Below are 247,543 nucleotides of genomic sequence, written 5' to 3'. Positions count from 1 at the left end.
AATGAAATGAAGTGAGCTTCCTCCAGAGAAATTGTCTGGATTCAACACTGCTCATATCATACGATATACATGAGGTCGTACTTAGGAGGAGATTTTAGGAGTTCATGTTCAAAAATGTATTTGTCTGATTTTGTAAATTTATAGTTTGGCATGATGGCATTCGTTTATTGCTTTAAATTTTCGTTCTCTGTCAGACTTTGACGACTCATATGATTTATAAAACCCTAACTTGATTCAGTCTTTTCAAAAAGACTCAAATGGTATTTATTTCTAGTTTGGATCAGTTCTCAAAAGTTGAATATAAAACAATTACAAAGTAAAGTATTATATGGTATCTATTATGGTTAGAAACACATAATATAAAATACTGTACTAATAGGTTTATGTGACGTCTATTTGTTTCTTCATATACGAACGTCACACACATACTCCTGTCGAACTCCATGACAGCAGCGATTCATTCTTCACACGCGCAACAGCATAATAAATAATACAATATTATGTTGCCTCAACGTAATTTCCTATATAATTTGTATTGGTATATAGTGTATTTAACAAAAATTTAAAATAGTAATTATAATTGAGTACTTAAAATAATTTTCAGTAAAATTACGATTAAATATTTAAATAATTTAGTATTTTAATTTTTTTTAATAAATATGATGTGCGTTAACTTATTTGAGCACATGTCAAATATTGTACGCAGTTTGCTCTGTTTTATCACTAATATGTCATGATCGTATGTCAGTATGTGCTAAATAAAATTATCGTTACTACAGAATAACTGTCAAGCGCTAAAAATTACTGCGTTGAAATGTCGTAGAACTTTACTCAGTAACTAAAAAAAAGTTGAATTTGTTTTTTTTAATAATTTAATACGCTTAAAATTTTTATAAAAGTACAATAAAAAAAATATATTAAATTTGTTTCGTATATTTTTATATTATATATTTATATACATAGTTATATTTACTTATTTCAGAAAGGATATCTGAATAAATCTTCTCATTCGTCACTTACCTAATCATAAAGATTCAAGGTATAAACTATTTAATATTATTATCATTGGCGTAATCTGGGAGAGAAGAAGTTTCCCTCTGACATTTTATAATAATGGCAAATAAATTACTTTATGAGGCAAACTTCCCCCTCCCCTTGTAGTCTTAAGTTTTGATTGACGTTTTATTACAATTTAAAACATTTTTTTACCATGCATAAGTTTAATATTGGTGAAGTATTCTAGGAGTAGTAAGGTTCTCCTTTACTATATTTTTAGATACAAGAGGCAAAATAAAATATTTTTGTATTCTGCCATTCCAAAAAATTCAAAAATTAACTAAAAGTTATGCTAACTAAGTTAGCATAACTTTCAATAAATTAATAAGTTGTATTGGCGTATTGGGTTTATTTATATTAGGTATATGCATTTTCAATATGATAATTTTAAATTTAGATTTAAAAATAATAATTAACATTTATGAGAACACTATTTCCTGTGCAATATTGTATACTTTAAGATTAAAAAAATAAAATCGTTTTAATTCGTATGATTATTTAATATAACAATAAAATATTCAATTTTAACAAAATTCGACAACAGTATAAATTAATTATTAGGTACAAATTGTGCGCGCCAAACAACTGAAACTATTAAAATAAAATTTAATAAAATTTGATCAAATCGTAAAATAATATTTTACACACTAAACTATTACATGAATAAATAACATTATTTTATAGTTAGAAATATACAGTATTAATGCGTTTTTTATCTATAATATACAAAAATAATATTTATTAGGTATTGTTAAATCGTGAAAAAATGTATTATTAAAACAAAAAAAGAATATGAATTGAATATGTTCATATAAACATTAAAATGTACATGCTTATGTGGTTTGTTGGAATATTAATGTGTTTTTATGATTCAGCTCAGTTGAATATAATTTTTATAATAATTAATAGGTCCCTTACTTAATATATTCTATCATATAAACTTAAATATTTGAAACTATTCAATTTGTGGTGTTAGAACTTAAGTAGTAAGCAATATGACGATAGGTTCTTCATAAAATAATTGTATATTATTAATCAATTTTAAATTAACACTATTATCTATTACATTGGTAATCAAAATAATTAAATGTAAAAAAATCGATTAGTGAATTTCATTTTTTGGAATTTACATCGGTTATTTTTTACTAGATCAATTAAAATTATAATTATGTAAATAGTGTTCAATTTATACATACACACATAATTATATAAATTAATAATCGTTTTTACCATTTGTATTTTAGATAATACATTAATAATAATCAAATAAAAATTATAAATAAGCTTACAGCAAAGTTAGTTGTATGTTAAGAGTTTTTACACATACAGGTAAATTGGTATTTATAACAATTAATACATATAAATAATATTCTTAAATTTATTTGATATAAAAGAACAATTTAGCAAGAATATACGCTGATAATAATGCATTATAACAAATAATAAATTTGTATTAGCTTAAGTATTTAGTAAGAATACCCGTAATACTATTTATTGTATTATACATATATCATAGGTGTTTGTAAGGGGGATACCAGATGTATCATGGCATCCAATGCGGTCTGCAAAATCAGCTTGTTATCTTTACTCTTTAGTTAGGTATACTGTTAATAAACCTTGTTATAAATCAGTTTAAAAACTTAACTTATTGGTATCTTCTTTGAAAAATTCTTTGCACGTGGTACACCTATGATGTATTTGTTTAAATATTTCTTTTGAGTTAAAAATGTTTCCAATTTAAATAAAATAACATGTATACCTACTTATTTAATTTTCTCTTTAGGATACTAAGCTTAATAGGCCACCCATGAGACAGTTTTTTTATTATTTGTGTCAAGTAAATAATTATAAATTAGTAAAGTTATATATTTAGGTAATGTCTTGTAGGTTACATGATAACACATGGCATGGCACAGCACATTGGTAAACATACCGGTACCATTGTTGCTCCAGAACTTTGTTTTTCTTTTGATTTGCTCTTGCTTTTATACTTATACATTCCTTTGGCCTTGGCTTTCATTTGTCCTTGACCAAATTGACCTTGCTGTAAGATATAAATAGCAAAAGTATAATAGATTAAGCGATAACTCAGTATATTTATATCACAGCTTAAATCTAGTATGATTATAAAAACGTCTACTATACCTGTTGCATTACTTCTTCCTTCTTCGCAAACGTTGTTGATCCAGGGGGATAAAAAACTGGTGGCCCGGCGACCGACTGAGTCACTTCAGTTTCTTTAACTTCCGTCAATTTCTCGGGACCTTTATTTTCAGGAGCTTGATTATCGGGTTGTGGTTTTTTAATCGGAATCGTATATTCAGCAGCCTTGTCATGTTCGTATTCTCTAGACTTAGACTGATAATCCTTGACATTTGAGTGGTATTCTCTATTACTGTGGTAGTTCGTGTAATCTGTTCTGTCACCAAACGATGCCATCAAATCGTCCAACCGTTTAGGTGGATTTTGGAGCCCAGGAGTGTCAGCTTCGTCTCTTGGGAATGGTGAATAGCGTAGTGGCAACTGTTCTTGATGTACAGGTTTTGTATATCCATTTGGTTGTCCATATTTAGTATTCTCTCTGGTCTCGCTTGAATATTTATACGAATAAACTGTCTGGCCAGACGGTGAAGTTAAATTATTATCCACGCTATAATAATTATAAAAAAAAAAAAAAGCAATGGTGCATAATTAGGTAATTTTTTATATCAATAAATGATGTGTTCACGTCACATTTCCTGAACACAACCATGAACCTCACATTTACGATCACAATATTAACCTCCAAAACGCTTACTAACCTCACAGGGAAACGACGGGTTACAGGGGGCGTGGCATGAGCGACCCAGGTCACCTCTTCGCTGCGACATACACACTCATTACAATCCCCCAAAATAATATTTTATATTAATCAAATTAAAGTGTAATACTCACTTGATTCTGCTTGGATCGGATGGACTAAACTTCTGGACCGGCTGAGGTGACGTCGTCCTACTTGTATAAGTATGGCTACTCGAGTAATTTCTAGGTTCTGGTGGTTGAGGAAATGACATGGGTGACGGTGAACGGTGAGGGGATGGAGAACGAGGAGACGAAGATCTATGAGGACGAGGAGACGGTGGCAAATCTCTCATTGAACGATTCCTACTATCGGTACGATACTCTTCTGAATAATTGTATACTTTAGATTGCCCTGGATCTGTTGTAGGTGAACCGAATTTTTGATATGTCGAATAAGTCGTGGTACCCGGTATTATTTTTTTTGTAGTTTCTTTTGAATATACTGATGTCTGATAAGTTCCTGGAGATTGGTTTTGAAGCAACTTGGTATAACTACGCGGAGTATCTACCAAATCTAAATCTGTTATTAATAGAAAATTTATGAGTATCACGAAGCATACCCACTAGAGTTTTAATTTACAATACAAAATGTTTTACCTAAAGGTTCTCCATTGGTTGTCGTTGTTTCATAGGTGGAAATGACTTCACTAGTCCCTGGTATTTTTGATCGGTTAAGGCTTCCATACCTATGTTCTTCATGTTTACTATATTGTTGTTTATATGGCGTACTGCTTCTTAATGGTTCACTGTTGATATTTCAACAAATTGATAGATAAGTAAAGTTATAGTATTCGATAAGCCATTACACCTATTTTTACGACGGTATCTTATGGGGCTGTTTTTTATAAACACAAGATATTACCCAAACACAACCCTAGAGCGCAAAAAAATAAACAGCCGCAGGTGAAAAACAATTATGCTTTTAACAATCTATATGGGTAAAGCGCAAATAAATTATTACCTAAAAATATTTAATTTTTTAATCTGAACAATTAAATAAAAGGTAACAAAAAAGATAAAATTTTAAATTAAATAGGTACCTATATCAATATATTATTGAAAATATTTTTCATATAAGTATATATAATATTTAATAGCTATTTAGCTATTTAACATAGTTTTTCTTTTTGTATTTTTTAAAATTATTAAAATATATGTTTATTTTATAATATATAAAATAGAATAATTAATACGAATAATAAAATTGAATTTTACACTGTTATCTTACAATGAAGATACAAAAACGCAGATCAATTTTTGATTTTTGATTTGCAGTTTTGGACATCATCAGATGAGTTACTTCTAAACACTAGAGACACTTAAAGATTATCTACATTTATGGAAACTAATTGAATTCCAAATTATTTTAGGTGCTGATCCATCTAGAAATTGTGGATCCTAGCAAAAATTAACTTTTTTTTTTTTTTTTTTTAATTTAATTTTAAATAATAATGTTTAATGAAAACAAGTATACAAATATTTTATAAAAAACAGAAAAGACTTTAATATTTATAAATTTTAGTTAATTTTAAAATTTTAATTATTTGATATTTGTATTATAAACCATTGAATACTAATTAATATTAATAGAATAATTGTAATTTTTACACATTTATGGCTATATACAACTAGTATTCACAAAAATAGGTAAATCAAGCCGGTAGTAGTTAAATATTAAATTTGCGTTATGCGGGTGAAAAAAAAAGTTATAGATTAAAATACAATAAAGACATAGACACAGACATAATTGCTGTATTATTAGCATTGTTGACATTGATTATTTATTTTAAAGCCCCATAGTCAAATGCTATTTTTTTCAACCTGCATATTATGTCTTCTAACATATTTTTATGACAAATTAATTAAATTAATATTTATAATTATAATTCATGAAATTATTATAGTATTTAAATGCTAGTTAATGTGAAATATATATTATATCTATGTATGCCATAATTATTTTTAGTAATTTTTTTTATAACAATTTTGTTAGTTGTTTTTTTATTTTTGTGAAATTTTAATAATAGAAAATAAAAATTATTGTTCGATATTTAATCTAAGACATATCTTATATAAATCACACAAATTAATTTGGAACCTAACTAAAGCAGTACCTAAAATAATTGAGAACCAATTCGATACCCAACTAATATAAAAATTGTATTTTAGGAACTAACTTGTTTGTGGCCATTCCAATATCCCATAAATGTTTAATTAAGACATTGCTTTGGAAGTATCTAATTAATTAAGCCTATAGAGTAATAAAAATAATAAAATTAATTTACATGTTGGATTCATTAGTTGTTATTTCATGTCTACTAATTCCGGAGTTTGAAAATCCAACTTTTTGAGCATGATTCAAATCGTCTAACAATGAATCGAGTTCAGAAATACTTTGTCTCATGTTAACACCGTTCGTTTCTTGTCTGGGAACTGTACTTTTGCCTACAACATAGGTATATATCATACATATTTCGTTAATCGTTACACAGATTATAATAGAAATATAATTAAATAGAAATATGATTAAAACAATACAATCAACTAACTTTCTGTCGATTTATTATATTGGTATGACGAAACCGTTTCGTAACCGGAATTTTTTCCACCGTTGGTCTGTCGCTGAAATGTTAATATATTATTTTACAAGACATTTTACACATGATTTCATAATTTAATTATGATTGTGGTTATTGATTAATTAATTCATACCAGCAAGTCAACTGATTGAAGATCAGGTAATCTTTCACTGAGTACTGTAGATTTGTTGGCTGGATTGAGATATTGGATTTCATATTCCTTGTTAGTTTCTGTCTGACCGTTACCAATCGTCCTTGATGTGCTTTTTGTGACTTCTCTGTACCCGGTTGATGATGTGTTACTAAGTCCATGGTTTTTACGCGGAAGAGTGGATTGCAAGTCGTCCAGTAACAGTTCTAAACAATAAATATCCAAGTTTAAATTAATTATATGTTGTAATGTAAGCTATACGTGTTGTGTTGTTACCTATTAAATATAACAGTGTCAAGGTGTTATTCCCGGAATATTGAATAATCTTAACATTATTAAATTATCTTTCTCAAGTGAGAGGTTTATTAAAATCATTGAACCTTAATTCAATTATAGGTAGGAATAATATTATATTGATACCTATGCGTCTAATACGTTCATTTTGCGATTAAATATGTATTTATATTGTAAGAAAATTAAGGTATTTTTCGGAAATACATGTATCTGGGTAAAATAAATTTTAATTATACCAAACTAATTTATTAATATGTAAAGGGGGAGGGGTGGACATACTGGACACAAAACTATAAAGAAATTTGTTTGTACTAATAGGATATAATAAAACTACAGTTTGAGGTCCCTCTATAAAATATTTGAATAATGAAAAATATAACAAATTATGTAATCTAATTATTACCAAGTATAAGTAGTAAGTAATATCGTAATATTAATTACAAAATAGAATGATGATAAATTAATAAAAAAAGTGAAGTATAGTTGAAAATTATTTTACATGTTATTTTTTTGTTTTTATAGTTGGTCGTTTAGAAAAATAACAATTGTGAAGGTGAAATATCCTTATGTAAATATGTTTGTTCGGGTTTCTATTTTTAATAGTATTAGCTACGGTCCAGACAGCCGAAATGTGTCAACGTTCAAACAAACTGTAGCGTTATAAAAATAGCAGTTGGAAATGAAACACGATTTATTTTTTATTTATTTTTATATACGAATATACCTACACTTAGAAATTAGGATACTTTATAGCTTAGACTTTTTTTTTCACATTAAACTGTCAAATATTTTTTACGAGAAGAACAAGTTACGCAGACCACAACAATATTGTATCATTAGTCAATTTTATAGCCGACTCAGATTATTATAAACATTTGTACCAACATTCTCAAACTTGATTTATCGAGTAATGTAATCAATTAATTTTTTTAATGCTTATTTCATAGTGATCGATTTTTAATATCTACATGAGTATTTTGAAACATACAGAACTGTTTCTTCTTAATGGGTTCTATTGTTCTAGTGTAGGTACTTTTATGGAATTAGTAGGTACCTTACATTGTATTTAACTAATACTACAATATTAGTATTACATATAATGTTGTGTATCTGTAGGTACAGATAAATTCGTGACTAATCTAATTCATGCAAGTTTATATAGGTACTTACCAAGTCTGGCTTCGCCTTGATTTTGATTTTGTCTGCTGTACATTGTTCTACGTTCTGAAACATAACAATCACTACTGTTATTGAAAATCCATATCCGCACGCATATGATAAAAGACAATTTTATTATAAAGGCACGTGAGAATGTTTACAATTTTTTTATTAAAACAAATATATGTTGTAAATAATATTATTCACGAATATATTTTGTGACTCATAAAGTGCAATGTTGAGCTTATACCAATAACTAGTTCAAATAATATAAATGACTTAGAAATTGTCTTTATCGTTTTTAATAAATTTAATAAAAATAACTACCTAGGTGTATATTATATTAGTATATAAGTAATATATAATTATAGTAATATAAATTACTATACATAAAGTATATACTAATATTGACATATAGTTTATACTTAAGTGCATTAAATATGAAAAGAGAGTATTTCACTAGACTTGACCAAATTACGAGGCGAAACCATCATTTTTGGAGTTATATAACCTTCCCAACATTTCAATTTTTAATTGAGTACACTCAATGATTTATATTACGTTTGTGTCCGTTTCGGAATCTAAGATTTTTTTTTTTAATTATAATAATTATAACTATTTTATGAAACGTATCATTATTTTAAGTGTTTTATTATTTTGAATGATAATATACATTTTTTACTTCATATTCCTAACCACAATATCTTCAAAATATTTTCAATTTTGATCTATAAAAATTAAATTATGCACAAATATTTTATTAATTACAAGTATTTAAAGTTAACTTAATCTTGTTTTGTTCAAATATGCTTGGGTAAGTTACAAAGGAATATCATATTTTTTTTTTTATTTAGATTTATAATATCAGATTTACCTGTAGATTGATTATTTATAATAATTGATCTTATATATTGTTTTGCAATTTATTCAGAAAATAATAAACCTACAGAATTCAAATATTCTCCTATTATAACATTATAATAGGTATAATATACGTTTATACATTTTAAAATAGATTTGGTAAGAATTGGCGATTTTCGGAAATTTTTATTCCGGAATTAACTATTTATTCGATACCAAGATCCTAAAATTTAATATAAGTACCAGCTGTTAACTATGTAACTACTAATTATATACCTGTATGTTGTTCTAACTTATAACTATTACTAAAATAATCTGTCAAATGTATTTGCTAAACATTTTTTTTTTTTTTGTTATGATTTTGTCATTACCCATCTAATCTAACTTTTTAAATGGTTCGGTTTGTTAATGTTCTATAATCTGTTGGTATTTGTTTCTTAACGTTGTAATACATACATAAGTACATAACTAGGAAGTTTTCTGATGAATGAAGAACTGGCCTTGAGCCAACCTTATTATTTTGTAATAATATGTGTTAATAGATAAATAGATCAACGACTCATCATAACATCTGCAATCTGCATTCTAAAATAGTAGGAAAAATAAAATGTCCTCACAAATTCAATTATTTTTTATTTTTATTAACTTACATTGGTATTAACGTATTATTGTCATAGAAATTTTGTTATTTATTAAAAATTCAGTATCTAATTTTAGACTAAAATTGTTGTAATTTATAAATGTTCATACAAAATATAACTTATTATATATTTTATCTTAAATACCTCAATAATATTGTCATTGATGTGCAGAGCATCATAAAGTATACAGACATTCTAAAACGTTTGACCTTTTACCTAATATGATCAAAAATGTGAATAAAAAACAAACGCACTGATACATTCACTACGTTTATGGAGTTGTGGGTTCGAATATCCTTCATACTTAATATTTTGGACGTAATCCAATCTGAATCTATTCTGCATTTATTTTGTAGTCTAGAAGAGCCTATGGCCTATGCAATGGTCTTTATTTATTTTGTCCTCTTTGTTTATGTTGTGCGTCAATATATTTTTACACAAAACAGTTTGTCGAAGGGTGTGTTCTCTTAGTATATATTATAAACATTAATGGTCCATTATAAAAATAAGATGAATATATTATTATATTGGTATAGTAGTTCTAAATTATGTAAATGACTATTGTTTAAAAATGACTCGACGAATACATTGTGTAGAGAAGTATAGGCATACCTACTTACTATTATAGCTACCTATCTCGAGTAAAATACCGACGATGCTGTAGGTATATACATATCGTGTCAACGATGATATACCTAAATACAGTGCTAGCCGCTAGGCATTGATAAATCTTTATGAAATTCCATCGCACAAATAACATTATTTATGTACACCAATGCGTTGACATTTCTGTTTGGTGTACCTATAATGTATAAAAACTTCTTTTTTTTGCGTGTCAATAGTTTTGTGACCAACGTTTAAAGGAATCATGTTTTTTAATAGTTTTGTAAAATATGAACAATGGCTATACTAAAAAGGACACATCTTAAATATTTAGCTCCCCAAAAAATTAATACGAATGGCAACTGACCTTTCTTATTGCCATTTAACATGGTACTACAGAATATATAGGTATACCATTTATAGATCGCAAAAGCGATCAGATATTACTAAATTATTATTTAAGCAGCATAACCTACTATTAATAATGGTAATTGGGCACCATTAGATTTTTGCAATCTCGTTATTTCGCGTGCAACGCAGTATAATCATTATAATCAGTGTTCGTGTTGAAAATTACACCTAAATACCGATATGATGATGATAAATCGTTCGACGTCGTCAAACTACACAATTATGAATAATAATAATCTATAATGATTATAATTATTAAAGATACTAAATTATCATAGTCAACAAAAGTGCGACTTCAGTTCTAAACATACATTGGCGTGCCTGGTACATGGACACTTCCTGACATTCTGTAATTAGGTACTAAAATGTTTGTCCCATATTTTATATGTTGTTTCTAAGTAAAATTTTTTTTTTTTTAAATATGTGATAAATAAAAATCTTCTACATTATTACACAATTTAACGTAGATACACAATTGTACGTTATTGTGTAAAAATCATAATTGCTTATAATATGGATTATGGAAGTACCATGACCCAAACCATCTTGAATCATTAATTCTAACATTTACAGAACAAAAAATTGCTTAAAATGTTGGTTTTAATTTAAGTATAAATAAATAAATGCAATATTTTAAATACATGTAATAGACGTCTGCAGTCATTATGCATTTGTACACTATATAGTATTGTTAATATTATATTATTATACATATTGTACGTATCATTATATTTTACATTCAAATATAATAAATAATAATTTGTTTATGTTTGATTTGTCGTCTTATTAGAAGAGGGCCTAACTATAAAGATACGGGTCAAAAATATTGTAGACACCGCCTGCAGAAATTTAGGAGTTGAAAATTGTAAAAGTATACCTACGTATAGGTACATTTAATTATTATTGTATTCAGTTAGTTTTTATTAGAAAAATGTGGAACATTTTCATCGTCTCTTTGAGAGTAAAAGAAAAAAAACATGCGCAAATGAATATATAAAGGAATCTAATGTCGCGCGCGAACGCGTTCTGATGCCTATATGGAGTTACCGCAGTTTTTCTCCATTGGAAAGGACACACGACGCGCACATACTACGCACACTATTATTATTATTATTATTGTATATCATATAAGTGTGTGACCGATACCAAATAAGGAGAAGAGTAGCCGCCGCCGCCGCCGCCGAGGCGTCAATGACGTAAGACCGAAAACGGGCCTGTCCCGCCGGGGGAGTGTCGCCATCATTGGACCGATCGTCGTCGTTAAATGCTGCTGCTACGCACGACTCCGCGCGACCTTGAGAATAGTGCGCCCGCGCGTGTTTTTGCTCGGCGACGATCGGCCGGTCGACCGGCTACGGCGACGTTGCGTTGACCTTGTCGTCAAAACATATTTTCTACTACCCGCGCCTGTTTTTTTCCCATTTTTTGCACCTTCACCGCCTCCTCGTTATTTTATTATTTCTAATTCTCTACACTCCTTTATTTATTTCTACACACGTTAAATGTATACATATTGTTGCTGTGTCGAAAACATGTACGAAATTGCTAATAAGTAATAACATAATAATATTATCGATATAATTAAAGCCACACTCATTTATTGTGTTCATCAAAAATCACTATAAATGAAAACTTGATTGGGAGCAGACCACGACAAGGTCAAGAGAGTTAAGACACCGAAGAGTGCTGCTGCTGCAGGTATATAGTAAAATAATATTATGATTAGAACTGGAGATTTGATGCTCTAAAAAAACCAAGAAATGTTGTATAAAAATGTAAATTACAAGTAGATAAAATTCACTAAAATAATATTCTAAATTCTTATGATATTTTAGGTATACAAAATTATAAACATTTAATATGCATATTATTGATGGAAATTTAAAAAAAATTATTTTGATGATTCCAAATTTGACTTTTGTGTTTACTGATCGTATAAGTATTAAATATCAAGATACAAATATATTATCTATTGATATATAACAACTTTATTAGTTGTTTGGAATTTAAAATGCAAGATTAGATAAACTTAAATTGTTTACGATGATAGTAGAAAATATTATATTAAAATTTACTGAAATTTTAATTTTTAGGTAAATTGCCTTAAAAACCATAAAAATATTTTAAAAATTGAAAAAAATCCATTAAAACTAAAATATTTTTAAATATTTAAATATATTTTCATATATCCAAAAAAAAATAAAGTATATATTCAACAAGACATTATTAAGAACAAATTTTTACCAAAATGAGTTTCGTTAAAATAACCTTGATAAATTATTCACAATATTACTTATGATTACTTATATTGGTGTTATAATGTTATTTTTAACAGGTATCAACTCTTGTATTAACAAGTTAATAGATTAAAATCAATAAAACAAAATGTTACCTTCGGGTATTTGATAATAATCATTTTTTTAATCTCTGTTACGAGATGAAGGTACTTCCTAATTTTTATAGTATATTTTCCGATGTATACCTAATATTAGTTGCAATGTAAAGTAAGTTTTGTTAAAATTTTATTATACATAATAATTATTCATTAAAAGGTTTAAGTGAAATTGTTGAATAATTTTAATATTATGATTAATACTATAGCCATATGGTATGATGGACAGTAGACACAGTACAATAACTAGGAATTATTAAATCGTGTGGAAAGAGCTTTTTATATTGTCTTGACGTTTGCTTTATTTTACACGCGCAATATAATATTGAAACCTTTGAAATAATACTGTCTTACATGTCGCACTCATCCGTCTCCTCTCATCCACAACGATAAATATACGGATGGTGACACGCAATTCTAGTATATAATGTATTAAATATAAAGTGACCTTCAAACACATATTTTTATAAATACTGTTACCCTGGTTATAAACATATACAAGTGTCAACGTCGAATGATACATGTATATGTATATTTCGTATTATATACGCGGGGTGTGTCTAGAAACTTAATGTATCCCAAATAAAATATATTCTAAACATCCTGCGTATAATTATATTATTATTATGACGAGATTGTAATGGTTTATTTAACAAAAACAAAACGCTTTCTCGCAAATAACAGCTGTAAGTTGGCCCTAAATTTACTACGTCGTGCTACCCACGATATAATTGCCTCTGGCGACGGAGGCTGAGTTTTAAGTATTGAAATTAACTTACTTAAAACTGTTTACAATATTAGTCTTTAAAAACAAACCTCATTCTGCCATTCTACCTCCTCCTTATCTTTCTCATCATCAACAATCCCATGTATATTGCTATATTGTACACCAAGACCTTTCACATCGAGCGTATGCATTATATATTTTAGTCCAATCGATGATATCAAATGTATTATTTTTCTTTTCAACCAAATAAACATACTATATTCTCATGAGTAGAGACCGGATTTATATGCATTTTAAATTGTAAAATATGCATGCAAACATGCACTATAAAAAGTCAAAATATGCAAGATAAAATGCAAAATATGCAAAATAATTTTTGATTAAACAGCTATTTATTCATTGTAAAGGTTTAAAATCAAAATATAAATTATGAAAATATAAATAAACTACAATATTATTATATTATATAATGATGATAAAAATGAAAAAAATTTTAATTTATTCGATATTAGAAAAACAATAAGTAACAATAATATATTCCATATTGATCTCGGTTAAATTATGACGGCGATTTGTGAGAATATGTTTATATGCAGAAAAACTTCGTTCCACATCAACGCTTGTTATGGGCGCATATTTAAAACTCGACAACCTCCCTACCTACCAACTAATACGGAAACAAAATATTTTCAATTTTTGTATTGTGGAAAAATTTATATATAATAATTGTTCATACAATTATAAAATTAAATTAAATTTATACTTAGTGTATACGTATTATGTAAAAACATGCGTTTTTATATAAAATATGCACTTGAACCCAAAATATGCAAAAATATGCAAAATAAAAGTTTGTAATATTATTTATTTAAGTATGATTGATGAAAACCCATTTATTGCATGCAATTGCTTATAAAAATATGAACATGCATAATATGCAAAATCCGGTCTTTACTCATGAGTTTGATGTCTTTAATATACTATGAATATTGTTATACCGTCCTGATTAAAATAGTATAGGACAGCGTTTTTCAACCTGGGTTACGTATGACCGTATGAAGAGGTATGTGATTTAAAAGACGTTCTCGATGAATTGTATGAAGTGGTCAACTTCATTACGTCTCACTACACGAACTTTAGAATATTTTCAACGTTGTGTGAATGTAATATGATGGGCAATCTTCACAATACTCTTCTTCTTTATACTGAGATTCGATAATTATCATGAGATAAAGTCTTTACTCGTTTAATTTAACTTATACATAAAGTTCAAGTGTTTATTAAAGACCATTCTTTTTGACTTTCATCGAAATTTAACAACCCTGAATTGCTTTAAAAATTTGAATACTTATCCGATGTTTTATCCAAATTAATCTAAATTTGATTATTCAAAATACCAAAATAGTACAGTGACAACATTCCAAGTTACTGACAAAATACAATCATTTATTAAAAAGTTAGAGTTTTGGAAGTAGTATTGAGAATAACCATTAACTAACAAAAAGTTTTTGAAACACCATCATATGATTTTTTTCTGTAAAACAGATCAGAACCTATTATATGACATCAAAGAACAAGTTGTTCAACATTTTGAATGAGCTTAAGGTCGTTTTTGAAAAATACTTATCTAAATATGGAAAATCCCACTGAATTGTGTTTCCTTTCAATGAAAATGATTTAAAATCTGTATTTTTATTAGCATGAGAAAAATAAAAACTGATTTTTCACTTGATGCAACTTTTGAAAAGAAATCCCTCATCGCTTCCTTTCTTTTAGGCTAATTCGAAAGAAGAATATTCTGAGCTTTCTTAAAAGCTTTCATTCATGAAGACTGTATTAATGGAGAGTATAGAGAATCTTTAACTGTACACATTTATTAAAAATAAGTATCTTTATAAATTCAGACCTATGAGTTTACTTATCATCTGCGAATCTAGATTTCAAAAAATCAAATTATCACCAACAAACCCAAGGATTGCATTAAAATTAAATTATAAAAATTAATTTCATTTTTTTTATGTCTCGTACATTTGTGTATATTTATTATTTATTGTATGGCGCATACTGATTAAAATAAATAAATGTTTCCAAATTTCCCATCATTATAAGCTTATTTCATAATTTATTATCTATTTTATGTGAAAATTTATGAAAAAATGATATTTGGGAGTACATAAAACAGTGATGAGAGATCAAGATATACGTAAATAAAAAAATGTTGAGAAACGCTAGTATAGAACATAGATATAATATGTAACATATTATTAGGTTCGCTGTTTAGGTACTATACGCGTTTAACGATGAGTCTCGCGCCTCGGCTTCTGGCATTGTTTAATCACACGACAACACGCCATATCGATTTAAATTTTATTTTACTGTTTTCGTCAAGCACACAATAATATGTATATATGTTCCAACCGTATCGAATACACGATTTGTACGTGTCTATAAAAGTATAACTCATAAATAGGATTACAGAACCGAAAAAAATAATTCATAATATACACCTATTGAAACGAATAATCTTTACCCCATCCTTCGAAACAATGGTAATTATTATATTAAGAAAACTTGACGTATCGCATAAATGTTTAACATACATAATAACTATTAAATTCTAGTTGGATGTGTCACTGGATAATTAATCTTTCCTTGAAAATTATATTGACAATAAACAAGTAGTATGTTATTGTTAATGGACGTATAACGTATGCCTATAAACATGGACCTCTACCTTTATGGCTTTATCTACTTCATAATATACTTACTAGTTACCAATTTGCTATATTATATTTGTTAACTTGAATCCTGTCACAAAACAGACGATTTCCTATAAAAGGTTTCGTTAATTAATTTTTATCTAGACTAATGATTTATTTTATTTTTAATATACATGCTATATTTCTGTATACTGAACAATTATTATAAATAATAATTATGCATAATAATATTTGAATGCACAATGACAACGATTGTATTTATTTTAAATAATGCATACCTATGTAGTATGTTACTAATACAACAACAAAAACCATTCATATACATTAATGATAAAATGGATAAAATAAGTTGTAAACAAAATTCTTTTAACATAGAATACTAGGAAAAATATATTTCGACAAATATGAGTATAATTTTTATAACTAAATTAAAAACAAATAAATTAAATACTTATTTGATATAAAACACACATTAAAGATATCTCCAACCTACAAGGCTATAGCAGTATTCAACACTGAAAAATGACCTTAATAACACCTAAACGGTTATGTCAAAAATATAAATATAATATAATATTTTTGAAAACATTGAGTTGCATAACATGTGAACATATCCGAGCAGTGAGCAATAAGTACGCCTACTTAAATGTACAAAATCTATTGCAATTTGCTGTAAGCATTATGGTGTGGTAAGTTTTGCATAACGGAAACACTCTATAGTAATTTATTATATATCAGTTATACTGCATATTATATTATATTCTACTAAGAAATTCATAATCCAAGACCGAATTATATGAGTAATAGAATAAATATTAAATAAATTTCAATTATTGGGTTTAATTTTATACGTATAGACTTAGGTACTGACTATAGTGACTACTAGCAGACTGTATAGTACTGCAACCTCATGATTATATTTTAATAATTATTTTGTACCATGTATATTATAACGATGATCATCTGGATTTCAATTAAATATTCTACAAATCCACAGGAAATTAAAATGTAATATTAAGGAATGAATAAAAAAAAAAACACTTATAAAAGTGGATAAAATAAATGATTAAGCGAATTTTGACCTTAATCTAGATATATTTAAAGATTCTTAGTGCATCTGAATTCAAATTTATATTTATCTATAAATCCTACAGCAGTAAATTATACAACACACTGCAGCTGTCATGTCTACGTAACGAAACCACAAATTGATTATCTTAAGCACGCGCATGATAAATTTAGTATGCAACCGTTATAAGCGTACGAGTATTATTCATATAAACACATAAAACCAAATATTCTGAACACCAGGATATATTATATAAAAAATATTCTGTTTGTGAATATTGTCTGTTGAATTATGTCTGTGTTTAATTATGTATACAATCAATATGAATTAAATTATAAATACCAATAAGTATGAATTTACGACAGATTCGTTTGAAAAACACAATATTGGTTTCAAAATTTTACAAGTTATTGATAAATGTTTCATAACATATACTATTATGTATGTAATTAATATGTACACAATAATTATGGAAGTTAAATTAAAAATGTATGCATAGGTTACCGAAGGATTAGTTATCAACAGTAGATATTACGAGTAATGAGTATATATTGCAGATTTAACAACACATTCAAGTGTTTTTCTTTTTATCATACAATTATATAAAATAAACCTGTTGTAATTATGAAAATATACTTAATCGTATATGTAAAGTATAGTATAATATAGAAGAAATCAGATAAATTAACAAAAAACTCCTACGTGGTCTTATTACAATAATTCAGTTTATTATCACATAATCACTGTGTTGAATGTGGGTAGAAAAATATGTTTCGATTTTTTCTTTTTATCAAGATACCCCACATTAATTTTCAGAATTTTAGATTTAGTTTTAAAAAATATATTCTGGTAAATTAAAATTAAATTTGTAGAAATTTCACATTAGGAATATATAAGTGTATTATTATTAATAAATTCAAAAAAATAATAACGAACAGATAAACTAAAACAAATTAAAAAATGTTTCTTATGTTTACAAAAATATTAAATATAATGACCCGCGGCGGAAGTGATCATTTATTGAGATATTTTCTGTCTGTGAAGGTGTGGAAACCGCGGGAAGGAGATTTTTAACCAAGTAATGAAGTAACACCCACGTCCAGTGAGAAGTTTGGCATAGTTTCTATATCCAATTGGTTATATCGTTAGAAAATTATAGTAGTGTGCAGAGTATTTTTTTTACGAGTTCATTGAAGGAAGCAATATAAAAAATATAAAATGCTATTTCTAGCGTTGGCGTGAGTCCACGGATGACTGAGTCAGCAGCGGTTAAATTTGGATTTTAAAAAGTAGTAGATTGCAGTAAGATGGCAAAAAAAACGGCACAGAAAGGCCGAATATTTATCATATATCTTTATTATTATAACAGTGTGGGATAAGAACGAACGCCTTCATATTTATTTGGTTTTATAATATGTGTGGCGCCCATTTCGAAAGTGCAGTACATTAGCTCTATATTCTAAAAACCGGGCCAAGGCGTTAAGATTTTATCAAAATTGGCTCTGTTTTTTTTTTTCTAAATAAATATTATTTATTTATATCAATATAATAAATAAGTATTATATTATTTTCATAATTATTGGCATAACTTTTTTTTTTTTTGATAATTGTTTATTTGTGTTAGTATGTATATTTATTACAAATGTACGCGACACCTCAATAAATTATGATAATTATTGTCAATTATGTCCCTACCTAACCTTACTGGTTTTAAGATTTTAGAAGTAATTGAACATATTAAATAAATAATAAGTATTATGAATGTTAATTAAGAATTTTTAATTTTTAGCATATCAATATATTATTACATAATATTATGAATGCGTTTTCGATGAATATAAGATATAAAGTTAGATAGAATTCATTGAATTATTATTTCATTATCTGATGTAGCAAGTCGCTTTAACCTTTTTCAATTTGTTTTAACGTTTGATATTATACGCATAATATATTGGTAATCTACGTACTTATGTCAAACTATTAATTTTTATTTAACATAATTCTAATTATCAGAAACAGAAAATTTCAAAATTGTAGAAATAAAATGAATAAGTATAGGTATACCTGTCAATAACATTTCTAATGTAAATATTAAACAAATGTGAGAAAAAAATTTTAAATAGCAACCACATTTTAAAATTGTTTACTTTCCTTCTCTCTCTCATCTCTGTTGACTTTAATCCTAAATTAATAACGTTACACAAACACCTGTTTAAAATGATCAGGCTCTTTTTATTATTACGCAGGTATAATATTCACTTGTTAAACCTACAACCTTGAGTAGTTTTATAGATACGCTATTTATTGTTTATTTTCTAATAAGAGGTTACCTATTTATTTATTAATTATTTTTAATCAGGCAGGGTTACAGGCTACAGCTAACTGAAAATTCCATTTTGAAAAGAGACGATAGATGGTTACGCCCATATATTTTTACACTTTAGCAAGTTTACTTTAAAGATTAGAAAGTCAAACATTATAACCATAAACACTAGTCACACTTATAATGTTGTGAAAAATCTTGGAAAATGAGAAACTCACAAAGAACGCGCAGTTTAGTAATCATATAAGGTTTGTCATGTACTCGTGTGTGTATATATTTATATACATAAACTTATAACAGACCTTGGGCTTGGAATGTATTGTTATTGGAATTCAAAATTTGATTCAGCTATTAATTAAGGTGCGAAATTTCAGACAATGTCTAGTTACATGGACCGGCGGCCAATACAATAAGCCATGCTATAAAATCTGACCATTTTAACGATCAATAACGACTGAAGCTAAAACAATAAACTCGCTTCGTAAAATAGTTGAGATTAAATAAATTTTAACTCCAAATTCTGAATTACATTCGAAAAACTCGAAGAAAATAAATATTGAAATATAATATAGATGCATTTATTCATAGAATTTTTAAAATCAGTGTTCGTCTCGCATAAAGTCTTCGTGTCTATGAATATTTCACGGGGCATGAGATGGGTTTATTCGGTAAAATATACTATTAACACATGTGGCTGCAAAAAAGTACCTTGTCTGATGTGGTGTCATGTACGATATGCGAACAGCAACGGCGATGCTAGCACGCGGTCTTTCGGAGCGGCAGATGTTTAACTTTCTTTTTTTTTTTCCCCCGTAACGCACTGCACCCGGACACCTGCAGTATGCCGTTAGATATTATGCGTCTGTAGTCGTCGCCCGCGATGTGATATTTTGAAGGGTTGTCGCTGTGGTTGTAAATCGAATGCGGAACACGCGCGTACTGTATACTGATGCACCGGGAGAATGCGGTCGCGACGGCGTCGAGCGGAAAACTGTCGTGGCTTGCGGTCGACACGCGTTACAGCGCGGCGGTAGGAGCGATCTCGTGCGCGCGACAGTCGCCAACGGTGGAACAGCTTTTTACGGCAGACCGGAGAACGCGCGCGTACGGTGGCGGTGGTGGTGCCGGCCGTCGCGAGCTTCGCTGGTTCCAGTTCCGGTGCGTAGGCGATACGAGCTGCTCGGGACGTGGGCGTGGAAGCGCGGCAGCTCATAGGTTATAGGCTCTGTTGCACGGTGGTTCTGGCGGCGGTGGGAGAAACGTCGCGAAATTCGTCGCTACGGCCCGCCACCGACGCGTGTGCGGGGTACCTATTATTTGGTTATTGGTCATTACTCATTTACTTATAACTTTATTAGTTATTGCTTAAATAAAGGCATATTATGCATTTCATCGGTATGTGTGTGACGTGCGTGCACACGAAATACAAACAGCCGTCGCTCAACGTTCTCCGAGAACATTGTAATCGTTTTGTCAGTTCCCGGAATGCATTACAATAATGCGACGATTTTTATTTACGTTGCACGTCGACCGTGTCAGTGCATTTAGTACACAGTACGACTACGTTGGTACACGATTATAATATTATAATATTATTATTATTTATTACCCACTGTAATCCAGATGGTTATAGGTGCACGTTTTGGTAGGTATTTGCGGTAGGTTCCCCGAGAGCATAGGCGTGTGAAGTTTCAACCGTTTCAAGACGGGTACACCTCAGTTACAACGAACATTTTTTTTTCCACATATATAATGCTCACAGCCCTCGCGACTATCAAGATGTCATAAACTAAAATGAAAAAAAAATAATAATGTAATAAATAATCTTTGAGTACAATATAAATACTACATTTTTTAGTAAACTATTAAAATCAAAGGTTTATTTCACTGGTTCAATGCTGTGTACATTATACAGACATCGAGATTATAAAATATAATATAGGTACTATAAGGCTTAGTAACTAAGCCCTTGGTGTAGGTACTAATCCATCGGTAGGACGTAGTTTCAAATTGTAGGCCGTTAATCTCTATTAAATTCAATAAGTATTAGTACCTACATTATAAAAATGTTTTATCTCCTCCTTTGGTTCTATTTACACGTTAAATTTATAACGTATAAAAACTTGATTACGCAAATCACTCTAATGCTTATCAGTTATCATCATATTTATTTCTCCAATTTTCACACAAATGAGTCATTTTGTAATTTTTTTAATGATTCTAAAGGAATGTTGAAGATTAAAAAGGATAATGCCTTCCTCTTGTCACAAACCAGATTCTATTTTAAGGTTTTTAATTACCTTTTTTTGTATATTCTATATTCTTTTCAGTCAGTGCTCTCTTACAGTTTTCATCATGATGTTTTTTCTTCAAATCTCAAAACTCAATTTTTCACTACTTTTTTTTTAATATATTCTATAGACTATATGCTAATACTTTTATTCTATTCTAAATTACATCGAAATGGTATATTTCTTGTATTAATTAATATGTTTTTATTTATTTTTGGTACTGTCGAATTAACTGACTTTTTAACGCTTCAAAAATGCGTCTAATTTTGACTTGAACTTTTACAAGAAAATTGCTCGGTATTGTACATTTGCTTTAATTTTATCTATCATACTCTGAATATAATATGTGATTTTATATGTAAATTATATTATAATTGTGTTTAAAATATATACATAAATTCTTAATAAAATAAGTATTTTTCATTTTAGTATGTACACAAGTACAGTCTGCAGATATTTTTTGGAAGTATTGAAAGTAATTGACTTAATATAAAAATAAAAATTTATGAAAATTATTAACGACTAATTTCAGAATCTTCATTATCTTGGTATTTGATAGAAAATCAAAACAGGCGTCAGGAAATTATATTGCAGCATAAATAAATACAGTTATTTTAGTAAACAAAACATATTATAGCATATTTTAATTGTAGTTATATAATATATCAATATTTAATGTTTTATTGTCTGGGTAATAAAATGCCTCAATTTTTTACATCACTCTTAACAGTCTTAACATATTATATAGTTAACTCAGTGGCGTTCCCAGGAATCAAAAATTGGAGGGGAATAAAGCTTATGACCAGGACTCGAAAGTTATAGTACTAAAAATATTACTTTTTAGCTCTTGAATATATACACTTTAAAACTCCAAAATATGCGCTATAAATAGCTCGAAAATCATAAAAATATGCATTTAACTTCAAAAAATTATAAATTTACTATAAAAAAATTAAATATTATTTAATAATATTATAATTTACAATTAAAAAGTAAAAAAATATCTTCAATAATTCATATCTTTTTAAAAATATAACCAAACAAATCATTATTTTTAACAAAATACAAATATTTAATAAACTTAAAACTACCTATGTGAAAATATTACCTAAAATAGTTCTAAAAACACTAAATTAGCAAAATAACAATAAAAACCGTAAACATGCAAAAAATAGCAAAATAAAATTTCGTGTATGACAATAGAGAAGTGTAATGTGTAAAACATATTTGTATTTTGCTTTGGATATTCTAGGACGAACCAAGAAAAATATGCATTTGCTACAACTTCCGAGACCTACTTGTGACCATAGTTCATGGACTAAGATATTAGTCATTAATCTGCAATAAGTCACATAATAGTATATCATATTCCGTGCTGAATGCTGAATGCTGAATGCTGATAACTGTATACTATGTAGATGGGTACATTTTAAATATTAGTCTGTACTGTCTGTACTGTGTGATATAAACATAATGGTATATTTTTCCTGCAGAGTCAGACAGTCACAACTCACACTCTATAATATAAATGTGCGCTTACTATCATGTCCGATATCCTGAACAGCGGACCGATAAGTACCTAATTATTACTTATTAGTTATAACTTATAAGATATTAACATTTAACACTAGACGCCACGTAGAAATGCTCTAGGAATACGTATTGTAATCTGATCGGCACTCAATAGTCAATATAATGCCAAATGTATTTATTACAAGATATACCGATATATATTTATTATTTAACACTTAAATATATCTTAATCTGTATACGAATTATTAATTTAAATACAATAGTAGAAATGTATAATTAACTTGTACGCAAGTACGATTTGTTTACTGAAAACGTTAAGTTGTTTGTTTTAGCCCGCTTTAGGCTTTTATTAAATAATTTATTCTATAAAACATAAAATTTAATAAATCAATAAAATTCAGTTATATATATGTACCTAATACCTACAATAACTTACATTATAATTTAGAAAGCATCAACTACTTATTTTTTTTTTTTTTTTTTTTTTGTTATACTTATATAATCTAATAAATATTGGTATAGGTATTATTAAAAATTAGGCATAAATCTAGTTTAGCGCCCATGCGAATTTTTCAATTTTTGTTTTCAGAAACCTTTGTTTGCCTAAGTTTCAAAAAAAAAAAATAATTAAAAAAATCATTATAAGCGCGATAAAATGGAGCGTTGTACCTTCACGTGCGCAAAATACCAAAAATCGTGATTTTCGCAAAGTTTCAACTCAAAAACTAATGATTTGCTTCAATTTATTTTTGCATCATCGTTGAAATACATTGATTTTTGAAAAAAAATATATGATATATATAATACGTAATTAGAAAATTGTTCATTTATGAGAAAAAAGTTCGAACAACCATTTTAAATTTTTGTTTAACTCAAGAATATGCTGCTTAGATAAATACAACCTTGAAATAATCAAATATGTAGTTCTAAATGTGCACATTACACGTGTTGTTTTTTACAAAAGTAATTTTTCTAGATTCAAAATGAAAGTGTCTTTACATTTTTGTAAAATTATCAAATTTTCACAGTTTATAAGGGAGAACATTATCTAAACTTGAATCCATAATTTTTAAATATTTTATTTAAAATTACAATCTAAGCTTTTAAAGTTCAAATAAAAAAAGAATTATTTAATTTAATAAAAAATTGTCATTGTTAATCATATAATGTTTTATATTTTTTTGACAATTAGCATAATCATTCGTGTTATTTGATTCATCAAAATGTCTTATTGTCTTAATATTACTTAAACATTGCAAAACCGGGACAAGTTTTTTAACTATATGACTAGAAATATAGAGTATAATACATTATATCAATAATAGTTTTTAATAAATGGATCGTTATTCATTACTAAATAGTAAATACTTACATTGTCTATTTGCTAGAAATATTTTTGTTATTGATTCTTCCACATCATCTTGATCAATAGATGATCATTTATATCTGTAGTTAAAAATTACTTCATACTTAAGAAAACCACTTAACCACAACCAGAGCGATTAACATATCCCAATCACACAGCAAGTTTATGGTATTTTAAATTAAAAAATTTAATAAAGTAAAAATAAATACTTTCTTGATTGTTTTCTAAACAAAAATCAAGACACATTGTTAAAACATCACTATATTTAAAATGTATAATACATATTAATTTGTTTATTGTTTAATAAATATTTATAGGTGATGAATATAATTTATTTTTGATATTTGTTTTTTTTTATATACATTAATAATTATAAATAATCTTATCATTTTTATACAAGCATATTTATAATTCATTTTAAATTAATGACATCTATGTACCTATAATTTATTTTGAATTATATGCTTTTGTATAACCATTGATTATAGAATAGTTTATATTTATATAGTATATTATAGTATATTCTATAATCAATGGTATAACATATTATGTACGATTTGACTTGAAGTACCCGCCAAATTATAAATTAGGTATCATGTTAATCATGCATTATGATAAGTGATAACACTATAAAGGGCCCACGAGCACAGATATCTATACCACAGAAAACTATTGAAGCAATACTCTCGGACGGCCAATGTTAATGTGTTTAGAATTTTTAACGGCCTTGAAATAGTTCGTAACTTCTTACTTCTTGTCTTACCGCCAAGCTTATAACATCATTCTTGTTGTCACGGCTAATCATACAATAAATATGTGATAACTGATAAGAATATTGTAAATAATAATAAATAATAAATTATAATAAAACATCAATTTTTTTTGATTATTTTTTTGTTATACGATATGGATATTAAATTTATGAAGTTTAGACTAGTATAATTTTAAAAATATTAATTCAATAACATTGTAAGTATATTGTTTTTCAGATATGAATTTATTAATGCATACTTATTAGTGATTTAATATATACAAAGAAATACCTTCTATAAGCCAAGCTCATGTTTAAGGTAGAGGGTTACAATTAACTAAATATATAAACAATTTAACAACAAATTTAAAATAAAAAATATACATAACATTACAACAATATTTATAAATTACATAAAATTTGCAATTTTCTATTTTTCATGCGAGGTATTTGCAAATTTTGGTTAGTTCTGATCAAAGTAGTGTAAATTCTAAATCTTATAAATAAGTTTAACAAATAGTCATGGGGGATATGCATGTTCAAAGTATACATTTAACATTAAAGTTCTGGTATATACCTTCTACCTTTTGCTTTCACTGTACATAATCGAGCTTGATTTTTGATAAAATTAACATTGTTGACTTACTAGCAAATAATGTGTACACATATTGTTGAAGTCTGATAATGTCACTGGTCCATCTAATCGGTCTTGCAGATTTGCATTGATAGTTTTAAGATTATCACATTCTTTTAAAGCTGATTTTAATTGAATTTCAGTGTAACGTAATCTTTTTTTCAATTTCATTTTTCTAGGTGTGTTTTGAGATAAAACTAGTCCAGCCTGAGTTTCGGAATCTGTAATAAAATATTTTTTGTTGGTTACAATTTTAATTGTAATGGATAGTTTATAGGTAATATATATTTTTTAATTGAGGCAATATATATGTAATATAAACTACCTGAACAAGGTGTTGAACAACTTGATGAAAGCCTTGATGAAATATCTAATGTTGAACAGTTTTTTGAACATCCAGGTAATAGTTCTGGTGATAAAGGAAATAATTCAACTGGACTTAAAATAGAATCTAAATTTAAAAACTTAATTAACCACATGTCTTGAAAATTATAATGTTTTAATATTTATTCTTACCATTTGTAACATCAATATGTTCTAAAGATGGAGGAGTAGCACATTTTTGTACATCAACAGTCTCAGTAGTCACACTGTTCATTTCAACAGGCGTGAACAATTTTGGAACTGCATTCAATTTTAAACGGTTTGTGTTTAATAAATAACAAGTAGGATCAAAATGGTCAGAGCAGATTCTTTTTTGAGAAAGTCTAGATGTATCTTTTAAACCAATATTATGAATCCAAATATTACACCTATAATTTTAAATAAACATTTCAATTAGAAATAAAACAAAATAATAATATGGTATAATAGTATAAATCAGTTAGGTATTTTTATGATAATAGTATTAATTTTAATTCAATGCCTTAAAACATATTCTGTAGTTATAATAAATAATGGTTAAACTAATTTAAATATACTTACAGATTTTTATCTTTGGGAAAATGATGAAATATCATTTCGTATTGACCTTTATTTTTACAAATAACACAAATATTCGGCATTTTGTAAGATTACAAAAATCAAGGAAAAAAAATAACATGTAAATAATCCAAAGGCGTAAAAAACAACCGTTCAGAACAGAGTACAAGACGTGTGTCAGCGAAATTGAATACCGCAATCCTCAATATTAACAAAACAGACAATTAAATTTTTTAGGTAACAGTGTGACCCATAAACATAAAAAGACGGGACTTGTTGGTGGCGTTCCTAACAAAAAATTTTGAGTGCGCCATCCTAAAAAAAATAATTTTGAACGGGGAGGGGTTATACAAATCTTATTAAGTGGCACGATTAATCGTGGTAAGTGGTAATATGCAGTGACCTTTTTTTTTAAAAGATTGGCGGGCTAGTCTCGAGCAATCCGTTTTAAAGATAAAAATGTTTGTAACATCATGTCCTACCGCCAAGCTTACAACATCTTCTTGTCGCACTGATATTATTAAGAAAATAAAAGTGGAGGGATGAGTGTCGCTTCCATAGAATCTATAGACAGTGTTCTGTGGTATAGATATCCATATCTGTGCACTCGACACCACCGAGATAGATAATATCAATTATAAATATTTCGCGTGCGCGTATACGACATCAGAGATATGATTTGAAAAATAATATGAAATAATATGCAAGTCCACACGCATGTGCATATCAATGGTTAAATGAGCTGGCGTAGCATGTTTTAAAATTTCGCGTCCGGCTCACGACAAGTGCCGGCTAACCTCCGCTATACCAGAACCTCACCCAGTCACCCACCGTGTAGACAGTGGTTCTCAATGTTCTCATTTTATTGTTGCGATTCGGAACGACGGCGGCCCAGCACGAACTATTGGCGTTATTGTTCGTTTTCAAACTTTATGCATCCTATGGACCACATTCCTCGTTTAACTTTAAATGTTTTAAAACCTATATATAAAGGACGGGTGGCATGTATGGTATGTTAAGTTGTATTCGCATCTACTTGTGGTATAGTGTTTTCTTTGCATTATAGTGTGTTCAGTGTTGTGTACACGTGCGTTTACGGTCGTAATACGTTACTAATATATTCTTTTTTTAAATACTTAGTGTTTCGCATATTTATTACTTCTTTTTTACAATAAAATGTCATTTAAAGATAAAGATCTGCATAGCCAAAGTAAAAAAAATAGTTTATAAAGTTTATTTATATTTTAAAAAACTATCGAAATCAAAAGAACTTGCAGCACCAACTTTTTTTCGAAAAACGTAAGACATTACTGTTGAGGCTTACGGAATATAGAAACACTCCATTCAGTGTATTTGCTCAGAAGTAAAGAAAATTGATAAATTACCTGAGACGGGCCCTTCTTTTTCATCTCTACGTAAGTCATACAAGCGGGCAATGTATGTCTCAAAGTTGGATGATTTCGACAGTGATGTGGTATAAGGAGAACGATTCATGAATTTTACGACAGTGGCGAGTATCCTAGATCACAATTAATACTTAATACTGTCAAGAGCAAAATTAATTACTCAGGAAGTGTAAGTTCAATTAAAAGACTCCTAAGTAATTTAAAATTTTTTTATAAAAAATGTATTGACAGTCGTAAATTTTTGATGGAGCGTAACGATATAGTTGCGCTCAGATGTGAATTTTTAAGATACATTTGTACAATGCGCCAAAATAAAGATTCTCGACCTATTGCAGTGTATGTTGATGAAACGTGGGTAAATCAAAATCATTAGAGGAGCATTGCATGGCAAGATGATAATATGGTGGGTCCGAAAATCCCTATTAGAAAAGGCGGATGTCTTATAATTGTTCACGCAGGATGTGCCAATTCAGAATTCAGAATTCAAAATTGGTTTTCCGTAGTAATATTGGCAACTTTATGGATTACCATAGCCAAATAAAATCTGAAGTATTCAAATCTTGGTTCATCCAAATGTTGAAGAACCTTGAAGAACCGTCTGTGATTGTTATGGATAATGCATCCTATTATTCAACCCTCATCGATAACTTTCACAAAAGTAATACGCGAAAAGCAGATGTGCAGGCTTGGTTGACCAAAAAAATGTCTGTTTTTCAGCATTAAAAAATCTAACTGAACTTAGACTGAGAGTTAAGGCATTAATACCATTTGAAAAAAAATATTAATTGAATGTATTGGCATTGGAAATGGGCCACGAAGTAATTTGTCTTCCACCGTACCATTGCCAATACAATCCAATTGAGATAAAATGGTTCCAGATAAAAACTCAAGTGGCGAAAAACAATACAACATTTAAAATGGTTGATATTGAAAAATTGACTCACCAAGCATTGGATTATTTGGATTCGATTACTCAACACGATTGGGAGAAGTATGTGTGACATGCCGAAGAATTGCAAGACACAGATAATGAAAAAGAAATTATGAGAGAAAGCATGTTGGAGCCAATTATTTTGACTTTGTTACCTGATGACAGCGATTGGAGTCCAATGACGATGAAGTAAATTCGGAATAACATTCGCAAATTTACAATTATGTATTATAATTATATCCACTTGTACAGTTATTTTTTTTTATTCTGTTATTATATTTTATTGTATGTGTTAAATTTGTTTTATTATTATTATCAATTACATATTATAATTATATTCACTTGTATAGTTATTTTTTTATTGTAATATTTTATAGTACTGTGTGATCTGTATGTATTATGTTTGTTTTATTTGTTATTATTATCAATTTTTTTTTATAATATTATATAATAATACAAGCGTATTTGAAAAAGCGCGGTAAATTATATTGTTGTTTGATAATCACTACAACAAATAGTCCGTTTGGATCGTGACGGTCAACCGCCTCTTTTGGTGAGTAGGATTTTTTTTTTCATAGTAGAATTATTACTGTAGTAATATGTATGGCTATTATAAAATCAATGAATAGGTAGGTAAAACTGTAAAATTTATGTAGATTGAAGTCGAAACCACTTCCTCATAAAATTTAAATGTTTTAAATTGACCCAGTTAAAATGATTGATAAGTAATTATAACAAAAACAATAATTATGAGTTATGACTAATCGTTAAGTGTCATCATACATTCATACCGAAAATTCGGTCTATTAGGTTTACCTTTATCTATAACCGTAAAGTACAGCGTTGAGTAGTTGGTACCAATGACCTAAGGTTGGTACAACGTTTGTGTTGCTCACAATTGTAGTCAACCAATCACCGACTACTTGTGCGACCATAAAAATGAACCAATAGTATGTTACAATTAAAGAGTTTCAATTGGTCGCGCTCTTTACAAGATTTTCTTTTACACCCAATAAGTACATTGGGTTATTTTCAATTTAATGGTAATAATAAAAAAATATATATTCTATTATTTTGCACTAAAGTTTTTATTTAATAATAGATAAATACCTAAATATATTTAATCTTTAACTAAAAAAAAAAAAAATTAATGATATAAATATTTTTAATTCTAAATATTATGTAATTAATTTACATAGATTTAATTAAATAACAATAATAAGATTATTTTAGTTCTAAATTATTAAGCAAAATTTTAAAGTAGTTTTATGACAGTGAAAAAATTAAAAATCAAAATTTTACACTTGAATAAAAATAAATTTCTTAAATTCAATTATAAATTTGTAAAATTATTATAAAATATTCTTTTAATAGTATGGATAATAAATTTTACTACAAGCTTTTAATTTAACAATATTTTTTATAGATTTTAATACAATTATAAAGTAATAACTTGATAGACATAAAATTATATTACATAGTAAAAAACCTGTTGAGACATAATAGAGTAATTAATAGACAATAACTAAAATTCATTATGTAACAAGGTAACCAAATAAAATAGTAATAGGTTATTTTATAAAGTAATAATAATAAATAATCACACTATCAATTGTTTTGTTATTAATAATGTATATATCTAATATAATGGCTACAACTGAAAGCAAAAAAAAAAAAAAAAACTTGACTTTGCTATAAATTTAATAATAATTGATAAATAAAGGCAAAGTTACAATGGAAAATTGAAAAAAAAACTTATACTGATATCATAGAAATCTTTAACAAACCTTAATAAATAAATCAATAACAAAATAATAATGAAAAACTAATTTTTTTTTTTTTTTTTTTAGAGCATAAAATCTTTCTCATCGTCGTTATCAATTTCACTGTTATTACCCCCGTCATCATCTGATATGATAATAGTCTCACTATCATATGTTACACTACGTGCACAATACATATGTTCAGTCTTAAAGTCCTCATCGTTACAAGCAGATTCAGGAAATCCGACTGTTGATGTTAATTGTGGGTCATTAGAATTTTCAGGTTCGTTATCATTGAAGTTTCTTTCTTCATCAATTACAATCTCTTCTATAAGCCAATCTTGAACGTCATTAATAGGGGCAGGTGCAAAATTATCAGCCTCTGCATAATTCATTTCATAAACAATTTCTTCTTCAATAATTTCACCATCCTCAGACGACTCATTGACTTCTACTTCTTGTATTAAATCACTGGCAAAACATGACTTTTCATTACTAGACACAGTATTCATCATCTCCCAACGTTTTATGCATTCTGTGTTTGATATTTCAGAAGCATTTATTTTTGAAGGTGGTTCATCTTCATAATCATGTACTTTGTTTTCAGATACACCGTCAACCTTGATATTAAAAAATTCACTTTGTGCTGAATTTTCTAAATTTGACTTATTGGTAATGTTTTGTTCGTTAATAGAGTTTGAATCATCTGCATCTTTAAGTGAACAATTGTCGTTAATGGAAAATGAATTAAGATTATTTATTGTATCAACCAATATATCGATGCCATTTTCTTTTTTAGAAAAACATTTTAAACGTGACTCATTGAAGGGCTTGTTTTCAACTATCCCGTTTATCTTGGCAAGTGATTCATCTGTACATGCTTTGAGAATTTCTGTTATGCCTACATCATAAGTAAATTTAAATTTCATGCAACCGATTAATATTATAGACTCATTCCGCAGGATAGCAAAACCAGAGTAACCATCCTTTTGAACAAGTCTCTTAGAACACTTGCATTGAACTTTTTGATAACTATGTTTCATGTTCTTGTACTTACTGATATAATATTTAGACATTGGTTTGTAATTAAATGCACGTTTCTTACCAGCATATTTAATTACTGGTTTTTCATCGTCACTGTTAGTGGTGACTTGAATAATTTTATCTTTTTGAATTGTTTTTCTTTGTTTATTTATGTGCCGTTTAAGACTAGAATCAACTTTTTTCAGTTCATGATTATTTGATGGTTTTCTACGATTTCCAAAATAGGATACATTATCAACTATAACACCAAATCGACTTAGATTTTTCAAAATAAAATCCCCAGTTTTCTGAAAATAAAAATAATAAAATAATAATACATAAATAAATAAAAATATTAAAAATAGTAAATTATTAGATTCATCAACTGAAAAATTACAAAAATTATTAGAATTCTTTGATAAAAATTTCAAATTTATAAAACTTCTAATTTACTAAATAAATTCATCAACATACAAACATTGACAGACTTAATCACATTAATAAATTTAAAAAAAATTGAAACTGCTAAAATTTTTTTTATTTTACATGACTTTTACATGAAGCAAAGATATAAACGTTATGGTTGTACAGTAGTTTGGCATAAGCCACACAATAATGACTTACAAATATTCTTATTAAAAATAAAAGAAAAATGAAAAGGTGGTAGCATTCCTCACGGATATCAAATATAGATACATACTTTACATTACATCATGGATTTGATAATAAATTAATTTTAAGATCTAGCCATACACAATTATTTTTTTATTGGTAGGTATTGTTATTTTCAGTGATGTTTACAATTTATGAGTAACCTAGATGGCGCTAAACTTTTTCATAAACTTGTAAAATTTTTTGTTATCATACTATCTAGTAACAATATACAGATACTAACATGAATAAATAACAGAAATTCGCAAAATATTTTTAAATATTTTATTGATATGCTATGGGAACACTTATCTATGAGCTTGATACACAAGAATCATAAAAAATAAATTAATGGATGGCAAGTAAATTGTAATTAAAGCCTATTATTATCATTAATAACTACCATACTGTTCACAGAAAACTTAAATTATTTAATTGTTTACATAATAAAAATATACTTCTTAATTTTTCTCAATCTTTATTGTTGATAAGTAAAATCACATGCTGTTGATACACGTCAACAGCTGTTGATATTTAGTATAAAATTGTTGACTTAAGGTAGACAGTCACTAACTGCACGTTCATTTGACCGCAACTATATTATAGTTGAAAAGTGGTCAGCCAATGAGATGTCACATTTAGTACAAATTTTATGTAACGGGGATGTTACCTAACCTAACCTTTTTTTTTACTGTTTTATAGACGACGCCGCGGGTACTGCTTTCACATTACTTCCGCAGTGTCACCAACCTAACCTAACCTAACATAACGTATTTAGATGAATATTGGATTGGGTTTTTAAGATTTTTTTTATACTTATTACAACCAAAAATTAAAATAATCCTGACGGAAAACAAACATTAAGTACACGACAATCGCGACTCACATTTCGTTGACTTAATATTAATTAAATATATGGATTTAGTGTAGTTTTTTTATATCGTCAAAGGAGCATAACTTGTTTATTTATTCTAACAAAACTTTTAATAATTGTAATTTTATTTAATAATAATAATTAGTAATTAAAACAAGTATTAATATCACAAAGAGACATACAAGAAAAAAATAATCATAATTTTTGATTCCATCATATTTTTAAGTTATTATATTTCTTTGTTATCAACTATGTAAACAATTAATTTTAATACTAAAAATTGAAATAATGATAAAAAAAAGCAGTTATTAATAATAATTGACGAAATTCTGATTTATTTTAATACAAAACTTAACTCTTTTAAACTAAATTTTAAAATATGATCAACAATGTAATCACTTTAAATTATGAATAGCAAACAACATAATATAAGGTAATTGGAAAATTATTTTATTTTAATACATGGCACACTGTTTGGACATTTAATTTTACATGGCTAAAATATTATTCAATGTATTTATTACGCGAATAAAATTACTTTATAATAAAATATTTTAGCAATCTGAAATTAATCTTAACCATTAATAACTATTTTAAGCATATATTTTATGAAAAAACTATATTTTAAACATAAAGAGAATATGTCGGTTCTACGGATAGTGACTAACAACAAAGTGCTAACCTGATCTAACCTAACCTAACGACAACACCTAATTGGACGAAAATGCGCAAAATGAACAGATTTTTTTTTGATCCACGATGGGTTCCATCAATAGATGTAATTTAAATTTTCTGATGTGTTCTACATTTTATAATAATCTGTATACTGCCAGATTATTTTAAATAAAATTGGAGAATATAAAATCATAAAAAAATCATTATAATTAATCAACAAAATGTTTATATGTTGGAATTTTATATTTTATTATAAATCAAAGGTAATAAAATTCCTATAAACATATTTTCAATTATATTTATTATATCACTGTATTATATGGTAAGGGTGTACTTAATAATTATCTAAAATAATTCATAGGAATAAGAAATTGCTAAATAAAAAATGACTGAATTACAAGTATTTATAACTTAATTTAATATTGTTTAAAAAACAATTAATACGTACTTTATCAAATCTGATTGTAGCATGATAATCAGATATATTTTCGCAATTTCCATAATGTTGCAAACTAAGTCGATTTTTAAGACCTGCAAAAATGTATAATATGGGAAATGAAATAACCATATTAATTTATAAATAAATAACTTACTCTTGCCAATCGTTAATACTTCTCTCTGTACAGATACATTTAAAGGTACAGATAAACAAGACAAAGTAGCACTGCAACTTTTAGGCGGTAAAATTTTGTTTTTTTGCAGTAATGTATCAGAAACATAATTTGTAACACTGCCAGTTTCTAAAAAAAATTAATATTAAACAGCTGTTAATTTATTTTTATTCACTCAATTGAAATCTAATAATTGCAAAATGTTTGTTTCTTATAAGACTATCACTTACCATTTGTCTTATCAATAGAATTTATTGATTTTAATGCAATTGATGCAACATCACTGAAAAAAAATAGAATATTAATAAGATTATTATAAAAATTAAAAATATAACTAGATGTGACAAATATTTTAAAGAGTATTTTATAAAGGATGCATGTTATCAAATACATATTTTTATTTCAATTTTGGCAATATTGATTCATTTACATAAATGATATCATTTATTATTTTCATTAAAAGTAGATAATCAATAAGAAAACTTTTCATTTCATCCCAACTATTTCAATCGGCTGAATTAAAATATTAGTACATTTAAAAATTTGATGAAAAAAAAACTTGATTATTTTATTGTTAATTGGAATATTTGGTATAAAAATGATAAGGACAATGTTGCCAACTTTAGGTTGGTTACTCAAAACCTAAACTAACCTAAGTGATTCTTTAGATCATTTAATTATGAAAATAATGTTTTACCATAAAATATTTAAAGATGAATTTTCATTAGATGTTGTTGGAACGCTATCTTCTGGCTAGATATAAAAAAATAAATAAATTATTATTAATATTTTTTTTTTTTTTAACAGTAATACTATGCATGAGTTTATAGTTTAGGATATAATCATATCCTATACAATCTTAATAACCATGCAAAGTATTACTCATTTTTAATAAAAATTTTAGACTAAGACAAACCAAATAAAACAAAAATGTAATTAGCCAAGATAGGGTAATTTTCAATAATATAATTAGGTTGTGTTAGGTTCAATATACCAAAATTATAATTAGGTTATGCTAGGATCAACCTATCAAAATATAATAAGTAATGTTAGTTCTAATTTATTTAACATCATAATTATATTTTTTACACTCGGCATAGTTTGTTAATAAAAGATTTCAACTTAATTTAAATATTATGTATCTTTAAATTTATTTAAATCTTGCTTAACCATTTGAAAACTTGTTACCTTTTTATACATAGCATCAATTTTACTAGGTATGTTGAAAAATTTGTTTACAGGCATAGATGGCAGTTCACATTGTGTCCTTTTTGTGGTTATATTATTAATAGTCTGTAATCCTTGACCAGGAGTGAAAACATCAGGATATGCTAATTCCTAATATTTAAAATTTAAATATACACGTATTAGGGTAAACAGTTATAAAAATTAAACTAAAAACATATTAAATACAACATTTAATTACTAACTAAAAACTGGTCGTGAGCTGGACAGACCCATCTCATACTATGATCCCAATCACGAATAGGAGGGTCTAAACAATTGAGGTGATATAGTCGAGTACAATGATGACATTGCACTAATCGTCCATGAAGAACACATTTTTTGCAAACAACACATCTATCGTTTTTGCGGATCATTTTTAGTTTATCCAACTGTTTTCTAGCAGGAAGTTTTACATCTGTTAAAAATGATAAATAGATGAAAGTATTGTAAGTGAGAAAAAAAATAAGACAATACATACTGAATTTGCGTTGTATTGGTACTTCTTCGAGGAATGATTCAAATGGATCGAACGGATATTCAAAATCAAATATTTTTTTTATCTTGAGTCTAACTTCTGTAAAATAAATAATAATTTGTTAAGTACATAATAATTTTTAATCTTTCAAATTAAAATTAAAAGTAAAATGGTAACTTCTATTGTAGTTTACCTTCATATTTTTTCCTAGAAAAATCAGGATTGAATATTTAATTCTAAAACATACAATACAACAAGTTAACATGGGAAAATCAGTCATTTGTGATAATTATTTAATTTTACTCACATTATCAACATAGATATAGGCTTCGCTAAATCAGTGTCCACCAAGGAAATTATTCATTGCATGAACACAAATATTTACATAACATTATAATATATGTATTAGATATTTAATTAAAGCATGCATTAATAATAATAATAATAATATTATTTTACGGGGTATCTAAGGATTTTTGATATTGTCCGCTGCACACAAATCCTGTACTATCACTGCATAGATTACATGTTGTAGGATCAGTGGCCTTAGATGGATTTTGGATATAAGCAACTTCTAGTCTTTTTTTATTGTTCACCGAATTCGGTTCAGCAATCAATCTCATTATTTCCTAAGAACCAAATAAAATATAAGAAACATGGTTTGGTAAGTACAGCCATATTGTTTAGATCAAAATTGTTTGGTGCACATTTGCAAGCGTCCCAGATAGTTTAGGAAAAAAAAAAATATATCGATCGACTAATAGTACTGACGACGCAGAATATTCAATACTTCACGTGCTGAAAACACACTACACGATGAAAAAACATCGAAAACAAATAAACAAGGGCGGCGCCCAGTCCGCGCAACGCAGCAGATCACCTCGTCACCCTTGTGCGTCGTGTTCGGCCTAGTCGCGCGGACTCGCTTCGAAAACGAAACGTTAAAGGCGACTCAGGGACGACCACCAAAAATGTAGTTGAACTGCACGATGGGCTTACCTTCATCAGGTCGATGGGTCCGGGCGAAACCGATTTCTTGGCGGCCATTACGACAACGATCAAATTAATCGACAACCGTCGCGTGCGGTCGCGTGTTCGTACTCGATGTAATAAACGTCAGTGCGCACTTGAACAGATTACACGAGTGGTTCGTGAACGATAAACGACGACAACGAAATCGACAGAATGACAATCGAAAACATCGGCCCGAAGAAAAACGCAAAACGGGCAGATGGCCTACACCCGATGCGTGCGACAACAAATGGCGGCGTCGGTCGTGCGGGAGACGAGACGTTCAGGCGATCTAACAGCAGTAATACTGTTCGGGCACGGCCGCGACGTATTTCTACGATATATAAACACGATAAATCAAAGAAAACGCGGTTGGCCGGGATTAATGACGACGACTTTGACGAGGTGACAACGCAGACGACGTGATTCTGTTATGACCGATGGCGGACGGACGGCTGACAAACGTAAACAGACTGACGCGCAAACGAGCCGATCGAACGCCGAGACGAGGGGCACCGAGGACAGCGGTGCGCGCGACGACTCGGACGTCGGATACGCGGAGCGCTCGCGACGGATGTCGTAGTTTTAGACCTAACGCCCGACGGCCAAGGGCGACAATGGATTTTGGTGCTGTACCACACAAAACGTACGACTACGGTACGCGACACGTAAGACTGCAAATAGTGCAAATGTGTACGACACTACGACCACCAAAGACCGTTGTTGCTGTGTGCTCAAGAGATCGGAGCCGCTCTGCCGTCGTTATTGGTCGGCTGCCCGTTCGATAGAGCGCGATCACCGAGACAACACGGACGACCGCCGAAATAGTATGACATGCTATGACGCTGCCGAACGGTTCGAGGTGGACAACGGACGGCGCAGTAAACACTAAACATTTAACAGGTAACAACTTCGGTGATTTTTGTTTTTTGTTTACCGTCGCACCGACCGCGGTGGCGGTAGCAGTGGAACATCTTGTTATGATTTCACTTCATGCTCCATGTGTGTAATATTATCTACCTCCAAGCCCGACCTCCATGTGTACAACACTTACGGTTTTCTTTTTTTTCGTGATTTCGTTTTTATCAGTGCAAGCAACACTGGTTGCGCAGTTTCACTCTCTTAACAGTCTTAACTATAATTTTTTTTTTTTTTTCAATTTTTTTTATTTTTTATATTTTTTTTGTGGTTATAAACACGGCAAATGTGATTCTCGACCACTTTAAATTTTATTCAAACCCTACGATTTACTACACTACGAATTCTAAGTTTTTTTCTGCCATTCCTAGGTACCTTTAGATCTCGGTCGGTAACTGCACAGGAAAAAAGGGTATTTTACAACGGTACCGATGGCGTCCAGAAGCAGGCTTAGTAGGAACGATAATTCTATGGCGGAACGGCGGTTGAGACCGATTTATGGTATTCAAATAGTTCTCCTATAATTCGACGTTCTTAAATTTATTTTTGGTTTTTTTTTTCTTACAGAATGGATAGACAATGGTAATTATAAAAAGGCCTTGCACGAGTTGGACAAATTAATAAAAAAATTACCCAGTCAAAATTGTTCCAAAGTATGAACCAAATGTTTAGATTGAATTATTAAGTAGATTTTTCTAGTCAAAGTATTTGGAACTATAACTATATTTATTTCATACAGGCATTGAAAAGCTTAACCTTAGTCCGACTTGGAAAAGACCAAGAGGCAATAACATTACTGAAAGAAGTTAGAGAATGCAAGCCATCTGATGAATCAACATTGCTTGCATTAACGGCATGCTATAGAGAGTTAAAAAAACGTAATTTTAATAGTATTTGTGTTTTAGTTGATAAAATATATTTTATTTTAATTGTATAGCTCATATGGTGTGTGAAGTATATGAGGATGCTTTACTTCAAGATCCAGTCAATGAAGAATTATTATCTAGTCTTTTCATGTCTTATGTTCGCGTTTGTGACTACAAAAAACAACAGCAGACTGCATTAGCTCTTCATAAAGTTAAACCAAATAACCCATATTATTTTTGGGCAATAATGAGTATTGTTATGCAGGTACATTTTAAGTTATGAAAATATTACTGATATAAATTCAACAAATAGAATATAGATTAATATGTTCATTTTTTTTTCATTTGCTAGGAAAAATATAAACAATGATGAATTTATTAATACTATAACCTTTGAATTATTACCTATAGTTTCATGATTGATTAAGATTCTTATTTATTTTAAGGCGTATCAGGCAAATGATGAAATATCAAAAAGAATTACTCTACCATTAGCAGAACGAATGGTTCAAAAATATATCAATGAAGACAAAATTGATGCTGAACAAGAAATTCAATTGTACTTAATGATATTAGATATGCAGGTATAATTGTTACATAAATTAAAGTTTCTTTTTGTAAAGTTAAGTATATATTAAAAAATTTTCAGAAAAAATACAAAGAAAGCTTAGATATTCTTAATGGACCTCTTGGTGATAAGCTTCATCGAACTGTTGGTCTCACGCGGAAAAAGATTGATATTTACTTTGAATTAGAAATGTATGGTGAAGTAAACTCATACCTAAAAAGTTTACTTCTTAAAGAGTAAGTAATTTTGTATAGTTTATTATAACTTATATACATTAATTTTATTTTAAACAATTTGTGATGGTATTTTTATTGTTTAATATATAAAAAAATATTGGAATGTTAAAAATAGTAAATAGTTAAGCTGGTAAACTAATACTTTTTTGTTTTTCTCACATGTAATGATACTATTTTCTAATGAATGATTTATAAAGTAGCTGTTAGCATCATTATAACTTTTTGTGTAATACCATAGATAAAATATTTTTGAGATTTACAAAAAAAAAAAAAAATATAGTTTAATTGAAAATTTTAATATTTTACAATTTTTTTTTAGAATGCCAAAAGCATTTTTAATATATTTTTTTTGATTATTTTAGATTAATATACTATTTTAATTTCAAGTATTTTTGTTATTAGTATTTGCTAACATTAACAATAACAAATATAAGATAAGGTACATTTTTTTTATGAGATTAAATTATTTTATATTATATTTTAGCACGATAAATTTAAATTTATACAGAACTAGTATATTTTTATAAAAATGATAAAATAAAATAAATATTTTTATAATAATTAATCTTAACACATAGTTGGACTGGACTATATACAAAGCTTGTTCATTGTATCTTGTGTAATTTTAAATGAGTTAGCTATAAAGTTAAGAGCTTTTAGATAAGTTTTTTTATCTAAACATAATATATTATACTACACATAATACTCTTATAATGTATTTTGTATAAAATATTTCCACTAAAACAAATATGAAATCATGTCTTATTAAAACATTATTATTAAATTTTATTTAAGATTTTTTAACAATTAACAATTTAGGTGCCTTCACTTTTATTTTGTTATTGAATCAAATTGTGTTTATATATTCAATAGATTATATTATGTTTATCAACTAATTTGTTAGTACAATTTTTTATGTATTTCTATTTATTCTATATTTAAATTATAATATTTTTTTTATCATACATTTATTCAATTAACAGCATAGATTCATGGATTTACTATACTAAATATTTTGATTCATTATTTAAAATAATCGAATCTAAGGATAAATACATAAACTGCAATGGTAATACCGATTATTTACCTCACTTTGATTCATCTATAGAAGAGGCTTTGTTGTTTCTAAATGAGTTGCAGAAATTAAATTCTGAACAAAATTATCCTCAAAGAGGAGTATACCTCGCTCGTCTTGAATTATATTCTAGATTAAAAGAAAATGCTAATAAATATATGGGTAAGATAATTAATTTAAATTATTTTTGATTAGTTGCTTTGATATTTTTTTTAAATACAAAATATTTTATCAATATAAAAAAAGTTTTTGCAATTTTCTTGAATAATTATTTGATAATTTTATATTTATTAGTTATTCCTATTTTATCATGCTCAAATTGTATTATGTATTATAAACAATAATTTTAGGTGATGCTATCAATCTTTTAACTGAATATTTTAAGATATTTGGACATAAGCCATGCTGTTTTTATGATTTAAGACCTTATATGTCACTTTTAAAAGAAGAAGTACTTAATGAGTTTTTGAAGATATTGGATGAAATTGTTGATTTGAAAGAAGGAGAGTTTCCAAAAACCGTGAGTACCTATTGTTTCTAAGAGATACTTACCAAGAATAATTCTAGTTTAAAAAAAACATTGTAACCAGATGTGAATTGCATCAGTCTTTTGTCTCCTTGAGCAATATAACATAAGCTTTATCCTACTTTTATAACATTAGTGAATCTAACATGGCTCTTATGTTGAAAATTACTATAATATATTAGTCTTATGACCATTATTTTATTGATGTACTTTATCAATCATTTTTGTAAATTATAATTTATTATGTTTTATATATTTCCAGAAACCTCAAATGGAATGTTATTTATCATATCTCCAATTAGCCAGACATGTTGGAATTCATGATCTCATGAATACTGAAGAAAAGTTAAAACTTGCTGATCGTTTACTTAGATGTTATCACAGATGTGAAATATTTAATAATAGCAAAAGATCTTCAGAAATAATGTAAGATTATATTATAATAATTGACTATCATAAAAAAAATCATGTTTACTGTAAATATTTTATTTTAGGGCAAATGATACTTTTGTTATAATGATGGCGCATTTAATGTATGATATTTGGGTTGAAAATAATAGACTTACATATATAAGGGAAGCTACTGTTGTACTTGAGTATGCATATGCTCTAAGTCCTTCAAATTTTCATATAAAATTGTTATTATTAAAATTTTACCATATGTTAGGTAATTATATTTCTATTTTACATAACAATATTGTTTTTTTTTTTTTTTTATAAAAATAATAATATGTTTATTAATCTTCTTAGGTGCCTCTGATGCATCAAATTTAGCATATATAAATTTAGAAATAAAAAATACTCAGTTGGATTCATTAGGTTATTTACATACTTTTCAAATGTTCAATGAAGGTCGTTTCCAGAATGCATCTAAACTGTACACTACAACTATCAGATTCTTCTCACATAACTATAGAGAGGTGGGAAAGTTTAAACAAAATTTCAAGTTATATTTATTTTCAGATTAATTTTATTGAATGTTTATTTTGTTTTAATTATTATATTAGGTCGCAGATCATTTAACAATATCATACAAATTTGGATCTTTTATCAAAATTATTGAATTTGTGGAATTTAGAGAAAAACTTAAATATTCTATTCATCATTCTATGTGTCTTATAGAAAACTATTTCATTTCATTACTTGATGTTGATAATTTGGATGATTGTTTAGAGGTATTTTTATATTAATTGATTTAATTAATGTTTTTGGCCAAAAAATTATTTTTGTATTTCACATTTATTAGATTATATTAAAAATGAATGATGTGCCTGAAGTTGCTTCAAAATCTCAACTCAAAAAAATGGTTAATAACCGAGACTATTCGGTTTTAGTTAACTACAACCCTCCTACACGATGCTTAACTGCAGAACATTCAAATCAGATATTTTCTCATGATTTGCGTTTACTGGAAATCCGTGCTGTTTTGCTAAGTTGTATTTATTACAGTGCAAGAATGATAAAACAATTTAGTGTTCAAAATATTAAAACAACTTCAGAAGTAAATGGACTTAATCCTGATCTTGAATCTCTCAATTCAAATGACTTAGATCAATTGGATCTTCATTTGAAAACTTTGAAAACCCTTAACACTCAATTGGAAAGTGACCCTCCAGTTCCAGTTCCTAATAATGTGTTTGGAAGTTTTTTTGGATCTAAGTTATTTTGTTTAGATAAATCTAAAACTATGTTAACAATTGTCATCAACTTCATTGAATTAATACAAACACTAGGGTCAGATTTAAAAACTTCCGTTTCCACGAATGATGAGTGGACAGCAAAAATGAAAACCAATGCTAATGAACTAACCATTGCATTTGATAAGTCAATTACGTATTGTAAATTTGTTATTTCAAAAACAACAAATGAAATAGATTCTAGCCTAAAATTAGAAGGAAGAAAAGAAGTATTAGAAATACTTACAAATATGATAGATGTAAGAAGTAAAATTGTTTTAGTTACTAATACTATGTATTGGAAATTAATTTATTCTATTTAATTTTCAGACTTTGAACACTTCATGTGTATTTCTTTCCTTAGCAACATATTTCATAAAAAGTTTTCAAAACAGAATAATTTCTGATCCAAAAAAAATCAAAGCAAAACGAAAAGCTCAATCTACACCATATCATCCCGAGGTAAACAATATTAATACATAATTTATTGAATTTTAACATATTTATATAATTATATTAATTATATATCCTTTATTTTTTAATGTATTTTATTCAGTTTTAGAATTAATTCAAATCAAATTTTAGTGAAAATAGTAAATATTTAAAATGTTTTAAAAATTAAATTTTTTTTAATAATTTTATATCTCAATAATAAATCTGTATTATTGTCTAAAATATTTATAGGATATAATATCAATTTAAAAACATTATATTTATTTCAAAAAATTAGCTCGTGATTAGACATACATTAATCTAACAAAATAAAATAGTTAATTAATCATTAATTTAAAAACAGAAAATAGAATCATATTATATTAAATTCAATTTAAAACACATAAGTTTGTTGATAAGATAAACATCACTAAAATTAAGATATTTTACTTAATTAAAAAAAATAAAATAAAAATATTGCTAAACCAACATGAAATATTATATCTAATTAATTAATAGTTGTAATGTATACAACTATTTAAAAGAATAGTTGTTTGCACTTTATGTATATTTAAATTAGTATTACTTTTAAACAAAGAACTATAATTTTTTTTAAATATTCACTTTAAATATAAAATATTTGTACACATTATAACTATAGAATTGATAAATATTCCTTAGATCCATTAATAAGTATTTAAATATATATTTTGTACTCAAGATAAATAATAAAATAGTAAATTGTCTCATAAGTTCTAATAAAAATCAATAATATTTTTTTTCAGGCTCAGTTTAAAGGTAAATCAGAAATTTTACGTGAGGTTGTAAAAACTGTTCAAAACAGCACTAGTGATGTACTTGTTTGTGTAAAGAATGTCGAAGAAGCATGGAATCGTATGGGATGTGGTAATTCCAATGCATTGATGTTAAAAAAACATGATACTGACTATACAGTTAATGATACTGATGAAGGAAAAGAAGCGGACAAAATAAGACAGATCACTGCTGACAGGTGGCGACAGTTAGTTGACACTATTGATAAGAAGATTAGTGATAGTTATAGTGGTGCGTTAGATGAAATGGTAAAAATATTAATTAAGAAACAAACACAAATTAACAAACTACCATCATTTTAAATGGTAATTTATAACTTGGTAAATACATGTAAATATTTTATATTTATCACAATAAATTGATACTTAAAAGTATATGGAAATGTTATTGTGCTTTGAATTTTAGCTAATGTATTTACTATTGACTAATTAACCTTCCTATTTAAGGTTACAACATTTTTTTAAAACATTATTTTTTACAAACTTATTTAACTTAACTTTATAAATATAATTGCTATTTAATTTCAAAAATAAATAACCATTGTTTTACATTTTTCTGAACCAGACTATCAAAAAATACAATTATATTTAAGTTAAGACTAATTAATTACATTGGTTATTATGTCATAGTAAATCATTACTAACAAAACCCTTAGTTCTTATAAACAATGAGTTTAATTATTTAATAATTCAATCAGAATTGTATGTGAATAAACTGAATAAATATTTTGTTAAAATATTAATCTTGATTTAGACATCTCATTCATATAACATGTTGCCAAAATTGATTTATTTAATTTAAAAAAAAATAATAACTTCAGTAACTTTCAAAGCTTTAAATTATAATAATTTGTATAAATACTCTTGGGCATGTTGTATCCTTGAATCCAGGTATACTTCAGGGGTCATTTGCCTTCTCCCCCTGAAATTTCTTTCGCGCCCCTGAAAAATACAACTTTCAATAAAGTGTATGTGTACCCATGTATTAAATGCTCAAATACATAATACTTGTTACGATTATCCCACCTAATGTCTAAATTATAAATATTGTAATAATTATTAATTAATAATAAGTATAATTCTTAATCCTAAAATAATAAAATAAATCACCATTCACCAATGAAAAAAGTGAGCCTCTTACCTCTCCAGAGAAATTGTCTGGATTCAACATTGTTCTCAGCTTGTATGTTATTTTTTGTATATAAAAAGTCGAAAATAATCTGATCACTTAAAGATGTGTCTAAATTTTATGTTTTTGTACAAATTTGATCACTAGTCTATAATTCACATTTTTACATACATTATTTTATTATATGAGTGTTATTTTATAAAAACTGTATTCTTTCAATTTCCTTATCCCATTGATTAAAATTATGTGATTTAATCATATTTAGTATAAATTTAAACTTATACAATAAAAAACATGTCTTAAAATGCCTATTCAATTTCCAAAATAATCAATTATTTTTTTAAATAGATTAGTAACTATTCAATATCTTTGCTAAACTTTTTAATAAATCTGTTATAATTACTTATATTATTACTTTTATCAATGGCTTAATTGTGATTTACTATTGTTAAATATGTTTAAATTTGTAAAAATGAATTTTTAATTTTTTGTTTGACAAAATAATTATGATATTTTTAAACACTTTTAGTCTATAGAACAAAAATATTTCCATCAAATAATGTACAAAAATTTATTATCATAAAAATGGTTTGTATTTAAGATATAATTTTAAAACATAGGTTGATTTAAAGAGTTATCATCTATCATTGAAATTTATAAATTGATAAAAATAACCCCTGGGGTATTTAATGTTTAGATTCATTATGTTTATATGAAATTAATTTGTCTACATTAAATTAAATCTTATTCTTATTCTAAATTATTATTATTATTATTATTAAAAAAAAAAAAAAATTATCAAAACACTATTTAATTTTTAAATTTATAATAGTCCTTGTAATAATGTAAAATAGAACATCAAGATTGAACAATTTTGTTTTTAAGTTTTAAATAACTAATTTTACAAAAATTATTCTTTATTTACTACTAAATTTAATTAATTTAATTTTTTGTTGTTGATCAATTATTGAAAATTCTCAAAATAAAGGTATACTATTTAAATTGTACTTTAAATATTAACAATAAAAAATGATTAAAAAGTTTAGGTTACTTTTGAAATTTAATAGACTGCAAATGTTTATGATTATAATGAAATAAAAAAGTAAAAGTTATATTATTATTTTGTTTAAATGAGTAAAATTATCTTTAATATATAAATAATGGTATAATATATATATTATAATATATACAAATACACAATTTTTACGATTCTTTTTACATACAATTTTTGTGTCAAATTTACTTTATAATATTTTTTTAATAAAATGATGTATGTAATATGAAGTATAATATAAATATGAACTGATTAGTAAAATGTAATAATGTAAATATTCCTATACTCTGTCTAATTTGATAACGTGTTACATCCCAACAAAAAAAATGGTTCTATACATCCTCACACAACACCTTGCCATAGTGAACCTGTCTCGGTGGCAGGGTATTGAGTAGAAATGTTTATAATTGACGTGTATAGAGATAGACATAGTATATGTGTTAAGTAAATTTTATTAATTAGGTTAAAATTATAATATATAAACAATTTTTATGTGACTTACCATTTTGTTCATCAATTACTTGTTATTTGTTTGTTTGTTTGTTTTTATTTATTATTATTAATTTTTGTATATAATCAATAAAACTATGTTAAAGTACATAATGTAAATTATAAAACTATTTAATTTATACTTATAGATATGTATTTTATATTTTTTTCGACACTGTACACTGGTCTAGATCAAAACCTATTTCTGTACAATTGGGTACTCCTATATTATTCTCTCTTTGTAAAAATATTTTTTAGTATTTTATTTGCGATATAAGTTTACTATGAAAACTTTACATTTTTCAATCAGGATAAAACAAATTGATTATTATTTAAATTAATTTAACAATATTTTTAACATATGAAAATGTATGAATAAAAAGTATGAGTAAAACAGTATGTTTTTTTGTATTTTGGTCTAACCAATTTAAAAAATGTCAACTAAACCATAGTAGGACAATTACATGAATATAATCTAATGCATTACTACAATAAACTTCTCTTCTATTTACTCGAAAAAATTTAAAAAATAATTTGTATTTAGTAAAAAAAAGTGAAAATATCCTAAATTTATGGTAAAGAACAATTTTGTACGCTGTAGCCAACAATGACCAGTCATACAATTTAAAACTTTAACACTTACAAATTATATTAATTTTATAAATTTATAACCATATGAGAGTAAGTCATGTCTAGTTAACTTTAACTGTTACAGTGTAATCTAAAATAGTTATATAAGTAGATACATTGAACCTTTTAATTACTATATATTATACAATTAAATGATAATAATATGTTGGAAAAGAATTAAATTATCTTTCACCTAACCTATTTGCTGCATATTCAGTAAAATTAAATTAGTTTTTGATTTAAAATTTTCCGTTTTTAAAAATTTTATGTTTTAATTAAATTTTCTTATAAGTTATTCATTAACCAATCAAAATATATTGAAAATATGTATAATCTCAATATTTTTTCATAAGACTTTAAATTTTGAATTTTGACTAAATTCGTAAATCTTGAATATTTTCAAATAATTTTGTTTTAAAAAATTTAAAAAAAAAAATTTATACTTTTATCAAAAATCTGAAATTTAATCTAAGATTCTTTATTTTTTTTTATGAATGTTTAAAGTTCAATTTTTACATTTGGTAGATATTCATCCTTAAAATAACTATTTCTTCTCAAACGATATTGAAATTTTGTTGTAATTAAAAAAAATAATAATAATAAACAGTTTAAATCATCTCGAAAGATTTGTGTGATCGTTTTCTATACATGACAAATTTTTTACTCTTTTTGAGTTATTTATAAAAAAATTTAAACTTAAAATTTTTTTAATATTATTTTTATGAATGTCGATGAAAAATTTTCACTTGGTAAAAAAATTTAAAAATTTAATACAAGATTTCATATGGTTGTTTTTATTGCTTTAAAAAAATATTTAAAATACATAAGCACAATTTTTTTCATAAACACTTTAAGTTCAAATTTTGATAAAATTCGTCAAAATAATGAAATTTTACAAATTATTTTGATGTACAAACAAGCATTTTGTAATCAAAAATTAAAAACAATTTATTATAGAGATATTTTTACAGCAAATTTGAATAGAATTACGTGATATTTAAACTATGAATAACGGTATTTATTTTTTTGTCACAATTTAAAAACATTATTCCTGATATAAACAGTTGTACATATATATTATATTATAATAATTTATACACAAAAATATTTTAAAATTCAGTGTTTTCGCCAAAAATGATTTCAATTTATCATAATTACTATCTAATAGTAAAATAAATTACTTTATCTAATAATAATAATAAAAAAAATAAAACATATCAAATATACCTAGTAATGTATAGCCGTATAGGTTAATAAAACATTTTTACTCAGAATTGTTTTTCATATATCATAGATTTCCAATTTAACACACTCATTACTCATATTAGTGATCCATTGCACAGTTACTACGTATAGGTACAGCAGAGTGGTACTCACTTTGCGCACCTTTTTTTGTCTTTAATTTTACTCGAATATTGAAAAATCAGAGTAATAAAAATAAGTAATAGCCAATAGGTGACTGTAAATTGTAATAAGTATTAACGAGAAAAGTGTAAACTCTTTCAATCAGTCGCGAGTTTTCCGAGATTATAACAATGGTATTAACTGTCGGAATCTCATCATCCATACAAATATACGTAACATAATCAATTTGTCAATTCCGAGTATAATAGAATGTTTAGAGTTCATTTCGTGTCATGGATTTGGAAAGTTTGTTCATTATTTATATTTCGTACGCCTATCAAATAGAGTTCTGAAATGTACATAGACACTATCCACTATACATAGATGTATCGTATACATATATAAACTATTACAGTTCATACAATATACAGGAGGTACCTGGCCACATCGAATATGGAAAACGGACTATTGTATATTTAAATTACTGCAGAACCAGACAAGTGATTGCTCGGGCTGTTTGGTAGGTACAAACAAATTCAAAGCATGAAAATTATAACCTTTTATGCGAATATCGACAATAATACGCGTAAATATAGGTACAGGTACATCGTACATCATTACTTTCATTCTAAATGACCGTATAAAATCAAATACGAAATACCTACACATTTTTGTAAGTAGGTACCTATAGACTGTTTGTAAATACAATTTATTCTATAGAGTAAACGTTATAGCATTCCGATATTGTACAGGCGTTACATAGGTAGTAGGTACCAAAAATTAGTTTTAACCTCACTACCACAGATAGCTCTAACTAGTCTAACTGACTATATGCATAGGTATATAATATTACCTATTTTGATACTATGCGATAAGTGATAATTGATTAACGATATACGTCGCACGGGCTAGAGCGATTTTTGGAGAGTCGCAATAAAAACAAAAGCGACGAAAACGGACACGACCCCGTCACCCCGACGTTCAAATGCCGACGGAGACGAACTAAAGATAGAACGCGGTATCGACAAAAGCCATGGTTATAGTAGAAAAAGGAGGTGGGGTCGTCGAAAAGTTCATTACACTGCGCGATTGCGCGAACCGGTTCGGACCGCGAAAAGGTGGCGGCGCGGACACCAGTTTTTTATAAATTTGTATTATTTTGTTTAACTTTGTTAAAAAGTTAGTAATAGGTAGGCGCAGTGGCGTGTTTGCCTATAAACAAAGTAAGCACGTGCTTACATCGGAAATATTTTAGGAGCGATAACCCAACGTTATCAAGCACATTTTCTTTGCAGCGATGACATTTTACTACATCGCCGACTCCGCGTTTATTCATAGTATCCGTTTAATTCTCAACTGTTGATATTATTATTATTATTATTCAAAGCTTTTACAGCCATTTTAGGATCTCTGCTGCTTTATAATTCGGCTGTCTCTCCATTATAAAATCGATCGAATCAATTTCAGTTAATTTTAATTTCATAAACCGTTATTTGTAAAAACTTTAACTTCATAAATATTTGTCATTTTATATTTAATTTAATTCTTATTTAATTCATCGATCAGGGTTTTCAAAGTTACATCGTTAATATTATAAAGTATAAATGCTGATGTCAAATATTTTTTTTACTATCAAGACGAATTCATACACATAGACATAAATCGTATACAAACATATTATAGAAATGTAGAGTGTATTGTATATATATTGTATATTTGTAAATTTTAATACTAATTGAGAGCATTTACAAATGTTTTATACCAATAAATTGGAAACCTTGTTGTGATAATATTCAAAATATCGATTGAAAAATGATCTAATATTATTTAAAATAATAAGACGTATAAATATGTACGCTAATTGGTTTCCTTAACAACGTTTTTGTATTTTATTAATAAACTGTAACTTTTCGATTAATTTGATTCGTAAATTCAATTTAATAGTATGTACTAACGATGAAGTTCTATTATTTTTTTGTTTTTAATTTTCTTAAAACTTTTTATAGTTTTTTTTAATTTATTTAATAGTTAGTTTATTAATTACGTGTTATTTATATTTAATTTTAATGTAAATATATAAAATATATTACAATATGAATTGTTCAATAGTATGCCAAAAAACATGGATATGTTCCAACTATTTTTTTGTAACACGATTTTGAATATCTGCGTATATATTATACTGAAAAAATGAATAATAGATAATATAATTTATAATTTTAAATATATTTTTAGATGATCAATATAGATCAATATATTATCAATACTCAACATTGATGAATGTTCCATTTCATGAAATAGAAGTGAAGAAAAGATAGACATAATTGTTATATTAGTATAAAGTTTATTTGTTTTTTTTTTTTATAGTTATAGTTCAGTACTATGTATTTATTTGTAAATATTGTTGTATTCACTTAATATATGTGGATTAGGCCTACTTCGGGAAACCACAATAAAAAAAACGCGCCGTCATGTGTAATACCTCATGATGTTATAAATAACATATCCGGTATTATAATAACTAGAGATTGTTATTCGATATAATATCTAAGGTGGTGTGGAAATTTGCACAGTTTCATAATGTATTATAAATATAAATAAAATGTTTTCATTTATGTACCTGAACTATAATTATTGATAATTTTAGATTAGTTATTAGTTTAATTTTTAGTCAAGTTTTGGCAATTATAAATACTGCTTAACTTATTTATCCAAATATTCTTTAGTTGAGATTTAAAAATTCAAAAAATAATTTTAACTGTGAACTATTTAAGTATAATGATAATATTGATGATGACATTGATAACGATGACAACGAATTAATGTCATTCAATATTTGTGGCGGTCTAGCCAGAAAATCATATTTAATCGCCAGAAAGTTTGCAAATTTGTCGAGTGGAGAAAACGCTCAACTGTTTCCGTCGCGCGCACCTACTAAGGTATACATTATGATATGAATACAATTAGTAATACAACGTAAACATTATGTCAAATGCTAATACACAATACACTAATGTTATTATACTCAGTAATAGTTTTATTTTAGCAAGCAGTACATGGATACGTACGGTATAACTAGTAATAGATTACTATAACAATATTTGGTTTTTGGTTGAATACCACAAACGCCCTGCGATATTGTAATAATATGGTCATTATGGACGTGTATTATGTAAATATTTTATGCGTATAAATTTACCAGTGGACATTAGTATTCAAGTATACATTAGTATATACATTTAAGCATTTACCCTATATGGTATCAAATTATTATAATAATATTAAAATAGTATAATTAGTATTTCTATTATATTACATATAGGTATTTAATCAGTTGATTAATTGATCAAAAAATATTAATAATTGTTATTCTAAGTTACTTAATCAATGGCTTTTGGTCAGACTGGTCTGCACAGTGTATAGTAATATCATTGTAGGCGATTGCATATGCAATCTTACACTCCAAAAAGGAAACTTTTTAGTAAGTTAAATAAAATGTAGCCTTAAATTTAAAAATCTTCATCTATACATTATACTGATATATTATAATTATTATATTTTATAGGTATATAAGCTTTCCACTGCTGTATTACCTATATTCCTTAATATAATAATTATATGACAATAAGTTTCAAATTATCATACTACCTATTCCGGAAATTTCTCAAATTATATTGCAAATTTATTTTAATACATTTTAAATAAACATTATTTTAATGTGAGTCACTTAGTAAATTACTATACCTATATCTATTGGCTATTATTGTTGAGTCACAGTGTCACACGCATTAGTTAAGCATAAATAAATAAAATATCTAAACTATATTTTTTTCTCGGAATTATTTATTTTCATGGTCATGAGTTAATTTAAGAAATAAATAATTATTATTTTGAACATATTATTTCAAATGCGTTAAAATAATAATAATAATCAAGACAGGATATACATAATATATATTATATGTTAGGTACCTACTCAAGTATTAAAGTTTTCTCAGTTCCAGATAATAACATTATTTTTATAAATTTAAATGATGAATCATTATTGCTATAAAAAATTATATATTCAGCGGAACTAGGCTTACAATAGAGCATAGATCCTAATAGATAGGTACTATATAGTATATGTATCGGCCGTATCGGGTATCGGCATCAACTGGAGCTCACTATTTTGCTTAGGTATAGTTAAATTCACGGATATATGTGAAATTAAAATTCACGTATGCAAATGCAATCACATAAATTTAGTTAACGTGAATCCATGAATTGTATTATTAATTCACGCGTTAATTAGTAGGTACATGTGGAATTTTATATACGTTTAGTAGGTATCTTCCAATGAATTTCTAGTTAGTAATTCTTACATATAGCGATGATCAGTGATTAATTATTTATTTTGAACCAAAATCTCCACAAAAACTAATATTTTATAGAATACGGATTTTTGACAGTTAATATCTATTATAAAATTTATTTAAATTTTTATATATATAAAACAATTTTCAATTAAAAATAAATTCAAATTGAATAATGAAAATACAATTTCGTAAATGAAATAGTAAGTAGTAGTTAATGGATTGATCAGTGCATACCTACTATTCGTAGAAATGTTTAAGTCACTGTTGTGTGCGCAGTATACATACATTATACATCGTTCCAGCCATTGTGCCTTTTTACGATAACGTTGCTTATGAAAAATCTATTCAATACATTTAGTAAATATTATATTTTAAACATACGAGAATTAAATTCATGGATTTTTATATTTAAATATACGTGATCATGATTCATGTGAATCTTAATTTACGTTCAAATTCGAAAGATCTAGCATAAATTCATTAGTCATTACTTATTATTATTATTTTGTGTTGTAAAAATAATCTATTTTATTTTATCTAGGCAAGATAGAGGAGAAAATGTAAAGGCATTCATATGCATTCGTATGTTATCTTTAATAATTGAACCAATACATAATTATTATGGTATCATTATAATTTATAAGTAATTCAAAAATAAAATAATTGTAAAATGTTAAATAAAATCAATGTCAAAGAATAGAATAATAATGTAACATAATTAGAAGCATATAATTGTAAGAAAGTATTATGAGAAGTATAGGCGCCCTTTGGTGGGGCGCAAAATGGGGCATTTGCACCTCCCAGAAAAATAATATTAACTTATAATTTAATTAATATTACTATGATGTTATTACTTTATGAATTAGACATCATTAATTACGTTGGGTAATAAATATACAAATAATAAAAATTCACGAAACAATTTTGTGTAAATTAATCGTGTAAACGTATAGTAAAGTACTTAATAGTTTTCAAATGTTTCTTATTAGTTATTATAAAAAATATCATAAGAGTATAAGTTATAAAAAACGTAACTTACTCTAGTCACGTAAAATCAAACATTATACCACAAAGAAAGTTTTTGACGTTATCAGAATTTATAAAATATGGCGGTCGGTGGATAACATTATTTAATAATAATATAGTGAAATTCTGTGATAAATTTCATTTTTAAATTGTAATCTTATACAGTAATTGCCTCTAAATGTAAGCACTTATAGACTTCTAGTACATCTATTTGACTTATTCACCTCTTAATATTCATACTATATCATTATTAATTAAATAATAATAGGTACATTTAGGGAAGTATTTGATATATTATTATGTAATTCGTTTAACAAAGTGAAATAACAATAATTGTCTTGATTTTTCTACACATACGAGGATTAGTATATTATTACATATTACATTAACATTTTTATTGATAATTTCAAAAAATTCAAAATACATAAGTATTAAGTAATAATAATTTACGATATATAATAGCTTCTACATTCTATTACTATTGAAAATTAATATCCTACATAGTAAAATGTATATACAAGTAAATATATTATATTCATAGGCAATGATTATAAATGTTATAATATAGGCATATTATCTAATGCTTAAGCTATTGGAAATACGCTTTATTCGACTCAAAAATTACGTTTTTAAACACCCCCTCCTCTTGCCCTCTTAGCTATGAAAAGATAAAAAATCGTAACTTTAATAATTATTATAGTATTTATGATAAGTGATAATATTAGTATGAAATTATTTCCATCATAGTATATTCAATTATTGTCAGAATGATACATGTTTGCTGAATACAAATAACTTGAAAATTACTTTTATTTTAGATATTGAAAGTTGTTTATGACTTTTAATGTATAAATGTATAATTGATATTATCTATTATTATTTATTGTCATGGATTATTAGAAGATAGGTACATTACAATACACAAATCAAGGGAATAAGAGGCATAATCTTCAAGTAGTTATTTTAATTCGTGTATCGTAATATTTTTTTTTCAACACACGTTGAACAGATGTATAACCGTAAAGGTGAATGATTATTATTGATACTAGACATTTAGACCACAAAACTGAAAATGTTATTAGTTTTTCGCCATTTCCATTTTAAACAGATATATTTACATAAAAAAATTGGTTTAATATGATTTAAAAATAATACAAAGTATAATTATAAACATGTTATGAATATGTATTTTTTTTTAAAAGAAATTTAATAAACAAAAATTTTACGAAATAATAAGCCTAGTAAATCAAAAATAGCGATACGACAATAAAATTATTATCCGCAATACATAACTTTTGGACAAAATGTAATTTTCAATTAATTTCACATTCTATTTTTAACAATACACATATATTTATTTTATCATATTATACTTGCACGCTATACAAACTATTTATTATTATTTTTTTAAATTCATATTTATTATACCTTTTTATTTTTGTTTTTTTTTTTTTTTTTTTATCAGCACAAATCGATTATCTGCACCTTTTTTTGTCCTAATTAGTGCGGATAATCAGCGTTCTAGTGTACTATATAAAATTACACAAAAATTATAAATAAAATTATTTTTATATGAGTAATTATAAATAACTATACTGATTTATTTATACTCATTTTTAACTTTTATTATTATTTATTAATATATTATTTATGTATTGAATGGATCTTATATGGTAGGTACACATGTTTGATATTTTATTCATAAAACAAATTGTATTTTATATGATGTTGAAGTTTTCAAATGTATTTTTAAATTTTATTTGGAGCAGAAACTTTCTCGTAGTATCTTGAATACGTGTTTAATATGAAATCAACGTCTTTAAAACAAAAGGTATATAATAGGCTTTTCCTGATTTATTTTACCTAGCTTAAATGTAACCTCGGACATTTTTTCTCAAATAATTGTTATCTAAACTCATCTTCTATTATAATACTTCATACTTGATAGGTACACACGAAAGTCACGAAATGGAAATATAATGGGATACTAATTATTCTTATCCGTCAACGATTTGTGAGAGTGTTTTTAGACTTAAAAGTTATGATGAATTATTGTAAATGTAAATTTTCCATTGACTTGGGATAACATATATTTTTTTTTCGTAAGATCCTCAAAAAAAGATTGCATAGATGATAATAATAACGATAATTATATAGTTATAATAAAAAAAAGGTTATTTCGTCATGTCACTTATGGGCAAATAAAACAACGTTAAGTAAGCTGCGTCTCGTCAATTATGTAATATTATACGTGCACACACTACTATATACATGCGGTCTCATTGATGTGCGTAATTTTTTTATTATTTGGGTATCCACTTTATTACAGTGCGTTACATTGTTATTTTATCATTATATACCTAACTACAATGCTAAATAGGTGCTGCGGTTAATCCGTATTGTTATCATACTGTTAAGTGTGTAATGAAGCCCGTAGAGTGTAAGTAACGAAATCGTAATACATAATTTGTATTTATCCAGGAGGGATACATGCAGCGGATTATCTATTGGCTATCCCTCATAAGATAATATTTCAAAGTTAAATTTGTATATTATAGACAGTGTTTAAAAATATGAAATACAAATTATTATATTATCTACCATAGTCTATACAACAATACCAACCCATAACTTTTTAAGTACCTATATATATATATATATATATATATATATTATGTTTATGGGTTTTATCATTTTTTTAAGCTAATATGTAATATGTATATTTAATTTATATTTATAATACGAGTATAACTGCTATGATTTTGGAATAAATGCGTATAAATATGTTTTGTGCCTAGCAAATTTTTTTTTTATTTCTAGATTTCTTACTGTACGAGATATTCAAGCGACAGCCATCAGTCAACGTACTTTTTTGTGTTTGATAGACCTCGCTGTCATCATATTACATTCATCTATATCAAAAACATTACATTTTTTTGTCTAAATCATTTCTTATCGACATTTCATAATAATTATAATAAAGTTAGATAATTATAGTTATGCATAAAATTCGCGGAGTATCATCTAGAAATTAGCTACCTACCTAGGTATAATAACATACAGGATTTTACTTTATAATTTTTCATTTAAACTCATCAAAATAAATTATTTGATTTTACTGTTGACTATATAGATGTTTTCTTTTCATAAATTTTATATTTTTATGATTAACTATTACAATACATTATAAAACACATATACCTCTAATATTATAATTACCAAATATTTTTAAAGACTTGTCTAAACAAAAATAATTTAATTTAACTACCTTTTAAAATAAAAATTATCTTGATTGATCAAATCAATGATTTAATAATATTGTTGATTTTAAATATTTTTTAAATACCAACTAAATCTAAACCGAAAAAAAAAAGTACCTATATTTATAGTCAAAAACGGAGAGATTTAATTAATCAGCTAGATATTTTTTCTCACGTTTAATAGTTAATAAGATAGTCCATAAATCATAATTCACGAATAAAAATAAACTATATGTAAGCTATAAAAATGCTTTTTTTTCTACGTAGTGATGATAAAATATTTATCACAGAGTTTGTATGGTTCCGGTATAAACAAATATCATGCACATTATTAAGTCACAATCAATAAACAGTGATCGATTGATTTTTTTTTTTGTACCTGCCAATGTAATCTTGTCCAAAACTCTTCCGTACAACCATGATAACACGAAATGCATGAATACAAATATGTGTATGCGATAGGCTTTGCAAATATGTTTATAAGAAAAGAATGTAACATATTATACAACACTATGACTATGATTTTCAATGAAAATTATCATTTATACATTGTATCTATATTTATTATTTACATGTTACAGTTTCTGATTCATCGAGTATCTTTCCTAAATATACCTATATGACTCTAATACGATGAGTCATATTTTACAAATATGTGAGTGCATTATTACCGTCAGGATTTGATACATGGCACAAAAGATTTGATTGAATAGATATATTTCATTGATCTATCGAGTCTCTCTGAATAACAACCATTAACAGATTAAATATATCTATACCTATAGGCATAAATAGAGTTTGATATTTAGGGGGGGGAGGTGAAGCTCTATTAAAATAATATTAAAAAAGTTTAAATTTTTTTTAGGAAATTTATGACAATTTATTGAAAAGTTTGAGGGCTTAGTCCATGAAACCCCATCTCTATTTTCCTCATGGTTATACTTTGTTTAGTATAATATACAAGCTGTATAAGTTACAGTAAACTCATAAATAAATTCACTTAATTTATTGATATTTGATTTCTAAAAAGAAAAAAAATATTAGTATCATAGCAATACATTTATAATAATTCGTTATTTTCCATTTTAATTTTTTGACTAGTGGCAAATAAACATTTATTTCACTATTATTTATTAATCTAGAAATCATAATTTTATAAAAAGTAAAAACAACTCAAAGATTGAAACTTTAGACCTATTAAAAAGATATACTATTTTAATTATTTACTAAAATAAATTATCTTAATAACATGAATAAATTCTGCTTTAACAAACATAGGTACTTATAAAGTTTTTACACATTTAACAATGCTTAATTTTTAGTCTTAAAAGTGATATTTATTTATTATTTTATAAAAATATATAATTATTTAAAAGTATATTGTATATAATATATCATGTTAAACAAAAATATATGGTACTTATTTGTTAAGATTCAAAACAACGAATAATTCTCTTTTTATACAGCTGTTCATGTAACATCATTATCATCTAAGCAATTTTCCCTAACCTAATATAATTATTGAATATTGTTAATATAGTATAACCTAATCTTACACATTTATAATTATAATTAATGTTAACATTTAACATTTTTTAGAATTGATTATAAACTTATTAAAATGAATATTTTTCATTAGCAATTGAAGATATTTTAAAATACATAGTATTAGCTATTGTATATTTACAGAAAAACAAAAACTAAATAACTATATAAATCCAAAACTATATCTGATTATAAAGTCTATTAATTTCTTGTTTATCATTTTTTTACTGAGTTTAATTAGGTCAATGATTATATCCTAAAATCTCCTCGTGAGGTGAGTTGATATTTTTTTTTTTTTATAAAAAAACTGTAAACAGAAACCATAAAACCACGTACAATAATAAAGTCAAATGCATCTTTAAGGTGGGAGTAAAGTGAAAGAATCGTTAGTTGTTATAGATGTTACCGTTAGCCGGTTAACTCAAACGTACCTCTGCAGTATCGCGATCGAAACCACCGGTAGGTAGACGTGCGGTTGGTATGCCTTAGATGTATTGATTTTTCGATAATTATTTGATACTCAAACAAAGTGAATTTTGTTCTATTTTTCAAAAAGTTATTAAATACGTTCATTGATAATTTAGTGATTATAATTGTGCTTAAAGTATTTAGTTCGCTATAATATATGATTTTAGCAACTATGATTTCACTTACCGATGCTTAATTTGGAAAATACTTTGAAAAGGTAAATGTTTTTTCTTTTGTATTTAAAACTAATGAATATCTATAGAGCACTAGCTGATTAGTGATTAATGACGATTATATTTACAGTTATTTAAAAACTACTAGAAATCAAAACAATTATTACTAATTCATTTATTTTCGTTTTTTTTTTTTTTTATTTGTACGAGTACCTACTTTATAGAATTCTAAATTAATTATAGTTGACCATTTTGTTCTCATATTATATAGAAATTATTATGTATTTATAAAAACTAAATGTCTCGTAAATTATTATAAATAACGTATGTTTTATGATACTATACGAAAAAGTAGAATTAGCTAACGGCTTGTCGTCTGATATAATGAATTGAAAAAAATATTCTTAGGATGCCAAATCCGTATTTATTGTGCATTTGTATCTTATAAGCACGTATACAATTATAGATTTATTTTCAGCAGTTCACGTTTTAGTTCTGCGAATTTATCATTTAAAATATTTTACTCAAACACACTTTAAACTTAAAAATCATAAAGTCCTTTGAAAAAAATAGGTTCTTTAATCTTTATTATTGTTATTTTTAAATTATGTAATAGGGAGAAAATTCAACCCAATAGCTTAAGCTTTCGTCCACAAAGTATTTTGTCACAAATAAATTATTATAATAATAAAAGGTTATTTAAAATAAAAATATATATATATATATATTATTAAAAAGAGCGGTAATTGTTTACAAGTATGTAAGGTAAGAAGAAAACAATTGTGTAATAATTTGTCGTATTTTATTTTAATTATAGCAAAAAATGTTGATAATATTTTATATTTTTATTAATTTTAAGAAAATTCCAAATATGACCTATTGAAATAGTGTCAAAATGGTCAAGCTATAAATATTTAAGAGTTAAAAAGAACAGAAGAAATATTTAAAATGCTTTCATACATTTTTCACCCATTGGCCATTACTAATAATTTCATAAGATTATATCATATTATTTAATAATTTTTTTATGAATCAAAACATCTAATAAAATAAACGTTAAATATTAATATTTCTTGCTGCAATAATGACTACCCATTAATCATCATTATTGCTTACAAAGCTTATTGCTGAATAAGACTTCCTATTTTTTTTTTATTGAACTAATAATTAATTTTTTGTTTAAATAATTAAATGCATACGATTAAATGCAATGATCACGATTTAACTGTACTAAAATTGAGTAGAATTATATAAAAAATTGAATGTCAAGTCTAGAATATTTTTTTAAAACTATTTAGTTACTTACCATAATGTATAAGCTATATCATTTAAAATATGTAAAATAAAGCAAGATAATTGTCTCGGTGAATACATTTTTTTCAGTCGATACGGTTGCCAATTAATAGCTGATGATTAAATCAACTATGGGAAAGATATACCTATTTTTTTAATGTATACGAAAGAAATCTTTAAATTGCATTAAACTCTCTTAGTAGAAATATTATTTACAATTCAACTAAAACGATGTCACTGTTTTAATGTAATTAGAAAATACAACAACAGTGAGAGCATGATAAATGAGTTAATAAATAAATAAAAACTCAACAAATATATCAAATATATTTTCGTATACCAATTTATTTAAATTTATCATCATAAATTTAAACAATGATATTTAATGGTTTCATTAACTAATAATTACGATAAAACTGAAAATATATAAATCATTTAAAAATACAGCTGATCAAAACAGCAATACCTGCTTTTTATAAGTTAATTGTCACCAAAAATAAAGATTATTTCAGCGCACCTCTTATAATACCTCTAAACAATAAAAAATGTTTAATATTTTTATATCAACAAATTATGTACAAAAATATAACTATGTAAATTACTATATTTTAAAGAAAACATGATTTCTGTTAATATAAAACTCATGTTATTATTATATATATATATACTTATAAATTAAATTTGAAGTTGATGAACTAGAATTAAGGTCTGATAAATCTAAAATAATAGAAATGTTGAAATGTTTGGCCATTTTTGAGAGAAATGTATAAAAAATTCAAATATTAATTCAGGAAAGAGAGAGGATAATATTAACAACAATGGAAAATTGTACAAAAACCGCGATATTTATAGTTATTAACATTTTCTATTGATATAAATATGTGGTTAAAAATGTTAAAACTATCAAAAATATTGCCAGTTAAAAATATAAAAATTTATTTTTTTTTTTAAAAATTCGTCTGTTGGTCATAAATATTAAAATAAAACCACGCATACGACATAAGATATGTATAGAGTGTCTATACACAAATATAAGTAAAATTATCAGTGTTTAAGTTTTAAACGAAAAATATGTAGGTACAGTTTTTTTTTTTTGCCTCTTTTATACAAAAGTAATTTAATTTTTTTGATAATTTCTATATTTTCTTTTGATATTCTTCTTTCGTTTCCGTATTTCATCTTCACTAAGTTTTTTTTGTCCATTATTTTAAATATTTCAAAAACATTAATTGTAATAGTTTCAACACTAGTGTCTAGTTTATTTTCATAACATTTTAGAACCCTTATTTGTTTATATAAATGCATTTATAGGCATAACTACTAAAATAAGTGTATGTTATTAGAAAAAAAGAACAAGCACTAAAAAAAATATAAGTAATTTTTAATTAATACTTTTCTCATCTTTACAGCATATGCATGTTTACTTTATATACCTACATTTGATTAAAACCCAAATTAAATTTCATACTTTCTGGTATTAGAGAATTATGAACATTTTTATATTAAAGGTTCGTAAAACTAATAAATTAAACATAAGAATTCAATAGGTATACACAGTTTGTTCTGTAAACAGTTATCTGAATAGACATAGTTACCAAAAAAAAAATAAAATTTTTTTAAACCATCGACTATTTACACTAATTATCAATTATAATAGTTGTCCGATGTTATTGTGAAGTCCATTCGTGGCGGTACAATGATTCCTTACGTTTAAATAGGTTTCACCGCCTCCTGCGTTATTATAGGTCGAGATCGAGACAGGTTAGTAAAACTCTCCTTACGTTAACCTCACGCGGCTAACCTCGATTTTTCGCGTATTAGTTTCAATTGTGGAATAAGATGAAAATAAAACATCATCATAAACGTATTATTACTGTCATGGCTGTACACCAAGGAAACTATCAAATAGCATATAATGGTTCCATTTATTATACATGAATACACGATAGCTATTTACAAGTAGGCAAGTAGGCTCATCGGATAAAGATCGACAAATGTTTATTATTTTTATATTAGGTATATCAATGATAAAAAATACCATATCAGACCCCTTTGTTTTTTTTAGAAATGCAACGAACCACGAAGGTCGTGTTCCCTACACGTGTCAATCCGATTATTTTCTATTGTCTAATTTGTACACATTTCTGTAGAACATTAGTCAAATGTGTGAAATTGCCGTCTTCGTGTTGTTTATGTACGATGTAAATTCAGTTGACAATTATTAACCTATGTACTGCATGTGATGAAATAAGCAATAGGGTTGAGGCTAAAATTTAAATCTGTATTGGCTATAGCTAAAATCTCAATAATGGGAAAGGCTTACGAAATAAATATGATTATTTGATGATTTTATTAATAGATAAAAAGTACCTAGATACATTGAACTAAATAACAATAATAGAATAAACTATTAATTATTTTTTCAAAATAGAAATTTCTTCATTTTTTTTTTTTTTTTTATAAAAGATAATTATTAGTCAATAAATTAAGCAATTAATAAATATTTTTCTGCTTTTTTGATGTCTGCTACATCATCAGATGATAGAAACACATTTAACCACTGTTATTTAGTATAGATAATAAAATAAGTTTTTTACATATTTTTAAACTTTTGTTAAATTTTGAATGGTTTTAAAGTATTATTTCATAAGTTTTTAATTTGGGTGAAATTGTTATTAGCTATATACCTACTACGTAATTACTAAATTCGTAGCTTTATCAAGTATCAACACAGTCCGAACTTAATATTATTTTAAGAACTGATGACAAATGTGAAGTTTAAAAATAAAATATATATAGTAAAATAGTATTTATATTTATTATCTATATTAAAAAATGCTAATAAACTGTCCGTAAATTGGTAATTGATCCCACAGTAATATTTAAATTGGTATCAACCCTCAAAATTTAAATTTTTTTAAATTTTTTAGAATTTTAATTCTGACTAATATCTTAATACAGTCAAGAATAATTGATAAAAAATAATAATAATGTTAATTTTCAACAAATTACTCATATAATAACTCTACATAACATACCTAGTTTACACAATAAACATGTACATCAAATACCAGCTATCCATATTTATATCATACTATACTAGTGTATAGTCCATAGATCATAGATTCCCAACCAGGGTGCCGCGAACTTTATTTAGGGTTCCGCGAAATTATTTGAAATATATTTTTTAAAAATAAGAAAAAACGATTTCATGAAAATAATAATAAAATAAAATAAAATATTTGTATATACTATATACCTACGTCTTTCTACTTTTATTGTAGTACTTTTGTTGTTTAGTGGTCTATAGGCCCTATAGACTACTAAACCTAACCCTATACTATAGGGTGCCTCCGGATTTTTAGAAAATGATTAAGGGTGCCGTGAGTCAAACCTCTGCTATAGATGATGATCATATATTATTATACGAGTAATAATATATAATAATTATACACTTATGCATATCGTGTATAGACATTTTATAGATATATACGTAAAGTATCTATAAAATGTATTTGTCAAAATTTTTGTTTAAAATTTTGAAACTAGAAAAAATTACAGAGTGGAGGAATTATTGTTTCATTGATATTATCAAAACGCATACTGCCAAGTCCGGTGGAAATATTTATATTATATTTAACTATACAGATAGGTATATAAAATCTATAATAATATAATAAAATATAATAGTAAAGAATGGATACAAATGTCAATTGAAGTTTTTCGCCTGTTAACTAATATTAGAATTCCAAATGTTAAAGCCTAAAAAAAAAAAATCGTCACGTATGACTATTATAAACGTATTAACCATTACAAAATCATCTACGCATGCAGTACGTTGTCCCCGTTGCTAATAGTTATACCATATACCTATATTGCTGTATCAAATATTGTATACCAATAGATGTAGTATTACTTACAGTGTATAAACGTACAAGTTAAACGTATTACCTATATTTCGTAAGTTAAGTATTCAATGTGCGTTCCAAAATCTGTCATTGGCACGCGTGAGGGGAAATGCATAATTGATAATGTTATAGATTGGACAAAAGTACGATTGGTAGGTAAACACAATTCACTACATAATATATAAATTAATAGTTATATTTATTATGCTATTGATGTTGCAATCGCAGTTGATAAATTAAAATACTATATTATGTACATCGTTATAATAATATTATTATAGAGAGGTCGAGAAAAAGTGCAAATCGTTTAACACCGATAGAAGTAAAAATACTCTTTATGACGTGTGCCCTCAATGATGGTTTTATATGCGTGCAACGCGTGACGTTCACTGAATGGACATTTCCACTTTCTTCAACGGGGTCTAGTCGTGATGGCGGTTTTAAAAATATGTCTTAGGTGCGTTTTAAATCGCATCGATTTATGTCTATAGGTTGAAATGGATTCATAGAACGAACATTTATTTTATTCTGTTGGAGAATCTGATGAGTATTGTATACATGGTAAGTAGGTATACTATTTTTCGACATTGGATAAAAACTGTGTATCTAATCAATAATCAATAACATAATATAATAAGTTACATTGATATTATATTATTATTAAAGTAAAACATCAAAATACTTAATGGGTTTATACAACCATGTCGAATTGTTGACCATACTAGAAAAAAAAATGAATATTGGATAATAATTTGTTTAGTTTTTGAATTAATGCTTTATTTTACAGCTTCAACAGAGTCGAGAACTACAAACGATATGTATATATTAATCGATTGTAGTCTTATGGTTCTGTTAAGAATAAAATATGATCATTATCATGTTATCGATATTATCTAAGATTATTATTTTATTGAGAGTGTTTAGATGATTTGTTTTTTATTTTAAAGCAATATTTAATGATGATCATTTGAATCTTGAAACGAAACGGTGCGATAATATATGTTTATTTAATGTAAAAATATTTATAGTTTTATTATATTTTTTAGAACATGTTAACCATAAAGTTGGTTTAAACTTATAAACTTATCTCTATTTTATATAAAACATTAAAATTTATTAAGTAACCGTGTAATAGATATAGGTTATAGACTTATATTAACAATCAACACTTATTTTTTTATTCATTTGTATATTGTGGTGAGCATTTTTTTAATACGTATAATATGGAGAAATAATTTATTTAAATATGCAATTCATGTAACCAAAATAATTAAATCTCATTAAATGACAGTAATTATTAATTTATTTTAATTTACTTTTCTTGATTATTCATTCTTTTAATAAAGATTTAGCATTTTTATTTATTTTTTGTTTGTTTCATCGACAATAATTTTAATTAACGTGTGAAATTAATACATAAAGTATATACATTATATAAATTAATTAACATCTGTCTTCTGTATAATTATATTTTAATTAAATTTATATTTTATTTGTTTCGTTTAAATTTTGGACAGAATTTTAAACAAATTAAACCTTTTTTTAGATTTTTTCGATATTAAAATTCAATACAAATTATAAAAATGAAAAATATTTAGTAATTTAAAATAATACAATAAGATTAGGCATCATATAATACTTTTTTTTTTTTTTATTAAAAATAAACAATCTATACAAGTAATGTACAATAAGCTTGTGTGTTAAGAGAATACAGGATGTGAGAAATTGAATAAAATAATATAATACTAAATTAATTTCTACTTAAAATAAATTATATTTAATTTAATTAATATTATAGTTTTTAATAGAACTAATGTACCTACACTATAAATAAATCACTATTCAGCCTAAAATATTTAATACATTACATTTTAAGGTATTAGTATCGTATTATATGTTATCATAAAAATTAATTTGATTAATCCTTTTATAAGTTACGCATTTTATTAATATTATTTGTATTATGGTTATTAAAAACGTATTGTACAAATAAAGGCATCACGTATTTGCGTTATACACACGTCTTACCAGATCCACACCTATAAATCACAATTCCCTAAAGCCATCATGTTTCATAGTACCCCTACGCATGTGTGATCCGCCTTCTTTGTGGATTGTGTTTGAACTTGACCTTTAATTAATAACGTGCTTTAAGAACAGCCAAAAATATAGTTTTTTATATGCATATTCCATTATTTCATATATCATATTATGTCCACTCGTGGCGTGTGACCTGTAGCAGAGATTTTAGTATATGAACTTTATTTACTTGATTATTGAACTTAAGTCGTACAACAATAAAAACATTTCTTTCGACAAATTCTGTAAATAATAGATAAATTATATTTTTCAATTTTTTTTTTAGTTTAAATATTATGTATTAATAATGTTATACACATATTTGGAAACGCATACAGTGTTTTTAAAATTGTACACTTATTAGACAAGTACTTAAATATGGCCAATAGCTAATAATACAAATTTCAAGTGTTATGTAATCTGAAATTTTTGAATAAAATATATACAAAAATAAAAAATAAAAAATATGGATTTTATTTATTGAATTATTTATTTTGCGGTACGACACATACCTACTATTAAAAAAAAAAAAATACTTTTTTATATATATATATAAAATAAAAAATATCTCGACTTTTTGAAAGCAATTCAACATAAACATAAATAATAATTAATAAAATAAAAAGAACATTAATAATTATTAACTAAATAATAAAAATAACTTGACAAATAATTAAGTATGTTAAATTAATTGAATTGAATTAAAAAAAAAATTACATTTCCAAACTAAAACATGTTAATCGACGATGTGATAGATTTGATAAACAATCTAATGTTTATATTTTCAGAATAATTTATATTATTTTGTTACATTACTAAATACTGCAAGTAATAATACGTAATGGACATTATTTCACTTTACTAGTATAATTTTTAATATAAAATTGGCTATAATTATAATAAATGTCTATATTTTTAAAAACAACTTTAAGAATAAGTAAATAAATACTAAATATTAAATTAAAAGCAATAAAGCTTAAGATTTATTTTAGTTATGTATTTTCAAAGATTTTTTTATGCAAATATATTTTAATATTTAGGCAACAAAAAAAAATATAAGATATTTAATGTTTTAAAAGGACAATTTTTAATTTTAAAACGTGGTAATTTTATAGCGTTTTCACTTAAAGTAGAAATCAAAAACCATAATTGCTAAATTCCATTCCCCCAGGAACGCCCAACCTACAAATCTTATGCTCAACACTGGGTCCTACCACAATCAAACAGGTGTACCGAATTTACAACGAATGAAAAAGTATATTTTTCTAGATTGAAGACACAAATTGCGATACAGCATGGACCAGCCTTCCTGGTGGTAAGAGGAGAGTAGTGAAATAATGTTTCCGGTGCGTTAACCTTAGACAATATAATGAAGATAATTTTTATTTTCAAATCAACCGGAAATAAAATATTTATCAACGTCTTTTTGTTTGGATATCAAATAAGAAATTATAAATGCTAAATTTGTAAATAAAGTTAATTTTTTTTCTATTATATCAAAACATTCAATTAATTCTTTGACAAGTAATGATCACCTATCTATATAATTATATATTTATTAAAAGTTGCCCCAAGGAACGAAAGTGAAGTGAAATTTTGATATGATATATATTTTTAGATAATATTTATAATTATTAGGTAGCTATACTACATTATTATTAGTACTATACCTACATAATATTTTCACTAAATTTCATAATAGGCAGGTTATCTACAGCTAATACATTGAATTACGTTGTTAGTAGTATAGGTACAGACTTCTAATTAAATCCATTATAGTAGTTTAGAATTTTAGAAATGTATAATTAAGTAGATTATCATTATTTGCTGATTAAAACTTCTAAGATATAAACTTATTTTAACGTATAACACCAATTATAAAGTACTTATACATAAATTGTAAATAATAATTTAACACAACTTAAATCTTCTATAAAATACAAATAAGTATTTATTTAAATTTTGTTTAACAATTAGCAAACAAAAATGGTATACAGTTTTTTTTAATATAAAAATAAAATGTATACAATAATAAATTAAGTATGTAAATGTTATGTCATAGTTAATGATACAAAAATTATTAAACATCATACAATTACATCAAACAACTCAACTATTCTAGTATAGTGTATTCATTGTCGATAATTATTAGTCAATTCAAATATGAGAGATAATAATTTAACCATACTTATAGTTACAGTGAATTTTATATATATATTGAATATAAATTTATATACCTACATACGATAATAAAATTAAATCATAAAATATTAAATATAATTTTATAAATGAATGACCAATATAATATTGAAAATTATAGTGAAACAGTTCTATTGTCCTTGTTAATATTATTTTAACTGATAGGAATGCCGTAATACAGTTAGGTATATTCAAATTAGATATTCGCCATAGTAAATTCGTTTAAGTTCAACATCACTAGTTACAAATAAACATTAAATAAATTAAAGATAATTAAACTAATATATATATATTACTATTCTTACTAGCATAAAACATTGTACAAATTCTTAAACATTGTTATTTGTTTAATACTATTCATTTTTGTGTTGAAATTATTTATATATATTTGATAATATAATAATAATATCAAGTAATATGATTTATTCAGATACGGAAAACATAAATTATATTATTTTTTTATTCTACTTTACTTGCATTAACTCCATTTATTTGTAATGTTATATAGTTACTTCGTGCAATTGTGTCGTGTTCCTTTCGCTGATCTCGTTTTATCAAGGTCCTTTTGTATTTTTCGTAGAGAACTATAATAAAATAGGTACCTGACATTTATTTGTTCCAATAATGAGACTATAGTGGACCATATTGTGTATATTAAATAACGCTATATATGTATATTGCAGTAATGTAATTATGTTGATTACCAACAATAATACGATCTAACATATTTAATTCTATTAAGTTGGGAACTATTAAACAATATAGGTCTTAAATCTAGATTCTCTACCATCAAGAGTGATTTAATAGATATAATGTATGTTTATGATATTTTGAATAACTAAATAAACTGTTCAACTATTTTAAATTTAATTGGATTTAGAATCCCTAGTAATAATATACGTGATTATAATTTGTTCTATATGCCTAAATTTAAAACAAATTGTGGCAATAATTTATATTTCTTAAAAGCTTAAATGTTCTTTACTTATGTCTATTAGTTTCCAAGTATTAATAAATATATAATATTTTATTAAAGATTTTATGTCCGTTGATTAATTTAAATAAATAAATATCTATATAAATACATAATAATATATGAAAATCGAAAATTATACTTTGTTAAAAAATATTACGTTATAAATTAATATACTATAAAACTTATTACACTTTTTACGTTTTTTTGTTGATAAAAGTTACTACTAACTTTCTTTTGGCTGTGTTTTAAAAAAAAGTTGTTGTTAATAATAAGTAAGGACAATTTAGTTAACTTATAATAGTATGTATAACAACTTTAGTATGAAACTAGATTTATTTAAGTTGTATCCAGATGACCACGTACCTATACCATAAACTGACCAATATGTTTTTTATTGTATAAATAATGTAGGTATACAAGCTTCCATTAAAAAAAAATTGAGTAGGTTAGGTCAACAACACTAATAAATCACCCACGTAAAAAGTGTTTCCGAAGGAAGTCGAATCATAATGGTTTGTTAGTCCATTCAACTATAGCCACCTAAACAAAATAACAAATGTATTAAGCGATTTGAATATTATACTAGTAAAAATGTAATTACCATAATGAACAGTCGCATTCACGGTAAAATTCATCAGTATTTATGTACAATCAATATTTGGGATATTGCAAGAAAATAAAAATTTAACTAAGTATAAAATGATACCTATATATATATATAGTGTTTTATAGAAATAAAATGTATAAATAAATAAGGTATTTTACATATTGCTTGAAGTGAACAGAAAATTAACATCATAATGCAAATTAAACAAGTAATAGCTAGTATACCTATAGTTATCATTCTAGTATTACTTTCGCGCGATGTTCTTTTTTTACAGTTTTCTAAAACAATTGTATTTTAATTACTAAATAATTAGAATTTCTCACCGTGGGATACATTATCTGTATATTTTAATTGAAAATGGACGTATTCATTTTAAAATCACAAGACTAAACTGAAATGTGATTTTCAAAAGAAAATTTAATGTACTCATTAACATATTAATAGCTTTTGCTTTTTAGTTTAGTTTACACTTATATATTGTAAACTATTTTAATTTTATAATTTATTAAAAATTTTAAAAACAGTTACAAATAATAAACATATATATTGCTTAAATATATAACAATTTTTAGTTTGTATACCTATTATAAATGAAAGTAGTAAGTAACCCAATAAATAAAATTTAAATTGTATTAAATTGAACTAAATCAAATACATTAAAACGCAAGTAAAATTATAATACTTACTATATCAATGTATATAATGTTAAATGTAAAAGTGTCCTAAGAAATGTTTAGAGAAAGAAAAGCTGTACAGAAAACATTGTGTTTCCTGTTTCGATCTATTTTAACCGGTTTTTAGTTAAGGTACTTAAATAAAGCGCTTATACTTTAAAGAATGTATATGTATTGACGTGTGTTCATTATTGCAACAAATAATAATTAACTATAACATAATTATTTTTTGATCTATAAGTTATAACAGCACTGGTAGTCTATACATTTATAAATGTATATTTGTATTTGCGTTATTACTTATAGAAAACAAGCTAAGATCATTCAGAGTCATGAAGATTCATTTCATATGTATTTAATAATAATCATAACTATTCGTCCATCTAGTTATCGAAAATTTAACTTAATACAACTACCTAGTAACTACTAACAGTGCTATAACTTATCAATTACAAAATTATTTACTTTGTTTTGTTTTAAAGTATTATTTACTGTATTAATTTGTTAGTTGTTAATTTATAAAAATTCGATCAGTTTGATAAAATATATGTTAATTAAAATTTATTTTTACGAGTTTAAGAATATTTTTTATTAACAAAAAACTGTATGTTGTTTTAATGTTTTATAACTTTAAGTATAATTTTTAAAAACTTTATACTTATATTATTATCTAACGTCCAATACACGTATACGTGAATTACCTAAACTCTGTCATTAGGTACCGCAGTCTACAATCAAATTAATAATGTAAAACTTGAATTGGAACTACATCGTTCAAGGTGAACCTGTTTCCAAGTTGTATACAATTATTGAGACTCGTTTCACGTTTGTCATAAAAATCACTCGATTGTGGAAACAATATCCACAGTATATAACTTATTGTTAAAATAATACTTAGAAAAATATGTATTCAAAAAATTAAATTTGTTAATGTTTTAATGTATAAATATAAAATTATTTCAAATTTATTAAATAAAAAATTATTTTTTTGACAAAATTAGCAATACCAAATTTTTTTTTAAAACTCTATTATAATTAATTAAAAATATAAAAATGTAAAGATTATAACTTAACTTTATAATTTATTCAAAGTTAATATTATTATCGAAATCTTAATTTTTATCATCATACATTTATTTATACATTATATTATTTGACATATTAATATGCGATAAAACTGCAGCATTTCTTTTGTCATACAAGTAAATTTTAAAATTTAAAAAACTATATCTATACAATTTATATTTTAACAAAGTTATTTAAAAACGTGTTCATTATTATGTATCTGTCTTGATCATCACTAAACATAGAACATTATTTCGAGGTCATCGTCGTTATTTCAGTAATCTCCATTAAAATCGTTGATCAACTTGACAGACAGTAAATAATATTTGAGATTTAGTATCTACCAAAACTAACAAAATACATTATCATTACTGTGCTACAGTCTGTTGACTGTTTGTAATAAATAAAATTAAGCTAAGAGAAATAAAAATAAGTATACTAAATAAAAAGTAAAAATACTACATTCAAATTTATTTAGACAATTCAAACATTTGTTTAAATATTAATTTGAATCGGGATTAAATCTAACCAATGGATAAATAATAACTTACCCATTCCGTAAACAAAAAATCAAAAAAATCGAGAATGCCACTAGAAAAGTATTTGGGCAGTCTTTATCTGGTACATTTTATCTCTTTACGTTGGCCCAATATTTTTAATTTTACATCAAGTGTTTCACGAATTGATAAAATACCTTTATAAAGTATATAGGTTAGGTTAGGTACTTTGCTAATTCTTATTAATCATTAATACTATAATGTTTACTAATATTATTCATATACTCAGGGATAAAAGTGTAATAATATATTCACATTATTACGTCACACAGCTTCATCATTTAATATCTAATTCATCATAATATTATTTATTATTACTGTTAATACCTAATAAATATATGTAATAATAAACTTTAATACTACATAAAATTAATTATAAAACTATTAATAAAAATATAATATGTATCCATTGAGTACTTTATATCATAAAAATATGTTTTTATAATACAAATGTATCTATATACAAAATAAATAATAGTTTAAAACGGAACAACAAGTCCAAAGTAGAGCCCCTCTTTAACAAAAACCAGTCGTCTCCATCAAGAAGTCGTTCCCACCGAACAGTCTGCATTCAACCTGTCCTAACAGCTTTCAGTTAATCTTTTACTAGTTGTGAAGTTTCAAATTAATATCATAAACAATATTTGAACAACCGCTTTAATTAATTTACTATATTTATCATATACTAAATTCTTATCTTGATCCTGTTGTCATTAGAAGTTAAATAAGACACGTAGACTCAAGTGTCTCAAAAAGAAGGTAAAAATTACTTTTATTTATAAATCTGTAATCGCCATCCCAAATAAATCATTATAATATATTATGGGCATTAATAAATAATAAACAAAGAGGCAAAAAACGTCGACACTCTTAGCCCCGTCGTTCATGTTTAAAGAAACCTAACTATAAACATCTAAAAGTCAATATATATTATTATAAGGTAAAGTTTTATCTCAACAACACTGGCCTGCTTATTTTTGATTCATTACAAAATATTGTAATTTAGACATAATGTGATAGTAGTTACTAATTAGTAAATCGTATTTTAAAATGACGAGTAAAATGATGCAGAATTGCAAAAATGTCAATTTTTTTCAATGTTGTTCCGCGGTGTAGTCTTTTCCAATACGCAGCTAGTAGATACATATAGGTAACCTACCAGTTGATAAAAAAGAATAACTTAGGAACCAATTCGGGTACACCATTGGCAAAACACTTACATCCATAAATACATACATATCTATACATATATATTATATAATGTTTAGGTGCTACTGTATACTCTATGTAGTAGATATTATTGTTGTTGGCGAGAACCGTCAACTGTAGTCTGTAAGCGCATATTATTATAATATGTTCTAATTATTATAATATTATTATCGTTGTCCTTGTTTAGAAACGTTTCGAATGTCGGCCAGTTAACATACGTAATATAAGGGGTGTTGCGTCGGCGTAATGGGGTATATTATAATATGTACGCACGCACGTTCGCGTTTACGAATTAGCGTTGCCTATCATAGTAGATATCTATACGTACCTATAATGGTATAATAATAATAATATAATGTAGGTACGCGAAAACGTGTACACGCAAATTAGAATCTGCGGACAGCAGTCACATAATACTCTATATACACTAGAATATACCTAATAATAATAATAATAATAATAACTATGGAACAAAATATTATAACAATTTGCCTACAGAACGCACGCGAGACCGTTTGCGGAAACCACAAATAGGCCTCGGCGACCGCGGCAAGTCGCTCGGTGAAAGCGCACGCTTATAATAATATTATAATATTTTGCGACCGCATTTATGAAGACGCATACTATAATATATGATTAGAATCGCTTCCAGACGCGGCGCTACTGCGAGATATTATATTCATATTATTACATACCCATTACGGGGTGTCAGAGAAACAATAGTAGTTCGCAACGTCCGCGATGATGGGAAGACGACACCGCGGCCCTTTCGTGTGTTACGCGCCAGTCTATTGTACCGAAACAGCCGACAATTATCCCCGACACGTAATGCGTATACGTACAACGCGTTATGTGTATACGTAGATAATATTATTATACTATAAATTTATAATACATGTACGGGTGTATAATATTATTACAATCACGTTATCGTTATTATTGTATATAGAAAGTGTGTATCGCGCGCTATTTGTTTTTTATTTCGTCGCCCGGGTCTGGCACACTTATATTACCCGTCTTATGCGTAATTAACGTGTAACATTTTCTTGATGGTAGGTAATACAGCACTGTGTACACGAGTCGAATATCGTCCATTATACCTGTACGTATATTTATTATTTAATATCTATGTTCTATATAATGTCTTTTAAATATAACTATACACACACAATACACGTAGTCGTGTGTGTATAATATATTATATACTAAATAGAATAAATACGAGAATCATACTGCATACAAATATGTAGGTATTATATTATATAGGTACGTATAGGTAGTGACGCAACTGAGTAAGAAACTATGAGGGGAAAGACAAAACAGTTTACAACTTAATTACCAAAATCGTAACAATAACTTATAGGCTATAGCCTATAATTGTTTGTTTTTACACAAGTGTTAAAACTCATTTTATGGCTTAGAAACAAATCGCCAATACTTATCCAATATGGTTAAATAATAGTGAGTACGTATAAGATGAGTTCATTAAAAATATATGATTTATTTGAAAAAAAATAATTTAATAATGACCCTGCAATCATAATTTATGAAATATTATTATTGGCTTATTTTTGTAACCTAATAATGCAATAAAGTTGACAATACATAAATATATCATACAGCAAGAGAAACGTAAAATAAATGTAGTTATTTTAAATTAATGCAATAATTTGAGAAAAAATTACCTCATTAATATGTATTAAATACATTTATTATTTATTTTAAAGTATTTCACGATTTCTACTGTTGGAAAATCTGTGTGTAGGGGAAGTACAAAATTACACCTTTGCTACAAAAATTTCAGAGAGGCAAGTGCCCTCTTTCACAATTACGCCACTGCGTAATACCTATATTATTACTATAATTTATATATTTATTTTTAAGCCACTGCGAAACGTACAAGATATTATGTCTGAGACGTCGTGGGGTGTCCGGTAGTCGTGCGTGACATACAACATAAATTTCGATAAGTAAATAATAATATGTTAACAAGCTGATATGATTAGTGAAACGCTTAACAATGTACAGCGTACACCGCTCAGGTGGCAGATTTAATTATCTCATTGTATACATCGTTTTGTAATATTTTGCGAACGAGCTGATTTCGACAGGAACTAATAACAATATACATTTTTGATAACGACAGCAATAGGTGTGCATAGCATGCACTGCGACTAAAAATCGACGAAGTCGGACCCCTATTTATTCTGCTCCCACTAATATTCTGCTGGTCGAAACAACCGTAATTGAAACATCAGCAGGACCAAATTGACGTGGCGAGTTTTACCGAGTAAAATTGGGTGGCTGCTTAAAATTTGAGGCGGTAACGAGTGTATGGTCGTAATTTTTGTTTTATAATAACTAATAATATAAATTGGTACAAACATTAGTAGAAAATATAATTGAATCGAATTATTAAACTGTACGGTAGCTATAACTGTAATCAAACATTATAAATCCTAAAACTTGGTAAGACGATACCTTGCTAATCCAATGCTGGAGATCACTAGCTGTCTCTACGCTCGTCATATACGTGCAGTAGAGAAATGGTTTTAACTCTTTAAAAATCTATAATCTTCATATAGACATAGTGTTAACTCTTTCATAAGCTCTTATTAATAAGAAAGCTTAAAAAAATAATTTCTAAAAGACAGTCTTTATGATATTATTTTTATAAAAATATAAATTTTGTAATAATTATAAGACACATAATTACTTAATATTCAAAAACTGTTAGCTGTACAAACAAAATAATAAATAGTAATAATGTTAAAATTAAAATCATTTAAAAATAAATCGTGATAACTATTTATTTTTAGTGATATTTTTAAGCTATAGACTAATAAAAGAAAAATATTTCAACATTAACCATTAAAAATTTGATTGTATGTCTATAAATATCACAAAGCATAAATTTAAAGCATAATAAACATTAAAAAATAAAACAATAATATTAAAAAATGATAAGTCATAATGACCTAAATATAAGATGACGAAAAAACAAAAAAATTTCAATAATCAGCTGTATTTGTTTTTAAAAATATCAGTAAAAATAAGGTACCTATATGTAGAAAATTACACTACTTATATTCATCAAGTAAAAACTAAAAAGGTTATTTATGTAAGAGCTTACATTTGGTCGAATAGCGTATAAGTTATTGTATAATATAATCTATGATTAAGTCATTCTACAACATTGGACGGCTATATTGATTTTACCTACATTTTTTTTAACGCCATCGATGTCTTGTACACCTATAGTTTATGATCTATTTATTAATAACCGTTTATTTACTTGAAAATTATTGTTGACAAAACAAAGCAGATATTTTTCGGTACCTTTTCATAGAATATACCATCCATTGTGTACTCTGCATTGTATTCATTGTTATGAATTATAATCATTCGTTTCACTGTTCGTAAAAATGAAGTGATTATCGCAGTTTTTTATACCATCAAATCTTTTCGAAATTCTCATTCGACCACTGCAGCAGGGAAAGTTAAAATACACAGGATCGTGTTATACGCGTATCTGTATAAAATATAGCAATGTTTTATTATAAACAATATTATACACAAACGATATGCGATTTACCAAGTTGTTTACTACAACACCCGTGTGTTAAATATATTAAGTATGATATAAAATACTCATGTGGTTCCGGAGGATTGCAAAACGGAAACTGCTATACCAACTGATAAAATGATAATGAGTGCCCTAGAAAACTACAAGACGCAACGGCATAGTATGATTAGGCATTCGCGCCGTCTGTTCGTGGCCGCAACGCCTATTACTATTGTTATAAATTTAAAATTAACATCATTAGCTATGTATCTAGATACTGTCCCATAATACCTAACATTTTATCGAATTATAAACCAACGGTTATAATAATACTGATCGTTGTTTGTTCACTGAACTATACCAATATTGTGCTATTCATATTTCATACGCACATCGTATATATATATAGATATATTAATAATAAGCATATTATACTGTATCATTACTTTATTACTTATTAGTATATCAAATCATTACCATAAGTTCATACACCGTATAAAACGTAATTACAGTATGATAAAAATACACTTTTGCAATGTTGCAACTACATACAATACACTGCAATAAACCAATTGGCCTTTTAATATTTTATTATTCACTGGTAAATAGATCAAAACTCTATCCTAATTATAAAACTAAGGGAATATAAATACCCGAGAAGATATCGCGATTTTATGATCATGTGTCACAGTCAAATATTTTATTTGAATAATACAACTTAAATTTTACTGTATAAAAGTAGTAAAAGTAATTAAAATACGTATAACAATAATTAATAGTAATAAATAAAACTAAAAAAATTAAATGACTCAGCAATCGGGATACAAACATGTTACATATTGTTTGTGTAAATCATGTAAAAATTATTCACTTGGAAATAATTTTGAATTTATAAATTATAATGTATTTTCATTGTGTAAAGACTGCAAAATGCAGAGCAAACAGTTTAAATATAGTACAATCATGAATCAATAGTCGTCAAATAGCACACGTCATATTGTTTCATGTTTGTCACTCGATACTTTTCTTGCACAATGAACTTAGAAATAATCCTGAATAACCCATTCATCCGTAATAATTTTAAGTAGAGGATTTAAGTCCGCGATAGTTTTATACGGGATATCGAAAAAAATCCACACAAATGACTTTTCGAATTCCAGTTGGCATAGTTTAATAGCTAAAATTATTAAACTAACACAAGTTTCCTAAAACTTATTTATATTATGCTAGACATATCTATGTTTATTGTTATAGATATTTCCCATTGATTGTAAATGAAATTTTTAAATCAGTGATTACCATTGTTCAAAAAAAAAAAAAAACTACATAATATCTTATGATATCAAAGAAAATATTCTCAGAAACGTATTCATATATTGTGTATTTTTAATCTTTTAACTCATTAGTCAAAATCAAAAACATGTTATGTTAAGTTTGAAAATTTAATCTAATTCGTTTTTAATTGAAAATATCATGTTATTGATGGGAATAAAAAAGAAGTTTCTTATAAAAGTAAATTAGAAATTCATTATGGTCAAAGATGTATCTTAACTCTAAAAAATTCTCAAATAATCTCCAGCATTATTAAAGTATTAACTGTACAATAAATTAGAAACTTAAATTTGTTTAAAAACCGTCACTTAAAAAATTATTTCATTCTTGAACATTTTGAGATTTCATTTCAGATTATTTTTAGTTTATATAAGGTAAATTGTAATTTTGAATCACAGCATCAAGATACATATTTTATCAATAATAACTTACTTTGAATATAATTATAATATATATTTTTAAATGCTGTTAATTTCAAAATACACGATTAAATAAACAATTGAAAACCGTTAAAAATGAAAAAAAAACAATGATTTACAGATAATTAAAATTTAAACCAATAAAGATAATTCCATAAAACATGTTCATTTATAATTCATATGCATCATATAAAAATATAGATATATATAAGTACAACTTAAAATTTTCATTTTATTGGGAGAACAATGTAAAAGACCAAAGTATGTTGACTCATAAGAAATAAAGCCAAAATAATGCGTATTTTTTGTTTGTAAAAAAAAAAAGCAATCATAAATCATGAAAATTATTTATTCATATTGTTAAGACTTTAATAGTTTAATAGCTATAATGTCTATGTATAATACTATAGTATTGTTTATATTTTATATTTTTATAAAGCATTAGATTTATATACGTGGGTGTTGACTGTTCAGAGTTCATGAACATTTTTAATGAGATGTATCCATATGTACGTATAACACGTGTGTACAGAATATACATACATATAGTAGGTATTGCGACAAGTTTTCAAATTAATACATTTTTAGGCCTGGGTACTTTTTTTGGCAGTCATTGCATAACGCAGACATATTATAATAATAAATGCACGAAGCCACGAAGGCAAGTGGGTAGTGCAGTACCTAAGTATATATAATATTATATACATATATTTATGTATAGGTACAGTATTCATACAATATCGTGAATTGACAAATGTAACTATGTAAGTGTCATCAACACTGTAAAAAATACTTACAAAGAATGATAGCAGTGGTATGTTATGTCAAATCTGTCGTGCAGCACACTCAGCACAGTCGTGTGTATATACAACGTACATAATATATACCTATAGAATTGGATGTACAGTGCATCGTATAAAGAACCGTGAGCGAAGGTAAAGTAGGATGTTTTTAACTGTGGCGTGTCACCTGTGGGTGTAGAATACTTGAGATTTGTGAATGCGTGTAAAATTATTTTGCGAACAATAACGAGCAGTAGGTAGTTCAAACAATATCTAACAATATTGGTTGAAATGACGATGACATTATTTGACATTATAAAATACATTTTCGCCTTGTAATTGTAGTAGTAGTACCGAATTATAATAATTACTGGATGTACTTATATTTCGTAAACAGCTAATGCAAATATCACTAAATTCATCGATGTAAACATTGGAATTAGAAACAAAATCATTAATTAATAATTAAATCGGTAATAAATAATAATAATTAATAAAACTAAACTAAATTCTATTGATATTTTAATAAATTATACGCGTACATTAAATATAAGCAATTATCTTTCGGACACAACCGTCAACTATAGCACCAGCTATGAACCCCTGCTTTCAATAGATTCTTACAAACTGTCCTATGTAAAAATAGAGAAGGGAAATAAAATTTAGAATATATTATTTTATATTTTTATTAAAAATATTTAATTAGTATGTACTTTAAAAATTCAGCCCGTAATTCAAGCAGTATATTATTGAACATCAATTCAAAACTTTTATATCAATAGATATACTTATAGGTAGTTAGTTATTATAGCCTATGGGTACCACGCCTTAATAAAATCTACAATTTTTGGCAATAATACCTATGTATGATAGATTGGTAAAAATTCAAAATTATTTTGAATTGTTTATATCACAATTGTGTTAAATATATCATAGATATGACAATATATAGAAAAAAATGATTGGAATTATTTCCTAAAATTTCTGTATTATTTGATTTGGCCTAGGAAAAAATCCTCTAGAATTGGGTAATTATAACTTTGTGAGAAAATAGATTTAGCAATTCTTATTTATTTACCTTTACCTGAGAAAAATTAAATAACAAGACAAATTCTTAATATAGTAAAGTGAGCTGTGAGTGGTTCCGTACATTTTTTTAAGTTACCGTAAAAACAGGTCAGATGACGTTACGGTGTACTTACTCCTATTTTATCACTTAATTTTCCGGGTAAAAGTTAGATATATTGAGTCTATAAAACTAGATCTTAAATCTCAACGTAGAACCAAACTATTCAACAGTGAAAACTCTATTTGTGTCCAATTCAGTGGCTTTAAAAAGCAAAAAATAATATCTAAGTTGGAAGTAAAGAAGAAGACTAGAGAAGAGAAGAAAAGTAGAATTCAGAAAAATTGCTTAATATATCTATGTAATGAAGACTTTGCAGAGATTTAGAAAGAATAGAAGTCTTTAAAATTGTATCCCATATTTGAGCTTGTACATGGATGACTACAATTTTTAAAAAAAAAGACCATACCTATAAAATATGTATAAATAAATAATAAATTAAAATTTAATTTTCAATAAATCCGAGGATGTCATCAGTCGTTCTATAGTGCGTAACTAATTAGAATAGAAGCTGTTATAAATAATGCACATAGACAATGTTATGTAAATTTAAAGAGAAAAAAAATATCGCGAAGCAAAGTCGTCATTCAAACGATATTATATTTATTTTATCTTTCCACAGATGATTTTAAATTACGAAAAAATATTTATTTTATTTTACTTTATGAGACGTTATTTAAATTAATGGAAAAAAAATAAATATTTTTACTGTTTACACTATTTAAAATGAAATTTCACACAAGATGAACACAATAAATACCTATATATTTTATAAACAATCATTTGTCAGACAATGCCCAGTGAACTGTTCAAATTGTACGCTCTGCCATATCCAATTCATCATACGTATCTAAGAAGTAAGAACTTAGATAATTGTTAGTAAATAATACAGATAATTAATTTTCCACAAGTATATTTATTCCTACTCCAATTTTAGATTTTATGTAAGCTGTAAGCCATAATAATTTATATTATAGTCATATAATTTCCATTTTACTTAGTATGCATGCCACAATTAAAAATACTAAAATATCATTACTTTGGTATTATCTAAATTATTTATTAATGATAAATTTATTTAAATATTTTAAATATTTAAGAAGCAATACGAATACAATATATACATATATTTTACACATTTCTAATTTAAAAATGTTTGAATAAGTATCAAATATTAATAGATTAAATTATATGTATTTTTGATACGAAACAAAATGTGTATTAATCATTTCAAAGTTATTATATACCAATATATGTGTATGGTGCAAATAAGTAGTTAATATTGTTTTTGTATTACCTAAGCCAACTAACGGCTTATTAATTAAATCTTTTATATTATTACTAAAATAATATTTACTTATTGGTTAATTATACATCTCTTTCAATTAAATTTAAATAGATACTATTGACTCTTATTTAGGTATACTTTTGTCACAGTGAGTCATTGACTCGCGAACTATCAATAGTAGCAGGCATCTATGGATTTCTTAATTCAATAATAATTAATTTAAAAAGTAAAATTCACGTCTTTTAATAATAGGTAATATTATTTGATTAGATAATTTGTTCATTCGAAAAAAAAATTCTAATGATATCCCACCGACCATTCATTAATACCCCGTAGTGAACACGAAACAAATATAAATCCTGCGTACGTATTTAACAATAATATACCTAAACCTATAATAAATATGTAGATGAGGTAGCTTGCATTCAATTTTTCCAACTTTAGTGTTGATGCAATGCCATTATATAATAATTTTAAATCTGAAAGTTAAAAGGTAATAGTATTATGCTGTTATTTAAAATAATAAAAGCGATATGCATTTATAATTATTTATTTCAAGTTTGGCTAAAATTATATCTTGTTTAGTCAACTGGTTATTTGAAAAACGCAGTCATATTAAACAGATTATAAAGTTATGAATGTATAACTATACTAAATACCAATTTTCACTTTTCTTGTTATGCATGTCAATAATATTCTGTCCGTAAGCCGCGGGTCCGGTGAATTCGAAAGGAACTTAACATGATAAAATATAATTATAATTTATAGATATTTATGAACACATATTATATTATTATATATTTATATTGAGTTATATCCGTGGACTGTGTAGATGTAGATTTTAAAAATAAATTTAATCTATTAGTACATCGAAGTACCTACATTGAATAACACAATAAATAATTTCCTTGCCGATAAACAACATTTACGTTATACTTCTTTTCTACAGATCATAATGATTTTTGGATCAAAACTGGTTATTGGATTTATCCTATGGGCCCTAGAATACAAAGAAATCAATGGACACGGAAGACTTATTGAACCGCCCTCCAGGGCATCCATGTGGAGGTAAGATTTCTTTTCTTTTTATAAAGTCGCCACGGAATCAACTAACAACCCTGACGCTTTTCATCCTGATAGATATGGCTTCAATACACCACCAAATTACAATGACAACGAGTTATATTGCGGCGGCTTTACGAGACAGTATCAGACGAACGGAGGCAAATGTGGTATATGCGGCGACCCATGGGACGCTCCACAGGTATCTACCTAAAACATAATATTCATACGTTATTTTAGCCGCAGCCACTTTCCCAAACATAAGATATCTGGTATCTGATACCGCATTTATTTTCTTTGATGTTAATTTTTCTCAAAAAAAAAAAAAAAATAAATAAAAATAAGTCTATTTTCTTTTATTGACAAAATAAGAAGTTATCACCCTCTTATTAATTTAATTGGGTTAATAAGTACCAACCTTACCTATCATTCTATGGACATGATCAATATTTTTTATATTTTTTTAAACTTTTATTTTCATGTATAGATTAACATCAAATATATTATTAACTAAAACTAAAAATCATTGTGATAAAATATACCTAATGAATATTGAAAGAAAATGGAAAGTACCTTTCTATTTTTGAAGAAAAATTAACAGTGGAGGAATACAATCCCGTTCACATTATACCCATTATATACAGTAGATACTGTGTTACAAATTATAATATATATGTCGCATTCACATAATTAGTGTAATCGAATTTTTCACAAAATGGATACGTATACTATATTTACCATAAAAACCAATATAAATATAAAATGTAATATATTTTCGAATAGATTGATACGCTTCAACGCTTGACATCCTTTTTTTCGATCATTTTTAATAACTATTATACTTTAAGTTTGTCATCCGAATCTTGTTGTTTAGACATTTTTGTTGTCTGCATGTTTTAAAAACCTTCATACAAACAACATTGTGTCGTATAGATGTTAAACATGTATCTACCTACATTTGTGATAAATACACAAAATTTAAAATTTTTAAATACAATTTATAAACATAGTTACATTGATTACCAATTTGTCGGTCTTAACAATTAATTTTTATCTTGTACCTTTGTATGTTTCACGGGTTAATTCCTTTAAAATTATGTGTAAAAAAAAAAACCCCATAAACGCAACGTACAAACAATAAACTGCAACAATAAGTATTAAATTACATTTTTCGCCAGATAACGACAATTATAGTGGGTAATATTGATTGTAAGTTTAAATTAGATTCAAAATGAGAAAATTTAATATTCTAGTAGGTATATAGTATCAACCGGCAACCATTTTGTTGGCTATTGCGTATCCGTCTAAACTTCTAAAATATGTTATTATTTTTTTTTTTTAATTTTGACGGTTTATAATAATTCCTTAACTTATATTTTAATAAGAACATTTGCTTGAATTTTAAATCAATCACAATTTAACGAGTGACCGGGGGAAGGCAGAGTGTGGGCGGAAAACGTCCCAAATCCATATAAAAGATTAATTACGACTATGTGTGTTTTTCTACAGCCGAGACAACACGAAGCTGGCGGAAAGTACGGTCAGGGAGTGATCGTGCGCCGTTACAAAACCGGACAGCCAATAATTGTACGCATCGAGCTGACGGCCAACCACCGCGGGTACTTCGAATTCAGGCTGTGCCCGAACAACGCGCCCAAGCAAGTGGCCAGCCAGTGGTGCTTGGACAAGTACGTTTTGCGGAGAGTAAAGACCAAGGACGCCACCGAAGCATTCCACGACACTCGGTTCTATCCAGGTACAGAGAACAAGGTGTACGAAATGAGGTACCTGTTGCCCGAAGGTTTGACATGCAGTCAGTGCGTGTTGCAGTGGAAGTACATCGCGGGCAACAATTGGGGCGAGTGCAGCAATGGCACCGGCGCGGTTGGCTGCGGGCCGCAAGAGGAGTTCCGGGCGTGCGCTGACATCTCGGTGTCCGACAGAGATGGCACAGTCGATACGTCACCGTATCCAACGCCGATTACGATTACAACTTCGACTACCAGTGTCACCGAGAGTGTTGACACCAACGAGATACCAGACACGACGGAACACCATAAGCCACAATCCACAGGATTCAGCTTGGCCATATTTATCATTTCTATTATATTGTTGACGTTGGGTTTCATTTTGATGGTGTTCATGTTTGTGTATTGGTACTTCTATCATGCTGGAGACACTATAAAATCGTGGTGGAGAAGAATGGCCGAATCATCCTATTCTTGTATGAGGAAAAGAGTCAATGAAGAAAAGAAGACAGGCAAAAATGAACAGCCTGTACCACCCCCTAGGGTTAAGAAGACTACTATAGGTTTCAAAGGTGTACCGGACAATCTAGTATAAGAGTATACAATTATTATAATTTATAAGTCATAATTCATAAGCTGTAAAGAAAACTTTAATCATATTTTTATTTTTATTTTTTTTATATTTTATAAATTATTGTGATCACACTTAAATTTAAGTGATAGTTTATAAAATTACTTAATTAAAATATGTATATAAATTATATATTATAAATTATAATATAACAAGACTAAGTGTTTTAAAACAAAATGTGGTTGTTGTGAGTATTTTTTTTTTTTACTTGATTTTTATTTGTGGAACTATAAGTAATGATCTAAAAAGTAGATATTCATAGTAATTGGTTAAGTAAGGTGTTAAGAAGATTGTAATGATTATTTTGTAAACACATCAGTTGTTAATTTAGTAAATATAAAATTTTAAATTATTATGACAATAAAAACTTTTGATTTTAAATTGTACAATTGCCAATCTTATAATTTAAAAACTAAATGTTATTATAAAATGCTTATATAATATAATGAATTCTTTGAAATAACTTCTGTTTTTCAGCAGACTATAGAAAAGAAGTTAATTAACAAATACCTCTTAAATATGTTTTTATTATTTTTAATTAATAGATTATTTATTTTATTATTTTTATCATTAAATTTAAAATACTTACAAAGAATCTATTGCAAAAATAATTAAATTTTAGAGAAGAAAATTGTATCTTCATAAGATATAACATTAAAATGAAATACTTCAAATTACAAAAAAATAACATAAACAGAAAATAAAGTATTATTTTTTAATTTTAAAATAAAAGTAATATTCAACAGCTATTTATTTGCTACCAAGTAGCATTTTTCTGAAGTCATCATTACTTAATGGAGTTTTATCATCAGTAGATTTTGATGTAGTTTGAACAGACTTCTTCTGTAATACACTTGGTGTTAAAGATAGTTTTGAACGACTAAAAAAAAACATTAATATTAAAAAAATATTATTGAACAAAATAAAAACTAACTTACCGTCCTACTGATGGATTTGAAGCTTGTGACTTAAACTTAGCAACAGGAGGGTAAGATTTCATTTCTGAAGGATCTTTACGTTCTGGTGGTCGACTTAATGCTACTGATATAGTTCTATCTTTTATTACCATGTTGTCTGTTTTTAGCAATGCTTGAGCAGCAGATACCTGATAAAACATAGAATCAAACATAAGGTTACATTAAACTATAATACTTAAATTATAATACCTCATCTTCAAAATCTACATAAGCTAATCCTTTTGAATGACCATTTCTAAATGTTACAACGCGGACATCTTTTAAAGCTCCATATGGCTTAAAAATATTTTCTATATCAGTTTTTGTACAAGTAAACGGTAAACCTATAAAAATTACAAATTTCTATAAATAACTAAATTCTAAAATATATAAATTATTAATAAATAAGTTATTTTAATTTAAAAAAAGAAATAAAATAATATTCTATTTTTAATATAAACAATTTTAATTAACTGGAGAATTAGTATTCCTATTTCAAAACAATTATATTCTTAAGTTAAAATTTGAAAAAAATTATAATTGAATACTGTGTTAAATTTTAGTTTATTTGTTTTTACAATTATTAATAAATAATTAGATCATAATAAGCAATAATAAACAAACTAATAATTTGATTTAAGTATTAAGTTATTATTAAATTTTCTTTTTTAACATGATAGTTACAATTATTTGTTTTTATTTTTAAATGCCTGATACTAAAAATTAACTAATTAAAAAAATATTTAATATTGTTTTATAAACTACAAATATTATAGTGTATTAGACAAATTCTAACATTGTCAAAACTTTTTTAACCATAGTTATTTTAATTTACTTAATATAATTTTAGCCTAGAAGAATAGTACAATATAAATCATTAAAACTATAGAACTTTTACATAATTATTTGTATCACATTTTTAATTTGCACATATTAAAGTAATATTTAATTAGTATTAACAATAAACTTAATTTTAATAAGCAATAGAATTAATTATTATCTATATACAGTTTACTCACGATGAAAAACTTTGCAGTTAGATTAAAATAATGGTTAAGTTATTCGATTCTTTTAAAAATAAAAAACTACAAAATGTTTTATAATTATAGTTTTTACCTTTAACAAATAATTTATTTTTTTCTAATTCAGTAGTAAATCGTAATCCTGACGATCTACTTTGTTTATCAGGTTCGCATTTAGACACAAACATTGGTCGATTATTTACACATTCGCGATCTTTTTTCAATGCTTCTGCAACCATTTCCTGCAAGACATTAAATACATCAATAATAATATTAATAAAAGTAATTACTCATACTTACGGGCTTTTCAAAAAGCACATAACCAAATCCTTTAGAGCGGCCTTTGAAATCTCTTACTAATAACACTTCACAATGACCAACTGAAGACAAAGCATCCTTCACTTCCAATTCAGTCACAGCAAAATCTAAGTTGCTTACAAATACACAACGGTTTTCTTTACCTTCAATCTCCAGATGTCGACCACCTTTGTCAAGGTTTATTTCAGCTAAAACAATAATTTAACATGTGAGAAATATATTTATTTTTTATTAATAATATTTTACCCATTTTTTTAAATATTTTTCTCATGTTCACCATAGTTATATTTCAGTTATTATTTTAAGTTATACTCACAATATTACAAAATAAAATAATAAATTGTAAATTTAGTACATTATTTAGAAATTCCAAATAAATATCAGTTATCTAAGTTGCATCACTATCAGCTGATATGTGATTAGATTGAGTCTATAAGCCGTATTTATGTTATATCAGATAAAAACATATTTACAATAGTACATCAACATTACCCATGGCAGTACTTTTAAAAATATATAAATACTTTATTCATTAAGAAAATACACTAGCTAAAAAAATGTATTTCTTCAGTGCATACTCATACAACACTCTGCTATAGATGAACTAGTGTTAAAGGCAGAGCATTGTATAAAGATGCCCAGAATCAATATACCTATTCTTAGCTGTACCAGGTATAAAGGCCATTAGTTATTAAAGGGTTTTAAACTTCTTAACTGTTATTTAAGTAATAACTATTAAGAAATTTAATTAATTACATCTTTTAGGTAGAGGTGGCTAATTATTATTATTTTTTAAAAGCCAAGAGTAATATTTAATATGAATCATTTTAAATCGATTAGACCAAATTTATTATTATAAAATAAATAATAAATTTACATTCCTAAGGAAAACAGGATTTAATTTATAGATATTTTTTCTAGAGCTCTATTTAAATAAAAAGAGTATACGACTGATGCAACAGTAGACATCAGTATTTTGTATAGCATTTAATTGTTTGGAATGAATAAACAAAAGTATTTATTGCACAAAGCTCTCCTAAACACTTGTTACTGATTAGTCAAAAATGTATGCTTTCAAATACTCTAATAACCAGCCAGGTTTATTTTGTACAGATTTTTATTTTTTAGTATTTCATTAAAACTGTAAACTAAAAGAAGATCTTCAAAAATGAATAAAATAATAAAGATGTACAAATCTTTGTAAAAACAACTACCAATGCCCTTCATCTATTCTAAAATAGCTATTAAAAGTTATGATTTACTTGTTTTAAATTTCTTAACAGGAGAAGATTCAGATTTTTGTTTGTCATCCTTAGCATAAGGTTCTTTAAAGTTTCCATTTGATTTTTCATTTTGATTTTTAATTGGTTCTCTATCATCCCACTAAAAAATAAAAAGCCTTAGTTTTGATACATTATTATTTATTACTTAAACAGTATTACTTTTCTTTTCTTTGCTTCTTTTTCTTTAGTTCCTATTTTATTCTCAGTTTTTAAATCATTTTCATGTATTTCTTGTACTTGTTTCATTCTAATGACAAAATATGAAATTTGTATAAAATAAAATTAAAGATATTTTAATATGTATTTTCCTTAATATTTTTTTATTCATATTAATATTGTCTGTACTTGATAAATAAAATAGTAGAATATAGTATAAATTACAGATAACTATCAAGTAATATTTGATGAATAAAAAAATGCATTAATAACTGCTTACTTTCATAATAATATTGATAATTTAATTTTTTTAAAGAAATTTACAAAAGAATTATTGGTTTTTGAAGAAATTTACATATAACAAACATAAATACAATTCACGTGAGAAAGTTTTTTTAATGTTATAATAAGTAACAAATAAGTAAAAAAACAAACTCAAAAATTGAAATAATAAAAATCACATACTTAGTTTTATATTTTTCTTTGCAATTTAATAAAGTATCTAAATCGCCATACAATGTTTCATATCTAATCCACTCAGTTCCAATTGTTTCTGGTAAATCAGTTTTTGTCATTAAGGCTCTAGCAAATATTTTACGTACATGTTTTTGATCACCAAATTGACTGGAAATAAAAATATTTTATAAATTTAATGAATTGAAATAGCAAGTATAAATTAATAATTTTTGAAACATTTCTTCTCATATTTTAACTATAGTTTTTTTTATACATACATTTCAGTATTAATATATTTCATCCAATATGAAGAATATTGATTAAGACCAGCATTTAAAATTTCATTCCACATTTTCCTAACACGCTCCATATCTCCAGTTATAATGGCTTCAAAATCAGCCCACCATAAAAGCAATTCACAATTTGGATCACCAGAATAACCATAACCTTAAAAGTATATTTTAAGATTATAAAGTCATTTACTTATCATTATAAACACTGTATTAATTATTCTGATAAAATTATACTTAACTATATTAATCTTAATTATGTTAATATTAATAACAAAGGTGCAGATTTGTATGTATTTATATTTGTTATAAATTAAGATAACAATCAATGATTCTACAGATTAAATAAGTTGTAGGACTGATTGTTTGAAGCTATGGTTCATGTTATGAATTTGAACTTTTTATATATTTTTATTAATTATTTCGTTATAACTCACTATAATTTCAGCTCTACTTATTAATTTAAGAGCTTTCAAATTTATGTCTCGATCGATATCAATTTACCATTGATAACCTAATTAAGTACAAAGTTGCTCTTTGCTTTGTTAATGACAAGCATACCATACACCACAAAATAGATTAATTATAATAGATGGCTTTTGTAAAAGAATTCAAATAAAAATAATTTTTTTTTTTTTTAATAATTGGATAGTAATAAATACATATATATATATAAACTAGCCAAATTAACTGGCCTTGCCCAAGAAGTATTTGTACTTGACTATTTTATAAAAAAAAATTGAGGTTAATAAAATTACTATTTTCTTTATTATATGTCTTTAATTTATGCGATACCATGTTAAAAAAAACAAAATAAAACGTAAAATGACTCATACAGAATAATATTCCATTGCTCTGTGAAAACCTCTGTTAAAATGTGAATAAAAACAGACAGAAAAAATAAATAAATATGTTTATTGATTTATTATGACAAAGGCATCTATTTATTTTTATTTTCCGCGCAACTTTCTTAATTTTTTTCTTCCGTAATAACCTTCTCCTGACTATGACAAATACATCAAAAAAAAAAAAAATTAGCGAAATCGGTCCAACCATTCACACGTCATACCGTGAACAAGAGAAATAGAGATTCAATTTTTATATATTTATAAAGATACATACACATATTTTTGAGATTTGATACATATAAATCTATACCTTATTAATTAACATATGCAAAGTAAAAAGCGACCTAGTATGTTTTTTAAATATGATTATATATTTGCATTTAGTATAAACTACTTAAATTTAATGAAAAAACAAGAAAAGAAAATTAATATTCATACTTTCTAGAAGAAATTTTTGACTTTGTTCTAACATTGATCTTATATCTTCAATTCTCTTAAGTTTTGTTTCAGCATCAGTATTATTTAAACGTCGTCTCAAATAAAAAATATATGAAAGATACAAGGAACGATATTCATCTGGGGAACTGAACCATGAACATAATGCCTTTTCCATAATTGCTAGACAATATAATAATATGTACATTATTGATAAAAAAAAAAAAAAAAAATGCAAATTAAAAAATTAATATTAAACCTGTAATTTCTTCGTGTGTTAGGTTATTGGCTTCAGCTTGAATTAAATAAGTAGTCCAAAGATCTGATGACCATGTGCAGTTATCAACAGATCTCTTACAAGTAGCTAATATCAAATCAGCTTCTTTTATTGTTACTACAATATAATCAATATAGTCAGCCCAGAGTGTTTGTGTTAAGGGTATATCAGCAATAGCACGTTCATACAAACATATAACACGACTTGGCTTATTACCACCTTCTTTAGGGTTTTTTTCCCAACGTATATATTCTTCATAAGAATCTAATCGATCTTTAGCCTCTTTTGATAACTGAATAAATAAATATAATAACAAATATTTTTAGTGCCATTACAAAAATTGGTAGATTTTTTTCAATGAGATATGAAATCAAATTGTTATGTAATAATATGACATCAAGAACAAATATTTTAACAATCAAGAGAATTAGAAATGTTTTTTCTAAGGAGTATTTGATAGGCAACAAAATATTAGGCAAATAAGTAGAGACAACTGTGCTGGAACTGAAAATGGAAATAGAAGCACATTGACACATTTTTGTTCACCAGCTCACACATTTTTATTCACAATAGATTATAGTAGATTCAATTTTATTAGACTTTTAGGTCTAATTAATGCAATTAAATCATTGCATCTAAATTCCATTGGAAATATTGTTAATAAATTCATAAAATAACTTACTAAACGATCTTCAAAAACTTGAATTTGTTGTAATTTACTAAGAGCTTTATTATAAACGTCCACAGTAGATTTTTCTATTTCAAGATTTTCAGTAGTTAACCATTGTTGATATTCTGCATAAGTGTTTTCTATACCAAATAAAGGTACAGAAAGTTGTCGACGATACAAATTATTTAAACGACGTTGTTGATCATTTATAGCTTTTTCATCAGTACCTTCCTAAAAATAAAATTTAATATTTATTAAAATGAATTATATTGAGTATAATTTATGTTTTTTTAACCTTCAAAGAAATTAAAATCAATTTTTCAAATTCAATATAAACTTCAAAAAGAAAATTTCCATTAGGTACATGAAGACCACCTGCTGTCAGTGCACGTTCCATTAGTTCTCGTATATAGTCAGTTCCAGTAGTATCAGACATGCAACCAATACTGAATTGTACATATTCTAACCATAAATCTATACCTATAATTAATATACATAATTTAAGTAAAGTAACATATAAATTTAAAATTATTCATAAATCTATTGGTCATAGAAAATATTTATAACAAAAATTATAAAAAATATGTGGATACTTAAATAAAATTTCAGAATTTAGTAATACTGAGGGATAAATTTAGTATAATTTCTACAAAAGTATACTAATGAGTAATGAATAGGTATACTAAAAATGTAGCAAAATAAATTTTTAGAGTGACATATTTTGTAATTACTTAAATAATCTTTGACCGCTTTTTCACATAATTTAATTATATTATCTTTTTCTTCATCGGTAGTTACTATAACTATTTCATCTTTTATCCAATCTAACCATAATTCTGAAAAAAATATATGAAACAATTAGTAACTTAGTTGTTTTTTATAATATTTTTTATAAGTAACTAAATTTTAAATCCTGGTTTAAAAAATTAGTTCTTTGTAATTAATTATTATATACCGCCTATAGTAAAATCATTTTTTTTTATCAAAATTGATTGATTTGATTATTTAATTTTTGTTTGTCACTAAGATACAGAGTGTTAGACTGATTTACTACATTACTATATGTATAATACTTAGCAGTATCTGTACCAAATAAAAAACAACCAGCTGCACATATGTTTAGTCTCTAATCAAATGCTGCAATGGTAATATTTTCTACCAAACAGTGAATCATGACAATTGTAACTTTTAACCCAAAGTAATTAATTAATAACTATTATGTATTATATTTTCAGTTTTGGAAGTTGTATTAATTAAAATATATCCTACTTGCACTTAACGGATATTTGTCATTTAAACGTTTTCTAGCAAAACGTAGTTGATTGTAATCTTTTGCCTTGCGAAGTACATCTATTAGTTCAACATGTGTATCATAATCAGATGGATTATTTAGAATCTAAAAAAAAAGTACACAAAAATAAATTAAATTTATTTTTAACATATCCATACATTAGATAGTATAATTATTAATAAAATTAATTGTAAACCACCAATGCGATTTTTTAATATAAAATAACTTAATGATTAAAATCTGGACGAACAAGCTATTATTCAAAATTCACCTTATTTTCTAAAATATCAATTTTTTTTTTCAATTCATTTTGCTTAAATTTCTTAAGCTCTTCGTCATTAGAGTCAGAAGAAGAAGAAGAAGAGCACGATGAATCAGAATCAACGTCCATTACGAATTAATATGTCCACACTCTAATAATAAAGTACAGTAAAAATTAAAAAAATAAATCAAATTAAGACAAAAAATAATAATTAATTACAATTTCACGTTTTGAAAATAAAATAACCACAAGTCAACAATCAAGAATCAACATGAAATTCTACTGATAATATTATTGTATAAACAAAAATCACAACATAGATAACAGGAAAAAGTATCATGATATCAAACGGGGTTATACGGCCTTCCCCACATAGGTATGTAGTGCTATAAGTAAAAACATCAACTCTATGTCGACAGTATTAGTACAGAATATATGAAAATATAGGTATGTAGTAACATTAACATAATCCGTGTCCTGTGGGTTGAGGTACCAGACGTATTATAATTTATTATGAACCATTCACCAACAAATAATAATATGATGAAATGTTTTTGAATTTTGAAATCAATTATTCATAAATCTATTATCTACGATCAATAAGATCGATTTTGAACGTATAGTCATTCAAAATCCAAACATCTTTTCTCGTAGACCGTAAACTCGAACAAGGTTTCTTTTCTTCAAAATATGTAAAACGTTATCGTAAAATTAAAACAAAATATATTCATCGCTTCTCTCGGAATCTGAAACATGGACCGGTGATATTTTTTAAATCACTTTGGTCTATTCAAGACAAAATTTAGTGTTTTAAATGTTTATGATAATGCATTTAAATAGTCATATATTATTATGTATTATGTAACTATGTAAATCTCAAGAACGGGTATAATGTTAAGCTTTTTTTTAACGAAAACCGGTTCAGAATGTTCAGATGATTAACATGCACCACTCGGGGGAAGTATGTTTACCCCGATGGACTTACTACCTGGTGGCATGCATGGGTTGTGCCTTTTTTTTTTATTTTAAATAAATATGTATTTACAATCTGTAATATAATAAAATAATAAGTAAATTTGATAATTTTGTTTTACACATGGTTTGGAGGCTTGAGTAAAGGGGGCGACTGTACACCTATATTCGTTGTTTATCATGCGGTATTTTCAGTAAGCGTTCGTTCATATATATCGGTATCCATTTTCTTTATGTAAAAGACTTTTATTTTTGTTTGTTCTTTCGTTCAATAAATTAAAAACGAATATTTGTTAGGTACTTTTGGTTATTATTTATGTCCCAAACAAATTCGATAATAAAAACCTAATTCGTCTGTACGCATGTCCGTGCGATCACGTCTAATCCGCCGCCACTACCGCCCGCGACCACCATCATATTACGGCCCCCAGTAAACCTTCAATTTTCAACGTTCCATGAGAAATGCCATTCGGGTCAGATGTAGGTACCCAAGTTTTCCTGTCGAACACATTTTGTTTCTAAAACGTTTATTGAAGATTGAAGCTAAACCGTATAATATTATAATATGAACTACGAAGCCGTCAAACCGTGAATGTGATATCGTTGTATTCGCTTAATAGTATTTTAAGTGTATCCAAATTTTGTGGCCATTTTCCGTCATTCTCTATACTTTGTATAAATAAATTAAGCCGAAAATCTTTAATACGGCCGGCTTATTGACGAAAAGAATATTCTTTTGAAGTTTTAATCAGCTCTAGTATTAGCTATGCTGTCCAAACTAAGACTTCTCAGACCGCCGGTTTCCTCAGGTTAGTAAAGTTAACATTTAATACTACTACTTTCAATTAAAATATGCATTTGAATGTTTTTACAGGATCCAGAATATTAAGTGCATGGGAAAGTAAAAATTATAGTGATAAAAAAAATGGCAGTGGAAAAAACAATAGAGGAAAAACTCCATTGATACAGGTAGAGATTATTTATTATTCAAATAGTTATGCATTTACAGACATTTTTTTGTAATTATTGGCTTCTGATGATATCAAATAGTAAAGATTCCCTTATTGTCAATAAACAATAGTTAGATTACCTTGTAAAATTGATTTAAACAATATTATTTTGCATGTAAATAATTTATGTAATAAGTAAAAATATTCTTTTAAATAATAGCTGCATGGCTGAAGTTAGTTAATTTTTTTTTTTAATAAAAATAAAATTGCTTTAATAATTACTTTAATTTTATATGCAACTTTTATTATACAATGTAACTAATAATAAAATATATATATATATATATATGCATGCAGTAGTATTATATTTAATTTATTAAAGACATACAATATTGTATAATATTAAATTAACTTTATTTAATTATTAAGTATATAATTAAAATTAAAAATTTATAATATTTTTATTTTCATGTAATTTTAATATTGATAAATTATAAATTTTATTATACTATATTGTATGTTCTACAACACTTAATAGATAACACAATAATACTTAATATAATATACCTAAATAGTTTGAAGTTAATCAAATGCTAAAAAATAACATTATGCTTAACACATATTTTAGGTCATTAAACCTGTTAAAATCAATTTTTCAAAAAAAACAAAAAAAATATCTGAACCAGTCAATTTACCTAAAAAAGAAATTATAATATCAAAATATAATGAATATCCTCTAAAAACTTGCCCTTTAGTGGCTAAGGTAGACCAAAAGTCAATAAAATTACATTCAATGTGTTTAGTTGTTAATAATTAATAAATTATTTAATTACTCATTAGGATGAATTTAGTACCAATTCAAATTCACATACAACATCTCATTCTCCTGAATCTGAAAAAAATAATGATTGGCAGAATAATTCTAAAAATAAACAGTCTTTTCGTAATTGGAGTCTTTTTGGAGGTGCTATCGTTCTATCAGGAGCATTATATGGTGTAAGTATTAACATTATTAATAGAACTCTATTTTAAAATTAAAATAAAGTAACATGATTCATTTGATAATATTCAATAATGTATAGTACTTAATAGCAACCTATTAATTATTAAACTACACAATAATATTATGTATTGATTTTTTTCTTAAATAGATCTATCATTTTGACATATTGAAACAGAAAAAAGATAGTCATATTATAAAAGAAACTATAAATGGTAATATAAAACACTATACTAAGCAAATTTTGAAATTATAACTCACTAATGTTTGTTTTAGCTAAAAAAACACGTAAATTAGTTCAAATTCCTTCATTATCTGAGTCAATACCAGATAGTATACAGTATTTATTAATTGGTGGAGGTACAGCATCATTCTCTGCATTCCGAGCAATAAAATCAGCAGATCCTACTGCCAGGGTAAATATCTTTTATTTATTTTTTTATCTTATTACACCTCATATTATATAAATTAATATAATGTATTCTGATGTTTTGAATGAAGGTTTTAGTTATATCAGCTGAAGGTTATCTTCCTCATATGCGACCTCCATTATCTAAAGAATTATGGTATGGTGATGATACTGAAATGGCCAAATCATTAAACTTTCATCAATGGAATGGTACATCTAGAAGTCTATTTTATGAACCTGAACCATTTTATACACCTGTTGAAGAACTAACAACTGCTAAAAACGGTGGTATATCACTAGCAAGAGGCTGGAAAGTTGAATCAATAAATGTATCACAAAAAAAAGTAAAACTTAATGATGGCAAAGAAATCAGTTATGATAAGTGTTTAATTGCAACTGGATCAATTCCAAAAACATTAAAATTATACGATGATGCAAGTGAAGAACTAAAAAACAAATTCTCAGTATTTCGATCCATCCAAGACTTTGAAGATTTATGGGAACAACTGAATCATATAAAATCTATTGCCATTATTGGTGGTGGATTTTTAGGCAGTGAGCTTGCTGCTTCATTAGCCAATAAAGGAAGAAAAAATGGAATTAAAATTTATCAAATATTCAAAGAAAAGGGTAATATGGGGAAAGTTTTACCTAATTATCTTAGCCAATGGACAACTGAAAAAGTTAGAAATGAAGGCGTTGAAGTTGTGACTGAAACAGAAGTAAAAAATTGCAGTTTAGATAATGATAAGCAAAAAGTTAATTTGGTATTAAGTAATGGAAAAAATGTTAGTACAGTTTGACTTAAATTAAATCAAATTTGAAATTTTTATTTAATTTAATGGTTTTTTAGATTTCTGTTGATCATGTAATAATGGCAGTTGGTGCTAAACCTAACACTGAACTTGCTGCTGATGCTGGTTTAGAAATTGATTCAAAACTTGATGGTTATTTAGTAAATTCTGAATTACAAGCAAGAACAGATTTGTATATTGTTAGTTTCAAAAAATATTTTTATTTTTTCATATTGTTATGAACATTTTATTTATCTAAAATATTTTTATAGGCTGGTGATTGTGCTTGTTTTTATGACAAACAACTTGGAAGGAGGCGTGTTGAACACCACGATCATGCTGTTATATCAGGCAGATTAGCTGGTGAAAATATGGCTGGTGCTGGTATGTATCATTAAAGTAATAAATAATAACATTCTGGGGATATCAGTAACTTTTTTTTGTTACATATCATTGTTTATTATTATTTGATTATAAAATGTAAATTATAATGGATCATTACAGTATTATCAAATTTATTTTTTTTTTACCAAGTGCAATGGCTTATTTACAAACTCGTATTTTGGTATAGTAAAAATATATTTGTATAAGCCTTTATAGTATGTTAAAAATAATTAAATGATTAATGTATTTATAAATACACAACTATCACACATTGTCCAAATAAAATAACCCATACATGCAAAAAAGATTAACAATACTTTTGAAAAAAAAATCTTTAAATACATTCGTATTCTCTGTCAGTATGTCATGTATAAACTTTATTAATGTAAACTCAAAATACATGCCTACTATACTCTATATGCGACCATATTTTACAGGTCTAACAAAACTATTGTTACCTATAAAAGTAACGGCTTTTTAATATAGAAACATAAAATAATAAGATAAAAATTATAATGTGATATATTATAAATTTTATTTATTTTTAATCATTTATTAAAATTATTCTAAAACAATTATTATTAATACGAGGACAAACATTTGAAGAAATTTAAATTCATTTAAAAAAAAATAATAGTTTTACAACTTTTATGTCAAATAATTATTTTAATCATACAAAGTTAACACCACACCACACGTGTTTTTCATATATGGCCTGTTAGACTAGGTGATTTTATGATGTCACACTTAAAACATGACTTATATTTTACACAAAAGTAATTGTTTGACTATAAATTTTAGAACACTAAAATTATTCTTAAAAATTTTCATACAATAAAAATAAAAAATTTCATTTTTAGAACCTTCAAAACCCAGATTTTTAAAAACTAAAATAATATTATATAATATTAGTGAACAAGAAAAAATATCAATAATTAATAAATGGATTATGGCATAGGCTTTTATATAAATTATAATTACTAACTTGTGATGTTCAAAAAAAAAAATTAATTTGGTTTTCAGCAAAACCATATCAACATCAACCTATGTTTTGGTCTGACATTGGACCTTCTGTGGGTTATGAAGCTATTGGAATTGTTGATTCGTCTCTAGTAACAATGGGTGTGTTTGCCAAAGGAAATCATAAGGATCCATCACTTTTGGCTAATGAAACTGACCAAAATATCTCAACCAATAAGAAAGAAATAAATGAAGAATTAATTTCCAAAAATAATGAGTATATTTCTGAAAATGATTACAACAAAGGTGTTGTTTTTTACTTGAAAAATGATGTAATTGTTGGAATTGTACTATGGAATTTGTTCAATCGAATGTCTATAGCACGCCAAGTGCTCAAAACCGATAGATGTTATAAAGATCTCAACGAAGTTGCTAAACTCTTCAATATTCATGGTGATTCTTCATGATGCCCACACTGAATTTAATGTTATTTTACATTGTTTTACTGTTATACTAGTATTTTTAATACTAGATAGTGTAATAAAATATGAAATCCTTTCGTATATGTAAAAATTAATATATTTTTGTATAGACTGATTCTATTTTAGAATTTTTTATTTCATATTTTATTGACATTCCTTCTGCATAAAGTTGTTTTTCACTAGTTAGTAAAATGTTTTCACTGATGCATTGTTAATAATAATCGTATTAATACTTATTCATACAGTGTAGTGTTATAAGATTTGTGAAGAGTATTAACTATTAATATTATTAATTTATAATATGTTGTATGTTTTTCATTATTCACAAAGTAGTTAATGCATTCAGTTTTTACTCAAATATTCATGAGCTATGGGTATAATAAATTGAACACATTTTATATATTTTATATATTATGAAATAACATTTTTACAATCACATTTTTATTAGAAAATATTGTTTATGTAAAAAATAAATAAATAAATAAAAATTACACTAAATTGATAATGTAAAATTATAGTTAAATTATGTTTTAGAACATTTTACTCAATACAATTTATTATTTAACATTCTTTTAATATTAATATATATATATTTTTTTTTTTTTTTAATTAATCTGTCAAAAAATAAATAAACCGTTTTCTTAACTTGACTTAGTTTTTAGTAACAATATCTTTCTCTTAAGAGGACGTTACAGAAGGTCTGCATGTATTGTCTTTCGAGTTATGAATATTTTCATATTTTAATGTTTTAAATTTTCATAATTTACTTAAAAATTATAATATAAAATCTTAATGAAAAATCACAGATAATGTTCTTGCTTTTAAGTTTAATCATAACTCATAAGTCAATTCAATCTAATTAAAGCTTACAACACAAAATTGGTTCTACTGAACATTAATTTGGCTTATACGTTTTTAAGACAAGACGACACATGCTGGTTTGAAAATATGGCGTCCTCTTAATTGCTTAGTACTTGCTGCTTTTTAAATGATATTGTGTATATTTCATATTTTAATAATACTTGCATTTATATACAAGTAGTCTTTAGAGAATTTTTCTAAAAAGTATTTTTTCCATCAGTTATTAGCAAGGCTTGTAAATTTATTTCTTAAAAAATGTCTAAGTAAACATACACTTATGTACTAAAAACTGGCAAAATATGCATGTTTACGAACTAAAACTTTAAAGCTATACACTTAAAAATACAAATTAAAAAAGAAAACCTGAAATAGTCAAAAATGAATCATTGTAAAATTATTAAGAAGATAAGACTATTTCAAATAACATGTTTTTCTACTAATTGTTTTGTGGAGACATTACAATATAGAATGATTAACTGAATGAAATAATGACTACTGCGTCTTGTTTTTAATAGTTTTATATTTTATACAGTTTACTAATATAAATTATTGCATTTTTCATTAAATTTTAGCCAAAAATATGCTAAATACTAAATAGACAAAAAAATTTCTTAATGTGCAAAATAAAACTTTGCATACTTAACCATAGTACTCAAAATGAATTTCTTTGTCATCTTCTAGCATTAAATACGACTAAGCAAGATTGATACGCAAATATATGAACTTATGAGCCCTGGTTATTAGATACCTACTAACATTACAATAGTCTGAAATACATTATTCATATATAATGTATATGTACATTAGAGGAATGGATTATTAGTTACCTATATATATTATATATATATATATATAATTTACAGACAGTAGGCATAGGTACATTTAATATAAATAGCATTCCAGACTTCCAGTGTATTTGCCATATGAATAAATTTTGTGCAGATTTATTATTTGCAAAAACAATTTAATAAAAAGATTATATTATTTTTTTTCTTATTAGGAGCCAGTTAAAAATGCTCAAATGCTAACTACACACATATATTATAAACTCTGGTAGCTGTGTTATAAAGAATACAGTTAGGTTAGGTTAGTTACCTACACCACCTAGCCCTCGTTATGTAATGACTACAATACAAAATTAAATTTTGCCAGCTCTGTTAGCTTTAGTTGGGTACAGTGATATAATACCTCGGCGCTGTAGAATCGTAAAGGTAGAACGTCAAACGATTTGTAAATAATTGTACACTAACCTACGTGGTTACGTCTAAATACTTAAAGCATAATCTATGGTCGGAAACACTTGACATTAAATGTATAACAAATAAGTGTAATATTAGGTATACGTATTATTCTACCAAGTATAGAGTTAATTATTTAGCGAATTATTATTCGTTTAGAAAATATATAAGCTATGCTAATTTGAAATGTTAAATCTAGCCGCGTTATTTATAAAAAAATATTCCAAGTATAATAGATAAGTACCTATAGATTCAATATTACATTGATTTTATTTTTTTGTAGATCAATTTTTAAAGAATAATATCCTTAATAAAGTTAATATGCCTAAACATTTTAATAACTGAAAGACTACTTATTCGAATATTTATTGATAATAATTTTATAATACATTTTATATAATTTTATTTATTATTTAATAATTAGACATCACAACACATTTTTAAAGATGATTTACAGTCAAAAATGTCTCAAAATAAGGATAATTCTCATCGGAAAAACAAAAGTTTAGATAGACATAGAACAATTCTTTAGTAGTACAAGAAATCTTAAAAATTTTAATAAATTCATCATTCAATTAAAGATTTTTAAAATATGAAAATTTAATCCAAGATCCAAGTTTTACGACCTTAAAAAAAAAAAAGACCACCGGAAAGTTAAATAAATTTTTTATGATCGTTTAAAATTGAAATTGTTAGAAAATAGGATATTATTTATCTGTTAATAACTAATTATCTTCAAATTATTATTATTTTTTTTTTTTTTTTTGTTCAAAAATAAATAACAGTAGATATTTAAAATTCTCACCAAATTTTAAATTATCATTTTTAATACACTCTTGGTATATTTGTCAAAATATTTAACATATTTTTTTAAACTTTTTGAAATATTGTGATGATAATGTAATGATTATAATTTATATTAATACTTTATATTACTGCAATCTGCAATATTGCTACCGACGTTCAGCGTCTGAGTATTGTATTTGTAACGAGTTATGGCCCATTAGTATATTCCAGAGTTCCAGACTGCCTGTAGTTATTTGATAGCCAATCCATTACTTGGTAATTTTTCAAATTTTTGATTATTATTTATCACAGATATTTAATAAGTTATACTCTAGATATTTATATGTTTATTTAGATAACTTTCTTAGTTAGTTTCGTTATTTTTATTAGTTACAAATGTCCAATGTGGATTTTGATCGTTCCAATAGCGATTATTTTGTTTATTAATAACACCGTTATTACTACTTAATAGTAAATTAAGATTCATCTATCCATAATAGTTAATTTAAAATTATTGGATTTTCGTCTAAACCGGCAATCAATCACACAATAAAAGTCATTTTACGGTCTGCATCACCTGATGCAAATTATGAACTAAATCAAGTCGACATGGATGCATTTTATCTTTAATTTTTAAATCTTACAACTGCGGTAAGAAATATTTTAAACTCTATATCTACCAACGTGTTGTGTAGAAACTCTGGGATTTGTTATAACGTAAACTAATAGTTGTTCCTCAATCTCTTTACCTAAAGCATCATCCCGTCATCGTCATAAATCATTTACCAACCCTTTTAGAAAATAACCTATAGGTTCTAAGATTCCGTTATAAGTTATAAATAAAACTATGAGCAAAATGTTCTCATTCTAAAGTATAATTAATAAAAATAACAAAACTAACTTAAAAAATTACCTAAATAAAAACAAAGAAAATTACTTGAAAAAAACAATTTATGTTAAATTATTAAGCAATTAAATAAACTTTTAACTTAATTAATAATTCAATTAGTTATTTATCATTAATAAATTCCAAGAAATACATTAAATATAACGAAATAAAAAATTATAGGTACTTATTTGCGGTTTTTCTGCTATAAGTTATAATTCATACACAAATTAAGGTGAAAATTAAACAACAGTTAAAATTATATAATAACGAGTTAATATTAGTTATTAATTTAATAAATAGAGGTGAAAGTGTCAATCTTAAACAATCTTAAAATAGTTATTTTCAAAGTTATAGTCAAAAAACTAAAAATCTCACGCATTTTGAAGTGTTTTGGCTGATTTAGGTACTATAATTTGGTAAATTTTGAACTTGGAAGTTTGATTAAACTACTAAAATTCATTAAAAAGATAGGTAAAAAATAATAATTAGTGGTTAAAATAGGTGGTTGCAATTTAAGAAAAAAAATTAAACTGCGCATGCATATGGTTAATTAAGTTAAAAAAATTCAAAGGCCGTTAAAATGTGTAATTTTATGTTATAACAACCAACTAAAAAAATAAAATTAAAATTGCAAGCCTCTACGCAGAGATATTGATTTGTAACAATAATATATATTATAGTTACATGACACCTGTGTATGTGTCAATTCCGTAGTAGGCAATAGTGGGATATTTGTGCTGAGATAAACATTGTTAATGATTGTGTGGCCTGTGGCCAATACGCACCATTTATCGAAAGAGCAGTTCGAGACTGACCAGCAACAAACACGAACTCGCCAACAAACATGAACTCACCAACACCGGGATTGTTTATCACCATCTATATTTTGTTAAGTACAAACCAAAAATATATTTTGAACAGAGATTTATAAGCCAAACGTGTTTTATTTATTGATAAGATCCCACATACCGTGTTCTAACCCCCTATATAGCTACGGGAAATTTATCCATAAGGACCAGAAAACCTTCCCTGGATAACTAATATAGTAACTAGGTTCCCCAGCCACGTTACAGTAGAATCGTATTTAATATCTTATTTAATGCAGATATGGAATATTGATAGAAAAAAGGAAACGCACATTTCTTGTAGAAACCGTCCACAATATTATAAAAATATGCTATACTATAATAATTATACATTTGGCCTAAATGAAAACATAAACACAAGCCACGGCGGCACATCGCCTTGGTGATCTACCTAGGTTCGATGTTACTAATAGTAGGTACCTATGTTACAAACAGCTTTGACTCAACGACTGTATTTTCGCTTCGCGTTCATTCACGGGTTTTTTTTTTTTGTTTATATATTTTTACTTATATCGTTTTTGTCGTTGTTTTCTGACATGGACGGAGGAAACACCATCAATATTAACGTCGCGGCGGACGAATCCAGAGATGTCGTGACGACGACCCCGTTACTGTTGGTATTTGATGAACCGGAAACGGTGGAACCGTTTAACGAGGAACTCAACTTACCGGAAGCCGAATCGGAACCTGTACTCCCGCAGGAGCTGGTTGAGATGTCGGAAATGCAGTTGGCGCCGTTGGCGGATACGACTGTGACCATCGTTCGGTTGGGCTCAGGGGCGGATGACAATACGTTTGCAGCGACGGACAACACCGAAGCCGAGAACATGGACATGCGCGACCGTCGCAGACAAAGCGGTAGCCATCGCCCGCCGGGCCCGACGCAGCCGGAGTCGGAGCCGCCGTGACGACAGCGACATGTCCGTCGTTTTGCAGATCACTCAAGACGAGGAGTCCGACGAATGGATGGCCGGTGGCAGTCGCGGTGGCCAGAAGTTGGCCCGCGGCAGTGATCGTAAGGGTAGTAAGACAACACTCGGTGGTCGCCATGTCGGGAAGACGGCAGCGACCCGCGGCAGTCGCAGAGGCCGGAAAACCGCAGCCAGCATGCAACCGCGGACGTTGTGGAGCGACCGCCTGCGTCCTTGCAATACTTATCGTAAAAAAAAATCTCAATCAAAGTAAAACCCGCCAATAAGAAGTCCCGTTCGACGTGATACACATAATATAATATAATAAATTACGCTCGAGGCAACATGTTCGTAATACATTATTGTTTTCTTAAAAAATTGTTCAAACTTTGTGTTCTAATGTGTTCCAAATAAGATGATTTCGTTTCGTTTTACCGTTCTCATCAGTAATTCATGGCTTATCGTATTGTTAAATTGGTTATCTAACATCTGGTAATATTACTTGATTAAATATATGATTGACATGACAATGGGTAATTGTCAATCATAAAAAAAGATTTTTTCGGGATTGGAATTAAATCATGAAACTTGAGACTCGGAATAGACTTGTTACATTATTTTTACAAAATGTCAAATCAAAGAAATAATTTTGAATGGTACTAGATACTGAGGTGACATCACACTAGTCCTCAGTATTAAAATGGATACTCGACATCCTTGTAATCTAAAAAAAATTAATATGGCTTCATCCTGTCACCAAACTAAGAATGATACAGTAATGACATAGCTACAAATACAGCAGTACCACACATTGTGCGTATACAGTGAGAATAATTGTGATAAAACAGTCAATTAAGATCAGGAAATAAAATATTTTACTAGTTTTATTAATCATCATAATATTATGTTAAAATGAAATTAAATCACAACCTTAAATACATTTGAAGTATAGAAAAAATATTAAATAATTATTAAAATAAAAACAGCAAATTAAAAATGTTTAAAAAAAAACTGTCCTGAGAGTTTGGAGTGTTTTCCTGTACAAAATATTATTTTATGGCACAACACAGCATAAAAAAAAGAAAAACAAATTGAATTTAAAAAAATATTTACACATTTTAGTTAAATAAATGCATTACAATAAAATGTCAAGCAAACACGTAAACAACAACTCTAAACACTAAGAAAAATTGCACACGAGACCTGTGATTTTATTTAATGACGATAATAATCATCAAGTGCTTTATAATTTCTAACATTTTTTTTTTTATTATTATTATTTGTTTGTTTTGAGCAATGGAAAGACAGAAAAAAATTGTTTTAAGAATATGGTAACGTTTTTTCTTTCTTTTTTTCATTAAGTGCTGTTTATTTAATTATTATATCAAATATAAATATATATAAATATATATTTATATATTAATATATGAAAAAAAAAAATTATGAAATCAACATTATTTTGATGTTATTTTGAAAACATGTACATTAAGTCTACGAAAAAAAAAACGAATACAAATTAACAAATACAAATATTTTAAATTATTTTTAACTCTATTTACAAAATTATTTTTGATGTCGAGTTTTAAATATTCCTAAAATTATTCATAAACAATAAAGATGTAGTACATTCTATTACAATTACAATTAAAGCTTAAGTGTTACGTGAGAATAATTTATACACAAAACGGTCTTAACTAATATACAATAATTGTCTAGAATGATACAAAAAAAAAAAAAAAAATGATAATTTATATGAAAAAAAAAATATATATATATATTCAATAAATATATTGCACAATTTATAAAAAGTACACACTCTAATATTAATTACATTTAATAAATTAAATTGATATATATATATATATATATTATAAATCGAAATTAATTATAATTAAAATACAAAAAAAAAAAAAAAAAATACAAATTAAATCCTAATTTTGTTAATTTATTAACAGACTTGATAGATTAATACCATAATTTAGTTTTAAGCCTAATGGTAGGTAATGTTCAGGTAATCTGATTTAAGTATAAAAAAAAATAATTATCTATCAAGAATGAGGTGAGCCAACCAATTGTTTTGTTTAAATTTGAATGGCTTATTATTATCATGAAATGATAAATCACATTATTATGCAGTCAAAAATATTTATCCAAAATAGTATACAATAAGTTAGTAATAATAAATTGGAAAATACATTAGGTTGTACGTTTTATTATGTTTTAAAACGAAAACTTTTTTTATTAAGTAGAAGAACAAACAAAAGGAATGAATAAATTTATACTTAAGGTTACATAATAAACCATATAATAGGTTTGTTAATTGGTTCATTTACCATAAAGTATTATTTACTAACAATTAAAAAATCCTAATATGATACATACATTTGTTTTATTTAATATAAAGTACTTAAAATGTCTTCTTTACTTTTTAATTCACCATTAAAGTATGTGATTCAATAGGTGCTGCTGAATCATACAATGTATCAGTGTCCTGTGTTGGCTCGCCTTGTAACTGACATTGGTTATTTAATGTACCAGCTCCACAATCACAGAAAAATCTATAATACAAAAGATTTATAGTTAATCAATTAAATATTATGGTTATGCTCCAAAAAAAGTCATGTAAAAAAATACATTTAGTTTATTTAATAGATTTTTTAGCTTTTATAGTTGAATTGAAAATATAAAAACCTAACTAAAATATTCTCTATAAAATATAATAATATTTATTGAATGCTTGACATACCTATCATGCCTTATGAATTCAACATCATGTCCAGCATGACATGTTTTTATACAATTTACACAAATTGCATTTCTATCAGTCGTGTTGCAAGTCTGACAACGGTAAAAATCATGCATTGGAAATGAAGTGTATGATGATATTTTATACAAACATTGACCATTACATACAGCTTTTTCTACAGCATCTTGATTACTGTAAATTTTATTGCCTAAAAATAAACAATAATTAATAATAATTCTTCAGAAATCAAATAATAACTTATAAATAAATTACTTACATCTAACAATAGGTTGTACACCACTCGCTAAGCAAAGCCCACCAAAACGATTATTAAATATTTGATTACTATCTAAGGTAGCTGTTGCGTTATTAGTGATTTCAACGCCAGCAGCTAAGCCATCAAAAATTCTATTGCGCCTTAATGTAGGATGACTTTGAGTTGAAATTAAAACACCAGCTTGGGCGTTTCTAAATATTTCATTTTCTTCTAAATTACCTAAAAATATAATATAACTTATTAATAGAAGTCCATATAAAATAATAATAAAAAATTGTAAAATTGAATAATATTTTAGTTAACATAACAATTTTGTATAAAAAATAAAATTATGTTTAATATTTAAAACATTATTTTTATTTTATATAGGTATTTCAATACAATTATAAAATATTAGTATTAGTAACTACTAATATTGAATTAAAGTACTTTAATTTACAGACTAAGAAAAGAATGATTGGAAACTAACCAATTAATGAATAAATGGTTAAAACATAGACAATAAAGATGAATAAAAATGTTACATAAAAAAAAGTATAATAAGCAAAACGTAAAAACTGCATCAAAAACATTGTATTACCAGTTATAATGATTAAATTTAATTAAAACAGATATAACCTTCAAGAACTAGCAAGTAACAATTATGTTCCAACTTCTAAATGAACTTTTCGTACATTGGATATAAAATCATTTTTATCAATTCAAATAAATTTTAAAAATAATTCTATTTTGTATAATACAAACAGTTGAATGCAGAAAATGTTACCATAAAAAAAGTAAATAAGGAAAACAAAAATTTTAAATAGAATAATAACACATTGTTATTGTTTATAACAATAAACAGCAGACTTTTAATATTGTGATTTGGTGACCACCAAATCTATTATTATGTTTACACAGGTAAACAAACATTTAACCTAAGATTGGCACATAAGGCTCTTTTCTATATTTTTAAAAGGTTTTAACTTTAGATCACATGTAAGTAAAACCTGAATACCTGGTTGAATATAATTTCTATTTTATTTTATGTAATAGGCACAGCTGCATATGATGTGATAGAAAGTCGCACTAAAATTTGAACTAGTAAAACAGACAAGGTAAAGTTATGAATATGGTGGCGACCACTCATCGCCTTTTATTATTTGACTATAATATAAACTACTGATCAGTTCTTAACAAAACAAATAAATGCTGATTTTCAGTGATTATTATTTTAGGCACAGCTTTAAATTAAGAAATTAAATAAATATTTTTAACGCGTTAACTACGTATCACATTTGAGTATATTGGTTGATGTTAAAAAGATGGGGGTTTTAAAAAAAGAAAATCTTAAAAACTAAAAAATTAAAATATTAATGAACAATTTGCATGTATACATTAAATAATACATGTAGGAGACACTAGAGACACTAACAAATAAATAGATAGTTTAATCATAGCATTGATCAAATTATAGAACATGACGCCAATTAAGAGAATTCAGCACATGCAAACAATATTAATTTACACCATTTGACACAATGAATATGTTAAGGAACATATATTAGTTTAATACAATAAAATAAGCAAATATGAACACCACAACTATTTAAAAATATCTTTTATCAATAAAAAATAACAAATATCTTACCTTTTCCACCATTGAAAATACAAATTCCACCATCTCTACCATCATAGATTTTATTGCGTTTAAGTGTTGGATTAGAATCAGTTTTTATCCAAACACCAGCCATTGCATTATCAAATATTTCATTTTGTTCCAAAACTCCTAATCCACCATTGTATACTAAAACTCCACCATTTTGACCTCCCCAGATTTTATTACCTTTAATTATTGGATTACTGCCAGTTCTAAAAAAATATATATTATTAATTTATGAACCAAGTACTTATTAAATATGATTAAAAAACATTAAATATATCAAAAAAATTAAAATATACTATTACTCTTAAATAATTTTGGTTTAACAGAATTTATCTCAATTTAATAATATGCAAAATAAAAAATAGAAATTTAACACACAAAAGCTATAGGTTTTTCATTTTTTATTTCTACTGTCTTATAAAAATTTATTTATTAGGTGAGTTTAACACTGTATAATGTATTTTTTAATATTTAATTTTTATAGCCATAATTTATAAATAATTTATCTTAACTACTAAAATATTAATATTTTTTTTTAATACATTAGATCATTTTAAAAAACTACTTAGATCACTAGATAAACATTTACCTAATGATTTAAATAATAACATTTTATTATAAGTATAATATAAGTTATAATAACTTATAACAATAAATTAAATTTCTAAATTTAAGTATTTACTTAAAAATGAAAAATTTAAAAATGGGTTTATTCTAATTAGTAATCTTCATTGACAGATAACAAATATTATAATGTCATCAACTAAAGAAAAAAAGATCAAAAACAATATTTAAATGTGTTATTTATTAAAATTTACAATATTTTAAATGCATTAAAAGAAGTAAAGGAGTAGTAGTCTATTTCAATATTACTTCAGAATACAGCAATAGATTTTGATATTTAATATGTTAATGCAAAAAAAATACTACTCACCTTATTTGTACACCAGAATATAAGTGATTAAAAATGTCATTGTCTTCAAGTTTTCCATGTCCATTATCATAGAAGTATACGCCCACTTGTTTACCAGAATGTATTCGATTGCGACGCAAAACTGGAGTACTACCAGTAGTGATCCAAACACCGGCTAATGTGTTTGCATATACTTCATTTTCTTCAACAAGTCCTGCACCTTTCTCATGTACGTATATTCCGCCATGTTGACCATGATGAATTTTGTTATGCCTAACAATAGGATCACTATTTGTACGAATTTGAATACCAGCTAATGCATTTCCTAGTAAAACATATATAAATATATAAAAATTTATAAATTATAATATATATTATATATTTTTGTACTAACCATATATATTGTTATGTTCAATAAGTCCTCTGCCTTCACCAAATATATATACACCACCTTGATGTCCATTGTATATATCATTACGCCGTATTGTTGGATTGCTGTTTGAAGTGATCCAAACACCAGCAAAATTGTTACTATGAATTCTGTTATCAATAAATTGTCCAAGACCATTTTCATGGACGTAGATGCCACCTGTCTGACCATGATGAATTTCACATTGTACAACCGATGGATTGGCTCCAGCTTTAACTTCAAAACCAGCAATGCGGTTATTATGAATATCATTGGCTTCGAAAAAACCCTAAACAGAAAGAAGAAATTGTAAGAATTGCAAACTAAGAATAAGTAAAATAGAATAATTTATTTTTAAAATTAATAATTACCAATCCATTATCAAATGTAAATATGCCCACATCTCTTCCATGATGTATATGGTTGCGACGCATCACTGGATTTGCATGATTTTTAACCCAAACACCTGCTAAGGCATTTCTACAAATTTCGTTGTCTTCAAATGTTCCTTGAGCATGATCAGTAACATATATACCGACATTTTCACAGTCGCTAACATCACAATGGTGAATCCTAGGATTTGCACCAGCTCCACTTACACACACAGCAGCTCCAACGACTGATGAACTTCTTATAATACAATGGTCGATTGTAGGTGAACAATTTTCGCCAACTTCCAAACAAAAATGTTTATGATGTGGCACAGTTGAAGTAACATTTGGAGTAAATTTTAAAGTTACATGTCCCAGATAGGCACTTTTGGCACCCTCAACAAACATTACAGTTGATTCAGAATCTCTTTCAAGAATTACTGCATCAGCAACCACACCAGGAGCAGCTCCAATCAATGTTACATCTGAATCTATCACCAAAAATTCTCCCCGATAAGTACCAGGATGTAAAAATATTTTTGCTCCACCATTTAAATGTTCATCTGCATAATCTAAACCGGCTTGAATTGTTTCAAAATGTGGCATTCTCCTAACTGGGTCTTTAGCAGTACCATTATAATGTGGTCGTACATGTAAACAACGTTTTTTTAGTTGTCTAAAACTTTCTTTCCACGGATTGTGGTGTTCACTTTCTTCAAATGGAATAAAATCAAAACGACAATTTTCTGTATGAAACAGTGGTGTATCATACTCAAATACACTTTGATACAATCTTTTCCATAGATTATTATCATTAGCTATTGCTTGAAATCGTTTACAAACTTGAGCTATTCTGCATAGGTCTTGTTCATACAAGTAACTGAATATTGTTAACATGACCTCATCTGGCAGTTCACATTGTAAATAATGGGCGGCTGAATTTGAATCTGAAAGGTTCAAATATATTTTGATATTTTAATTTACATTCATATACATACTTCATATTTATACTTATAAATAGTTTATTATAGAAATTCACTAAAATTTAATTATATGCCTATAAATGACAACAATAAATAAAAAATAGGAAAGAATAACAATTTAAATATAAGACATAAATAAATATCCAATTTTATTGAGGGAGCTAACATAAGTATATTTTGAGTTAAAAACTTAATACTAGGACTATATTTAATAATAATTAACAATATAAATTTTTAAATAATTAAAAGCAATTTTTTTTAAATTTGTATGAATAAAAGACTTTAGAAAAAATATAAATATATATGTATTATCTATTTATAGAGAAATATATATTTTATCTATAAAAATGAGAAAAGTAAGTAGATTTCAATCATAGAAGTATCTAAAGAAATTAATTTTATAAATAATTAAAATACTTGCTTTGGAACTTTGCCAATTTCAAGCCCGATTTATATAAATAATACAGATAGTTAAATTTGTTTATTGGCTACTGTATACTAGAATGCCCTCCTTCACAAAGAACATAAAAAATGATATCTTATTTTAAAATTAAATAGGTAACTGATTTTAATAAATACCAAAACACTATTCGATTTTTTTTTTTTTTTTGCTACTTATTAGACAAATGTAAAAAATATTTAATAAATTTAATGAAAATAGATAACTATAGAAACAGAAAAAACTAGGTATATGAATAAAAGGAAGAGAAATATGTTTTAGTAGATATGATAATATAAATAATTTATAAATGTTAAATATTCAAAATACACAAAAATAATTATCTCTAATTAATGTTATAATAATATAAATAATAGTGGTATTGGTTTTTTTTTTCAAAACCAATATCTACACTGAAGATAAACACCAAATTCTAATCATCAAACCATAAAAACATGAGAATACAATTGTTTATTGATGTTTGTATTTTGCATAAAGTTGATAATATTGTAATCAATTATTTTAACAATGTAATTTTAATCATCATTTATATAGTAAAAATATTTCTTTCAAATATTAATATTCCAAACAAATAAAACAAGTGCATATATGTACAAACATGAGTCTAAATAATAATGTTTATGTAAAAAATTACCATGGAAATAATATTTAAATAAATATGTCTAAATAAAAAAATAACCAAATATAGATGTATATATTAAAACATTTCTAATTGAAAAAAATAAAAAAATTAATAAATAACAATTTAGTTAACTAATTTATGAATTTATTAAAATTAGTTTTTGAATAAAATTGTATAAAAAATAATTTAAAAAGATTGGTTTGTATTTACATACAAGTAGTATGTATTTTCTGTATTTTATTGCGAGGCTATTAATTATTGTACAGTATTAACATTATATATTATTTTCCCGCATTAATTTATCAAATTTACGTCATCAACCAGTCAGATAATATACACAATATTTTTCAGATTCTGACAAAATTTGAAAATATAGCTATGGCTTAAGTTAAATTGACAAACAAAAATAAAAATAAATTGTATCATGTCTTGATAGTTACATATCATATAAAATTAAATATAATTTTAAATTTTAAATTCATTGGTGTTGAATAAAATATGTTTTATTTAAATGTAAAGCATTTTAAAAACTAATGTAGTATATATTATTTTGTTCTATATTAAGAATTAATAAGAAATTACTGTCATCTAATTAACTCAGGGAAGTTTTTTTAACAAAATATGTAAACGAAATGAAAGTAATTATATTTTCTTGATAATATTTTATGATATACAAAAAAAGTTGCTAACAACATTACATTTATTAAAATATTAAATAGATATTTATGTCATAAAGGTATCAAAAATCCTCTAGCTACTTTTTTATTTAGCTAATTTTTCTCTAATCATATTTGTAGCTGGGCATATTTACTTAGAAGTTGTTGACATGAATTTTATTATGACTACCATACAGGCATAGAGTTAAGCATTTCATTAATCACTTTAGTAATTTAGATATTTTTTTCTAAATGTCCAGAGTTTAATATTTTTATTTTATTTATGTCTCTAAAGATTTTTAAATTTTAAAATACTTTGAATTTTCCTTCATTCAATTAGTTAAAAATTACAGTTATTGATTAATATGGTTATTTTTGATAACTATTATTTCACTAACTATTATAAAACTTTACAAGAATTATTCAAGACTACAAGAATAAAGTATATAATTAATAATTAATAATTTGCATATTTATTATTAATAGATAATCAAACTAATATGTAATACCAGTTTTAAAAGATAACAACTTAATTAAGTTTAAAATAAATCTATCACTTACTGTCAGAGCTAGTAATTGTACATGAAGTATTTCTCCTAAGCCGTTTTCGGGCAGGCTGAGATAAAGGTGGCGTAGCAGCTGACTGCAATACCGATGCAGTAGCTGATGCTGTAGGTGATGTAGGACGAGTAGCAGTTGGATGAACTGGTGCTGTTGCATTAAATCCAGCTGTACTAGCATCATGTAAGTGTAAAGGTGATTTTCGGCCTCGTAAATCATAAGGCGGCACATGTTGGAAGCTAGTACTAGTACTAGCACCTCCTGGAGTTGCATAGCTACCACTTGCAGCAACTAAAGGTTCACATGTTACTCCAGCTTCAACAACTCCACCTAAATAATAATAAATATTTTATTAAGTATATAGTATAATTATAATAAGGTAAAACAAAATTTATTTTAATTCTTTATGGTAAGAAATTATAAAGCTATAGGTAATTGGAATACAGTAGGTACTCTTTCTAGCATTTAGATTCCCAACAACTAAAAATAAAAGATTTCAAACTTTAAAATAGGTATAAAACATAATAAATGCTGTTTTAATGAGATAAAATTAGGTATACTCGTTATTCAATAAAAGAAAAAAAAGAAAAGAATGTTAATATTCTTGTTAACAATAGGTAAAAAAATGTTATTAAAAATAAGTATTGCTAATCATAAAACGGTTAGGTAAAATTATATTTATTTTCAGATATTTGATTTTTATTTTTATCAAATAAATTTTAAAAATTGACTTTTATGAAAAATTTTTTTTTTAAATTTAAAATAAATAGTATTTACCAAACCTTTTTAACGTAAATGTTTCATAAACAAGTGCCTAGGTACCAATGTTTTCATTATGTAAGTATTTAATTAATTCAACGCTTCAATGATTTAAATTACTAATTTAATATTTCAAGGCCCTGGCCCACGAACAAGTAATTTATAATGGTTCAACTCTGATTTCTTTTTTTTTTATTAAACCTCCTTGAAATAATAAATAGGTAAATATATAAATAAAAATGTTTATTACTTAAAACAAGGTCCATACAATTAACATTAGTATTTAACTATTAGTATTTTAATAAATTTTTAATATTTTACTAGGTATCATTTTTTTTTATTCATAAGTAGTTAGTAAAAGTTTAACTAAAATCAATGAATATCAACAATATTTTTGAAAAACGCAATAAAATAACCTAGTCTTTTATCATTTATCTACTAATTATTAGTTAAGTTAGATAGCAACAGAGGAAAAAAAATAATATTAGCTAAACAGATAATCAAATTTTGATGATTAGTGACAGGAACCCAGTGACCGGTCAAAAATTAAGCCAAAAAACTAATAGCAAATCACAGCACACTAACTGTCCAGTGAAAAACGTCTCTATATAATTACAATAATATAACTCTTTATTTCAAAAAAAAAAAAAAAAAAAAAAAAAATGGACAGCAAATAACCACCAGCAAAATGTGATTGTCTGTTTGAAACTTTAACATTTAGTATATATTTTAGAGCTCACAAAATGGTAAAAAAAATAATTAAAGAGAAAGAACACAATATTTTAACAGAATGTACCTATCTTTATAATATTAAAATTTCTGAACATAGTAAAATGTTGAAGAGATAACAGTAACAGACAAAAATGATGAAATATGAAGGTATTTCTGAAGGAGACCTACCTATAAATTACAAGGTTAAAATTGATAATCTAGAAAATAAGGTACAAACAAAATTTCCGAAATAGTCACCAGACCTATTTTATGATGATCGATACAACAAATTCATCCACCAGAACAAAGGTTCTGGTAACAGACCACTCTAATGCAATCAGAAAGTCCAAGTCCCAACTACCCATTGCTTAGTTGATAATTAAATTTCCCCCTCTTCCCCTGTCTGCCACGAGATCAGTACAGCACCCAACTGAGGTGGCCCCATGGTACCCCCAAAAATATAAACTAAAATTCCATGGTCGGCAGTACGAGACTAACATTTTCGTGCGGTATCAAAGCAGTAGAACGCAAAAGGCCCCACACGGGGCCGGGATTATCGATTCGGAAAGTCCAACACACACGCACACGAAATACATTTTACCTTGAAAGCAATCGCTTCTCGCTAGGTCGTCACACGCTACTCATTGTCATGGGGGCAACTCCGAGGGTCCTTACCCCTTCTACTCAACATAGCCTTCAGGGAGAAACAGGTAACTATCAGCGAAGCGATAAAATACAAAGGCACTTACCGGAATTCGACGTTCTAGACGGTATTGGCAGACGGTTGGTGCCTTTTCTTCTCGTCCTCCGCGTATAAGAACGGGTAGAGCTGAACGATGCGCTAGGCATTCTCTTCGAGGATGTTTTTCGTACAATTTTTAAAACGCGTCGCGTACGGTCGGACAGCGAATTGATATAGAAAACGAAACGACTAAGGTGTACCTACGGTATAAAGAGTATAAAAATTTATCACAAAATTGATTGATTACTATTATTATTATTATTGCACGCGAACGCGAATACCTACGACGGATACATACGGACACCGCGCGCGCACACGTACACAATTTTATTTATAAATACAGATGTTAGACGCACACACGCACACACTCGCTTCTGCGGTCGGCCGCTCTCTAAGCCTACTCCTCTATTGTAGATAAACAATAATATTATTTATTGGAATATTAATGCATTATTATTATTTTTTTACGAAATTTATATTACGTCGCGTATGTGTGTGTGTGTATACGTGAACGCGGCGGCGGCGACGACGACAACGACGGCGACGACGACGACGACGCTCTCACACACATACAGTCACTGTAGTCTGTACTCCGTAGCTCACGCGCACACATACAGTGTATACACACCGTAAGACCACAACTCGGTTCTCCCGCACACACACAATCGCGCACACGAATGCACCAACGAGCACACGGGCGCACGCACACGCTCTCGCGGTACGGGTCGGCGGCGAAACAAAAGAAAGGAGGCACAAGGCAGCTGCTGCTGGTCATGAACGACGACGGCGGTGAAGTCGCACGAGCATTTTATTTCTCTTCTCTCGGCAAACGTCTACTCACTCGCTCGCACTCTCTCTCTCTCTCGCCGACGACGACTCTCAATCCCTCTCACGCGCCGTCTCTCTCGTACACTCACTCTCTCTCTGTGTCTGTCGCACGCACGCACCGTAGCGCCACACAAAGTCTCCCCGCCGCGCCCCACACTGACCACCGTCGTCTCTCGATACCGCCGCTGCTGCCTACTACTACTACTACTACTACTACTATTACTATATACTACTACAATAATTATTTTACTACAATAAAATACTACTACCACTACCACCCCACGCTCGACCGAGTGCCGAGAGTCCGCATGAGCGCTCTCACTCACCCATACTACGATTGTCGGTGGCTACGGCGACGGCGAACGACGGAGCGCGACGACAACGACCATTAATGAAAAAATAAAAATAATGCAGACAGGGTCGCAGGCATCGCACCGACGACTCGACGGCGCCCCTCCAACCAATACTGCGTCCCGGAACCGGTCACGTGACGCCCCGGACAACTACAGTGAGAACTGAGAACAGACGAACGCACCGACGCAAACAGGCATGCGGGACGTTCGGTGTGTGGGACATCGCCGCCGTCGTCGTTAGGCGAACGTGTGTCGTTTTTTGCTGTTTCTTTACACGCGAATTTTATGTTTTTTTTTTTTTTTTTGTTCCGATTTCAGTCGCCGGACCCAGCCCGGCCGTCCGCACCCTACCGAGGCCTCTATACAAAGACTGTACACGATTTTTTCCCGTCTACTTTTACCTGAAACATTTACTCGTTGCCGATGACGTTAGACACGTCGTCGAGGATAATGTATTGGTATCATAGTACACACTATTATTACCTATTGCGCAACTATGAGATTATTTTTATAAATTAATCTATTTTACTTTCCTTACCCACTGCAATTTGTTTATTATTACAATTTACATTGACGCAAATAGCCGGAGGAGGGAGACTTATGCAGGGTTGCATCTAAAATCGATTTCTTTAATAAACCAATTATTATGGGCCACTAAATCATGTTTGAAGAACCATTAGCTTACTAAATAAATATTTATTAATTATAGTGATCGTTCGTTTGTTCATGTAACTCGGCATTAGTATCCCGAATTTCGGTCAAGTCCCACCAAATTCAAACTTAAGTACTCAGTACAAAGTATACTTCATCTTTAAAAAGTACTACTAGTCTTCAGAGAAATCGACCCTTTCACAAAAAAAAATATGACCTATTTGTACCTATAATAAATTAATAAACGGATGAACCCTTGTCTAAATCCAAACACAATACACATCATATTTCATATTTTTTTGTATTTGATAACACTTATCGCCGACTGATAATTTTATAGTAGGCTATCAATGATAGCAACTGTCATATTTTTATTTTTTATTCATTATCAGTTGCCACCATACGACTTTCGTAAATATTCGTAATTCCAAATTCATAGATTGTACTATTGTAATAGTAAATATTAGTGATATTACTGATATTAAGTAACATAGGTACTAACATACTAACATAATATTTAAAATATTTTATGCTATTTAGTTTTTGGCGTTTTTGCTGGAATGAGTATAATGTAGTATATTATTTTAGTTCGAGGTTACTAACTGTCTGCTTAAATTTTTAATGTCCCTTATTAAGTAATATTTATACGTCGAAAACATTAAATAAAAGTATACTATTATTCCAATAGTATTAGTACATAATTATTTTACTCATTGAATTTATGGGTTAAGTACTGTTGAAACGAATAATAACCAAAATCATATCCAGTATTCTATATGTTAGAGTAACCAATTCAAATAAAAGGTAAATAATCATGTAATAATAACTTATGTATTGAAATACCATGAAATTCCCTATTTGTTTTAAAATTATTCTCATCTTTGTATTTTGTAAATCCAATTATTGCTTTGAAAATTTTGGGTTAACAAAAATTAAATAGTTCTATATTTTTAATGACCTATCATTTTTATAATTTTCCATGAAGTATTAGTTTAATTGAACTTCTTATTACTTATATAAATAGATTTTTGTTAATTTAATAGTTTATTACTTCATCTTAGGCAAATTTTACAGTTATTAATTGAAATATTTATGGTGCCAAACATCAGAAAAAAAGGAACAGACATTTAGATGTCTATATCAACAAATTAAAATTTTTTTTTTTCATAAAAAATAAAATATGATTGTCTTTTAATGACTTAATTGTGGTATATAGTTTTTTTTTTTTTTTAATGTATTCTGAAATAATTTTAATTTTAAACAATGCTGCAAATTTATGTAATTTGCATTTATTATACTAATTTATTTCAAAATAGGTAATACAGAATTGTTTGTGTAAAACATTCAATTTTTAAAAGTAAATTGTTTCGATTTTATTGTATATCAATTTAAAATTTATTTCATAATTTAATCTAATAAAATAAGAATTTGAACATTTGACAATTACACTAACACGTACTACTAGATACGATAAAAGACATTAATTTAAAAAACTTGAAATTTTTAATTACATAAGATGTTGATACTTACGTTAATTAGGTAATGTCTAATACTAGTCAATTATATACTACAACTATTTTTAAATAAATAAATAGGCGTATAAAAATTAATAAATTATTTTAAAATTTTTAATTTTCTTGTTAATAGCTTATCATTAAAATTATTCAAGAATACAAGAAAATAATGACATGACTATAATTTTTTCCTACAATGAACATAGACAAATTAAACTACCAATGTTCTTACATAAAATGTGTTTTGGAAAGTCTCTTATTATCTGTGATTTATGTGTCCAGTTTATATGTATGGAATTCACAACACTCTAGGTAATTTTATAATTTATTAATTCATAATCAATAAGTACCAATTGTGGGTAACATTATAATTTTGTATACATATTTGATTATTAATTATTATTTTTTTCTTGTTCTAAGAGATCATCCTTCAACTATAAAGAAAAGATTTATTAGTGTATCATTCATGCTAATATTTTCACCTTTATATACATGGTATTTCATTAATGACAAAACTAAAGTAAGATAATTAATTAAATAATAATTTTATTTTCTTAAAAATTTAAATAAATATTTTTAGGTACCTATTTGGTATTGGTTGGGTTTGAAATGGAACGGAATATTTATGTCTGCTGTATCTTCACTTTTTTTAACATGTATATTATTCCTGGGTCCAATATGTTTAATTTTTTGTAAAAACATTCAATTAAAGACTATCATTAGTAAGATTTAATTAGATTATCTAGCATAATATAATAATATATCTAACACAATTTAATAAACAATTTATTATTCTCAGGTATTGAAAATATAAAATCAAAAGTAACAGATTTAATTTGGCTCAGAAATTATGTGGTGGCACCAATGTCTGAAGAATTTACTTTTAGAGCTTGCATTATACCTCTTCTACTTCAATGCTTCCAGCCAATGACCACTATTTTCATTTGTCCCATATTTTTTGGAGCCGGTAATGGAGTTATTTTAGTAATAAGAGTTCATGTCTGATCTTTGCTCACATTATGTATTTTAGCTCATTTCAATCAATGGATAGAAAGAATGCACGCTGGTATACCATGTTTAGATGCTTTTATTATGTCAGGTACATTTTTAAATTCTTAAAAATATGTTATTGTTTTAATATTTTTTATTAAATTCCACATCATATGAAATTATAAACTATATATTTGAATATACTCTATTCGAAAATCAGTCTACTGTGTGTATCCTATGTGATGGTTTAACTATAGCTAATGCGGTGTATGTATATACAAAAACAGCACATTATTTTAGTGGACATAAATATAGTTTATCAATTAATGTTAATAATTAAGGTGACCATATGTCCTATTTAAAATGGGATTGCTCTATTTTGATCATCGTGTCTCGTTGTCTCGACAAACTCTGAACGGGATGTTTTTTATCCCGTTTTTAAAAGATGTTATCGTTTTAATTACGTTATGTTCATATAATTTAATGTTTGTAAAACATATGTGAAACTATTTTAAAAAAAAGCAACATATTATAATTATTATTTTAATAAATTTTCACTTAAATGTAATTAGAAAAAATATAAAGTTATCATATTAATAAAAAATTGCTTGTCCCGTTTTTTATTTTTATAAAAATGGTCATCCTATTAATAATACATTTAGAAACATATTTTATTTTTAAAATAATCATTTAATATTTACTTTATATTTATCAACATTTGCTATTCTAGTGTTTCAGTTCATGTACACCACAATATTTGGAGCCTATTCAGCAATGCTATTCATATCTACTGGGAATGTTATAGGACCAATTATAGCTCATAAATTTTGCAATCATATGGGATTTCCTGACTTTCGAGAAATGTTTCAATTTCAAGAACCAAAACGTAGCTGTTTACTAGTTCTTTCATTAGTTGGGTTAATACTGTGGTGCATATTAATTAAATATATTACTGACCCACAGATATATTCTAACCAAATGGATTGGACTGAAATGAATCAATGTAATACAATAAACTCAAGCAATAATTTTGAGCAAAAATTTTTGTAAAATTGTAAATACAAAAACCTTTATTTACATATACACAAAAAGAGAATATTATGTACATTATAACATTTTAATAAAATTGTTCAGCTCAAAAATTTAAAACAAATGCTTCCATTAAAAATTGAAGCAATTAAATACAACAAAAATGTTAAATTTTAAATAAAAGACTGGATTATATAAGTTGTCAATATTTTTTTTATAAGAAATAAATATAATTATGCATATTATGTTTTTATATAAACAGCATGGATAAGTAAATACAGTAAATATGAAGAAAATTGTTTAAGATACCACAAAAAGTAATTAATAAATAGTTATATGTATTAACAAGTAAATATTTTTCAGTATTAAAAAATATACTTGTATATTCCTAAACAATTTAACAAATAAGAACATATGAATTACTGCAAACTTTTAAAGAAGAACATATTAACTTTGAATTTTATTTCATAATGGTAACAAAATATTTGTTGAACTTATAACAATAATTTATTAGGTAGCTTTTAAAAATACAAATCTGCTGTGACATTTAAATTTATAAAACACATTATTATTTTATATCATATTTTATTTATAAATATACAAATTTTCTTTTCAACAAATTAAAAAAAAATACTAAGTATTTTTTTTCTTATATCTACCTACAGGTTAAATGGTTTGAGCCATTTATTTAAAATCCAAAATTAATTATTTGAATTATATTAAGGAATTAATTGTACTTGGGTTAGTAAACTAAATCACAGATTGAAAACATTAACCCCTTTACTGAGTTGATCTGTGTGCAGATCATCTTAAGTAACATAAATTCTTATTTAAGATCAGTACAGAATTTCAAGAGTCCAATTTACTAGTCAATGAAATATATTACTGTTATTTTCAAGACTATGGAACGTGCATACTATTTAAGTCGCCTGAAAAACATAAACAAAATATTAAAATAATACATTATTCTGACAAATTATAAATAACAAACATTTTGATAACAACAGATATTAGACTGACTTGCATCTTGAAATTTTCTTCCAGCTTCTTCTTTCTCATTTCCATCAAAATACCAAAGAGTAATTGCGTACCTAAACCAAATTAATAAAAATTAATTCATTGAACTATATTGTATGCTTAAAAGATAAGGTATTTATAAGCAAATTTTACCTAGTTTTGAAAGCTGGTTGAACTTCATGAGGATTTCTTCGATCAGACCAAAAAAATAGTATACGATCAAATAGTGGTTCTATATCAGCCACTTGATCACTCCAACCTTCTGGAAATATCCTTAGCAAGCCACCATTTTCCTAAAGTACAAAAGAATTTAATAAACCTACAATTAAATCATTAGTAATAAGAATTTCAATCATTAAAAATATTATATAGAGTATTAATTGCAGAAACCAATTTTTTTGCATTAAAGAATAAAGATATTTTAACAAGCTTATCTAGGTTATTTATAATCTTGATTATACGATAAAAAAATGCAATTAAATGTAATAATTAATCAGAAATATGAGACTATATAAATTGATTAATGTCTGTTAATAACATGATTATTTTATTATAATCATAAAAAATGATATGAAAAAAAAAAACAATAACTAGAACAATATTAATTTCATAAACCAGACTAAATATAAATCTTGGATGTCTACCAATATTTTACTTGAGTGCTTACTTTTATATCCCAGTCTTTATTTAAATAATATATTGCAGTAATACATCGGCCATCTTTGTTTGGATTATCTACATGCTTGACATAATGAGATCCATGTCCCGGATAACAAGCAACCATAGCCTATAATAAGTGTATATAATTTAATTTTATAAAAAAGTTAATGATAAAAACTTATAAATAAAGTAAAATCTAATAATAGCTGATTTGAAATCCAATAATGCTCAATTTTAATTAAAACTTGAATATAACAAAGAAGAATCATCAGTATTTTTAAAATGCAATAAAAGACATACAAAAAAATATATATTCTTCAGTAATATAATTGATAAGTATAAGCGAGAAACCAAAAAGCAACTTTGAAAGTTTAAAAAAAAAATAACAATATCATTAAGTTTTAAAAAAAGTTACTAGTGTAGTTTTTTTATTAAAACAAATAAAATAATTTAAAAAAACTGAATGTTTATCTTAAATAGGTTTACGTGACAAATGTTTTGTCCTTAACCTTGGTTTACAAAATAAAACTGAAAAGAGAATACTTTTGCAAATCAAAATAAAATATCTCAGATGATTAGGTTATAGTATGAAGGATACTAAACAAGAACGAACATGCAGATTTGGCTACAAATCATTTGTTAAACAATCATCATATTTATAACTATTTTAGAAATTTATTCCATAATTGTTGTCATTATGAATTTAAAACCATAAATTACTTTTTTTTAAAGAGAAAAAAAACCTTTTTTATAATTAGTGACAAAAAATAAATAAAGCTGATTAAATGATGAACTTGAAATAATGCTTTGCTTATGTTTTTTAACTTGACTACTACTCATTTCTATATTATATCATTTATGAATGTATTTATGTATTAATATGATTGTATTCTATACCCACTGTTGATCGCATTGTGAGATATTTTCTCATGATATTGCATTAATTTATTTCCATAGCCCATACACCATTCTTATACTTGTTTAGAAACATATAATCTAAAAATATTTGTACATTAAAAAAAATTATGATTGACCTAACCTTATCAGTATTCATCTAGTAGTTAGGTAAGTAGTATATAAAATTATAGTGATTCATACTTACACATAGATATTCATTATACGTAACTAATAAAGAATAAAAAATATATGCGACCAACAATGGGTTAACTTAACCACCTAAATCTAATTTTTTTTTTATAATACACTAGGTATAAAGTAATAAGTATGATGGTGCAGTCATAGTTATCATCAAATTATTTTTATTAACATATACAAGAACATTTAATTGAATTGAGTGATAATAATAACCATAACTTAAATCATTTTGATTTAATTCTACCTAGTCTTACTGATGTTTGAATTTTGATAAATAATTTTATTAAATAATTATAATTTATGCCCTAACAATAACATTAATATTAAAAATCAAGAACCAAGAATTAAGATATATATTCCACATAAAATCAGATCCAAACTAACTAATTCGTTTTTCATTTTGTAAACCAAGTTCTTAAATAGTTTATTTTTCTTAACAACTTACTTTAGTCCTGCCATTAATGGTATAGTTTCCAAGTTTACCATTGTCATTCATTTTGTTTGATCCCATAACTACAGCATCAACATCACTTATAAGCTGTCCAATTTGTTTGCAACAATCCTCACGGCCATCAACCCAAATAATTTGATCACCTCGAATTGTTTTGAGATTATTACTTGCTTTATTTCGAACCAATTGACCATCCTTAAACACTCCCATGTTGTATAAGTTCAAAACTTCATCTAGAACAGTCATACCTCGTTGATAACCTAGAAAATTATCTAGCACACATACTCCATACTGATCCATGTCGCGTATAATGTTGCGACACAGATCAACATAGTCACTGCGCTGGGACATTGGTACATTGGTACTCTGAACACTGTGGCTGACTCTTCTGTTTCGATTTCGTCCCATTACTAATACATATTCTGAAATAAAAACATACACTTATAAGTTTTATACATTTACACAACATTTGTTGACAAAGGTTTGAGGGAGTCTTGACTAGTAACACTTGACGTCCTTGCCAACTTACTTCACATATTGGTGTGAATTATAAGACTTAATGCCTTTAATTTTTACTCAATCACTTCGTGAGATTATTGATAATTTTATTCAGTTCACAATTGTTGGTCGCAGTTTCGCATTAAGGCCACAATGAGGAACATGCAGGTGTAAATCCGTGCAAAGATATCTGACGCAATATTACTCAAACACCGGAAAATCTGGAGACGGACAAAATATTCTGATGATACTATGACTGACTAATGATTACCATCCAGAAGCGGAAAACAAAAACTAAAAGACTATCGATTCACTCACTACTAAATTTCTTACAAATACACGCGCAATTGAAGAGTAAAGGATATAAACAAGCACACACGGATGAAGCTCGAACTTTTAGTTCGTATATACGGTGATACGATAGGGTGAAAAACGCATGAATATCGTGATTTTCAGACAGACCGTGAACGAACCACGAACGGCACGATCACAAACTGCACGTACGCACTAAGAAGTACAGCTACTAGAGGACCTACATAGGCTACATAATACTAAAATAGTAATAATAATACTTATCTCAGTAGCGCATTATCTATATAGAGATAACACCGGCGGCGTTAACGAATGAAAGAAGCTGCCCGAATTCTGGTCACGTCGGTATATGGTCACGATACGGTATACGATCAAGACAAAACAGGTGCACAGTAAGCTATATAGCAAGCTGATTCACAATGTTTTATTAACTTTTAACCGTGTTATATCATATCCCAAATGTTTAATACATACGTAACGAAATGTTGGTAGCAAGTTACTATCATCATATACCTTGACCTATACAATAATTTTTATAATATGACGTTCAAAATTGTAAGCAAATACAAAATCAAAGACAATAATATAACCTTTCCATATAGTTCTATGCATCAAACGGCCTCAATTTCTTATAATTCGAACCGCGAAACTATATAATAATATTGTCCTCAATATTTTAGAAATGTAAAATGTTCTATTCATCACATATTTTGGTCCATGAACTATGATCTTATCTAAGGAGTCTTTATACATCAAAGTTTTCTAGTCCTATCATGATTTTTGTATTTATTATCAATGACAATTGACAGTCTGTGCATCAGGTTATACAATGAACGATGTATTTCTAAAGTACTTAAAAAAAGTAATTGTGTTAGAGAATTATCGATATTTTTTAATTTTTTCAAAAGTAGGTAGTACTTGCAAGTTGGCTTGTGGTGCACTAGAATTCTCCATGGAGGGAGTTATGAAGAGAAAATTAGAATTATGAAAAAGTATTATTTATATTTCATATACATTTTTAAGTATACGACTGTGAACAATAGATAATACTTTTTTTAGTACTTCAATACGTAAAATGGACTATATGGTACTATATTAATTATAAGTATTTAAACAGGGGCACCTCATAAAAAGTTGATCCACTACATAACTTATCTAAACTTTAAATACCTACTTATAAATAATTATAATTCGTTACTGTACAATACATAAATTAAACTACTGTAAAATCTATAAAAGTAAAAAACTATTAATATTTATACACTCAATCATCAAACAGTGCCTATACATGATTATTTAGTTCATTCATCTATTCACCCTAAAAGAACACATGTTAGGTCGATTTATCAATCGGTCTACAACCACTACTATGTTTTAACGGTACCCATTTCCACCAAAAGAGTAAGTATCTTCCCAGTTCCCGTTTTCCATCAAAATTCGTTTAGGCTTATAAGTTATAACTACCTATTATAATAATAGTACCTACCGTTTAACGATCTATTAAATAATTAGAGATAAGATTTATATGTAACAGTATGTTTTTTTTTTGCAACTTTTGATTATTGTTTTTGTCAGTAATATCTGCAAATCATCTCATGATGAAATAAATAGTAGTGTTTTTATTTTGCATATTTTCGCATATTTTGAACAAAATTAATATTGTTGTATATTTCGACTATAAAATCGCGAAAAATGCATGATTTGTGGCATATTTTATTACTAGAAGTTTTTATCGAGTTACATTATATGTATTAACGCTGTTAAAAAATACCTACATATAAAAACCATATTAAGGTAATAAGGTCTAACACAAAATCGTTCAGTTTTTGAAAATTTGTTCATTAAAAATAATTTGATATACATAAAATTTTTAATTATTGTCATATTATAAACGAACACACGAGCATATGAATATGACTTAAAACACCTTACAAGCAGATTATAATAACACTAACACAAAAACTATTTTCATATTTTAATACATATATAAATACATTAATAAAAACTCTCTTTGTCTCAAATGGGACGTTAGTTAATTAAATAAATGTAAAATGATTAATTAAAAATCTGTTGTTGCTACTGTCAACCATTCAGTGTCGTTTATAAAACATCTATACCCATCTCACGGTTTTCAATTTTATTTATTGTTTCAAAGAGTACATCGAATAATTGACTCGATTCTCATAACATTTATTTATTGTCAACATACTTATAAATACACCATACGAAATATTACAGACGATGACAAAATCATTGAGACATCGATACAAACCATTTCCAATGAACCATCGATTGGCCTGCAGTCTTCGAAAACTTTTGAAAACTAAGAACTCCGAGGTTTAATAACTAAGTGATAATATAGTTCAATGCCAACCATCAAAGTGATAATATCTTGCGGTGATGGTGATTCAATTGAGCCGGACGCCGTCGTCTCAAAGTAACCAATTATTACTAACGCATCTCCTACATATTGCAACCAAACACCGAGTGTCTGATAAACCTAACGAAGGACTGTCCAAACGGGATGGTGGCGAACCCCGAGTTTGCGGGTTCGCCATTAAGACGATGTTTTTCACTGCCGAACATTGCATTAAACATGACACCTGAAAAATTCGTAGTAGAGTGCACTACTACGCAAATTTTGGCAGTTGTTTCCAATACCACAGCAAATTCGGGGACCGAAACTGTGGTGTGCACTAATACAATTAGACGCCGTTCTTTTTTGAAGCGTACAAATAAGTTTCTGCGCCGTATATTTTGTTGCGCATAAAATAGCCGGCAGCATAAAGTATAAGTAGGTACTTATTAAATTATAATAATATGCATTAGCTACTTCAAATAATTGTGTTTAATGTAAATAAACGTTTTTTTATCTATGTTATTTAATTGGTTATTAATTTATTATTGAATGTATTATTATTATTAATTAACGCCAAAATGCAATTGCGAGATTAATCCATGCGGTTTCAGGTTTGTGAGTATATTATTATATAGACGCTAAAGATATGCAAAATAATAACACCACTATTTATTTCATCATGAGGTGATTCGTGGACTTACTAACAAAATCAATAATTAGAAGTTGCAAAAATAACATATTGTTGCATATAAATCCTATAGTTATACTTATAAAATACACACACATCGATCAAACTATATTTTATCAAGTGCGATCACTTTTATAGTCGTAGTGGTACCAAAGTTGTTCATCAAAATATCAGAAAGTTCTTTGACAAGTTACAACAAGGAATAAAAATATGTATATTTCTACATTCGTACACTACAAATGTGTTTCTTAAGTTAAAAAAAAATATTTTTTTAACATACCTAATTCCTATTCAGCAGACAACAAACGTTTTTCAAAGAACTCTCAAGTTTGTTAAATAGAGATAAGTGATAGCTTATAAGATGTTTATTAATTGGAATTGTATTTCATAGATGAAGATTACTATTATTATCAATGGCGTAGCTATAGGGAGGGGATGATGAGGATAGATCTCTCCAGACTTACTTAATTGTTATTTCCATATCATATAAATTATAAGCAAAAAAAAAATATGGTAATTTAAAAATCAGGTAACCCTAGGCATGGCGCAGGTATGGCGTGTTGTTTGGACTTTATGATTATAAATTATAAAACTATATATCCCCTTCCCCCAGAACAAACTATAACTAGGTGGTACGCCAGTATGCCACTGATTATTACTATTAAAAAACCAAAATCGAAGGATAGGTCCATCCCACATTAAATTTGATACTAAAATAGCAAGCTTTACATACTTGAAGTGTATGTTTTACAGTTAAGTATATACCGTAACACCGACACGACGACACGCCATACTCAGCATACCTATAAATATTACGTACCATACGTATTATGATTTGGTATATTTTCAAAGAATTAATTCAATTATTGACACTCAGACAATTCTTATCTCTAGCTTCACTCTTTAATCATATGTACTCTTAATAATCTATAAGTACGATTTTATAAAAGTAATTTACCTACTTAACCTACCACTTTGTATCAAGGTACAGTTAACGCAATAACGCAATTTTAATAACACTATTCATAATGTGTCATACTTTAATACTTTATTTGTTACTACTTGTGATCACAACAACGACTACTTTTGACAAAAAATATCAGTTCAAACTTTTTAAAGATTCTTTTAATGAAAACATCCACAACATCTACGAACATGGACCCGAACAACCTTGTGGTGGACATATTATCAATTCAAATAGTCATAAAATTAAAAAGTTTCCAGAAGTAATTATTAGTTAGTTTTGTATTATTCTATCGTTGTATCTACAACATTACATAATATATTATAATTATTATCATTACTTCCACATTTAATAAAATCTATTATAATATAGATAATAGATTAGTATCCATAAATATAACGATATATCGACTACTGGTTATCTAAAGGATTAATGTTAAAGCTGTAGTTACTAGTTTCGGTGAAGTAGGCGCTCGCCTAACTGCTTAAGGCTCCCTACACTAAAGAAACTTCATGGTATTGCGTGTATTAGAAAATTATTTTTTTTAATATACCTATCTACTTTTTATTATGGAACAATTGAATAACAGTATAAATACACCTCAAAATTTTATATTGTATGTTATATTTTGTTTTAAACAATTTTTACCTGTTAGAATTACTTAATTATTGTTTTATGTTATCAGTGAACTAATCTATTAATTTTATTATTAGTGTTATTGCTTATTATTGTTATTATTAAAGTTAAAGACAAAAACATCATCTGTGATTAAACATTTTTTTTTATCTTTTAATTTTTAAGCAATTAAATTAGTATTGTGAATATTATAAGTTGATAATTCTCATATCGACATTCAGCCCCACTCTAATTATTCTAATCAAATATTAAATTTAGATCCATATTTATTGAAGAAAATAATAGAAATTTTAAAATAGATCATTAGGTCATTATAAAAATATATATTGTTTAACAAAAATTGTATAAGCTAATTACATATTTCAAGTGTAGTCTTCTACATGATACAGTAATAAAATGGCCTATCGTAGCTATTCAGTGAATAAATAGTGTGGAAATGCGACAAAATATAAATTAATTTTATTCAATTTAAAAATATTTCTATGTTTTAATATTTTATAATCTAGTTTTAGAAGATCTACATTATAGATTTGTAGAAAAGTAATGGATATTTATGTAAAACAAATGGCCAACTACAAAAAAATAAAAATATAATATATCTTCAACTTAAAAAATATTAAAAAAATTGACTTTATATTTTTCTGATTGTATAAAATTACTAAACTTCAACTTTAATTAATAATAAAAAATAATGGTACACTTTTAATTTTAAAATATTACCGCGGCTATACGTGTATTTTACTAAATTTTAATATTTTGATATTTTAGATACCGTTGGACATTATAATGGAATTAAATCAGGTTAAAAGTGTTTCAGAACTATTTCAAAAGTTTATGCCACATATCAATATTCATGAAATATTAAAATACGAAACTAATGATGGTCAAAGTAAGATATATTATACTTTTAATAGTAAAAAGTTTATGAGAAAATTATTATCAATATTTATTTAAAGATTCGACAATTATTCCAAAAGCGGCCTCTTGTACCACAGAAAATCAAACAGTTAGTTTGAGAGATGATAATAACCCAAATTTATACTATTCACCACCCTGTACACGGGTGAAGCGATGTGGTGGTTGTTGTGGTAGCAGTTTGGTTTCCTGTCAACCAACCAAAGTAGAGATGCTCAATTTTGAAGAAAGTTAAAACGTTTTAAATTTTAATTCAATAATTATTTTGTATTACTTCTACTTTTATTTTAAATTTATTACTCTCAGGTTACCATTCTACAATATAATGAAACGTTTACTTTCAAAGAAAAAAAAATTATTACTGTAGAGCAACATGAGAAATGTAAATGTGATTGTATCATCAAAGAGAAAGTGTGTCTTCCAATAAAAAATAAAACTATATTATAAATAGCAAAAAGTGAAAATATTAAATATCTTGTTATGCTATAGGACTGTAAGCCTTCACAAAGGTATAATGCCAAAGAATGTCAATGTATTTGCAATAATTTAGACGAAGAAGAAGAATGTGATAATCAAGGAACAAAGATATGGAATTCAGACACTTGTTCATGTCAATGTATTGAAGAGCAAGAATGTACAACAGGATACAAATTTGATTATAATACATGCAGGTGGGAGATTTGTATTTTGTAAAAATCGCTTAATTATTTATTACATTTAGTATAGCAATGTATTTAATTACTAATTAGCCTAATTAATATTTATGAATATTACTTATAAATACAGTATATTTTTCCAATATTTAGGGAATACTATCACACACAGCAATATATTTTTACAACTTTACTAAAAATTTTAACATTATTTGTTTTATTTTACAGCTGCGAATTAGCATAGATGAAGACACTGAAATAATTCTTTCTTACCATTCATATAAATACTTATCCACTTAAACATGAATTTAATGAAAACTTCTAACTTAATTCAGAGAAGTTATTTTAATTAGTATACAAGTATAAATTATTATGCCTATATTAAACACTTAATCAATATCTTTGTAAAATAAATGTCTTGACCAATATGTAGTTTTAATAAGACTAATATCTAGCTATATATAAGTATGAAATGTAACAAGTTCTCCAAGCAAAGCATTAAAAAAAAAAAATGTAATAGTTATCAATTTAATTTTATACTTATTATATCAATGTTTGAATTCAGTATTTAATTGCATATATTATACATTATGAAAACAATGTTGGTAGAAATTTGTTTTCTTAGTTTGGTTTAGTAACTCAAAACAGTTTAACCATAAAGTTACAATTATAATGTGTTGCTTATAATATGAGTAAGTTTAAAAACGGACAACATTTAATTAGATTTTAGTTTTAAAAAGGTTTCTGAATTCTAAATAATTAAATGTTGCAATAAAATCTCCTGACAAGGATATTGGCACACATTTATCACATACAATTTTAAATATAAAAAAACGTCCAATTTCTCATTTTAGGACAAAATTACATAGAGTCAAGAGTACAACATAGGATTTAGAATATAAACTATCTCGATGTTCTATAAACTTTTTTACTTTAAGTTACAATAATTACAATAGAAACCATTTCACTTAGAACAGTTTTTAGTGATGTTAGATTTTTTTACATATTTATCTTGTAGTATGCAACAATCTAGATCTGACAGTGACTACAGTATAATTTTATACAGATTTAAAATGTATATCATGACAAAATTTGTTGGTAATATTTTGTAACTAAATGCTCTCATATTTAAATATGTTTAACACATCGTACAAAAAATAAATAAGCGACAGCCAGTATCACAATTTATTATTTTCTTTTGTTAGTTACTTTAAGTATAAACCAAGATAATCATACATACCATTGAAAATGTGATTATCTCATTATTAAACCCATTATTTAACTTATATGGGCATAAAAATGTTTATTGATTATAAAAATTTAAGTTAATAACACATATAAATAACAAATTTTGTGTAACAAAAATCATGGAATGATAAGTATAAAATAATCTTCATTTACCCAAAAAAACTTCTTATAGGACAAATTTATGATTTTGATATTTCTGGATTCGGGGAAAATAGATAGTCATTATGACAAAATCTCTAATGTACAACCTTCACAGGAGATTGATGAAAAATAGAAACAAAACCTCTTGTGTTACCTACATAGAAAGTATTGTATGCAATAGTAATGTATAGTCATGTTTAATATTTGATACACGGGAGATTTTATCATGTTGATAATAATTATATTTATAATACTAAATTTAACTTATACAGTAATTTGATAAAAGATTATTACTTATTTTAAGTATTAAAAAAATGTATATACAGCAAGAAATTAATATTTTGTTTTAAATAAAAAAAAGTGATATTACCAATAACACGATATTTTAGAAATGTTAATGGTTAAAATGCTTTTGTTATATGCAGTAATTATATCATCATTGTAATTTGTTTCTCAAATGAAAATAACAAAGTAGTCTCAGTTGATCAATAAAATACTTAAAAGTAACTTTATTTTCATAAAATAATTCAAAATCCTTTTATCCTGTTATATTGAAAATCTCCTATACAATTTTAACTCTATGTAATATAACATTGCCAATCTATACAACAAATCCATAACTATTAAGTTTTTTTTAGAATAAACAATCATATATTGTTACAATTATAAAATTTATTTTCGTATAATTTATATATAATTTGTAAATTTTTAAAACGTTTGTTACTGTTAACAACAATATGTCCTTTATTGACGTATTGCACGGTGTAATATTATGAATTTTCTACAGGAGTAATATCTACTACATATAACAGGCAAACATTACCATCAAAATATCATTAAAAATATAAAAATCAATAAAATGTATTAAATTTGAGTCAAAATTATTAAGCCATGTTTTATTTTATGTATAAACATGATCACCCTAGTATAAATTTAATCATATCATAAAATGATAAAATGTATGTAATGTGATCTTGTGTATATGGTATACAGCGATCAGTGTAATGATGTTATTTTCTCAGTTATTGGATGCAAAGAAAAACACAAGGTTAACAATTACATTAAAAAGATTTGGTTTTATTGATCTACGCAAAATTCTTTTTCTTCAAAATCTCTAACAAAGTGTCCAATTCTTGTGTGTCATCTCCAAAATGTTTGACAACCACGCATGAACATCCTACCACTTTCCTGGCTTGACCGTTGTTGTCATACTTACACAGACCACTCCATTCCCCAAGAGTTTTGTTACTGTCTACCTCAATCAGAGGAGTACTGTTTTCGGCACATAATCCAGTTACTAATTTCTTGTACATGGCTTCTTCGCAGTTGTTGGCCAACACGCACAGAACACCTATGCACAAAATTAATAACATGAAACTCACAAAAAAATAAGTAGAACTGGTAGTTTAACATTTACCAAGTTTCTTCTCCAGAGCTTTGGTACCCTCGTGAATTCCATGTAAAAGGCTGCCGTTCACCTGGGCATTTTTCAACACTTCTTTCAAAAGGTTGTACATTTCTCCGTGTTCGCCAACCTCTACGGCATCTTCAACGTCAGACATTATGGACTAGTGTATAGATACAGCAATTAATATAATAAAAATTTAGCAAATTATTGCTAAAATGATTGAATAAAAAGGATGAACCTCTTGAAAAGAAATATCAAAATGAACACGTTTTCGAGAAGGACAGAGAAACTGATTGATATTGTTGAGGTTAAGTTGTTTGCATTCTGTTTATTTCGGCAATCAGTGCATGCAACTAATTCTTGTTAGCACGGTAATTTCATGAAACCATATTTTATTATCTGTAGCTCAGCTGTCGTAGAAAAAATGATTATTATGCGACATATAAAAATAAATAAAATATATTATTATCATAGAACAATTTATTATTTTGAATATTATGATTAATTAGATAAAAACTAGGTATAAAATATAAATGATTATTATAATTTATATTATCTCCTCTGCATCATTATTGGGTGCTGTTTATAGGAAAGGTATTTAAATGTTTTCGCTTGATAAGTGATAACAGTTGTAATTATTATAGGTATTTACTGTTTAGATGACTAATTAGTAATTTTTTATTGAAAATAATACTTATACAGTAATGCTTTATATATGTATATATTGCATTTTTTTTTAGCAACACTAACACAAATACAGTGTGGACTCAAATACTCAATTGTGAATTAAGTATCGACAAAAACAAATAGAAGAATATTATACAAATATTAAATGAACATTTGTGTAAATTTTTATTTCAATAGTGTGTTTTATAATATTTTTGGCAATTCCACAAATTAATACGTGTCTGTGTTGTGTAACAAATTTTAAACTATGGAATCAGTAACTACAAGGGTGAACGATGAGAGACGAAAAATGGTAATTTAACATCTAATAAAACAATATACATAACATTTGTATGCATTTATTACTATTAACATTTACTTTTAAATATCTTTTAATATTTTGCTAATGACTTTTATATTATTGTTCTGTATATTATATTCATTGAACCTTTCCATTTATTGTATACATTTTTATACCTATTAATTTAAGTAATTTCAAGTTTTTTAACTCAATACTTACAATTTCTTAAAATAACATAGTATTAATAATTACCTAAATAATCATATATAATGTTCTGAAAACAAGAAAAATAGTCCAAAATAAGAATAAAAATAAAGTTTATTTGTATACTTAATTTTATTCATGTGTATGACAAAAGTCCGAATTTACCAGTAAATTTGAATTTTTTGTTACATTTTTTAACATAATATTCATTTATTTTCTATAACACAAAATAACTATTTTAAAGTTATTAGGATAGGTTGTTTAGATTTATTAGTGTTCATACTTTTCCATTGCAGAAATATAAATTAATCTTCATGCTTTATATTAGATTAGATATTATTTAAATTGGTTAATTCAGAAATTAGTGTTTCATTATAAAAAATAAAATCTTGGGTAAGATATGTATGGTAGTTATTCTCATTCATTGACAATGCATTTTAAGTTATAACTTAATATAATAACTGTCTACCTTTTACATCAATATTTTCATATTTTTTTTTTAAAACTATATATTGATATACTGTACATAAAAACATATTGGCTTTAAAAAATGTAAATATTGCTCTATATGCTTATTACAAATAATTATTAATGCCAACTTATATTATCCATAGAATACTTTAAAAAATGTATTATTTGATGCATTACAAAATAAAAACTTGTAAAGATATTTTATATAAATGTTATCCATAATTAAACTGGTTTTATGTATAATATATAAACTATGAAGTGTTATCTGCAAATATATTATGAATTATAGTAAATTTATAATTATATTTAATGTTGCTGATCACTGTATATAAATAAAGTTGCCAAATTTTAAAACCTTGAACACCAGGACTTGATATTGAATGATTTTTTTTTTTTCTATAATGTTTCTATGGAAATAAATATATTCTTTTTTATTTAAATGTTTAAATACATTATTATTTATTAGTAATATTGTAGTAACATTTTTATTTAATGATACAATGTACAATTATATTGTATGTTGTATTATTAAATACATAATACAATATTAAGTGTTATTAATTTCTCTCAGATTTTATTAATTGGGACAAACTAAATGCTTTTATAACTGGGATGAATGGTAAGCCTATGTATAAGTATTGCAAATGCAATATCTAATTTAAGTGGGTGGTACCTCAAAGGATAATACTCCACGATGGTAGTCTGTAGGGTATAGGTATACAAGTTAGATATTAGAATATAAATACATATCATTAAATGTTATATCATTTAAAAATCATATCAATACCATAGATAAAATTAACTTAAATATTTAATTTATATTAATGTTAATTATATTAATTGTTTTACAAACCAAAAATAAAAAAAAGTTATATAACTGTGAAAAAATATGATCTCTTTTATATTTATATGCACAATTAAAAATTTAGCTTATTATAACTTATATCTTATCAAATTAGTACTCATTTTATATTTATAAAAATAATTACATTTGCAGGTATATGTTGGTGATTTACCTAATGACTTTTTACGCTTAGACGTGGTTTCTGTTGATGATTCTACTAATAGATTACAACAAGAAGCCGCTGACCAACAAGCTGCTATGGCTCTACAACAATCATTGTCTTGTATGCAAGGAGACCACCGTGATAGAAATAGATTAAATATTACAATTGTACAAGCACGGCTAGTCAAAAACTATGGTTTAACTAGAATGGATCCTTATGTACGACTTAGAGTTGGAAATTGTGTATATGAAACACAAACAGATCCAAATGGTGGTAAAACTCCTAAATGGCATAAAACTGTTCAAACGTAATTCAAGTTTTAGAGCTAAATAATTTTCAAAAAAAATTTTTATTTTAGAGTTGTAAATTTTTAGGCTTCCACAAGAAGGTGTCAATCAAATTAATGTAGAAATATTTGATGAATGTTCTTTCAAAATGGATGAACTTATTGCTTGGACAACAATACCAATTCCCAATCAAATTTATAAAGGGGTCACAATTGAACAGTGGTACAATCTTAGTGGTAAACAAGGGCCAAACAACGAAGGAACTATTAACATAATTATAAGTTTTGGAGTAAGTATTCATTTTTTTTTTTTCTGAAAATTACTATTACATATGTACCTAATATTATATTTTTATTTTAAAGATTATATATTAATTAAATTTTCTTGTTGATTTTAAGGCTCCGCCAAATTTGGGCTTAACAAGTTCAGTTATGATGTTACCACAAATGCCAAAATTCAACAATTCAAGTGCCAGTTTAACTCCTATTTATATTCAACCTTCAGCTCCACAAGCACCTACTTTTTGTGCAGAAGACTTGAAACAAGTAAATTAACTTTATAATTTAAGAAAAAATTAATATTTCTTATTATTTTTCTTTTATAGATTCAAGACATGTTCCCAAACATGGATAAAGAAACAGTAAAAACTGTTTTTGAAGCCAACAATGGTAATAAGGATCTTACTGTTAATTCCTTACTGCAGTTGGTTGATTAAATATTTATTAAACAACTCAGGTTTTACTTAATATATGAGTGCCATGTCATAATTTGGCAGCATTATTAAAAAGTACCAGATAATACCTGTAATTAGTTTCCCTAATATTATTTCTCACTTGCTTTAGTTAATAAATCAAATGCAAATCAGCTGACACAAATAATTAGATTATATTAAAAAAATAATTGTATGTGTCTAGTCCCTCCGCTAGTAGTGTACTAATTTTTACAATTATTTAGTCAATTTTTCCGCAATTAATTAATGTGTCAACTGAAATTCCATAAACATATACTATACATTAATTATTAACTTTAGTAGTTTTTATATATATGTTAATAGATTATTTTTCAACTGTTTATAAATAATACTAATATTTTATCATTTTATTATGTTCTGTTATTGTTATTTTAATGTTAATTATATTATGTACATGTTTATCTTTTTAAAAATAACACATTAAATTATTTTATTCAATTTACTAAAACTTACACATTCCTAATTTGTAAATCAAAATATTAACGTATTTGATATAAAACAATTTGATTATTCCACTGTTTTCTTCTAGAATATTAGGTACCATAAATTTGTATTAATAATACAAATATCTACAAAATAATTACTTACCTAATACAGTTTTTGTAAAATTAAAAATAGATATAATTAATTTTTAAATTATAAATTATGACATTCTGTATTTTTCAATATAAAGCTATTATAAATTTAAAAAGAAATATTACTTTACTTTTAATATTTGGGAGTGAGATATTTTTAATATATGTATTTAAATTTTTAGTTATTTATAGTATATTAAATAAGTATAAATAATACATAAAAATAAATATATAGAAAAATGTCAATAAAATATTTTTTGAGATAAATAGAATTTTAAATAAGGGTAAACAATTTATTTAGCATTAGCATATGTGCCAGTGATGCTTTAATGTGAAATGAAATTAAGTAGTCAAAAGTTATTAAGTGAAGAAAACAAATTTTAACCGAATTAATTTAAAATAAATGTCCCTTTTTTTTACAAAATGTTTTAGAAACAAACATCTAATTCATCCATTTTTTTTCAAATAACTAAAACATTTTAATACATTATTTTATTTATTTTTTTTTTAAAATATAAAATTTGTTAAAATATTATATTACAAAGAACACAACTTTATTTTGTCAACATATAGTAAGTTAAAAAAATATTAACAACATTGTATAGTTGTATAACATAAAGATATTAAATAATATAAATAAAACAATAAACATTCATATTTTATATTGTACATAACGTCAAAAAAAAAAAATTATGTAATATTATATTAAATAACAAAACATTGTTTAATATTAAATTATAATTCAATAAATATATATAATAGTTAAAAATAACAATGAAAGTTACTGGCAGTTGTTATTGCTTGCAGCTACTTGTGCTGCTAAATCTGCAAATTTAGCAGTGTAATCCACACTGTTCTCACTCATAAGACACTGAAATTGAGCTTCCACCTATTATAAAAAATATTTTATTTAAACTAGATTAATAAAAATATTTATGTTTTACTTTTTAATATTTTGGTTTAACAATTAAACAAGGCTAATGATAGGTTAAAAAGAAAGGCCTGAACTAGATATTTGGATTAATTAAACAAAAAATGCACAATGTATACATAAAAATAAGTTATTAAATTTTTTATTGTTATAAAGTCACAATCATCAGGTCAATTTTTATGTTGATTGTTTTTACATGTTAAATTTAAAGATAGTTTAATTAGATATATAAATTAAGGGTAATAATGATCTATTTCAATGAATTTTGGTGTGAAGTAAGCACTATGAAGAATAAATAATGAAAATATCATACTATGGTAAATAAAAAACTAAAATTTTAAACATTGTTAAGTTGCTCAATAAGAGCCAGAATCATATCATATTTGAAAAATGCTAATATAATTAGTAAAATTTATTTATGATTATTCATTTTTAAATTTTTAAATTTTAAAAATATTAATCCTTTTTTAAAATGTTGGGAATTATTTACTTTAAACCTCCTAAAGTACCAACTAAAAATTAAATATTTTTATTACTCCAAAAGGTGATGAATCATTACTTATGACACAAAAAGTAATTATTATTCCTAGTTGTCAAACAATAAGGTAAGTAATTTAACTGGCCATATAGTCAATAATATAATAATTGGGTTTCTATATTGTCCTTTCTCCCAAGGTTTTAACTATTCTGAGAATAAACTGTAGATACCTACAATCTACATAATATATCTTTAAATCAATTAATTAATTTAATGACATTAAAGATACTCAAATTAGGCTTTCATAAACTTTTACAGATTCAAAATAAAAACCCCAAAGCATCAAGCCACCAAATTAGTAGTATGAAAGTCGCAAACCACCTCATCACAAAACTAAAATTGCGACTACTAGACTACAAACATTTTTCTCGACCTAATCATGTCTTTCATCTAGAGTACTTACTAGGAGCGATTCACACAGGCTGCTAGTTTTATTAAAATATAAAAAGAACACAATTTGAGCCATTCCACAATATCATTGTTATGAACTCATGATTGACTTTATAAAAATATAATTTAGTATTTATTGTGTATTAAAATTAAATGTATAAAACACAAATAAATATCTAAACAATATTTATATCCTCCCAATGCTTACTTGTTGAGGCATTTTTTATTGATACCAAAATGAAAAAAAAACATTACTAATTAATGATTAGTAATAATATATAATAGTATCACGAATCCATTTTTATTGAGCAGTGCAAAATTAATTAATTTAAGTGTTATAGGCCATACAAATTAACTAATTATTATTATTAATAACTGTGTAATGTGAAAATATTTATGATTTAGAATAGAACATAAAATAACTTAATATTAATATAATACTTACGTCATTTGAAATAACTTTTTGATTATCATTTCTTGTTGTCTCAGCTTGTTGTTCTTTTTCTAAATGACCAAGGAAACTACTTAATGAAAAGTCCATCTGAAATTAAAAACCTTATTTAGATGATGTAACCTTAATCATAATTGTCTAAAATAATGTTGAATGACAAAATTGTTTTATATTAAACAACAATTAAAGTTTGACATACATCTGGATTTAGCCATTGATTGCTATCGTCCTTCAAAAGTCTAGAAGGACTAGTGGATGGTGTTGTTAAGCTAACAGATGTTGTTGAGCTACTACAATTTGATAAAAGCCCAGAAAAATTTGGAGTCGAGAATTCATTCATGGGCGGCAACGCTATGTCCATTAACCTGTTTATAGTCGATGATGTGATACTTACATCATCTGGAATATCTTCATCTGGGGGTTTCCACTCTTCTAAAAGAAAATTAATATCATAAAACATTTTAATAAAGCTTAATGTAGTAATATTTTAATAAAATACAAAATCTTGAACTTTTACAAATACAATTTTAAACAGGTGTAAGTACAATAGTATGTTAAATATAAAATGATATACAATTAAGCAAAAAAGGAGATTCAAAATAAATTATTTTAAAGTGTATAAATGTAAGTTTCCCCAATTTCATAAAAAAAAAAAAAAAAAATAAATAATTAGAGTATCTACTATACCTAATAACAATTACCATGTTTCATGATTGATTAATACTATATCAATATATCAATATTTCGGCATGGCTTTAAATTTAAAATATTTTTTATAAATAATATATTGTTTAATTCTATGTTAACTATATTACAAATGTTTAATATTGTATTTAATAAATGTAATAACTATAATCATAAGGCACTGTACAAAATGTGACAGGGTATGTGCAGCCAGTACCTTTCTCTCATGAAAATAAATATAGAATTCTACAAGAAAGTAAAGTTAAATAGAGACATCAAATATTAATTTTACCATTCAATATTTTTAGCAAAAATTTCAAGTTACATTGTTGTGGCTGTCCATCTAACAAGATTTTAGAAAGTGTTAAAGGATATTGAAATAAGTTGTGGGGGAAGGTGTTCAATTCTTAGTTGGTAAGATGCTAAATTAAGAAAGTTTATAATCTATATTTTGAAACTATTTATATCATATTACTATTTTTCCGTTAAACTAATGTAATAATATGCTGACATATCATTGTATACTTTAAAGATAATAAATAAATAAAGTTTAAGTTTTCGTGGATGAAAGTAGATAATAATGTAAATCTAATATTTGTATCTGGTAAGTTTTATTTCCCAGAATTTATAAGTGTAAGGAAGCATCCTACAGAACTGGGCCTAACTCCTCTTAAGGCCCAATTTTGGCTTCCTCGTTTTAAACTTTTATTTTATTACTTTTTTGTTATTATACTTAGTTTAAATAAAATAAATTATTATACTAACTTTTTGGAGAAAGTAAGGCTTGATCTACATGGTTAATATCACATTGTTTGCCATCCATTAATTGATTTTGTTCAGAACTAATTGCTGGTACAATAGGCCTAAAGTTAGATGTTTGAACAATAGTTAAACTGGTCTTTGGTTGGAGTGGCAGAAGTTTTTGAACAATGCCAACATGTTTATTACTGGGTCGACCTGTCCGATTACAATACCTAGGTTGTAATTTCTGCAAATAAAAGTTCAAATATATTTTAACTACACAAAGCGTACTTAAAGTAAAGTACTTATTATTTCAAAAACCATTACATTTTTTTTTACATTATTTTAAATCTTTAAAAAATATAATTTTTCTAAAACAAATATAATGTTTACTATTTTTTTTCATTATCATTTTTAAATTGTTTTATATTTTTAAAGAATACATTTATTAGTAATTTCTTTTCCAACAAAAATATTTTTAGAAGTGCTTCATTGCAAATAATAACATATAGGACTAATAGTTTATAAGTTATATAACTTTTATAAGTATTTAAATTATGAATAGAGAAGTGATCCCTGATCACTTCATATCACTTTTAAAATAAAATAAAAAAATTATTTTCAAAACTATTAACATTTTAAAATTATGAATACCTTACATTAAATGGATCACTTGGTATAAGAAATGTTACAAATATATTAAATTTAAAAGTTAATTTAAAAATTTATAAATTTAAATGAATAATTGTAATAGTATATGAAGAACCTTACATCAAGTTGAGCTTTGAATGAACCAGTTGAATGTAAAGGTTTTGGCTGCAATGGTCGTCTAAATACTGATGATGGGTGAACCATTACTTTGCAGCCACTAACTAATGAATAAGCACCACGTTGATTTTGATCCACCTCTGTTTTAATCTAAAATTACAAATACAATTTGTAAGTTGATATTATTTATAAAGTTATTAATTAGCATAATTTGGTTGGTTATTAAAATTTACCTCAGTCTGTCTTGGCAAACTATGTGGTTTATTATTTACAGATCCACATGAACAACCCTGAAAGTTTCACACAACATTAGGCATATAATCAGTAAATAATAAAATAAAGATTTAATGTTAATATTTAAGAGCCTAGACATACTTTAGAAGGAGTTAAATTATACTGAGCAATAGAAATGAGTTTATTGAGCGATTGGGATAGTCTATTTTTACTGGTAGCTTCAACACAATCTTCAAACCAATACTCAAGTTGAATTTTAGATTCACTACCACACTAAAAAAAAATAAAAATATTTTTAATATGAGTGAAAAATAAAGAGTATATTATTACATTCTTTCAAATTATAATAAAATAATATTACTATGAGATAAAGTTCCCCTATTTTAATAGCTTCAACATTGGCCAATGTCCACCCTTGTTTAACTCTAGCAATAAATTCTTCTTTCTTCTCTTTTTCTTGATCATGTGATGAAATAACTGGATCATTTTTTGGAGGACTTGCCATTAGAATATCTAAACCTTTTTCACCATCATAACTCACATCCGTTATTGGACATACTGTAGATGAACAAGCAGTTGAACTATTTTCTTGATTCCCAGATGATCCAGATGCAGAATTAATTGTTTCTGTGCGCACTCGTTTGACATATGGTTTTTGGACTTTAGTTGAAGGAAACTTTGAAAAAAAAAATATAAACAAATTAAAATGAACAAAAAAAAAAACAATATTATAAAATTGTAATGTTACTTTTTGAAGAATTGATTCAACAGATTCTTTAGAAATTCCATGAGTGTTTCTATGAGCTAATAAACTAACATTTGTATTTTCAATATCACTAAAATTTACACTAATAGGAGTAATAGTAACACCAGTTGCTGGAGCAACTCTAAGAATTCTTTTAGATTCTTGATCAACTTCTAGTGTTTTAACTCTGTGTATTTGTTCACGCTAGTAATATGGTGTTTAAGGACATTTAATTTAGAACTTAGACAAATATAATAGATATAATAACTTTCTATTTCATTATAAATTAAAATCAAATACCATAATGGTAAAAGGATACAAGTTTTCGATTTTCTGTTTGCCATCTATTTTCTAAAAATGACAAAAGCATAGACAATGGTTTCTGTAACTCAACTGTTGCTCTAATACGAGGATTCATGGCAAGTGATTGCACTAAAGACCACGTATCCATATCTCGAGGCCTTAATTCAACACTAACTTTTCCAGGCAGTTTTAAGTCTCCAATCGTATCTAAAAATATATGAATTGCATTAGAACAAAATATAGAAACAGTAAAATAAATACATTATACCTTCAAGACAGTTGAGCTTTCTCAAAGCTCTACAATGTGGTGTTTTAACTTTCCACAATTTTCCTTTACTTCTGACTTTAGTTGAACCATGATAAATCATTTCATACAGTTTTGACCAATTTTTATCATTACAAAATCCAATTCTTCGTTTAAGTTCACCATAATTAATTAATCCATAAAGCTCTTGCACTACTTTTTGCATTTCTACAATAATCAAGTTACATGAATAATACATTTTAAGCAAATAAATTACTATAAATATTATTACTCATTAATTATTACCTTTGGGAAATTCGATATATTTGCAAATTTTGTGCCATGTCCGATAATAAAAATGCCTCAACTGTTCTTTACTTTTAATAGCCTGTTCACAAGAACCTTTACGCTTAGCTCGGTTCACCATAAACCATTGAATGGATTCAAAATCTTTGCCAAACTCATTTAATCCTTCAAAAAAAGAATTGGTATCCTCGGCTGACCAAAGTTCTCGTCTAATTTTTGAAGACTTGAAAACTGGAGCATCATTGGAATCTGTAACAGATATATGATTTGTACATAAATATAAATCATATTTATGCGAGGCCAGGGTGTAGATACTATGTAGAAACACAACAAACCTATTTTGGTACAACTGGGTCCAGGTGAAGTAGATGCTGGCGTCATACGTAATTTTTTGGACACTCTAGCACTGGTCCTTAACAGTACACCCTTTTCAGAGACAACTGTTGGAGCATCAGGCTCCAGATGACAGTCTTCCAGTTTGATCTTCTCATCCATATTACTGCAATGGGATTGACGAGGAAAAACCTACAAGGACGATGTTTTGACCCAATTATGACGCAATTAAAATCGCAAATTGAAAATAAATAGCCAGTAGTCGGCACTTACCGGGACAACAATCGTCTTAGAAGCTGCCCAACCAACACTAAAGTTCATGTCCACAACTCAATGATATCGCCGGACTGGCTCAGAGCTTTAGGTCGTAAGGAGCCAATTAGCGCCATTGTGGAAATCCTCCAGGGACAACGTACAAAATTCCGGGGAATCACGAACGTTTGGAGTCGTTATTATTTACAAGACACGAGCGGCACCATGGCTAATTTTCGGATAATAGTAACGACAGGTAAAACATAACGAAAATAACGGAAGAAATCGGACACAAAAGCTTAACGCACAGTACTAGAAATTTCAATATTCAGTTGTGAATTGTACGAGCAGAAAATGATAAACAGAAAAATCTAATCAACGGGCGCACAACAACAAACATGGCGAAATGTACTGTTATCATTGCAACGGTGCTTCGATAGTTCAATGGTGGCGTGCAAAGAAGGGGAAGAAAATTGTAATAATAATCTTTGGTGAGGTGACCGAAAAGCGTTCGCGAAGAGTCGTTGAGTATTCTGTAGTCAATAGTCAGTGTTACATGGCGAATGGCATCACAAGCAAAATATTATGGTAAACGGCCCAAGCGCTTAATTATTCTTGTATGTACGCATACGCGTCAGATACTCAGATGATGTCCACGGTGTAAACCTAAAATTTTGTTGCAATATATGGCCGTATGGGTACCCTAAAATTATCGGTGCTCTAGTATTAAGGACGACGAGTGAGTTGAAAACATACTGTCAATACCAACGAATGACTTAATCGTAGTCCAGTCACTGTTGCAGAATTGGGTCAACTTTTGGAGCGAAAAGCGTTCCGCCATAAAGTTTACTCGGCATTCCGATTTATGATACAACGCCCATAGACCATAATACCGCATATAATAATATACCTAATAAATAAGAATTTTTCAGCGAACCATACAAGTCACACTTTATACACCTACCTAACATATATGTATATATTTATACATATTATATTTATATATATTTTATTTATTTATGTAATATTTTACTTTTATAACTAATATAGTACCTACCATGTTATATATACACATATGGGTGTCTACAATGATGTATGCAAGGAGCATTTTCCCGCCAGTGATTTAAAATTTTCAAAATTATCTTGTAACAACCATACTTCAGATATTTCAAGAATCAAAAAATGGATACAACATAAAACCAGTGGCGCATGTATGGGGAAGATAAGAAAATATACCTCCCCCCTGTGATCTCCCTTTTAGCTTATATATTTTATGTTGTTATATTTTTGCATTCTCCATTTATTACTTTATCAGTAGGTAATAAAATGCTGAGAGTTTGGCACTGACAATTTTAGTCATATCTTCCTTTTAAAAGAAATCCTAAACACTCAAATGTTTCAAACCATTTACTTTTTATGTACTAACATGTATTGAAGTATAAAATAGGTAAAATGTTATGAAGCTCATTATTGGGTATATTATTATTTAGCACGTTCATTACTGTAATATAATAGACTACAACTGGGCCTAGAAGTTAGAACATAGCGTGAATACAAGAGAGGGCCATGGAAGTGACGCCCCTCTCCAAATCTCACAAAAATAAAAATAAAAAATTTTGCAAATGTAAATAATATGTTATAAATAAATTAACAAATGTATAAACGTATTTATAAATCATATTTAATACTTATTATTTTTTCATCATAAGATAAAATTTGACACATATGAATGGTTTTTTAAATAAAAACCATGATCTATGAACGGCTAAACCCCGCCTTAAAAATCTCATGGAGGACTTTAGCTCACCTCAGATCTCTGTACATGGCGCCCATGCATTTACAAATATCAAGTGTAAGTTATATTAATTATTAAAAAATACCATTATTATATTATATACTAAATAGGTAATATTATTTACAATAGATATTAAAATAATTATCCTATTTGTATTTACTATACATTTAAATGTGAAAGTGAAAATCTTTATCATACATGTTTTCTGAAACTACTCATTAGATTATTTCGATGTTTTAAAAAATTTAAAAAGTATAGATACATCGTGGAGCAGGTTTTAAATTTAATTCTAATTCTACAGACTACAAGTTAATGAAAAATCAAATTATTAATTCTTTTAATAATTAGCAAATATGTACTTAAAGATTTTTGTTTTTCATCCATGTTAGTTGTTACCAATTATTAATTATTATTAGAAATTAGTATTTTAGTGAAAAGTTGATATAAGTATATAATATAACAGTACAAAATCTTTTCGTCGTTATGGTTCAGACTATTAAAAAAAACAAAAATAATTTTTAAAAAATTCTGCTGTTAAATAGCCAAAAAAAAAAAAATAGCAACGGTGGGCAGAACAACTGTGTAAAGTTGATATGTCGCCATGTTGGAATTATCATCTGTATACCAAATCAGAAAACCAAAAATATTACTTAGATATCAAATTTACACGGATGTACGTTGTACTTGTACAGGTAATGAACTTTACGAGAATGGCTATAAAGATTAGATCATATTATATTAATTTGTATATATTTATAATATTTATAATATTATATAATATATTAAATTATACATGTATGAATAATTATTTTTTTCTATGTATAATATACTCTGTTCAAGTTAAGAAACGTAGTCTGTAGCCGATTATTGTGCAGTAGCTTCACTATACAGTATACAGACGGTTGACTTGTTAAGGATAGGTAAACAAACGGATGTTGTCTAACTAACGTCCGACGAAAATTGGTCGCTGACCACAGTCGACTACATTTCTTATAACTTGAACAGAGATTCATCTTATTACGACCTCGTCCTAAGTAGTCCCGTGAATACAAATTACTAATTACTAATAAGTGTTTATTAAAAATTCCACGCTCAAATAAACTATACAAATCAAGCTTGAATTAATGTACTTATCTTAATTTTAGGGTAAAAACAATACTTGCACGACTGGTCGTACTCAATTAGGCTATAAAGTTAGGTGGTCTTATCCTTCAAAACTGAGATAGTTTTCGTTCTCACATTTTTTTGAACTAGATTTAAACTAGAACTATGTCTATTTTCCTCTGAATATTCAAATTATTTATTTAATCTGTACAATATATATAATATATATATATATATATGTATGTGTATGAAAATATTAAATTATAAGTAATGACACAAATTATTTAATTTTTATTTCATATATCATAAAAAACTTCTAATTTAAATAATAAATAAGTAATTACAAACAACATAAATTTAAAACTATTTGATGCATATATTATATTTTAGCATTAAAGAAAATAAAGATGGTCGATTTGAGGCCCAAAATTATAAATTGTACCTGGCCTATAAATTAGTAAATCAGGTCCTGGAAATACTGAATGTTTGAGTAAACTCGTGTTGTAACGGATTCTTCAGTATAAATTGGCCGAACTGGCTTTGGTAAAAGGGAATACAGTTATATCCAAGATAATCTTCGACACTAATGCACCACTAAGGACGAAAATCTCGTTTTCATTTTACGTATCTATTGTTCATTATCCACACCTAATACTTTCAGAAAATGTAACTCAGTTGGTATCAAAGTTTATGAAGCAGTAGGGAATAGAAGCATGTCAACGTTCCAGGACTAGAGTATATATTTTAAATTTCAGTTTCAATTCAGTTCTTTAAAATTTGAAAATTTCAGTTTTAATTTTATGAAAAAAATTCAGCTTTGTTTCGTTAAATTCAGGGTCGTCTTTTGAGGGGGTGTGGGGGGTGTCTAACCTCCATTCATGATTTTTAAATATTAAGTCGGCAAATTTGACATCTGGTCAAAGTGGTCGGTAATTCGGTATCGTTAGAATTTTTATTATTTTCAAGAAATATTTGTGTATATTTTATATTTGTATAAAACGACGATGATGACAATTTTATTAGAATACACCGAATTCTAAAAATAGATGAGTTTATCTACTACCAGACCCGTTAGGTTAATCAGGAACCCCCATCAAATAAAAATATATAATTAAATAAATGCGGACAATACATTATTATTGTAATCTTAAAAACGCTATCGAAACAAATTTATTTCTGGGTGAACCCCCGAGTAACCATCTACGGACCGCCGGTTAGGTTAGGAACCTATGGTCTAAGTAGGTAACATCGTTTTTAGCTTTAGACATGAACTCTTTTCTATAATTTTAATATTACCATAATTTATGTTTAGCCTATACGGCGTGTTTGGTAAATTATCTGGGGGCGGCAAGCTGGTAGTAGTACTGATAGTGCTAGTGGAAGCGGCATTTCGATGTAGAGTATCGATTACAGCTTTAGCGTTTCGACGCGCAAGACACTTCAGCTCATCACCTTCACAATTTAAATTATCGTCACAGACCTCTTCGTGAAATGTAGCAACAATGTCTTCGTCGTCGTTCTCGAACAGACAGTGCTTATGGTCATAAAACGTGAGGTGATTACGCACAACGTGACCTCGAATACCATTGGCTTTGAGTGTTTCAACACCCTCAATTTTATACGCGTACGATTTAGCACGAAGCGCAATGAACTCGGTCATCGTTCGACCTGCCGTCTCATTTTTAAACAAACCCGGCACTTTCTTTTGTATATTGTCATAACACGGGTGGTTTAGTGGCAAATTCGATCTATCCATCCGGCTGGACAGTAACGGATTGTTCAATAAGTCCTGATAAAAATCGTCGGTAGAAACTCGGTACACCAGTGAATCTGAAACGAGATTGTATTCATTAGGAAAAAATAATAACAATAATAAAATAAAATAATTGAATAATAATAATAAAATAATTAGTATTTACTTAATGCTTTTCGCCCGGCCGTTTATACCAATCGCATAATTGTAATTATTATCGTGTTTAGCATAGTCTAATAAAAATAGTATTCTTGGTAGTTTTATATCTTAATAATATTAGTAGCTGAATAATAATCAAAGAATACATACCATGTTGTTTAAGAATATGTTTCGATAAAACATCCCGACAAGTGAAAGTTTTTTACATTCAAAACTGAATTTTATCACTATTGTGTGATTTGATATGTCGCGTCAAACTACTATTTGACGTAAACACTTTATCACATTCGGTGCAATCGAATATTTTTTAGCAATACACAAGCTGTTTCCATAAACTATGAGAACAGTTTGACTTCATCGGGCAAAGACATCATGCTTTATATTTAAATTTACACGAAAACAAATACGTGTTTATGTTTAACAATAAATAATACTTGGTAAGATTAAGAAGCTATTAATAAGAAATCACTCGAAGGACATTTATTTTAATGGTTTATACCAAAGCCCAAAAACAAGCTATTAATATAATCATTATTTAATTAGTGAAATATCTGGACCGGGAGGGGGGGGGGTTAATGGTTTTATAGTTTGGAAAGAGTTAACAACAATAAATAAATATGACTAAGAAAAATATTTAGGTAGGGCTGGTGAAATGGTTCTAATGGCTTTATGAGCTACGCAAAATCGGCCATTTTACCCTACTGTAATACTGATTATTTTAAAGAAATTTTTTTTTTTTTTTTAACAATTTTAGGGTATTTTCTTAGTTTTTATAGGATTTTTCACAATTCGTTCTTCAAATGAATGAAAATTGTTGCGATTAACAAGAGACTTTCGATGAACAACGGTAATACGAGTAATACATTATATAGCATGGCAAGTTATCGTGGATAATTAATATTTTATCATAGCTTGGTATTTCTGCTAATGGTTAAGAAAAATCAGAAGAACATTCAACTAAACAAGTAACAACATATTATTTATATTTAAATATATTTTTATAGTGAATTTTTTAAGTTTTTTAAGTAATTTTTGCATGGTAATTACAGACAAAAAAATACACTTTATTGTCTAATCATTACATTTATCACTCAGAGTTAGTTGCAGGACAAAGTTATCCTTTTTAACTGATTTGGTCGAGCATCTTAATACACTTAAGTCAAGTGTTTTATGTTACAATAAAAACCCTTTAACATTGTTTGACTAAATTATTGAATTCATCGATTAATTATTGAAAGTAATCTAATTATTATATCTATGTATACTATTCAATAAATATGGTTAACATTTTGTCTTTATAGATAAATAATTAACATTATAGTCTTTTATTATACAAAAACTTCACAGGAATCAATTGCTTAATATTTATTTTGACATTGATTATTTAAAAATTATAAACATGAAATAGTTTTCGAACAACATTAGAGAATGTTTCGTATTTTATTAGGTTTATTAAATTCCATAAGCATAAGCGTTAAATAAACAATATGTTAAATCATTTTAATAACAATAGATAGGTAACGAGATTAAAATTTTAATATGTGACATTAAATGGGCACATTTCATTATTATTCAGTTACAAAATAAATATCATTAAACATTTATTTTATTTTAAAATCTTTTTTTGAATTTCATTATACTCCGATAAATTTTCAATCTTTATTTCTGAAATATTTTGCATATATAGTATTAATTTATAATATTAAACTGACGTTAATTTTTTTGAAAATTTAACTTTTGCTTACATCAATAGTTTTAACTATATTGATTTTTTTTTAATGTATTATTTAAATAATATTTAGTGATTTTAGTCATACATACAAACTATATTCTTTCGATTAAATAAATAATTTTATCCATGTAATCAATCGAACTTTATAATCTTTATACGTGCCATTATAATAAGTTTATTGTACGAAAAAATTCAACAGAAAATTGACGTTTATAGATATTGCAGTGATGTATTTGTGTAGTTCAGATAAATTACCTATCACAAAATCTATTAACGGAAGCAAAAACTACAAATATAACAAAAAAAGGGTGTAAATATTAAAAAAAAATTGAAGGGTGTAGTGGATCATTTATTATTTAATATACGTGCATGGGCCTTGGACAAGCATACACCTCTCAAAGTATTTTCTACATAGGATTTCATGAACATAATAATATGTACTATATTACTCTATAGTTGGTAAACAATTGAATTTAATATATAAGATGTAACACTTTAAAATAATATAACTAAAAATCTAAAATATAGGTAATTCGTGTAATATTATTATTATAACATTCAAAAGTCTTACTTTTTGAAGCAATTAGTTCACTTTCCCACAATGATTTGGGCAATGGTACACAATCTAAAAATTAGAATTATTTAGATACTTACTAGATAGTTCAGTATTGAGTAATTAAATATTTAAGAATTTGGACGTTGTTGATTTTTCGAACAAATTTTAATTCAGCTAAATTAACAAAATCACAATAACCACACTAAAAAAATCTCTAATTTTTATGCGCGTAGCTTCCTACTGTGAGTTACAATCTTTAATAATAAGAAAACAAAACTTAGATTTCTGTTATATTTTACATATTGTTAAATTTTCGAATATTTCTAATTTTCAGAACTATTCTTTAAAATTTGATTGAACATAAATTATTTATTTCAAATTTTTGATTTAATATGATTGTATATTTGTGTTATATATTATGCTACATAATATATAAATATAAATAATAGATATTTAGTCTTTGATATAATTATAAAAAAATGTGTAATTATTTAGGTATTTTGAATTGAGAAATTTAATTATATTAAGTGCTTTTTATTTGTATAAATATGATAAATTATTAACGTAATTTTTTGATTTATGTATTTTACCATTATTGTTTAGTCTTAATACGTATGTATCATAGTCTTTTTCTTCGATAAGCGCCCGACCTGATAATAAATAATAATACATGATGTGAATGCATAATTCTTTTTTTTTTTAAACTAAAACATTAATAAATTTATAAAATCTTAAAAAAAAAATAGAATTATTAAAACGAATTTAATTTAAGATTTGCATTACTAAATTTTTTATGTATTATTAAATAATTAGTAGTTGTCGTAATCCGTATATACAACAAAATACCTTATTTATTATTTGTTTTAGGTCAGTAATTGTGAATAGTTTATTAAATGAAAAATATTTTCATGGGCTTATAGTAAAAATGCGTTTTTCATTAATTTATATGGCAAAAAAAAATAACAATTTTACTATAATTGCATACGAATTTTATTGTTGATAAAAAGGGTGATATTTGTTGGTAGATATGGGAAAATTAAGCTTGAGTGATGTATTGAAAATGAACTTATTTTTAAAAGAAGATATTTTTGTAATCTATACGTATAAAGTTCAATTTATAAGTGATTTTAATACACAATTTACTATTTAGATGGTTAAAACATTTATGCTCAAATTACTCAGATAAGTACTTTAAGTCTTTAAGTATTACCTTAGAAAAATATAATATATCAAACGGCTTACATGTTTTTAACATAACAAAATACTTTTCGTCCACTGAAAAAAAATTATTCATACTATTATATTTCAAATTCTGCATTATTAAAGTAGGCATTTAAAAGTTCTAAATACTTAAGTAATTAGTAAATTGAAAATGTAAATCTTAATAGAGTACTTAGTAATTATAAGACATATTAATTAAAACTAAAAAATGTGTTATAAATATAATACTAATGTTTATAATTGCACGTCTATTGAATATGAAGCGTATTAACTTTATATTATTTAATTTTATCTATGTTTACCTAACTGACCTACCGTACATTTAAATGACTATATATACAATATAATAAACAATGTATAATACCTTTGTCATTTTCAGCTTCGTAACTTTCGTATATATGATTGTTATTTTCTCCTGGAAAAAAATTGTATTATTCATAAGAGTTTAAAGTTTAAACTATTATTTGTTACCACTTTCTACTAAAAAATAAAATGTATTAGACTAGATCGTAAAATCAATAAACGAAAAGATATGTTTAAAATATTTTATAAAAACAATAAAATATATAAACATTCCATTAAATTATAAAAATTTAAAATTATAATAGTCGTTTTGTCGAAAGAAATTTTGGTAAAAAAATTATTATTTCGCAAGAACCGAGTACAATAGGTGTGTGCGATAATGTGGTTGGTATTCGGTGTCTCATTGGTGGTAAAATAGAAATTTGATGAGTACAAATGCAATCAATGATCACGTATTATTGCCGCTAACCGGTTGCATATAAGTATGAAGAAGCAGTCTCTTAAAACCAGATCTAGTCCACCAACCCAGTATTATTAGATACGTGTGAGTCGTTAATTAAAAACCACAGAAACATTGCCACTAGTACATTAATTTAATTCCTAATTACTCACACATCTCAACACAAAACGGATTATTATTGTTATTTAGTATATTATGTGATTTTATATATAATAATAATTATATATTTTCCCCTTTCCTACGTTTATAAATTTCTGAGTGAAACTTTATAATTTATAAATTTCAATATTAATACTGATGCAATATTATGAGTATGTTCAACGGCCGTCGACCATGGATGCCGTGGATATAGATTTTTAATGAAAACAATTATAAATAATAATATTGCGACTATTGAGTACCTTTTTGAATTTTAGGTTTGGAATTTTTATTTTTACTCGGAACAGATTTTTCTATGAACAAAAGTAAAAAAAAAACAAATAAAATAACCAATGAGTATAATTTATAATAAAATTTAAAATATGAGACATGGTCTATAGTATCTTCTCTATACTATGTAAATACTAGATAGTATATACTTAATATACTACATAATCTATAACACTAAATAAAAATATTAAGTAATTTACCATTTTTATTTTCAGAATTAATATCGCGATTATTTTTTTTAACGTGTTTATCTATAAGAAAAAGTAAAAAACAATAAATTTAATATGATACAATTTGAAACATATAAGTTTATGATAATAATAATTTAATATTCGTCTTTCAAAGTTTTTTTTATACTTCGTAAATATACTAATAATTAGTTATCAATCACATTGTCAAAATTATAATAGTTGACAAAACAATTATTTTGACAAACGAATTTTTATTTAGGTCAATATTCACGACACGGTGCTTGTTATTGAATTGGACTAATGGCAAGTATCATAATCGATTAAAATATAATGGTCTGTCAAACTTAAGATCACATCAATACAAAGAGAAGAATTGAGAATTCAACAAATTAATTTGATATAGGGATCATTAAATCTACTTCATAGAGTTATCCAACAACAGCTTTTTCAGTTAAAAAAAAAAAAACGAGTGAAGTTGTTTTAGATTGATATTTAGTTATAAGAAAATCGATGACAGCATTGACAGCAATAAATCACAATTACCCAATAACCCTCAATTTACCCTCAATTTAAACAGTGAATTAAACCAAATTCTAGTATAGTAAACGTAGATTATAAAAGAATAATAATAGTTAACTAAACGAAGACTATTGTAGTGTTAGCAACTAATAATATATTTTGTTTGAAAGAACTTATGGGATAATAGAAAATTGCAGTATTGATGGTTGATTTCAGATATCCTGAAACTGAGATAGGAACGTGCGAAAATAAAAATGTACTAAGTGAAAGGAGATGTGGTTAGGAAGAAACCAGAAGTTAGATCTTAATAATAATGACTTAAATATAGATAAAATTAAGATTTCAAGTTGGATAATCAATTATTTTCATTTACTCATAATAATTGCATTTTTCTTTTAATGTCATTAACATTGATTATTGGTATATAAAATTATAATTATTAATGGAGTATTATTACCAAGAAATAAGAATATAGTAAAAATACCTACTTACCAAGGAGTTCTGCAAAGGTTTAAAATACGTTTTTATATTTATACAATATTTTATGTAATTTATTGAGATTCAAATATGGTATGTATTCTTAAGGTACAAATATTTTCTAAATTTTTTTGAATTAAAAAAATAAAATACGGCTTAATTAATATTATTCATTCATAAATAAATACAATAAACTAATGACATTCCTACTGGAGAAGGACCGATCATTGGTTTCATTTTTAAGGAGTATGGGAGTGAATTTTCTGATTTCCAAAAAATAAAATCTGTGGTTTATACTCCTAAAAACATTTTTTATTTAATATTAAAATTATAATAATTTTAATTATTGAGATTTTTGGAATTTTGTAAGAAAAAAGTTATGAGGAACTTTGATACTTCAAACGCTATAAAAAAAAAAAATAATAATAATAATAATGTACTTATTATAATTTTAATATTGTAAAATTTTTATAAAGATGACTTTTGAGATCATGTAATTTTTACTTTTTTTAGTAATTAGGAAAAAGTTTGGGAAATTAGGTAACTTCTTTGCTGTAAAGTAGTGGTTGAATGTAATTTTTCTTTGAGTCAGTAATTGTAAGGGATGTATTATTTAAATTCAATGATTTAACTATTGCATATGACAATTAATCGGAGTGGAGACGATCTATCAACCTATTATTTTATAAGTATAATGTTAATTGCTATTAATTTATTTTACTATTATTAAAATATATATTACATAAAAAATATATTAATATTATGCGTAAAAATTTCACATCTCCTCGAGGAGTATTTTCAAATTACATAAAAATAACTAAAATCATTATTCTTTAGTTTTTTTTTTTTACTTAAAAGTAAGACACGATAGATGTATAACGAAAATACCTTTTGAAAAAATCTAGATTAGTTTTAAATTGTTTCCTATTGTATCATGTTCTTATAATCTTATTCATACTATTCTACGGTAAGTTAATTCAAAAGTTGACAAAAATATTACATATTATAAATATATACCACCTATTATTACAATGATTATGTATTAAAATATGATAAATTCAATTGTTCAGCAAAAAATAAAAAAATAAATAAATAAATCAACCTACCATAATGCTAATAGTAAACTAGTACTTACTTAAATTTTTAACTGTAATCAAAGTTAGGATATAAAAATTTAAAATTATTATATAAGTGCCAGTATTTTCAAGTTATAGAAATTTCACCCTTTTAATGATATATATTTGATATTTTTACATAAAAAAGTGATTCCATTTCTCTTCTAAAATGAGATACTGTCTTATATTGACAGATATATATTTCAGTTTTTTTGACCAAGTTTGTCTATATTTTGTTAAATAGTTAATAAATTATTAAACTATCCGAACTTACTTATATTATATCTTTTTCCTTTATATCTGTTTAAGTTATTTTCTAATGAATTTGGATATACTAATAATTCAAAATAATAAAAATTTTATTTTTCGAAAAATTAATACATTTTTTTTTATATTTTAAGCAATATAATAAATTTTGTTGGCTTGTTAGAACACTATTAAATAAAATAAAATCTACTTACTTATGTAACCTGTGTGTATTAAAAAATTCCATTAATTTTTTTTTTAAAAATATATTTATATTAAGATTTTAAAAATCAGATGGTAAATAATTGTTAGTATTTGTTTAGTGGTTAAAATGGGTAAAATTGAAAGCACATATTTGTATATAATTTTACAAATTATAAAGAGTTGATTTCTATTGCAATAAAATCACTATAACAGACATAAAAACCACTGGTATAATTGGAACAATTTTATAGAAAAATGTTTAGATGATTTATTTCTAAATAATTATGTAGACGCTACAACACAACAGCTGACGAAGTAAAAATGTTTGTCACAATAATTTATTTTTCCATCTAAAGCTTATAGTTTTATCAGGTAAGCATTAAAAATATAAAATGTAATAGTAAAATTGTAGTACAAAACTTTTGGCATGATTATATTTAAAAGTCTTCAGTTAGCTTCTAAGCCATATTGACATTATAAATTGGATTTCAAAAATTGTTTTTTAAAAATTATTTTCAAAAAAAACTGTTAATTTTCCCGTTGAAGATAAATTTAATTGTCTTGTAATTAATAAGGAAATTCATTATGATAGAGTTAATCATAAATATATAAGAAAATACAAATCGGTTTAGTTAGAGTAGCTGAGTATTTAATGATATAAATTTACACATTTACTTTTGTAATATATATTATATACTATACATTTTTTTGTACCGTATGTAATAAAATTATGTAAGTGGTAAGTCCGTGTTATTGTGATTGATCTTGAATTGTTCAAATTATTTACACGAATATACCTTTTATTCAATGTTTTTGATGAATGAATGTTTTCAATTAATTTTAATTTGTTTCTCATTTATAAATATTTCTAGTTATTATGATTACGCATAATAAGCAGATAATGATTGTATAACATAAATAAATCTATTCCACAAGCACCTGTTATTCTTTTTATTATTATGATTTTGTTTAGAAACCTAGTTTTTATGTGATTACCTGTAAACGTTAATTATTGAGAGCCATTTAGCTAAATTGATTTCGTGGTCATCTTGGATAGTTTTCGTAGAATATTTGTTTTAATAATTTATATAATAGCTAATAGGTAGAGAACTATGAAGAAAATTGTATTGCAAAATAATGAACATGATATTTTAATTGGTCCTAAGTGCAATACACTGAATGAACCTTATTAGTTAACAACATAATATAATCATTAAATTATTAATAAGAATATATTATTTTAAGATTAAATAACGGAACATTTAAAATAAATTAAATGTCGTTTAAAAATAGAGTTAAACATTTTTGTAGAAAAACTTACTCAATTTTGTTGCTCTAAATTCAAGTTTATTCATGATTTTTATGTTGGCTAAAATGTTTACATATTTAATACGTTTTTGAATTTACGTTGAATAATTTGTTACATTTCTATATTTTTAGATGATGTTATTCTACTGATGAATCCAGTCGAAGGAATTTAAAAAAAGTTAATAAAATCCAGTTGTTGACATCTGATACCTACTAGCATTTAACGATTTAAAGAAATCAACACATGGTGATGAGTGATGATGAGGAATGTAATGGCAAGGATAATATTCACGTTGAAGAACTTACCTTCAAACATAAAATAAATATCAAGTACTTGGGAAAATGGGAGTCAGTATAAACGAAAATAAATATGTATAGTGAAATTAGGTTAAGTTAATATCTTCACATACCTAATGATGTTACACATTTCAATATTTTTTATCAGTTAATACTTAATACAAATTAATATCATAAAAAAACAAATTAAGAATACTATTTGTACAAAAATAACTAGAAGAATATTGATTTTTAATTGATTAATAAATTAATAACTTTATCAAGATAAAATGTAGGTGTTAAAAATATTAATAACGTATAAATAAAATAAAATTTTGCGATATAGAAATACGTATTTGCATATGATTTATAGTAAAACAATTTCAAAGTAAACTATTTATTTCTTTTATCAAACTGGTTGATATTTTTTAATATACCTAAACTAAAAAAATGTTTTTGAATTTAATAAATAATTCATTTTATAAGAAAATACTAAAACGTTTTTGAAGAAGTACTACAAATTATTGTTTAAAATTATAATTACGCGATGCTTTTAATAAGTAATAATGTCAAAATATAAAATTTTATGAGTATATTATTCATTTGAGCTCTTTGTGTTTCAGAGAATAATTAATATAATTGCTTACTTATACATGTACTTTCATGATCATTTTTAGGTTCATCAATGATTTTATTTTCTAAAATCAAAATTTTTCATTTATTTATTATGTATAAATATTTTAAATTAATTTTGAAATTGACTAAAATAAATAGGTATAGAAATAATTTTTAACTACCTAATTTTTGCATAACTATTGAAAAATAGATTAGTACGATGGCTTAAAGTGAATTAATGTCCTTTTACATTTGTTAAAATTACTATAATGAAATTTTGTATCATACATATTGTTGATATTATTATTATAAATTAAATGGTATACTTTATAATTTTTTTTTTATAAAAAAATCTTTATCGTGCACATTACATATTGATCATATCGAATCTAAACACTATCCAAAACAATAGTAAATAATAATCAAGAGTTTTAAAACTAATTTACATAATTTGCTAGTTCATATTTTTGAAATATTTAAAATTTGAAAAATAGTAAGTGAGGTCTAAATTTACCGAAATAACTAATTTTTTAAACTGGTGATTACTACACTAGATTGTTTATTAATCTTGTTAATAGTTAGTCTGAATTTGGCCCTGATAAATAGTAGTTTAGTACCGTTAAAGACTTTAGACTTGCGAGGTGTGTATATGCAATTGAGATATATTTCTTCATCTTGCGAAAATAGAAGAAAATTAACAGTGGTATAAATCAATTCGTTTTGATTTACAAAGGTTTTCGAATTCGTTCGCCGTTTATGTGTTAGTTTGGAAAATGAATCATCATTCGTCAGTAATTATTAAATTCTTATTAACATAATTTAAGCCCCTAAAAAAATTAAAAAAAATTAACTATTTTATCAAAATAACGCGTTATTCCTAACCGACCTACCCAGTTATATAAAATCTTAGAAAGTATAATTGAGAAAAATTTTCATTCGCAACTCCAAGTGAAATTTCTACTAGATATTCCCATATGAAAAAATGTCCAATGGCTAAGATGATAATGTTAACTTTAACACTTATAATATCAAAATAGCCAATAATACTTTGGTAATAATAATTTAAACTGAATTACAAGTTTGTTGTATAAACATTTACGTTAAGTTAATGTAAACTAAATGTAAATCAGTAAATGAAAGTATTTACTAATAAAAACTGAGTATAAAAACAAACAAAAACCATTTTCATAAATCATTAATTGTTTTTTCAAATAATATATTGTGTAATAAAATCGAATACAGTTAAATAAAATAATTCTGTATATATGTATGGTTGATATTTACCTTTGAACCAATCGTCGATAAAATCGTTGATAATAGTCATGTTTTCTTCTGAAAACAATAATAATATTGTTTATCTATTCCGTAACACCTCTCTTATCTTATAATTTATAATCGATTTTTTATTTGATAATTTTCATTAGTTAATATGAATCTGGTCTATCTAAATCTAAATTCTATGGCGATAAGCCATGAAGATGACTAGATAGATGATTTTAGGAGAATTTTTATATATTATATTTTGTTTAGCGTTACGTTAGGGCTTATATTTCCGAAGGTATAAATCCTGAAATATTACAACTCAGCGCTATTAAACATATTTCTAAATCTGAGAATAGTTTTAAATGTTTTAATGTTGCTATAATCTAGCAATCAATTTCAATATTGAGCTTTTCATAAATACATTTTTGAATTTATTAATCTTTCATTTCATTTATCCATTATATTCAATGTCAATTAATGAACAGTGTTGTTTTCGTCTTAACCATTCAACAAACACTTGTAACCTTGTTTTTTTAAAATTATGATTTAATGCTTTAAAAATTCATATATTAGTTGATAACTTTAATATACACACGGATTTTATCGAAGTGTTAAATTGAGTTCATCATACTTTGCTAATAGGAGTTGAGTTAAATTATTACTTTAGTAAATCAATGTTATTGTGGTTTTAGTCATATTTTCGTTATCATAAATATATTATTGTTGTCAATGGTTTTATTTTAGATATTATTGATATTCTCCAAGAAGGATATTTCTCTACTTTACTTTTTGACTTTTTGCATTACTTGAATACAAATTAAATTTTTTTCTTCATTTTCAGATTTTCAGTATTTAATCTATACCCGCGGCACATTATAACTTACTAGTATGTGTGGTAAAGGAATGAATACATGCATATCTAATTATTGAAAATGTTATGATAATAATAAGTATATATTTACAGAAAGCTTTCATTTGAGAAATAATCTATTAATAACACTCAAGATTAACGATATTAAAAAAAAATAAAAAGAAGAAGTCATTATTTCTTTTCTTTATTAACGATCTAAAATTATTTATTTTTTTTTTTTTAATGAGATTTTTATTTTATTACAAGAGGTTTTAAATTCAATAGTGATTTAAAAAAATGTTCATGAATCAAATATTTTACTCAAAATGTTATTAGAATTACTCACTGTTATTATCATTATCTGTAAAACTTCTTAAGAGGTCTATTTTATCAAAGTCTAGTATTTTTTCTGAAAAAATAAGTATTGTGGACATGTTTAGTTAATTTGATTATTTTGAATAATTTTATTTATTAAAAAAAATAAAATTACTTTGAGAGGCTAAAATTATAAAAGCTTTGGTGAAGGTAAACCACTTGTGATTATTTTAGAGTAGTAGTATAACACGTCTTAGGCCACTCAGCCTTTCTACGACATGGTTGATAACATATTTCGCTACAAATAATATGACAAAAGAATAGCAGAGGCTTCAGTAAGAGTCAATCAATAGGACACGAATAGTATCTAGTAGAATGAGAACACAGACCAGCGGATTCGGATACACGATATTGGACCAGGAATAGACTAGTGGACTATTCTTATATTATTCTTAATTTTATCATTTTTTATTTTCAAATGTGATGCAACACAGCCTGTAATCGCTCGATGTCGATAGGTATGTTATTTTTAATATGTATACTATATGTATTAAATTTTTGCAGCACTTTTATGTATTAATAAACGATGGCACCATAGCATTGTTCACACAGATCTGGTTCTGCTGTCAGTTAAACAGAATAAGCCACACGAATTTAATCCACTCTTTCCTTATCTTCAAAGATTCTGCCCCTATATGCGATACATACAAAGAATACGCTTCATCAATTATATCGTTACCAAATACCCAAAATACACCGAAGCACAAATAATTTTCACAAACTCAATTTCTATTCAACTAACACTCTGCGAAGAAAACACTGAATCAATCTACCAATTTTTTCATTACATAAATTTAAACAATTGTAAATAATGTATTTTTTTTTATCTCTGAGCCTCTTTTTCTGTTTTAAATGTAGTATATAGTTGAAATTTAGCTGGTACAGAAAACGAGTACTCTTTCAGTGTACTAATCAATTAACGGTTATGATCCAGTTGAATTGATCATACACGATGAAGTGGTAACCATATTGTTTTTACCGGTGCTCACGCACCTACCACCCCGTCTATTTTTAGTAGTATAATTAATTAACTTACTTTTAATTTTAGTATTGAATTTACTACTATTTTCTATATCTGCACCTAATAAAAGAAAACCATTTTTTTTCTTAGTTATCATTGATTTCTTTATTGTTTATTATATGGACGATATGGTTATTTTAAAATTATTTTAATATTATCAAAAATCGAAACTTGTAGTTTTTTATATTAAGTTGACACAGTACGCAACGATCGCCAGTACGAAGTATAGGCACCGCAGCGACCGAACTGCACTGTTACAACCACCTCCAAGGGTAAAGACGCGATATCGTCAACTCCTCCACCAACTCCATAAAGGCTAAGTTGTGACGGAAAGATGATAAGTCACGCCGGACGAGTGCCGACCGCCGACGATCGTTCTCTTTTCGTCACGATCGTCGTACTTTTGGATTAAATACTTACTTGTTGGTAATTGCTCTTGTTTTTTTATTCCTAAAAATATATAATATGATGTGCTTCACTTAATGCATACAATTATATGTACCTAAATTAAATAATACTATAAAATATTAATAAACGACTATAAATCTATAAATAATTATTGTTGGTACGTTAGTCTGGATGTCATTTATTACTGGGAAAGACTTTCAGATTATAAGTAAGCCAGACAAAGGGGAAAAAATCTTTGGTTGTTAGTCAAATATGTGGACAATATTGGTTATATTTTCCATAATAACATTGCTAATGTATTGATAAAACAAAATACAAATGACAATATTTAGAAATTTTACATTAGTTCTCATAAAAGTTGATAAAAACACATCAAACACATAAGTGAAATTCAAAGGAATTCTTCAGTAATAACTTTCTATTGAGATATTTTTAGATTTTTACCATTTATGGGACTAATATTTTTATTTTATAAATAGCGAAAATTATTATTGTAATCATAGACCATAGTAGGAACTCAGAATTATAATATTTTATATTATATTAAATTGTATATAATAAATGTTGTATTAATAAGTATATAATGTTTTTAATAATAATGTATTCTTAACCATCCGATTAAAAAAAACATAAAAAATAAAATGTTTTAAATTTGTTAAAATGCAATGATTATAAAGAGGACGTAATACTCGCATGTTTTTTCACTGTTTTATATACATTCAACATGGTAAATTTGCGTTCAGCAGAATCCATTTTATGTTGTTAGGTATAATATTCAGAGTAAAATTTACATATTATTAAGCTTATAGGTGAGAATATAATCTGAAGAATCGCATAGGCTTTAATTGATATTATCATTTTAAATTTTTAAAGTGAATTATAAATGTTTAAAATATTATAATTTTAAAATGCTTAAAATTACTTAAATATTATAATATTAATGAAAGTCTATGGGATGCCTAGCTACATCATATAATTAAATTATGTTTGAAAATAGGTAAATTTTACTATTATATTAAAGCTAACACGTAATGAATTCTACTGAACGCAAATTTTTTGTTATATACTTGTATGAGTTGTATGTATGTAAGACGAAGAAAACACAGTGATATCCTCTTTATAATTATTAGATTTTGCAAATTTAAAAGATTTAATTTATTTTTTGATCAGAGAGTCTTTAAAACAATACCACTAGATGAGTATGGTAAATTTTTTACCGTAACGCTTGCAACTCATTCCCTTTTTCAATCCTTCCAATTATATAAAAACGAATCTACCAGTTCATATTGTATCGGAAAGTGTAATTTTTAAAAAGAGTTTGGAAATTATAGTTCTAATTAATAAATCATTGGGTGGTCTGTGACTGCAAAAAGGTTAAGAATCAATGTTTTAGTCTATATTTAAAAATTCTATTAAAAAAAACACGGTTTTATTAATAGCAATTTTTTTTAAGTAAATGAAGTCTATTCTATTCTATTCTATTATAAATTTACGAAACATTGATTTATTAATAGTAAATTTAAGTTTACCATTTTTTTCATTTAATTCAGCCACTCCTTTTTTTAATACCACTAGAAATAATAAAATATGACATATTATTATATTAGATTACACGCGCTTTTGTTAATATAATTTATAATTCATAAAATTTTTATAAGCAAAGAGCTAACGAATATTTTATTTTATAATATGTTTAATTAACCATGTTCATTATTTCAGAATAATAAACACAGCAGTAGAGCAATACTATTATTAACCCTTACAGCCTTGAAATACAAACTATTTTAATTTTAAATCACATCATTTTTTTTTCTACAGATTTGAGCTAAATATTTTATTTAAACGTTTTTTGAATAAAATGTTTTTTCAAATTATATTAAAAATTATGAATTGGTAAATTAAATATAACGATAAAATTTTATATTTACGAATAATCTATTTTTGACGAAATTATAACCATGTTTAACTTATACTCTAAAATCGAAATGATTTAATGATTAATGAAAATGTACACTCTAGAAATTTAAAATTAAAATGTGTTGATTTGCAGTCATTAATTTTAACTATACCTAATAAATTTTTAAAATTTTCCACCTCAATGTTCCAAACGTTTTAAAAATTCTATTAATTTGGTAGAGTTTGTTTGGTTTTCACCCAAATCATGAAAATAAATAGTGATTATTTGTCTATCTATTTACAAACAGTTATTTAACAATAACGGATATTTACAAATACAAGTTAAGCAGAGTTAAAATTTCGTAAAAAAAAAAACAGATTATTTGTAAATATTTGTAATACACAATCTATAAAACAGTTTACAATATGCATAAGAGATGTAAGTTTTTTGTTTTTTTTTTTATTGTGGTTGTTAAAGATGTCTGAAGTGAAGAGGTTACTCATTGGTGGTACCTCGTCGTCGTATTTAGTTGATTTTAGTTATCTAATAGGTCACGGCACCAGTTACGCTTTAATCGTCTACCGGGATCACCAGAGATGGTAAGATTTAATTGGTCGGTGACGAAGGGGTTTGGGTGGTTTTGCAAACGGGAATGAAATCTTTTATACGAAGTTATGGTGATTTTTGGATGCGAGGGATCGAAAAGATCTTGATGGAATGTGTGGTTAGTTACATAGTAAAGAGCTTAAGTGATTTGACGAAGACATTTAGATTGAAATATTTGTATACGGTTTAGACTGGAGGATTTGGCTGATCCCCATAGTTGGATCCCGTATGTTCAAATGAGTTTAAATAGAATTTTTTTGTTTAATTTGAGGTGTTTTGAAGTGAAAAGAGATCTGAGTAGTCAGGATCTGTTATTTAGGGAGGTTCGTTTGTTGCTGATGTGAGCTGCTCAGGTTAGTCAAACGGTCGAGGTATAATTCAAGATAATGAACATTTTGGGTAGTTCAGGTATATAGGAGGGGATTCATTGTCTTAATGTAAAAGTGCAGTGTTGAGATTTTGATTGGTTAAATTTTATTCCTCAGTCTTTGTACCATATTTCTAAGAGGTCTAAGTGGTGTTGCAGTTGATTGGAGGCCGTGATAGGATCTAAGTGAAGGGCCAATATCGTTTTTTCGTCAGAAATTCGTAAATATAAAATTTCAGCATTTCATTAGCCAATTTTGTAATTTGAAAAAACTTTTTATACAAAAAACATTTAACAAAAGTATACTTCTTGAACCTGTATAAAAAAAAAAAAAAAAATGGTACCCACATCTTAACCTGACCACACCATATTTATATATTTTAAAACACTTACGTATACACTTATAAAACATAATTAATTCATTTTTTTTTAATACTTCATCTGTTAAAATTATATTTATATCAGTTTCTTAGTAGTCTAAAAATGGCATGTATTGTTTAATTATGATACATACATAATGTAATACTATGATAAACCTAACCTATGATACATACTTGCTGTACATTATTTATTAATATTACTTATACGAGTCGTAGGATATAATAGTATATACCCTGTTCGCCGAGAGATCAAAACTGCGCGACAAACGAAAACTCGTCGTTCTTCCCCATTACAACACTTGACGGCTATATAGTCTGCTTACTTATCACCTGTTACTTTAAACTTTAAATTGATGGCAAGTTATAAAGTGTCGCGTTTTATTGTAACGATTGAGATCTATCATATTATGTAGTGTTCAATCATATTCCGCATAGCATTACTAATCTCTAGCAGTGATCGATGTACAATAATTTACATTTTATCATTTTTTTTTTTTTTTTTTTTTTATAGTATTTGTGAGAATATTTTTTTTGTTATTTTTCAAAATGTCTGTTCAAGAAATACTAGTTATTATTATTGTTATTATTCGTGTATTCATATATTTTATATATATTTATCAATTGGTTAATTAACTAAAATGTTTTGAACTATAATAGATTATTATTAAATAATTATCAATGATATGATACGTAGCGTGTTATAACTGCCGATACAGATGACAGCTTATTTGAACTTACTACGTATATGAAATATTTTTAGTCGGCGGAGATGAGAAATAGGATTTTTGATGAAGCATCCATATTTCCGTCAGTCGGGTGATCCTGTTCTCTCGGTAAACAGAGTATAGCATCCTTTTTCATATAAAGTTGCTTATTCATTAAATGTTTGTTCTCTAAATTAATGCTACGTGCTCTAATAATGTTTATCATATTATTTTAATATAACTTAAATCACGAAGTAAGCTTATAATAATAGAATGAAAGTGCATCATACTCCTGTACCTACAAACACATTTATATACATTTTAAGGTCGATTGACAATTTGCCTTTAGATAATCAGTTTGTAACATTATATCTAAATCAAGACCTAATTGTTTATTCACACAGAAAGTCGATTCAATTAACATATTAATATTATATATTAAACGAACAGTGACGTAGTAGCATTATTTTCAACACAACTACAAATAATTGCGTGGATGATACGGTGCCTGAGCAGGTGACCCGCAAATTATATATTCAAAACATAACTTGGGAACATGATGATTTGCATAGTTTGTCATTTGACTAATTGGGAAATCTAGGAAAATTGGAGAAGAGGATAAAATATAGAGATTTCTGAAATATAATTAGACCATAATTAGACATGATTTACTATAAAAATAAAGTAAGCACGTTCATGCTGGTCAGTTTTAAATTAATTATTTGGATTTAATGTTTTAGAATTTTTAAATTATATAAATAATCTGTACTTAAAATACTTATTATAATTTGAAGCTACTTTCCTATTCACCAAACAGTCGGTAGTGGTTTTCAATATTTGCATGAGTCGTTACAATAATTGAATTATATTTTTGATTTACTTTTATTTTATATTGAATAATGTTAATAATTAATTATACTATATACATTATACGTATTGTTTACTGATTAAATAATAATAATTCACGAACCTATTTTTTCAATAACTTGTTCGTGGGTTAAGGCTAAAATATAAAATAACGAAACCAAAATTAATTTCAAAATTAATTAACTGATAAATAAGTAGTATTAAACTGTTATTAATTCTGATATTTTAATATTTGATCAGTAAATACTAAGAAAATAAAATATACATATATTGGTACCCGGCGTGTGTTTGAAATGGCAAAAGTGGCCAAATTTGATGAGAAAACTAACTACGGAGATTGATAATTCTAGCGACCAGCTCACGTAAAATAATCCGTTCAAACGATGAGAGACGAACAACGCGTTAAATAATTTATATTTATATATAATAATAAAAATGGTACACAGCAACGCAAAGTCGCACAAATGAGTAATGACAAGTGTATAATGAACACGTTCGCCTTTGCGGACGGGAGGCAGCCCGATTAGGTTGGTTATAAGAGCGTCGTGACTGCACACCTCGGTCCGACGTAGTTCCACGATTAAAAGCTAAACGGGTTTAATTTATTATTAATTGATAATATTATTTGATGTTGAAAATTATATAAAATTCCACGCAGGTGGTCGTTGATTGATCCATTTTCATCATCCCCACATACCTATGGCTCTAAATCGAATTGCAGAATTTTTGTATTTTTTCTTTGTCGGAGGTTTAATGTCAGCAATATACTGTTCAACTTATAGACGATTTAAGCTTTTTTTCTTTTTTTAGTAAATCGATAAAAATCCAGATAGAAGTATAACAAGAACTCAACATTGAACTAAATATTAGTTAGTAATGTGTTCACAGAGTTTTATGTATTATATTATTACTAATTATAGTACTTTAATCTAATCTAATCTTACTAATGATCTAATGAAAATTGAAACTGCGAGCCATGTCGGTGACAACGGCGATATATTATTACTACCAGTGACATTTTTGTTTTGGCGACATTTTTGCTGCGATATTTTTACCGCGACACTGTTTCGAATAACTGTATTAATTATTCAACAACATCTAGTAAAAGTGTAAAACAGCCATGGTCACAAAATTACTCTTCTTTTTTAATTTATCAATTATTTCATTTAACCAAACATATCATATTTATTAGGTATGTAATTATTTTGAATCAAAGTGTACAATTAAAATTTGTTTGATATCGAAAGATTAAAATATAATAATAAGATTATAAATATTTCCCATATTAAATACGTATAGACAGACAACAATTATTACTTACTCCTCTTAGACATAAACCATGATTTTATTACTATTATTACAAATGTTAAGCCATTAATTATTTGATACAATTAACTGTAAACTCTTTAAAGTTATAACAACATTTGATTATTTTGAATCAAGATGGATATTTTATGATTTAAAAATTTATTAAATTGGTTTATAATTACAAAGAACGAACCTTTTGTTGTACTAGGTTTCTTGGGTACTCCGTCACATTGATTATCTAAAATAAAACATACGTAACTTAAAATAATCATTTATTATACAGCCATTGGGAAATGATGACTTTGAGTTTAATAATACAAGAGAGTCCAGTTATAATATTATACAATATCATATCTAAACATTAAAATTATAAAAATAATTTTGGTTAATTTAGTGTTATCAAATAAAATATAATTTATTAAACTCAATAAAATAAATTGTTTTAAATGTCTTCACTATACTCCGGCTATTAAGAAAACACTTCTCTTTGGCGCATCCTAAATATGTTAAATGAACGAGCTCCGCGGTTTCGTTCCCAAATTTCTCCCATTTTACTCAACACCATAAGTTTATTTAACTCATTACACGGTGACCTGTATCGGCGATAGCGGTCAGCGTTTAGGCAGGTTCTGTAGTAGGATTACGTGAGAGGTGAGAATGAACGAGTTCTGAACGCCGCGCAGTAGCGTTCTATCGATGGCCGAAGTATACACAGGATAGTAATTTGTTTAATTCCTAATTAAATTTGTCTTATACGATATGGAAGGTTGGATTACGTCTTACTCAAAGCTTTTTTTATTGAAACTAGAGAAGCTGGAACTGAAATATGCGTTTACATATAAATTAGAGGTCTAGGGTATTAGAATACACGAGTATACGGAGTCCGGGCACGCGGGCAAAAAATATATTAATGCCCGTGTGGCCGTGTATATCCGTGTTTAATACCCGTGTAAATATTGCATATCAATTTAGAATTCATATATACTTTAAATATTTTTATTTATAATAATATAATGTTCTGTATATTCTAATAATTAGTTATTTATTTTAATAATAAAAATTGCATAGCCCTTAATTACTTACTCACCTATTATTATTTAAAAATGTTATGAATAGTTATAAGTTATGCTTAAAATATAGTAAGATTCAGCTGTTTATCGTATAATTGTATATAGGTATAAACAATAAACATGAACTATAAGTATAATAGTATTTAAACTGGTTTTAAGATTAAAGCATAAACAATCACAAAGCTATCTTATCGCCAATTTTATTGCATTGCGTTTATGTATGTACTCGTATGACTTGTATAGTTTTATCTAACTATCTAAACATTTTTGGTGATTTTAAAGTTGTCCCATGCCTTATTGTATCTGTGTTCACTTTTGGTACGTATAGTGTAGTAATGTAGTATTAATATTTGTGTTATACATATTAAATATTTTTTCTTTGAAAAATGCGTTATCGTTCTAAAAGTTGAATATGGCAATACGACAAACGCCAAGGCGATAAAGCTTTTTGTGACCTATGTGAAGATAATTCAAACAAAGTATTTTGTTGTGCAGGTGGATCAATGGGATCATTGGTAAGGTAATTGGAAGCGGTGATTTTCTGTCTTTATCCAATACATAGGATTATAGACGTGTTCTTGTTCCAATATACCTAATGAAGTGATAAGAATTTTGAAAATAGATTTGAATTTGCTGCTAAGTCTACTTAAGATTGATTTTCCTACTTTTTTAATTACATGTCCCGAAATTTAAAAAAAGTTATATTTAAAAAAAAAAGGTAATTAAAAAAATTGACAAAGTTTGATTTTTAGAGAAGTTAAAATCAAAAAATCAAAAATATGGGAAAGTTGAACTCAAGTAGACTTGATAAAAAATTTAAATCTATTTTCAAAATTCTTATCACTGCATTATAGTCGTATTATCAAAAAGTATTCAGTACGTTGGAAAAGAACACGTCTATTAGACAAAGACAAAAGTTCGTTGCTTCTAAATCTTTTAATGAGTTGATGGTTGTATTAAAAAAAAATCTGTAACACTTTTAATAACAACTAAAAGTAACACACATATTACGATTTTTCGTGCATAAATTATCAAAATAAATTTTCATTTGGGGAAATTGATTCATTATTTTTGTTAGGTGGTACTATGTTCATAACATTGTGCATAATAAAATTACTTCAAACGTATATAAATTAACATAGTAGTTATAAAATATATTAATTTAAAACGATTATGAATATTTTATATTAATTTATAGTAAATTTATCATTAACTTGTGTTTTTTTAAACTTTTATATTTAGGTATTTTCGTATTTTTAGATTAAAAAAAAAATATTCAAGAAATTGAATAATTAACTTACCTGACGGTAAATTATCTGTAAAAATATTCACTTTATACTTTTATGAATTTATATTTCAATACATTTTTCTTTTGGTTAATTGATTTAATATTTTTTATTTCCGGAAAAAATTGAAAATGATCACATATAAATCTGTTTATGCTACTTTTACTTTATTTAGATAATTCAAAACACATATTTTATAAAAAAAAAAATGTTTCGTTCTTAATTTTACCCTTGAATTTATCAGAATAAAATATTTCTACGTTTAATTCTGTAAGTGCTAGCCCGAGGCCTGAGACAAATTATTTATGTAAATTGTTAGGTCATTAAAACAATTTTTCAAAAATTTTTGTCGATTTTAAAAGTTACGAAATATATAAGAACGTTAAACATGCCAAATAAGTATAAATAACCTAACTTTGTTAAATTATTTTAAGATATTGTCGAACATTATTAAGATGACGCTCAAAAAATTATTAATTGTTTGATACAATTCCTAGTTCCGCGCGTTAATTAAAATAACATTTTTTAGAAAAAATATCATTGATTATTCTTAATTATATCGATTTATTTAGGTATAGATATTGAATTTCGTAATGATCAATTACTTAGATATAATCGTTTTGTATAAAATTAATTAAAAATGTATTTACTGTGTACATTATTAAAATATGGCATATTTTTTTACTATATTTTAGTAAATAAATATTTTATAAGCAATTAAGATTTCAAAATAAGAAAAAGTTGTGCTTATGGACACATTTTGAAATATTTTTGTATTTTAAGCTTTGTTAAAAAAAAATTTATTCAAATTGAAAGATTTACTCACTAAGAATTTCCTGTACACTCCCTGTAAAAATATATTCACTTTAATACTTAATGATTTTTTGCAGGGTTTGAAACTGAAAATATATATTTTTGATTTCGGTTTTAATTATTGGTTATTATTTTTTCTATTTAAATTTTAGTTTAAAATAACGATATTATTTTTACCGATTTCAATTCCAGTTTCAATAATCAGTATTGTATTAGGCTCATGATTCTCAGAATTTATAACCATATATTTTATAGTAAATTCTTGTTTGTGAATACCATTTTTTTTTGCCAAATATTATATCATAAACAGTGCTCGAAATGGACCGGAACGCACCGGAACGCAGTTCCGGTTCACGACAAAAAAATTTTTAGCGTTCCGGTTCGTAAAAAAAATACCTAAGCCCCCAATTCTATGGTATGTACCTATTCCAAAAAAAAGCGTTCCGGTTCAGAAAATTTTCCATTTCGAGCACTGATCATAAACAATAATTGATCATTATACTATGACTTGTTAAGTGTTTAAAAGTACTAACCGAGTTCAATCCATCCAACATATATGTATTATAGTGAGCTATATTTAATTATAATGGCTTTTTCATGATCCGATGATTACATTTCAATGATAATAACAACTTTACAAAAAAACTCAACAATGATACTGTGTTCAAATTATAGGATTTCTGGTCCAGGAGAAAAGTAACGAGAATTGAGGACATCATGAAGAATAGTGCGAAACACAGCATTTGTAGAAGTACAATAACCACTGGTCCTCAGAAACATTAAGCACCATACTAATGTACTTTTATATACTTACTAATTTGTATTATATCAAATACTTTAGTGAAATTACAATTTTTTTTCAGTTCGTTACTAAATTTGGGTAAATAGAATAGCTAATGTACTGTTACAATAATACAATAGTTATATTATCTGCTTCGAATGTTCAACAATTAACTTATAACAGAAACAATTTATGTACAACTTAAAAAAGAAAATTTTATTAGTTAAAACTATAGTAAGTTTTGAATTTCACTGTGGTACAAATTGTTATTGAAAATATAAATGAAGTATGAAAATTGTAATCAGAAAAATCAAGTAAGGAAATTCCGTATATTTACAGTACAGTTCGATTACTATCATAAGCATCATTAAGTATTAACATCTACTCGTTATAAGTATCTTATTATTAAACAAACAACTCAAGTTATTAAAGATAAATATTCATAAATTATTTCATAAAATTTGAACAAATATTTTACGATATTCAAGAAGCAATATATATATAAAAAAAAAAAATGCTCAAAACTATTAGTTGGCTAAATAACTATTGCGATTACCATTTTATGCATGCAGTTAAATAAAATTGTACAGCGATAATTTTAGCTTGTGAATATCTACATCAGGAGTTGATTTCGTTTTGTTGGCTGAGGGTATATAATTGTTGGTGTTTGTGGAATTTAGCGCTTCTATTAATAATTAAGGTAAATATTTAATATTAATAACAATAATAGTGATACCCTGATTGGTGTACATTGCTTTATTAGAATTATATTAATAGTAATAATAATAATAATAATATTAAAAATCCAATAAGTTTAAATAATCAAATTATTCAACTATTTCAACCCTTCATTAAAATCACAGATATTACAATCTCAAAACATCACTATGTTCGTTTCATAATTTTCTAATCTTAATGAGACAAATATACTTAAACAGATTTAAATTTTTTTAAATATGTTGCTAAACACAATTATTTTACTGTTTACATATTTATTTATTTATATTTTTCCAACAACTGTTATTATATTTATAGTAAATTTTTTTAAATCGAGTTTTTTCTCCAGAAATGAATAAATAAATGTATATTTAAACATTTTTAACTTAATATACTTTAAAGTTGTAAAAAAAAAAATGTTTATACAAAAATTTAATGTTTATGATCACTTACCTAAACATTTGAATAAATTAGTAAATAGATTCTTAAAAAACGTTGAATAATAATTTTTAGCTAAAATAAGAATTTAAGTTATTATTATTAGTTACGTAAATTAGTCCTATTAAAACGTTTTTTTTTTTTTGTAAACTATAATTATGTGTTGTTATTTTTGTGTATTGTTCTAACTTTAAAAAATACATATAAATGTAAATACAAATTTATTAACAAGTCTTGGTTAATTCGTTACTCGTTACATTATCAAGTAACTTCTCCCTTATAAATCTATTATTGCTAGGATAAATGTGGACAATAAAAAGTTGCTCAGATTGACTTCTTAAACAATAATTTATCTCCGCGTGCGTGCTAGAATTTTCCAATAGTCGAGATCAAGATAAGTGAGGTTTGTTAGGACGCTAAATTTGGAGCTAAGTACGTAATAAGTTGTGTAAAAGCTGTTATAAATATTCAATTGAAATATTCGTAGTTGAGTTGATTTCAATGTACAAGTACAGTCTACAAGCCTTATGCCAGTTTAGACTAGGGAAGTATCTGTCTAGATTTGGGTAGTAAGATTGACAGTACGTATTACTTCTTTAAATCAATTTCTATGTACTAGTTTAAGTGTTTATTTTTAAGGTCAAATTAAGGGGAAAATATCGTCTGATATTTCTTTTAGTAGTTTTAAACTTAATTGTTTTCTGAATTTAATGTTCAACTCATTTATAGGTAAAAATTGCCTATTATTTACATAAAGAATAGTTGAATTATCTGATGTTGATAAACTTTGAATTATATGTATAGCGATAGCCGATAACTGATAGGTTCTAATATAGCATAAAGTTATTGTTACCCAGCAATGAATAAGAAACGGTAATAGGGCTACTTTAAGCTCAAATTGAGCATCTTATTCCAACATTATAAACGAAATCAAGGATTTTGGTAATATTCAAATTTGAATTTTCGTTGTAGATTGAGCCGTAATAGAATTTTGATCTAAAGCTAGTGATTTATCTAAGTTTGATAAAATAGAAATAATGGGGACAAATAATATTTAAGTTAATATTATCTAAATTATTTTTAACAAAATCTTCATTGAAATCTTTGAATTATTATTTACACAATTCGTAAGAACTATAATTATAATTTTAATTAACAAAATTAAGTATTTACTTTCAAGCTCCGGATAATTATAATTTTCTGAACCTAAATTAAAAATTATTTATTTTGTCGATTCGTTAAATAATAATTAAACATTAATTTATATTATTCAAAATAATTAGATATAAATTTACATTTAACACATTTTTCAGAATTGGCTAAGTAACTAACTCTCAAATATTATTGATTTAACCACTTTCTTTCATAAAATTGAGGTTAGGTATTAATAATGCGTCCAATTAAAGTATTCTTCAACCTCGATTCATCATTTTTAATTTCGCAGCACGACCATATAGGAACATAGACACATATGAAATATGTCTAATAAATTTGTTAATAAGTTGTTTAAACATTGTTAGAGCTACTTTTTAATTTTATTGGATATTATTTTCGTCAGTATAGAAATTTAAGTTTTTATGTATCCATACCTAAATATTCTGAGTAAAATATTGATTCACATATGTTGTGTTATTCGTGACTAGAAGATGGTTTTAGATTATTTACTTTTTATGGAATAATATTGACTTCCGGATCAAAGGTTTTCGAATATTACTTAACCTATTGAATTTTAGTTATTTCGAATAGGCCCTTCAATTAATTTAATTATATTATTCAAATGTTGAATAAATTAGTTTGATTATTAATGCTGGACATGGAGTTTTCTCATGATATAGCCTTGCTATTTCGTACTTGGAATTTTAAAGGGTTATGTAAGTGTACTGGAGTTGTCTTCAGATTTATATCTGTGTATATATATTAAATATTAGTTAACGAATGCTATTACCTTCGGAAGAAAGGCGCATTATTGTTAAATACAATACAAGTGCTTTTCAAAATAGATTGTCTAACTTCTTTTATAGTTTATCTTATATTATAATAATATATAGGAAGGTATTTTTAAATTAGTTTTATAAATATATGAGTAAAAATGGTGAATATTTATTATTTTCTAAGTTTTTTTAGTTAATTTTTAAAACCAATTAATGGAGCTCAAGTACATTGATTTGATCTATTATAAACTTTTATATAATTATATGTTTTTATTTGTACTTTAAGGATTTAAAATACGTACGTCTAATAACGAATCTCTTATTAGTTTAATACTTTTTAGATATGAGGAACATTCAAATATTTTGAAAATACTATAACTATTTTTTTGGATCGAATCTAGTTGGATATTTTTCAATTATATATAAATAACTAATAAAACTACTTTTATATCTTTAAAATAAACAAAGAAAAATGAACTTAAAAAATTTAAAGAAATGTTAAACATTTTAAACAATCAGCCAAAAATTATTTTTCCAATGGGATGGCTTTATTTCTTTTAATAATTAGTTTTTATTGTATGATTATTACAGTTCAAAAGAACGATTTATAATTATGTTTTACATAAAATATTCAAAAACTATCAATAATTTTGTTAGAACTGCATTAAAATAATTTACTTACAGTAATCAACTAATTCTTTTTCATAAATGTCAAATGATTTGACATTTAGCGAAGGAATTCCTGAATAAAATAGAATATTAATATAATAATATATAATATAACAAAGATAAATTAAATACAATAAAGCATCGACAGATATTATATACATTTTTTTCTTTATACATATAAGTCATAAATAAGAATATTTTATTTTATATGATTTAATTAATAATCAATATTAATTAACAAGAAGATTGCAGTATCGTACCTATGTAGTAAGCACTATATATAATATTGTACATATAGATGTCGTAGGCCATATGGATAATTAATCCATAAAAAGACTAATATCTTTGCAATGGAGTAGCCCGTTTGCGAATTACATATTATTTTCCTAAACAGCCTGTTGTTTTTCAGGCTCATTGCATACAGACTAACAGCAGTTAGGCTTTTTAAGAACTACAATAATTTTATAATAATAACCATTTGATTATCGTATTACTAGTTTTATTTTATATACTATCCGAAGTAAAATAACCAAAAGGAAGATTTTCAAAAATGTTTGCAAGAAAAAAACATAGAGTTTTTTCTGTTAGAAACACTCACCGAGTTACAGACGAAAGTCCAATTAACGATTATAAAACCAAATAAACTGACATTCTTAATGGATCATGAAGTAGTAAGGCTTCCTCCTTACCACTGTCAGTACAATCCCGTAGAATTAATTTTGGTGCAAGTTAAAGGCCGAGTGGCCGAAAAAAGTTCAACTTTTAAAACTTCTCATGCTAAGGCAACATTTATTTTTTATTTCCATCTTATTCTCTAATGAGGTTATTAAAAAATTGTATTGAAATATTTGCTGTGCTGAATTCTTTTAAAAATTAAAAACAAATATACGAGTAATATATTAAATTACTAATAATTTGATGAATATTTAATTACCATGTCGATAGAAAACACCGAAAAACAGAAACACGATTGTTGTTTTGAATTTACGATAATATCTGACGAACATTATAATAAATAAGCTAGGAAATTTGCTGAAAACAATAAATGTGCACTTAAATTCCATTAAACGTGTGTTGCATGTTTTGATTTGTTTTAATTTGTACTCGGTATAAAAAATGCACTATCGCATTACTAAACATACATACACTATTTTTGCGCGGATAATCGCTTGGCTGCTTGGCCTTCGATTGAGTAAGTAGTGCACGTACACTTGTGCATATATACAAAAGCCATTGGTTTTAGAGTTTTTAATTATTCACAATATGCAAGTATAAAAACTTTAATAAGTACGTTTTTGTATAGAAATATACGTTAAACACTTATATAACAAACAATTTATTATAGCATTAACATAATGAAATTTTAAAGTTTTTCAATAGTTGAGACAATAATTCATCATAGTAATGGGGTTATACTTATATCATATATTTAAGTACATTTTTACACATTTTTTTAAAAATAAAAAAATAATAAAGCTTCCCTCTTGTTTGTTTGTTAAACTGATAAGTAACATGGTTACTTTATCTCTTATACTCTTAATATTTGTTATGTTGAAATAATTTTTAACATATAAAATATGATTTTGTAATCAAAAAGTACTTACGCTTGGCATTTATATCTATAAATAAAACATAAAAAATTAAAAACAAATGAATGTGATATTATCAATATAAATTATTTTAACTATTATTATTGTTTCTCTAATGACAAACACAATTCAATCTCCAAAACTATTTAATATTAACCCTTTGTTAGTATATTGATGGTTTATTGCATCTTTAATGTTTTGAGGTTTATTACACCCCAAAATTAAAATTAAATTAAATCGAAATTAAATTTTATTAAAATTTAATTTCATAGCAACTTATGATAACAAAAGAATAGCATTATATATATAACAAAAAAAAAATTATAATAATAATTAAATAAGCATTTCAAAAAGTCAAAATTTTTTTAAAATGTTAAAATTATTGAAAAAAATTGTATAAATGTACAAGTAAATTTCAAGTATCTATAGTTATTTATTTTCGAATTAAAACATAATAACAAAATGTATTTTAAGAAAAATATTTGTTTTGTTAATATTCTACTTATTGTTTTTATTATTTATTTATTTATTTAATTTTACTGGTTATTCCTTATTATTTATTAAGATAATAAGTACAAGTAAATTATTAGTGTCAACTAGACCCATAAGAAATTACTCTCAAAGTAGTTGAAGTTGAAGAAATTACTAAAAAAATTCGGCATTTATACTTTTGGCTTTACTATATCAGTTAATTATTAAGTTTATAGCTATAATTTTAAAAATTGATTGTTAACTTACTGTGTATTGTGTTATAATATTGATAAACGGTCATTTTCATCTCATCTGAAAACATACTACCACTTATAATATTCAAATTTGATTATGTTCTTTATTTATTTAACTGTAGTCAAATAATAATTTACTGCACAGTTTGATACAGGAGTTAAACACTACATTAAGATGGTCTCATTTTACACGTGAAAATTAGTCATTAGAACATGATGAAGATATGTTAATCAATAATTATAGATTATGATTAATAATAGCATAAAAAGGGTAGACCTACGGTGTATGTTTGTGGATGGTCGGTTGTGTATTCCAAGGCGCTAAAATAAAATTGTTTTACTTATCTATACTCAATCGTTGAATGTCGTATCGTTAAAAAATGACCCGTAAAATACTTTTAAATTAATAACTATGTATCGTATATTATAAACATATACTCAATTTAGCCTTTGATATGGAAATGATTATAAAAAATACTAAGTTAAAATAGGGTAAAAGCATTTCTACATATTATGGTTATTTTAAACAATATCAAACTATTATCTTAAACGAAAACAAAATTAAATATGATATGATAAAATTATTTATTATTCAAATAGAAAAAATTTATATTATTTTTAAAGATCTTACAATTTCTCTTTGACCTGGAATAATAAATATCATAACTTTTATCCGTTTTATGATCGACAAGTTCTGGAAAGTTAATAAAACAGTTGAGTTATTATTTAAATCATAGATTAATTTATTTTATTTCAACTTTTAAGCAATTATTTTTAAGGGAATTTCGAGAATATTATCTAAGTATACTAATATATAGTACCTAATCTCATAATGTATTATAGTTATGGTCGTATATGAAAAAAAAATCATTTATATTTATATATTTTACTTCTTAATATTATTCATGAAAAATTTTGATAACGAAGTTTTATTTAATTTAAAAATGTAAAGTAACCACAACATAACGTAAATAAATTAATATAATTTATATTTAATTAGTATTAAAATGTGTAATATATACGTTAAATATTTTTCTAAGACAATGTTTTATTCAAATACTTACGATAAAATGTTGGTTTTATTTGAGATGAATTAAGAAAGGAAATCATCATCATTAAAATGATAGAAATAATCAAAACGTTAGTTAATGGAATAAAAATCATTTTTTTGGTTAAATAAATGTATATCTTGAATTTTTACTAGGAAATGGTCGAGTAAAAATATTTCTACAAATCTACAATACTTACTACAATTAATACGTTGCAGTTTTTTCCAAGTTTATATTGTTGTAACATATGATTACATATTTGAGTAAATTATTGACATTTTGGTATAACTTATGGTTTTAACTCGTAAGGTATTTTTACAAACAAAACACGAACAATTATTTCATGATAATATCATAAATATTGTAATTTTTTTTTTTTTAATACCTACTTAAATATAATATGATCTAAAATTATAATAGTTTGTCATTTAGGAATTTTATCAATAATTAAAAGAAAAATAATACATAAATATTGTCTTTATAATATTCTACTGTTCATAATAACTAATAATTCAACACACATTTTTACAGTGAACATTTTAATTAGATTTTTATTTTTAATAATTTTTAATTTTAGTTGTGTTTAACAAAGATAAAATATTAATACACCAATTATTAACTAACCAATATATAATAGTTACCTATGGTTTATAGAAAATGTGTATTTACAACAGAAATATATTCCTTAATATTTTAAGCTAGTTAGTAGCCACTACTAAGACTGACAAAAAATGTTTGATCATTTGAGATAAACAATCTTGACTGTTTATTAGTCAATTCAAATTTTCGTAAAATGCAGTTTAATCATTAGTCATAGACAGATAGCCTATTAAATTTTAAGCTGCAATTCAACAGAACATAAAATAACTTTCCTGACTTTTTTTTTTTAATAGAAGAAAACCTTATCAGTAACTAGTTAGATAGACAACATTTTTTTTTAACAACATTTGATTTAATATGAACGAAATTAGATATTAAAAAAATAACTTTATTAAAAAAATCATTATAATATAATAATATTTAGCTATTTTTTTTATATTTAAAAATGTATTTTATTTGTAGGTAGTAGCGTATTTATGGGGGAAAATGAAGGAGATATATCTCCCCCCTTGACTTTTTTTTAGCAATTTTTAATTTTGTAAATGATAAATAAATAACTGATTCATTATTTAATGTGTTATATGATATAATTATAAGGTTTATGTACCTACTATGTATAGATATAATATATATTATGTGTGTAGTTATAATAAATTGATAGTATTTTATGTATTTCGAGTGGAGGGAGAAAAAATATTTCAGTCATATCTCTTCCCTCAAATAAATCCTAAATACGCCACTGTTTGTAGGGACTTAAAACTTTTCACTGTTAGATACTTATATTTTATACACCTATGTATATATTATTACTAATAGCAATATATAAAATAAATATATTAAAATTATTATATGATACAGGCTAATATACTTATATTTTATTTTAGGAAATGTAAATATAGACGTTATGTTGACATAGAATATTTATTTGAAACTATTAAAAAAATAGGACACAAACCTTTTGATTGTACTTTTAAGAATCTAACATTGAGAAAAGAAATACAAAATGGTTTTATATCTGAATTTGTTTTTCAATGTAATATTCGTAACAAAATTAATTATATTTCAAACGAAAATCCTAGTAACTCGTCAATGTCAATACTTATATTTAGCAATGGTGTCAGCAAATTTATTTACGGGTCTAGGATTCTAAGTTACTTACAGATATGTTGTTGCCTGTTGACCAATTTTAATATTTAATCCTTCAAAATGAATTACTGATTACGGAATTTGAATTATACTAAATTACTAAAAAATTAGCTTTCGATGCGATGAAAGAAGTTGGCAAAGAAGAGGCCGTTCGCCATACTTGTTATAGATGATAATAGTGTCACCGAATATGGAATACCGCGTGTCATCGTTGTATCTGACGGCATATGGTTGAAGAGATCATATAAAACAAATTACAATGATCTTTTTGGTGTGGTAAGTATTTATAAATTTATAATTATTATACGCCCCTTGCCCATGAAAATTAAAAAGCGGGAAAGTAGGTACCACTCTTCTGTATACTAGATGTGTTAAATTTTCATGCATTGTAGATACAAATTTAATATTTCATACATTTTTAAATACAAAATAATTTAAATTTACATGATTTTAACAAATTCAGGGCAACTTAAATTCCTCTTAAAAAATAATAATTGTGCCTATGTATCTTTAAAGTTTTTAATTTACTAAATAATCTACTAACGTACCTTGTATTAAATTTTCAATCTTTAACTATGCAAATTGAATATTTTATTAATTTTTAACTAAAAAATACCTTACATATATTTATAATTTTTAAAAATTTTGCAAAAATTTGAACATAAAATACTTATGCCTACCTATGTATTTTCAATATTTTGTAATGATAATAACATGTTAAGAAGAAGTTATTTAATTCAGTTTTTAAAGTTTTTGTTCCAGTGATTTTTTTTTGATCGTCGTCTGTAAAAAAAAAAAAATAAAAAAAATAAGAAATTAATGAAAATTTTAAATATCGATAAACAGTTCAAAAATATTCAAAATATTTGAAAATGCAACTATAAATATCGGTGAAAATTTAAAATAATTTACAGCTCATTATAATTTTTTTAGACCTCGATTATTGCTTATTGGATATAGTACTAAAAGATCATTTTTAAAAGTTATGCACGGTACCTATGTCAAATGCTAAATAAAGTAGAAAAAAATCTTCAAAAAACGAATGCTTCAAAAATTGTGATGGAAGTTGACATATTTGTAGATGATTTTCATTAAAGTCTATTAATGCATAATGTTATTCATGACAAACTCGTAGGATATGGTGACTCAAGGGTCATGAAAAAGTTAACATTATCTAAAGTCTAAAACTTATGGGCCTGATATTTATATTAAAAAATCGAATGCATTTATCACATACCTACTGATACACTATCATACTTTAAATTATTAATGCAACATTGTTTTGAATTATCATTTAGACAGAAATAAGTATATAGCACTATTTCAATGTTTAAATAAAAAACAAACAAATTTTGTTTAAACATTTAATTATCACTGTAAACTTTAAAGAACTGATAAGTAATTGTATTATGATTACGAGTTGTATTATTACAGTTCGTGAACTAAGATATATAAGTATATCTTAGTTCATGTTACAGTTTAACAATAAAAAAAAGGAAAATAAATACTTTTGATAAAAAAACTAAATATAATGTTTATTGTAATTTATAATTTGAAAATGGATTTAAATGTCTCAAAAAAGAAACAAAATGTTAAAAAACTTTAATTTATTATATTAATTACATAATAAATAAAAACATTAATATTTTATAAGTACTCCTATTGATGGTTAATTAAAAAAACTAAAAAGAAACTTTAAAATGATCATGATAATTGATAAGTGATAAGCGATAACGAACAAAACAATTGTAATGTTTAAATTTTCGAATAATTATTACACCAAAAATAATATAATTATAATACTAAAATTATTAAGTTAATACTTATTATATTTTAACAAATACGGTTCATGGAATTTACTGAGTTATATTATTGGTTATCGCCATGTTTAAATTTAAAAAAAAGAATAGAGGGGGTAAAATTTGTTTTTCTTTTCGTTGAACGTTATCAAAATCCAATTGATGTTTGTGTGTTTGTTTATTTCCCGTGTTATCTTTTTGTGTTCGTTTGTGTTTTCAATAGCCAGTGCCTTGGCTTTTTTTTTACTTAATTAATATTTTTATTTTGTGATAAATTGTATCCATTATAAATTATAATATAACCTAGTATTTTTGATCATGATAGACATTTATTAAATTATTTAATTTGGTATTGATACATAATGTTTGTGTGAGCGATTACGTTCGTTTATATATATAATATATTTTGTCATTATTATATGGCGTTTACGTTTATTATTTTTGAATAATCGTTGCCAGATTATCCATCATAATCATGCCACCAGTACTGAAATGCATAGAAATGGACAACTTTAAGTCCTACAGGGGTCATCATATGATTGGTCCCCTGAAGAACTTTACAGCTGTCATTGGACCCAATGGTTCTGGTACGTAGAAAAAATCTATTTTTTTCACAATGTAATGCATTGTTTCACCTTTCTGTGATTCCATTGTTTGTCGTTTTACAGGTAAATCTAACTTTATGGACGCTATAAGTTTTGTTATGGGTGAAAAAACTACTAGTCTCCGAGTAAAACGTCTAAGCGATCTCATACACGGTGCTTCAGTTGGACAACCCGTTTCTCGCAGGTAATATTTTTGCATAATAAACTACTTGTTTTGTTTATTGATTAGATGATTAATTGGCAACTACGAGGATGTTCATTATTAAAAAGGTTTATTTTAGTATATAAATATTACTTTTTTGTACAGTGCTAGTGTAACTGCAGTTTTCAAAATGGATGGTGAAGGAACTGAAAAACGATTTACTAGAACTGTACAAGGATCGTCATCAGATTATCGAATCAACGATGATGTATATATTTTTGATTTTGATATTTTGTATACTGAATACTCGAATTGGTTATATAAATTAATGTTTGTGTCATTGTAGTCTGTACCCAATCAAGAATATTTTGCTCAGTTAGAACAGATCGGTGTGAATGTGAAAGCAAAAAATTTCTTGGTATTTCAAGGTGCAGTTGAATCAATTGCTATGAAAAATCCAAAAGAAAGAACAGCTTTGTTTGAAGAAATTAGTGGGTAAGTACTCATAATAAGTTATGTATTTTTAAATATATTCTTAATAAGTTTTATAAGTAAGAAAATTACTTATGTTTTAGTTCTGGCGCACTAAAAGAAGATTATGATAGATTAAAAGCAGAAGTGATGAAAGCAGAAGAAGAAACTAACTTCACATACTTGAAAAAAAGAGGAGTTGCTGCAGAGCGTAAAGAAGCAAAATTAGAAAAAGAAGAAGCTGAAAAGTATCAGAAACTCAAGGATGAATTAGTAAATAATAAGAATATTATTTATTAGATTAGTCTAAGATTAAATTATTAAATTGATGGTACTTGTTATAATAATTATATTTTATAAACACTTTTAGGCACAAAAAGAAGTTGAATATCAGTTGTTTCGTCTGTATCAAAATGAGAACATGATAAAAAACTACGAACAAGATTTAGAAGACCGTAAAAAAGAAGTTGCTAAAGTAGAAAGTAAAAAGGAAAAGGCTGAAGAAGTAGTCAAGGAAAAAAAAAAAGAGCAAGGCAAGGCTAGTCGTGATTTAGCTAAAGTTGAACAAGAAATCAGAGAAATTGTAAGGCATAATTTTGATTTACATATTTTCATAGCTTGGGAGATGGGAGTAATGAATTTACATGTATGACTGATGATTGCATTTTAAAATTTTCATATATATTATTAATTTCAGTTGTTTTAATCACTTATATTAATAACTAACTGATAATGCATATTTTTGCATATACTTAATACTTAGTACTTATTACTTACCTTTATAAACTATAGTGAATAGACAATTTTCAAATAGATTTTTTTTTAATAAAATCAAGCACAATTTATTGTGAAAAAGTGATAAAATGATTTTTTTAAATTAAATTTTATTTATATTTGAATGTTTATCTAACATCTATTAATATTATTTATGAGAAATATTAAAATCATTTTTAGTTGTAATATACCAAACCACTCTTCTTATTGTTCTAATTAAATGTAACATAATTATTGATTTTTAATTTTTAGGAAGTAGAGATTAACAAAAAACGTCCATCATTCATAAAGTCCAAAGAAAGAGTGGCACATATACGTAAAAAATTAAATACTGCAAAAAAATCATTAGCCGAAGTAGTGATGGCTAATGATGCTCACAAAAAGGATATTGATGAATTGGAAGCTGAACTTAAAGAAGTTGAAAAACGGCGTCATGAATATGAAGAACAAGTGGCTGGGGAAAGTCATAGTCAGGGAAGAGATGTACAGTTAGAAGATGCTCAGGTATTTTTATAATTTGTATTAAGGTTTATTAGTAGCATTTTTTTTCATTAAATATAAATTATAAGATATAATAATCAATAATCATATTACGTATTTCATTTTTAGGTTTCTGAGTACAATAATTTAAAAATTGATGCTCGTAAACAGTCAGCATTATTTTTACAAGAATTAGACTCAATTAACAGAGAACAAAAAGCTGATCAGGATAGATTAGATAATGAGTTACGTTTGAGATCAGAACTTGAAAATAAAATAAAACAGAAAACTCATGAAAAAGAAGAGGCTCAAAAGCGAGTAGACAAATTAACTGAACATATAAAATCTAGTGAAAATGCATTGGAAGAACAAAGACGTTTATTTGATGAACTCCGTAAAGATGTTGGTTCATCTAAAGATAAAGTGTCAAAACTACAAAGGGATTTAGATAATGTTACCGAACAGTTAGGTGATGCTAAAGTTGATAAGCATGATGATAACAGACGTAAAAAGAAACAAGAGTTAGTTGAAAATTTTAAAAAAGCTTATCCAGGAGTCGTAAGTGTTTTGTTTAATCCAAAGTAATATATTTTAATTTTAATTAATTAATTTAAATAATTGTTTTTAGTATGACCGTTTGATCAATATGTGTCACCCTATTAGTAACCGTTACAATGTAGCTATTACAAAGGTGTTAGGAAAATACATGGAGGCCATTATTGTAGATTCTGAGAAAACTGCACGTTTGTGCATTCAATATTTGAAAGATCATATGCTGGACCCAGAAACATTTTTGCCCATTGATTATTTGCAAACAAAACCACTTAAAGAGAGATTACGAAATATAAGTCGTCCGCACAATGTCAAGCTTATGTATGATGTTCTGGAATTTGATCCAGAAATTGATAGAGTTGTTTTGTTTGCAACCAACAATGCTCTAGTATGTGAATCTCCTGAAGATGCCAATCATGTGGCTTATGAACTCGAAAGAGATGGGAGATATGATGTAAGATAAAAAAAGCAAATTTAAATTATTTATAATTGTCTATAAAAAGTAATAATTGCATATGATTATTATTTCTTATGGCATTTTAAGTTTAATATTTCTCTAGACAAATGTACTTTTCAGAAGGTTGAAAAATAAAAATAATTTTAAAAATATTAATTAAGTTTATTAATTTATTTTAATTAGGCTGTAGCTCTAGATGGTACATTTTATCAAAAATCTGGTATTATATCTGGAGGTAGTTTGGATTTAGCTCGTAAAGCAAAACGTTGGGATGAAAAACATATGACTCAATTGAAGGCTTCTAAAGTAAAGTAAATTTTTATATTTTTTATATAGGTGTTGTTTTCAATTAATTTTTTTCTAGGAAAAATTATCTGAAGAATTGAGAGATGCCATGAAGAAATCTCGTAAAGAGTCTGAATTGAATACTGTTGACTCCCAAATTAAAGGTTTAGATATGAGACTTAAATATGGAAAAACTGATAAAGAAAACACTGTTAGTAAACAATTTTATCTTATATATATTTCATGTTATAAAAATTGTACAATTTTTTTTATTTAGCTTAAACAAATAAGAGATTTAGAGAAGGAATTGAAATTCCTAGAAAACAAATTAGAAGGAAGTGGAGTAAGTATTTTTTTTTTAGATTTCAAGAATTGAGGTATTATGTATAGAAGTAAAATTAAATTAATGTTTTGTCTTAGCCTCGTATTGAAGAAATTGAAAGAACAATGCGAACTCGTGATATTGAAATTCAATCTATGCGAGGTCGTATGAATTCAGTTGAAGATGATGTGTTTGCTGATTTTTGTCGTCAAATCGGTATGACTAATATTCGTCAATATGAAGAACGTGAACTTAGGTCACAGCAAGAAAGAGCCAAAATTCGTTTGGAATTTGAAAATCAAAAAAATAGAATTATGAGTCAATTAGATTTTGAACGTACAAAAGACACACAAAGTAGGTTTAAAACTCCTGGGCCCTGATCACACAATCGCAAAATATTTATCATAACAATTTGTTTATTTAGACAATGTGACACGTTGGGAAAGAGCAGTTCACGATGATGAAGATGAACTTGAACGTGCTAAACAGGCAGAACAGAAACAAATGTCTGAAATAGAGATGGATATGAAAGAAGTGGATCGACTGAAAGCTCAACGACAAACTAAAAAGCAAGAAGTTGATCAAATGGATGAAGTGATTAGCAAGGTATGTAAATAAATATTATATATTGGGTTATAATTAGATGGTTGAGAAGAAAATGTCTTTACTATTTAGGCAAGAAAAGAAGTTGGTGCTATTGCCAAAGATATTCAAGCAGCTCAAAAGCAGGTTACTAACTTAGAGAATAAAGTAGAAATGCGTAAAGCTGATCGACATGCAATTCTAACTCACTGTCGGGTATAGTAGAAATTAATGTTATGTTAAATTTTATATCATTTTTGTAATTTTATTGATATAAATGATTCATTTAGATGGAGGACATTAACATACCGTTATTACAAGGCAATTTAGAAGATATTATTCAAGAACAATCAGTGAATAATTCTGAAGAACAAGGACGAGACAGCACAGCTAACACACAAGAAATTTATGATCAGGAAGCAAGGTTAATTATTGACAACATTACATAAAATATATTTATTATTTTTAGTAGATTTATTTCTCATAGTGTTATAAATTCATAGAATCACTGTTGATTATTCATCGTTACCTGATCATCTCAAGGATTTAGAAGATTTAGATGATATAAAAAAATTGACGGATAAAATGGCCAAGACTATGGCTGAGCAATCGATGAAACTACAAAAGATTCATGCCCCTAATTTCAAGGTAAATTCATTGATACCATGAAAATAATTTATTTATTTATTTATAAATGCTTGATTAAAACATACATTTATAATTGTTAATTCAATACAGACAGTATAAATAGTTTTTTAAATGAGATATTCTACTGATTAATTATCTTTTTGAGTCCATTTACTATAACTTGGCTCTCCATATTTTTCTTTAATTGTCTCGAAGAAAAATTCTAAAAAGTATCTCATCAATATTGTTGTATTATTTGTGTATCATGAAGATTTCATTTAAAATTCAATAATTAAATAAAAATGTCAAATAGGCAATGCAAAAATTGGATCAAGCTAGAGAAAAAATGCAAGAAACTGACCGGGAATTTAACACTGCACGAACTCGTGCCAAGAAAGCTAAACAAAACTTTGAGCGTATTAAGAAAGAGAGACACAACAAATTTACAGAATGTTTTGAACATGTAGCAAATGAAATTGATTTGATATATAAGGTTAATTTATTTATTTAAAATGTACATTTTTTCATAATAATATCAACATTTTTATTGTTTTTGATAGGCCTTATCTAAAAATCAATCTGCTCAGGCTTTTTTGGGACCGGAAAACCCAGAAGAACCTTATTTAGATGGTATAAATTATAATTGTGTAGCTCCTGGCAAACGTTTCCAACCCATGTCCAATTTATCAGGAGGGGAAAAAACTGTCGCTGCATTAGCTTTATTATTTGCCATTCACAGGTAATTTGTATAAATAACTATGAATATAATTATTTTAAAAATTTTAATTAAATATTTTTTTTATAGTTATCAGCCAGCTCCATTTTTTGTACTTGATGAAATAGATGCTGCTTTGGACAACACCAATATTGGAAAAGTCGCTTCTTACATTCTACAGAAAAAAACTAATTTACAAACCATAGTTATATCTCTTAAAGAAGAATTCTTCCATCATGCTGATGCTCTAGTTGGGATCTGTCCAGATGTAAGTAGTTGTTTTTACACAGTAGAAGCTCTTACATATTTGCAGAATTTAACAGTGTTACAACTATGGATAAGTAAATTCAAATTTCATTGTTTTTCCAAGCTTTTCTTGAATTTACCAGATTTTTGGAATAAATTTACTCTTATGTTTATTTTTATGTATTTTAATTGCTCTACGAGTTCTATTTAAATTAAAAGCTTGTTACTGTCCTGCTGGCTGCTACTAACCTAGTACTGCCACACAATTATTATTTAATTATTCATGCATAGGGCTCAGAAGTTGATGACCTTAAAAAACATTAAAAATAACTCAAAAATGCTAATATGATTTTAAAATAACCTAAAAAATTATAAATATTTGTTAAAAATTAGTAAAAATAATTTTTTTTTTTTTTTAATAGAATAGTAATAGTAATAAAAATTATTCAAAATTATTACATTATAATATTTAAGTATATTTTATATTGTCAAAAGTAAAAATTACTACTAGCAATTGCTTTATTCTATCAAATCTTTATCTTTATTTAACCCGCATTTAATTTGTGTAAAATATTAATTTATAAAATATAAATTTGATGTAGGTACTTATATAAAGTCTGTGTAAAGCTGTTAACTGACAAAATCTAATTATAAATACAATGAATTGAACTAAAAAGGAAAATAGGACCTAAAAATTACAAAAAGTAAAAAATGCAAAGTGTAATAATTAGTTATTTAAATTTAAATGTTTATAAAATGCATTTGTGGCCAGAAGAGCATCGTTTAATAGGTTCAAAAAAAAAAGAAAAAATGCATCAACTTCTGAGTTCTGAGCCCTATTCATGTATAAACTGTGCTAATTCCAAAAAAAAAAAAAATGAAAATAGTAAAAGTTACCAAAATTAAATACATATCAAACAAAAACATTTATTAAATGTATTAACAACAATAAAATCTTAATACTAATAAAAATTAAAAACTAATGTAGAAAATATAAATATACATTATGTAAATAAGATTTAAATTAAAAACGAAAGGTCCATTGGCCAGTTTCGTCATTAGAATAAGATGGCTTGACAAATTATTATTACATAGTTGAGTGGTGGTAAATAATTCATTTAATAAATTAACATTTTGTTAGTATATTGCTAACTTCTGTTCTAACCTAACCTAACTTTTGACAAAATAGTGCGTGTAAAAGTAATTTAAAAAATGTATTAAGTTATATTTTACAATAATTGCATTAAAAAAATATTGCTGGGCTAGTGGCAAATAAATAAATTTATTAGTTAATTCGCAGAACGATAACAATCAAATACCTAAGATTATTATCAACAATTAAATTTAGCACATTAGCCATAGTCTTTCACATTAATTGGTATTGAAAATGTATTTATTTATTTTTTTTTTTTTGTCAAATTTTTAGGAAGGGCAGTGTTTAATCAGTAAAGTGATAATGATGGACCTTGCAGAATATCCTCTGGCCGAAACTGATGAAAGTATAGCATTTTCTCTGCGTTAATCATTAAAAGCTACTTCAGATAAGATCTTAAAAAGAAAATGTCACCTAATTTTAAATACACAATAAGTTAATTATTATTATTTTTTAAATATATTGCACGTTTATACTCCTACAAGTTTTATTACAATTTAGTTTTTTGTATACTTAATTTAAATAATCATTAAATTATCTCTTTTTATTCTAGGTTTATTTAAACATAAATATATTAAGAACTCTATAAATGTATAATTAGTTTTTGTTCTACTATAATAATTTTGTTTGTCAATCAATAAAACATGAGAATAAGATTAATAAAACTAATTATTTTAAATGAATACCATAAATACAATTTGATTAAATTAAAAAAAAAAAAAACAATGTGTACATTAAATATTCATAGTGAATTTTGTTTTTTATTTACTAGATTCTCAATATTAAATTGTAGTTCTTCGTGATGGCGTTCTTTTTTTAATAGTTTTATCAATAGTTCATTTCCATCAGTATGATTTGATATTTCTAAATTATTTGTATTTACCTAGTATAATAATGTTATGATTATAAATTTAAATAGATTAACTAAAAATAATTATTAATACCATCATTAACAAAGATAAATAATATCGAGCAACTTCTTCTTTGTTAATTCCTGCTACTAAATTTTTGAATAGTTTTTGTTCCCCAATAGATTCAAAGCAGCTTAATATATGTGTTCCATATTTGTGTACATCAAATTCAATCATTTTTTCTTCGTTTTCCAAAATCGGTCTAAGTTTATCATGCCATTCTTGAACTCGTTTTTGCATTTCCAATTGATCATTCATCTAAACTAATAAAATACGATTTACAATTTATTTTGGAGTGTTGAAATCAACTTACCGTTCTCATTTGATTTTTTTCATAATCTTGCATTTCTATCGAATTTCTTTGATACGTTTGAAGATTTTCAATAGAATTGCTTTGAAATGTTTGAAAATGTTCCATTGAATTCCTTTGATATGTTTGAAAATGTTCAATTGGTTCTTAAATAAATTCAAAAAATAATAAAACTATCATTTTTGGCCATATTTAAACCATAATGTGGTATGAGAAGATGACAAAATTAATAATGATTAAATCTAACTTAAATTACTTTCTCAAAGAAAAAAATTTGGAACAAAAGATAAATATGTAAATATAAAAAGAGAGACTTTTTAATAGATACACTATAATTTAAAACATACCATCATTTTTTATTATTTTTTCCACTTCCTCATCATGAACCAAGGAATGCAATTTTGTATTTATACACGTAGACAATAATAATTTTCTACCCTAGATAAATTGTATATTATTATTCAAATAAAACAATAAAAATAGATTACAATGAAATTTACTATTAAAACATTTGAAAAATTGGTACAATGTAAAACAGCTATTATCAAATAATTTTTTTTTTCCAATATAGGTAACTAAAACGTACATTTTAATCCTTTAATAGTTAATGCCTTAAATGGATCCTCAACTTAATGAGATTATCTCTTACCTCTGCGGCTATAAATTTCTAAATAATCCACCATCATCATCAAAAACAAGGTATCCAATATTAATATTAGTTAATTTTGAAAAATGACTGTCCTAGATTCAGCATTAATACAATAAATGTTGGCTTACTTTTTTGGGGGAATCATTTGTTTCCCCAAAACGTTTGTCTGTATTAAAATCACTCTTGGCATTTAAAACTTTAGCTCTCGGACCATTGTTATCATTATTTGGAGTTATTTGATTAGCACTTAACATGTCTATTGGACTATAAAATATTATATACACAAGAATAAAGCATCTTAAGATCGTAAGTATTAATTCAAGCATATTTAATTACTTTGGTAACATTTCATTAACAACGCAAATATCATCAGTAACATTCTGATAAAAAATTACCGAGTTGGAAGCACTTGGTAGTATTCCATCAACATTCAATAAATTCATTGGTAACTAAATTATTATATAATTATGTTAAAAAAAATCATAGTTTATTAAAAACATAAATCAATATTAATATCAGTACTGTTAGCTTTGCATTAGTATTATTTCGATAATTGATAAGATTTTTAGATTTTGAGTCTTCTTTAGTGGGAAAATGAAATTCTTCATTTACAGCCAAATCATAATCCAGAGGAAAATTAATCCTTAAAAAAATAATTTAAAATTAATTAAAATAGTACCATCACCTAATTATTTTTTGGTATTAATATAAAACATATTCTTACTTAAAATCATATTTTTTCCCAATATTTTCTCCATTTTTATTACAAATATAAGGCAATATTTTACTATATTTGTTATCTACTTTAATATTGGTGTTTAAAATAATTTTTGTAACTCGTGGTTTTTTACCCAAATTTATTTGTTTGCAATCAAAAATTTTCACTGTATAATTTAAGTTTCAAATTATTTATTGATTACAATTTAATAGCTATAGGTTATATAAGCCATTTTATATCAACTTACATGTTCCAACAATTTGACCTTCAATTGGGCCAAAAGAAGAATAACATTTGATCTTTTTATTTATTTTATTCTTTTTATTTCCTACCCTCTTCTCTGTATAATAGTCTGGATCAATATTTTCATATAATCGACTGTTATATCAAATAAATAATTAGTATTAATTAAGTACATTTAAAATTAAATAATAATACCAATATAACTAATCATTGATATCAGCTTTGTTACCAGATAGATGTTATATTTAAAAAAAAAAATTTAACTAGTGAATCCAACTGCAAAAATAAATAACTAAGAAAAAGACAGCAATGTCTAATATTAAAAAAAAATATTAAAGAACTTGTATGCTGATGCTAAATAGGTATCAACTAATAGAAGACAAATGAGAATTGGAAAAAGAAGTCATCTTAAAGAAAATAGACAATTAAATATCACAGTATATATATCGATAAAATAAAATGCTAAACAATATTGAATTAATTGAACAGATTAATACTTTAATTAGTATAATAAAAATAAAACAAGAATATAACTCATAAGTAAGCGTCAAATAATTAATTCTCAAAATCTAGGGGAAAATGTATTTCAATTACATGGAACAAAGAACTAGATAATATATTAATGTCTTAGTAACTCACTAAGATCGAAATTTCCCAATAAGTTTCATCATGGCATTGATTGTGACATCAACTCTTTTTTGATAAATAAGTGAAATATTTTGAATAATTATAGCAGCTTCTACAAAAACTGAAGAACTATCATTTGGAGATTTTCTCAAGTGATTTAAATAAGAATCCAATACCTAATATAAAGTAAACTTTATTAATATGTAACATAACATGTGTAATTTTATGTTGAGGTTTACCTTGGTAAGATCATATTGAAGAACTTCACATTCGTCTTTTATTGCAATTGATTCAATAGGATTTAACAAATGTTTAAATGCTTCGTCAAATACACCATCTTCTTGATATTGAAGTACAGACATTTCTGCTAATAATAAAAATATTTGTGCCATTTAAATTTTGAATTTTATTAGCACATCAATTTCATATTTAAAGAAAGTAGGTACTGATTGATTCATTTTTTGGAATATTAATGAGACATAAACATAAATATTGCATATTCAGATATCCATATAGATGTTACGGTAAATGATGTTATATCAGAAATTAACGTTATTCGCCGGTTATTAACGTTATTTACCTACGAATGTGGGAATTATCGTTATTTTCTAGTGAATAACGTTAATAACCGTATGATTTGGGAAATTTTGATCTGATTATAAAATAAAAGAGGTTATTGCGGAAGATTTAAAAAAATAACCAAAGAACCAATCATCAAAGAAGACAAAATCGGAAATTAAATCATAAAAATCGCAGAAAAAAATTCGGAACTTGGTACTTAAATATTTTTTAATTATTTAACGATAAATTTCCGAATTTTAAATATAACAAAAATAAAACTAAAATATAAATATTTGAAAATTATTTTAAATATTTTTTTGATGATTGTCAAGAAAATATTTGTATTGTATGTAAAAATTCAAAAAAAAATTTAGAAAAACAAGGAGAGGAAATGATGAAATTTTCTAAAGAAAAGTTTCCTTAGCTTGAAATAGGCTTAACTGTATGTGTATTTATACCAAACGTTGATAGAGCTCGTGGTTCTATGCAAAATATACTATCAGTTGTCACTCAAGTTGAACATGATTTATACAAACTCTGTAAGTTAATTCTTAATGAAAAAATATACTATTAAAATTAAAATTTGTTTTATTATTTTATAAGTACGGAATATAGTTTTCTTAAATATTATTTCACATGCCAAAAATAGCTGTTTGCAAATAAAATCTATTAGACATGGACAATGTGATAAAATTAGCATATGGTAGACAGTTGACACTGAGGGAAGTAGCTAGTAATAATTCGGTTGCGAGCCCTCGAAGGTACCAGCGTTGTCATTGCAAGACTAGTTGTAATAATAATAAGCATTGTGCCTACCTTGGGGCTGAAAAATTATGTTATATTAAATGTCATGGGAGTAAAACTTGTAAAAATAAATAAAAAATAATAATGCATTTATTCTATTTTTAAAAATATCTGGGTACTTACATAATTTTTCAAATTGTAGTATTTGAGATTCATGCGCTTATCTGATTTATAACATCAATTACCTGTGTATTTGGTCATTAACGTGATTATCCAGTTTATAACGATAATTACCTGTATATTTGGTAAATAACGTTAATAACCGGTGAATAACGTTAATTTCCATTTAACATCATTTACCGTAACATAGATATATATATAGTTTCTAACCTATTTTAGAATTCTTTTTTTTTTTTAATTCTTATAAATAATGATATTACTACTAATATTAAGGTTATTACTCATTGAAAAATAATAATAGTTTATAGAGATTGAATATATGCATCATGGATTCCAGGTTCTATTTTTACCAATATCGCTTCATTAATTATTAATTAGTTCCAGTGTCGTCCCGAGGTCATGGCAAACAGGGCACCCCCCAGGGCCTCAAGGTTCGAAGGGCTTCATGTATATACAATAATATTATAATAAATCGTGTAAATAAAAAAAATTTCAAAAATTTTAGCAATTTAAATATGTTTCAGATAATTTTAATGTTTGCAAAGTAAAAAAAACGTTTTTACAATCAACTGACTGTTCTTAGAATAACATAAGAAACAATATTATTAAATTTTGAATAGCTGATAGGTACTGATATTATTAAAATACTGTAATAGTATGTGTTAAATTTCGTAGCAATTTAGATAATGCTTTTATAATCTTTTACATGTAAATAACGTATATATTTGTTGATAACAAAAGAAAGTTATTAGATCAAGTACATATGGACATTTTCGTAATGGTCAGATGGTACTCGAGTACTTATAAAAAGATCGAGAACCGCTATTTAAGTGGGTTATGGGCTATGGATTTCGATATAATATTGTAAGTCCAGGGGGTCTTGCATTCTAATGATGCCCAGGCCCTCGCAAAATCAAATCCGGGAACGGCACTGATTAGTTCTAAAATTATTGGGGTTAGAAATACTTGAATACGCACCTTAAATATATTGAATTTTCAAAGAATTCTTTCTCACTTCACCTGAAATGTTCAAATGTGGGCACATGCCACATAGGTAGGTATAACAATTATTCTATTTCTTATTTTTTCACGTAAAAAAATTAAATATATTTAATAATTACTTTATCGTGGTCTTCGCAGGGGTGGACTGCAACTTGCAAGGTCTTTAAACATTTACTCAACACAATGGGTATTATTAAACATCGAATGTTCAACAGCCATTAAGTATAATAACATAATACTAATAAGCATGGGCGTGTTTAAGTTGAGAGAGAGCAGAGCTGGCGTTTGCACCTTCGATGAACATAACACAGTATCAGACATCAGTGGTACGGTATATAAATATTACTTAAATATTAAGTAAGCAATTGAAAAGGTGTATCAGTAGTAATAATAATAATACATTTATCATCCTTCGTGGAATGTCGAATGGCCGGCGACTGGCGACTGGCGAACGACGTTTAACATTTTATTAATGTTAACAATTCAGTTAATAGTTTAATATTATTTATAGATTTATTATTCCCATTCACTTGTATCTATTATTGAAATGGGTAGGTATATTATCTATGCATAGATAAACATTGGGTTTTGAAACAATTTTGAAACAAAACAGTTAATAATAACCTGTAATTATTTTGATGTTCGTGTGACGTAGACACAATATTATTATATTAATTATACATAAACGTAGCAGAATAATTTATAATTTATAATTTACATGTTAGCGACATTGTGTATAATATTGGTATTTTATAAAATGTCTAGAAACTCTCTATAATACCAATTACAGCCGACAATCTGTAAAATCGTTTAAATTACCTAAGCGTCCTGAGCATTATATGAAATGTCGAACAATGTATAGGTAATGTAATAAATTTATGTTATCGGTAATCGGTATTGATATTTGACGATGTACCTTCAACTAATACATATCCATTAGTAGTAATATAATATCAATAAGTTTAATGGAGTGTAATTTCGATTGCACTTATCTTTTTTTGTAATAATAGAATATCTCTAAATTTTAATAATATTCATTTTGTCTAGACGAAATTTAAAATAAATTTAAAAAAGTGTATTGCATTTTGCCTTATGCCTATATAAGTACCTACGTTCTACACGGATTTTCATATTTTCTAAAATAATATAATAGTAATAATAATTAATAATTGTGTACTACCTATACAATTTACAATTATTATTATTATTTTTTCATTTTTATGCATTATATTCTGTAATATTAAATTAGTACTTAGTAATAAATATTTTTTTTATGTGCTAACAATATTAATTGTCTTTATTATGATAAAAGGAAATTGATTTATTTGGATTTCTAGTAATTTTCTATTCTACAGATTGTAAATTTATTGTTTGTAATTTTATGAAATGTCTAGTTATAGTACAAAATATTTAGGAAATTTATGTAAAAAAAAATATTTTATCACTTCTTTAAAAGTCACCAGGTATTATATAGAATTTCTAGGCTTTTTATATATTAAATATATTATACACATTGCTGCTAAATATAATATATAGCAATGATTAAATAGGTTTATAAACGTAGGGCCCGTGCTAGTATGTTAAATTACTATCTATTTTTCATACATAGTATTTTTCTTTCTGCCCTTTAATATTATACCTAATTAGTTATTTATAAGTTAATGTTAGTAAAAGTTAGATAACTAAACATAACATACTAAATAAAATTACTTTTTGGATGTGAAGGGTATACAAAAATTGTAATTACTCGTTGTCTAAGCTGTTAAGTGTGGATCTAGTTTACAAAAGTGGCCCACGCTTCAAGCTTATCAGATGAACTACCCTACCCTCGTTACCCTCTTGTGTATATTCTAACACTATGATAAAATAAAAATTGCCCATATAAACCGAACTGAGTGCCCATATTATGCGATTCTTGTTACCTTGTTCGTATACATTGGAATTGGGACTAGACCATTTTGCCCACATTATGCGGAATCCACTGTATTTGTAAATAAATGTTAAACTTTTTTTTTTTTTTTTTTTATGAAAATTTATTTGCCAATGTTTAAATGAGTTGGAATAACATTTTGGAAAAATGCACATTAAACTTACAGTAGTGTAAGATTCTAATCGATACTATTTACGTATAATTCAATTATTGAAATCAGTAAAAATGATTAAATAATTAATCTAATACAGTGATGTCCTCCAACCTTTTTTCTTTGGCGGACCACTTTGGTAAACAATTATCTTCAAGCGAGCCACAAAGTATAAAAGTACAAAAATAATCTTATATATTGGACTTGTTTTCTTATCTTTTATTGTCTATTGAAAAGATTATGAATTGAGGTACATATCGTAGGTAATAGGTATACATTAATTTGATCAGTTCGTTATTTTAAGTACACGGGTGATATTGATATTTAATTGTAAAGTTTCCGTATGAAAATTTCAGACAGAAAAAAACAAAAATATAATAATGGTTTTACTGTGATGAATTTCAAAAAATGAAACAAAACGATATTTTAAAATTTTATTCAAAATTCCACACAAAGATTTCCCTGCTTTAAGAGACTTTATAATGAAAATGGCTACTGTATTTGACTCGACGTATATATGCGAACAGATATTTTCAAGAATGAAATAAACAAAATCAGTTCATGGATCGCGACTTACGGATGAACACCTTCATTCAATTTTGAGGTTTGGAACCACTAGATTTCAACCAGATTTTTCATTATTAGTAAAAGAAGTACAAGCTTAAATTTTACATTAAAAATAAAAGTAAAAGATTTTTGTATAGTTTTTAGTTTTATTATTATTATTATTATTGTATTTTTTGGAATAATTATTTAAGCGAATTCATAAATTTAAATATAAATAATTGAAAAATTTGTTCATACATTTTAAAATTTTTTTTTTATTTTAGAAAATTCGTAACGGGCCACATAGAATACTTTCGTGGGTCACATGTGGCCTGCGGGCCGTGGGTTGGGCATCTCTGATATAATACGTTAGCATAATTTGGAATAAATAATAAAATTATTTTAATGACACCTATAGGATATAATGAAGATCAGACGAGAGTGCTATAAACTAAAAATCGACATATCTGTGTCTGATGACTCATTAATATTAACACATCATGCCATAGTTAAGTTTCGAAGCTCCTCAAAGTTTATAATAAATATAATAAGTTTATAATAAATTGTTATTACTTATTTTTGCCATCGTCATTTTTGTGATAATATATAACGATATTAAAATTATGAAGCAGAATTTCTATAATACAAAACCATTTATAATGTGGGTATAATTTTATAATTTGATACTTAGATGTTAGATAATAGTTAATTACTGTCAGGAATGAACACTATTACTAGTATGTAGAATTTTGGTTCACACTTGTCGATAGCTAGCATTGTCGCAACGGTTTTTGTATTTTTAATTTAATTTTTACATTCCTGCACTAATAACCAACGCAGTGCGCATATCAATGTTTTCTTTTAATTCGTGAGTTCAGCGTGTTCCACATAAGGGGTTAATACTTAACAGGAGTGTTGACTGAAATTCTTATAAGGTTAGTGGAGGTGATGTTAATGGTACATAACTAATAACATTTTTTTTGGCTTCATTTCAATATTTTCACTAAGCATAGAGAGTTAAGAGTAAAACTTTTTGAAATATGTTTGACTCTCCCAGTCTCCTGGAAAAAAATGAGTAGGTACTACTGTTTGCGTATTATTGAGGGGAGATGGGCAAAGCGGTAATTGTATTTATTGCCCAGGTTCTTGTAGCAGTATTCGACTTATTTAAATTTATATTTTAATAAAGAATTTGTAGTTTTTGATAACATGACTCGGGCACGCCTGCATGCCTATGGTGATGATAATAATATGTTCGTGTATTTAACTATATTATTCATGTTCAAATATGTTTTTACAATATGTATTTAGGTTTATTAGGTTTAATAGTAGCTAGTAGATTATAGATAACTACGCCATTAATGGATCCAGAGCAAGATTTGATTAGAATATATACAGACGTTAGAGTGTTAGACAGAAAATATTGTGTGAAAAATCGCGTCAGAAATTGTTTTGTTTAGAGAACGAAACAAATGATGACTAACTAATATAGTTGCCTATTTGTCTGTGTTATTTCAGTAGCAAACTATCTATTTTATCGGCACGGTTGCTCTGGTCCTGTGGCTACGAATTACGATAATAAACCAATTGACGCTTTTTTATATACAGCACGCTCGCGTGTTCGTCAATGTAATATAAGTACCTACCTATGCTATATACGATTAACTTTTGATTTTCTTGCACGGACGATTTAAAAAAATATTTCACAATAATGTACTGTGACAACAATGGATGTATAGATAGGCGGTGTGCCATAATCGATCAAGCCGCGTCGATGTTCTATATTATATGATATTATTATTCCATAGGTGCCTATATATAATATTATGTACATGCCGCAGTATACTCTCTCATTCAGTCATTGCATTAACATTAACAATAACGCAATTCGTCTAAACGATATAAAGCCAATAAAAAAAAAAAAAAAACAACAACAAAAATGCGACTGCAGCAGATGAGGCCGCGGCTTCTGCGACGTGCGGTGTGTCCAGGTGTACGCTTTATCATAAACCAATAAATTTCCAGGCACGTACCCCGCCGAAAATAGGTTACGACACCTATAGAAAATAAATCCTTAGCCGCCGCCGCTGATCCCCTCAACCCATCACCCCCTCATCATCGTCCCGTTGGTACATTATATTCTCTCATTCCGAAATATTATTTATTATAGTTATACTTTATATAGTAGTATATACCATATACCAATATAATATAGGTACGCATGCACAACGGCTAATGCACCCATAATAAGACAGATGTATCTCGTCCAGTGTGTGTGTGTATATGTGTGTGTGTGTGTGTGTGTGTGTGTATTATTATAATACGTATATTATAAAATACATATAGGTTATAAACGCACTATTATGATCTAAATATGACGCGTTATAACCGTGACCCATAATAATAATATATACCTACATACAGAGCGATCACGCACGTCGTCTCCACGTGCCAATAAAACATTTTATTTTCATTCCGATCGATAATATTCAATTAATGTGATTTTATTCTCGATTTACAACCGCGCATGAGTTCTAAGTCGATTACGATTAAAAAAACCATTTTGTGTCGTTCGATTGTCTGAGACGGCCGGCCAATTTAATATTTATATTTAGAACTACTAGTATTGTAACATTTGTAACTACAATGTCCTTAACTAGATGTCGTTCTTCTCACCAATGTCCCATACTCTAAATAAATTACAAGTACTTACCATCCTTGTTTTCGATACAGCCTTACAGCTTATTGGTAACGAGATTTGTGATCTCGGTTTCATTCATTATATCCAAAAGTTCACATATCCACCATTTAATTGTAAAGTGTTAAATTTATCGGGTTTTATAAAAAAAGAGAGTTTTGCTAGTGAGCTTAAACTTACCAAGCTTTTTAAAGACTCTATTTTGCTGTGCTTTAGTTAGGTTTTAGGCTCACACTTGAGTTTGGTTATTTTGTTGTCTGTAACTGACAGTCAGCAGTCTAAACAGATTAATCGTGCGTTTGACGCAAATTTTTTTTAGTTTTGTGGGTTTTAAACTACTAAATTATAATACTTAATTATGAGTTTATGTCGTTTATGACTTAGTGCGTTTTAATCTCTATTCTTTAGCTAATAGAAGACTTGTTTATATTATCTCATTAAATTACGAATCGATGTTATATTTTAAGAGCGTTATTTTCTGCTGAGGTTAGGTTATATTAGAGTGATGGGTCGTAACTTGTAGAGGATATAGTATATACTAATAATAATAATAATAATAATAATAATAATAATAATAACATATTATATATATTTATGGTAGGTGGATACCTACGCTGCACGATGGATATTCCGTATAATACAACTTAAATATAACATAATATATAAAACGCATATTATACGATATGCAATTTGTGTATTGTTCGATTTAGGTGTATTATACATATCTACCTTTACACTTTATATGTTATAATAATATATAACGCGCGGATATTGCATTATATTGTTGTACATATATTATTATTATTATATATTTTTACGATCCGATTCACTGCGCGTGCGTATACATACCTATATAATGATATATATTACATTGTACGATGACGGTCCAGTACAGTGGCGGCTGTGCATGCATATAAAAAGAGCATGCAGGAGGTTATTTGTCGCGAGCTCTAATTGTTCGGGTGAAATTTTTCTGTCACCCATATAATATAATATGTATATGTATATATAAATGTATTATTTAGTGACCGTTTCGTTTAATATAATAAAAAAATACTATGAATATAGCGAGGAACACATAATGTATACCGTCCCATTCATACTTATCGGTGTTGCCGCCGCCTCCGTCTTCTTTGCAGTCCATTCAACGCGCCGACCCAAAAACGGTCATTTCGCCGCGTGCTGTATGCTTGTACATTATATTATTATTATTAATAATCTTAACAACAACAATAATAATTTATATAATAGTATATAATGTACAGTAACCAGCCGATCACTCCCCCTCAATATGCACATAATTGTGCAAATACCAACGCTTAAACGAGTCGTATTTTATTTCCGTCAATTCACTGTTTGATGCGAAATAGTCACCGGCCACTACCCCACGTAACTGTAGGTGGTGTACAAGTCATATCTAATATACTTATATACATTTAAAATTTAACTAAATAATACACAAATATATAATATATATTGTTTATACATTCGTCAGATACTTGACTCTTATAATTCGATAATTTCGATAGTTGTTTAAAAAAATGTTCGTTGGTATGACGTTGTCAGATAATGGCTGAGGAGCTGCTATTGCCCTCGCAGAAATTTTAGTAAAATTTAAAAATGTTCTCAGTTATGTTCTGTGAAAGTATTTGGTACGTAAAATGCAACTAGGTATTAAAAAGGTTGTTGCGAAACTGCGAAAGTCAAAAACACTCACAAGGGTCATCACAGCATCAACATACCGAACTTGTGAGGTATTCTAGTTAAGCTTTCCCACTATAGAACAATAATTATCAGCCCATCCTAATGGTAGGTAAATCTACTTGCTTTCGTATAATTACTTATATGTACTGCTAGTATATATTATTCAAATATAGGTCAAAACAGCCTGTAATAAAATATCAAAATAAAAATATGTATAATACATTAAAATTAATCTACATATTTTGATAATTTCATTACGTACAGTAAAATTCATAATAAACATTAAAGTTAATAGTTATCACGAATAATGTTTTTGAATCATAAAAAAATAATCAGCATCGTCATTCATCATTAAAATTCGTAATTTTATCCAAATTTGAACTACAATACGTATACATAAATAAAATTATTATGTTTGTATAAGTTTTAAATTTTATGATTTCAAAATGATCTACTTATGAGGACCATTGTACTAAACTTTCATATATAAGCTATAAAAATTGAAAATTTTCACTACAATTATTTATACAGTTACCTAGTAAATATATATAATTTTGAAGAATTTTGTAAAAATCTGAATTTAAAATGTATGTATATATAAAAATAAGAATAGTGCCTATGTATTTTTATAATTTTTCTAAAAATATAAGAACAATTTTTGTGAGATTTTGTAGTACATTTTCAAAAATTTCGACCCAGAGAATAATTTTTAATCGGCATTTCTAGAAAAAAAAAAAAAATTAAAAACCAAAAATTTCTCATGCCTATAAACAACTTTAAAAGAATAAAATATTTTTAAAATAATACCATGGATAGACAATTATATACTGTAATATTATATTATTATTTATAATATATTATATACTCATAAGTCATAACTCGCTTAAAAACTACAGTATTGGAAAATCAACGTATTAATATATTTAACACATTATTATTGTTAATTATGTACTTGCTATTTAGTTTAATGATCTGTTAATTCACTCTAAAATTAAAGCTAATAATATAAAATTGTTTTTGTTTAACGCAAAATAATTTTAGGTACTAATTAAAATATGTGTCTAAGTTTGGAAGACAAAGATTATTGCACATGCGGATGAAATGTCTTTTTAATTACAAAAGTTGGTACAAATGGACAATGATACGATAATTGAGTTTAATATTTTGTTCAAATATTGGCAAGCGACGGTCACAAAGATATAAAAGGTGTTCTAAAATTATACGTTGCATGAATTTTTGCGAATTCGGCATCACCTAAAATTTATAAAAGTTCAAGTAAATTAAAGGTAATGATTTTTACTTATAATTAAACGAGTTAAAGTATAATTTTAATTTTATATTAAAAATACGTATATCAATTTTGAGAAAAACAAATACAATCATTAAATTTTAGGTATACCAACTAAGGTATTTACAAGAGACAGCATTCTTATAGCACCCATAAAACAGCTTATTTATCACATTAGTATATACCTAGTAATAAATAATAATTTATCTTTGTACTTTTATTTATTTATTGTTGTATTCTATATAGTAAAACAAAATGTTATTATTTGATTATAAATAAACTTACCATTTAATATTTTATTTTTGATTTTATATTGAAATCAATGAATTGCAAACAGGATAACATTTGTATAATTTTTAGCTTTTTGGTTACTACACCATAAAATTATAAATAAAACAAATACACACACAAATTAAAAAAAAATGAATTTAAACGTTTTATCCATTATTTTATGTAAATAACTCAAAACGATAACAAATGTCCAGATGTGACATTTCATGACGTATTGACTTCTGGGTGAAATGTACGGACATAAATTTCCGACCAGTGCATAATACCCATCACACTGATTTACATTTTGATTTTTTTTTTTTTTAAATTATATTACATAATATATTACTTTTTTTTTTTGTATTAATCATACATACACTATTGTAATTTCAAATTTCAAATGTGTGTTAAGTTTAACAATAACATCAAGTTAATTTAATAATCGTTAGAATAAAATGAATGGTTTTGTAGATGACAATTACAGACTACAATGCGCGGATATTTGTCAAAATCAACTATATAACAGTGATATACATTTATTTTTTGTAATAAATACTGATTCGAGAATTAATAAGTTGATATGTTGATGAGAACTTAGTATCAAAGTATAACGTTTTTATACATTTTTATGAATACATTCGTTATTACAATAAATTAATAAATATATGTAACTGCAATATCGGTATACCTTGTATTTATAGAATAATATGTGTTTAATTCATATTTTGGTATATTTATTAGTTATTCAGGCATTTAGGTATCTTATATAAAATTATAAATGTTTGATCATAAATTTAAATTATTTAATTAACAATAAAATTTCATACTTTTAAAAATTATTTTATAGTAGGTACGTGTATACAAATAAATATTTTAGTAGATTTAAGTCAGTGTTTACATTTAAAAAATATACGTAGGTATTTATTTGTGAGAACTGGAGTGTTTTATAGTTGTTTTTCAATTTTTTTTCAATCTGATGGAAATACATGATTTGTAATAGTGTTAAGATTTAAAATATGTATGTATATTGATTGTATACATAAAAACTGGAACAAAATAATCTATAATAGTTTTAAAAACATTAAACGAGATTATCAAAGAATTATATGTATGGATTGTGCATAGGTTATATTAACTCTAAGTAAAAAAAAAAAAAAATATCTATAGATCTACAGTTTGTAAATCAATAATAAGTAGAAGACTATAAACTGCAAATAATTACAATTTAAAATTTGAAATAACAGAATTTCAATCGTAACCAAAAGTATAAATACTAATAAATTATTATTGTAAATTGAAAAGGTAGATTTTTTTGTTGTTGCAAATTTCATTGTGTTAAAATCTATTCTTTCCCATACTTCAGAAAAAATCGCAAGCCATATGTCATATAACCGTAAATATCTATAGATTTCAGCCGAAAGTTACGTTGATTTAGTTCCATAATTTTTATCGACTCTAAAGTAGGTAATAATATTGTTTACCTAAGTATTTAATATAATATTTGTATTAATATATATGTTAATGACTAAAGACCAATTAGTATTCGAAGGATTATTTGGATTGTATATTTATAATACATATATAAAAAAAGTACAAACGTGCACTGCACATATCATTGTTATATTTGTTATAAAATTATAATAAATTACTAAAAAAGGGGACATACATTCTGACGAAGGTCATGACAAATAAATTATGCATATTAATCAGAAATTGTATTTACCTATTATTTATTGTCGTTTTAAGCTAAATGAGAATTAAAGGATGAAATATCTATTCGAACGCATAAATATAATGTGTAAATATTTTTTATATTATTTATAAATAATTTATATAATTTATTCATATTATTTATCAAATGGCAGCATTAAATATTGTAATAACATTTTTATCAAATTAAATTATTGAACTATATATTTATGCATCCTTTAAATTTTATGTTATGAATTAATAGTATAAATATTATAATTAATTTTGTTCTTATGAATTTTAATTTGTACACAAACATTTATCACATCTATGTATTATTTTTTTAAATTTTAAATTTTTATTGGAACAATGAATTTGTTTTTATGTATTTTATCACCTTTAAGAGTAGTAAAAATGTTTTGATTCTCAATTTTGTAGGTGGTTTTTGAAGTTGTATAATTTAAAATTTACCAATATTTTCAAGATAATAGAAAAAACCTATGAAAACGTTAATAATTATTCAAAATTAGTTTTCAATAAAATTGATTTTTTCTTTTTGTTATTGTTGTTCATAAAATTATAAATGAATAACCATATAGAGACTTTAATTTTTTCTACACTGTGTATTAAAATTTTCAAGGTATGAAATATTTTATTTATTTTTGTGCTACATATGGGGGGGGGGGGGATTTGAAATTTTTGATTTTTTTTTCTATAAATTTTAATAAAAATTGTTGTGCTAGTTCAAATTACTCGAAAATTTAATAAAAGATTTACTTTTATGCTGCAGCAGTTATATAGAATATCAAAAATATATATCTGCAATTTTTTTTGGTCTTTTAAATTTAAAATTTTGATAAAATTTGTAAATTGTTTTGTAGTTAAAAATTCATAATTTACAATTGTTATAGCCAAGACTTGAAAAATTATTGGGATCTTCATAAGTTTATTTTAAAGTATTTAAAAATTACAAAAAATACACTGCCAAAAATTTACTATTGAATCCATATTTAATATATTAATTACTGCTATACTCATATAATAACGCCAATACACTCGAAATCTTCTACATATAGTTGTCTGACTTCCTTAGTATTTTAAATGTTGTATAAATGATTACCTAATAATTATTGTTTTAGAGTAAATTCGGATAAATCATTTTCTGCAGATGTAGTATGTTCGAAGAACCAGTCCAGTGCACGATGGAATGGGGTTTGTGGGGTTCACCTCCATTGCAATTTTTGGATTTAGGTCATTAAAACGACTATTGATTTTATTGCATTAAAATGAAACTTACTTCTTCAAGACTCTTTAATTATGATTGAAAATTTTTTTACAGTAAATGAACACTTTTAATGTAGGTACTTAAAAAATAATATAAATATATTTTTTATGATACGACATTTTTCATAACCCCCTCAATGATTAAATTCTGCACACAAGTCTGAGAAGAACTCTGCAAGGACCACAATAATTATAACATCCTACGTACCTACGTGCGTATAGGTAATAGCATACTTATAGTATTATGTCACAATGTTTACAAACTTATATTGATTTTCAAAACCAAGGCGTAGATTTGTCTTTTTAATGTATTAGTATTTACTATATTTCTGAACCTTATATTATCAGTTATCGTTTAAAAAACTTGACTGTTTAGAGAACTTTACTCAGAGGAACGTTGAATTGACGTCAATGAAATCCCATAATCTTTACGCAAATATAATAGAAAGGAAATAAATTCCATTCATGGTTTCATTCTCATTCATGGAAGGTCTTGTATAGAAATAATCGTAAACACACTTCACGTGTTGCTATAATACCAATAATAACAGCGGTAATATGTCCCATGTATGTCACCAATACCTTTCAAGACGATTTATTCGTTTAGAAATTTAATTTTTCACTGACGGGTGTACGGCAATATAGTGTCGATTATTCCTGTTCAATGGATTTCGACACATATGCATAGGTATGTGTACCTTCCTACAGTTGAATCACAACTGATTTCGATTTCTAAGTCATTCGCATGGAAAAATCTTGTTTTTATTGACCTTATTATGGCTCGAAACAATTTCAACAAGGCATTTAGTAAAAAAAAAAAAAAAAATGTAATAATAAATAAAAAAAATTACTAAACGTATTCGATAAGAAGGCCCCATACATATATACGTTGTATTCATCGACTTTAATCAGGGTGCACTTTATCCCCTACAGTTTAATTCTCTCTACACTTTTCTACCCTCGAAATAATTTCGTAGACAATGTCGAACAAGTCTTAAGGGACAGTAACCACCATGAGCCACCCGGATTTCGTTGGAAATTGAAATACGGCTATATTGTAGGGGAGAATCGGCGCCCCAAGTTCAAAAAATGGCGGACCTCTCGTCTGTGTATAGGCTGTTGATTTTAGTTTTGTGTAATATTTACGACCGTATCTGATCACAGTAGTGCTGTATTAAACGCTCCGTATAAACCCATACAGAGGCAATTGCCGTTTTTATTATGTACCTAATTTAATGTGGACGAACAAATTGTATCCGTTTTGCAGGAATCATTATTATTATTATATACTAGTATACTACGTATATGATATAAATAATAATATATATTATACGAAATAACGAGGTTGTGATAAAAGTATGTGTAATATTTTGACAAATATGAGTGTCAACTTATGGAATTGTGTGTTACTTGATAAATATTATAATCAATTTTAGTTAAACATAATCGAAATTGTGGACTGTGGTTATAATACTTAAATAATATACTATATTATATTGGTATTACATTTAAAAAATATGTCAACATAAACATTTGTAATGTGTGTAAGATGTAAACAGAGTAATTTACTCATTTTATTTCACTAATAATGTATTAATTTAAAACCTGTTTTTGAGAAATTTTAAGTGCATATAAGGACATTTTTGATTTTTATGCTGTTTTGGGAGTTTTTCCTGTGGAAATATAAACTTTAAAATTTTTTTTTTCAAATAAAGATCAATCTTCTTTCTAATATTGTTAACTGTTAATACAATTATTTTTTTTTAAAAAATTTGATGCATATATAGTTATCTAAATTTAGATTTAAAAGAAGAGTTTTTAGATTATTATTAAACCCTGTACAAAGGATAATAGTCTATAATAATAGATTTGGAGAATATGAGGCTCATGCAATGGTATTAAAATAATAATAATAAATATATAACCTATACTATACTAAATATTATATATATCATACTAAATATTTTATGTGAAATCATTATTCAAGACTTTTATTCTTAGTACATAAAGTTTAATAACTCAGAAACTACTTGTTCGAATTTTAATGCGTCATCTAAATAAGTAATAATTTACAGTAAAAAAAGATGGTTTTGAATGGAAAATGTTTATGTTTAGTATGTTAATATTATTATACGATTAAATATTCCTTAAATTGTGTAAACATTTAAATTTACGAGTATAAAAATATGGTCTATAAGTTAAATAAAAAATTAAATCAGAATTTGAATAGTTTGATTTTTAAAAGAAAAGTGGTGATGAGCATAGTTGGTGAATCATCCTATAAATATTATTTGAAATCATATTTTTTTAAAGAAGAATTACTCGTTTCATTTTTAATAAAAATACAAAAGCTTAATGAAAATTGTAGTATTTTTAAGATTTCGCTATACAAAATAAGTATATACGAATAGACGTTTTTATAATAATATAATATTATGTATATCGATTTTTTACTGCGCGATTTTGTTTGTAAACATTATACACCTCCTAGCTAACACATATAGGCATAGCAGTTGGTAATTTAAAACAATCATATAGTATATGTATATATTTTCATTTTTTCGTACACCGAAGGGGAGTAAATTGTGGGCGTGTGTTTTTTGTAATATAATGAATACTGCATAGCACACGCCTACCATCACATAATTTATCAATGATAAAACACTTGTTAAACATCATTTTTCGATTTATTTTTTTTAACGCATGCCTTCGATTTGTTTAATACACCATTTGTATAATATATGTATCGCACGCGATCACAGCATTGTTCATTTTTATATTTTAGCGCCTTGCGCACATTTTTCTTGTGTACAATATATTTTACAATGCAAAAATCTATAACGTTTTGCATGTTGCTTCGATGTATGTTTTGAGCGTATATTCTCGTTGTCATTATTAAGTTTTAACGGCCATCGATTTCTCGTTTCACCGTTCGACTGAAACGACTGTGATAAAAATATGGTAAAGCTCGCGTACATTTATGTATTACTCAATATATATATATATATATATATATATTAACAAAACGATTGATCACGTGAAAATTCTCTAAAGACAAAGACATATGATACATCATTGTGAGCAGCGATCGTTATATCTTCATTATACCTATAGGTGTAAAGTGTTTTGAATAAAGTATGCTCAATAATATCGTCGACAAGATAAAGAACAAATGCGAATATCTCTCCGTAAACTTCCATTTTCAGGGCCGCCCCTAGGTTTCCAATCCTCTTGAGCTTATTTTTAATGACCATATGACTTTATGTACTGTATTTAAATTATAAGTAATAACACATGCCGATTACGTTATATTATACAATTGTTCAATTGATTTATTTTCGTGTCAACAATAACGAAAATTAAAGTCAACAAGTTTAATACAAGAATAATATGGGAAACAACCATATATATATATATATATATATATTATATAATATATTAATATGTTGCATTGTTGCATACAATAATATTATATGCACTATGCACATATATAGGTATAACAGCTTTGTCGCTCGTTTTTGTGGTTAGACGACAAACCGATTGAAACTGTACTGTAAAAAAGTGGGTTTGTGGCCATGATAATAAAATTAGCAATAATATACAATACACGTATTTTAATTTATCTGAGTATTATGATAATATTATATAGAATATATATATGTTTATATAATACATGTATTTATCATAAAATATAAAGTAATGAGTATTAAGTCAGTTCGTATAATACACTCAAATGTTTACTTAATTTATAAAAGAATGTATTTTTTTTTATTCTGCAAAGCAATTCAATATTTAATCCATGGCAGGGAATAAAATAGCATGATTAATTGTCATTTTTCAAATGCATTGTGAATACCAGCTGACGGCTTGATGTGTGCAATAATGAATGTGTATATACACATGTATTATTATATATATAAGCATATTATGTGCATTTGTTGAAGTATTACAATTATAGTTAGGATTTGCGAGGATTTAAGGATTATATTATAAGAATATATGGCATATATTATTATATCTAAAATAAGACGAACGTATTTGGACATTTTTTTAAAATTTAAAGTTTAGTTTATAAAGGCTAGATTTATTGTAAAGACTTTATTTTATTTACATTAAAGTTAGTATAATATCATATGTTAATAAAACAAATAAAATATTTTTTTCGTATTTTAAATTTACTTAATATAAAATCCGATGAGTTATTATTTATTTATTATTATGTACTTATTGTATATATTATTATATTTGTTAAGATTTTAAGAACACATATGCCTAATTTGACTGTATATACATACCTACCTACCAGTGTGGTTTTGTGCTATATTTTTATCATTGGATTAAAGTAGTAATATTTTAGCAAAAAAATCAGTTTAGGTATTTTTATTTTTATTAAAAATAAATAAATAATTATGATAATTTCCAATTCGTAAAATTAAAAACAATATGTAAATTTAGTGTGAAGTTGCATACATTGGATGGCCGGATGTAAAGACCCTTATGGTAATACTACTCCACTAATGTAGGTATTAGTTGTAAAAATATTATTATTTTTTTTTATAAGTACATCTGTAGATGCACTTATCTATTACATATTTAAGATGAAAAAATGGAAAATGTTTTGAAAAAAGTGATGTTTGTGTAGCTTTTAACAAAATCGGTTTTAGTTTTACATATTTTAATTTAGATTTATTTTGAATTTAATAAATATTTTTGTATAATATATTAAAACTACAATGCTTTAAATTTTAAGAATAACGATTTTATGTTACCTAAATATTAATTTTCTTCTATACAAAAATGTGTATAAGTCGTTTAAAAGTACACGCGTTGTGTCATGTGTCTAAAGCTTCTATTTTTAATCTAATAGTTATGAATACATTTTTGAAGTTTGGTGCCATAAGGGTTTTAGCGTCATTCACCCTAAATGCGGATTATTATGTATCCATGGAGTCTAAGTACACACAAAAAAAATATAGCCCCCACGGACATTATATTTTTATATTATGTATAGTATGTTTGATGTTTAGATTATGTATAATTTAGTTAATAGGATAATCGGGAGAAATTTGTTAAATTAAAAGTTAACAGTAATAATGAATTTAATATTTTAGCGGTATAAACTATTATCGAATATTTATAAACATTTCATATTATTTTTGTCATATTGAAAACAAGATACAGATGATTAATATATGTAATATATATTATTATATAATATAATGAACTTTGGTTGAAATTATGTGTTAGGTTATTTAACTATAGAAGGATTAAAGCGAAATAATTGAAAAGGTTGTTATAAAGAGATAGGGAATAGTATGAACATTTGAAAACATTGATATGAAGATTATAGACAAATTCTTATTGACATAGTGCGCATTATAATAAGTTGAAAAAATAACAGTAGAAATAAAACGTGATCGAAAAAAGTCAATAATAATATGTTTGAGTTTTGCAAGCGGTAAATACACATAGTCACATAGATCAATAAGTGGATATACGAAGGAAGTTATGGGTATAGTAACAGTAAAGTAATTTTGGTTTTTTCATTTTTTTATGCAACTTACAGAAATCAGAAATAAAAGAGGGATTATAAAGAGGAAAATTGTTTACAATATTAGGCGAACAATAATATAGGTATCTCAAATATAATAAACTTATTAGTCATTACTAGGGCCCGGAACTTGTTGATCTAAAAATATATGAAAAATGCACGAAAAAAAATGCATAAAATGACATAAAAATATTAAAAAATGACACGAAAAAATTATATTAAAAATGTATATTTTAATGTAAAAATTGATAAATAGGTATTGTTTTGATACAAAAATTAAAATATTAAAATTATTATATTATATTATTAAAATTATTTTTATTTAACTAAATAAAACTATATATTAAAAAAATACTACTATTTCGATTATTCGGTATCATTAACTGCGATAACCGATTTTAAGTACATAGTTGTCCCGGGCCTAAAATAATATCTGCCTACAGTTTATTTAAAACAAGCTAATGGAAACTGTATGTATTACAATAAAATGTAACTTTCAACAAGAAAAATGCAAATATTTGTAAAAAAGAGTACAAAAATGAATAAAATGCACCAAAAATACTAAAAAATTGACCATAAAACATAAAATTCCCTAAAATTGCAAAAAATGCAAAATAAAAATTGTACCATTAATTTCTATACTTCATGAATCAAATTTCTGTATAGACATGCATTAAATGTGAGCATTAGAAAAAAAGATGTAAATGCATCAAGTTCCGCCGGGCCTTAGTCATTACTCATAGTATCTACCTACTAGTGACATTGATGCGACTAGAATTCTTAAAATTCCATAGGAACTACATGATTTTATTTTCTAGGTTAATATGATAGTCTAAGGATTTTATAAGAAGTAGTCATTAAACGGTATATAAAGATACTAACATAGCTTAGTAGAAATTCCTAAAAGGCATGATTTAGGGTCTGAAGCAATTAAAATATTATTATTACTATTATCTTAAGAAAAAAAAACTTAAGAATACTAATTAAATAATAAAATTAAAATAGTATTTAGTGGGTAATGGTGAAGAAAAGGGTTGTATAATTTACCAGAGAGAAAAATATTGAGTTTGGACAAAATAATCTAAAAATCTTGTAAAACTCAGAATAACTTTATCAAGAGTAAAAGATAAAACAGAAAATTAGTAAGTTTGACAGCAAGAAATCGTTAAACACTAAATTAACCAAAGTGTAAAGTAGGCGGAGAAGTTATTTCGGAGGGTGCAGAGTAAATGAGTAGAAACGGTAACGACCGACAGGTGTGAACAATTGTATAAATTTTTGAAAAGAACCTTACATACAAAAACTTGCAAATTTCCAGTTCTAAATGTCAACTATAATATAGTAAATACTAATACTTATATATAATTTTTTTTATGAAAAAATCCTTGTCATAAAAGTTAGGGATCGATTGGCGTGTGAATAGTTTTGAAACATTAAAAGAAAAAAGGCAAGAATGTTTTAATATTGTGGTTTTTGTATTTGTATACTGTATGAATAATATACGATAATTCTGAAGAAAAAAGAGATGAGTAAATCAATATTTTTACGATACGATTCGTACTATGTTAAATATGTTTTTATACTTTTAGCGCAGTTGATAATATTTGGGATAGCCTATTTACACAAAAAAAAAAAAGTCGTTAAACCTACGTAAGTAAATGACCGACTATCACATATTATATGAAACTACTGCATATGTTGACATTGCACGAAGAACACAATAAACAAACAAGTCCAAAACATATATAACGTCCACCTGATTAATCGTAAAATATTATATCATATACTTTATTGTATTGTGACGTAGGTAGGATAATAAATTTATGGTTTTTTTTTTGCGCTTCAGTTTCCCACAGAATGTAAAAGGAGTTCGTGTAATATTATTATAATAACATAATGTAACCAAATACGCGCGTCGTAGTGTCATACGCCGTATTATACTATGGAGACTAATAGACCGAAATATGTCGTCTCGTCCCGCAGTGTACAATGTGATCGCCGCCGCTGCTCCGCTGTGTCATCACGCGTGTGCAAATTAAATCGAATTAATAATAATAATTGGGTGCTGCGAGAGAGAAGAGGGGAAAAAACAAAAAATAAAAAAAATAAAAACCGTCGAGGAAAAATCATCGTACGGCCGACTGACGGCGGAAGATGAACAGCTGCTGCCCGCGGCGGCGGCGGCGGCCGAGTTATGATAATAATAACAATAAAATCATTTTCCACATGTGCGATCGTCAAAAAAAAAAAGGAAGAGACCGAACCACCACCATCACCACTGCCACCGCCGCCGTCGCCACTGGCTACAAACTAGACCTGTCAGCCCATATAACGCGCTGCGGCCGTCTCTTTCCCCCCATATATGATCCCTCTTCCTCACTCTCGCCTCCTTTCCACCTCCTTCTCACCGCTAGTCGTATTTATACATATACTGTGTGTTATTGTAACATATTATGCCGCTAATACGTCCCCTAAAAGTCACGCATGTACAAAGGACCCACTTTGTTGAACCTCTGACGGCGGCGGCGACATATGACTATATATATATATATATATTACATATTATGTATGTACACGGTCGGAGGGATATATATATATATATATATAGTATAATAATAATAATAATAATAACAATAATACGGTATAAAGATACACATACAATAAACAACAGATTTATATTGTGCGCGGCTGCAGACGAGGAGCTCAATCATCCGAAAAACGCTGTATTAGATCCGGCGGCAGATTTATATAGATTTTTTTCGCTTTCTTTCCACCCCGTGTGACATTTAAGCGTTTTTAGCGGATCACCGTTGACGTGTATAATATAATAATAATCATAATGTGTATGATTATATTATATTATTATATAGCAACTCTCGCTACTCTTCGTCCCGCCACCGATACCGACGGTTTTGTTCGCGTATGCTGTGTAAGGGATTCTGCTTTAAGTTTGATTTTGTTCAAGAATTATTTTCACAACTGTTTTTACAAAAAAAAAAAAAAAAAATGATGTGTGATATTGTTCATCGATAAATTTATAGCTCTCCCGAAAATAAATTCTCTGTATATTAGCCACTGTGGATTTCCACAGTGATCGGTTCAAATTAAATCACATTTAATTAGCCGTGCCTCAATATATAATACAATACGTGTTTAAATAATCACTCGTGTTACGTCAATAATTTGAATTGGCAAATTTGTGTCTAGTATTTGATTTGTGGCCATAATATAATTGTTTGTCATTAAAACTGTGACCAACACATGGAACATTTGCATATATACTCGTATTTGTATGAAAAACAAAATTGTGGGTAGGTATACCCATCACGTATACAAATATAGTCAAGTATATAATGATAACAACTATAACCGTTAAGCCAGTGGCGTACCCAAGGGAGAAGAGAGTTTGTGTTTGTCCCTCCCAATTGATAAATCGAATTTAAAATTTTTATTACATTCTTACACATTGTTTAATTTTATTCGAATTTATACTTATTTTATACTTATTTCTTTTACCGTTTAAATAGTTTATGAATTAAAATGTTTGTTGTTTTTTTAATGACATAATATTTATTTTTATACTTTTAACATGTTAAAAAAATTTGGACCTCTTTTTAAAAAATTTCCAGGATGTCCATGCGTTATACTATTATAAACATATTATTACGTATATATGCAATTAAAATAATTTAATTTCTAATTTTTTAGTTAGATATATTTTCTTCTGCAATAATATTTTTAACTTAAACTGAAAAGAAAAATCGACAATTATATTGTAAACTGTAATCATAGTACATAGCTTACTCCTTACTTACACGCACTTATTGAAAATTAATATGATAAACCTATGTTAAAAACAAATAAGAATTGATTTTGATTAGTTTAATAAAAGCCCTTAAAAAGAATAATGAATTTTGTTCATCTATATATGGGCGTCCCTAGGAGGGGTAAGACAGGGCATTTCCCCCCCCCTAGAATTTTAAATTTGTTTCTTAATTGTAATAATTTAACGTTATACTGACAAAACATGATAATGTACTATAATAAATAAAATGTATAAAAAAAAAATCTTTATTTTTTAAATTAATTTTGCCCCTCTTCCCCCCCCCCCCATAAAAATGTCTGGGGACGCCCATACATCTATAATATATATAATACATATCTACTATTATATTTGTACTTTGCACTCGATATTCGGTATATAAATTTTAAAATTATTAGTACCTACTCTATTCGAGTATTATAATTGTATAGCATAAATATTATAATCAATTGTATTTTAAATAATTCTCTTGAATAATAATGTAAAATAATACTTACCTAAATCAAGTATTAACTTCTGTAGTGTTGTGGAACAAGTTTGATTATATATATATAGGTATATGTAAATTTTTATAATAGCTTGAGCTAAAAACCTTAAGCTAAAGTTGAAATAAAAAATTGACATTATTTTAATTGTTTATGAAGAAAATTTTAAATATCTAAATTTAATCTTATTTATGTTATAGTATGTACTATTATCTTTATTTTTTACGTAATATAAGGTATTTTAAACTACCATTTAATTTCTAGCTTGAGTTGAAGACAATTGCATACATATAACTTGCATAGTAAATTAATTTCAGTATTGTATGGGTAAAAGTGTATTTATACATACGATTAAATGTTTATCAAAACAATTAAAACAGGCCATTTTAGACATTTAAACGATTATTCCGTTAAAATTAGTTAAATTTGAGACAATTAGATCCTTTGGAGACATCAGACATTTATATTGATTTGGGTAAAATATAATTACTGTCATTTGTCATTTAGTTTACCGCAGAAGATAAAGCTATCAAAGTAAATTATATTACTATAAAATTATACGCGCGGTGAAACTGACAAGTTAATAATATATATAAGTAGTATGGCACACATTACAATGTTAGTTTGACGTCATTTTAAAAACAACTTTAAACAATATTACCTGTACCGTTGTTACATATTAATATATATATTATATTAAAGAGTAGGTATACATATCTTAAAAAAATTTAACTAAGATTTTATAATTAATTTTTTTCACACGGCCAATTAATTAGTTTATGAGTTTGTTGAAAATGTATTTAAAACATTATAATATACGATAATTGTATTAAGAGTTATAACTTATAAATGCAGCTCCCTCTTGTAAAATATAATTATTGAAATTTTATGTTTTTAGTGTATAGGTACCTACCTATATATTATTAGTTAAATTAATTATTTATAAAAACTGAAAAATATAAAAATATATTTATCTTATACATTTTATTGTTATTATAATTAATTTAAATTTATAAACTAATATTGTTTATGTCTATTGATATAAGAATAATAAAAATTAAAAAAAAAAAAAAATTTTACATGTAAAATGATATTACATAGATACTTGATAAGTTATTTTTCGTTAAAAAACGATTAATTATTAGTACATCAATTATATTCATGTAATAATAAATAACAATACTAGTAGATATACGCAATATGTATATGTATAATGCTGGAATGTACATAGTTTATAATCATTATGTTTGTAAATCAGAACTTTCAGCGCCACCGGTGGTTTGAGTATACGTTTTAAAATTTGTCACTACTGGAGGGGTGTCCCGAATAAAGCGGCCTAATTGCCTTGGGGACGATTTTCCGGTATTTAAACGGCTGTTGTTTTCTCGAAGAACCGATACCGCGGTTCTCTTGTTAATCCCCTCTGTGAGAACGTACTCGAATATTTAGCGTCGCATAAGCAGCCGGCTATAATACTGCGAGCACGTCCTCGTGTCGTCGTTATTATTAAAACGTTTAAAAAATCGAGCGCGTGCTCGTAATATACAAATACCGCAGTAACTATAATATGTGTATAAGTTCAACATATATATTGCAGTTACCATGTTGCGTAGCAGTAAAATCTTAGAGCGTTATTTACTCGTGAAAACTACGAATGTATAATAATATGACGCGTCAACGATTTATAATAATATTATAATATTATTTATTATCGTTATCAACGTGTATATATGATATACGCGCGTTATTATAAAAAAACCCGATTTCGAATACTCAAAAATTGCTTATAAATAGTATAAATAAATCATTTCTTTTAGCGTGTATAAAATATTTTACTAAACTTAATTATGTATTTTGAGTCGTTCGATAAAAAAGGTCTTAAGAATCACACAACAATATACAACAATAGAACAATTTATAGTGTTTTGTTTCAAAATAAGAGATCATCCTGCACTGGGTTTTATATACATTTAATAGTACACAGTACGAATGAAAGTATATTATAATAATAATATATACTATAAATATAATATAATTTTTAAACGAGATGACCGTGTGACGCACATAATGCATCATAGTATAATATGATATAGACCCGACTGCTCACGTGTGGATGTGTATAGGAATAAACACAAGGGGAGGATTGCGGCGACGGTCGTCGTTGTCATGCAAATCGGAACAAATTTAAATAACCCTATCCCTCGTTAAAACATTACGTCCGGGCGCAGCCCACGGACGCGTTTCATTGACTTTACCGACCCCATATCATAGCACAATGCTCCTTTTATCGTGCACATTATTATTGTACGAGTATAATAATAATAATAATAATAATAATAATAATATTGTTATTATTATTATTATTATTATTATACATAATGCGCTGTAGTCTCGCACCGGTTAAGTATTATTCCATATTGTCCGAAACCTTACACACTCGTTGCAGTATGCATACATACACACATGTCATATAATATATGTAGGCGCATACAACAATGCATATATGATTATGTATATAATATGTATATAGAATGAGCTGTGTGTACGGCTGCTGTAATCTCGAACAAACGTTATTTTTTTTTGACCAACACAGAAAAGAGTGAGACGGAAGCATGCTGTATTAGAGAGTATACGCATGCATAAAACGACAGCAACAATACTCGCATGTAAGTACTCTTACATCAGTTTAGGAAAAAACATATTCTCGTCGACAGAATGCCCGAAATCGTGTTTGGTAATTTAAAAATTCTTAAATCCTAAACGATTAGCTCTGTTGATTCGCTGTCAATGGACATAAAGGAATTTCGTTAGTAATAAGTGTAGGCTACATAAGTTGAGACGCTAATGCTATATTATATATAGCTATTGGTGCCCCATCATTCTTTGTTCTAACATGACGTGATAACTAGGATCCGGAACTTAATGCATTTGCATTATTTTTTCTAATACATTTATACGAGGCTTGCCTTTACAGAAATGTGACTTATGTTATGTAAAATTCAATGGAACTATTTTTATTTAGCGTCTTTTTGTATTTTCCGGTAATTTCTTGTTATACGGTCATTTTTTACTGATTTTGGTACTTTTTTTATATATTTTTTTTTTATATTATTTTGACAAAACTAAATATTTGAAAAAATTAATGCATTAATACAGCCCAATTCTTCAATTATTTTTCTAAAATTACCGATTTCTTGTTCGTAGTTAATTTGTATTACTGACATTATTTTTTATATCTATTTTAAATTTAATTTAGGCCCTGTAGTTTATAAAATAAAACATAAAAATATTTTCATTTTTTAAATTAAGATAAATAAAATAATAAATGAATGATTAAAAAATATTAATTTAAAAACGATGATTTTTTGATGATTTATTATTAAAAACGTATTTTTTTTTAATGTTATGTTATTTTTTAGTATTTTAAAGGTAATTTTTAAAGTAATTTGTTGATGTTTACAAGAAATTTTAATACTTTTTTTTGTGTGCATTTAAAAAAAAAAAATTTAGCTCATTAAGTTCCAGGCCCTAGAGTTAAAATATTCTTGTTCCTTTTTAAATATTTTAGACTGGAGTTTGCCACTTTGATTAAAATTTAGTAAATATTATTTCATGCAAGGGTGTGATACCAATTAGTGAAATCGCTACCGACGCGTTTAATACTGACCGTTCTTCAACCACTATAATAATTGAAAGGACCCTTTTTAAGTGTACTTAAACAAGTACGTATATTTATATTCCATCTTATACATGAGAAATGTATCAGTGGAAATTATGATTGTATACAGTTCAAATGATACGGCATATGTTCAAACTTACAAATTACAATGTAATTAATAGTACATTAAAGTAATATTATCGCTTTAAATTGAAATCATGTTTTAAATAAATAAATAATTAAATTATATCAACACAAATATTAAACGTCATCTATTGATTAATAAATAATAATAGTATTATAAATCTAAATTTTAACTGCTTAAAATCTATTGTGAAATACTATTAGCTTCTAGTAAAATATTCCAATTTAAAAAGTTTTTAATTATATTTTTGTTGTATATGAGTTTCATTAACCGATTTAATTGTATTGCATTAAAGTACATATTTATTTCATTATGTTTTTTCTTAAATTACTGTTTGATTTTTATTTAAATTTAAAATGTCAATGAAAATATGTAACTAAAATAGTAGTTAAATATTTATAATCTCTATCTCTACTGCTATCTAAAATTGTAAGGGATTTTCTACGACCGCACTAATCGAGAAAGCTACTGAACCGATTTGATTGAAATTTTTACTGTTATACCTGACAATTTTCTGAAGGTTTTATTACCACTAAAATAAAATAGTAGTACAATATTTATAATAAACAATAAAATTATCATAAAAGGTGATGTATAGGTGTATACCTAAAAAATGAATACTTATATGTTATTTATGAGCATAATTTTATAATTGTATACCGAATGTATACGTTATATACTCATATACAATATGTAAAAAATTTTTGAGTAAATATATCTGATATTTTTTTGAATATATAAAAGTGTAAATATGAATCATATTTTCATTATTGAAATACATAAATTTAAAATCATATAATAATAATTAAAAGGTACCTACCAAAACCATAAATCACGACAGTTATGTGCCTAAATTGCCTACCCAAAACGCCGCTTGATCATTATTTTATCACTAAAATGTAAAAAAAATATATCACGCTTGTGAATTATGAAATATCGGTGAAGTCGACCTACTTACATAATTATTTAGGTGATATAAAAACTTAGATGAAAAAGGGTGAAATATTTTAATATCTGAACTTAAATACCGATACATGATTATATAATTTTGTGATAGTTTTCAAAAAACTAAAATGGATTTAGCAGTTTGATAGATAAACATTACACACAATTGTAATATTATTTTAAAAATAAAACAATTTCCAAATTTATTTATCTAACATAAATTAAATACTATTATTCAATATGTAAATTTAATGCAATACTGAATAGTTTTTCAGTGTGTACTGTTATATAATTGTAAATTTTTTTTTAACGAACATAGGATATCACATATATTGTATGGTATAAACTTTGATGGCCAATGGCTATACTTTAATTGTATAAGTAATTTTTTTTACTCATTTTCTATTATACTAGATTAGTTTTTAGGCAATTGCATCGAATCATTTAATTTGCGTAATATAAATTTATAGTTTATACAGTGGTGTGTTAAGATCAAATACAGATAAATTCTAAATACAAGGCACTTTTAGTAATTAAAATCGTGTTTACTATTTAGAGGTGTTTGATACTTAGAGAAGGTTCAGTTTGTTGAAAAAACTTCCATGAGGAATTTTCAAATTAATAATATTCTAAATATTTTTATATATGCATTAAAATAGAAAAAAATTTAGTTGATATTTCAAGATTATTTTATAGAAATTTGTCATATGATTTTTAAATAAAAAATGGTTTAAAGTCTATACATAAATAAAAATTCTTATTAATTTAAAATTTAAAAACTTTTCGATAAACACGGTCCAAATATAATATTTTTATAAATTTATCGCATATTCCTAATTATTATCAAATATTTTATTCCAGCAATAAACGTTGTTATATTTTGCTATAAATAAATATATATAAAAAAATATTATCTAAAAAATTGTAAACTTTATAAATAAATATATACTGTCTACCTGCGAGATGTGTAGTTAGGAAATGAGTTATTCGCTATTTAAAGTTCATTCGGAGCTTGAATAAAATCATTCGTTGAATCGCATACGTTGTCAAATTGTGTTTTGTATGATAAAATCCCGTTAAAAAGCGTGGTTCCATAATATTATGCACCAATATAATAGCTAAAAATCGTAATTATACAGTTTAAATATATAAAAAATATGTTTGTCTACCGTGACAACGTGTGAAGTGTGATGTGTCCATTTTTGAGCCTATTTAAGCATGATGATATTTGTACTGGTCGTCGGCCATCAGCTATATTATATCTCCTTATATACATTATTTCTATGCCGCATCTGGTAGCCATATTTTTATCTCGTTTTTATACATGTTCTGGTGCTCATTTTGTCTGAAAATCCCAACTGCAAACACGAATAAATGATTTGTACATGTTAACAGGAATAATGAGGGACCTGCGGGGCGGGTAAACGAGTGCCGGAGAATTGTTTGAAAGTCGTTGCTCAACTATATATCGGATATTCAGAGAATGCGCGGACGGAAGATAGGGGAGGGCAGTGATGGAGGGCTATTTACATTGGCGATTTAGCAAAAAGGTGCGCGCTCGCGTATAAATATACACATATACAGACGGATTACCGTTGTGCATCACGACCGAAGGATTAATGATCGGATGGTGATGTGCACGGGGGTAATGACGAGTAGATGACGGTGAGAGAGAAAGAGAGAGATCGAGTTTGGGGGGGGGGGGGGGGGGAGAGCAGGGGGGGGGGGGCCGGCCGGGGAGAGATCGAGTTGGGGGGGGGGTGATCGTACAGTTATGGAGGGTGTTGTGTGCGCGGGGGACGATAAAAAGTTGAAGCGATTTGTCAGGAAGGCTTTCATCGGTATTTCCTTTACGCTCTTCCCCACCTACCGCTCATATATATATATATATATTATACGCGAGTCGCGTATAACGATAGTATTTGTAATTTTTTTTATTATTATTATTATTATATTTTTTTTTTTTGGCCGAGGCGACGAAATATGACGTCTTGGCAAAATCCGATGTTGAATGATTGGACCTCATCAACAACGATCGTCTATATAGACGCGATCACTCTTGCACACAAGCTTACTTCTACGTTTATATATATACACACGCTCACGCGCGCGTTTGAATAAGCGAGCTAACATTGCACCCTCTCACCCGAAATGATTTCGGGCCGTTCGTGACATCGTTTTCGTAATAATGAAACATGCGTAATGTACATAAGTGTGTAGGCGGGGAGAGAAGATACGCTTCGAATCTCATATATACATGCATGATAAATTTATTATAAGTACGAGTATATCGTTTGTCTGCATCAACCGGGACATTTTTTAATATTTATATTGTTATATCGGTTATTGGCCGCAGGAATCTTTCTCGTGTCCTATCCGCGATGCCTTAATATTGCATCGTACACATTATACAGAGTGATTCGTCAAGTATGCTAACCTTAATATTCCCTTCATTAATTTCTAATTTTCGAAATTTTTAAATAACATATCGATAGACAGTATTTTCAAGTTTTTTTTTTCTTTCTCTGTACTACTTAAGTAGTGTCCTGTAATTATACGAATTTTTGCTTTAAAATGAGGATTTTCCTGTTTTTTGTAAAGTTTTTAGTAGATATAATAGTCCTTAAAAATAGCCTTAAATAAATATAAAATAAACCTATAATGGATTAAGTATTTATTATACATGGATAACTTTTAATTTTTATTATAATGTTGATAGATAATATTATTATTAAAATTTTTAAATCAATCATCTATAGGATCATATCTTTTAAATCCATTATCATGGAACTATTATACTTAGTATACAAATTTATTATCCTAATTAAGTATACGAAGTCAAATAATTAAAAAACTATTAATTTAAATAATGATTTTTAAACGTCAAAGTTTTTAAGAAAAATGATTACCCCAAATAGTTTACAGTAGAAATAATGGATCTTAATTTTGAAAAGCAGAAATTTGTATCTCTACAGAATACTTTTTAGGTAGTAAAAAATGAAATTATACTTGAAAATTCCATAATTCATATTTTGAGTAACTGCATTATTTAAAAAAAAGGTTGTGAGCATATTTTGTAAATAACTCTGTGCGTAAAATTACGTACAACAAATAGCTTTGTATATAAAACTAGTATACATTGCATAAAATATTATACAATACATAAATACCAAATCGTATTCAAGTTTAGTTAAAGAAACAAAATTAAAACTATGAAGAAATCTTAAGCCATTAATATTTGATTGACAGAATCTTTGAATTTAAATTTTAAAATAAATAAAATTACATATGATATAGTTTTTAAATAACATTATATGTGAATGTGTTTATCAATTTAGAAAAGTGCGGCCCTGAACTTTAAAAGTTTGAATTTTGATCACTGCAAAACAAAATTTTGATTAAAAACCTTAATAATTTCAGAATAATTTCAGACACTATAATAAGATAAAAAAAAAAATTATGTTGAAACGTTTTTTTTTGTTATATATTCCAATACAATATTAACAGTTCCTTGAACCATATGTAGGTAATATTTAAATATAGTGATATCATATCTAACATTTATGTACCATTTTAATCAAGTATATCGTAGTTTACGCATGCAGTTATCCTTTTCAAAAAAGTTTTATCTACGACTTATGCACATTACTATTTTAGCCATTTATAATATTTTTATAACATCGGTTAACGACTATAACAATAGTTATAAGCAGAAGATTCTCGATTTATTCAATTAAAATAATACATTTTACGAGATATTTTCTTGAGTGAGAGTGATGTGAGACGCTAAAAACTATCAATGAAAATCGTATATTAATAATCGAGTGGAGCTAATCCATTAATAGCGTGCTTAAATATATTATTTATGATTACCTATATTGGAGTATCAGCTATTTTATATTAATTGTTTTTTAACCTTTTTATCAAAATGGTCAGTTATATTTAATTACCCTAAGAATTTCAATGTTTTTGTGTTTAATAATTAATATGTCCGTATATTTTTGATGCACATCATTGTTATTAATTTACATATAGTACAAAATCTTAAAAAATGTCATTAATTAATACGTATAATCATAGTGATGTTCCAATAAATTAAGTTAGATCAGACAGCGATTAAATTCCTAAACCTAAAAGCAGCAGGTTTTATATAAGTACAATAAAAATAGTTATAGTTCGTTTGTGTATTATCTTTGACCATACATTTTACCACAGTTCTTAAATGTGACTAAAATGTATATATTTTTATTTTTTTTATTTTCCTTATGTATAGGTATTTTAATACCACATAATATACAAATATACATAAAAAAAATATTTACACTATTAAAATTATATTTTTGTTTTCTTAACAAATATTAGTTTTTAATACTAAAATAAATTTTTTAATCAATTTTAGAAGATACCTATATTAACATACATGTAATATTATAATTATGTAGAAAATTATTTACATATATCAGTATTATAATCATTTAAATTATTAAGATGATTGAAGTTTTATAATCCATGGTCAAGTTGTTCAATTCCATACTAAAATTTCTAGTCTTATAATATGTATACAATTTAAAATGTTAGCATAGTCATAAATACATAAAACTCTTCTGTACATTCAATTTTTAAAACAACTTAAAGCATTTTTGCGTTGTTTAAAATAATTATCTTTAAAATCAAATTCTTTGTATTTAATACACATAGGTTATGGAATTGTATTAACATTTTATGATTTAAAAAATGTATTCCTATGAAACGCCCAGATTTGAGGATTTCAGCCAACAGAAAACGTTGAGACTTAAAAGTTGTATTTTAGAGGGAGGATCCTTGGAATATTTGTGTATATATATAGTTTATTATATTTGTTGAATTTTATGACCATTTAACAACTTTTTGTTTTTCCCTCTAAACTACCATCACCAACAATGAAATATTTATTTATTACATCTTAATTTTTTAAAGTAATATCATAAAATATATAAATAAGCTAAACAAGATTAGCAAAATGGGCTTTATTGGATTAAATAAAAAACCTAGAATGAATTTAAAAATAATTTTTCCATTTAGTTATTAATATGAAACAGCGTAGTTTACAGCCAAGTAGATGAATTTACTTGGACAAAACAGTAAACACATTGTTGAAGTAATAAAAAAAATATGATATTTTATGTCGGTAATATTAGTACAAAAGAGCTTTTTTGTTGTCAGTTTTATAACTGAACATTTTATGATACTAAGTCTAAGTGTTATAATAATTGATTCATAAAACTAAGAGTATGTAGAACATAAGTATATACTATTGCTATGTGTGTATTTTTTTTTTAATAAAACTCTTAACAGTTTGATTTTTTTTCAAATGTAATTTAATAATTTTTAGTGCTGGTCATTTATTTTTAAATATAATAAAGAAAAATTATTCATCTATTTTAGCATAAATTATAAATAATAATACTGTTAACCAAAATTAAGAAACTGTTATTCAAGAAAGCAGTAATCTTAAATTGTTTTTATTTTGGGTAAAATAGATTATTAACGATTGTCAACATATACGATTGGAATAATATTTTAAGTTTTATTTTTTTTTTTTTTAACTCCGTTATATTTCAACAATTTTCATTAAATTGTATATACATTATACCGTTACATGTCTATATCATGTTATTACTAAATTTGTTCCTGAACTATAAAAAAACGTAAATTTCATTGTATTTTCAACAGTACTCAGCTCATAATTTAACTATAACAAACGACCAAAACAATATTACTCTGATATTACACAATTTAAAAGTAATTAAGTAAAAATAATATTTTAAATTTTTAACTAAACATAATGTTAAGTAGATATAAGTATAATGTTAATTGTTAATACATTACAAATAAATACAAATATGAAAAAAAAGCATAAGAAAAAACATTTTAAAAAATTCAAAAGAAGTTTTCTAAAAAAAAAATGTTTTTTAATTATTGATAATAACACTTAAATTAGACATTTATAGTTCATAATTATAAATTATTATTACAGAAAGTACTTGTTAGGTTCATATTATTGTAAGTATTTTATAGGAAATATATTTTTTAACTATTGTAATTTGTAAATAATTACTTTATTTTAGAATATACGGATTATCATTTAATTATTTAAGCAATCTTTATTAACTGTGTTACTATCAAATATTTTAATTAATATCTCATAATTTATGCATTACAATTTAAAATGTTATTATTTTTTTTTTTTTAACTTCATTATAACATAAAGCATTATGTTAAATGTTAATGATATCTATTATTTAAGGCAATTTCGTGTTACAAATGATATTAAAATTAAGCAACGTGTTTTCGCATTTTATAATAGGATTATTATTTTAAAAGAGCCATTAAAATATTAAAAAAGAAAAAAATATTTTTTAATAGCATTGCATAGCCGCATAGGTAGTATAGCTGGTACTTTTGTGATATTTATATATATACATATATATTATATATGTTTATAAATTAAATGTTTTATTACGAGATATCCAAGGAGAGTGTACAAATTAAAGACACTATAAAATAAGCATTTTTCCTTGCAAATAGCTGGAGCCTGGAAGTTATCATGGTGTTTTTACGAGTTACAATTGTAATCAGCAATCACGTAGGTACCATAAGGATACTGGGCGGTTTATCAAAGTAGTTTTTTATAATTATTATTTTAAACATAACCTTTTGCATAACAAAACGCCACTGTTATACCACTGTATATCCTAACCTACCCGTTTTACATCTTTACGTACAACGTTTTTTTAACTTCATTAATGGCGTTCTCTGCAGCAGCAGTCAGGCGGACGGAATTAACGAAATTGAGTTCATTTATACGGATTTTAATCAACGGTCATTTTCGCACTAAAGTTCAAATAATACATATATTGTCTTCAATCCAAACGCTGCTGTTTGAAATAAATTAATTATAAAGTAAATTATAATTGAAATACGTATAATGGTTTTTGAGACTATATATATATGTGATTGTACAGACTACAAAATATAGGGTGATCTATACCAGTTTTCTTACAAAGCTAAAAATATGGACACATTTTTGGAAAGGGGGGTGCATGTTAGGGACGAGGATCGATCGATTATTCTCCAGATATTTTATACAGCAGAAGCAAAAGAACGCTAATCTAAAAAAATCGTTTTGAAAATACGTCAAAGCGAATTACTCAGTTTTCCCTCTATCAAAAACCAATACGCAGGCCGAATATTCTATAATGTGCGTTAAAATAAAAGCACACATTCTTTTGCACACTACTTATCATAATGAGAATGGCAGAAATTTAATGTATTTATTAATAAATGCCCCAGAATCAATAAAAATATTATTATGCGGTTGATCTGATGAGAAAATTTATAATTCCTTTATGCATACTTATACCTATCAGCCGAATCGGTAGTAACGGTCTCTCGCTGTGATGCCATATAATATTGTACACGATATGATATTATTATAACATAGTTTGTATTTACAATTTTCGTCCTTATTATGACGCGCAGACAATTTCTCCGAGCGGATCTCGAAGCCGTCGAGCAGCAGTGCGTATAGGTACCTACACCTGTTTCCCGACGCAGTTTTGATGCGTTTTGATTGGTCGTTTAAGCCCGAACAAGGGCAGTTAGCCAACAAGTCATTATTATTGTTGTATGGAATAAAAGCTAACAAAAAAAAAAAAAGTTTCACCGCACAATCAGGTTAATCGGTTTATAATTATTGCAGTGGGACGTAGATTACGGTTATATCCATTGTTGTTTCTCTTAACAATGGCTGCAAAACGTTTTTTCCTCTATCACCTCTCTCTCTTTCTCTCACTCTTTTTCTCTCGCGCACAATACATAATGACGGAAAATACATTTTTTATGGCCTGAGAAGTTTTGCCAGGCACACACGCCGACCGGGCTATTATTATATTTTACATCTGCGCTAAAGTTAATTAGATTTGCGCGTCTACGTGACATCTCGCTTATTATATTACACATATATACTTCTATTCTTATGCGTATGGGTATCGGTGCGCGCAGCAACACCATTGGGTAATGTGTCACGCAATATTGACCTTAACAATGATAAACAAAAATTAGCTCTTTAATATCGTTTAATGCTGAACGAATTGTTGTGTGAACAACAATTGGAGGTATAATTTTATTTTTTATGATATATCATATTATATGTATATATATATATTAATTGTTAATAATATATGATTAGGATATTGTTAAATTTTACAGGTATGCAGTGTTTTCATTTAAATTTAATTCGATGATAAATTGCTTGATGATTTATTAATTACTATACTGATACAGCCAAATGTTCACGTACATAGTTTGTATAAATTATTTCATAATAATTTAAGGTAACAAAGTTTTTTCTATATAAACTATAAACAAGAATAATAAAATAAGACGATTTAATATTAACATATTTTATAAAAATTGACATAATACATATAAGTATTACAAGCAGTGTCGACATTTAAATGCAATATGGAATTTTTTTCATATTTAGTGTGTATTGGTATTTATATATATTTTTTAGTTTTGATTGTAAAATTAGGTAATTTGATTATTATCTCAAGAAATTTTATTATATTTAATGCAATGCTCATGATTTAATGAGTATAAAATACATAGTTTAACGTAGAATTTTTTTTTTAACATTATTTTTTCATTACACAATCTACAAATACATTTTTATAATAACTGTAAGTGTTGTAAAATAATTATATAGATGGCTTTAATATATACACGAGTGAAGAGATCTTCCAATAAAGACACTTCGGAATTGTGTACAATTTAGATTTAAACATTATGTCATTCTCGTATTTTGTATGTTTAGATTTAGAATAAATAATACAGCCCCAAAACGATGTTACACATCAAGAAAAACTATGATGGATAAGTCATTTTAAATTTTTTCATAGTTTTTTAATTTTAGAATTATTCAACTTTCATAAATATTAAAATATATGTTAAATTTATATTTTTTAATGTAAAAAAAAGAAAATACTTTTACTTATTTTTCAAAGATATATCAAAAAGTACTTAATCATTGATTTTTTTTTGTTAATATTTTAGAGCGTTTTTTGATAGTTTTTAGGAGTCATAGTAATTATTAATTAGTAATAATTAAATACATAGAAATATTAATTTATAAAATGAACCAATAATTTATTATGATAATTACACGTTATTGCATCATTTTATACAGCTCTTGTCAAGTATCTAATACGTGCATATACTTCACATATATTTTTATAGTAATAGTTTTTGAAACAAAATGTAGACAACATTAGCATCAATATACAGTGTACATTAATTCTAACTAATTTGTTAAAAGCATTGTATTTCAAGTAATAATTAACTATTATTCTGAATCAGAAAATTGAAATACGGCGAAACATACTTAGTAGGTACTATCTTTAGTTTTGTTTAAAATTCAGTATAGTAAGATTGTAGAACCTTGAAAAAGTTACAAATAGTATGCTACGAATAGTTTTATAATATTATATTTTTTACATGACGTGCACTAAAAAACTGTTCAAGTGAATAATTATACATAGAACATACATATTATTTTAACCGTGTTAAAACGCTTGGGAGGATATTGTTTGTTGAATAGCGGTCGTGTAAACGCACATAATAATACAATTTTGTATAATAAATATAAATATAATTTTGATTTTAGAATCAATTTGAACTCCGTGACGGCGAGACGACGTACGTACAATATTATCAAAATAATATGAAAGTAATAATAATAATAATATTTATCATGACGGAAAAAGGGTGAAAAAATCTGTTTCGTCTTGAACGCGTGTGACTATTAAACGAAACGCACTTACATGATATTATTATAAAGTAAACGCATATATATACACACAATATTTAATCACGTTAAAACTGTGTATCGCGTGTACAGCCGTGTAAATGGCGTCACGTGGTGGTGGTGCAAGAGTGTATACGTATTATATGTGTGTGTGTGTGTATGTAACGATAGTAACGATAATATATACACATTATAATAACAAGTTATATATTATGTATGTGTGTGTGTGTGTGTGTGTGTGTGGAATATCTCTCAAATCGAATTTGGCCGTCTCTCGGCGCGGTTGCTCCCTGCAAAGTCCTTTAGCTATGATCTATACATACGTGTAATCTAATAACGACCATATAATCTTTATAAACGAACACGGTCAAAAGGACGACGTTAACTCGATATGTTAAAACACCCTCTGCAGCAAAACGTAATCTGATTAGCGAGTCGGCCCTCGCGCTTTTGACTAGCGCGGGCGGCCGCCAAAATAGGAATATATATACACGCATACACATACCATATATATCGTTCTTATACACACACACACACATATATATATAGTAGTCAGTATAGCATGTATAGTGTTGTAGAGGAGTATAGCTGTATAATGATCTGCGAGAGAGCTAAATACGTTTATCATAATATATTATATTAAACATGTCACAGTTTGTGCGCGCACCGTTCATGATGATGATATGCTGTTTGGACCATCACGGCGATGGGTTTTTGAAATACGGCCGATCGTTTAGCTGGATATTAACGGCGTCATCGGTTCGCGTTTAATCGAGTTGTGCGTCGTCGTCGTCGTCGTCGTCGTCGTTGTCCGAATGGTTGGGCGGGAGAGAAGTCGGAAGCGGCGGCAGTGGTGTGGGCGTGTGGTGCGCCGCGGAAGAGACGGGGCCGCGGCAGACATCGAGGGTGTATCGATTACGATGTAATACACTTTGCTTCTTTTAAAAGGGCTTTAATGAAATACCGTCAATGTCGATTTGTCGGCTCCGGACGACTGCATTTTACTATGTTCCACACTACAATGGGTGCACGCAGACGATCCGCGATATTGTCCTAACCTACACGCGTTTACATAAATAATATAATACAATATAATATAATGTGAAACACGCGATTGCGTCAAAACTATTTCCTTTCTTATTCGTTATTCTCGTGAATACAGTCGTAAACAATATTAAAATGCTACAACATTCAATAAAATAAAATTGGGCAAATAAAATAATAAATTACATAAAATACTACGTGTATATTATAGAAATATAAAGTATCTATATTAATTATCAGTTTATATCTTTAAATCAAGGGTTGTATTTAAAAAAAAAAATTGTTTTGCGTTATTTACAATTAAAACGTTATACACATTTTGAGTTTATTGTTATTCAGAATTAAAATATTTAATATATTTTATAAATTATAACTATTAAATAATTGAAAATTAATTATTTCATTTAATGATATACTATATTTAACGTTTTGCGTTATGTTTTGTTTTGTGTTATTTAATTATTTATGTTTATCGTTTCTCGTTATAATTATGTTACAAATCTTAATCGTTTTTTGTCAAATATAACATTATAATTTGTTTAAAATATATAAATAATAAATATAGAGGGTAATTTACCACCCATGTTTACTTCTATATTTTCCTTTAATAACAAATTTGAAATTTTTAAGTGTTTTTAAATTCCATATTTTCAAATTATTGGGATTTTTGTTTCTAAAGGAATATCATTTAGTGGTACAAACTTTTGTTTTTTTTTTACGAAAATTATTCTTTTCTACCGTTAGTTATTAAATGAACAATTTTTTTAAAAATTTTAATTTATATAATAATTCAAAGCTCGAACGAGAAAAACTTGTCATTTTTTGATTATTAAAATCTTTATTAATGTATTATAAATATATGTAATATGGTTATACAAAAATATAAAAAATGTAATATTAAATCTAATATTTATTACGATTGGACCATTTTACGTACTATAAAATATGTTGGCTAATTAATCCTAATTATTACTAAAATTTTTAGATATTCATAGTCTCTTTATCTTCCAAATTCAATATCGAGGATCCTTAATCCTTAGCACACAAAGTTAAATAACTTAAAACTATTCATTGGAATTTTAATTTTGATAGTATAAATAATTTACAGTAGAAAAAGAGGACATTAATTTAAAAAATAAAAATTGATCTTGCCACAGAACACTCCTATAGTACCTAAAAAATATCTCAATAATTTAAAAATACGGTTTTTAGGTATATTCAAACATTTTAAAAATGAGATTTAGAATAAATTAATTATTGATGAAGAAACAAAGGGGCAAAGCATATTTGGTGAATCCCCTATATATATAAATATAAATAGTACTACGATGATCAAAATACTCAAAATCATTCATTTTTTTAAGAAAATACTATGAAAAAATACTACTTAAACTTGAATCTTTTTTAAATTATTGAAACATAATTTTTCAAAAACATTATCACCGACTATAGCTGATATTGATTGATCTTACGAAGACAAATACGATTATATTTCACATTACGCGCAGAAGGTCTTATTTCGTCGTGATCCTAAGTTATACTAGTAATTATCATTGCATCGTATGATTTTGAACAATACATTAGTAAATTAATTAGTTTATGTTCTTCTGATCGTTCCAAGAGGAATAATTTATCAATAATTTGTATAATTTTACAGTAAAACATCATCACAGACAGTAGGTATTTGGGTTTTATCATTGGATAATTTTTCTTTCATATTTACACCTTTGTTATTATTTTATATACATTTAATAACTATCTTATTTTCTAATTGTATTTTGAAGCATAAATTGAAAATATTTTTTTAATGAAAAAATACATTATAGACACTAATGAATAGTTCTAACGTTGTATAAACTAATAAAAAAACAATTATTGTTTGTTTTTTCATAACTCATTTAAATTGTCAATGCGTTATTTTGTCAAATTTAATTTTAAATTTTTTAATTGAATTTATTTAATTAAATTAAAACTGGACAATAGGAGGCATTATATTGTTTATACACTCCATATCACATTATGGTCCAAATTGAATATCGTTAGTATAAACTATAACAATAAAAAAAACCACTCAATATCTGTGCCAAATAATGTATGGGTTATTATTTTATCTGTCCCCTCATAATAGAGGTGAAATGTTTAAAATCGAATTATCAAAACATCCATCCATTAAACATTACACGTATTAAATGTCATTAACTATTAAGTATTATTACATTTTGAATTAGGATTACCATCGATAGTTTTATTTAATCCTGTTGTCAAGAACAATAATATATTTATGTGAATTATAATCAATTAATAACGCAAACAATATTAATACCTTCAGAGTACACTATTAATATAGTTAATCCTATTGCAAAATTGTAAATATATGCTAATTTTTTTTTCAAATTCGACATTCAACCTACATTTAAGCATTGAACAATTAAATTCTTTGAAGTAAATTTTAGATTTTTTCTTAAAATTTTAAAATACATTTCCTTATTATGTACTTACGAGTATATGTGAGTTTTAATTTCATGTTAAGATTTAAGAACTTAAAACACGACAATGATCAACGTGTACACATATTTTTTATAAAATAAAATATAATATAATGCAATATGAATATTTAGTTACAAAATAATACTATACGTATATATAAGCATTATTTGAACTTTTATTATAATCGTCATAATATTTTAATATAAAACATTCATCCTTTGTATCTTCTAAATAAAACAAAAATACGTTTAAATAAATCGAGTTATCTGCAATTGAATATAATATATTAAGGTTATTTGAATCATAAATTCCTAAGACTCTTAGCCGTATTCGTTTTCCAGAGTATTATATCCTTCACACATTGTTACTTGAAATAATAAATACAGTAATAAAATATAAGTACATGTACAATATGTAATATGTTAATGAAAAATTATGTAGGTAAAGGTACTTCAATCATAATGTGAAATTCGTAATATCTTTAAATATTTTTATATTTATCAATTGATATAATTCAGTCATAGAATTATACGGCTCATAATATAATCGTATACATACAAATATATATATATATATTATTTATTTTTTGCAATAGATAGTAGAAGTACTAAAGAGTAAAGTTTAATTTACAATAAATGTAATAACATTTAAAGTTCGCGATTCAGAATTTAGACACTCTTTGTCAAGCAAGAATCATAATTTCCGATATTTTTAAAAACAAACATTTTGGGATTAACATTATAATTACATTTTGTAATTTATACCAATAATTTATAACCATCTAACTAACGTAGACGGATATATAAACCATAATTTCAATTGGTAATTTACGTGGTATATAATAATAAAATAATTTCGAAGTAAATGCAAATGTATACTGATTAGGAAGCTTTTAAAAAAATAAAATATTAACTGTTATTAAATATTTTTTCGTTCTACTAAAAACGTGATAAAAATATTGTAAAATGTAATAAGTAATAATGTACAGTCTTGTTATTATAATACTATAATATATTAAAATTAAATTCAAAATTTCTAAACGTTGAAATCATAAAATATGTTATTATTATTTTTAAAAATATGTTAACGTCCATTGCAAATAAGTGTTACAACCAAATTTAACAATAAAAACTCCCTTATATTGTTCATGTTATACGCCCTCTGACGATGATTGAAAAGCATACATAATATAATAATATATTACATAATTTTTACGTAAATATGATGCATAAACGAATGAATGTCGAAAACCCGCAGATGTAACTATAAAATTAACGTCGGATGGAAAATCAACACGAAAACAGTCAATTTGAGTTGAAGTTATTTCATAACGAACACCAATATTATTATAAAAGTAAAAAAATTCTGGAAACGAATCTTCTGTAGTATATAATACGAATTCGAAACTTTTTTGTTGTAGACATATATGTAATGTCATAAACTTATTTATACAATATTATAGTCAATCAAACGGGTTGGATTTTAATATTTTCCGCAATGATTATTATGTTTGCAATAAACATGATAATAAATTATAGTAGTTTGCCTGTGTGTCTATCTAACGCACTAATATTGTTGTGTCACCCTGTATATAGAGTGTATACTGTATATATTATATAATATGTATTTATAGAGATGCACACGTACACGTGTTATACTCACTTTGGACCGAACTTCATTGCTCGATAAAAGGTAAATTTATGTCACGATAATGTCCCGGTATATTATGTCCGTTATTGTTGTTGTTATTATTATTATTATTATTATTATTATTATACTCGCCGATCCGCAGTAGGAGAGGAAGAGGATATATTTTTATAGCCGGGTGTACACACGGGGGTGAATTGATTAGATATATCCCGGTACGTTACCGATTGTGTGTGTGAGTGTGGGGGGAGGGGGTGTATAATATTATTGCCCATACAGATATAATGTTGTATACAAATAAAATATAATAAATTTAATAATATGGACTCGGGACGATACGATTCCAGAGATGCGTGTCTGTTCGTATATGGATCCCAAGCGGGTTGTTCGGGGGCTTGTGTTTCCGACCCGTTCGAGTACTTTTCGCCGCCACTCGGGCTATAAACGCCCTTCTTATATACATATATATATATATATAAACACCCACCACATACCTTTTCACTTCTCCTCCATTTCATCACTGGCGGCTTCACCGTTACCCCTACCATCACTACCACCAACATCATTCCTATCGCCGACCACCGCAAAACTGCAGCAGTGGGCCTAAACACAGCGTTCGTCATTGTCGTCGTCGCCGTTGACATTCATTCGGGAAAACGCAGATTTCGAATAATATAAATGCAAAATATTATAAAACCCTACATAAGTGCTGTATTATGATTTTTTTTTTACTAGAAAAAACCAATTAGAACAATATTATGACATTTACAGACGTTTTTTTATTATAGATAAATGAAAACAATACCGGGAAAAAACACCGAATCCCATCATATTATACAAACCAATATAATATATATCGTATATTTTATGTATTTTAAATTATTATGTATAAAATATATAAATAGGCATTGCGTTTCCGCCACGTCGTTATAAATCTTCTCGTTATTCGCGTAGTATGATCCGCGCCATGTTGGTAACCATTGACCGTTCAAGAAATTCCGTATATACGTATAAGTGTGTGTGTATATATATATACATATAAGTATGTGTATAGATAAATATGTGTATGTGTATATATGATATACATATTATACGAATACATGAGGAAACAAAGACCGACCTTTTTTGTCTGTCTGAAAAGTAACTTTAAATGGATGTTATGGAATTAATACAAATGATAATAATAACGGCGTATATACTTACTGCTGCCGTATGTATATACATATAAAGAAGGCCATTGCATCACGTCAACCCCGATCATCGGTTTCTGCTGCTATTTATATATTGTTTTTATTGCCCTCCGAGCCATTTCCATCCACTTTTATCACTGTTTTACTGTATATTATACATTTCCTATATTATACACAAGCCTTATATACTATTATTATTTCCTACCCTCTGTTCCCTATAGTTAGCCGACGTACGCCAAATGTGTACTTTGGTCATGAAGTCAATATCTACTACCAACCGGATGAGTACATCCGGTATATTATTGTTATATCGCCACCATAGACTTACAAATACGCGCGTATATATTCTCCAGACTCCGGAATACTGTAGCCACATCCGCAATCACCCTCACGCCGCAGTAGCTCGTTCAATTAAACTGCCTATGGCCACTTGTTGACGATTTACATAGCAAATAAATTATTGTTTATTATTGATTAATAATTGTAGCTATATAATATACAATACAATCATCACAATATATGAAATAAGAAAATATTTTATGACAGTGTGTCAGCCGAAATTTTTTTTTCATTCGACGGTTGTCATATTTTATTGTACGATATACTATATGATGTATACTCGAGTGTTAGATACAAAGACAAAATTATTGTTTTATGGCTTACTACATAAAACACTGTATACACTCTACGTATATTAGTATTTCAAATCATTGTATTAGATAAGTAATTCGAAAGTGTTTACCAATATTCAGTAATGATATTAAACGTAAAGTATATAATATTACAAAATATGCTGATCAATTATTAAAACTTAAAAGTTTATAATTTATACGGTTCTAGCGTCTTATATAAATAGTTAGTATTTCTCATAGGTACTTAAAATTAATTTAATAGTTCGTTAAAGTTAAAAATAATAATTAACACCTTTTGAATAATTTATACAATTTTATTAAATATTAATTAAGATGATGTTTTATTTTTAAAATATTTTAATATATATATAATGTTATAAATATGCTCATTTATTATTTACAATTGTACATAATATATAATACTTATATATTAGATTAGGTTAATAGTTATATAAATAGGTACAATTATACATAATATATAAGTATTATATTTATAAAAATTTTTAGTTATGTTACCTATTGATTATTATGAATGATTTATCTATAAGTAGTCATAACTAATGCACTAGGTACCAAAAATATTTTTGCGTTACTTAATAATGTTTTTATATTTAAAGATAAATTTATTTTTTCATTTTTATTCTCAGTGAACCATATAGGTATGTAATATAATTTGTACTTACTTAGTAGCTATTTCTGTATTTATAAACTTTAAACATTATTATATATTATTATACATTCCATATTAACATTTTTCTTATTATAGTCATTACTTATCGATTTATAATAGATAGAGTACCTTAACACTGCATCAACTGTTGTTATTCGTTTAATGTTTTTAAATATTAAGGTAACTTTAGGTAAATATGGTTATCTTATATTTTTTTTTACATTAAAGAATAAATGCAAAATTATTTTGATAAAAATGAAAACAGATAAACACATCTACTACTACTATTATCATAAACATATAATCCGTTCAATACATTTCGCATTATAGATATGTAGGTAAGGTAATATAAACAATGTCGATGAGAAATGAGTTTAAGCATTAGTATAAGATTTTCGACTGCTGTAGTATGGGCTGTCGTTTTCCTCTCACACGTATATTGCAGATCCTGTTATTAATGAGACACGCAATTTACGAAACAATGATACCGATATGAATGTCGTCAAGTTGAGTGCGGTGTACTTCAATATGTAACACACTAACACATTATATAATAATAAGTAAACAATACATGATAGTATAATACTCGTATAATATCAACCGCTTATTATTATCGATGAGCTTAAATAATATATTTATAATATTATAATATACCTACGTATTCTATGAACGCGTTGAAATATCTACTTAAGCATGAATATCACATTTCTATAAAATATATGATGTTGAGTAACAAAATTGGCGAAAGTAATATAATTAATGGATTTCAATGTGATTTTAAAAAGAATCGTTGACAAAAAATGTGTTGGTTTTGTACAATCTATACAATTTAATATTGTACTGTATTGTACTTATAGTTCAATATAATTTAACTGTCGTTATTATAGAAACGTGCATCGGTGTCGTAAGGTGTCCTTGTTAATTAAGCACAGAAGTTAGAAACTGCATTTTTATATTAGGTATAATATAATAATAATATGTCAAGGTACATCGCTGCAACGATCATATTGCATTGCGATGTAACGAGATGAAAAATACTTGTGGGGCGAGGGACGCGATATTTAGTCATTATTATCCGAATTAATAATAATAATACGTGTTGCATGCTTCTTCCCTTTCGCTTCACCAACCCCTTAGCCATCATTTTATAATAGTCATTGCTATTCACGTTATATTATAATAATATAATGTTCGTATCTCATCTTTCGATAACGTCAATGAGAATCGATTACACATTTTCATATACGAGCAATCATCATAATTTATCTATTTAAAATACAATAGAAACTCGAGGGAGGGGAATTCGACGTTTGACCGGGTGAGAGCAATTGAATAAACTCGAATAATGTGACAGCATGAGATATACAATCGGACCGTATGCATTAGACTAATTCGCTAGTAAAATGTTTTAGTACGGTGATTTATAATATTATATGTATACTATTATTATTGTTGTCATTATTATATATAGTCGCTGGTGATTCGTTTTAATTTTTTTTAAATGTCCAGCATTATTGTTATCTTTTGAATTGTATCAATTTTATTTGTTGTTATTAAATATGTATATGTATATTGTATAATATAGGTATAAACTTGTATTATATTTATTTTATTATTATAATGGTATTATAACATTATATATATATATATATTCATATAAAAATATATAAAAGATGAAATTAGAGTATAATATCGGTTTATAATTTGAATAATATATTAGAATAAATTAAAAATATTAACTTTTATCATTATTACATATTTATACATATATATGAATATATGGTTGTTGAAAGTCTGACATAATTATTAAAAGTGATGCTATAAGATGTTTATTAAATTATCAAATACATTGATTTATTTTTTTCGTTTGGATTCATTTGAGAACTGTTTATATATATTTATAATGAAGTAATGAACTGTTAAAATTGTATATAGACTTATACACTATTAAGAGCATATTGTATTAAATAGCTATACATTTATACGTCTAGGAATATCTTGTTTGTTTGTAGTAGATAAAAACATATTATTAATTGTAATCATATATAAAAAATGTCTGGTTGCCGGTTGGTATTCAAAAATATTTCAATTAATATTTGAATGAAGAAGAAAGCAAAAACGAAGAAATCAAGATTTTACATTATTTAAAAATAAATATCATAGATGAATATATTTCCTTTCAATATCCTGATTATTTTTTAATTATAAATAGATTTATGATACTTAAAACAACTGTTTTATATTACAAATATTAAATCTGATAATAAAAACTACGATTTATTAAAAGAACTTTAAATTAAAATTAAATTATGCAATCTCTGTTGAAACATTTTTATTAGTTAAAAAAAAAAAAAAATTTTATCAAATATCAAATTTTAGACAAAATAGTACATTAAACAATAATAATAATTGAACTACTGGAAGTTTTATTTTATTTTAAAATAAGGTAATTGAAAAATTAATTATAAAAAGAATACTTAAACAAATAAAAAATCATATATACCTAGGTTTAATATATTTATATATATGAATTATGCAATGCATATAATGTTATTTCGTTAATTTACTGAAAAAAAAAACATTTAATTTAATTTTTAATTTTCAGCCTGCAAACAAATATTTTCTCGTGTTCGTTTTTGTAAAAAATGAATGTACAATTAGTTTCACTAAATAAATAAATAATTACAAAAGGTTTTGGATATATAGTTTGTTGATAAAATTGTAACTCTTATACATATAAATAAGCTTACATAAGCTAAGTTTTAGTAACTATTTTGACCTACCCATATAACGATATTGAACCTTAGTTTAAATTGAATTTACAAATTGGTGCACGTAAACCGTATTAAATAAATCTTTTTGTCCGCAAAATGTTAATTTTCTACAAAACGGTTTGTTTTTCAAACAGAAATCAACGACGTATATAAGTGACCTATACACCCGTATAGTGGTTAAGAGATGGTGTGTTAGTGTGATGAGGGGTGTAGGAAAAAACAAACAACTTTGAGATTAACAGCCGAAAGATAAAACAAGAGAAAAGCCATTATTGAATTTAGAGGGTGTGCGGTCGAAA

At 26.2% G+C, this 247,543-nt stretch overlaps 18 protein-coding genes and 1 long non-coding RNA gene across 28 annotated transcripts; 7 read left to right on the top strand and 12 right to left on the bottom strand.

The window, feature by feature from the left end:
- Positions 1–2,621: 2,621 nt before the first annotated feature.
- Positions 2,622–20,907, bottom strand: LOC112598745. 3 transcript variants are annotated; one of them, XR_003114906.1, is made up of 11 exons: positions 20,535–20,907; positions 8,092–8,145; positions 6,610–6,833; positions 6,447–6,519; positions 6,183–6,342; positions 4,495–4,643; positions 3,991–4,417; positions 3,858–3,917; positions 3,202–3,706; positions 2,820–3,100; positions 2,622–2,743 (listed from the first exon to the last, which is right to left on the bottom strand). XR_003114906.1 is itself a non-coding variant. In XM_025345328.1 (10 exons), the coding sequence occupies exons 2-10, from the start codon at positions 8,132–8,134 to the stop codon at positions 2,945–2,947; spliced, it is 1,797 nt and encodes a 598-aa protein (XP_025201113.1). In that variant the 5' UTR covers positions 8,135–8,145; positions 20,535–20,907; the 3' UTR covers positions 2,622–2,944. The 3 variants fall into 3 exon arrangements, 2 of the variants coding, with proteins under 2 accessions (XP_025201113.1, XP_025201114.1); XM_025345328.1 differs by having other exon boundaries at positions 2,622–3,100; XM_025345329.1 differs by lacking the exon at positions 3,858–3,917 and having other exon boundaries at positions 2,622–3,100; positions 20,535–20,905.
- Positions 20,908–26,214: 5,307 nt separating this feature from the next.
- On the bottom strand, positions 26,215–29,943 carry LOC112599149. The gene is made up of 4 exons (XM_025345925.1): positions 27,326–29,943; positions 26,918–27,153; positions 26,727–26,852; positions 26,215–26,622 (listed from the first exon to the last, which is right to left on the bottom strand). Exons 1-4 carry the CDS (start codon positions 27,403–27,405, stop codon positions 26,396–26,398), a joined length of 669 nt encoding a protein of 222 aa, XP_025201710.1. The 5' UTR covers positions 27,406–29,943; the 3' UTR covers positions 26,215–26,395.
- Positions 29,944–31,362: 1,419 nt separating this feature from the next.
- LOC112598954 lies at positions 31,363–38,952 on the bottom strand. Of its 2 annotated transcripts, XM_025345624.1 has the most exons (11): positions 37,958–38,952; positions 37,418–37,587; positions 37,152–37,165; positions 36,962–37,057; positions 36,687–36,898; positions 36,445–36,594; positions 35,954–36,009; positions 35,487–35,539; positions 35,239–35,385; positions 35,094–35,176; positions 31,363–32,753 (listed from the first exon to the last, which is right to left on the bottom strand). In XM_025345624.1, exons 1-11 carry the CDS (start codon positions 38,003–38,005, stop codon positions 31,506–31,508), a joined length of 2,277 nt encoding a protein of 758 aa, XP_025201409.1. In that variant the 5' UTR covers positions 38,006–38,952; the 3' UTR covers positions 31,363–31,505. The 2 variants fall into 2 exon arrangements, with proteins under 2 accessions (XP_025201409.1, XP_025201410.1); XM_025345625.1 differs by lacking the exons at positions 37,418–37,587; positions 37,958–38,952 and adding an exon at positions 37,266–37,396 and having other exon boundaries at positions 37,152–37,194.
- Positions 38,953–39,101: 149 nt separating this feature from the next.
- LOC112599079 (N-alpha-acetyltransferase 25, NatB auxiliary subunit) lies at positions 39,102–45,483 on the top strand. The gene is made up of 15 exons (XM_025345801.1): positions 39,102–39,388; positions 39,455–39,540; positions 39,627–39,765; positions 39,825–40,018; positions 40,200–40,337; positions 40,403–40,557; positions 41,541–41,794; positions 41,983–42,152; positions 42,421–42,584; positions 42,653–42,825; positions 42,909–43,078; positions 43,166–43,333; positions 43,405–44,094; positions 44,165–44,296; positions 45,052–45,483. Exons 1-15 carry the CDS (start codon positions 39,319–39,321, stop codon positions 45,400–45,402), a joined length of 3,054 nt encoding a protein of 1,017 aa, XP_025201586.1. The 5' UTR covers positions 39,102–39,318; the 3' UTR covers positions 45,403–45,483.
- A 14,890-nt stretch (positions 45,484–60,373) lies between these two features.
- LOC112598862 lies at positions 60,374–87,175 on the top strand. Its single transcript, XM_025345508.1, has 4 exons — positions 60,374–60,619; positions 84,604–84,722; positions 84,795–84,918; positions 86,226–87,175. The coding sequence occupies exons 2-4, from the start codon at positions 84,610–84,612 to the stop codon at positions 87,057–87,059; spliced, it is 1,071 nt and encodes a 356-aa protein (XP_025201293.1). The 5' UTR covers positions 60,374–60,619; positions 84,604–84,609; the 3' UTR covers positions 87,060–87,175.
- Positions 87,176–87,791: 616 nt separating this feature from the next.
- LOC112599076 (squamous cell carcinoma antigen recognized by T-cells 3) lies at positions 87,792–95,595 on the bottom strand. Of its 2 annotated transcripts, XM_025345797.1 has the most exons (17): positions 95,579–95,595; positions 95,369–95,510; positions 95,076–95,202; positions 94,538–94,642; positions 94,102–94,286; positions 93,819–94,037; positions 93,119–93,428; positions 92,863–93,042; positions 91,565–91,733; positions 91,296–91,454; positions 90,834–90,921; positions 90,654–90,774; positions 89,374–89,579; positions 89,168–89,315; positions 88,262–88,395; positions 88,034–88,200; positions 87,792–87,975 (listed from the first exon to the last, which is right to left on the bottom strand). In XM_025345797.1, exons 2-17 carry the CDS (start codon positions 95,486–95,488, stop codon positions 87,846–87,848), a joined length of 2,568 nt encoding a protein of 855 aa, XP_025201582.1. In that variant the 5' UTR covers positions 95,489–95,510; positions 95,579–95,595; the 3' UTR covers positions 87,792–87,845. The 2 variants fall into 2 exon arrangements, with proteins under 2 accessions (XP_025201582.1, XP_025201581.1); XM_025345796.1 differs by lacking the exon at positions 95,579–95,595 and having other exon boundaries at positions 95,369–95,572.
- An 808-nt stretch (positions 95,596–96,403) lies between these two features.
- LOC112599051 (apoptosis-inducing factor 1, mitochondrial) lies at positions 96,404–101,382 on the top strand. 2 transcript variants are annotated; one of them, XM_025345765.1, is made up of 10 exons: positions 96,404–97,140; positions 97,206–97,300; positions 97,910–98,044; positions 98,122–98,277; positions 98,433–98,496; positions 98,558–98,697; positions 98,783–99,478; positions 99,544–99,684; positions 99,757–99,868; positions 100,892–101,382. In XM_025345765.1, the coding sequence occupies exons 1-10, from the start codon at positions 97,098–97,100 to the stop codon at positions 101,293–101,295; spliced, it is 1,986 nt and encodes a 661-aa protein (XP_025201550.1). In that variant the 5' UTR covers positions 96,404–97,097; the 3' UTR covers positions 101,296–101,382. The 2 variants fall into 2 exon arrangements, with proteins under 2 accessions (XP_025201550.1, XP_025201551.1); XM_025345766.1 differs by lacking the exon at positions 97,910–98,044 and having other exon boundaries at positions 96,408–97,140.
- Positions 101,383–109,094: 7,712 nt separating this feature from the next.
- LOC112599211 (F-box only protein 11) lies at positions 109,095–119,206 on the bottom strand. The gene is made up of 9 exons (XM_025346026.1): positions 118,724–119,206; positions 116,505–116,834; positions 113,223–114,169; positions 112,837–113,140; positions 112,464–112,767; positions 111,515–111,735; positions 109,885–110,103; positions 109,608–109,815; positions 109,095–109,419 (listed from the first exon to the last, which is right to left on the bottom strand). The coding sequence occupies exons 1-9, from the start codon at positions 118,821–118,823 to the stop codon at positions 109,290–109,292; spliced, it is 2,763 nt and encodes a 920-aa protein (XP_025201811.1). The 5' UTR covers positions 118,824–119,206; the 3' UTR covers positions 109,095–109,289.
- On the top strand, positions 119,198–124,158 carry LOC112599212 (CAAX prenyl protease 2). Of its 2 annotated transcripts, none has more exons than XM_025346028.1 (7): positions 119,198–120,355; positions 122,196–122,374; positions 122,483–122,582; positions 122,643–122,784; positions 122,862–123,029; positions 123,093–123,161; positions 123,783–124,158. In XM_025346028.1, exons 2-7 carry the CDS (start codon positions 122,259–122,261, stop codon positions 124,100–124,102), a joined length of 915 nt encoding a protein of 304 aa, XP_025201813.1. In that variant the 5' UTR covers positions 119,198–120,355; positions 122,196–122,258; the 3' UTR covers positions 124,103–124,158. The 2 variants fall into 2 exon arrangements, with proteins under 2 accessions (XP_025201813.1, XP_025201812.1); XM_025346027.1 differs by lacking the exon at positions 119,198–120,355 and adding an exon at positions 121,189–121,352.
- A 513-nt stretch (positions 124,159–124,671) lies between these two features.
- On the bottom strand, positions 124,672–128,364 carry LOC112598816 (egl nine homolog 1). Of its 3 annotated transcripts, XM_025345446.1 has the most exons (7): positions 128,121–128,364; positions 127,834–128,023; positions 127,299–127,726; positions 125,766–125,885; positions 125,252–125,391; positions 125,073–125,172; positions 124,672–125,010 (listed from the first exon to the last, which is right to left on the bottom strand). In XM_025345446.1, the coding sequence occupies exons 3-7, from the start codon at positions 127,710–127,712 to the stop codon at positions 125,002–125,004; spliced, it is 783 nt and encodes a 260-aa protein (XP_025201231.1). In that variant the 5' UTR covers positions 127,713–127,726; positions 127,834–128,023; positions 128,121–128,364; the 3' UTR covers positions 124,672–125,001. The 3 variants fall into 3 exon arrangements, with proteins under 3 accessions (XP_025201231.1, XP_025201230.1, XP_025201232.1); XM_025345445.1 differs by having other exon boundaries at positions 127,834–128,364; XM_025345447.1 differs by having other exon boundaries at positions 124,673–125,010; positions 125,102–125,172; positions 127,834–128,363.
- Positions 128,365–132,123: 3,759 nt separating this feature from the next.
- LOC112599012 (vascular endothelial growth factor A-like) lies at positions 132,124–134,681 on the top strand. The gene is made up of 6 exons (XM_025345711.1): positions 132,124–132,387; positions 133,530–133,650; positions 133,718–133,902; positions 133,983–134,087; positions 134,166–134,347; positions 134,558–134,681. Exons 1-6 carry the CDS (start codon positions 132,190–132,192, stop codon positions 134,571–134,573), a joined length of 807 nt encoding a protein of 268 aa, XP_025201496.1. The 5' UTR covers positions 132,124–132,189; the 3' UTR covers positions 134,574–134,681.
- Positions 134,682–136,774: 2,093 nt separating this feature from the next.
- LOC112598920 (40S ribosomal protein S12) lies at positions 136,775–137,424 on the bottom strand. The gene is made up of 2 exons (XM_025345586.1): positions 137,136–137,424; positions 136,775–137,069 (listed from the first exon to the last, which is right to left on the bottom strand). The coding sequence occupies exons 1-2, from the start codon at positions 137,278–137,280 to the stop codon at positions 136,804–136,806; spliced, it is 411 nt and encodes a 136-aa protein (XP_025201371.1). The 5' UTR covers positions 137,281–137,424; the 3' UTR covers positions 136,775–136,803.
- A 213-nt stretch (positions 137,425–137,637) lies between these two features.
- LOC112598930 (toll-interacting protein-like) lies at positions 137,638–141,091 on the top strand. 2 transcript variants are annotated; one of them, XM_025345598.1, is made up of 6 exons: positions 137,638–137,720; positions 137,867–138,105; positions 139,766–140,082; positions 140,150–140,351; positions 140,461–140,607; positions 140,667–141,091. In XM_025345598.1, the coding sequence occupies exons 2-6, from the start codon at positions 138,061–138,063 to the stop codon at positions 140,775–140,777; spliced, it is 822 nt and encodes a 273-aa protein (XP_025201383.1). In that variant the 5' UTR covers positions 137,638–137,720; positions 137,867–138,060; the 3' UTR covers positions 140,778–141,091. The 2 variants fall into 2 exon arrangements, with proteins under 2 accessions (XP_025201383.1, XP_025201382.1); XM_025345597.1 differs by lacking the exon at positions 137,638–137,720 and having other exon boundaries at positions 137,793–138,105.
- A 1,017-nt stretch (positions 141,092–142,108) lies between these two features.
- Positions 142,109–148,845, bottom strand: LOC112599071 (protein cramped). The gene is made up of 14 exons (XM_025345791.1): positions 148,330–148,845; positions 148,059–148,248; positions 147,724–147,972; positions 147,442–147,645; positions 147,190–147,380; positions 146,874–147,074; positions 146,487–146,801; positions 146,267–146,398; positions 146,125–146,181; positions 145,895–146,041; positions 145,148–145,370; positions 143,898–144,130; positions 143,693–143,788; positions 142,109–142,277 (listed from the first exon to the last, which is right to left on the bottom strand). The coding sequence occupies exons 1-14, from the start codon at positions 148,375–148,377 to the stop codon at positions 142,170–142,172; spliced, it is 2,394 nt and encodes a 797-aa protein (XP_025201576.1). The 5' UTR covers positions 148,378–148,845; the 3' UTR covers positions 142,109–142,169.
- A 3,433-nt stretch (positions 148,846–152,278) lies between these two features.
- LOC112599229 lies at positions 152,279–154,263 on the bottom strand. Its single transcript, XM_025346047.1, has 2 exons — positions 154,248–154,263; positions 152,279–153,037 (listed from the first exon to the last, which is right to left on the bottom strand). The coding sequence occupies exons 1-2, from the start codon at positions 154,261–154,263 to the stop codon at positions 152,442–152,444; spliced, it is 612 nt and encodes a 203-aa protein (XP_025201832.1). The 3' UTR covers positions 152,279–152,441.
- Positions 154,264–154,757: 494 nt separating this feature from the next.
- On the bottom strand, positions 154,758–157,042 carry LOC112599155. The gene is made up of 5 exons (XR_003114926.1): positions 156,993–157,042; positions 156,650–156,682; positions 155,998–156,057; positions 155,423–155,476; positions 154,758–154,784 (listed from the first exon to the last, which is right to left on the bottom strand). It is a non-coding gene; the product is annotated as an uncharacterized LOC112599155 (long non-coding RNA).
- A 2,256-nt stretch (positions 157,043–159,298) lies between these two features.
- On the bottom strand, positions 159,299–184,030 carry LOC112599228. Its single transcript, XM_025346045.1, has 17 exons — positions 183,901–184,030; positions 183,468–183,530; positions 182,850–182,894; positions 182,127–182,141; positions 180,536–180,595; positions 179,096–179,128; positions 177,938–177,997; positions 168,218–168,259; positions 166,701–166,730; positions 166,296–166,340; positions 165,231–165,293; positions 164,056–164,103; positions 162,804–162,854; positions 161,894–161,941; positions 160,584–160,592; positions 160,397–160,456; positions 159,299–159,306 (listed from the first exon to the last, which is right to left on the bottom strand). Exons 1-17 carry the CDS (start codon positions 183,998–184,000, stop codon positions 159,299–159,301), a joined length of 780 nt encoding a protein of 259 aa, XP_025201830.1. The 5' UTR covers positions 184,001–184,030.
- A 3,636-nt stretch (positions 184,031–187,666) lies between these two features.
- Positions 187,667–195,314, top strand: LOC112598687 (structural maintenance of chromosomes protein 1A). Its single transcript, XM_025345226.1, has 21 exons — positions 187,667–188,017; positions 188,099–188,219; positions 188,343–188,445; positions 188,524–188,672; positions 188,753–188,921; positions 189,019–189,231; positions 189,675–189,926; positions 190,032–190,460; positions 190,531–190,908; positions 191,095–191,217; positions 191,276–191,407; positions 191,474–191,539; positions 191,617–191,872; positions 191,943–192,124; positions 192,194–192,316; positions 192,391–192,524; positions 192,604–192,748; positions 193,041–193,220; positions 193,288–193,466; positions 193,533–193,710; positions 195,115–195,314. Exons 1-21 carry the CDS (start codon positions 187,906–187,908, stop codon positions 195,208–195,210), a joined length of 3,720 nt encoding a protein of 1,239 aa, XP_025201011.1. The 5' UTR covers positions 187,667–187,905; the 3' UTR covers positions 195,211–195,314.
- A 284-nt stretch (positions 195,315–195,598) lies between these two features.
- LOC112598686 lies at positions 195,599–201,213 on the bottom strand (the record flags this gene model as incomplete). The annotated part of the gene is made up of 13 exons (XM_025345225.1): positions 200,906–201,213; positions 200,763–200,804; positions 198,539–198,666; positions 198,312–198,475; positions 197,677–197,807; positions 197,436–197,595; positions 197,234–197,354; positions 197,048–197,160; positions 196,840–196,975; positions 196,410–196,500; positions 196,066–196,208; positions 195,786–196,010; positions 195,599–195,724 (listed from the first exon to the last, which is right to left on the bottom strand). Coding segments are annotated over exons 3-13 (1,533 nt in total), but the record flags the coding sequence as incomplete, so codon positions are not given.
- Between the last annotated feature and the right edge of the window lie 46,330 nt (positions 201,214–247,543).

This window comes from Melanaphis sacchari, unplaced genomic scaffold (genome assembly GCF_002803265.2).
Source record: "Melanaphis sacchari strain LSU unplaced genomic scaffold, SCAv2.0 Contig4_pilon_pilon, whole genome shotgun sequence".
In the NCBI taxonomy this organism is placed as follows: Eukaryota; Metazoa; Arthropoda; class Insecta; order Hemiptera; family Aphididae; genus Melanaphis; species Melanaphis sacchari.
This window is presented reverse-complemented; position numbering and strand designations above follow the sequence as displayed.

What these genes read in the sequence shown, in the direction of transcription:
- LOC112598745 (XM_025345328.1), bottom strand. Translation starts at nt 8,134, where the DNA reads ATGTACAGCAGACAAAATCAAAATCAAGGCGAAGCCAGACTTG. An exon ending in ATATAATAAATCGACAGAAA is followed by an intron (nt 6,343 to 6,446) that starts GTTAGTTGATTG and finishes CCTATGTTGTAG; the next exon opens with GCAAAAGTACAGTTCCCAGA. An exon ending in ACCCGTCGTTTCCCTGTGAG is followed by an intron (nt 3,707 to 3,857) that starts GTTAGTAAGCGT and finishes TAATTATTATAG; the next exon opens with CGTGGATAATAATTTAACTT.
- LOC112599149 (XM_025345925.1), bottom strand. Translation starts at nt 27,405, where the DNA reads ATGCCGAATATTTGTGTTATTTGTAAAAATAAAGGTCAATACGAAATG. An exon ending in TTTCCCAAAGATAAAAATCT is followed by an intron (nt 27,154 to 27,325) that starts GTAAGTATATTT and finishes TTAAAATTATAG; the next exon opens with GTGTAATATTTGGATTCATA. An exon ending in TTGTTCAACACCTTGTTCAG is followed by an intron (nt 26,623 to 26,726) that starts GTAGTTTATATT and finishes ATTTTATTACAG; the next exon opens with ATTCCGAAACTCAGGCTGGA.
- LOC112598954 (XM_025345624.1), bottom strand. Translation starts at nt 38,005, where the DNA reads ATGGCCGCCAAGAAATCGGTTTCGCCCGGACCCATCGACCTGATGAAG. An exon ending in TCATCTTTAAATATTTTATG is followed by an intron (nt 35,540 to 35,953) that starts GTAAAACATTAT and finishes ATTTTTTTTCAG; the next exon opens with TGATGTTGCATCAATTGCAT. An exon ending in CTACAATCAGATTTGATAAA is followed by an intron (nt 32,754 to 35,093) that starts GTACGTATTAAT and finishes TTTTATTTTCAG; the next exon opens with AAAACTGGGGATTTTATTTT.
- LOC112599079 (XM_025345801.1), top strand. Translation starts at nt 39,319, where the DNA reads ATGGCGTCCAGAAGCAGGCTTAGTAGGAACGATAATTCTATGGCGGAA. An exon ending in CCAGTCAAAATTGTTCCAAA is followed by an intron (nt 39,541 to 39,626) that starts GTATGAACCAAA and finishes TATTTCATACAG; the next exon opens with GCATTGAAAAGCTTAACCTT. An exon ending in AAAATTTTACCATATGTTAG is followed by an intron (nt 42,826 to 42,908) that starts GTAATTATATTT and finishes TAATCTTCTTAG; the next exon opens with GTGCCTCTGATGCATCAAAT.
- LOC112598862 (XM_025345508.1), top strand. Translation starts at nt 84,610, where the DNA reads ATGATTTTTGGATCAAAACTGGTTATTGGATTTATCCTATGGGCCCTA. An exon ending in TCCAGGGCATCCATGTGGAG is followed by an intron (nt 84,723 to 84,794) that starts GTAAGATTTCTT and finishes TCATCCTGATAG; the next exon opens with ATATGGCTTCAATACACCAC. An exon ending in ACCCATGGGACGCTCCACAG is followed by an intron (nt 84,919 to 86,225) that starts GTATCTACCTAA and finishes GTTTTTCTACAG; the next exon opens with CCGAGACAACACGAAGCTGG.
- LOC112599076 (XM_025345797.1), bottom strand. Translation starts at nt 95,488, where the DNA reads ATGGACGTTGATTCTGATTCATCGTGCTCTTCTTCTTCTTCTTCTGAC. An exon ending in AAGTTTTTGAAGATCGTTTA is followed by an intron (nt 93,429 to 93,818) that starts GTAAGTTATTTT and finishes TTATTTATTCAG; the next exon opens with TTATCAAAAGAGGCTAAAGA. An exon ending in AAATAAATTATTTGTTAAAG is followed by an intron (nt 88,396 to 89,167) that starts GTAAAAACTATA and finishes TAATTTTTATAG; the next exon opens with GTTTACCGTTTACTTGTACA.
- LOC112599051 (XM_025345765.1), top strand. Translation starts at nt 97,098, where the DNA reads ATGCTGTCCAAACTAAGACTTCTCAGACCGCCGGTTTCCTCAG. An exon ending in TATAAAAGAAACTATAAATG is followed by an intron (nt 98,497 to 98,557) that starts GTAATATAAAAC and finishes TGTTTGTTTTAG; the next exon opens with CTAAAAAAACACGTAAATTA. An exon ending in CAAGAACAGATTTGTATATT is followed by an intron (nt 99,685 to 99,756) that starts GTTAGTTTCAAA and finishes ATATTTTTATAG; the next exon opens with GCTGGTGATTGTGCTTGTTT.
- LOC112599211 (XM_025346026.1), bottom strand. Translation starts at nt 118,823, where the DNA reads ATGCCTAGCGCATCGTTCAGCTCTACCCGTTCTTATACGCGGAGGACG. An exon ending in TTACATTTGATAATGGATTG is followed by an intron (nt 113,141 to 113,222) that starts GTAATTATTAAT and finishes CTTTCTGTTTAG; the next exon opens with GGTTTTTTCGAAGCCAATGA. An exon ending in TGAACATAACAATATATATG is followed by an intron (nt 112,768 to 112,836) that starts GTTAGTACAAAA and finishes ATGTTTTACTAG; the next exon opens with GAAATGCATTAGCTGGTATT.
- LOC112599212 (XM_025346028.1), top strand. Translation starts at nt 122,259, where the DNA reads ATGAACATAGACAAATTAAACTACCAATGTTCTTACATAAAATGTGTT. An exon ending in TGGAATTCACAACACTCTAG is followed by an intron (nt 122,375 to 122,482) that starts GTAATTTTATAA and finishes TCTTGTTCTAAG; the next exon opens with AGATCATCCTTCAACTATAA. An exon ending in TCCCATATTTTTTGGAGCCG is followed by an intron (nt 123,030 to 123,092) that starts GTAATGGAGTTA and finishes TATGTATTTTAG; the next exon opens with CTCATTTCAATCAATGGATA.
- LOC112598816 (XM_025345445.1), bottom strand. Translation starts at nt 127,712, where the DNA reads ATGGGACGAAATCGAAACAGAAGAGTCAGCCACAGTGTTCAGAGTACC. An exon ending in CCATTAATGGCAGGACTAAA is followed by an intron (nt 125,886 to 127,298) that starts GTAAGTTGTTAA and finishes CACTTATTATAG; the next exon opens with GCTATGGTTGCTTGTTATCC. An exon ending in ATAAAGACTGGGATATAAAA is followed by an intron (nt 125,392 to 125,765) that starts GTAAGCACTCAA and finishes TTTGTACTTTAG; the next exon opens with GAAAATGGTGGCTTGCTAAG.
- LOC112599012 (XM_025345711.1), top strand. Translation starts at nt 132,190, where the DNA reads ATGTGTCATACTTTAATACTTTATTTGTTACTACTTGTGATCACAACA. An exon ending in AAATTAAAAAGTTTCCAGAA is followed by an intron (nt 132,388 to 133,529) that starts GTAATTATTAGT and finishes TTGATATTTTAG; the next exon opens with ATACCGTTGGACATTATAAT. An exon ending in ATTGTATCATCAAAGAGAAA is followed by an intron (nt 134,088 to 134,165) that starts GTGTGTCTTCCA and finishes GTTATGCTATAG; the next exon opens with GACTGTAAGCCTTCACAAAG.
- LOC112598920 (XM_025345586.1), bottom strand. Translation starts at nt 137,280, where the DNA reads ATGTCTGACGTTGAAGATGCCGTAGAGGTTGGCGAACACGGAGAAATG. An exon ending in AGCTCTGGAGAAGAAACTTG is followed by an intron (nt 137,070 to 137,135) that starts GTAAATGTTAAA and finishes TTTTGTGCATAG; the next exon opens with GTGTTCTGTGCGTGTTGGCC.
- LOC112598930 (XM_025345598.1), top strand. Translation starts at nt 138,061, where the DNA reads ATGGAATCAGTAACTACAAGGGTGAACGATGAGAGACGAAAAATG. An exon ending in ACGATGAGAGACGAAAAATG is followed by an intron (nt 138,106 to 139,765) that starts GTAATTTAACAT and finishes TTACATTTGCAG; the next exon opens with GTATATGTTGGTGATTTACC. An exon ending in GTGCAGAAGACTTGAAACAA is followed by an intron (nt 140,608 to 140,666) that starts GTAAATTAACTT and finishes TTTCTTTTATAG; the next exon opens with ATTCAAGACATGTTCCCAAA.
- LOC112599071 (XM_025345791.1), bottom strand. Translation starts at nt 148,377, where the DNA reads ATGAACTTTAGTGTTGGTTGGGCAGCTTCTAAGACGATTGTTGTCCCG. An exon ending in ACCCAGTTGTACCAAAATAG is followed by an intron (nt 147,973 to 148,058) that starts GTTTGTTGTGTT and finishes TATCTGTTACAG; the next exon opens with ATTCCAATGATGCTCCAGTT. An exon ending in AAAAAGTTATTTCAAATGAC is followed by an intron (nt 142,278 to 143,692) that starts GTAAGTATTATA and finishes TTTTTATAATAG; the next exon opens with GTGGAAGCTCAATTTCAGTG.
- LOC112599228 (XM_025346045.1), bottom strand. Translation starts at nt 184,000, where the DNA reads ATGATTTTTATTCCATTAACTAACGTTTTGATTATTTCTATCATTTTA. An exon ending in TTCCAGGTCAAAGAGAAATT is followed by an intron (nt 182,895 to 183,467) that starts GTAAGATCTTTA and finishes GTATGTTTTCAG; the next exon opens with ATGAGATGAAAATGACCGTT. An exon ending in TACAGATAATGATAATAACA is followed by an intron (nt 164,104 to 165,230) that starts GTGAGTAATTCT and finishes TATTGTTTTCAG; the next exon opens with AAGAAAACATGACTATTATC.
- LOC112598687 (XM_025345226.1), top strand. Translation starts at nt 187,906, where the DNA reads ATGCCACCAGTACTGAAATGCATAGAAATGGACAACTTTAAGTCCTAC. An exon ending in AAACTGATAAAGAAAACACT is followed by an intron (nt 191,408 to 191,473) that starts GTTAGTAAACAA and finishes TTTTTTATTTAG; the next exon opens with CTTAAACAAATAAGAGATTT. An exon ending in TAGTTGGGATCTGTCCAGAT is followed by an intron (nt 193,711 to 195,114) that starts GTAAGTAGTTGT and finishes TCAAATTTTTAG; the next exon opens with GAAGGGCAGTGTTTAATCAG.